Source organism: Schistocerca piceifrons, chromosome 7, assembly GCF_021461385.2.
Source record: "Schistocerca piceifrons isolate TAMUIC-IGC-003096 chromosome 7, iqSchPice1.1, whole genome shotgun sequence".
NCBI classification, from domain to species: domain Eukaryota; kingdom Metazoa; phylum Arthropoda; class Insecta; order Orthoptera; family Acrididae; genus Schistocerca; species Schistocerca piceifrons.
Window position 1 is genome coordinate 272,328,074 of NC_060144.1, and position 288,358 is coordinate 272,616,431.

General features: G+C 40.7%; 1 protein-coding gene and 1 non-coding gene across 3 annotated transcripts; one reads left to right on the forward strand and one right to left on the reverse strand.

Moving 5' to 3' along the window:
* The first annotated feature begins 10,411 nt into the window (after positions 1-10,411).
* Positions 10,412-226,902, forward strand: LOC124804707 (myotubularin-related protein 13). 2 transcript variants are annotated; one of them, XM_047264966.1, is made up of 37 exons: positions 10,412-10,847; positions 31,553-31,638; positions 31,733-31,888; positions 32,610-32,762; positions 41,301-41,520; positions 47,701-47,942; positions 68,265-68,573; positions 77,868-78,068; positions 84,538-84,719; positions 84,832-84,858; positions 84,940-85,048; positions 85,739-85,945; positions 96,525-96,638; positions 100,906-101,061; positions 102,449-102,560; positions 102,665-102,833; positions 119,098-119,338; positions 119,957-120,152; positions 120,319-120,452; positions 130,074-130,246; positions 137,947-138,134; positions 140,611-140,821; positions 146,353-146,546; positions 162,193-162,433; positions 162,528-162,750; positions 165,161-165,306; positions 177,936-178,071; positions 180,065-180,250; positions 180,342-180,558; positions 181,926-182,053; positions 192,700-192,881; positions 211,996-212,143; positions 212,231-212,440; positions 212,556-212,712; positions 215,021-215,227; positions 218,554-218,636; positions 225,658-226,902. In XM_047264966.1, exons 1-37 carry the CDS (start codon positions 10,793-10,795, stop codon positions 225,748-225,750), a joined length of 6,192 nt encoding a protein of 2,063 aa, XP_047120922.1. In that variant the 5' UTR covers positions 10,412-10,792; the 3' UTR covers positions 225,751-226,902. The 2 variants fall into 2 exon arrangements, with proteins under 2 accessions (XP_047120922.1, XP_047120923.1); XM_047264967.1 differs by lacking the exon at positions 84,832-84,858.
* A 36,723-nt stretch (positions 226,903-263,625) lies between these two features.
* Trnas-aga lies at positions 263,626-263,700 on the reverse strand. Its single transcript has one exon. It is a non-coding gene; the product is annotated as a tRNA-Ser (tRNA).
* Positions 263,701-288,358: the final 24,658 nt, after the last annotated feature.

Below are 288,358 nucleotides of genomic sequence, written 5' to 3' on the forward strand. Positions count from 1 at the left end.
CTATTACTAGTTGGACACCACTATAACAAAGTCTAATGAACGTTTAGAACCTTTAAATGAGAGCCATGCAGCTTTCTCCTTTATACTGAACTTAAATAACTGGAAAAAAATTAGATTTGGAAGGAAAAAAATAGGCTCTGTTCAAGTTTAAAAAATAAATGAGAAGCAGTTTAATTTCTGATATTGAAGAAAACAATGTATTTAATGGAACAGAACTTTTACCAATATTCATAGTTGTCTGCACAACCCTGTAGGACATATTTATTTTCAAATAGTTTAATTCCACTATTTCTGGATCTCTTAGAATTTATCTAACATTACCAGATGCAGTAGCTCACAGTGAAAGATATTTTTCTAAATTAAAATTAATAACATATTACTTCAAGTCGACTTTGTCGCTAAGTAGACTAACCAACTTATTTTTTATTAGCATTGTACATGATACCAATGTTGAAATCAGTGTCAAGAAAATATTGCTTTCTCACTAAGTAGACTATCCTATTTATCTTTGATTAGCATTGAACACAATACCAGTGTTGAAAGCAGTGACATAGTCAAAGGTTTTACGAAATTTTCTGTAGATATTTTCTTGTTATTTTCTTTTAAACTGAATGAGCAATCCTATTTTTGTTTTATAAGTGCGATAATAAATGAAGAATCAATAATATATGTTTTTTCCTAAATCCAAAGCGAAATTATGCCAACAAATTTTTGAATAGTAGGAGTGAATTAGCAGCCCCACTAGTCAACTTCGCCATCTGGAGGAGAGGGGGAGCACCAAGATAATCGTCACACCCTGGTTATGGATAGGCTAGAACTGCCTCTGCTGTTCTCTTCCAGTGAAGAATGAATTAAACAATTTGTGTATTGTCCCACTCATACCACAACACTTAAGTTTATCTAGAAGAATATCTTGATTTACACAAGCAAAAACCTTTGAGAGATCACAAAAATTCGCAATAGGTGATGTTAGACTATTCACAACATTTAAATATGATTAGTAAAAGCATATATAGCATTTTCTATTGAAAGACTGGCTGGAAACCAAACTGACGTTTTGCAATCCATATTAACCTCAACTACTTTAATGAGTCATATCATTTGAACCAGTAATGAAACACATTTGCAGTTTTGGGAGATAATAATGTACAATTGGAAAGTTGTTACATACATACGTACAAAGTCGTCACAGCAAACGTTGGAAGTGCCCTCCACAAGCATTGATGCTCAACTGTACTCATTTCACCACATTCTGCGACAGTCTGTGAAGTTTTATCCCGGAAATGTTGCTTAATTCGGATGTTAATGGGCTATGACCTCATGGAGCTCTGTAGTTGTCCATGTTCTATCATTGTACATTTGGCTTTTAAGACAACCTCCTCCCCAGAAGGAAAAATCCAGGAGGTGGGGCGGGAGAATGGTAGGTCAAATGACAGGGGGGCACAAATGTTTTTAGATCGTTCCACCACTGAAGAAACTGGTTACAAATTGCATGGAAACGCTACACGTGTGACATGTTGCTCTATCTTGTTGGGAATAACCTTCTTAAGTTTGATGACATACAGCTGCTCCACAAATAGACTGAAGATGCCCATATAAACCTTTGTGTCTGGCGTCATATCAAAGAATCAAAACAAATGGGACCAACAGTGCTGGAAGCTGACACTGGTAGAACACTTCACCCTTTAATCAGGCACTGGTGTTTTGTGGACAATATTGTGATTCACAACAGCCCAGTATCTGCTGTTTTGTGGGTTGATGTAACTTGTCAGATGGAAGCATACATCATCTGCAAAACAAGCCATGGAGAGAATGTCTTGATGCTGAATACGACGCCCCAGAAACCATCGACAGTAACACATTATTTTCTCGTGATCAGTTGTTTGCAATGCTTGTATGATGCACAGTCTTTATCGTCGCACTGCCATTTTCTTCGTAGCTCTCTGATATGTCCCATATGAATTGCTTGTCTCCTGGGAGAGTTCTCCAAATTCCTTTGAACATTACCAATAACCTCTGCACTCAGTGATTGTCTATGCACACAACTGTCGCTATTTAGCAAAACAAGTTCTCTCCAGCATCAATGAGTTCAATACCACTGTATTACTGAGTTCACTGTCCAGCATAGAGTATATCTATGGCGTGAACAATCGGATTCCCAGAATGAGAATTTTGTTTGCAACTTCTCCCACAGCTCAAATCACATGATTTTGGGATGGCGTATTTTAGCCCGCATAGCGTTTAGCATATTGTGAGTGTTATTACATCGCTTCTACGGAGAGACCACTTTCAGAAGTACCATGAAACTCGAACACCCATTTTATAGTTAACAGTTTTTACACCAGAAACTGACGTTTGCTGAAAGATATGAAGAGCAAATGTACTGTGGTTTTCGGCCACAGCATCATAGCTCAGATTCATTTTTATTTACGTTTTTTCAATAATAGAATAAGAAATAACAGGCAACAATATTATTTTACGTTTTCTGTTGCACATATTCATTGTGTTGAATCTCTGTTCTAGTTAATAACGATACAATGACACTGTAGACAGCACCGAATTGTCACGAAAAAACAACGCATTTGGAACTATGAAACTGTTACAGGAACTACGGTAAGTGACTTGCACCTTCTGCATATCCACTATTATTTTCAATTTCTCTTTATTTACCCTTCTGCTTTTTGTAGACAAATAAAATATCTATAGCGTTTTTTTGGAGTGTCATTCGAAAATTAAAACCATGCACTAGGCACAAAAAATAAAAAAAAATACAAGATCAATCTCGAATTTTGGAGTAATAAAACAAATATTTTCTGTTTAGGTTTTCTATTGCACTGATTGGTATTGTCGAATGTGTTCTAATTAATTACATTTTAGTGACACTGTATAGAAAACTGGCTCATGCAGAAATACTTAAATATTATATGTGCAAACAAAGTTGACTCTCAGCGCAGTGGCTTCTGGAAGCGACAGTATATAGTAAATGCCTTTGTGGTTGCTCCCATCAACCACTGCGCCGAATGTCAACTTTGTTTGTGGATACAATACACTCAATGGTTTGAGAACCTGTAAAAATTGGAGGAAATGAATCAGATTGTCATGTATGAATGTAATCTGCACATGAATGTAGCACAATGTGTATAACTGACTGGCAGTTTACTCAAACACGGTTTGCAAGTGTATCCAGCATTTGTATTGTAAACACATGGTAAATGGCCATAAAATCGCCGAAATTATCTCTGCAATACAAGATGTTTTTCAACATATAAAGTGCCTCATATCAATATCACATTCACAATTATACATTTGTTGTACATACCTATGAAACTAACTGGTCCTCCTTTCACATACTTCTCGTTACATTTGTGGCAACGCCAATAATGCACCACAGCTGTTACTAAAACTCATATGTGCAGAAACGTACATAAAACAAGGCGAATGCATATAGTATTCAAGTTTTGCTATCACAGGTAATCAGCACCGTTCTGAAATCACATGACTTGTCTGGCTTGATGTTGAGTACATGTGCAGGAGAGTATGCTCACCTACCACAGTTCTTTGTAGTGACTTTAATATTAATCTCTTGCTCAAACGTTTATCAACAATGAAGTTTCCAGACCTATTACAAGTCTTAACATGTTTCTCCACATATCAGATCCCACTAGAATGCCACACTCCTGCGGAAGTTTAATAGATAACGTTTTTTTCTGGTGTGATAAAAAAGTGATGGGATAGTAACAAATGCAAATATAGGATTATCAGATTATAACTCACTAACCCTTAATCTCATTGCAACTCCTAAGAAGGAAAATATAGTACAAAAAGTATAAGCGACTTTTCTGTACTGAAAATTGTAACCAGTCCTAAAGTATCGTGAAAAATGAAGTTTGATCCAACTCCTAAGAAGAAAAATATTGTACAAAATGACTAAAAAGGATTTTTTTGCACTGAAAATTATAACCAGTTCAAATGTATCTTGAAAAATGAAGTTTGGTCAGAAGTCTTGGCACAAACAAACACAAATAATGCTTACAACACATTTGCTTCCACTTTTATGACAAACTTTGAAATGTGTTTCCCAAAAAGCCATGTGGTCTGTAGATTATCTGGATACAAAATGCCAAATTCCTGGAGTACATCAATAATTAAAAAGTCAAGTAAAACCATGAAAATATCAAGTTTAAAGCTAGAAACATGTCACAATCTGCAGTTTGTTTAGGATGTGAGGACCTACAAAAAGACTTACCGCAAAATAACAGCAAAAGCAAAATTATTATTCAATAATAGAGTAATAAGGCAGTATAGTAACAAAATGAAGCGGGAAATTATAAAAAAAAGAAACTGAGGGACAAACTAAAGAACAGGCAATTAATCTTAAAAATAATGAAAATATCTCTATAGAAAAAGAAGTCATATAAATAATTATTTTGCAAATATTCAACTACTTTGGGTAGCAACTTCAAGCAACATTCAACAGTGACAGCTTCAATGCTAAATATCAGCATGATGGTAATCCCAAAAGATGAACATGAGGTACTAAAAGTTAGTAAAAGCTTGAAATCCAAAAGGTCATTTAAGGTGGATGAAGTATCTGTATCAATAATTAAAAAAACTCCATTATGTATTGTTAAACCCATAGTGAAAATAGCAAACTTGTCTTTTAGTGAAGCGATATTTCCTGATAAGCTTAAAACCCCTGAAATTACACAACTGTACAAAAGATTGGCACAGTGCTCCTGGAGTTTTCTAAAATACTTGAAGCATCGATGCAAATCCATCTTGGAGTACACAACAGAAATAGTAGGAAATTTGGAGTTAAATAAAAATGTTATAGAATTAATTTACATTTGTGCAAGCTTTCAATACTGTAAACCATGAAATACTACTAGGGAAACTTGAAACAATAGGCATTAGAGGTACTGTCAAAAATGGTTTGAATCCTTCCAGCGAAACAGGTCCCAAGTTGTTAAGCTGAGGTCATCTCACACTTTTCATAATTTTAAAATACATATAAGAACCAAACAAACTGAAATAGGTGTTCCACAGGGCAACATCCTGGATCCATTGTTATTTCTAATTTATATGAATGAGAGATAGGTTCCAGACAACTCAGTCAAAATTCTGTTATTTGCACAAGACACAAGTGTAAAAAAAGCTAATTCTATACCGTATGGAAGTCAGTGTCAAGAGGAAAATATGTGCATGATGTTGGATTGACCAACATTTAAACTGGAATAAAAATGTTATGCATCTTACTCAGAAACTCAGTTCAGCATGTTTTGGCTTAAGAATATTATAGAAGATTTGTAGCCCAGAATGTACTAGAGCTGTTTACTTTGGTTACTTCCAGTCAGTTTCAAGCTACAGCATAAGTTTTTGAGACAAAATTAAGTCAAGATTAAAAGAAATTTTTCGTGTACAAAACAGAGCTATTCATATAATGATTTTTTACCATAATCACAATACAAAGAGTTGTAAAGACTTCCACAATCCCTGTGTAGCAAAAATCAGAAGACACAATCATGTGAGCCACTTAAGATTCAAGGATGAAGTAAAAACATACCTGACGGCTAAGTGTTTCTATAGTGTCAATGAATACCTGTCACAGACAATAAATTACAAACCTTTACTTGCTTTCAACAATTTAAACGAATTCAAATTTATTTTCAAATTATGAAATGCTTATCAAAATTCTGTTAAACGCCCCAAAAACATTCTGTGTATAAGACGAAGTTAATGCCCTACATACTTTTGTCATGGGTATGTGTTTTTTGTGTACCAATTTTTGTTCTCTATTTATGTACTGTGGTGTGTAATTTTCTGTCCTTGTTTACTCTGTTATGCATTGTTATTATGTGTTAGATGTAAATGTTCGGATGACAAATCCTATATCTCATGTGAGATCTTCTGTATAGGGAATAAAATAAATAAATAAACATACTCTATGATCTCCAGTTCCCTTACAGTCGATTAAAATCTTGTGTTTGTTGAAAATTCACACATACTGAGTTATCTTCAGAATGCATGTTCTGTTGTGACCAATGAGTCTGTCTTCCAATATGTTTTCACAATAAAAAGCCGCTCTCTGAGGGTGTACATGCATGTTTCACCAGCTAAAGAATCACTAATTTGCTCATTATTGTCATGCAGCTCAAACTACACACTCACAGACTTCACAAATCACTACTGAAGACGCTATCAGTGAACTAACATGAACCAATCAAGTGTGTCACTGCACCAGAAAAAGGACCACATATGCAGAAGTAACAATCAACTTGCTAACAATGGGCAGAACTTCTGATTCATCCAGATCTAGTGAGATCATTCAAACAACTTTCCCGTTTCTATAATCTTTTGGAGGGAAAAAATGATCCACTGAAATAGTTTAGGTTTAATGGATTGCAATGTACTTTATTTTTAGAGGCATGTGTAGGTTCTCTTGAATACATTATATTTTCAAGAATTTTGGATGAAGCTATCAGAAGTGAGATTGGCTAGTAATTGTTGGTATGAGACCGGTCTCCCATTTTATTTAAACAAAAACATATTAGCCCATCGGCAAAGATGCCCCATTTCAGCGAGGTATTACATATGTGGCTGAGAACCCTACTTAACTGTTGGGAACAAGCTGTTGGTATTCTGTTGCAAATGCTACCAATTCCAAGTGAGCTTTTTCTTTTGAGTGAGTTTATTATTTTCCTAATTTCAGAAGGAGAGGTGGGTAGAACTTCAGTTTTAGCAAACTGCATAGGTATTGCCTCTTTCATATATAGATTTGGCTTTTCTAATGAACCTCTGGACCTCATTTGTCCACATTTAAGAAATGATACTTAAAAATGATTAAAGTTCTGACCTTCTGTCAATAAACTTTTCATTCAATTAGATGGTAATGCAGTCTTCCTGAGCTCTTGGTTGGGCTATTTCCTTTTCAAAAATATTTCAGATTGTTTTAATTTTGCTATCAGAGATGCTAATCTCAGACATGATACACATACCTCTCACTTTTTATTAATTTTCCTCAATATGTACAGTAGTTTTTGTAATAATTGACTGCTTCTGGGTCATTTCTAGTCCTTGCTATTACATACATTTCCATTTCTAGCTACAAGGTACTTTACCCCTATAAAGAATGGCTTTTGTAGGCTATGATATTTACATGCTTTCTTACAGTTATACTTCCCCATTTCCTTAGCGTAACTGTTTTCAAATACGCTCGCGAATGTATCAAGAAATAAGTTATATTTTAAATCAGCTGCATATTCCTGGTTCAACACATCCCAGTGTAACTACTGCAAGCTATCCCTAAAATTTGCAGTCATTAAATTATTAATTGAATGTATCATTTTGGAGGACTTTTTCACATTACTGTTTGGAGATATAGCATATATTGTAATTAGGTGTACAACACGGTCACAAAGACCATTCTTAACAGGATAAATGTTTATTTGATCAAATTTATCTTAGTATATGAAAATATTACCTATTAGGGTGCTGCTTTCTTGTACCACCTGAGTAGGAAAACTAATAACTGGTGTTATATTGAAGGAACTAAGTAATTCTTGAAGGTCGTTCTTCCTATTAGATCGTTTCAGAAAATCTACAGTGTAATCCCCACAAATAATAGTTTGCTTCCTGGTGTCTGGCAGACAGTACAACAAAGAATCCACAATTTTCATGACATATACACAGTTACATTTAGAAAAGTACCATTATTTAGTTTAAGCTCAGAGGCACATGCATCTATATGTTACTCTCCACGAAATGTGCTGAAAGCGTATACCCACTTACATTTATATTTTTCATACCACTATCTGATGTTCAGACTGGCATAGTATATCTATTATATCCACAGTTTCTAAATATTCAGAAAAAATGCAATATACTAACATTATTTTTCACTGTAGTTTTATGAGAATATTGTGATATTTTAATATTTTTAGTAGCTACCTGTTTGAGCTTTTCAGTATGCTTAATTCATTTCAGTGTTGAAACACGGTACATTTATCCTAGTGCAAGAGAGAGGTACTCCTATGAATTGAAGTGCTCCCCTCCCTTAAGGAATTTGTTAGTACCCTACCCAATTTACTTTTCCATTTCCTATTGAGATGCAATCGTTTCCTAGTGATATTGCACCTACCAATAGCATTACAGAAACCAAACCCATGTCAGACCAAGTAGCCACCCAAAGCAGGTGATTTAACACCGTGTGGATCCTTCTTACAGACCAATTAACCTTGGGCCGATCATACTGCACGAAAGCAAGATACAACCCAAAATTTGTATGGGTCGTTGCATAGCCTATTTTTACCAGGTCACTTTCAATATTGTAGCACTGATCCTTATTAAAACTGTTCCCTGCTCCATCGGGTATCATTACATGATCTTTCTTTCTAAAGTCCTTGCACAAGGATCCTATATCCTCTGCCACTTGGCTAAGACATGCACTGTCCTTGAAAAACTTTTTGACCTGGTATCTGAAACTTAATTTTTCTTGCAAAATCTGGGGCACACCTCTTCCATGGCTACTTCCTAACAGCAGAAATTACCTCATATATTCTACTTTTTCTGAATCAGTTGGTTCCCTAATGGAAGTCTGTCAGGTATTAACTACAGTTACATCTATTTGAGCCTCATCTTTACTCAACTGTTTTATACATCAATGATGAAACAATCATATACTATTCTCCTTTTGTGGCCCTTGTTCCCTGCTACCATTTCCCACGTCGCTTTTGTTGATGTGATTAAGTACAATCTGAAAAGACATGCACAAATATCTTGTCAGATCTTGATTTCAAAGTGGTAAAGTAATGGGCAACTTGGTTTAAATATTCAGAAGTATAAACTTGAGCAGTTCACAAAAAAGACAGATAAATCTACAGTATTCTTTGATTAGAATGTCAGTTAGCCACCAATGGAATCTGTCAACTGATACAAAAACCTGCATGTAACAATTTGTAGGACTATGAAATGATATGATCACATTTCTTAACAGAAGGTAAAGCATGTGATAAACGTTGATTCATTGGTGAGAATATAGCGAAAAAAACAGTTAAACTGCCAAACAGATTGCTTACAAAACTCGCAACCCATCCTAGAACCTTACTTTAGTCTGTGAGGTCGGTACCAATAGGACTAATGGCTGACAATGCATGTATGCAAAGGAGGGCAACATGAATGTGCTTGAAGATGTATGTCAACTGTGCTGCATAAGAGTACTGACAAATATCTTACGAACGTTTGTGTCCTTATTAGCAGACATACAGTCATATGTCTTATAAAATAAAACTAAAATCCACTGACTGCATTTAAATGTCAGACTTTTATTTCTATAGTTGACTTCGCAAAACTAAGATCTAAATTGCAGTAAGTGGATTTTATTTTAATTTTATACCTACTTACAGAGTTTCAAGAGACCATGTTAACAGGCAATTCTAGACTTGTACTGAAACCCATCCCCCCCCCCCCTCCCAAACTGGTTACAGGGCATGGATGTAGATCTCTTTGTATGTTCATCTTACAAGATTTAGATCAGAAAGGTTCCCCAATAGAATCTTTGTCAACAATTTGAATGAAAAAACAGATGAACATGGATCACAGAAAAAGAAAATTGTAGCCCACTGCTAGGGATCTGAGTGATGACATCATGGAATTTGACCCTCTGTATAGAGAAACGAGGTGTACAATTTTAGATATGTTGGCTTCTACGAGCAGTTAGTTGACAGAAAAACTTTCTGGCTGTACAGCTGCATCACATTGCAAATAAAAATATTATCTGTTGCTAGGACAAGAAATCAAGACTGAGACGCTGAAATCAAGACTGAGACTTCGGTTTTAAGTATTCGGTGGCATTTATTTTATTTTACCATGTGATGCAGCTGTGCACCCAAAAAGCTTTTATATCAATTGACGGATGGTGCGTCTAATTAAAACCCAAGTAAAACGAGGATAAGATGTGGTCTGAAGAAATAACTGCGGTGTTAGTGTGTAGTGTTTAAGTTTGGTGGAAAACGTGGCCGAAATGATGTGGTTTATAGCTAGACACCAGAAGCAAATAAAGAGTCATCAGAAAGAATATTAGAAACTAATTTTCACGACATAAGGCCAATGAGGTGTTAATTCTGTGTCACGAGGTTTGTAGGAAACGGAATTGTACCAGGTGTGTGGCTTCCATATGCAACCTCATGTATGATATTGGAAAATCTGTAAACTATCGTTACAAACTGAATTCTAGAAGCAGTTGTGCCAAAGAGCGATGAACATCAGTTTGCGTCGACATGAGCGAAACTTTTATTTTTAAGTGTGACGGCTATCATGGTGGAATGCAAGGACTTGTATCGATTGAAAATGGTGTATATCGATATATAAACAGATCGAATGTCAACATTGTATTTAGGTATAATGAATTCTTGTAGGCATTTACATAAAGAAATTTTGCATAATGTGTATAAAAATGTATGCAGAGAGGGCGTAGGCTTCAGGAAAGTTGATTACTTTCTTGCGAGTAGTCGATGCGTCGATGTGTTTCGCTTTTTTTGTGACTGTAATATGGTGCCGTCAGTAGTACAAGAAACAAGAGTGTTGTATCAACATTTAAAGTAAATGAGTAGTTATACAAGCGTTGGATCAGACTTTTAAACCTGCGCTATCAATCTGATTCTGATTAGGAATGCTGTGGTGTCTGCTGTTAGACGGAGGTATTGGTTACCTGTTTGGTTGGCTAGGAAAATGGCAGCCGTATGTGTATAAATGAAGTGGAGTCGATGAGACGGGACTACGGATATTGTTTCTTGCGATGTCCCGGCTGGCTGATTATTTCGTAATAGTTGGATACGATCACGAAAAAGAAAGTAAGTACCAGTTGTCATTGTTATATATTTTTTCCACAGCTGTCACTGACAACTGATGCTGTCAGACTTATTTTAAGGTTGATGACCGTAATTAAAAGCTACTAAAGATTTTTATCTTGATACTGCCCAGCACTGGCTCTTGTGCAATTTATTATTGAGGTTAATATGTGACAGCCGTCATGCTTCTGGAGTCAGTAACGAAACTCAATATGCGACGGACTGTCAGAAAATCTCACAGAAGCGATATATAACAGTAGCGACATAACGCCCAAGCACAATTTTTTTTTACAATTTTTAATGGTATTTTATCGTAAGTAAGTGAAAATTAGGTTACCTAAGGTTTTTGTTGAGGAGAATGGACGTTTTCATTCATATGGTGCTACTAGAACCGACTTTGTGTTGAGTGGGAGGAGATTGTAGCCTGCTACTTAAGTGCTTACAGCATTCGTTGTACTTCGGATTCGTTGTCGGCTGTCAACTTTTGTGGTTAACGTGACATAAACAAATCATTGTAATTGCCAGTCTTCGCCTCAAGAATTCCGAATATGAACATAGCCGAGGTGCACACTGTTGTGTTGTAATGAAAACGCATCTGATACCTCTTTAACGGTATTAAATATTGCTTAACATCATTTTTATGTCCACTAAACCAATATTTCTATTCTGTCTTTCTTATTGGAGTTATTAAAGTAATTACTATCTTACTGAAACATTCTTAGTTGTGGGGACTTAGTTTAGTGTTTACCTGTATGAGAAAGGTTAATGAGCCATTGGGCTATAAACAGAATCAGTATCAGAATCTATTCCTCTATAGCCCTAGTTCCAATAAATTGTATCCCAGTGCTTTGAAATAAAGTATAAGATTTGTCTCCCTCTCCAAATGTATTCTAAAACAACAAATATATTCATTGATGTAAAGAATTCTTTGTTAAATGTGTGGTGGGTGTTACTGTACATAGCCCTCTCTCATTCATGTTGTATAAAGAAACATCACTGAGTGAATGCCTTCATATTTCATAATTTGCTGTTTTTCAGTTGAAACCTTTATAGAATGCCTTGCTTAGGAAATTGGGTAATTTAGGGCTATTTTAAATGTGAAGGTATCATTAAAGTTTTTGTACGTGACTCATTACTTCCTGTTGAAGGGCCAACGCTTTCCCATTAACTTAATTCAATAGTTAAAAGTGTTGTAAAATTACATGCACCTCTTTTTGCCTCTCTTTCTGTGGTCCTAGTTTGTGTACAGTTTTCAGTTAGTTAGATACCACTATCTGCATTTTGTGTAGACCGTAACTGGAGCCTCTTGTTATGATCTGAGACAAATCAGTTTTACAGTTGTACATTTTTCAGGAAAACCCTTAGTCGGGTGTGTGCGCGATTTTTGTGACTGAATATGTCACTCCTTTCTGGGTCACACTGAGGCTAAGTGATGGATAGTACACATCATTTTTCAATCTTGTAAAAATGTATGAATGTTGTTTTTCAAATTGTAGTTATAGAGAACCAGTTATTAATTGTCGAGAAAATGTTAATATTTTCCTGGCGAATTGAATGTTCTAAGACATTTCAGGCTTGCAGCTGGTTACCTCTTAATTACATATAGTGATATTCTGACTGAGTACCTGTCGGTCAAAACGTTGTGGATTGTAGTTAATGACAACCAGCTGCAAGCCCAAAATGTCTCTGAACAAGAAGGCATTAGTTACATTTTCAAGTGTCCAAGTTATTGCATTAACCATGATTATACTGAATGGACAAAATAAAACTGAAAAATAACTGACCCTTGTAAATGAGTAGGAGAACTGCATAGCACAGAAAGTTGTGAAAACAATGATTTTGATGCACTAGTCCATTGCTGTTACATGCCTGCACATGGGATCCCCCAGACACTCTGTCTGTAGTGCTACTTCACTGTGTCATTAAATTTGAGTGAGCGAGAGGCGCAGACATATTTACTGACCATTATGCATCAGAAAATACCCATCAGTACTTCGAAGAGCTGTTGTATAGTTTGATATCTCTCCACATCATATCACAATTCTTTCACAAAACTGTTTAACAAATCTCGGAAGATGAATGAGTGTATTGATATTTTCAGCAAGACAAAGCATCTGCAGTAGCACACACTATTTTGACAAACTTGTCAGAAGTATATGAGGTTTGCAGTGGGGAGAAGACAATGAGCAGAGGCAGTACAATCTTATGGCTGCCTCGATCACCAGATCTCTCTCCCTCTGTGATTTTTTTTCCTGTGGGGCCAGTTGAAGGTCCGGGTATGTTCATACACTCCTCTCACAGTTGAAGAGCTAAAGCATAACATGAGAAACGCTATTGTCTCTCGGGCAGAACAGGAAAGCAAATCTCACAGTGTGGTAAATTGATCACAGTCCTGCATCAACACCTAAGGTGCTAGTTCCAGCATTTTCTATTGTGATGTTCCTTATCAGGGGTCAGTTCCACATGTCTCATTTTATGAATTTTCTCTTCCGGTTGAATTTTGTCCACAATGTAATGCTTGGGTGATCAGCAAGAAGAACTATTCCTGCTTCATAGATGTTTGAGGAAAGATGATTTGCAGGCAACAAGGGCAGAACCAGTATAGATCCCTGTGGGACGTCTGTAGGGGCCATTCTGTTTTATTGTGTACACTTCCAGAGTTTCTTAATGTAACTCTGCGTCCTTGTGTTTAGATAAGATGAAAACAAGATGCCAGAAAGTTCTCTGATACTATAATCTTTTCTACTTCCCTAGGAGAACACTCCAAACTGCATTATTAAATACCAGTTGCCAATATTTTGTCACTTTAATTTTGTATAATGTGATTCTTAAACTGAGAAATATTATGATCTGATCTGTGTAGAGACTGTTTTGAAGTACAAATTGACATTAAGTGAGCCGAACTTATTCTGAGAGAGATTTGTTGTGGTTCTTGCAGACGTAATCGTTTCCAGAAATTTTGAGGAGTTAGTAACCTTGAAAGGTAATTATTATCTGTCTTACTATGTTTCTTATAAAGGTGTCTGACAGAAGCATTTTTAATTTGTCTGGTAATATTCCCTTTAATAGTGTTATGGCGTCTGAATACTACATTGAATAGGCCCTATATGTGAAAAGCAATTCTGTAATATTTTACTTGAGATATTATTAGCGCCATGAAAATTTTTAAGTTTAGTTTGAGGGAGATAATTACATTCTTAAATTCTTTGACAGATTATGGGGAAATAGTGATTTGCCTCTGTGTGTGTTGCATTGGTTCTTGCATGTATTTTGTTGCTTTATTGGGGTCGACTGAAGCGTCTGATCCCACCCGTTGGCTTTGATCCGTGACGTAAGGCTGTTGTGGTGTGTGACGTCATGACAGCATGAAGTTTGGTTTGCAAGTGTGGCGTGCTTGTAGGTGTCGTGTTGCTGTTCGTGGTGCCCTCTGGTGGTGTGTTCAGGGGTTTCGTGATATGTGGTGTATTTGGTTCAGTTTGGTGTTACTGCTTGTTCTGGGTGGTTCTGGTTTTGGCTGTGTGTGGAGAGGAATTGTTTTCAGTGAGTTAACGATTTAGTGTTTGTCGTGTGAAAGTTATTGTAGTGCTGTTTGCTGTAGGTCATGTGTTAATTTGAGTAAATTAATTTGTTGACGCTCTTGTTAGGTATGAATATGATTGATAAAATTAACAGCGTGCATTTGCTTCCTGAGATGGGGGCGAGTCCGATGGAGTATTTCTGCAGCTGTTTTGCTTGTTGGTGGAGGTTGTGAAGTGTACTGTTTGTTGTCACAACATGAAATTGGCAATAGTTCCGGCGCCTCGGACCAGGGATGGTTATATGTGGTGATGCTGTAGGTATAACCTATAGTGCTCCATACGTTGCATTTTTTGGTTCAACAAGTCTAGGTTGGGCATGTGTGAGATTGTGTTGCTGACGTACTACTTTTGTTATAAATCCTCTCACAGTTTTTATGCGCATAGACTGGTGTGAGTGAAAGGAGTGTGCTTGACTGGTTTTTGTTTTGTCGTGAAGTGTGTTCGGAGTTTATTTAGTACAGGGGTAAGTTGGGTGGGCCTGGGGTTGTGGTGGAGGTGGAAGAGTTGCAGTTTGGGAAAAGGAAGTATGGGAGGGGTAAGTCTGTGGTTGGTGTCTGGGTGTGGGGGGGCTGTTGTTTCGGGGGTGGGTGTTTGGAATGTGGTTTTTAAGTTTGTGGAGGGGTGGACTAAGAGGGAATTAGTGGGGTTAATTGAGGGGTTTATAGAACAGATTTCTACTGTAGCTTCTGATGCTTTTTCTTCTTATAGGGGGTTGTGTGAGAGGGGGTACGATCATTTAGTAGTGAACCATAGTTCAGGGTTCAAAAATTATGAGACAGGGGCTTCTATGAATACCATAGAGGGGATGTGGGGGGGGGGGGGGTGTTAAGTCAGTTCTTGGTAACGAGCCACCCCCACAATGTGGCTGTGGAGCCAGACTGATGGTATTCTATATATTGGTGGAATTTCCCCTTCTTTTGGCCCTTTGTACTAAGTATAGCTTTCCAAATTCCATATCTTTAATATTAGCAGACGATTCACAGATGCTTGAACTGGTCCTTTGTTTACTTCGTGAAAGTGGTTTTTTGTTTTCAGATATAAGGTTTTGCCTTACTCCTGGAGCAGGGGCAGGGTGGTTGTGTTTGGAAACTTTCATGTTTTCTAGGTTTGTGACCCATGACCATTCCCCTATGCAAAGACCACTCTTTTATCCCTCAGTCTTTACGTTTGGTCTCTATCCTTTTATGCCTTCTGCTGTGTGTGTTTTAATTGTCCTCGTTTTATAGTTAGACCCCTCCGACTGGATCCGTCCACTTTTAGTGGAACCTCTCTCTTCCACAAGTAACTTTGGAACTGTGGGACAGATGACCTTGCTGTTTTTCCCAGAAACCCCCTCAATCAATCAATCAGTAAACATGGGAACCCCCCTGTGGGTCTGGGGGTAAGAATAGGTCCGAGGTATTCCCGCCTGTCTTAAGAGGCGATGAAAAGGAATCTCGCACGTTTCAGCCTTTGTGATGGTCCCCTGCAGGGTTTGACCTCCATTTTTCAAAATTTTCCCGAAGAGCGAGCCAATAGGGGAAGGGCGCCTTATATGGTGCATTGTGTCCATCGTGCATTGAGATCTTTAGCCCACTTTCTCATCGTCGCATTGCAGTCCCACCCATTCTCCATCTCTTGGGTGAGGGCACTTTCCTGGGTGCGTTTTCCACCATGCACTATCCAGTGTCACTTCCTGTGTCGACAATGACCATGCACTTCTTTATACCTCATATTCAACATGGTAACCAGTCTGTCGTTGTGGGACCACCATGTACTCTATTGGTTGTAGCCCCCTGACATCACGGGTATTGCTCTGCTGATGCCTCCCCACGTGTGCCAAGGAGTAGATGCCCATCCCCCTGTGGCATCGGGTCTCCTGGCAATGGCCATCCTGCCAGGTGGCCTCTGCTGCGGCTGGGTGGCGTGTGTGGGGAGGGCCCCAGGTTGGAGTGGGTGGAATCAGGGTGGATGACACGCCACAAAGCGTATTATGTCATCTCGTGCTGGCGGTCTGCCGCCAGCAGTCTCTAAGTCTAACTTTAATGCTAAAATATATGACCCTGACCACACCATAGGAGGAATGCCGGGCTAAGGATGGCAGTGAAACTTATTCACCCCGGTATCTCGTACGTATGAGAGTTGATGGGGAATCTTTCATGTCCATGAAGCCTCAGTTTTTTGTGGAGCATTTGGAGGACAAGTTTGGGGAGGTGGAGGGCTTGTCCAAAATGCGTTCTCGGTCAGTTTTGATAAAGGCAGCATTCTCTGCCCAGTCATGGGCGTTACTTGCTTGCGGCAAGTTGGGGGATGTTTCTGTTACCATCACACCTCATAAGAGCCTAAATATGGTCCAGGGTATCATATTGCACAGGGACCTTCTTTTGCAGTTAGGCGATGAGCTGCGTGCCAATTTTGAGTGGCGAGGTGTTCATTTCGTCCGGTGCATCCATCGGGTCCAAGGGATAACCAGGTTGCCACCAGTGCCTTCATCTTGGCCTTTGAGGGTGGTACGTTGCCCGAGAAGGTCAAGGTGGTGGTCTACTGCTGTGATGCCGAGCCATATATCCCTCCCCCAATGCAGTGCTTTAAGTGCTGGAAGTTCAGCCATATGTCTTCCGGTTGTATTTCCAGCCCCACCTGTTGAGATTGTGGACGTCCATCGCATCCCAATACTCCATGTGCCCTGCCTCCCATCTATGTCAAAAAGCCTAAGAGAAAATTTGTGGCTATGATCTCCTCATACGCCGCCACTACGAGAGCAGTTCTCGCCCCATCAGTTCCTCAAATTCCTGTTGCCTCTCAGAACCGGGCGACTACACCTGCCTCCTTGATGGTGGGGGGCACTTCCCTCCCTGTTGCTTCCACACCACCTACTGTGGGCGCAACACCTCCCCAACTATCGGGGATTTCAGTCCCCACTTTTGCACCAGAGAAGGGTAAGGCTTCTTAGACTCCTCTCGCTAGGAAGGGATCCCTTGGGTCACTCCCTTCCCAGGTTTCTGTTAGTGGGAAAGATGACCCCCACTAACAGCTGAAGAGCCCAAAACAGCTGGTCGTGGGGCTTCACACTCATCCTCAGTCCTGGAGATGGAGACTGATTCAGTGAAGTCCTCCCAGCCAGGGAAACCCAAGAAACAGTGTGAGAAATCGAAAAAGAAGACCCCTAAGAACAGGGAACTTGCGGTGCCACTCACACCCTTGCTACCTACAAGTTCTGCATCTGAGGATGGTGTTTGAGATTCTGGCCTCTGCTGAGGGCCTAGATCTTGCTGGACCCTCAGACACAATGGATATAGACTGCTAAGGCAAAAAGTCAGTGGCAGCAGGTGACCCTGAGGTGTAAACTGCCTCATTGAATGTTCCATGCCTTCCCAGTCTCACGATGATGACATCCTCCAGTGGAATTGCAGCATTTTTTCCACCGTCTGGCTGAGCTATGCCAACTGTTAAGCTTTACACATGCCTTGTGCATTGCCTTCCCGGAAACTTGGTTCCCGGCAATGCGAACCCCCTGCCGTCTGCGGCTGTAAGGGACATTACAGGAACTTTAGCGACTGTAATCGAGTGTCAAGTGGAGTTTGTGTTTATGTCCTAAACTCAGTCTGTAGTGAACCTGTGCCCCTTCAAACCCCTCTTGAAGCTGTGGCTATCAGAATATGGACAACACAGGAAATAAAACTGTCTGCAATGTATATCTTCCTCCAGATGGTGCAGTAGCCCTGAATGTGTTAGCTGCACTGATTGGTCAACTCCCTAAACCTTCCCTACTTTTGGGAGTTTTTAATGCCCATAACCCCTTATGGGGTGACACTGTGCTTACTGGCCGAGGCAAAAATGTCGAAACTTTACTGCCTCAGTTCGACCTCTGCCTTCTAAATACTGGGGCCGCCACACATTCATTGTGGCTTGAGGTAGTTACTCGGCCATTGATTTATCAATTTGCAGCCCAGGACTTCTCCCATCTATTCACTGGAGAGCACATGTGACGACCTGTGTAGTAGTAACCACTTCCCCATCTTCCTGTCACTGCCCCAGCGTCAGACCTATGGACGCCTGCCCAGATGAGCTTTAAACAAGGACTGGGAAACTTTCACCTCTCATGTCACCATTGACTCTGCCCCACATGGCAACATCGATATGATGGTTGAGTACGTGACTACTACAATCATTTCTGCAGCAGAAAGCACGATCCCTCACTCTTTAGGGTGTCCCGGCAAAAGACAGTCCCATGGTGGTTGCCGGAAGTTGCTGAGGCAATTACAGAGCGTCGGCGACCTCTACAGTCACATAAGCGACACCCTTCCCTAGAGCATCTGATGGCCTTTAAGCGGCTCCGTGCCCATGTACGCCAGCTTATAAAGCGACGGAAACAGGATTGTTGGGAGAGGTAAGTGTCGACCATTGGGTGCCATACATCACCTTCCCAAGTCTGGTCGAAGATCAGAGGTCTTTTTGGGTACCCGGCCCCAACAGGTGTCCTTGGTGCTACCGTCAGTGGCGTGCTATGTATTGACGCAAACACGATTGCCGAGCACTTTGCTGAGCACTATGCTCGAGCCTCTACATCGGAGAGCTAGCCCCCCCCCCCCCAGCCTTTAGCACCCACAAACGGCAGATGGAAAGGAAATCCTCTTGTTCACTACACGCAACAATGAACCCTATAATGCCCCCTTTATGGAGTGGGAGCTCCTCAGCGCGCTTCCACATTGCCTCGACACAGCTCCAGATTGGATCCACAGTCAGATGATTAAACATCTCTCGTCTGACTACAAGCGACATCTCGTCATCTTCAACCAGGTCCGGTGCGATGGCATCTTTCCGTCGCAGTGACGGGAGAGCACCATCGTTTTGGTGCTCAAACACGGCAAAAACCCTCTTGATGTGGATAGCTACTGGCCCATCAGCCACACCAACGTTGTTTGTAAGCTGCTGGAACGTAACGTATGGTGTGTCGGCGGTTGGGCTGGATCCTGGAGTGACGTGGCCTACTTGCTCCATGTCATGGCGGCTTCTGCCAGGTCCACTCTACCACTGACAATCTTATGTCCCTTAAGTCTGCCATCTGAACAGATTTTTCCAAATGCCAACACCTTGTTGCCATAATTTTTGATCTGTGCAAAGCGTATGACACCACCTGGCGACATCATATCCTTGCCACATTATATGGGTGGGGTCTCCGTGGCCCGCTCCCGATTTTTATCTAGAATTTCCTGTCGCTCCATACTTTCCATGACCAAGTTGGTGCATCCCATATTTCCTGCCATATCCAGGAGAATGGGATCCCGCAAGGCTTTATATTGAGTGTTTCACTATTTTTAGTGGCCATTAACAGTCTAGCAGCAGCTGTAGGGCTGTCCGCCTTACCCTCTCTGTATGCAGACGACTTCTGCATTTCATACTGCTCCACCAGCACTGGTGTTGCTGAGCGGCGCCTACTGGGAGCCATCCACAAGGTGCAGTCATGTGCTCTTGCCCACAGCTTCCAGTTTTTGGCAGCAAAGTCGTGTGTCACGCACTTCTGTCGGCACCGTACTGTTCATTCGGAACCAGAACTTTACCTTCATGATGATACACTCACTGATAGTGGAGAAATATCAATTCTTAGGACTGGTTTTCGATGCCTGATTGACTTGGCTACACCTCACCTTCGTCAGCTTAAGCGTAAGTGCTGGCAGCACCTTAATGCCCTCCGCTCCCTGAGAAGCACCAACTGAGGTGCAGATTGCTCTACGCTGCTGCAACTCTACAGACCCCTTGTTCAATCCTGCCCTGACCATGGCAGTTTCGTTTATGGTTTGGCAGCACCGGTGACACCCTCAGCGTTGCGTTTACTCTACACAGTGCATCACTGTGGCATTCGCCTAGTGACAGGAGCTTTTAGGACGAGTCAGGCGACCAGTGTGCTAGTGGAGGCCAGAGCACCTCCATTGCAAGTTAGGCATGCACAATTGCTCTCGTGTTACATTGCACACATTTGTAGTTCTCCTGCGCATCTGAATTACCATCTCCTTTTCCCACAGCGGTTCATCTCCCTCATCGGTGGCCTAGGTCAGGGCTTGCAATTGCAGTTTGTGTGCAATCCCTTCTCTCTGAACTGGAGTCCTTGCCTTTACCACCTATACTTGGTGTTCATTCATGAACATCTCCATGGTGTACACCTAGGCCGCGGCTTCACCTGGACCTTTCACATGGCTCTAAGGACTTAGTTAACCTTGCCACTCCCTGCTGTCACTTCCTCTTGATTCTTGACATGTTCCAGGGCTCTGAAGTGGTTTACACCGATGCCTCGATGGCTGATGGTCATGTTGGCTTTGCCTACATCCACAGAGGCCATTTTGAACAACATTCCTTGCCCGATGGCTGCAGTGTTTTCACTGCAGAGCTGGTGGCCACCTCTTGTGCACTTCAGTATATCCGTTCATGCCCTGGGGAATCATTTTTTCTGTGTACTGACTCCTTGACCAGCTATTGGCCAGTGCTACCCTCTCCATCCTTTGGTAACATCCGTCCGGGAGTCCATCTATGCCCTGGACTGGTTCTGTCGTTCAGTGGTGTTTGTGTGGATCCCAGGACATGTTGCATCTCAGGCAATGAACTTGCCAACAGGCTGGCCAAACAGGCTACGCAGAAACTGCTTCTGGAGATGGTCATCTCTGAACCTGACCTGTGTCCTGATGTATGCCGTAGGGTTTTTGGCTTTGGGAGATGGAATGGCATAACAGTACACACAACAAACTGCGTGTCATTAAGGAGACTACGAATGTGTGGAAGTCTTCCATGTGGTCCTCTCACAGGGAGTCAGTTGTCCTCTGCCGGCTACGCATTGGACATGCTTGGGCGTCCCACGGTTGCCTCCTGCACCGTGAAGTGTCGGTGCGGTGCCCGGTTGACAGTGGATCATATTCTGGTGCACTGTCCCACTTTGACTGCCCAGCGAGGAAATCTTGGGTTACCGGACTCGTATCCACTAATTTTATCTGACAACACCCCTTTGGCTGATTTAGTTTTATGTTTTATTCGTGAGGGTGGGTTTTGTCATTTGATCTAAGTTTTAGCGCATGTCCTTTGCCCCTCTGTGTCCTCCACCCTAGTGCTTCTAGGGATGCTTAATGTGTTGCAGATTGGCTGGCGTCTCCTTTTTTTCTCATGGTCAGCCAGCATGGTAATCTGCCTTGTTGTTTTAATCTCTTCATCCCATTTCTTGTGTTTGTCATTTTCTTGTCCCCTTTTGTCCATTTACATGTTTGTTGCCCTTCATCATTCTTGTTATTTTTTCCTTTCATTCTGTTTTGAGTTGTCAGTCTCGTTCGTTTTATTCTCACACTTGTGGCATTCTTTTATTCGAAAAAGGGACTGTGATGACCTTGTAGTTTGGTCCATTTCCCCCCTCTTTTAATCCAACCAACCAAACATGGGAACACCTAGGGGTGATCCCCTACAGTGACCCTCGTTCAGTATTGTGTGCTGAATTGTGTGCTCCAAAATGTACAGGTGCTTCTCTCTTCTCCATGAGCATTGTATCAGGTCTTCAGACCTGCCACAAACTGCTTCCTATCTTTCTATACAGAGCTTTGCTGATTCCCTTTATCAAAGTTGCTTATGCTAGTGGATTCCCCATTCACTAGAATGATTGCCCATTTTGTCTTTGCTCTACTTAAGTACTATCCTTAAAGTATCACATGCCCATAACACCACCAGGCGGCACTCAATCTCTCAGTGGGATAATGATCATAATTGGACTTATCATTCACATGAAGTGAAGAAACTTGAAGACATTATTATGGAAAGGGAGTACAAACTTAAGATAAAATGGGATACTGTGATAATTATTTTACAGAGCATTGAGGGATCTAATTCCAAACAAGGCACCTATAGTAAACAGCATTCCCTCCGAATTAATAAGATCTTTGGAAGAACAATCCATAAGATTGCCTTGAAGAAAAAGGTAGTAAACCCAATTCCAAAGAAAGGCAGGTGTCAACATGTGTGAATATAACCTAACCATCAGTTCAGTAGTTCATGGTTGGAAGAAATTGGCACAATTTATTTACAGATGAATGGATAAACTGGTGGAAACTGACATCAGAAGATCAGTTTGGGTTCAGGAGGAATGTAGGAACACCGAGGCTCTACTGACCATAAGACTTGTGCTGGAAGATTGACTGAAAAACGGCAAACTTCCATTTGTTGCGTATCAAGATTAAGTTGTGGATAATCTTGATTAGAATACATTCTTCGAAATTCTTTGGTTACCAGGAATAAAATGCAAGAAGCAAAAGGTTTTTTGCACCCTTCCAGATAACAAATTTAGTTGTGGGAGTTGAAAGTGAAGGGTTATCCTACTCCCAAACAGTGCACAATTCAAATTTTTGTATTTTGCATTGTATATGAGTAGTGAGTATTTGAGTATTTGCAAGTATTACAAAAAGACTTTCACAGTTAAAACTTTCGCCATTGGCCTTTATCAGCAACACACACACACACACACACACACACACACACACACACACACACATGCGACTGCAGTCTCAGGCAACTGAAACCACACTGTGAGCAGCAGCACCCACTGGTGTCGTTTGAGTTGCCTGAGAGTGCAGTCGTGTGTGTGTGTGTGTGTGTGTGTGTGTGTGTGTGTGTGTGCACGCTTGTACGTGTATCTGTTGTTGACGTAGGCCAATGACCGAAAGCTTTAATTGTTGTGCCTATTTGTGACTCAGCATCTCTGCTGTATGGTGAGTAGCAACTTTCCTTCGCATAATATTGTTACATTCCATCCTGGATTAGCCATGGTTTAATATTTGCAAGTCATTAGATGAAGTCTTTCAGAACAAGAAAATTTCATATAGGTAAATATTTTTACTTTACGTGCTCACGTGGAGGCGTCGATTATTGATAAGCAATCTAACACATTGTATTCATTTCTGCAGAAAGTATGTGGACTATCCCTTGGAGTTGTGTTGCACTCTTATGACGTAATAAACGACTTTTAACAACCAGTACTCTTTCTTCAATATTACTAATTAGCTTTTCATTAACAAACATTGATACAAAATTTTGACTGATACTGGCCTCCATGAAAACTCAAATTTAACTATAGAATTGTTTACAATTTCAGTAATTGGCCATGACAACACATAGTATTTTTCAATTTTGCGAAGCAGTCTCATTTGAGTGAACTGTCAATCAATAATGCAATGGTGATGGACACAGAACCAACAATACTTGCAGCCAGTGAAATGGTCTTGGCGACTGCCGACAGGGTGTGCCCATGCTGTGTGTGTTGGAACGAGCCCATGTTGATGAAAGTGAAAAGTTAAGGGGGCTGCAGCCTCAATTCACTTGTGTTTGCTAGTTTAGAAGTGAGACCTGCAAATATTCTACCACAACCAAATGGTTGATTGTTTGGGATCTCTCTCTCTGTTTGTGCTCTTGAAATGTTACTTGTGCTTTTGATGTTTCTTGCTTATATATGGTTTTGGTTGGTTTAGTTCTTTGGACGTTAGAACACTTGCTGTTGGCAACGTGATACATCCTGGACAAAGTGCAAAACCTGTCCAGGACGTCTATATTGCTTTCCTCGGGTAGTGTCTCCATAATGAGGTTGCAAAATTTTGATCGACGTATGTGTGTGAAAGACCTTTTTTTCGATTACGAAACTAAATAAGTCACAATTATGTGGCAACTTGAGTGTGAAACTGTGAGATTTTCTGCTCTGTCTGCATGCTGCCAGTTTGTACCAAATAAAAATTTTATGTCTTCAGTGCATCAAAAATAATTAAATAATACTGAAAACTTGTTTTGTTTGTGGTCTGTGTTGTTGAGAAATATGGAATATAAAAGAGTCGTGTAGTGTGACTGCATTGCCATTTAAATGTGGCACATTCACTGATTTCCCCCTCTTCCATCTCCTCACGTTCAGACGGCATGGCGTGGCAGTGGGGGGAAACATGCTAGTCAGGCTGAGCACTTTGGCATTCGGACCCAGGCACAGCCCGCAAGCTGAAATCTTGGCTGCTCCTGGTCTAGATATTGTAAGTTTAATTGTACTCAGTGTGGCTTATGTTATACGGGTCCATTATCTATGATGTGATGATTCGATTAGCCCCAGACACGTTGCTTTAAGTGAAGGCTAAAGAATCGTCTGATCCGCGTCTAGCTGATGTGGCCCAATTAGCATGGTTGCATGAGCTGTCTATGTCGGCCTAGGAAGTCTTTTTTGCGATGAATGGGACATGTGGAAATAGATTGTAGTTCTTCCCACAGTACATTGTCAGATGACACAACAGGGTCTCATTTACTTGGGACAGATATGCCCGGGTCAACCTTAGTTGTCAAAAAATGTTCTCACCGCAACTCCGTTTAGCAACTTTGGTAGATAGTAGGAATAAGCTTTCCCTATCATTGGACCAGCCTTCTACAAAAGGTGCAGTAGTCATCAAAAGTCCTGGTCCAGTACAGCAGATAATAACGGCCATCCGTCCTTAACATTCAGAAGATCCCATAGATTAGAAGGCTTGCTCAGATGGTCACACCCAATATAAGTGCCAGAAATGTCTGCATTTAAATAGTTTGTTTCAAGTGTAATCAAAGGGGGCACATTGCTCCTGTATGTCCTACATAGCACTCATTTCGCAATAGTGACCAGTTACCTATTAATGCGCTTTTTGTGCAAAGCTCATGTATTTGGCAAATGGCTCAAAAGCTTGTGCTGTAATTGTGTTTTGACTTTCAATTTGGTACTGGGGTTGTGGTCTTGTTGATCAATTTGGCTATGTATCATGAGCCATATTTTGAATTGGATGCTTTTGCAGCATTTGATTTCCATATTGTTGATCATGTTAATTTAGTGTGACCAGTTATTTCTTTTCATGACCTTGAGTCACTTTTGCAGTCTCACAGAAAACAGTTGTCTGAGCCAACATCGCATAAAGCAAGGGATTTTATGGCTCACATTGAGCTTAAACCATTAGCGATCCATAAGTTATGCTATGCTTCGCTATCCAGTATGAGAGATCTAGTTCAAGCTGAAGTAGACTGACTACGGGAATTAAGAGGTTATTTCACCTGTAGCATTGAGTCGGTGGGAAACACCAATAGTGGTGGTTGGAAAACTCAGTGGGGCAATTTGGTAGTGTGACGATTTTAAAGCCACATGTAAGTCAATCCAATCCCTTGGTCAGAGGAGTTAGTGGCGAGGTTGGCTGGTGGACGCTATTTTTCGAAGATTGATTTGAGAGAGACACGTCTGCAGTTGCCCTCAATGCTGAGTCGCAACAGTTACTTGTTATTAGTACACTATGTGGCCTCTATAAGTTTATTAGATTGCTTTTCGGTGTTGGCCAAGCCCCAGGAATTTCCCAGCATTTTATAGAGAGGAGAATTCACCATATCCGGAAGGTGCAACATATCTGGATGATTTAATTGTTACAGGGAAGAACATTTGGAAAACTTACAGGCGGCTGGTCTGCATTGTAAGTTTGAAATGTGCACAATGTTTGCATGCAGCGTCAAGTGTTTAGAACATCTCTTAATAAAGAGGGCATTAAACCACTCGATGAGCCCATCGCAGCAATTGATAAGTTTCCCGTCCCTTGAAACTTGAAGGAGCTGCAATTGTTCCTTGCCAAGGTGATTTATTATGGCAAACTCATACCAAATGCTTCAGCAGTCCCACACCCTCTAAATCAGCTCCATTATAAATATGTGAATTTTGTTTGGCCAGACTCTTGTCAGCAAGCTTTTTTGTGACTAAAACATTGCTTATGGTCTGCCCCTTTACTTGCTGCAATTGATCCAAAGAAAACCTTAATACTGGCTACTAGCACACAATAGCATGGGATTGCCACCAAACTATTCCACAGAAATGGACAGATGAGAACAACCGCTTGCTTATGCATCTAAGACTCTCATTCCAACCTGAAATAATTTCTCCCAGCTAGAGAAAGGGGCACTGGTCATTGTCTGTGGTGTTAAAAAGTTTCAAATTTTTCTGTGTGGCTTCAGATTTCACTTGCTCATGTATCACAAACCATTGGACTCCCTAACAAGATGGGCCATGGACAATAGTGTGAGCATTATTTCTCAGCAATTATTTTTATGGTATCCTTTTTTTGCCTCACCACACAGTATGCTAATGCTGATCAATTGTCCAGGTAACCCGCAGGGCCTGATATGCAGTTTGATAGGGAAGACACAGTTTGTTTTGCAGTTGATAAGACTTTAGAAACAACACTACAAGAATTTCCCATCACTGCCAAAGATGTAGCAGTAGCAACAGGTCATGACCTAATGTTGTGCAGCATTGTTGCAGCAGTTCAAATTGGATGGCTTGTGTGCTTTGCTAAGGACATCCATCCCAACTTTTGACCTTATTTCAGTATGAAAGAGCCTCTTAATGTGGTGTAGTCCCACTTTCACTCCATTCGTAAATTCTCCAGTTACTGCATTCTTTTCACTGGAGTAGATCTCGCGTAAGAGTATTAGCTCGATGGTTTGTATATTGGCCTGTGATAAGCACCTGTATCAAACATCTAGTGAGACAGAGTTAAGCCCGTTTGGAGAACCAGATGGTCCGTCCCCAGAAGGTTTTGCTGTGGCCTTGGGTGACTCAGTTGTGGTATAGAGATTTTGCCGATTCCTTTCTTGGGTGTATGTGGTTGATACTATTGAATGCACTGTTGAACTTCCTCTTTATAGCATGGGTGTCCACCACAATAGCGAAATCCATCCTCAGGACACTCACAATTGTATTTGCAATTAGGGTGCACCAGCTATGCTGGTTTCCTATACAGACCCCCAAGTTATGGTGTCGGGAGTTCAAAGTTTTCTGTCACTGTAGTTGTATAAAACACCTGACCACCACTCGTTCCTGTTCACCATAAATCTCAGAGGCAGAATGGATGGTCAGAACATTTAAGACTCAAATTAGACAGGGGGGTGCAAACCATGCCGGTGGATAATGCTCTTCTGCACTTCCAAGCTGTGTACAGTGCAGTACAGCACGGCACAGCACAGCCTTAGTAAAAGGCCGTAGTCTGGCACAGTTTCCGCATTGATGATGGCCCTGTACGTTGGATCTCTTGTGTTTACTCCCTGCCTCTTGCAATCATGTGTTACACCCTGTTGTCAGAAGGGTGTGTTGGTGTTTTGGATCTGCATTTTGGGCATCAACTGGGATGTGCAGAAGTGATTATAGTCTTAATACAAGAGTTGGCAACTTTTTGGTGTCGTGGTCAGAGACAATAAGTTAACAAGACACAGAACCAGTTATAGCTGTGACATGAACATAGCCTGCCACCACCTAAGGAACCAACTCAGGGCCTACAAACTATACAGACGACTTCAGTATTTTTCCCTCATCGTATAATGCAATGGGCTTGCCACTCCTGTACCATGATTATTACTTAAGGGTATACGGAACGCCCTATGCTTACAATGTTAAATTGAGCTAAAAGTTAGGAACATTTTCTCATTTGTTATTTGGACGATACTCTTGATTTTTTCACAGAACGCAGAGATATGTTCTGCTTCTATGCTGAATTATTAATTTTGAAAAAATAATGTATAGTTTTCAGATATTTTATTTTTTGTAAATGTTAGAAAAAGTTATACATTTTAACAAGTATTTTAAAATTTACATCCATTAATACAAAATAATTCCACATATCTTTTAATTCTGATATATTAGAAGGTCTTAAGGAACAACTACAGAAAATTTCATCTTTCTACTATAAATAGGCCCTGAGAAAATGTACCTTATACACAAAAAAAACTAAAGTTACGGGAAATTAGCTTCAAAGTTTTTACTTCAGTACAAGCCTGCTCCATAGCTTGTATCATCAGAATCGTCAAACAGCTTCCTCTTGATGGCTCTGCTATGCTGTCTAGCCATCTTTGAATATACTTTTATGGCATTATCTGAAGACCTGAGCCGTTCCTTGTCCAAACAAAGCATAGCTGCGGCAGTTCGTAGACCTACACAGAGCCCCAACTTCTGCAGAACTTTGCACTTTGTTATATTGCCCTGATTGAATGATGAAACAGCATCATAAACGCCAAAGTGAAGCGTGTTTATAACCACAAACACAGTTTTAGGTAGTCTATTCCATATCACATGGTTCACACTCATTTGGATTTTGAGTCCAGCCATTAAGACATTTCTTTAGTAGACTAATATCTGCGAGGTCTCGGACTATTGGTTTTATTTCATCCATTATGGCAGGTGGCAGGTGATGAGGGTGATTGTATTGTTTCTTAGTTACCTTGCCTCTGTTGTACTTGCACCAACTATCGTCTCCTTTTGGACATAGCCCATGTTGGGGATTCTCATTGTTTGAAGCTATATGAAAAAACAGAGCCCAGACTGCTCTTCTCATTAATTCTGCATCTGCTGTATTCTTATTGCTAGATCATAGCACTTCTGAATATGATCTATTGTAGCATCTGTCAGTCTATTTTTCCCATCTAAAGTTTTTCCATCGCTCAATTTCTTGCCTTTCATGCTAGCCTTGAGCCGTCGAAGTCTTGATCCCATCCTTTTCTGAACATGGCCAACACACTCCAGTTTGGAAATTTTCACATCGTTACCATAGGGTCTCAGTTCCTCAATTTCTTTGAAAGCCTTTGAGTCACCATCTCCAAGATAATTTATGTATCTAACATTGTACCATTTTACTGAGCGTTGATAAATACTTCTTACACCAGCAACTTCCATACCACCACTTGACCCATAGTAATTTGCCATGCACTCCTCTTCATGTTTATTTTTCATTTTCTCCTTGCATCTGCAATGCTTGGAAAGTATTGCCACATCAACTACCTTACCAGTGTCCACACTTGTAGCTGTTACTACACCATTCAGAGATGTGTGGCCTATCTTCTGCCAGCTTCCATCAAAAGCTATGGACAAGTCTCTGCTATTATTATTTTCAACAACTGCTTCCTCAACAGCATCTTTCATGTTTTCCTGTGCCACATCTTCTACAGCAGAGCCTATTGCAGTTATGTCTTTGTTAAATTTTGAAGGTGGAGGAGGGAGGTTCATCACACCACACAACATGGCACCTGCAGCCCTGCCCTTTCCTATACACCGTAATCCATAAACCAGTCTAATGTTTATATCGTATAGTTTACCTGTATCTGCAGTAACGTGAGGAATTGAAGAAAGTAACACTGTGTTCGCAATAACTGCACATCAACTCTAATTGACAAGCAAGTCCTACATGTAAGTTTGTTTTCAATGAAACACCACATTTTCCACATTGTTTGCAGCACACATTGTTCTCCAAAAGTCTGTTATCAAAGAGACATTAATTACCTCATATTTTGTAGTCCCAGCATTTAGTTTCTTGTATTCTTCTTCAATTCCAGCTAGTTTTCTTCTTGAAGCACTTTCCGGTGTAGTGGCAGCAGCATCACTCAATGTATCACTACCAGTGTTGAGGTTAGTCGCTACTGGGACATCAGATACTGATGAAGATGAATCGGACGAATTTTTAGTACACTTTACTTTCTTGCGCCAATGTACACGCTTTCTAAATACCTTCAGACTAGGTCTTGGCATGTTGAAGGAAAGAAAACTCAGTGACTTCTTTACATACGACTTTCACAACAATGACATGGATGTACTCACGAAGGAAACAATACAAATGGTGCAGAATCTATTGTCAACTGTCTAGCAGTGTAGCCAACAGAAAAGCTAACTCTCTTGTGCTCAATTATATCTCTGGCAAGGCTGTCTATATCAAGTATATTTCGCGTCTCATATACAAGGTGCGGAGCATCGTGTGTCAAAATTATTTTAAAAAATTATTTAAAATAGTTCTATTCACGTCATCCAAATATTTTAATTTTTCGAAAATGCATTTACCAAAAAATCGATTTTTTTCATCGAAAAACTCATTCCGTATACCCTTAAGGTCATTGCAGTGTTCATCTTCCACAGTGTGGTTAGAACAACCAATGGAAGTTGAGCTGCTCCTTTTGATGGCAGCTTAGCAGCTCTTTGAACATGGCAAAGAATAGCTGGCTCGTTTTGCGTTGCTCTTGGCCTTGGCAGCTGCATCTGCAGCTACTGAAATTCCAGTGGAACCGCTGGCTGGGCTTCCAGCATGTCTCTCCACCCTTTGTAAGCATTTTAGACATAGACCCGGGCATTATCATCCTTGTGTGCCCATTAAATTGGGCACGGATTTGGTATCCGCACCTGCCAATAATGCCATTGTAACAAAGGATGTGGAACCAACAGTGCTGGCAGCCAGCGAAATGATCAATTTGGCCGCCTACAGGGCATGTCTGTGCCATGCGTGTTGGAAAGATACCCTAGTGAGCGAGGTGAGAAGGTAATGCAATTGCTGATTGTAACTTGGACATCAGACTATCTAATATCCAGCCACTTGCAGAAAGTTGCTTGTTTAGGCGTAGCTCTCTCTCGGTTTGCTCTCTTGACACATTATGTATACTGTTGACATTTCTGGCTTGTGTAGTTTTCAGTTAGTGTAGTTCTTCAGATATTAGAACTCTTGATGTTGAAAACTTGGTGTGGCCCTGACAGAGGGTGATGTATTACACAAGTTTGCAAGTTATTCTTTAAAACCCATACACCAGGAACAAGTTGTAAAACTGGAAAAGATCTTCCAAATTATTATTAGAAGCATTATGAAGTATGGAAAATTAAATCCCAGTTAATAAAAGATTGATGGCAACTGAAAGGGCTACTGGAGATGGTCTGCAGGGATACCCAATTGGGAAAGGGTCACAAATGAAGTCATTGGGAAGAAAATGGATGTAACAAATTTGATTATGGACGTTCGAAAAGGATGTCGGAGGAGAGATTGCCATGATGGATCGTGGAATTGGAACCACAAGGAAGGAAGAAAAAGGGGAGAACATCAGTCTCAAGGATACAAGGGATTCAGACATTAATTTGAATAAGAAATTGAAGAAAAATTGTGGGGTGGTGGACATAAAAGTAGAATGAAAATTAAATTTGGTTTCCAATCTTGTGTTGCTGAAAAATGTAAATACATTGTTAAATGGGAATAATAATTATACTTAGTAATTTAGTGTGTTTTAGTGGACTTAGATTCTAATACACTGGATTTAAAATTTTCCTGTACTATACTTTTTTGTTTTTTAACTTTTTGGCAGGAAGTGGAATAAGTAGTGGTATTATTCTCCAGAGGTTTCCAGAGAAAGACTGGAGTGATACACCATTTATTGAAGGCATAGAATGGGTATGTTCCTTCACATTTACAGTTCATTTACTGATACTTCCTCCCTAGGCCAATTTTCATTTCAGGTTCTCATTAGAATTTTCTTTCTTTCTAGTTTTGCCAGCCTCAGGGATGGGCCTTGTCAACAGAGAGACAGGAACCAAAGTTCTTTGTTTCTGTACTTACAGACATAGATGCAAATCGACATTATTGCGCTTGCCTTTGTTTCAACGAGACTGTTGCTATTACTCCAAGCAAACCTGTAGACGAGGTATGTTAATTATATAATATTTCCATTGTGTAGTTGTACTTAACAAATAACTTTACTTTCCAAATAAATAATATAGTGTCTACAGATTACAAGCAATTTATTGTCGAAGTTGATATCTGTTTAACCCCTACAGTCATAGAAACATCGGAAATTCATGAAGAATTATGCAGAAAGGGAACAGTTCAAAAATACAGGGACATGGGTGAATACTAAACCTCATTACCCTTTTACATTGTATTAAATGTTCTTGGTGAACTTCTTACGTCAAATTTATCTATAATTCTAAGCTTTGACAGTGACCTACATTCTGTTTAAGAAAAAGTTAGTTGTTAATGATAAAATGAGAATCCAGAAATATGAATTTCATAGTTATGCTCTTGTGACCAGTGCACAATGAAGCAGGTAAATGGTTTAAAGTTTTGGTACAGTATGCAGTTTGAACTTGTGCACCATTGCATATGTGTGTTCAGGTTATTGATGTTAGGAAGTGTGTGTAGTGGTTGTGTGCATGGCAAGAGGGAGCTGAGGGCAGCTTTCAATGGTGGTGGTAAATAAAGTTATTTTTATTTGGCTCAATTTTGTATGGACTAATTTTTAACAAACAGGCTACATAACTTCTTTGCTACAATTACACAATGATGGGCTTATGTTACTTTCTGTTAGAGTTTGTTTAAAACGGTATGTTGCATACATTTTACATGCATGTGTTTTATTGTTACAGGAAGAAGACACTGTGGAAGGGGAGAACGCCCATCCAAGGGCCCTGACTGGCAGTCTGACACGCAGTATACCGACTATCACACACCATAGCATAATGTATGCCCCAAAATGTTTGGTACTCGTGTCACGATTGGACTACATAGAAACTTTCAGAGTAAGATGATATTTTAGCTACTGTTTTGAATATTTTTAATGGCAATAGAGATAGCTAAATTTTATAGTGATATTATGATGGGGGGGGGGGGGGGAAGTGCTTCCCCTCTGACCATTCTTTTGAAACAGCATCATAATCTCTTAAACTTTGCTGATTGTATAGTATTAGGCTGAGTCATAATTGGATATATTTCTTCATTGTTTTTTCTGCTACATCATTTTTCTTCCTTTGCTAGCCCAAAAATCTTCCACATGATCTTCCTCTCAAACGCCATCAGTATTTCTCTCTTGCTCCTGGTGCTACTCATTCCATTTTAACTTTCATTGAGAATAACCTTGATTTCAGTTTTGCTTTTATGCTGTTACATGATCTGTAAGCATTAATGATTTGTTAGTTCACTTTTAGGTAGACATTATTTCTCTGGTTGAAGTATGATTCCAAGTATTTAAAGTTCTCATTTATATTCGGTTTCATATCTCCCACCTGTAAATCCCCAAGCATGTCATGGTTCATTCTTCTTCTTAGCTATGTCATTTTTGTTTTCTCTAGGTTGATTCTCAAGCCCACTTTTCTACACCACTGCTCAGGTCCGCCATTATTTTTATCATTTCTTCTGCTGACTCTGACGTAGCTGTCATATCGTATGCATATCCTAGCAATTGCAAATTTCCATTCAGATTGATGCCCTTTCCTATTTATTTCACCTCAAATACAGCTTTTGTAAGGACAAGGTTAAGTAATACGGATGACAATGCATCAGCTTTTTGTACCTAGATGTTATTGTCTTAGGGTATAAAAACCTCTTCCTAGGCTCAGTAGCATGGTTTTGAGTGGTAGGGAGATGTCCCTTGACCACATTATGGGCACTATAAAGGGCAAGCTCAGTAGCTGTCACGTCACTGGTTCCAAACCAGTTGGATTTGTATTAGGGTTTTAGGAGTAATGTCAAATTTTTTTCATGTCTTAAATACACTCTTCCAGCTTTAGTTGCTTTTTAGTAGAAATAAGCTGTTGCTTACATAAGTCCAAAATATTCCATCATTCAGTTATAGTTAAGTAAGTACATCACTGAAAATTTTAAACTCTTTTACAATCAAAGCTTCAATAGATAGCTAGGTTAACCACTTTTGCTTTGGAGTTACCATGGTTTGACAGTTTTGAAAAGTAAGCTTAACTTCCTTTCTTTACAAGTGACTTGACTGTGGTATGATTGAGAACCAAGCTGCTTTTCTTGTGATGTGTTTTTTTAAGAAAATTGGCTGGATATAATGAGTTAGGATTACTGGCCAATATTTTTGTTATGCCGATAGACACTTTTTAAAGTAAATGGCCCAACACTATTGTAGTTTTCGGAACCATTGGTTCTTCCCTTGTGGAGGAGAGATAGATGGTTTGAGGAACATTAAAAAGGAGAGTGCAACAAGAACCAGGAGGAGGGTGGGGATGAAAAAGAGGTGAGGAAGGAAACAAAGATCAAAGATCAAAGAAACAAAGCAAGGAAAAAAATAATAGGGATAAATCATAAAAATTTAATGAAGAAGAAAGGTGTGTGTGTGTGTGTGTGTGTGTGTGTGTGTGTGTGTGTGTGTGTGTGTGTGTGTGTGTGTGTGTGAGAGAGAGAGAGAGAGAGTGTGAGTGTGAGTAGTGTGAGTGTGTGAGAGAGAGAGAGAGAGAGAGAGAGAGAGAGAGAGAGAGAATCTTGTATCAGGTGGGGAAAATGAAAATGACCTACATGATTTAGCAGACACTGAGGTACCTGGGTAGTGGATGCCCCAAGCTGGACGGTTCTTCTGTGTCCATTAATGCACTCAGCCAGTTTAATGGTGGTAATTTCTAGGTAAAATGCTGCACAGTGAACACAATGTAATTGATGAACATCATGCGCAACATTCACAAATTGGGGACTGGAGTAAGTGGTTTTGGGTGGCTGCATGGGGTAGGTTCCACAGGAGCAGGAACTTCATCTTAAGTCCAGACCACAAGAACATTGTCAGTAAATCTATAAATTTGAACCAAGCCAGTGGGCACAACATCTTGGTCTTAATGATTGCCTCTTCCGTGTGACCAGTGAGAAAGTTGACAAAAGATGGAGCCATCGTGGGTCTCGTAGCAGACCCCCTAATTTGTTTTTAGATCTGGACCTCAAAAGAGAAGTAGTTAGGGGTAAGGTGACGGTACATGAGGTTTTACGAAGATTTTCAGGTGCCAGTTGGGAGAGGCAGATATGTATGGTTATGAGACTGAAATACTGAATTCAGTCTTCAGAAACTGTTTCATTGTGGGAGATCTTAATACAGTCCTGCCTTTCAATCTTCGCATAAATGCTTAAATGGCAGATATTAATGTAAGTTATTGCAGAATAGAATAGCAACTACAATCGTCTACTAATGCAAACCATCTGGACTAGCTGAGATGCCAGCAGTATCCTCTAGATATCGTGCAAAAGAAATTGCTCCCCATCTAGCAGTACTTTATTGTACATCACTGAAGGAAGGGTATTTGTTTATGTTTGTATCAAACTGGGGACCTAGAAACGAGAGAGAGGCTTCGTCCCACCATAACCCTCAGTGGTTCACAACCCCGCAACAGGCCACAGCGCTCCACCTACCCCACTGCTGCCCCACACTGAACCCAGGGATTATTGTGTGGTTTGGCCCTCCAGTGGGCCCCCCTGGGAACGTCTCATGCCAGACAAGTGTAACCCCAAATATTTGCATGGTAGAATAATTATGGTGTACGCTTACGTGGAAATGGTGTTTGCGTAGCAATCGTCGTCACAGTGTAACTGAGGTGGAATAAGGGGAACCAGCCCGCATTTGCTGAAGTAGATGGAAGATCACCTTTAAAACCTTTCACAGGCTGGCCAGCACACCGGACCTTGACACGAATCTGCCGAGCGGATTCGTGCCAGGGAGCGGCACACCTTCCCAGTCGGGAATCAGTGCATTAGACCATGTGGCGAGCCAGCGGGCTAAAGGAAGGGTACTAGTGACTGGAAAAAGCACAGGTAATATCCGTTTTCAAGGAGGGTCCTAGGACAGAAGCAAATAATTGTAGGCATACATCAATGACATAAGTGTGTTGTAGAATTATACAATATGTTTCATACTCACTTATTTTGACATTTTGATACTTTGACGAATGAAAATACCTTCTATAAAAGTCATTATGGATTCCGAACAGAGATCTTCGAAACACTGTTCACTCTGTACATCCATGAGATCCTGAGCACTGTTAAGACGTTGGTGCTCAGGTTGATACTGTGTTTCTTGACTTCAAGAAGACATTTGATACAGTTCCGCACTGTTGTTTGGTGAAAAACAAATAAATACAAACTTACTAAGTATCAGGCTGGATTTGTGACTGAATTTGGAACTTTCTTGAAGATAGAAATCAACACGTCATTCTAATTGGAATAAATTCAACAGATATAAATGTAATTTCTAGAGAACTTCCAGGAAGTGTGACAAGACCGTTACTGTTTACTATGTATGTAAACGATGTGGATAATCTTAGAAGCTCCACCAGGCTCTTCACAAATGATGCAGTTGTAGAAGGCAGCAACACCAGAAGACTATAGCAAACTGATGGAATACCTGCAGAGGATTGATGAATGGTGCAGGCTGTGGCAGTTGACCCTGAAAGTAAATAAATTTAAGATATTGCACATAAATAGATGAAGTAATCTAGTACTTGTAAAATTGAACTACAGATGACATATCGCTAGAAACAATAACACCATAAAATACCAGAACAATGTAAATTGAAAAGACCTTGTAAAACAAATAGTAGAAAATGACAGTGCTAGGCTGAGATTCTTAGGAAGGACCTTAGAGAAATGTAATTCATTAACAAAAGAAGTTGCTTTACAAAACAATTGTTTGGCCAGTATTGTTCTTCAGTCTGGGATACTGATCAACTGAAATTAATGGAAGAGACAGACAACATCCAATGAAGAGTGACACATTTTGTCACAGGATCATTTAGTTGGTGTTAGTGTTATGGAGATGTTCAAGAAACTCCAGGAGCAGACATTACAAGAGAGGCATTGTGCAGATTTGTTATTGAAATTTGGAGAGAGTACATTCCGGGAAGAGTCAGGTAAGATATTACTTCCTCCCACATATCTTGCAAAATCACCACAATGAGAAAATCTGAGAAATTAAAGCTAAAAAGGAGGTTTGCTGACGATCATTCTTCCCATGTGCCATTTCTGAATGTAACAGGGAAAGGGAAATAAAATAGTGGCACCAGAAATAATCCCTGCCACAAGTCATAAGGTGGCTTGCATAGTACAGATGTATATTAATGTGAGGATGTTTGTGTTGAGTGGGGTCTCATTGATACTGATGAGGAGGGTTCCAGGTGGGAGAGGGAAGGTGATGGATTTGAGGTATTCCGGGAAGTTGGTGTATATAGGATTGAGAGGCTGTGCATGATGTTGGAAGTGCTGGTCAACTGTGACTGAGATGTGTTCAGTGTTGGCTTTGAAGACATTTACTATGAGGTGGCCAGGATGGTTGTTTTTGTGTTTTTTTGGGACGCAAGTAAAAAGTGAGGCTGCACAGATCAAGAGGGGTAAGAGTTATATGGAAACAAAGTCCTTTTATGGGCCTGTGGTTTTAAGCATTTTCTGCAGCTCAGTCTGTTGTAAGGAATAATGCCACTAGGAACAGTTTTGTATTTTGAGGTGTCAGAGAGGTGACATAGCTCCTCTGCCACCAAGTCCTCAAGGTCTTGTCTTTCCGTCATGGAGACTTTGTCCACAAGGAGGAGGATGACAATGATGTGCAATCAGGTCATAGATAGCAAGGGACTCAGCCCGAGGAAGATTTGGGGTTTTGGTGATATTTTTCAGGAATGATTGACAGGTAGGATTTAGTGTTCCCTTTGTTGGTTATGGGTTAGGATTGGATGCTGAAATGGTATTTCCTGATGAGGTTATGGATAAATGAGAAGATATAGAATGGAAGTATGGTTGAATTTGGGCGTGAAACTGAAGGTCAGGTTTTTGGAATAGTGGAGGAGGATTTAAAGGAGAGGTTTAAGACTGAAAGAGGTCCAGGATTGTGAGTCTGAAAGTGGTTGTGGTTGTGCTTGCGTGGGAGATGTGTTGGGACTGGGAAGTTAGATGGTGAGGACAGGCTCGGCCGGGGGGGGGGGGGGGGGGGGTTGTTGGCGGCAGTTTTGCAGATGCTAGTTGTGGTAGTGATGGGGAGGGTCACCAGTTTTGAGATACTGTATTTGACAACAGGCTGGCCAACTTATTTAGGTGGTGTGAGGCATTTTGTTATGTAGATGGCTGATTTCAAGGAGAATTAGATTGAATGTGCTTGTACTTCCAGGGTCTCAAAGATGGAGGTTCCTCTTTAACCTTTCCCAACCTGTCCCCCTTTCCTTCTCATGGAAGTGAGTAATATTAGGTTGGTACATAAGTGCAGAGTGTTTTTGTTTTGCACATTGGTATTACGGTTTCTGATTGTCAGTTTTTATTTGTAGTTCATTGTTGCTGTGTGAGTTTACATACGATCATTTTGTTATTTGGAGATAGTGAGTGGAGCTATGGATGCTAGAAAATGGATTACCAAGTGGAGAAATTGAAACACTTCAGACATATTTTAGTTCAGTAGAAGAGTGACAGCAGCAGAGGAACCAGAAACATTTGCACTGTGTATGGGGATAATGCCACTGGACAGAGCATGGCAAGAAAATGGTTTTCTTATTTTAAGGAGGATCATTTTGACATTAGTGAGTTTCCATGTGAAGGAAGACCTTCGGGGTGTGATGAAAATCGTTCAAATTCATTAATCCACAATTATCTACATCAGTGTATGCAGAAACTGACGAATTTGATGAACTGTGATCATTCCATGATCATCTGACATTTGCATGCAGTGGGAAAGGTTCAAAAATCGTGTGTACAGGTACCATATGACCTAAGCCAAAATCACAAAAGTCACTGGGTGGCCGTATGTGCATCTCTGGTTGCTTGTAATCAGTTGGCTCGTGAACAACACCAGCCATTCCTGCCCTGTAACTGGTGACAAGAAATGGTGTCTTTATGCTGACATGAGGAAAAGACAGGAATAGTTGAGCCCAAACAAAGCAGCTATATACAAAGACCTGCTCGCATCCACAGAAGGTAATGTTATGCATGTGGTAGAACTGCGACAGAGTGCTGCACTACGAATTGCTTCCCTGAGATGTAACCATCACTGCTGGCATTTATTGTCAAGAACTGAGATGTCTAGCAGATGCATTCCAAGAAAAATGACCAGGAGTACTATGTGAAGTGATGCTACTCCATTTTTATACCTGCCCACATTCTGTTAGACTGACAAAAAACCCTATATAAGAGTTGAGGTGGGAAGTCATTCTGCACCCACCATATCCAACTGGTCTTAGGCCCTCAGATTTTTCACTTTTTACACTCTGTATTGAATAGCCTTCAAAGAACTTCCTTTCTGGATGAAAATGCACTTCCAACATGGCTTGCCAAGTTCATCTCGAAACCATGTGACTTTTACAGTCACAGAATCAAAAATGAAAAGTGACGCCAGCAAGTAGCAGGCTTGCCAAGTTCATCTCGAAACCATGTGACTTTTACAGTCACAGAATCAAAAATGAAAAGTGACGCCAGCAAGTAGCAGACTGTTGTAAGTAGTGAAGGAGAATATATTATTGATGACTAAAGTCTCTGTTATGCATCTTTGTTGTGTTCATTAAACTTACGAAAAAACGTTAAGAACTTGTGCACCAATCCAATACTTTTGATAGCATGGTAATGTTCTGTACTTTTCCCATGTATGCTGTGTAGCTTGACATTCTTTGAGGGGGATGCTAGGGATGGTGGAATAGATTAAATTCCTTATGGTCGCTCCCATTATCTTGTACACAGATTGTCAAGTTAGACTGTGCAGATGGTGTATTGGCAAAACTAAAGATTTTCCCTCCTTTGATAGTTTTCTCAACTGGACTTTATTTTTGATACAAAATTTGATTGCATGATATATAAACCCTGTCCCCCCCCCCTTTCCATCTTCAAAAGTTATGCGTGTGACCACTTGTCAGTTCATGACCAAAAGCAAAGGTCTGAGCTTCATATTCCAAGAGAAGAGGGTGAACCATGACCCAATTTCTGCACTTAAGTTTTCTTTTGTGTAAACCTTATGTTCCTAGTGTTGGATTCTTAGTCACTTACGATTGGCGGCTCAGGATCAGCAGTTGAATCTTAATTACTTTGATATTGCAGGGATGTTATTTTTACCCAAAAGAAAATAACACCTGTGGATGCATCACATTAGTAGGAAACTCATCTGTACTGTCACCAGGAAATCTGAGAGGCCCCTATGTTCAGATTTAGTGTCTTATTAAGCAGTAGTCAGTGGAAGGTAAAGTTAGCAATGACATTTGTCTGGAAAGAAAAAAAGAAATTGGCATTATTGAATTCATTACAGAATCATAACTGTAATTGTGGAAGTACAGAACACGGGAATTTTCGTGGTTAGCCTGCCGTGATAATTACTGTATAATATCTTTATTGGGACACAATGTGTTAATTGGTCAGAACTGATCAAGATTTTATTTCCGTGTATTGTAGCAATTGTTTCAAATTTTTTTTACCCCAGAACTTCAAACAATTTAATAGTAACAGAGAATGTATTGCATTTTTACCAAATTTTATAACTGAATTTACACTGAAATGTTCATGTCCCCTTAAGGGGGATAGGACGTCAAACGGGCCGACTTGGAGCAGGAGAGGCACCACAGGACATTTTAATTTTTACTGTCTATACTTTTACAAATAAATTCATAAAACTTTGTCAGCATGACCAGGAAGGATTGAGGACTCACACTTATAGCAGTGGAAGTTCAAAAATGTAGCAAAATGCCTTTTTTTTTACATGTGAAATTTCATCATTTTTTCACTTACTACTGGCTGCATTTGTTTCTATAGGTACACTTTACTTCCTAAGTAAGAGAGATTCTTCGATGAATTTTGCACAGCATGCAAATACTACTTACAGGTGTATGACACTCTAGAATTTTCCAAATCTATTAAAAACTATGGTAAAAATTGAGATAATTCACTATAAAATTTGAGTTTTTTCTAAACAAGAAGTTTAAAATGTAACAGTTAATTCATTTTTTCATAAATTAAATAAACTCTAGAGTTTCATACACATGTAACTATAGTTTGTGTGCTGTGCAAAATTCATTGAAGAATCTCTCTTACTTAGGAAGAAAAGTGTACCTATAGCAACAAATGTAGCCAGTAGTAAGTGAAAAAATGATGACATTTCACATGTAAAAAAATGTATTTTGCTACGTTTTCGAGCTTCCACTACTATAAGTATGAATCCTGAATCCTTCCTGATCATGCTTTCAGTTTTATGAATTTATTTGTAAAAGTATAGACAGGGGAAATTAAAATGTCCTGTGGTGCCTCTCCTGCTCCAAGTCGGCCCATTTGACCTCCTAACCCCCTTAAAGGGGTTTAACATATGAAGTTTATTTCTCTGCACTTTTTAATTCCAGAGCTGCTTGGGAATTATTTACACTGTGTATGTGGAGAACATTGCAGTTCCTTTGGAGACCTTGGTGGGCAATATTTTAGGATGCATTCAAGTTCCACCCCCAGGAGGCCCACAAGTTCGATTCAGCATCGGAGCTGGTGATCGCCAGGCTTTGCAACCTCCAATCAGTCCTTCACTGCCTGTTACACACACATCTGTTAATTTGCTTTTTCAGCAACTGGGTAAGATAATGAGATGTCTTCTATTCTTTAGTTATATGATATTGAGGTTTACTTCAAATATGTGTATTATGTAATTTGAGTTCCGCTAGTAACTACGATGTTTTGCGTGTTGTATGAACCTTTTATCATAAGGAGAGGCTGGAAATTAGTATGGTGGATCATTAGCTTAGGAGCACAATATAGGTAAAAACCTTTGAGACAGCCTGTGAAGCTTTCCTGGATAGGTCAGTTGGTAAGAGTATTGTCTATGAGAGGCAGGAGTTCACGTTGGAGTCATTTGACCAAAAGCTAGCAAAGTTTTCAGTCTTGTTTGTGTACCTGTCCACGAATCAATGGCTCCACTATTCTGTGAGTTGATACATATTCTCTGAAATTATTTACATTGTGTCAGAAATTTGCATACCATATTTACTGTGTAACTCTTCAACTGAAGAGACCTTTCCAGTTGGTGAGTTACAGCTCACGTGCCAGCTGGTGGGGAGTGGAGCGCTCACAGGCACAGTGGTTCGGGGGTGGACAAACCGCTGACATGTTGGTTGTCAGCCTACGCAGTCTTACTGCACAGGCTTGAGTACATGTGGATAGGAGTGGCCAAGTGCCTTGCACATGCACAGAATGTATGCGATTGGGCCACCTTGTGGGTAGCCTACGCTACCTGCAGCTGCCAGAGAGTAATTTCTCCAATTTTCCCATCTTTGTTTTGTGAGATCTGTTTGGGAAGATATACTATCTGCTGCTGGAAAGCAAGTCTCTAGCTGGACTTTTCAGTAACTTATATGCTCTCAACCACTCCTGAAGACTCAAATGAATTTTGTTATATGAACATATCAAAAGTTTATAATTCTAGCCCCCCTCCCCCTATAATCTTGTGGGATTTTCTATCATTTAGCAGCTTCTGTAATTCTCCAGAGTTTTTCAACCTCCTTATTGGAATGTGTGCATGTTGGTACAGATGCTTGAATAATTTCCATCGTATATGTTTTGCTTATTTGTTAAACAAATCACATTATTCTGTTACGGCTGGAATCTTCAAAATCTGAATATTGCTTTTAATATTCTGGTTTAAAATACTCCCAATGCTTGAATTTATTCCTTGTTGTGTTCCTCTGTGTTAAGACATATGAGGTGTGTGAGTAAAGTAATGAGATTGATCTTTTTATGGATCAAAGTTTTTATCGCATGTTATATGCTTATGTTTACACCTTGTGGTAAAAGCTGTAAACCGACAGATAGTCATTCCAATCTTGGTAGCAGCACTGAAAGGCTTCAAGTGGTTGGGCTGTTTACACATTGGTCACATTCTTTTGAATGTGCTCCAAAATGAAGTCCTTTTTAAGACAGTTTTCAATTCCTGGAAAAGAAAAAAAAGTCACAAGGACTCAGATCAGTTGTATAAGGTGGATGTGGGACAACAGAGATGTCTTTTGAGACCAAAAATTCCATGATATCCGTATGACAAGGGGCATTGCACAATGTAGCTTCCACTTGTCTGCAGTGTCTGGTTTCACTCAATTCACCATTTTCCTGACCGTTTCAAGTATGTTTTTGTTAAACACTTGGTTGAAAGTTGGTTCTGAAGAAACAAATTCTTTATACATGGAACCCCCTACTCTCAAAAAAGCAAATCAGCATGGGTTTGATCTTTGATTTGCTCATTTGCACTTTTTTCAGTTGAGATGGTCTCGATGTACCACTTCTCACTTTACCACTTTGTCTCAGCATCATGCTAAAAAATTCAGGATTTGTGACTTGTGATCACACTACTGAACCATATGTGGTCATTAGCAACTCCCTCAAGAATCTCAATGCAAATGTTTCTTCAATTGTTCTTCTACTCAGTTGTGAGGTTTTTTGGCACCATTTTGGCACAAACCTTTCACATGTGCAAATCTTCGGTCATAATTTGATACGCAATGAAAGTGTGTAACAGGTCACCCATCATCCTTATTGTTAAACATCAATCTGATCTCGCAACAGCATGCACACTTTTGATATTTTCGTCGGTTTTTAAGTTGAAGGTCTCCCTGAGTGAGGTTCATCTTTAGTGTGTTCTCAGCCTTCCAAAAATGATTTGTGGCGGTGAAAAATTAGTGCCCTTGATAAGGAATGTTCCCCTTGAGCCTGTTTCAACTTTTCAGAGGTCACACTCGGAGATTTCCCAAGTGTAATACAAAATTTGATAGCATAACATTGCTCTAAATTCTGTGTTCCATTTTTGTAATGCACAACAAAAACACAACTTCACTGATGGCGCTCTGAAAAATAACGTGATGGCTTTACCGAGCAGACACTCAGAACAAGCATGTCGAAGGGATTAACACATTGGTCTACACAAGTAGAACAATACAGTGTTGCCGAATCACTCAAAACAGTGTTGTCAGTCTCATTACTTTCCTCACACACCTCATAAAACTCGCCTTAATTTTTTCACTGTACTTGTGATAACATTTAAATAAACTTTTGCTGAAAATTGCTAATTTTGGTGGCCAGGAGAAAATTATTAAAATTTTACATAGGATGGTGGAGCCAAAAACAATTGTTAATTAATGTATTGTAACTTTATTCTCAGTTTCAGTTTTGTGTGATTTATCCAGCAGTAACTGTAATTGATGCTGTTGCAATTTTCAGATGGCGTTAGAATAAGTTGGGCTGAAAATAACAAGATCAGAACCAGTTAAAACTGGATGGGTTGGGTGTCATTGCATGTCTAAATAAAATTGCTGCATACTAGAGACAATTTTTAAGACTGCCTCAGGAATTGTGATGTCAGTGAAATAATGAAGTTGCACCAAGATAACAAAGACATTTTGTGCAGTGACACAACTAAATTGTCAACTAGATCATCAGAATAGTTTTGTTTCCACACTTTCTAAAGTATTTCTATTGTTTGTTTCGATCTGCTGAAATACCACACATGTATAATATTGGTCATTTCCATTAGTGCTTATGTCTGTGACCCAATCTTTCATAGGATATGCTGTGAAATGTTGTGAGTCCTGTGCAGGTGATAACTACCCAGTTGTCTACTTACATGAGTCGCCACTGCAAAATTGTGGCAATTCACAAACTTGACCACCTGCAGCATACCTGATAATACCGACTTAAGAATGTTAACAGCTTTTTCAGTACTCTTGCTACTTCACTACCTTCTACAAAGATGTGAACAGTTCCTCAAGCATATCCCCCCATTCTCACTTTCATCTTGACCTCTATTAATCCCTTAATCCTTAGCCTTGGCTATTTTCAGTAAGGCCCACCCCCTTTCCCAAAAACACACACACACACACACACACACACACACACACACACACACACACACACACACACATTATTTCAGCTCTTGTGCTCTTTCTGGCGCCTCACTCCTCTCAGCCTCATGACGGCTACTGGCTGAAGCGGCTGGAGATAGCGGTCATGTGTATGAGAGATGTGCCTGCCTGCTTTTGTGTGTGTGTGTGTGTGTGTGTGTGTGTGTGTGTGTGTGGGCGGGCGCGCGCGCGCGCGCGTCCGTCCGTCCCGTTTTTAGTGTCAAACAATCTTTTCATCTACCCTTTTCATAATTGTTGATATTGCAACCTGGGCTTTCCATTGTTTTATTCTTTATTACCTCGTACATGTAACAATAAATAATTAAGGTCTTCATTTAAATCATCCTTGTATTAAGATGCTCATCAAATGCATTTCATTTCAACCCGTGTATTCATATGTGCTCATGTGCTCATGTGCTCGAAGCATGACTAGCCATGTGTGTTGTACTGAAATGCTTTTATTGTGCATCTGTATAAGATATTTTTCAATGCAGTCTCATGATGTGTAAGGCATGTATTCCATGACTTCGCAAATACATGGATACTTCGTGAGAAGAATTCCTTTAGTTCTCAATGCATCCAATCTTGCACCATGATGTTCACCTCTTCATAGATTCTGTACTGCTTGTCTCCCAGTGCTTCTTTGAGATATATGAATGCAGAAAGTCACTTGGAGTGAGATGACTTTTAATCCTTTTCCATGTAATGTACCAAAATTACCTCTTTTGCATTCCAAAAGAGAGTGAGCATGACTTTTCGTGGTTGATAGTGTTTCTTTTTGCTTCAGTGAATAGCTATGGCACCATTCCTTGTTTGATTTTTTTGTTTCAAATTGGTGATAGTGCACCCAGGTTTCATCTCTTGTAACAATTCAGTCTATAAATCAGTTGGCTTCGACATGAAACTGAGGGAAAAGTTCCTTACAGGCATCGACTTGATCAATAATTAACTGAAGTAGTGCCCATCTTCCGACCACTTTATTGAATTGCAGCAAATCGTGCACAGCATTGTATGCTAAACCATCACTAATACCCAAAATAGTATCCGTTTTGTTTACAGTAATACAACGGTTTTCGTTCAAAATCTCTTCCACTGCTGCAATGTCCCCCCCCCTCCCCCCCCTCCCCCCCCCCCAAAAAAAATCACTATGCAGTGTGTCATGGGTGCAGTGTGTCTTCTACAGAAGCTACATGTCCTTCAAACTTCCTGCTGCAGGAACATACACTAATGACCACTTTTCTTTGATCATATGATGCATTTCCATAGGTTTAACACACTTGCCACTCAGTAAATATCACAGATCAATCCTACAACTTAATGGAAATTGACAGTGTGGTGTCCATATTTGTAGATTCCTTTCCTCTTATGTAACTAGAGATTACCGACTGTTGGACATTTGTTGAAACACGTGGAAACTCCTTCCAGCTGTTGAGTTGATAGTACAGATTTTAGGAAATTTATTTCACTTTTTAAAGTTTTCACTTGGATCATCCCCATGGTTTACAATGATACTACAGGCAAAACAGGCCTGTAGTGAACAAAAATAAATTTGTAAATTTATAACAGCCGCCATTGTGAAACAATTGTCTCAACCTTTAACAGACTCCTAGCATCTGTGGAACCAAATTTTAAAGAAAATGAAAGAAATTTGTATGTGGATCATTGTCACTATTGATCACAAATTTGAGAAAATAAATCTGGAATCTGAGTAGGGCTGAGGGCCTGAGATTAAAGGTTCTATAAATTTTTAGATATTTTAAGTATGTTAAATACAAGGGTAATCCCAAAAGTAAGGTCTCCTATTTTTTATAAGTACATAGACCTGTTCATTTCTACAATGGTTTACATCAGATTACATCTTGAACATTTAGCTATTTTTCGACATAATCACCATTTCTGTCTATGCATTTTGGTAGACACTGTGGCAGTTTTTGTAAGCCCGTGTCATACGAGCTACGCAGCTTTGGCGAAGAAGGATGCCGCCACTGGCGTGATTGTTGCTTGTTCTCAGGTTAAAGTGGTATGCCCAGGTTTCGTCACCTGTGACAACTGAGTCCAGAAAGTTGTCCTGTTCGGCTGCAAGGCGGTGAAGAAATGTGCGGGAAGCATCATCTCATTGCTGCATGTTGTCCTCGGTCAGCATGTGTGGCACCCATCTTGCGTACACCTTCTGGTAGTTCAATGTTTCCATTAAAATTTTGTGAGTGGTGCTTCGGGGAACCTCAGGAACGAACATGCAGAGATCATCCAGGGTGATCCGCCGATCTTCACGCATGCCTCGTTCAACCTTCAACACTGTCTCCTCAGTAATTGATGGTCTCCCACTAGTTTGTTCTTCGTGAATTTTGGTCCAACAGCTGCAAACTCTGTACACCACTTAAGAACATTTTTGACATCCATGCACGACTCACCATACACTTCCATCAATTGACGATGGATTTCAATCGGCGCAGTGCTCTTTGCGTTCAAAAACCGAATAGCTGTGCCCAATTCGCACTTGGCGGCAACACCCAACGGGAGCTCCATTCCCAACGGTGTGCGGCGTGCGCATGTTTACACACAGCGCGTGAAGTACTCTTCATAACAGTGTGACCAACTGCCACATAAACAGAGTTCTGTACTTATAATAAAGTAGGAGACCTTACTTTTGGAATTACCCTCATACATATGTATCCTACTCTTAGACAGATCATAACACTTGATTTTCTATGAATAGAATTATAAACATAAGCTTATGGTGAATTACACTCCATTTAACAGATTTTTTACAATTAGTACATGCAGTATCAGGAATTAGCAGTGATTAATCATAAGTCAACCTTCATTGAGGATTAGTATGTTTGTTATAATTTTTGTTATGTTTCCAAAACAGGTATCCGAAATGTGCTTGTACTGTTCTGTGCTATTATGACTGAGCATAAAATACTGTTCCACTCGAAAAGTTACACTCGACTAACAGAAGCATGCAGAGCATTGACAGCACTGATGTACCCATTTCGCTACACCCACGTCTACATTCCATTGCTCCCAGCAGCACTCATTGAAGTGCTGTCAACACCAACACCATTTGTGATGGGTGTACATTCATCGTTACGTAGTGAAGTAATAGAGCTGGTAAGTGAATACAGCAACTACTAATTTTTGTTGTTACTGCTGTTGAAGCATTCTGTAGTCAGATATTTTGGGGAAGATGGCTATGTAGATTATTGTATGTTTTACTTTACATTGTTTAGGAGCAGTGAGTGGATGATTATTGCTACAAAATCTGTCTTAATGCATTTCCATAAACTGTAGAAAGGAAGATAGTTGTTATCCATGGTTGGAGAAAACCTGTTGTGCAGAAGAGAATTGAGCAGTTGACACATGCATAACTGAGGTGTGGAACACTAATTCAATTTTACACGGGCGCGGACACACACACACACACACACACACACACACACACACACACACTCTCTCTCTCTCTCTCTCTCTCTCTCACTCTCCACTGGACCTCATGGGGTTTGTTATCTGGGAGAATTATTCTGAAAATTCGTGTTTTCTGATCAGAAATAAATATTTTTAATAATCACTGATGAACCTGTATTATGTTGACAGACTTTCATTTTTTTTTTTTTTTTTTTTTTTTTTTTTTTTTGGAAGAATTAAGTTCTCACTTATCAACTGAGTTACTTTATAGTTGAGTACCTTTCTTTCTAATTATATCCTCAGAGTAAGTGACACCACGCCACTGGGAACCTTTACATAACTTTACACATCATTGAGATTAGGCTTAGTTTTTAGCTTTTTCACTTGAAAGTTCGCACATTCGTACCAGGGATCTTCAGCCTCATTAGGTATCCTGTTCGCAACTCGTAACCCTAAAAAGTCACATATTGTCTCCTTGTTTTCCTCTTACTCTTCTAACCCATACTCATTCAAAGAAAGAGAGGGAAGATATTCAGGATCATTCATATCATTTCCACTGGAGAACTTCTGTTTCCACATTAGCTGTTGATTGAACTGGAGTAAAAAACTTAACAATACTTATTTCTGAGCATTTGTATCACTGTAAGGAGTCCACTATATTTCATGATTTGGCAAATATATTTTACTGAACTTTGGTGACGGATGCCCTTTCTCTTGCCACAATCACGAGATAATCAAAAGCAGGGAAGTCACGTGCCACATGTCTGTGAGTTTTGTAAACTTTTTTATGTGTGTTGTCATGATTTAAATATGGTGTGTGTGTGTGTGTGTGTGTGTGTGTGTGTGTGTGTGTGTGTGTGTGTGTGTGTGTGCGCGTGCCCATGGTATTTATGAGGTGGAGATTCGCGACAGATTCAGCATTTGCTTGACCTAGTGTGGGAAACTGCCCAAGAACACACTCGGGCTAGGCCAGTGAGTCATACTCCATCGCTGGGTGATAATGTAGATGTTGAAGTGCAAGAACTGGCAGTGGCTATACATAGAGCAATGGAGGCATCGATATCTATCAGCAGAGGTCATTCTAAAGGAGTACCTTGCATCGAGACAGAGACGCTGCAGAAATTAAGATGCGAAACAAGAAGAGCCAGGAAGCTATACCAGGGACGCATGACTCAAGAAGAAAGAGTCCGAAGGTTGGATAGATAGATATTTTAAACAACATGTTAAGGAAGAGTTGTGGGAAACAAAAATGGCATGATGGAAGCATTTTGTGGAGGTAACTTAGAAAATGTAAAATAGTCTGAGAGTCTTATTTACTCTCAGAAGGAATGCTGGGACAGTAACAGAAAGCTGGGAACAGTCAGCTGCCCTGCTAATGGAAACGCCACTTCCTGATGATGGAGAACAAGGTGAGACAGATGATCAGTGTAGGTTACGAGACATGTTATGGGAAGAATCATAGGAACAGTAATCTTGTGTACCCCTTTGCACAAGAAGAAATTAGGCATATAATTTTAAGACTGAAAAAGAAAAAAATTCCAGGACCGTATGGGATCCCTGCTGAAGTAATACAAGCTTTATGTGACCAATTAGATAATTACTTTTGTGATCTGTAGCATGAATGTGTCTTGCAAGGAAGGGTCCCTGCACAGTGGAAGAACACTGAAGTGGTAATAATTAGTAAAGGGTAAGATAAAGATCCTATGATACCCAAATCATACAGACCAATTTGTCTTTTGAATGTTTTCGCCAAGATATTTGAAAAACTATAATGCAAAAGATTACAAAATCACAGACTGCTACACGGGGTGAGCCCTCACCAGTACGGTTTATAAGTGGCAAGTCAACTGAAGATGCAGTTAACAAGGTGGTTTCGCTAGCGACAGATACTAATTCTATGTAGACCTTAGCGATGATGATTGATATTGCTGGCAGTTTCGGTAACCTATGGTGGCCATCTTTCTTTGGTCATCTTAGGAATTTAGGTATCCAGAAGTGCTGTGTAATTGCTTGAGAGACTATTGCCATGGGCGACATGCTTGTTTAACTTTCCCAGGAAAGAAAATAATGGAGACAATAACAAAAGGCTGTCCACAGGGATCAGTGTGTGGTCCAGAGTTTTGGGATGTAGTAGTGGACTATAGAAGTTACATGACAGCAGTAACATAAGCGGTCTGGTGGTATTTCCAGATGATGTACTGTTTGTTTTAAGTGGTGATTTCAGAAGAATTATAGAAGACAAATGTAATGCGCCCTGCATGAACTTGAGGGCTGGTGTCAGTGTCACAGTTATCACTAGCACCTCACAAAACAGTGTACCTCCTGCTGAAAGGGAACCTAATAAGAAACCCTAAAATAAAATTAAATAATACAACAATTAGAAGTAGTGCAGTAACAAGATATCTAAGGGTTTTTCTTGATGAACATCATAACTCCGCACATCATGTTGAAGAAGCAGGCGGAAAAGATACCAATGTAATGAATAATATTGTAACCTTTTAAATAGGCAATTTCAGCTTCCCTTGAAGACAGAGTATATCACCAATCTATATTAGCATCAGTTGTAGGATATGGTGTGAGCATCTGGGTTCATAGATTGCTACTAGTGAAGCCAGCCTCAGTAGTGAGAATAGTTCAACGGGGGCATGCTACTAAGATTAACAGCGGCCTACGGCACTACTCCGAATGATGCTTTGTTAGTAATTGTAGGAATATGCCCACTGAACTTGGAAATTAGGAGAAGGGGATCCTTTTACTTGGTAAAGAAAGTCAATCAAATGGAAGTACAAAAGCTGCTTTGGAACTGAGGCCAATTCGAAAAAGGCAGTAAAAGATTGCATATTACAACTGTGGTAAAATTAAAGGGACACTTCAGGCACTGGCAGTGTGGTAAAATTAAAGGGACACTTCAGGCACTGGCAGGAGAACATATGAATTTCTCCCTAACATCAGGGAGAGATTAAAAATGAGATTTTGTAACCCATCGAGTGGATTGATACATTACCTGAATGGCTATGGCCCTTATGCAATGTATCTACACAAAATCAGAAATCGATGAATGATAGCTGTGACTGCGGCAGTATGGGAACACCAGAACACACATTGTTGGACTGGGTGCCCTATGAAGATGCAGCGGGTAATGGATATCAAGTGTTAAGGGTGTCTGATCCCAAAGCAGCATTAAGGATCGAGTCAACCTGGCACATCTTGGACGATACTGCAGCTGCAGTATCCAGGAAGACCAAGGAGGACTTCATGAGGCATTCAACCATAAGTTGTCAAGCTTCCGTCTAGTCTAGACAACATACTCTGCAGGTGGAGAGAAGATGACTGAGGTGGGTTGACCACCAAGTGAAATACTGTCCTAAAAATTATGGAAGTGTGGACTTGAGGAAGTAACAATGATGAGTGGAATTACTTGCTACAGTGGAAACGCTGCTGACATGCTGCCCGATGCCCAAGGAACCCAGCAGACTATGGCTGTTGACCGGGATACCATGGGGGTGGATCCAGTAGCAAAAAAAACCATGTACAAGTTTAATGCACCAAAATAAATGGAGAAACAGAGAACAAATTCTAATTTTTGAAGTAGATCAGTACTTGGGTAATTGGTTAAGGGTTATAATGTAGTTTTGTAGTGGTAGAAGTAGTTGTAGTTTTTTTCCTAATCTCTCTTCTTCTTTAGTATCGGAAATGAATAATTAATACGTAACTTATCACTATCCAAGGAAATGTGATGTCTGTGGCCTATTTTAGCTTTTTAGATAATATGCTGTAATTGTGAAGAATAAATAAATAAATGTTCAGTTAGGTTTTGCTAGATTTTTCAATGCTAGATTGAATTATTTCAGGAGATTTGTGATTTAATGACTAATGTATATAGCTCTTAATAAATTTTTGTATCTGGAATTGGCACCTTTTTAGAACATTTTTCACCAAAACATTGCACAGTTTTTTGTCACAGTTTTGGCCACAAAGATCCTAGACTTACTTGTAATTCAACTCCAGTACACATTTAAAGAAGTACATACCATTAAACCTCTTTCTTAATTAATCTATTTTTTATTATTATTATGAGGGGTTTCCTTAAGTATGATTTTAGCTCAGTTACACTAAACGAGAAACCTAGAATCTGCATTAAGACCCTTCTTAGATCATACAAGCATTCTATAGTCACAAGGTTATAATATGCTGGAAACTAAAGTGTAGCTTAGGTTTTCACTTTTAAGTTGCATATAAAATCAGCAACTGGTGTCTTGATTTAAAGGGAGCATCCAGAAAGAAGAAAACATTCTTATTGCATAGGTGTTCTGTTCAGCTAATGACACAGGATAAAGATATTAGTGGTGCTAAGGGAACTCCTCAAATCGGGTCCTTATTTTTACTAAGAACATTTGACTTCTACCTTCCAGCATAACATACTTACAGGAATTGTCACTCCAACTGGTTGATGTTCCCAAGAATGGAGTGAACTCCAGAAACTCCTGAGTGTAAAGCAAAACTGGTTGTGGGTAGAGCCTTGTCTTTCTAATTGTTCGTACCACTACCACTAGCATCTCATTTCATATTGTTACTTCACAAGATCTCTACATCACTCACTCACTGTTTTAGTGTGAAAGTCTGGATATTGTCACAAGAGACAGGTTTGATATGTCTCAGTTGCTCCTCTCTAAGGACTTTGTTGTTGACGGGACCTCATTGACTAAAATGTATATGATGAATTTCCGTTCTTCTACAGTAACTGAAGACGTGCCACAAAGAGCATTCCAGGCAGAAACAGATGTGTGTGTATCTCATAAATTGTTCATTGTCATTACTTCCTTTCTATCGGGGTCTGAAATTGATTTCTGCTCAACAATTATTCTGGGTTTATTCCTGTACTCAAGTTTTGCCACACAAACTTTTAAGTAACATTGTAAAGATTTCTAAAGTCAGCCATGCATTGCTGTTAAAGTCCAAAGTGTAAGGTAACTTTTTTAGTGTTTGTAAGATGCCTGGTATTCAGCTTCCCAGTGATTAGTGGAAACAACTTTCCATTTTTATCAATAACAACTTCCCTGTTCACCCTGTGAGTGAACAGCTGACTGTTTCTTCAGCATGCTCTGATCAAGCACATGTGTGCAGGAGTTTGTTAGTTATTGGGAGCTCCAACATTGGACGCATTATGTAGCCACTTGAAGAAAATGTTCAGGTCTGGAAGGAAAGCCAGTGTACAATTGGTGTGTCTGCCAGGGGCTCTCACCTGAGATGTGGAGGCAGCCTTGCCTGTGACTATAGAGTGTGCAGGGTCCAGTTGTCTGCAAGCTGTGGCTTATGTCAGCATCAGTGAAGCCTGTTGCTTGGTTTCTGAGGCCATCCTCAGTTAGTGCAGGTGGCTGGCGGAGGTGGTGAAGACTGCTGGTCTCGTACTTAGGATACAAGCTGAGCTTGCAATTTGCAGCATTGTGCCCAGAACTGATTGGGGTCCTTAGGTTTGGAGCCAAGTGGAAGGGTCTCAATCAAAGGCTTTGCCAAACCTATGACAGCCTTGGGTGCAGACTTCTAGACCTTCTTTATAGGGTGGCGATTCACAGGACTCCCCTTGATAGGTCATGAGAGCACTACACAAAGGAAGCAGCTGCTCGGATAGCAGAGTACTTAGGTAGTGCTCATGGCAATTTTTTAGGTTAGCCAGTAGTTTTTGAGGTACTTGCATGAACACTCGCCTGTCAATGTGTGATAGGAAAGTCGGACTGTGCTCTGTAAGGACACTTCAATTGTCAAACTTTGTCAGTAAATTGTCGAAGTTTCGTAACAAAGTTACCAAATATTCTGTATTCCAGGAAAGTTCTTGTGCTCAAATTATCTTGGAGCTGAGACCTGGCTGAAATCCTAAGTAGAAAGCTCTGAGATATTCAGCGAGTATATTAGAAAGACAGATTAGATGCTGTAGGAGGGGGGAGTGTTCATTGCAGTTAGCAAAAATATTCTCTCTTGAGGTCAAAGTTGAGTGTGACAGTGAAGTTAGCTGGTTGCATATAACAGATCGAGGTGAAACCAAGTTAATTTTTTAATGTTTTTTACCAATCACCTGATTCCACTCTGACTATTAAAGAACATCTAGAGTCAATAATGTGTAAATACTCAGATCATACATTACTAGTTACAACCAACTTCAGCCTGTCGTGTGTTGACTGGGTCATCTATGGGTTCATTGCAGGGTGAGGGGTACAAATAGTAAGGTTTGCAAAGAACTTTGAAAAAGGTTTTCTGAAAATTGACTTGAGCAACCAGGTCAGCAGCTCACACACAATGGATATATGTTAGACGTTGCAGCCACAAACTGGTCAGACCTTATCAACAGTGTCAGTATAGTGGAACTTCAATTTTACGTTCTCCAATTTTACGTTTTTCATGATTCTATCTATAAATTTGTAGTCCCTGTAAAAGAACTCGTGACTCCAATGCTAAAAATTCCCTGATTTTTATACTACCTCCTAGTAAGATTTACCTCGCTGCTGCATTATTACTCAGTCTCACATGACTTCATCCCATTTTCTTCCTATTGACATTTGATGTAACTGAATGAGTCATAAGTGGCACAAAATACAGATGGTCCACATTGCAGTTTTTGGAAGAGGTAAGGGAATACTTTTGGCTGTTGCGAAGAGAGGAAATGCTGATGTAATCCACAACCGGCATTGTCAACACAACTTGCAGTGTCTAGCCTCATCATATAATTATGATATAACTACTGTTAGTTTGTGACAGCAATGGAAAAACAGGGCAGTTGACATGAAGTGTGCCGGACTGAGCCAGTGCGTGACAAAGTGGTCCAGCCTCCATCTTTCCTTGTGCCATCTTTTTGCATGTATTTTCAATGTACTGTATTCAGCAATAATATTGATCATCAGCCTTTTAAATGCAAACATTTAGTGTTGCGGAACATGCTCGATCAGAATCAAGGAAACATGGTCATTTCTGCGTAGTGAGCTTTTACCGTGTGACAACTTGTTACGTCACCCAAAACAGTCAGTACAGCTACTAAACCATACTAACATACATAAAATGAGCTTGCCTTCTAGTTTTGTGGAGAGGGGGAGTGACCCTTCAACAATGAGAGTGCAGATAGGGGTGAAAGCATTTTGTGAAGTGTTAAAAATATACTTTTCATATGGATCATGTGCTATGGCAAAGATATCACATGGAAATAGAACAAGGATTTTGCGACAGCACATTTTAAACACACTTGTGTTCACATGTGACACAGTACACTTGCAACAGCTACCGACACTTCTTTGTATATACTTTGGACCACATGCTGTAGATTGTTAAGATTGGCGCAGTGATGATAGAACACGTGAAGCAAAACTGTAAAGCCTGAGCTTTCTTTTAATTTTAAATTTTACACAGTGTACAGAATTTCATTGAGCCAGCTTCTTACAAGCTGGTAATGTCATCTGGGGAAGAAAACTAATTTTTTCATGTCTGTTTCTCTCATTGAGAGAAGGAAGCACGCGACGCACACACGCACATGTGTTAGAGTTCTACGCTTCTCACCATTACCTCACAGTTTTTGGTTTAATTCACCATGTTCATAAGTTTTTATAAAGAATGTAGCAACCAGTTGAGGAAACAATTTATTTATCTTCTTGCAAATCGATTTCGACTGATATCAGTCATCATTGGTGCATTTTTCTAACCGATAGATACATGCCATAAGTAGAAGGACTATCCTTGGCAGATTTCTATTGTGAAGTCAGTCAAAAAGGCTAGAAGAGTGTTTTTGCTAGAAAGATAAGCAGTTATTAACGTCTCAATTAGACAGTGAACTGACATCACTTACTTCTAGTAAGATGTGCATAAAGAAATTACCGGGTGAAGTTTAAACAGTTTGTAAATCGTGGTCTGGAGAACTTTGTGGCTAGTAAGTAGATTAAACATGCAAAAGACCCACCAATGTTTGAGAGAATGCCCAAATGACTACAGGGAAAAGTTAGTAGAGAGTCATGCATCTATGAAAAGATATATGTGTGAAGCATATAATTACCAAACTGTTATACCTTAGCAAAAGATGTGGCAGAGAACCTGAGAAATTTGTGGTCCTGCATAAAATCGCTAAGCGGATGTAAGGCATTCATCCAGTCACTCGGCAGCCAGTTTGACATCACAGTTGAAGCTAGTAAAACAGAGCCAAAGTTTTAAATTTTGCGGTTAAGAAATTGTTATCCCAGGAAAATCTTATAAGCATGCCCTCGTTTGTCTCCTGTATGGATGACATAGTAATAAGCATACCTGGCATAGAGGAACAACTGAAATAATTGAAAACAAATTAAGCCATCAGGTCTGGATGGGATCTGAATTAAGTTTTACAAAGAGTACTCTACAGCATGGCTTGCATATATCCCAAATCTCTTGCCCAGCGCAAAGCTCCAAGCGATTGAGAAAACACACAGGTGACTCTTGTATATAAGAAGGGTAAAAGAATGGACCCACAAAGCCAGAGACCAGTATCCCTAACATCGGTTTGCTGCAAAATCCTTGAATGTATTGAATATAATAAATTTTCTTGAGACAGAGAAGCTCATGTCCATGAATCAGTATGGTTTTCGAAAGCATCACTCGTGCAGCACTCAGCTTGCCCTTCTCACACATGATTACAGCAAACTAAGGTTGAAGGCCAACAGAGAGATTCCATATTTCTAGATTTTCAGAAAGCATTTGACACAGTGCCTCACTGCAGACTATTGATGGAGATGAGAGCATATGGAATAGGTTCACAGATAGATGAGTGGCTCGAAAACTTCTTAAGTAATAGAGCCGAGTATGTTGTCTTCAACAGTGAGTGTTCACCAGAGACAAGGGGATCATCAACAGAGCCCCAGGGACATGTGGTAGGACCTCTCTTACTTTCTGTATACATAAGTGATCTGATGGACAGTGCGGGCAGCAGTCTGCTGTCCTTTATTGTATTGATTTATTTATTTTATTTACGTGTCAAATTCCATAGTACCAAATAGAGGAGCAAAGCTCCAATGTCCTGGAACATGTCAGTACATGAAATTACAATATAAAAGAACAGATAAAAATAAAATGTTTATGAGCCCGCAGAAAGTCAATCCGTAAGTTTAAGTAAAATCAATCAACACTGCAACAAGAATCAGCGTAATTTTTCAAGAAACTCCTCGACAGAATAGGAGGAGTGACCCATGAGGAAACTCTTCAGTTTAGATTTGAAAGCGTGTGGATTACTGTTAAGATTTTTGAATTTGAGCAGTAGCTTGTTGAAAATGGATGCAGCAGTATACTGCACACCTTTCTGCACAAGAGTTAAGGAAGTCTGATCCAAATGCAGGTTTGATTTCTGCAGAGTATTAAGTGAGTGAAAGATGCTTATTCTTGGAAATAAGCTAATATTGTTCACAAGAAATGACAGTAAGGAGTATATACACTCCTGGAAATGGAAAAAAGAACACATTGACACCGGTGTGTCAGACCCACCATACTTGCTCCGGACACTGCGAGAGGGCTGTACAAGCAATGATCACACGCACGGCACAGCGGACACACCAGGAACCGCGGTGTTGGCCGTCGAATGGCGCTAGCTGCGCAGCATTTGTGCACCGCCGCCGTCAGTGTCAGCCAGTTTGCCGTGGCATACGGAGCTCCATCGCAGTCTTTAACACTGGTAGCATGCTGCGACAGCGTGGACGTGAACCGTATGTGCAGTTGACGGACTTTGAGTGAGGGCGTATAGTGGGCATGCGGGAGGCCGGGTGGACGTACCGCCGAATTGCTCAACACGTGGGGCGTGAGGTCTCCACAGTACATCGATGTTGTCGCCAGTGGTCGGCGGAAGGTGCACGTGCCCGTCGACCTGGGACCGGACCGCAGCGACGCACGGATGCACGCCAACACCGTAGGATCCTACGCAGTGCCGTAGGGGACCGCACCGCCACTTCCCAGCAAATTAGGGACACTGTTGCTCCTGGGGTATCGGCGAGGACCATTCGCAACCGTCTCCATGAAGCTGGGCTATGGTCCCGCACACCGTTAGGCCGTCTTCCGCTCACGCCCCAACATCGTGCAGCCCGCCTCCAGTGGTGTCGCGACAGGCGTGAATGGAGGGACGAATGGAGACGTGTCGTCTTCAGCGATGAGAGTCGCTTCTGCCTTGGTGCCAATGATGGTCGTATGCGTGTTTGGCGCCGTGCAGGTGAGCGCCACAATCAGGACTGCATACGACCGAGGCACACAGGGCCAACACCCGGCATCATGGTGTGGGGAGCGATCTCCTACACTGGCCGTACACCACTGGTGATCGTCGAGGGGACACTGAATAGTGCACGGTACATCCAAACCGTCATCGAACCCATCGTTCTACCATTCCTAGACCGGCAAGGGAACTTGCTGTTCCAACAGGACAATGCACGTCCGCATGTATCCCGTGCCATCCAACGTGCTCTAGAAGGTGTAAGTCAACTACCCTGGCCAGCAAGATCTCCGGATCTGTCCCCCATTGAGCATGTTTGGGACTGGATGAAGCGTCGTCTCACGCGGTCTGCACGTCCAGCACGAACGCTGGTCCAACTGAGGCGCCAGGTGGAAATGGCATGGCAAGCCGTTCCACAGGACTACATCCAGCATCTCTACGATCGTCTCCATGGGAGAATAGCAGCCTGCATTGCTGCGAAAGGTGGATATACACTGTACTAGTGCCGACATTGTGCATGCTCTGTTGCCTGTGTCTATGTGCCTGTGGTTCTGTCAGTGTGATCATGTGATGTATCTGACCCCAGGAATGTGTCAATAAAGTTTCCCCTTCCTGGGACAATAAATTCACGGTGTTCTTATTTCAATTTCCAGGAGTGTATATTGACAGGTCAATGTCAAAATATCCAGACTCGTGAACAGGGGTCGACAAGAGGTTCATGAACTTACACCACTTATTGCCCGGACCACCTGTATCTGAACCAAAAATATCCTTTTAGAATGGGAAGGATTAACCCTAAATATAATACCATACGACATAAGTGAATCAAAATAAGCAAAGTAGACTAATTTTCGTGTTGAACGATGATTCACTTCAGAGACCATTCAGATAGTAAAAGTGGCTGCATTAAGCCTTTGAACAAGATCCTGATCGCGGACTTTCCACGACAGTTTACTATCTATCTGAACACTTAGAAATTTGAACTGTTCAGTTTCACTAATTGTATGCCAATTCTGTGAAATTAAAATGTCAGGTTTTATTGAGTTGTGTGTTAGAAACTGTTAAAACCGAGTTTTGCTGTGATTTAGTGTTAGTTTATTTTCTACAAGCCATGAACTTAGGTCATGAACTGCTCTATTTGAAACTGGGCCAATGTTGCACACAACATCCTTTACTATCAAGCTAGTGTCATCATCAAACAGAAATAGTTACCCGTAATACTAGAGGGCATATCATTTATACAAATAAGGAACAGGAGTGGCCCCAACACTAATCCGTGGGGCACCTCCATTTGACTCAGACCCCAAACCACTGTCATTCTCAACATTGTGAATAATGACCTTTTGCTGTCTGTTGCTAATGTAAGAGGTGAACCAGTTGTGAGCTACTCCCCGTATTCCATAATGGTCCAACTTCGGGAGCAATATTTTGTGATCAACACAAACAAACACCTTACTTAAATCAAAAAAATATGCCTAGCATTCGAAACCTTTTGTTTAACCCATACAGTACTTCAGACAAAAGAGAATATAGCATTTTCAGTAGTTAAACGACATCTAAAGATGAACTGTAATTTGATAGCAAATTGTGTGATAAAAAATGATCAATCGTCCTTACATACACAGCCTTTTCAATAACTTTAGCAAACACTGATTGCATAGAAATTGGTCTAAAATTGTCTACATTATCCTTTTCTCCCTTTTTATAAAGTGGCTTTACTACTGAGTACTTTAATCATTCAGAAAACTGACAATTCCCAAAGGAAAAATTACAAATGTGGATAAATTCAGGGCTAACATGTGCAGCACAGTACTTTAATATTCTGCTAGGCACTCCTCCATATCCATGAGGGTCCTTAGTCTTCAATGATTTAATTATTGACTCAATCTCCCCCTTGTCTGTATCACAGAGGAGTATTGCAGACATAAATCTCAGAAAGGCATTTGCCAAGAAAGTTATATGATTCCCTGTAGAAACTAAATTTTTATTCAGTTCACCAGCAATGCTCAGAAAATGATAGTTAAATACTGTACATATGTCTGATTTATCAGTAACAGAAATATTTTTACTGAGAAACTGACTTTATATCGTCGACCTTGTGCTGCTGACCACACACTTCCTTTGCAACTTACCATATGGTTTTAATTTTATTCTGTGAATTAGCTATTCTATTTGCTTGCCACATATTCTTTGCCTTCCTAATAACATTTTTAAGCACCTTACAATACTGTTTGTAATGGGCTACTGTAGCTTGATTGTGACTACTTCTAACATTTTGATATAATTCCCACTTTGTTCTACATGATATCCGTATCCCACGAGTCAGCCACCCGGGCTGCCTATTGCTGCTAGTACCCTAATTAGAACATTCTAATGGAAAGCAACTCTCAAAGAGTGTGAGAAAAGTGTTAAGGAAAGCATTATATCTATCATTTATGTTATCGGCACTATAAACATTCTGCCACTCTTGTTCCTTGACAAGGTATAAAAAACTCTCTGTTGCTGTTGGATTAACTTTCCTATATAGTTTTGGAATTATATGTGACATTTGAGTACAAAAGCCTTTTAGTGTTAAAATTTGTGCATCATGGTCTGAAAGGCCATTCACCTTTTTACTAACAGAATGCCCCTGTAGTAATGAGGAGTGAATAAAAATATTGTCTATGGCTGTGCTACTGTTTCCCTGCACCTTAGTTGGAAAAAACACAGTGTGCCTCAGATCATATGAATTTAGGAGGTCTACCAACATCCTTTTTTGTGCACCATCATATACTAAATTTATATTGAAGTCACTACATATAACTAATTTCTGGTACTTTCTACAAAGTGAATCAAGAATCCTCACTAGCTTGAACAGAAATGCTCTGAAGGCAGAGTCAGAGAGTTATAAACAACAACAATTAGAAGTTTACTTTTACTAAATTCAACGGCCCCTTCACAACATTCAAATATCTGTTCAATCCAGTGCCGTGATACGTCTGTGGACTCTGATGGAATACTGTTTTTTACATACATAGCCAATCCCCCACCCTGCAAGGAACTCCTTGGAAAACAGCCACGTAATCTGTATCCTGGTAAAGGAAGCCTCTGAATTGTCAAATTATTTAATTGGTGCTCCGATATACCAATAATTTCAGAGTCAACATCTATAAGCAGTTCACTAACTTTATCTCCAATACCACTTATATTTCGATGAAATATGCTAATTCCTTCTCTGCTTGGAAACATGACATCCTCTGAAGGTGAGCTTTTAGTTAGAGGGACTTCCTTTAAGCAGGCATACCTATCAGCTGACTTCAATCTAAAAAAGGTGCAGCTCTAACACCAACTACTACAGGAATTTTTCCTTGATTGGTCCCACCATGACCCACTACACTGTCACCTGTCACCTGTAAGCTTCGCCAGCCTCCCCTTCCGATACCTATTGAGGTGAAACCCGATCTACTGATAGACCCAACTGGCACCACTGAAATGTGACCCATGCCCTCTGCCATCAGTGCCCCCTCCAGCCTCATGTTAATGCACCTAACAGTCACATTAAGATGAGGTCGATCATGATGCTGAAACAGTTCCATGAAATGCACATTAGTGCCACCAGTTTGGGTAGCTATCTTTACCAGGTCAACACCTAAATCATATTACCCGCCCCTATCAAGACTGTTCCCTACTCCACCCACTATCACTACCTGATCCTCCTTCGTAAAATTCCTACATAACTCCCCTATGCTGTCAGGCACCTAAGTCAACCCTGTACTAGCCTTCACAATGCTTGTGAACTGGTACTCACTCCCCAACACTTCCTGCAACTGCTGGCACAAACCTCTACCATGCGAATTACCTAGTGGCAGAACCTTCTTCTTTCTGTTAGACTTTGCAACTGACCTAGGCCTCCTAACTTCTGATGACTGCTGCATATTCCCTACATCTACAGCTACAAGAGGCTCCTCTCCACCCATCTCTGACAGTTGGTCAAATCTATTGCATACACACAAAGTATAACTGCCTGAACACCTCTTCCTCTTAGCTGCCTTCTTGCCAACTGCCAGTTCCCATTCCCCACCACCCTTCACCTTTCTCAACCTATCTAGTTCCTCCTTTGCACATTGTAACTGCACCTGAAGGGCACAGATCTTACACTCCTGCTCCTCTATCAACTTATTTCTACTACAGAGTCTGCATTCCCAGGAGAGGATCTCGCTAGAATGCCCACTGGCTTCCCCACTGCATTCCCCCCAATGAAAATACTTCGAACAAATCCCACACCGTAACGCATTACTCACAAACCTATGACAGAGCCCACACTTCTTGCTCATGGTAAAATTTTACAGTTACTGAAAATAACTATATGTGTATGTTACCTAAGTTCAATTACTCCAGTTGAACTATTTATAGAACTAACAATAGCGGTCTCGAAATTATGTCTGCTAAGAAAGCAACTACTTGTATTAATACTACTACACAACAGATAATACCAATACCAACAAAACTTCACAAAAGTATTAGCTAAAACCAAAAATTCAAGCGGCCACTGGAACACTCAACGAAATTAGAACACTGAATGAAAATTTTACTGAAATATTTCACTAGCAGCAATTAGAAATGTTAACTGAAAACTAAAGCATGAAATTTACTAAACTACTTGAATGCACAGAAAACTCTAAAAAAACATAGTGAGAAAATGTTTCCAAAAGTTTATTAAAACATTATTTCGCCACAAACAACACGAAACACCACTGAAAACTATTAAATTTCATAACTGGATAACAGTGCATATATAACTTTGTCAGTACTTATATCTAAAAACAAAGATGATGTGACTTACCAAACGAAAGCGCTGGCACGTCGATAGGCACACAAACAAACACAAATATACACACAAAATTCTAGCTTTCGCAACCAACGGTTGCTTCGTCAGGAAAGAGGGAAGGAGAGGGAAAGATGAAAGGATGTGGGTTTTAAAGGAGAGGGTAAGGAGTCATTCCAATCCCGGGAGCGGAAAGACTTACCTTAGGGGAAAAAAGGACCGGTATACACTCGCGCGCGCGCACACACACATATCCACCGCACATATACAGACACAAGCAGACATATTAAAAGGAGCTTTATAACCACTACAACTGCAACTGCACTCTGCAAAAAGTAAACACACTACTGAGATGTGAGGCTTGGACAAACGACATAAGCACTTTCACAAATAACAGATCACTGGCATCAAGAACACAGGAAGAAAGACCGAGATTAATGAAAATCCACTAATTAGTTACTTTTACAGCAAATATTAACTTTAAAATAATTAGCTGAAGACTAAAACTTTATGAAATATTGACGAGCAATTTCATCAGCAGTCCAGCACATGTGATGTCACACCAAAGAGTGACTCTGGCTCTGTTTCCAAAACATGGTGTATGGAAAGGTGTCAAACTTGAGTGACTGTAGGAGGATAAAAGATGCCTTAGATGAAATTTCTAGTTGGTGGAAACTAGCTCTAAATGTAGAAAAATGTAAGTTAATGTGGATGGGTAGGAAAACAAACCCCTGATGTTAAGATACAGCATTAATAGTTCCCTGCTTGACACAGTTACGTTGTGTAAATATCTGGGCAGAAGGGTTGCAGAGCAACATGAAATGGAATGAGCAAGTGAGAATTGTGGTAGGGTAGGCAAATGGTCAGTTTCAGTTTATTGGAAGAATTTTTGGGAAAGTGTGGTTTATGTGTAAAAGAGACAGCATATAGGACACTAGTGCAGCCTATTCTTAAATACTGCTAGAGTGTTTGGGACCCACATCAGGTCAAATTAAAGAAAGACATTGAAGCATTTCAGAGGTGTGCTGCTAGATTTGTTAAAAGTAGGTTCGAACAACAGAAAAGTAAAGAAGTATTACAGAGATGTTTAGGAAACTCGAATGGAAATCCCTGGAGGGGAGACACTCTTTTCAAGAAACACTGTATTGAAAGTTAGGAGAACTGGTATTTGAAGCTGACTGCAGAACGATTCTATTGCACACAACATATGCCTCACTTAAGGATCACAAAGGTAAGACAGGAAAAATTAAGGCTCTCATAGAGGGATACAGTCATTTTCCCCCTTGCTCTATTTATGAGTGGAACATGAAGGGAAGTTACTGGTAGTGGGACACACCTTATGGTGGCTTATGGAGTATGTATGCAGACGCAGGTATGGAACAGTGTTGTCAGTTTTTATTTATGCCCTTTAGCCATTCTCACATATTTCTCCCCAACTGAGCACATTTTCAATGGAAGTAAGAAGTCAAAAGACACCAGTTTCATTCAGACTGTTAATGTTTCTGGTTTCATATCCTAGTATTGGTTGTGGTGCTAGTTCTCCCTCATGATACTAAACATTCACAACTGTTTCTCAGTCTAACTGTGAATCGCTAGAGTGTGATGTAGGTGACCTACAATACAACTGGTCATTTCTTTCCACTTGATCGAGTGAAGTGGCGCAGTGGTTAGCACACTAGTCTCGCATTTGGGAGGACAACGGTTCAATCCTGCGTCTGGTCATCCTGATTTAGGTTTTCTGTGATTTCCCTAAATCGCCTCAGGCAAATGCTAGGATGGTTCTTCTGAAAGGGCACGGCTGACTTCCTTCCCCATCCTTCCCTATCCAATTAGACCGATGACCTTGTAGTTTGGTCTCTTCCCCTCAAATCAACCCAACCCTTCCCACTTGAGACTGCAAAAATTTACCCTACCCTGGATCAGCTTAGTGAATAAACACTTAGAATGACTTCCTACCTATTCTGTGGCTTGCTCTTGCTGACGTAGTTGCGTGAAACAGTTCTTGTAGCTCATTTGATCATACAGAGGTGTAAACAGCCGGCCCTGTGGCTATAAATGGAAATGCATGTGGTTGATCTGTGTTAAATAAATTCTGGGATCCCATTATATAAACTTAAATACGGAAAAATGGAGAACATTGGCGATACAGAGAACAGGTATTGATTGTGTCCTAATGCCAACTGAAGAGATTGGCATGCAACAGAAATCTTTAACTATTGAGAATGAATAATTTGCAAGTTGTTTGCAGAATAATAATCATACATACATTTCCTGATGCAAATAATTCACTATATATTGGGACTGTAGTAGCAAAGCTTCAGTGACACGTAGACTCTCCCTAACATGTAATATACCAGAAGTGGACACTAACAATATTTGATAAAGAAATTTCTTAGTTTTGTGCCTAATTATTTGTGGACCCCGTCATTCAGACTTGTCAATTTGGACCCACCCTCATGGCTTACTCGTAGTTCCTGACACCACTGGCATACTTCAGTACCATATGGTGTGGCCAGATTTGTTACCTGTGTTTTGAAGATGGGAGCTGCTTCTTAGCTGTAGCTGTAGCCTTTCACATTGCTTCCCCAGAAAGAGATTTATTCCTGTTAACTGCAGTGGCCCAATATAATGTTAAAATCAGCAAATAAAATGTTGTCCAAAATAAGAGGAACGTCACAGTGACAAGTTAATGTTCTCCTAATTTTCCACATCCTCACATTCTTTGATTGCACTGATCTAGTCAGATCTTTTATGCACTCATTACTTCAATCCTGAACATCAGCAGGATTTGTCACGCTTTCTCTTTCAATAAATTTTTTTCCTATAGCGATGTTTGTTCTCATTCCTAGGAACTATATTTTTAGGATGATTGCACATCTTCAGAGAAGTGTAATTATTTTTCAGTGTAAAATATGTAGTAGACAATATCAAACCATATTTCTTTGCTATGCTGGGAGTTTAATTTCGTGAGTAATCCCCAAGCTTCTGTTGAACAGTAAGTTTTCTTCGTTTATTAACGACAATCAGGATTTCGCAGTTCAGCACTTCGATAGGCAACTGAAGGTGGAAATGTTTGCTTTTTAATGTCAAAATAGTTTCTATGGCTGCCAAGATTTTGTTTACAATGTCTAGTGCACAACACATTTCTGAAAATACTTCTCTTTTTCAAGCGATTTTATTTTTTGTTTTATGTTTGTTACATTATGTTGTGGTTTGTTAAAAGTGATGTCTGCTGTGTGCGAGCTGTTTCATTATTCTGGAAACTATATTGTGGTGCACATGGTGCACATACATGAAAATTTATGATGACAATGCATCATATCTTTCAGCTACTGGTTTGTTTGAATGAACTTTTACTTCACAGTACCTGTAGAACTATTTCTTTTACAGTGAAAGTTCCAGAATAATGCATTGTTTTGTTTCCCACGCAGAATGTGTCACATTTACTTGATTTTCTGAGTGTGTCATGTGCAAGATAAATAAAATAAAAATCTTGTCTCACTGCACTAGTTCTTCTTTTTTCCAAAATACAATGGTTCTAAGGGAACTCCATAGTCATTCTTTGTTTCACTAGGAACCATCTGAAAATGATTTGTTAAATAAACCAAAATTGGCACTAACCAGAGACTTATACTTCTGATCCTGACAGTTAATAAATATTGTGTTGAAACTGTTTGATCTTTTTTTAAAAAGAATATTTTTACTTTAGTCCAGAGACGAGATAGGTAACATACGATGACATTATGTTGAAGCCTACATCTCATTCAGCAGACTTATGGGTATTGATTGTAGTCAGATTGATGAGCAAAGGTTAATTTTTATTTGTTGTTGTGTCTCCAGTGAAGGTTTTTTTGTTATAAAGGTGAAGTATTGTGCTGTGTTTGATTGCACAGAAAAAACGTTTTTTTATTTTTTTATATTAATGTATAAATACTGCAAGTGACAGGATGCAGTAGATAGGACAGGAAACTTTACTGCATTCGTTCTCTAACACCCCCCCCCCCCCCCCCCCCCCCCTCTGCAGTACATCTGTATTGTTGCATAAGCAGTTTACAGTAAACGCGTCTTTCTCTGTAATAGTAAAGTGCAATCGGTTTCCTGGGGCTTCTTCATGTCAGCAACACTGAGCAGCAGAACATTTAAAAACAAGAGGATTTCTTGAATCAGATTACGGTTAAAGATAAATTAAAGAAAAACAATATTTACGAAGTTGTAAGTTTCTTGAATGCACCAATCCCCATCCTTACACTGGCTGCACCTAACTTTTGCACGTGGTAGACAATAATATGTAGTCAGTCAGCTTCTTGCCCATGCATTTTTCATTAACATTATACAGTTTTCACTCAAAAATTTGTTCATTGTGATTATAAATGAGTCAGAGTAAGTCCTGTACTTTGGAAATGAGTGGCAGAAGCAGCTTCAGAAATCTCGCATTACTCGTACTTTCCTGGGCATTGCCCCAATGAAGGTGGGTTGTTATTGCCTTCGTCCAATCTATTATGAAATCCTGGTGGTGTTTCTGTGTCATGTGGATGACTATGATGAGTACATGTGCAGTATAGTAATATATAAATGTTGTTTTGTGTAGACTGGAGGAAAAAACCGAGTGCAGGCATGTAGCCTACATGTCTCAAAATAGCACTAAAGGTGTCTCCAAGCTAACATCAGCCACACATGCCAATAAAAGATGACAGTCACTAGTTCTTGAAACTGGAAGTTCCTTTATCTGTCCAAGGGGAGTGGGGGGGGGGGGGGGCTCTAAGCTTTATTAGAGTATTGTAAACTGTGACTGAGTAATTTATATAAATTTTCAAATGTTTCTCATCAGGATAAATAATAGTGTAGTGTGTTCCTTGTGTGGATGGGATAGTATTGAGTGATATCTGTTGCTGTAAAAATGTTTGTAGTTGTTTGATGTCTGTTTATGTATATAATGGTAAGCCACTGCTATTGTCAAAGGAGTTTACATGGGAAATTAATCATGTGTATGTGTTCTCTAATTAATCATGTGTATGTGTTCTCTCTCTTACAGATGGATGTGATTGTGGCAGATTTAGATGGAGGCTCTATTTTGGTACCTGATGGTGTTTCATTGCCATTGTTACCAGAGCCACTACTGAGCCAGACAACTGAAGCGCTGGGACTCATTTTGCAGCCAGAACTATCAGCAGCTGACCTTGCTTTCCCACCACCCTCCCCCCGTACTCCTGCCCCTCCAGCATTGCTTGACAAACAACTCCGTGCCGTGTTCATGCGTACTTTCGCGGCCTTACTACAAGGTTATCGTAGCTGCCTCACCATCATACGCATTCATCCAAAACCTGTTATAACATTCCATAAGGTAAATGAAGTAGAATTCTTCTGGATTAATGTTATATTAGGATGACTTTAGTACACTAATGTAGCTATTTTGGCGATATTAGAAGTTCAAGAACCTGCCAGTCACTTCAGATTCATAGAGTTGTCAAACAATGAAAAATTGTATTGTAAAAACTAGCTGTTACCCCCAACTGTGCTCACTTATCAGTAGTTCTGTTGATGAATGATGGTGAGGAAGTGAGTTACTGTACGTGCAATAACAAAAGCTGCCCTCGTGTGTGTGCCCTTTTGGGTAAGCGTAGCTCGTGATGTGTGGCCTGCTCTCCCACCTCCCGAGGTGTCCCAGCGCAGGATGGACATGTGTAGCATTGCTACTGGGCAGTGCATACAGAGGGGCATGGGCAGTAGCATGCATGTAAGCATTGTGAGATTGAAGTATCCTCGTACACTAAATATGTGCCCACTGTTCCACTCAGGTCGACTGTGGCCTCCACAGATTTTTGTTTTTGTTTTTCTTTGACGGAATTTGTATGTAGTTATGCCCACTGCTCACGTGTAAATCTACGCACTATAAAAGAGTTAGTGACCCTTTACATAGCTGCCAGTCTTAGCGTAATTAAAGTGTTTGAACGGATTTAATTTAATTTAATATAGCAAGTTAAAAAAGGAAAGAGAGAAATCAGATAAGTTGTTCTGTAGTTATTAGTGCCGCTCTTACACCCAGTACTGAATTATATCAGCTTAAATGTATATTCTTGTACGTTCTTCCATCAGTAATGATAAGTTTGCATAGCAATTACAACAAAAATAATTTTATAAACATATATTAGGTGTACTGAAAAATGAGTGTATTAAAGCTCTTTCACTTTTTCTATGCAGTTCTGGCAAAGCCAGTTCATCATGGTGATGGTTAAATAGCTTTCTTTGGTTTAGTTCACAAATTGCAACACTTAAACTTTTCACACTATTTTAGGCCACAGAGGCAAGGTCTTTTCCGAATATACAATGTCTGATCAAAAAATTCTGGAACTTTGTCCAAAAAATTTTCTACCTTTAGTTTTTATGGTGCATGGTCTCCTTCAAAATACTCCCCTCCAAATTTTATACACTAGTCCCAACACCGTTTCCACTTCCGGAAGCATTCTTGGTACGTTTCTTGCTGGATCACACGAAGTGCTGCCTGTGAATATTCTTTTATCTCATCTATTGTTGTAAATCTTTGTCCTTTCAACAAAGTTTTCAATTTTGGAAATGAAAGACAAGTCTGCAGGAGCCTGGTCTGGAGAGTATGGAGGATGAGGCAGCCCAGTGATTTAGTTTTTTGTCTGTTAGTCACTCACCGACAAGGATGGATGTGTGATTGCATTATCATGATGCAAGAGCCATGAATTCTCACACCACAATTCAGGCTGTTTCCTTCTCATATTTTCTCTCGGGCACCACAACATGTCCTGATACTACCATCGATTAACAGTACGTCCCTGTGGCTTGAATGTATGATGAACTAATTCCTTCAAGTCAAAGAAAAGTATGAGCATGGCTTTGACATTTCACCTGTCCTGATGAACTTTTTTTGTTCTTGAAAAACCTTTCCTGACCCATTGTGAAGACTGAACCTTGGTCTCAATATCATAACCTTAGACCCACGTCTCATCACCATTTATGATTCTCTTAAGAAACATCTTGTTCTCATTTGTGCAATCCAGAAGCATCTTCACAGATGGTGAGGCGAAGGTCTTTCTGGTCTTGACTCATGAACTGTGGGATGAACTTGGCTGCAACACAATGCATTCTGAGATGCTGTGTTAGGATTAATGAAATTATCCAACTGAAATTTTACATTCTTGTGCAATCTCTCGGACAGTCAGTCTTCGATCGACAGGCACAATTTCATTGACGTTCCTGCATGAATGTTGTCAGTAGACATCGAAGGGCGTCCTGAACGAGGATCATCTTCAACTTTTGTCTGGCCATTTTTAAACTGTGTAAACCACTCGCAACACAGAGTGTGGCTTGAGTGCTCATCACCATAGTCTTCCCGCATCATTTGGTGTGTCTTTGTAAACGTTTTCTTGAGTTTTATGCAAAATTTAATGCAGATGCGTTGCTCCTTTAACTCTGTCATTTCAAAATTTGTAGTCTGTGTGACACCATGTTCTACTCAGTGCAGCAGTGAACAATAACTAACTGACATACAACAATGAAATTTCTGGCAATTACAGATTAAACACAGGTGTGTGCAGGGATGCCAACCGCATTTCGCTCTCACTCCATTGGCATGAAATTACGAATTTTTCAGAATCTTTTGAACAGACTTCGTACTTCTGACCAAAACCTGATTCTGCTTTCATAATAAAATATTTTCATAACTTTTCGTCCCCTATTTCACTGCCTTATGCGATGGATTTTCAAAAATGTTGAAACACGTATTTTTCTAGCTGAGAAGTCAAATATCAATTTTCATAGATGTAGCTTTAAAAATGCTTTGTAGTTTTTGAATAATGATTTATTATTTTTTAAAAAACTTTCTCACATGTTTCACCTCTTTAGGGGTTGAATTTCCAAAAATGGTGAGACAAGTATTTCTTATTTGTGATTGAGAAACGAAATACTGTACCAGTATTCTCTGTTTTAGCTTCAAAGTTGCCGTAATAGTGACATATCTTTAAAAAACCTTTTCTTACCCTTCTTAAATGAAGCAGACAGTGTAAGATTAACCCACCCTCCAAATTTAAAGTTTCTGTCCATAGTGGTTTGGGCTGGGCAATGAGGTGTCCTTCAGTCAGGACATTCCCTTTCATATATAGAGATTATGTAACACACAGTGTGGAAGTATAGGAAAACACATTGAAGAGTGCATAAGCATTATATTCATTACTTCGAATCATGTCATGTAGCATATATCAGCCAATAAAAGTGTTTTCATAAATACAATAAAGATCAAAAGTCAAATAGTAAATAGCTATTTCAAAGAGTAAATGTCTTTTCCCTAATTCATGTAATTTTCTTCAAATCAATAAGTGCCTTGTATTAAACGCTTTCTAAAGTTCCTCATGTTCTTCCTCAAGGTTCACGTTATTTCCATACCAAATTTCTTCAAAATTGATTGAGCAGGTTAATTGTGAAAAGACAACAGACAGAATTACTTTCGCATTTTTAATAATAGTATGAATAAAACTTTCGGTTGTGACATGTTTTTACTGTGACCAATTTTGATGAAATAAAGCCTGCCACAAGCTCTGCTTAACTTGGCTATGAAAACCACATGAAAATTCATCTAGTAGTTTTGGAGAATCTTGTTCAGACAAGCAGACAGGCATGACAGTGTTACAGATGTATTATTAGTTTAGGTAAGTAAAAACTTAATATATGTAGATAATTTCAAAGTAATGGAGCCCACTCCCCGAATAGCGGGAGTATGGATGGAGTTGATGACAGGCGCACAAAGGGAAAAGGAAACTACCTTCAGGAATGGATCAATATAAAAAAAATCCATTCCACGTGGGAAAAATTATATATAAAAACAAAGATGAGGTGACTTACCGAACGAAAGCGCTGGCAGGTCGATAGACACACAAACATACACACAAAATTCAAGCTTTCGCAACAAACTGTTGCCTCATCAGGAAAGAGGGAAGGAGAGGGGAAGACGAAAGGAAGTGGGTCTTTAAATACTTGCACATACACACGTATGCATCCCCACATACACAGACACAAGCAGACATTTGTAAAGGCAAAGAGTTTGGGCAGAGATGTCAGTCGAGGAGGAAGTACAGAGGCAAAGATGTTGTTGAATGACAGGTGAGGTACGAGCAGTGGCAACTTGAAATTAGCGGAGGTTGAGGGCTGGTGGGTAACGGGAAGAGAGGATATACTGAAGGGCAAGTTCCCATCTCTGGAGTTCTGACAGGTTGGTGTTAGTGGGAAGTATCCAGATAACCCGGACGGTGTAACACTGTGCCAAGATGTGCTGGCTGTGCACCAAGGCATGTTTAGCCACAGGGTGATCCTCATTACCAACAAACACTGTCTGCCTGTGTCCATTCATGCGAATGGACAGTTTGTTGCTGGTCATTCCCACATAGAAAGCTTCACAGTGTAGGCAGATCACTTGGTAAATCAGGTGGGTGCTTTCACACGTGGTTCTGCCTTTGATCGTGTACACCTTCCGGGTTACAGGACTGGAGTAGGTGGTGGTGGGATGGTGCATGGGGCAGGTTTTATACCGGGGGCGGTTACAAGGGTAGGAGCCAGAGGATAGGGAAGGTGTTTGGGGATTTCATAGGGATGAGCTAAGAGGTTACGAAGGTTAGGTGGACGGCGGAAAGACACTATTGGTGGAGTGGGAAGGATTTCATGAAGGATGGATCTCATTTCAGAGCAGGATTTTCGAGCTAAAATAGACATGCACCAGATTAGATTCACCTGGTCCTACTCCATATCCCATGCCACTTTCCTTGACGTTGACCTCCATCTGTCCAATGGCCAGCTTCACATGTACATCCTCATCAAACCCACCAACAAGCAACAGTACCTCCATTATGACAGCTGCCACTCATTCCATATCAAACGTCCCTTCCCTACAGCCTAGGTCTTCAAGGCAAACGAATCTGCTCCAGTCCGGAATCCCTGAACCATTACACCAACAACCTGAAAACAGCTTTCGCATCCTGCAACTACCCTCCCGACCTGGTACAGAAGCAAAGAACCAGAGCCACTTCCTCATCCCCTCAAACCCAGAACCTCCCACAGAAGAACCACAAAAGTGCCCCACTTGTGACAGGATACTTTCCGGGACTGGATCAGACTCTGAATGTGGCTCTCCAGCAGGGATACGACTTCCTCAAATCCTGCCCTGAAATGAGATCCATCCTTCATGAAATCCTCCCCACTTCACCAAGAGTGTCTTTCCGCCGTCCACCTAACCTTCGTAACCTCTTAGCTCATCCCTATGAAATCCCCAAACACCTTCCCTACCCTCTGCCTCCTACCCTTGTAACCGCCCCCGGTGTAAAACCTGTCCCATGCACCCTTCCACCACTACGTACTCCAGTCCTGTAACCCGGAAGGTGTACACGATCAAAGGCAGAGCCACGTGTGAAAGCACCCACGTGATTTACCAAGTGATCTGCCTACACTGTGAAGCTTTCTATGTGGGAATGACCAGCAACAAACTGTCCATTCGCATGAATGGACACAAGCAGACAGTGTTTGTTGGTAATGAGGATCACCCTGTGGCTAAACATGTCTTGGTGCACGGCCAGCACATCTTGGCACAGTGTTACACCATCCGGGTTATCTGGATACTTCCCACTAACACCAACCTATCCGAACTCCGGAGATGGGAACTTGCACTTCAATATATCCTCTCTTCCCGTTATCCACCAGGCCTCAATCTCTGCTAATTTCAAGTTGCCGCCACTCATACCTCACCTGTCATTTAACAATATCTTTGCCCTTCCACTTCCACCTCGACTGACATCTCTGCCCAAACTCTTTGCCTTTACAAATGTCTGCTTGTGTCTGTGTATGTGTGGATGGATATGAGGGTGTGTGCGAGTGTATACCTGTCCTTTTTTCCCCCTAAGGTAAGTCTTTCCGCTCCCGGGATTGGAATGACTCCTTACCCTCTCCCTTAAAACCCACATCCTTTCGTCTTTCCCTCTCCTTCCCTCTTTTCTGATGAAGCAACCGTTTGTTGTGAAAGCTTGAATTTTGTGTGTATGTTTGTGTGTCTATCGACCTGCCAGCACTTTCGTTTGGTAAGTCACATCATCTTTGTTTTGTGATATATTTTTTCCCACGTGGAATGTTTCCAAGCACATGCCCATACCCATGTAAGTGTTTGCTGTTTAATGTATTTTGAAAGCAGCTAATTTAGTATTCCCTTTGACACTGGTGACTAATTGTAGAAGTAAATAAAGTTTGGAAAGTTCCTTCTCTTACTGCTCTTTACCATAAATTTTAGTATGGTGGTATCTTCGAGGGTCATTTTTGAAGCGCATCGCATCTACGTGTCCTGTCACATGACGGTCTGTTCACTGTCGTCCACTCTGGACCCGGCTCCCACTACCCCACCATGATGTTCACCTTCTCTGCTGGGGTTGATTGTATGGTTGTATTGCTTTGTTTGTCACCATGTCAATCATTAATCTCACCAGTTGTGAAGTGTGCTTGTTTTTCGGTTCTTAAATGCAAAACAAGTTCGTCCTGCTGAAATTCACTGGCAGCTTGTTGAAGTTTGTGGTGCAGGTTTGATGAATGATGGAAATATGCATAAATGGTGTAGGCTGTTTAATAAAAGGACAAATGTTCATGATGGTGAATGTTCTGGGCAGCCTAGCGTCATGAATGAAGACTTGACACACAAAAGTTGAGGAGGCAGTTCGCCAAGACAGGCGTTTCACTATTGATGATCTGTATCAGAAATTTCCGCAAGTTCCGAGATCAGTAGTTTTTCACATTGTTACTGACGAACTTCACAACAAAAAATTTGTGCAAGACAGTTGCCAAATATGTTGACAGAGGACACAAAACAAAGCGAATGGCACCTTCTTTTTGGAACACTATCACAAGGATGGGGATGAGTTGTTGAGTCACATTGTAACCGTGTGAAATGTGGATTGTGGGCTACACTTCAGAGAATAAACATCAATCCAATGAGTGGCATCATTCAAACCCCCCGACGAAACCACAAAAATTCAAACAAGACTTTCAACACGGAAAATCATGGCCATGGTTTTTTGGGACTGGAAAGGCATTATTCTTTTAGACTTTTTGCCAAGAAGATTGACAATAAATGCTGAGACGTACTGTGAACCATTATTAAAGCTTAGGCGCCTTTCAAAATCGCCAGTGGGGACTGCTTTCTAGCAGCGTCGTTCTGCTTCACAACAATGCACCACCTCACATTGCAGGAAGAACAAAGATGCAACTGGACAAGTTTCATTGGGAATTACTAGATCATCCATCACACAGCCCTGACTTAGCACCGTCGGACTTTCATCTGTTTCCGAAACTGAAGTAATTTCTTGGTGAAAAGTGCTAGGAAAATGATGAGATGTTGAAAGAAACTGTTACTAACTGGTTTAACAGTCAGGTGGCAGAGTTCTTTGATGCTGGGATCCAAAAGCTGGTCCGACGACGTGACAAATGTTTAAACATTCATGGTGACTATGTTGAAAAGTTAAAAAAAAGTGCATATTGTAGTTTGTGAAACAATTTACATTTATAAATAAAGTTTTTCCTACCCCATTACAAATCGGTTCTTTCTTTAAAGATGACACTCGTAGCATAACAACACTTCCTGCCTTTTTATTGCCGACCGGAGTGGCCGAGTGGTTCTAGGCGCTACAGTCTGGAACCGCGCGACTGCTACGGTCGTAGGTTCGAATCCTGCCTCGGGCATAGATGTGTGTGATGTCCTTAGGTTAGTTAGGTTTAAGTAGTTCTAAGTTCCAGGGGACTGATGATCTCAGATGTTAATTTCCATAGTGCTCTGAGCCATTTGAACCATTTTCCTTTGTATGAGCAGTCAGTCACAAATTATTTCACCTTATTGATATTTCAACATATTAGGAGACACAGTTTGTTGAAACCAGATAAAAACACCAAAGAGGTTGTCGGGGTCAAGTGAAATATTTACAAAGGTGCAGTTCAAGTGCATGAAAAACAGTGATTTCATTTTTATGAGAAATGCTCTTGAAGCTAGCAAGATTCAAAGTGTGAAATAGTTTATTTGAAATTAATTGTTACAGGTAAGAATATTTGCCTTTTATGTGCTGGTTTTTATACAATACTTATCACTTCAGAAGTGGCCTCATGAGTGGTACCATAAATTTCCTGAACATCCAGCAGTAAAAGGAAACAACTGACATTGGCTACCAAGTAATCTGGGGTATATTTTTGGAACCAAATGTTTAGAGTAGTGCAAAGTAATTAAAGTACATTATAGGAAAATTGTGAGCTTAAAATTAAGCAACATATTTGATTATTAGTGAAAAGTTAAAACTGTGGGCTCTGTTGAAACTTGAATCATGCCTTTTTATGAACAGTGTTTTGCAGCCACCAAATAACACCTCGCAGAGGCAAGGACAGGCCCACTTTTACCAAAGTCAACAGAAGCTCTCCCATGACACTGTCGGACATCAGCAAGTTCACTAAACATTGAGAAATCAATGATTTGCTCATTGCCTTGAAACATGTCATATGATAGGTGCCTCCCAAGAGGCAGGCGATTGTATACAATATCATCTCATTAACTTTCCAGCAAGTGTCAGAGAAGTATAATCTGCTGGAAAGTGTGTTCACACACAGTAAGAAACCTGAGAACCCTGAATAAATGCTGTGCAAAGTACAGTTGCCATGACAGAGATTTGAAGAATGGTGGAGGAACTGCAGTTGCATTTAGTTTGCATTCAAATTCTGTATATCAGAATTGTAAATATGTGGGATCACTTCCACAATTACCTGTAGTAATGACAGGACCCAAACCAATGGCTGCCATTGTTGTTTTGAAAAGGAAATAACAATCTCAAAAGCAACTAAATACGGTATGAGTACACAGTAATTGTAGAGATATAGGCTGCAATTTTCACTGCATGCTGACAAGCATCTATTTTCTGTTCAACCAGATGATAGTTCCATGTTCAAACAGACTTAGAATTGCTGCAGCTATTAATGGTACTAGATGCTGCAACTAAACTCTTGATGAAAATGCAGAAATCCAAGTTGTGACAAACGAAGGGCTGAATTAGAAGACTCGATACAAGAACTGACTTGCATGTACTGAGTAAACGCAGCCCTGATCATATATATTATGGAAGAGTGGGAGCCATAACATGCATAGATTTGACTCGGGTGAATATCATGATGCCTCAGTAACACTTTGTCATTACATGGCAATGCATGAATGATACTGTAAGCAATGTATAACCATTTTTGCCGGTCGATGGACAGTCAACAAATTTGCAAAAATTGTAGCTCAGAGACCAAGTGAGGTAGGACTGTCATAAGACACTAGACTCATATTCAGAAGAATAGCAGCTCAAATCTCTGTCTAGTTATCCAGCTGCAGGTTTTTTGAGAGTTCCCTAAATCACTTCAGGTGGATGCTGCGATGGTTTTTTTTGAAAGGGAATAACTAATTTCCTTTCCCACCTTTCCCCAAGCTGAATTTGAGCTCCATCTCTAATGATATTGTTGTTGTTGGGACATTAGACTCAAATCTTCCTTCCTTTGGTATCCTGAGAAGGGCGAATGCACAGTTGCTAAAGTGATATTTCATATGTAGTAAAATTATTTTCATTGCTTACAGGCAGCTTTTTTAGGAGAAAGATGTTTGATGGATTGTGATTTCACAACTCGTGTGTTGGACTGCATGTTCTTCACTGGATTTGTGGCTGAACGTGGTCCACCTTGGAGGCCTTGCGATGTGTGGGATGAACTGTACAGCAGTCTTAGTGAATTATTTCGCCTGGAGGCTCAGGATCAACGCCTATTAATTGCCCATATTCAGGTTTGTAACAGTTAAAGAAATTATATTAAAGCAAATGAGAAGATAATCTTTAAATAAAGTATCATTTAATAATAGAAAATATAACTTTTGTGCCATGTTACTAAATATACTTCGGTACATAACTTTTGAGCCATTCCATGTGTCAACAAGTCAATCACTAACTTTTCATGAGGTTTATCATCCAGTACTCTAACATCTCTTCTTCTAAATGGCATATGATTCATTCGCAGTTGAATGTGGAGAATAAAGGATAACCCGTGATTTTTAAATTATAGTTAAATAAGAAAATTAAAGGTTTCTTAGGGGGCAAGAAAAATACAGAACATACATGAATGTACGGGCTGCAGAAATTCTGTGTATTAATTTGAATTATAGACCTCATTTTTTAAATAAAAATACGTGAAGAGTGAAATACTTGAGACATGCAGTAATTCAGCTTAAAGCTTGAAATCTTACCTAGTTAAATATTGAAAACTCCAATTATGTAAGGGACAGGGCTTGTGTGAATTCTGTCATTCTTAATGCAATTTGTGATACTCTGCAAAACTGAAACTATATAAATTAAAGGTTATCTTGCAGCACTGCTGTGGGTCTCAATTTTAAAGAAATCTCTAACATTTACTCCATTTTTGAATAATATTTAGTGCATTTATTAATTTTTAAATTCGTTCAATTTTAACAAAGGATGTGCCATTTTCGTCTGGTTTTTCGACATGGATTTCAAAAACGTAACCATAATGTTTCCATTTTTAGTGCCACTCTCACAGAGGCTACAGAAGATGTTTTAATGGGGTACATTTGTGAAATTAATGAAAATGTTGATTTTCAATTTATTTTTTAGTAGAACTTGGGGACAGGAAGTTCCCAAACATCAAAGATTCAATCATGAAATTGCATTCTAAGTGCATGAAAAATAATTAAATGTGTGATGCGACCTTCCTGCTACACCCACTTTCTGAATACTAGCTCCATGAATGACAATTCTGTGGATTACATTCAGAAGGAGAGGCTTGCAAATTGTAGCCTTCCAAGCCCACTTAAAGATTTCCAGCCGACCCTGAACTTCTAAGAAAGTGTGTTCACAGCAAAATTCAGAATGAAAATGAGTCTTTGAATTCACTTATGTGGAAAGGATGCCCTAAAACCACATTTTCATCTGCTACAGTTGTCAGAATTAAAGCTAATGATGCAGTTCTTGTATTTAATGATGGGGACATAGGGAGGATGAAGGTATTAGAGAGAATGGGCTTTTGGTTTGGAAATTTCACTTAAGACATCCTGAGAAAAATTGATCTACATCTCCCCTCTGCAGCTGAAAAGTCAGTTGAAGACCTGGTAAAGGAAAGAAGGCAGAAAACAAGAAACCAGAAGAGAAGTCTTGAAGGGAAAGAGGATCCCGAGTGCAAATCTGGGACCTCCTGAAGAGGTGACATAAGAGGAACATTAGGTTAAACTGTAAATTGTATTCCCTGAAAATTATATTCTTTAAATTTTATGGTAAAATTTAATGAGTTACTACCTCTTAATCACGGGAGGTCCTTGCTGGTATTGGAGTCTTTCAACAGAGCAGGCTAAAAATGGTTTCCAATACTTTGTCTTACATTGTCTGGCAGCATCCGAAAACTGCTTCAGTGGTGTACTTGGCAGTAAAGGGATGGCAAAATGGCTGGGTATAGAGTGGTAATAAACACACCTCGTACTGTGTGTGCACTGCACTCCACTGCACTATTTACACTGCACTGCCCACAGTATTCCAAATGCTGTTACTTGGGGGGGGGGGGGGGGGGGGGGGAGGTCGAGGAGGTAGGAGGGAGGAGAGAGATCTGGTGTGTGACACCAGATTTTGTACTGCTGCTGGAGTCAAGGGAAACCCTTGTGGGAACATGGCTTGGGAAGGTGGAGTCGAAGATGTGGTAGCACTCCTCTCGTTAACCGAACCGTGACGGAACACTGACACTGGATGTGGGTGTAAAATCCTGCTGCCTGTGCATACTCGGACAAAGTGCGGCAGACGATGATGCGAGCCATGTGGTGTTGCATAGGATGGGTTCCCGGGCATACAGCCGAGAGGAGTTGCCACATCGAAGCAGATGATGATGATGATGCTCGGTGGTCTACATGGCATCTGGAAAGTGTGGCAGTCTTAAGTTCCACTTCTGGCAGAAGTGACTAGTGTGGGTGCTGGTGGGATGTGCTGGTACCTTGGCCAGCAGGCACTTTGCTTATTGCTGGTTTTTGGTCAGCGCAGCCTGTCACCTGGTGCTATACATGAAGACAAACTCAAGGAGTTGCCCCAAGTTCAATCAGGCAGTTTCGATCTTGATGTAAGGCCATTATCAAGTGCATCTGAAACTTTTCTTGAGACGTAACATCAAATGATCTTTCATTGTTGCTTCTGTACAGCATAAGTTTCAGAAGCACTTGATAATGTCCAGATGTAAAGGCTGAAAACAGCCGTGTGAGCTTAATGAAGTTCTAAAAGAAGCAACTGGAGCAGCTTTTCATTAAGTCAATGCTTATCAGTTCTACATCCTTCTCAGCTTCTGTTTCAGGTATATGTCTTCATCTGCAACAACTGATTTCTCAGAAAAATCCGTATACACTTCTTAATATGTGACATGTGTTTGAAGGGTTGAATCCTCAGTTGCAATACGATATTTGGTTGTTTCAAACTTACTGTTGTTGTAAAGCAGAAAAGACATTTTTGAATGTGAGGAAAGCGTCTGATATTAATCACAGTCTTACTGAGAGTCAGGTATTCAGAAAATACATCTTTATTAGGAACAAAAACATGGTTTTTGTGTGAATCTAAGTTTTTGCACATTGCTAAAAATCTTTATCACTGCCAATGTGCTATTTTTTTGGATTTCACCTGCTTCCACATTCTTTCTCTTATTGTACCTCTGGTAACATCCACTGCACTTGTTCCTTGAGATGGGGAAAGAATAATCAGTCCGTATTGTTCAAAAGACCTTCTGTACTGAACACAAAGTGGATAAGGTGTACTTGTTTTTAAACTGGAAAGACAAGCAAACAAGTTGTCAACTTCTTGAGGCAGGGAAGCCTTAGCTTTAGTTTAGCCACAATTTTATGTAAAAAGATGCAGCAGAAATCTTTCCATGTATTAGATCATCACTAATGATAGCAAAAGAAAATATTCTATCAGCACTCAAAACACATGTTGTAAAAACCGTTAATTGGCTTGTGTGACCAGTGAGCACTCTGAATTTTGTCTTGAATAATAAAAAGAAATTCGGCAAAGTGTATCTGTAGTTGTCTAGTTTCACGAGACCCATTTTGCCTTTTGTCTCAAATTCAGCAGATTTACGGATGATAATATAAAGCATTTGATCTTAGATTAACACAGAAAATGATCTTAGATCAAGCTTTACTTGGAAATCTTATGTTTTGTAAATGCTAATCCCAGATTATATTGTGGTGAAGTAGGATCAACTTGGACTGACAATAATTTGTGGAGCAACGTGAGGTTAAGTGTAATCTTCAGTTTACAATGTAGTGACATCACAAAACATTGGTTTTGCTTTGCACAAATACAAATTGAAATAATAAAAGTTGTTACTAACATGTAAATATGTAACTACGCCACGCCCACACTGCTGAAGCTAGAAAAGCTAGAAATATCTCCCCCCCCCCCCCCCCCCCCACCGCCCCCCGATCTATAAGGTTAGGTTAAGTGGCTTGTCACTATGTATGTAATGAATGCAGATTAATTTATCTCATAAAAATTCATAGAGGCATATCACAATTTACACGATTAATTTTGAGGAATTGTATAGACACTCGGCAAGAGAGCAAGAAAGCAAAATTCAAAATATTTGTCGTGAATGATTACATATGTTGCTACTGACAACAGCCAATAATAATTAAATGTCTCTTGGCTCTAGTAGCAGTAACTATACAGTGGCTATTAATTTTTGAACTATTGAACACATGACTAAACTGTTATGGCAACTACATGGACACTGATGAACAGAGGAGAAAGAAGCAAGTATATGTAAGTTATTTAGCATGTTGATAATTATCAAGCACCCTTTGTACAACTGTTTCAGTGGCTCAGAGCTTGTGTTTTGATCTCTCATATAAAGGAACTCGGGCTGCAATCCAGGTCAACACTAGGAACTTTTTTTCAATTTGATGCTACTTTCTCTGCTGTATGATAATTGTAATAACACTAAGTTGTGAAGCCACATTTTTTTTTTTTTTTTTTTTTTTTTTCCTGTGTGTAAGAAACTTACATGATGTGAATGATGGTGTATTGTTTTGTTTCATTTAGTTTGCTTCGCAGATATGAGTATTCCAATGTGTCTGCTGAGGACGGTAAAGGGCGAACTCATTCTCTAAATTAAGTGATAAATCATTAAAGCTTAGGGGCGAGGAGAGGAACTGCACAGCTGTTAGAATTAAGGTTGAGGGAGTATGAATATGTTGTAGGTTTGCTTAAACATTTAGAAAACCTTGTCACAGCAACAATTAATTTCTTCACTACAGCATTCTTCTTAGTTGAAATGTCTGGAAATAGGATTATTTTTTTCTCACTGCCTTTTCTAAAATATTCTGAGATTTATATGAACCTAAATAAGAAGTTTCTCAAAACAAAGATGATGTGACTTACCACGCCCGCGAGTGTACACCCGTCCTTTTTTCCCCCCCTAAGATAAGTCTTTCCGCTCCCGGGATTGGAATGACTCCTTACCCTCTCCCTTAAAACCCAAATCCTTTCGTCTTTCCCTCTCCTTCCCTCTTTCCTGACGAAGCAACCGTTGGTTGCGAAAGCTAGTATTTTGTGTGTATGTTTGTGTGTGTATCGACGTGCCAGCACTTTCGTTTGGTAAGTCACATCATCTTTGTTTTTAGATATATTTTTCCCATGTGGAATGTTTCCCTCTATTAATAAATAAGAAATTTCTGTTGACTTGAGTGATCTAGCTTCATTTTCTTGAAATTACTTGTTCCCAATCCTTTCTTCCTTTCTTTTCAATCTGTAAGTTTGCTAAGTTCTTCTCTCTCTTTCTTCTGAAATCTTGTAATCTTTCCTTGTATTTTACTCTACGTTCAGCTAATTTTAAAGGACATGCTCTTGATTTTACAAAATCTCTCTTTTTCTTTCTTTGATCCATTATGTAACAAAAAGTTGGTATTCATAATGTATAATAGTTCACTAACCTTCTTTTGATATTACTACTTAATCAGTATTTTTAGTTTCCTGTGGGATGTACAACCGCCAGTAATTTAAACTTAAAATAAAAACCTCTAGTACTAGCTCAAATAATCACAGAGTAAGTGGTGTAGTGGTCAGTAAAACAAATGATTATGCAAATTGGGCATGTAATGTGAAGACAAAAATTCCTTGGATTAACAAGTGCAACTGTAACATCAGTTGAAATTATCTGCATTTACTGTCCCAAAACACGAAAATATGGATATTACAGAAAGACCTTGGAGGAAAACAAAGACAAAATTCAGTAAATTATATTTTGCCTCTCAGGCTGACTTATTCCGGAATGGCTTGAGGTGTAATGTTTAATATAATTTAGCTCTTCTTTATCTTTTATTTTAGACCATTGCGGCATTTGCTCCTTGTCAGACTGCAGATCCTCTGTTCTTGCTTTGCTGTTGGTAATTGTCACACCACTTTTGTAATCTGTAACAAATAATTTTAGTAGCATCACAAATGTGGGTATTCTCTACATGAATCGTACATTAACTTCTTTGCAATTACATCTTATTGATACATTGAATCATATACAAATTCTGAATTGAATTAAAAAGGAGAATAACTAAGATTATTAGCGATCCGTTATGTACTTATTTACGTATGCGAGCTGATATTTTCTCTCACGAGGTTGCTGTGACCACCATCCCTTGTTAAAGACACACCTTGTCCTTCAGTAGAGCTCACCAAATCCAGATAAAAGTAACAGTATATGCAGTAGGTACATTTTTCATGCAACATCTTACTTCATAGTTCTCAGTTGCAAGTATCATTTGTTGCTAAGAAGATGTAGGGATAAAAATTGCTCATTGGGAGTGGTATGTATCGCCACAGGCTCTATATGATTTACTTGTCTTATTGGTTTTTGGTTCTACTTGGTCCTTTTAAAATTTACTCCTCAGAGGTGATTGTTTCTTCTTAACGCACATGTACATTAAGCAGAGAAAGGATAACCCCTGCAGCTGTTGAAAGACTAACTTAGGTCTTGGTTTCATTAGGAGGCATGTTAAACTTGTGTTGCTGCACTATAAATCTAGATCTAGTAAAACTGGAGTGAAATATTAAATACTAACCTGAAATAATGACATACTAACCTGAAATAATGACATTGTGTCTTTAATTCACCTGTTTTTCTTTTTCTCTGCAATTAATCATTTAAATATTGTGCTCACAGTGCTACTTTTTATTGTATTCTGTGCTTCACAGAACTGTAGGGTATGCTAACTCTCTTTTCAGGATTTAGCTCAGCAGCTATTCAATAATGAAAACCCAAATCCACAGCCATATGTGCAGAAGATTCTTAAACCACCAGAAGGAGCTTTTGCCAGAATTCATCAACCGCCATTGCCTGCCATTGATGCTTCTCAAGTTCAGGCAATAATTGAGGAGGGTCTTGCAAAGAACAACTTGAAGGCCAGGTAGGTATTTATGTATGTTGTATACAGAATGGTTATTCCAATTAACTGGCTCATTTCAAGAAACTAACTACTTATTCACTGGTGATTCTGCATTTTTGTTTGTTTTTGCTAGCCATGGAAGTGGGGCAGATTTGTCATGGTAAGACTAACACATTAACTGTTACTAGATCATGTCTATATTCCATTTATGGAACGCCATTTTCATTGTTTTCTTGTTAAGGTTATCTTCCTTGAGGCCAGTACAGCCACGAATTGTTCCAATGGGGCCGCACATATCAAACATCCATGATGCACGTCACATTGTTGGTAACTCTGCAAGGAGACTGGAGGTAAGGCGGGTGCTGTGAGAATTTTTGTACACAGGCACTATGGTTATTATTGCTAAATATCACATTTATTTGTAGTTACTAAAATCATTCATTATGTCTAATTTGGTACAAAATTTCAATTGCTTTGAACTAATTGCCAAATGGACTAATCTGAGCATTTAATGAGAAGAGTGAATACTTTTTTTGTATTGTAGGATTTAATGAATAAAATTTCTTGCATCTTCTGTTTGCAACATTTCCTCTAGAGGAGGAAGAGAGAATTTTTCAAGTTACTGGAGACAAAAATGCTTGGATTTAGCTTGTAGTTTTTCATTTTCATAAAGCAAAATTGTACAATATTTTGTGTGTTCAGAAAAGTGCCTTTTAGATGTGTAATTCGTAATGAGGGTAGAATGATTTTTGCAACACAGTTACAACATGACTGTTGTGTTCAGTAAAATATGATGTAGATCTGTCCAGTTTTGTATTCCTATAGTGTAAATCATTAACAATTTTCCTGTTACAAATACAGAAAAATTGTGTTACACAAAAACAGAAAATGCCCTGTATGCATATGTTTAACCATTTTAGAATAAGCTATGTTATTTATCATAGTTGGTGAGATCTGATAGGAGATGTTTACAAATTGTGATACAACAAATAATGAAAAAAAAATTTAATTTGTAAAAAGCGTAATGTTCTTGTTTACAGGTTTTGCGCAACTGTATAAACTGCATATTTGAGAACAAGATATCTGATGCCCGTAAGACATTCCCAGCTGTTTTGAGGGCACTAAAATCCAAAGCTGCTCGTTTGGCATTATGCACTGAATTGGCCCAACATGTGATGGGAAATAAAGCAATGCTTGAGCATCAGCAATTTGATTTAGTTGTTCGCCTGATGAATTGTGCATTGCAGGTATGCTTGGAACATGTATATTTTATCCATAATGTATGAATAAACCACTGAAACTATAAAATGGAAAAGAAGAAAATGAAACATAATTAGGCACTACATTACCAGTTTTTGTTGTTGTTGTTGTTGTTGTTGTTGTTGTTGTTGTCTTCAGTCCTGAGACTGGTTTGATGCAGCTCTCCATGCTACTCTACCCTGTGCAAGCTTCATCATCTCCCAGTACCTACTGCAACCTACATCCTTCTGAATCTGCTTAGCGTATTCATCTCTTGGTCTCCCTCTACAATTTTTACCCTCCACACTGCACTCCAATACTAAATTGGTGATCCCTTTATGCCCTTCTTCTAGTCAAGTTGTGCCGCAAACTTCTCTTCTTCCCAATCCTATTCAATACCTCCTCATTAGTTATATGATCTACCAATCTAATCTTCAGCACTCTTCTGTAGCACCACATTTCGAAAGCTTCTATTCTCTTCTTGTCTAAGCTATTTATCGTCCATGTTTCACTTCCATACATGGCTACACTCCATACAAATACTTTCAGAAACGACTTCCTGACACTTAAATCAATACTCGATGTTAACAAATTTCTCTTTTTCAGAGACGCTTTCCTTGCAATTGCCAGTCTACATTTTATAACCTCTCTACTTCGACCATCATCAGTTATTTTGCTCCCCAAATAGCAAAACTCCCTTACTACTTTAAGTGTCTCATTTCCTAATCTGATTCCCTCAGCATCACCCGACTTAATTCGACTACATTCCATTATCCTCGTTTTGCTTTTGTTGATGTTCATCTTACATCCTCCTTTCAAGACACTGTCCATTCCATTCAACTGCTCTTCCAAGTCCTTTGCTGTCTCTGACAGAATTACAATGTCATCGGCGAACGTCAACGTTTTTATTTCTTCCCCGTGGATTTTAATACCTACTCCGAATTTTTCTTTTGTTTCCTTCACTGCTTGCTCAATATACAGATTGACTAACATCGAGGAGAGGCTACAACCCTGTCTCACTCCCTTCCCAACCACTGCTTCCCTTTCATGCCCCTCGACTCTTATAACTGCCATCTGGTTTCTGTACAAATTGTAAATAGCCTTTTGCTCCCTGTATTTTACCCCTGCCACCTTCAGAATTTGAAAGAGAGTATTCCAGTCAACATTGTCAAAAGGTTTCTCTAAGTCTACAAATGCTAGAAACGTAGGTTAGCCTTTCCTTAATCTAGCTTCTAAGATGAGTCGTAGGGTCAGTCTTGCCTCACGTGTTCCTATATTTCTACGGAAACCAAACTGATCTTCCCAGAGGTCGGCTTCTACCAGTCTTTCCATTCTTCTGTAAAGAATTCTCGTAAGTATTTTGCATCCGTGACTTATTGAACTGATTGTTTGGTAATTTTCACATCTGTCAACACCTGCTTTCTTTGGGATTGGAATTATTATATTCTTCTTTAAGTCTAAGGGAATTTCGCCTGTCTCATACATCTTGCTCACCAGATGGTAGAGTTTTGTCAGGACTGGCTCTCCCAAGGCCGTCAGTAGTTCCAATGGAATGTTGTCTACTCCCGGGGCCTTGTTTCGACTCAGGTCTTTCAGTGCTCTGTCAAACTCTTCACGCAGTATCGTATCTCCCATTTCATCTTCATCTACATCCTCTTCCATTTCCATGATATTGTCCTCAAGTACATCACCCTTGTATAGACCCTCTATATATTCCTTCCACCTTTCTGCTTTCCCTTCTTTGCTTGGAACTGGGTTTCCATCTGAGCTCTTGATATTCATACAAGTGGTCCTCTTTTCTCCAAAGGTCTCTCTAATTTTCCTGTAGGCAGTATCTATCTTACCCCTAGTGAGATAAGCCTCTACATCCTTACATTTGTCCTCTACCCATCTTGCTTAGCCATTTTGCACTTCCTGTCTATCTCATTTTTGAGACGTTTGTATTCCTTTTGCCTGCTTCATTTACTACATTTTTATATTTTCTCCTTTCATCAATTAAATTCAATATTTCTTCTGTTACCCAAGGATTTCTTCTAGCCCTCGTCTTTTTACCTACTTGATCCTCTGCCTTCACTACTTCATCCCTCAGAGCTACCCATTCTTCTTCTACTGTATTTCTTTCCCCCATTTGTGACAATTGTTCCCTTATGCTCTTCCTGAAACTCTGTTCAACCTCTGGTTTAGTCAGTTTATCCAGATCCCATCTCCTTAAATTCCCAGCTTTTTGCAGTTTCTCCAGTTTTAATCTACAGTTCATAACCAATAGATTGTGGTCAGAGTTCACATCTGCCCCTGGAAATGTCTTACAATTCAAAACCTGGTTCCTAAATCTCTGTCTTACCATTATATAATATATCTGAAATCTTTTAATATCTCCAGGCTTCTTCCATGTATACAACCTTCTTTTATGATTCTTGAACCAAGTGTTAGCTATGATTAAGTTGTGCTCTGTGCAAAATTCTACCAGGCGGCTTCCTCTTTCATTTCTTACCCCCAATCCATATTCACCTACTACGTTTCCTTCTCTTCCTTTTCCTACTATCGAATTCCAGTCACCCATGACTATTAAATTTTCGTCTCCCTTCACTATCTGAATAATTTCTTTTATTTCATCATACATTTCTTCAATTTCTTCGTCATCTGCAGAGCTGGTTGGCATATAAACTTGTACTACTGTAGTAGGCGTGGGCTTCGTGTCGATCTTGGCCACAATAATGCGTTCACTATGCTGTTTGTAGTAGCTTACCCACACTCAGATTTTTTTATTCATTATTAAACCAACTCCTGCATTACCCCTATTTGATTTTGTATTTATAACCCTGTATTCGCCTGGCCAAAACTCTTGTTCCTCCTGCCAGCGAACTTCACTAATTCCTACTATATCTAACTTTAACCTATCCATTTCCCTTTTTAAATTTTCTAACCTACCTACTCGATTAAGGGATCTGACATTCCACGACCCGATCTGTAGAACACCAGTTTTCTTTCTCCTGATAACGACGTCCTCCTGAGTAGTCCCCGCCCGGAGATCCGAATGGGAGACTATTTTACCCAAGAGGACGCCATCATCATTAAACCATACAGTAAAGCTGCATGCCCTCGGGGGAAAATTACGGATGTAGTTTCTTCTTGCTTTCATCCGTTCGCAGTACCAGCACAGCAAGGCCGTTTTGGCTAGTGTTACAAGGCCAGATCAGTCAATCAACCAGACTGTTGCCCGTGCAACTACTGAAAAGGCTGCTGCCCCTCTTCAGGAACCACACGCTTGTCTGGCCTCTCAACAGATACCCGTCCGTTGTGGTTGCAACTACAGTATGGCTGTCTATATCGCTGAGGCACGCAAGCCTCCCCACCAGCGGCAAGGTCCATGGTTCTTGGGGGGGAGGACCATTTGTTATGGCTACGTAAATAAATGGATAGATTGGTTCTCACTCTATATGGTGAGTAGCGGTCTATCCTTTACATAATGTGTAAATAAATGGTAACATAATGACATGTTGCAATGTTTGTGTGTCACAGTTATTAGTTTGTGTGTAACCAGTGGTTAACATTTGATTCTTGGGCATACTTTCTTTGAGCTTTTTTCAGGATATTTTTCATGTCACTTCATTTGCATCAAAGGGAAATTCACTTATGTAATAGTACAAAAGAGACAGACAGGCCTGTGAATACTTACTGACAAAAGGCAAAAATCCATGTACATCAGTTAGACATATTTAAAAAATAGAAGAAACTGTATCCAACTTTCAGAACTGTTTGTTCCTTTCCCAAGGAGGAAAGATTTGGGGTGTGAGTACCCTTCCCCAGTCTGTCCCTCTTTCTGCTCTGAGGAAAAAAATAAAAGGTCCCTCACATGCACAGTATTTATTTTGCAATAACATTGTAACAGTATATTGTGTGAAAGTATGGGGCCAGAATGGCATAATGTTATTGTGCAGTATCTAAGCCCGGAATGCGTCAATGAAAACTATTCCTTCATAGCGTACGTGTTGATTCTCACTTGTGTTGCTTTTGCAATTGCTACACGCTGCAAAAAGAAACACAAGAGGAGGTGGCAATGGGTAATAAAGTGACTGGGAAGGTATAGTACACATGGCCAGACTGGTGTGCAAAAAGAGCTTTCAGCAGAACCGGATGACTGTGGGATTGACTTAAGGACAAATGAGGAATATTTCAATTAACTGATGAAGCTTGTTGCACCTTATATACACAGAAAAGATACTGTTCATGTAATCATTGGATTTCACTTTACACAATGCTGAAACGATATATAAATCTGAAAAGAGTGAGGTACATGATTGTAGACGATAAGTAGGCAACGTTGTTATATTTTTCTTCAATAAATAAGATTCTGAAATCAACAAATCACTAGTTTCAATGTCACTTCCCTGCACGTAAACACTTCGGTTGAAAGACTCTACAAGCAATTGCTGAAAATTACCCACCTGAATGCACTCCAGTGCATGGTTCCTTTCATCTGTCTTTTCTGATGTATTCATATTCATTTGGCATTGTCGTATTAGTTATTTACATGTCCTCAAATTGTGAAGTCTTGGTAGAAATGGGGATATTATTGTGCAATACTCAGAATTGTACAGTAAATATTGAGTTTGTTAGGTGTCCTTTAACACTTTTGAAAGCCAAGTATAGTCTTTTATATTTTTATGCAAGCATTACTTGAAATTTCAGCTTCAGAAGCCAAGTAATGGTCAGCCGTTATCTCTCCTGTGAATGAACTTTCATTTCTTTCTCATGCATTTCATATGTGCTGTTTGCTTTTTGATGACCTGGCAAGATTGTTAACACTTTGGAGACCAAGCTCAAGCATAGCTTGGGCCTTAAATTTGTGTTAAAAAGGCCGTCCCAGATATAGATCAGGCTGCAGTTTTCATGATGCATGAAAACTGCACCCATTGTGTATGAGAACAGTGTACGAATGTCTTACTACCTGTCCCTTAACTGGTCTTCTGTTGTCAATTTCTAGACTTTGAAGGGAACATTAGTGAATGTAATAGCTGCCATTGAAAGTGGCTGGGATTATACGGTCAAATTGATGTAGTTTCATTCATGTCCTCATGAGATTTCACAGTTTGCTGAAATTTTAGTGCAGGTATATCATGTTTGTTGAGTGAGCAAGATATTTTGGATGCTAAGGAGGAAGATATTGCTCATTAACTCACCTCACACATTTCTCTTGGGAGAATAATTATACCTCCTTTCATCATCATTTTAAAATTTGAGAACTGTCAAAGAAATTAATATGAACAATAAATACTGAAGCATGGTCGTTTTGTATTATGTATTATTCTTGCAGATGCAGCGATTACATGTGTTCCAGCAATGGTTTAAATTTCGTAAATGGCAGGTTCTTAGGTGAAAGACCTTATTAGTGATGAGAAGTATGTAAAGATATGAGTATTAATGTGATGATGCCTCTTCACAGAGAGGGTGTAAGAGAAAGGGTTTTAGCTTACTCTACTATTTTTAAGAGAATTTGTTTCCAGAAAATGTGCCTCAAACATAAGTGTAAATACTAATTACTAGTGATGAATGATTTCTTAAGAGATATAATTAAAAATCCTAGGATTTTTACATTATTTTTAATGAAATACATCTAAGCTTTAATGCACCAGGGAGCAGAAATTGCAGTTATTTGAGGTTACTTCTTACAAAGTTCTTGGTGTTACAAATTGAGTTGTCTTCAAAATGGTATCTTGCTTTCCTTCTAATATAGTAAATTTAATGTTACATTGAACACTCTAAAAATTGTCTGGGTGAAGGCTTTAAATATCCGTTGTCATCTAATACTGGTGCTCTACGGCCTTGCCACTGATGAGTAAGATATTACTCCCCCCCGCCCCACCCCCTCTTCTATATAAAAAAAGAAAATATCAAATTTATCACACGTTGGGGCTCAGTTTCCAGTGTTCATGAAATTCAGAGGTAACACTGAGAGGAAGGAGTTGAAGTTGCCCACTTTGTGAGAATATAAAAGAAGGAATCCTTCAGCCATGTCCATTAATTCCATAGGCTGTGCATGAGTCCTTGTCGTGATGCTAAATGGTGAGCATTTAGGGACCTCAGTCATAATTGCTAGGTTCAGGTTTGGAAAACATGGAGTTTCCAAGCTGGCTATCAATCAACACTTCCTGATGTCCACCAGCACAAACATTTTTCAATGTGTGCATGTGTCAGTGATTACTACATGCTGTAATGTATGTTGCACTCATGAAGAGCCAGGAACTTAGCTTAATTGCTTGGATAGCAAATGGAAAGATGATGCATCTACATATACAGGGTGGCCCATTGATCGTGACTGGGCCAAATATCTCACGAAATAACCGTCAAACGAATACCTGTGGTACTTACTGTTAATAATGCTGTAACAGCCTGTGTTCTCAGAAATGATAAATTCACAAAGGTACATGTATCACATTGGAACAACCGAAATAAACGTTCAAACGTACCTACGTTCTGTATTTTAATTTAAAAAACATACCCGTTACCAACTGTTCGTCTAAAATTGTGAGCCATATGTTTGTGACTATTACAGCACCATCTATCACAAAGCGAAAAAAATGGTCCAACTAAAACGTTCATATTTCTTTATGTTCTACTCAAATATGTAATAAAAAATGAGGGTTCCTCTTTTAAAAAATGCATTTGATATCCGTTTGACCTATGGCAGTGCCGTCTAGTGGGCCAACCATAGCGCCATCTGGTTTCCCCCTTCAAGCTAGACAAGTTTCGGACTTTGTAATTTTTTTCGTTTGACGCTTATTTCGTGAGATATTTGGCCCGGTCACTATCAATGGACCACCCTGTATACCCCACAAGCTATTGTACAGTGGATAGTGAAAGCCCCCCCCCCCCCAAAAAAAAAAAAAAGAGAGAGAGAGAAGAAAAACCACTTCCAAATTAACTATATGTTGTGTTTATGGGATGGCTGACTGTCATGGAAAAGCAGTTGTTAATGGACAACCTGTGAGGCATCTGCTGCTCCCCAGAATGTTTCCCCTAGCTGTCAAGGGATGAAAATGGATTAATCCTCACAAACTTCTCCAAGTGAAATGGCTGTATTGCATGGAAAGGGTAACTTCCTACTTAGTGAATACAACTTTAGATTGCACACCAAGAGTGCTGTCATACAAGAGACCACTCTGGCTGTAATGTGACTCGGTATTCCTCAGAATATATAAATTGTCATCAGAAAGAGACAAGGGATTGTTCAGAAAAGGTTTGTGGTATGCTTTTAGTGAAAACTGCTACTTCCCTTGAAACTGAGCAGATTTGTAATGCCAAATTGTTTGGGGTATCGCCAGTTGTACCAAAAATGCACAGCACCGTCAAATATCACAATGGTGTTATTTTGTAGAGACATGAGAGGTATTGGCATACTAGACTTAAGATTAGGGGATAGGTGAAGTTGTGACCGATGGAAGAATATTGTGAAGAAAGTATGTGGCAAGCTCAGGAAGACAGCTGACATTTCCCTAACAAGGAACAGAAAGGCTTTCTGTGATAATGTGAAGCAGTAAATCTGTAACTCACAGCACTGTTTTAAGTGTTAGCATTGTAAACCTACTACTATGCCCTGAAATGGACCTGAGACCTGCTGAAAATGTGTTTAACCGGTACATGTAGATGGAAAAGTGTTTTCTGTGCCACCATTCTGTGTGAACTGTTCAGAGAAACAAATTTGGATTTGAGACTGTACAACTTTACATAGAGGAGGAGGAGGAGGAGGAGGAGGAGGAGAAGGAGAAGAAAATATAAGAGATACATGTCTTGGCACAACAATGCTATTCTTTGGCAAACAAGGGTTATATAGCACATAAATAATTTTTTGCCCTGTTGAACAGATCAAGTGATCAGAAAGGATTAGTCTATGTAAGTCATGCCAGCAATGAAGATTAAAACTAAGTAAAGACCATAAGTTTATTCCTTCAAGCAAACCAAGAAAAAGTGAACATTTTACCTACAACAACCCAATCACCATTGTCCAACTGAAGGAGAAATGAGTGATTAAAAACCCAGCTGATTAAAAAGTTTGAAGCCCCTCAGTGGGGGTTGTATTTATTTACACTTAAGTTGAAATTTATGGGAAATGATTAAATCAAACCTCATGGGAAGACACACCTCATTTTATGATGGAGTGTAGATAGGTTCTGCCCAGGGTAGATCTTAATACTTGCGCCTCTTAGAAACACAGTTTAACCTATCCAGTGCCCCTGTGTGGTAGGGTTGTATTCTCTGAGGTAGAGCTAAAAGAGGAGCACTCTTCGTCAAAGATGCATACCTTGTATAGCTCACCTCTCTGTGCTTACACCAGCCTATAAAACGTTATTGTTAAAGTGTATTTGCACATGATTTATGTTTTCTGAATATGTGACATGAGACACACTTCAGCACTGATATGGGATTCTTGCTGCCCCGTGGCCTTTCACTATGCTGTCCAGCCCACAATATTGTGCTTGTTATGAATTAGTCAGTGATCTACTCCACTGATTACTACATGATTTGGATTCACCTTCCAGAACAGAGCTTTGTTCAAAAGAAAGCTGCCAAGATGGGTGCTCAATAAGACAAGCTGGATGTTTTACAGCCACCTTAATGTACTTGAATGTGGTCACATCATCCAAAAATTAGTGGATCATATCGCCAGATCGTCCACGTCCAAGCTTAAGTCCTCGGCTCAGCTTGGAAGACAGCCTGTTTTCTGGTGAAATGAAGAATGATACGTACAGTAGGAACGAGTGTGCAACTTAACAGAATTTTAAGTGTAGGATAAATACTGAGAACCTCAAAGCGTTTCAAGTGATGAGAGCAAAATACCACATGATAATAAAAGAAATAAAATTGTGGATAGTTTGTGAATAGTATGTAAGACAGACTAGGGGATTTCCGCAAGGGTTGCAGGGTGTTCTGTCAATACTGTGGTGAGAAATGGGATTCCTTATCACAGAGGAGGGAAGGGGTTGGAACTGTTGGTCTACCAATTATAAAGTCCACTATAATCAATTTCAAAGTGGGAACACTATCTTTGTCTGTTTCGCATCCAACTACTTTATACAGTGGCACCTCACTAGAAGTGCTGGGGGGATCCTCCCTGACCCTTATATACGAAAATGATCAGTTTCCAGGCCCGTGAAAATAAGTTACTTTAATCCTTCTCCTCAAACCTCAGGAGGACAGTCCAAATTTGAATAGCTGTCACAGTTTTGCCCTCACCCTCTGTAAGAGAAAGGACTTAGATTGGTTAATTAGCTGCTTATAGGGTCCATAACTTTAATGATGACTGTGAAACTTGGCAAGACATGGACGGTGAGGTAATTGAAGGGGCACTGATTCAGAACCATCTGAAAATAGAGCACCACAACATTAGCCAACATCTGCATTGTGCACAATAGTTCATCTAATCACTCTTTTGTTTACTGAAACAATGTGTGGAATCCACTACTAACACAAAATGATGTGAATAGTTATTTTTTACCTATTTTGTTAATGGCTTTATGCCAAATAGTAGCTGATCAAACTTGTTTATGTCCAGATCAGTTCATAGTTTCTCATTCTAATTCACCAACAAAGTCTAGGCATTGCCATTAGTATATACAAAAGATGATGAAGTGAAGATGCTAATTGAAACATCATTGTTCCGGGAACCATCCACAATCCAGAACAGGAATTTTACTTCTTTATGAAGGAATCATTTGACACACCATTCATTATAGACTGAAGAAGTGTTTCATCTACTGTTGATATTCTGCCACTTTGCAGACGGTACACCATTTGGTACCTTTAGCACTTTCAGCGTAAAACTGTCAAAGTTCAACCAGTTACGGAGCATCTGAGATGTAAATTCGGATTGGTTTATTTATCACACAAGGGCATTACAATCGATGAGTTTCTCTTAGTGTGGTAATGGCATCTAGGATTGCCAGTATTTATTCCTTAAAAGCATACCAGATTTGATATAAAATTTTATGAATACGATGAGAGCTATTGTGAATATAAGTGATACTCCATTATTTGTACAGGAAATTATGCTACTCATTATCCTTTGGAAAGAAGTAAGTTATTGAATTGTTTTCCAGCTTGCACGATTTTACTGAAAAAGGTTTTCATATTTATTTTGAAAAGTGGTACACTAGTCCAGATTTTGTCAACAAACTAACAAGTAACAATACTATTGTTGTCAATCTGGACAGACAGGATGAAATACGTAAGTCAACAGTGAGACATTCTTTGAGAAGAGACTGGTCCACTGTTGGGTGGGTTTGTGGCTATTACTAATTCTGAATGTATGGAGGCATACTATTTTTTGCAGAGAAACTTTTCGTAGTCTGATTTATGTCTTGCAGTCTTTGTTTGGACTCAGAATTTGCATTGAGAGAGTATAAAGTTCTCTCTTCAAATATTTTTGTAAATGATAAAAAAATTTTCTGTATGTGATTAATTAGTGTCCATCATTGTCAACTGTCTTGTTTGTGTTCGTGTGTTACTAAGGTTGAATGTATCTATTTACCTATGTCTAATGTAAATGTGTACAACTTGAAAATATTATTTCAATGGCATGTTGTTGAACAGGATGACTCAGCAATGGATGAACATGGAGTGGCAGCTGCACTCTTGCCTTTAGCTACAGCATTCTGCCGAAAATTGTGCACAGGAGTTATCCAGTTCGCATACACATGTATTCAGGTAATGATATGGGTCAAAATTGTCTGACTTTATGGCCAGAAACCATAATTAGTAGTAAGAAAAATTAATAGAATAAAAATACTGACACTTCACCTTTATAGAATGTTCCTCTTCGCATACATAGCAATTCTGTGGCAGAAAATAGATACATCATCATTAATTTGGTATTTTAGCTGTTATTAATTTCTGTGCTTGCAAAGAAATATTGGAGAAAATTTCTGCCGTATGCAAGAGAATTCACTTTTTTTTCCTGTACCGGTCCCAAGACTTTGTTCTATTGTTAGTGGTTTTTATTATAAATTATTATTATTATTATTATTATTCTGCATCACATGTGTAAGTAAAAGAAAAAAAAAAAAAAACAGATAAATTGTGTTTTGCATAAGGTAGAAGTTTTCTGTAGAAAATTGCTTCACCATTGGAAACGTGAACTTAACTGTCGCAGTTAGATATATCTGCACATCATCATGTTAAAAATTGAAAGTGGCAATCTCTGCTGCTGTTAATATCGTGTTGGCAGCTTCTTATATGGCCCTTAGTTCCAGTTTGTACTTCAAGATAGTGTGGCAGTTTCATTTCATGTTAATAATAAACAACATATTAGTGTATGTTAAATGGAACATTTTCGTGAATTTCACGTTTCTAGTCATAATCATTAACAGATGATATTATTTTCTTGGGTTAGCAGCCTCAGAACATTTAGCTCCGGGCAAGAGCATATAGACGTATTGTGGTTACTAACACCTTGTCCAGGGTACACACCAAAACCGCAACAAAAGCATATCACCCATCACTTATTTAACATGGGCCACAGACGTGATAACTTTCTTTTGCACCCCACAACAATCACCTTCAGTTTTCACTCTTCAAATTTATTGTTGGTGTTCTTTCATACAGCTATTGATATGTTTGTATAACTCAACACACCTCAATTAAAATTACATTTAAAAAAATTCCGAGTAGATTGATTTACAGTTTTATACACCACCATAGTTTCAATTATTAAGATCACATAAAATAAAATGAAATAACATGTTAATAAATGTATAAGCAAAAAACATCAGAAAAAATGAAAATAGCAATTCCATTTCATACATGGAGAGTTTATCAGCAGATGTAGAAATATTGTCAGGTATACTCCAGGGGAACGTGTTGGGACTGTTGCTGATAATGTTCTATACAAGTGACTCAAAAGACAATATTAATAACAACCTCAGAATTTTTGCAGATGATGCTCATTTTATGGAGTACTATCTGAAACAAGCTACAAAAATTTCCAGCCACATCTTGATATTATTTCAGTGTGGGTGGTACAAAGATTGTCGGCTTGCTTTAGATGTTCAAAAATGTAAAATTGTGCACTTCACAAAATGCAGACAAAAGAAGTACACTAAGACTACAGTATCTATGAGTCGCTATTGGAATTAGTAATTGTGTAACAATTAGTATTTGTGTAACAATTAGTGGGGATATGAAATGGAACAGGGTGTATACGACCCGGGACAACCGGGAAAAACCCGGGAATTGTTTAGAATTCCGGGAATTTTTCATTGTTTTAGTTTTCAGTTAAATTTTTGTGATTTTGATTGGTAAGAACCAATACTCTAACAAAGGATATTACTGTATCCCACTAGAACAGCATAATACTGTAGTAACAAAACATGAACGAGAGAAAAAAAATGAAAATAAAACTTAAGTTGCAAAGGAAATGCGCCGTATACAACAACAAAACAATGCTCATACAAACGTCTGCCAACAGCAGTGTGTCAAAGGCTCCAGGAAGACTATGCAATGCTTTATAACAACAAACTGCCTCCGATGAGTGTGACGTGACAACTGTTTAAATTAGATTCATTTGAGCAGTTGTGGGTGGGCTATTGCGCTTCTGGTTACAGAAGTGTGGCTGGGCACCACTACTTAAATTTTGCCCCAGTTCGGAAATACAGTAAATCTGGGGCTGATGCACAGAGCAGTCATGAGTTGTGGTGGGGAGGTGGGTCATCTCCACGTGACCTGTGTTTACGTTCAGTAATTTTGTTGTTTCCTCTTAGTTTGTTCTCATGTTAAATGATAACAAAACTGATTTTTGTGGCCGGGAGCTATCAAATGAATTAAAATACTTGCGCATAATTATGGAAGGCTAAAATATATTGTTAGTTTCAGATTTTATTCGCACCTTTCTGACAGTCAAGCATTAATCACCTTACAGAACAATGAAGTTATTTTTGCCGGTTTGCTAAAGAGATAAGGCTTTTATTAATCTTTTCTGCCGAGGCAGTCAATTTATTTGAAATGAAGTGTTTAATTTCACACTATTGGCTAGTTTCAACTGTTCGCTGCATTTGAAGTGCACATATGGCATTATGCCATAATAAAGAACAAAACATGAGATAATACAGTACTGGTACTCCAAGAAAATGTACATACGAATGTGCATTTTAAGCCGAATTATGCATTTTTGTATGGTTCACGAAATTCCGATGCTCTTGAAGTATCCTCTTCGGCCTTTCTTCTTTTATGACTTAATGTAAGATCTTTTAATGTTTTGCACGTACAAACATATGGGCTTCCTGCGTCATCGTAGCTGTGCAAGCACGGGTAACGCCTGTTATCTGGCGCTCTCTTGCAACTGCTGAAACGAACCTATTTCTAACAGGTCGTGGGAAAATATTGCGAATGGTGGTTTGAAAAGCGTTACATTCAAAGCAGATTTCTTTTTACATGAGATAAACTATGTGCGAGATGTACGATGAATTTCTTAAATCACAAAGCATTTTACTCTCATTTAAAAATCAGCTCTTTGAGGATGACCATTTAGAAGAATGCGAGCCCAGAAGATCAGACATTTACGTCTTTATTAAAAATTTTACTGGGACGTTTGTGTGATGTGCCTTGAAGTGTAACATGCGCAAAAAAGATCAACATTATATGTGGAAGCTCAGCTTCTCTTCCAGCTTATTAGAGACCAATATTATATGTGAATTCTATGTATATAAATTTAAACCATGGACTTTCCTTATTTGTGTGTTCGCGCTACTGAAGAGTGATCTTGCTATTGGCTGACTACATCACCTGCCCTATGCTGTCATCAGCTCGCGAGATCACGTGACATGAGCTATGACTGGCTTACAAAAGTGCATCACAATCTTGATTTCAATGTTTCGGAAAGTGACATTCGGTGTTTGGTGGAATTCAAATTTATACCTTCATAATACAAAAATATGCAACGTACATGTTGCTGCGCATCAAAGGTCTTCCAAAATGTGTTTTTCCCTCCTGAGTTTCGTTCTCTAAAGTGCCGGGAAATTCTACGTCAGCATATAAACCCATAAACGTTCAAAGGATTGATGAGTTTTTCAGTGCCATGGAAGAGTATACTGTCACTTAACATGGAAAAAGTGTATTTTCACCCGGGAGAAAGTGTGTTTTAAACCGAGAAATCCGGGAAAAATCCGGAAATTTTTTTTTTCCTTGTCCACGTATATACCCTGTGGATGAGCACATACGTTCAGTAATAGATAAATCAGGTGTCAGATTTTGATTAGTTGGCAAGACACTGGGAAATTGCAATCAATCTACAATTGAAACTACTGACAAAATACTTCTGTGTCCCATCTTAGAATACTGCTAAAGTTTGTGGTACTCATACCACAGATGACTAACAGGGGATTTGAATGTATACAAAGAACGACAGCACAAATAGTCACAGGTTTGTTAGATCCATGTTAGATCATCATTCAAATGCTAGAAAAACTTTGACTGGCAGATGCTTGAATATATTAAGGATACTTTCTAAAAAGGAATTGTGTAAGTATAAAGACTGAAATGAAAGGAGAGACATTTCCAAGCAGTTTTATGTTGCAGCTAAAAGTGTCACATCTCTGCTTATGTGCTTTCCATCCATCGTAGTTTGACAAAAACTGGTAGTTCAGCAGAATTATATTACACCTGTTAAAACGCTTTTTCTCACAGAGGACCACATTCTAGGTCCCACTGAAACTTTTGTTTGAACTTTTCATATCTGAGTGGTTCTGACAGAAATTTACGTTTTTCCACATTTCAGTATCTTAATATTCCTTAACAGTCTCTTTGTGTTATGTTGTTTATGAAGTAATATTTGTTGTGGTAAAACACAAATTTCCATGTAAGAAAAAACACATATCCATTAAGTTGCTTATTCCTGTCATTTGATCAAAAATTAAGGTAAGTAGTAGCAGAACATCACATTAGAATGCTGTTGTGGTGAGGCTTCACTTCTGTTTTATAGGAACATGCGGTCTGGCAGAATCAACAGTTTTGGGAGGCAGCATTTTATCAAGACGTTCAAAAGGATATTAAAGCTCTGTATTTACCCCGCATTGAAACAAGTCCACAGTCACGATTAAGTTGTGATGGTGTTCTGAGTCCTATCAGCCCTCGGGAGGTAAGTATTTCTAGCAAACTGCTTTTTTGTAATTTTCTTTTCTTTTCTATTCATATTACCATTCTACACATTGATAGTTACCAAAAATAAACCTGCCATAACAGTATTCATTTCAGTTTTTGTATTTTGTTTAATATGTGAATTTACTGCAACTTACGTAGGTCTTTTTCTTCCTCAGCTTTTCAGCATTAAACATAATAAAAAGATAGGGAAAATTTGTTTAGTAGTGCAAAAATGAAGAAGAGTATATACTGTTCCCATTCACTTAGTTGTCCCTGGACATGTTATGGTCAGTGACATTAACTCATATTAGTTGTAAAAGCTTTAATTTTATTGTTTATGTTAAAGTGCAATAAGTAAAATGATACTTAATTGTCACATTTGTGCACTTCATCATTATTTTTTGACAGAATTTCTTCCCTACTATCGCATACCGTTGTGTTGTTTGAAGACGGACAACTCTAAAGTTACTGGTTCCTTGTTATGTAAGGAAAATAGTGTCATATTGTGAGCTTCAAGAGCTTTAATCAAATGAGGAGAGACAGTGGTTAAACCACTGGACTTGTATTCTGGAGGATTAGGTTTAATATTGCTGTAAAACCATACAGATTTAGAGGCAGCTTTTAACAGTGTTGATACTTTTGCAAGTTCTCTTCCATGAAAGGATACACTGTTTTGGTAATATGGAAGAAATGTGTTACATCACTTAACCAAGTGTGTGTAGTATTTTTCCTGCAAAAACACATCCTTCCATAATAAATATATTTTGAAAAATAAACTCTACTATATTTGCTCCAAATTGATGGTAAATCAGTCACTTCATTTTAAAAAAAGGCCTAAATTTTTGAACCAGCATTCTACTCCTTACATTTTATGAATCATAATCCTTTGCATGGAAGATACAATGCTGCTGAATAGCGAATTGTAAATGTAACTTAAATGCGCTAATGTGTTGCACATTTTAAACTGTATTGCATATCATACACTGAAGCTAAACTTATATGGATATATATTGTCAACTATCATTTGGCTGTCTGTCTTTTACTTTGAAGTCCATTTTGCTGCTTCTCATTAATCTGCTCATGAAACAACAAAAGTCTTTACTGTCTCCACAGTGTTGTGAGTGACTTCTCTTGTGATCTGAGGACAGTCCACTTCGCTTGCTGCATAAAGCTATCTGTATCCTTCTCTTTATTGCTTGTGTGCTCATTTTCAAAACAGCAAACAAAAATGAGTATTTGTGCCCTTTGAGTAGAGTGTTTCCAGTACATAAGATTGCACTTGAAAATAAAACAAGAAAAGGTTGTGTACTGAATGATTAATACCTGCCTATTGAATGTGATATTAATTAAAGTTACAAAATTGGTAGTTTCCATAATATTTTCAGAATAAAGAATTCTCATGGAAGGACCGTAGATCAGGATTCAGTCGTGTTCAAGAGCCATCTGCCCTGGAGATTGCTGCGGAGCAAATGAGAATTTGGCCAACTCTGGAAACAGGTAAACCTGTTAACAACTCAATGTTACTTTGATCTATGTGATTCAAAAACTGTTTTGATTTTCGTATTTTTGAGTCTTATGAATAAATTGACTGGAAATTTCAGACAAGCAGGCTGAGTTAGTTAACAGTGAAGAATCAACATTGTATAGTCAAGCCATACATTACGCAAATCGAATGGTGTACTTGTTGGTGCCAGTTGATAGCAGTTGTCGGAACCACAAGCAGGACTCAGCATATGATGAAGAGAGAGCAAGCAATAGCATAACAAACAGGTCAGTGAAATGTTTCATAGATTTGAGAAAAATTATAATTAGATATCCTTGGCTATCTCCTAATCCATTACTGGCTCACATTGCATCAGTATTGGTTATATATGCTGTAACATTTTAAGTGATGTACCTTGTGAGATGCCGCAGTACCAGTGTGAGTACTGAATAGCATATAGGTCAGGGGGAATCATAAAGGGCTGTAAAAATGTTGCTTGGCCAGATGAGTTAACTGTAGAGTTAGCTGTTTGATTTACGGGTAGCTTTAGATAGCAAGACACCTGGCTTGTGGTTGCCAACACAGCATGGTGCAGGTTAGTGTGATGCATGTGTGATGTGCATCCACACTAGTCAGTGTTGCCAACATATTATTTAACACAATTGAAAAACCAGAGTCACTGGTCTGACTAACTTGACACTCTCCAAAACGGTCCACACAACTGTTCTCCTTCAGCTGAGGCTGCATAGTTTTCCCTGGGCTTCTTGTCATTCTCATGGTGTCAAACAAACTGTGTTTCAGAATTATGACACATCTTATGGATCAGATTAAATTTCATGTAATTTCAAGTTGCTGTGTTAATAACCAATTACATGGCACAGTCACGTTAATGTGACTGCCATCTATTTTAGGCACAAATGTGCAATAAACATTCACAGATAGCAGGTGGTAGCACTAGCAGTGGAGGGTATACAAAGTGTCAGGGGATGCAGAGAACAGTGCAGTAGATGACATAATGCAGAAACGGAACTATTTATCTGATCTCCAAATGGGCATGATCATTGGCTTTTGGGAGGAGGGTGGAAGCATTTTCAAAATGGCTAAATTTGTAAACTGTTTGTGTGCTGCTGTGATTAAAATATACTGTGCACGGCAAAATGGCTGGCACTGAGGCAACTGTGGAGCACCAGCGCCATGGGTGGCAGGGGTGAATGACGACTATGGAGATCTGTATGGGTGAATAGATGTGCAACTGTTGAGCAAATGACCAGCGACATGAACAAGAGGTTGCCAACAGTGTCTCCTCAATGATGTTTCAGTGAACATTGCTGCATATGGGCCTCCACAGCAGAAGTCTGGTTCATGCACCCATGTATCTTGCAGTTCACTGGCTGTGAATGCAACTTGATATCCAGTGAGTGGAGAAAGGTGACCTATTCAAATGAATGACGTTTTATGTTCCATTGAACAGATGACCATTGATGTGTACAGTGTAAAACACGAGAAAGCAAACATCTTGCAACAGTTGTTGGAAGGGTCCAGGCCAGAGAAGAGAGCATTATGTTTTAGGGAATGTTTTCGTGGCATTCCCTGGATGATCTTATCATTCTGAAAGGAACAATTGGATCAACACAAGTACGCATCAATCCATGGGGACCTTGTCCATCCCTACTTACAGTTTGTTTTTCCTCAGCACGATAGCTTCTACCAGCAGGACAAGGCAACTTACCACTTCGAAGAGCACTAGGATGAGTTTACCACACTCCCATGGCCACCAGACTCTAATTTCAACCCAATAGAGAACCTGTGGGCCACTTCGATCAGGATGTATGCAACATGGATTCTCAACCTAGAAAGCTAGTGCAGATGACCATTGCACTGGAATCAGCACGGCTCCACAAGCCTCAAACCTGTTGGTACCCTCCAGAACCTCGTTGACTCTCTCCCTGCATGTCTCCCAGTGTTCCACACTGTAAAGGGTGGTTATTTAGGCTTCTGACAGGTGGTTACATTAATATTGTGGCGACTACTGCACACGTCGATCGCAGCCGACGCGTAAAATTCGCACCAACCACAGAGATTATTCTCCACAGTTCACACGGGAGTCACAGAGAAGAGAGCCATCAACTGTGATTATCATACCTACCTTTTTACTCTTTGTTGTTGATTCTCTTTTATGTATTCTCTTACTTGACAACCTGTTATATGTGAAAGAAATAAAAAAGAAACTCGAGTTCAGACTCCGTTAGTTTCCGATTTCTAACTGTGTTTCCGTGGGTACACACCTACTTACGCAACAATATGACTGAATAGTGTGTATAGATAGTTCAGTGCATCTAAATTATCTTCAGCGTTCCTCACAAATTGTTGGTTCCATTTGAAAGCAAATTATGTTGATGATGTATCATTTCAACTGTATTGGAAAGATCTTGAAGGGCTAACACATGCAAAAATTTCTAGGAAAGAATGCCAAAATAAAATCAAAATAAATGTTTTTGCGATGCATCAAACTATTTTGTTTGATCACTGGTTTAGAAAACGGAATTTGGGTTTTGTTGTTGCAAAGAATTAAGTGTTACCTGTGTATATTTGTCAGTGCTGTAATTAATTAATACTAGTTAAATCATCATCTTTTAAGTAACATTAGTTATCAGAAACAAAGGTTTTCAATTGAAATACTGTAATGGCTTCAAATGGCTTTTCTCAAAAGGTGTCAAAAGTAAGATATGCAGTACACACAGTTGTCCTTTGCAGGATTAACTCATTTAACTCGTGTCACTCAGAAAAAGAGATAATTCTGACTTCCGGTACATATTGATAAAGCTGGGTATAATTTTTAAAAGAGAAATGAGATATGATAAGTTGAACCATGAAGATGGCTGATAAAGTAAACATAAGGAATGAGACTGATATGGAAAGGAACAGAGAATTTAATTTTATGTAATGGTTGAAAGAGTGTGTGATGTTACATCAGAACCAAGTTATATTACCTAGAATTTTAGGTTGTAGTTGACAAACGAGTTGTCATCTATAGTTGACAAACGAGTTGTCATCTGAAGTAATCAAGTTGGAATAAATAGATTGGTCACAACTGATCACAGATTTATGAAATGAGTGAAAAGTTCAATAGAATTAAGAGCATTATTCAAAAAGTAAGATCTGAATCGCTGCAAATAATCAAATGTCACATGAACATAGAAATGTGCATGCACACACACTCTTGCTAATCAAACGACACCATTTGCATTGGTATTGTCGCAGTGTGCTGTTTGCAGTGTTAATGTAAAATGTTTAAAACTACTGATCAGCTTGCCAACTGTGAAATATGACCAGTAATGACAGCAAGGAACATTCGAACAGAAGAAATTCATTGACATTTATGCGAAGAGTATGGCCCCAATGCAGTGAATGGCAGCAAAGAGAGGAAGTGGATGAGAGCTTTCAAGGAAAGACAGGAAAATGTACATGATGAACCACGATCAGGCCAACCATCAGTGACCTCTGAAGACTGGTCAAAGCCATCGATTGAAGCTCATTCTTCATTTCCTAGCTGCATTTCTTTCTCCCTGCCCCTCCCTCCCTATCCCAGCTCCTCCTCCATTGCCACCTCCTTCCCCTCTCTGTGTTCTGATTTATGTCGACCTGGCTATTCCCCTGGTTTCCTGTATTGGTTGCAGTTTTGTTCCTTTTGCCTGTTTTTTCATCCTTTCAGCGTCTCTATCCTCACTTGAGGTTTAACCTCCACTTCAAAATTTCCTGTTTTTAGTGTGAGCCATATGGGGAAGTATTCTCTTCCTAGCATCTACGGGGTGGATTCCTCTCCCCCCTCTCTTACCCTCTCCCTTCTCCACTGTAGCCCCCTTCCACTGTGCTAGGTCACCAGCACATGTAGCCAGCCCATGTAGTGGGGCTGTTATGTACTCGTACAGCTGAGTCCCTTGACAACACAGGGATCACACAACTGATACCTGAGCTGTTCCCTCCCTGTTGTATGCCAAGGAGTGGTTGCTTGTCTTCTTGGAGCATCGGAACTCCCAGCAACAGCCGCTATGCCAGATGGCCCTTGCTATGGCTGGGTGGCGCCCATGGGGAGAGCCCCTGGTCAGGGCGGTATCAAGCTTAAAAAATAAATTTGGTGAATTGGAGTCTGTTAGTAAGATGCTGTCGGGCTCCAAGTTTCTTCTCCCACCCAATCTGCAGCTCTTCATGCCTGTGATCATCTTGGCAACGTCCCAGTGTCTATCACTCCTCACCAATCTCTGAATATGACCAGGGTGTCATTTTTCATAGCGACCTCAACCTACAAACTGATGAGGAACTCCGGGTTAATCTGGAGCGGCGTGGCATTCATTTTGTTCAACGTATGCAGAAGGGTCGCAAAGACAACCACACTGATACTGGCACCTTCATTTTGGCTTTCGAGGGGGTACCCTCCCAGAGAAGGTCAAGGATATGTGCTACAGATGTGACGTGAACCCGTACATCCCTCCACCTATGCGGTGCTTTCGTTTTGGGCATATGTATTCCTGCTGTATAGCGGATCCTTTGTGTGGTGATTGTGGCCACCCAGTCCATAGGAAGCCCTTGTGTTCTGCTGCCTGTGTGCGTCAACTGTGCCGACCACCTGTCTTACGCTGAGGCTCGCCAAAAGTATGAGAGACTCCATGTGGTGTCACTGTCTTCAACTTTTTCCTCTGTTATTTCCTTTCCTCCTCCTCCTCCTCCCCCTCCTTACTCCAGCCCCACCCAACTTTCCCCTCCAACACCCCTGCAGTTCCCACAACTTCCGGGCAGGGAGTTACTCCCCCTCCCCGGTCGAAGAAGTACCCCCCCCACCCCCTGCCCCCCTTCTTCGGCATCTACCGGTGACCGGGCTCCCTCCCAGGAACCCTTTCCCGGGCGTCTCTCAGGCCAGAAGACTCTCACCACCACAAGGCCACGAGGCGCACCATATGTGCACCCCTAGGTCGCCCCCTCTCTTTCGGTCCCCGATCTTGCAGACGCCTGTACTCCCACTGTGTCCTGCCCTCCTCCACCTCAGAAACAGAAGAAGAAGAAACTTAAATCCCACGACAAGACATCCCTGGTGGCCCTGGAGATGCCAGCTTGCCTCTCACAACCTGAGTCTGACATCTTATTTATGGATGTCACCCTATCCTTGTTGGTGACAACTACTGACAAAGTGACCTGACCTCTTCCTTGGCTCCTTCTTGCCTACCTTGCACTCACGCCACACGATCGTCGAGTGGAACTGCAATAGATACTATCATCACCTACTTGAAATGCAACGTCTTGTCTCCTCTTATTCTGTGTTCTGTCTTGTTCTCCAAGAAACGCATTTCCGTGATGACCACTCTCCAACTTTCTGTCATTATTGGGCATTCTGTCGGAACCGTGCTCTCCCAGGGATAGCATCTGGTGGGGTCTGCACTTTGGTTCGCCCCCCCAGGGGGTCCACAACTCTTTTGTGGACACGTGTGTAGCGAGCACGGGACCCTGAGCTAATGTGGCCCTCCTTCCTTTCCAGGCTGCATACCTTCCTTTTCCGCATCCTTCCCCATCCCTCATCTTCGCCCCCTCTCCCCTCACCTCTGGCTCTTTCATTCCCTTTCTCCCCCTCTGGGAGTATGGTTTGTGCCTACGTCCGGAGACGGATGCTCGTAAATGTAATGCATTCTTCGCCTTCTCTGCTTGTATGTCTTCATCCTTCCTTTGTCCTTCCCTTTCCTTACCTCTTCTCTTTACCCTTTTCTCCGCTGCGGCGTTTGAGACCTCTCTTCTTTCCTTTCCCTTTCTTTGTTTTTCCTTTTCTCTTTCTTCCTCCCTGTGCATGTCTGAAGGCCGACCCACGCATTTTCGTGCGTAGCGGGTGACGGGGTAACGCGTAATTCCCCACCCCGGGTAGACAGGTAGGATACATACGTACCCCCTGGTAACGGCCAGGCCCAGGGAGGGGTGATTACCCGAGCTGATACCTTCCGAAAGTGCCGATTGGTCCCTCTGTCCATTTGTCAGGAGGTGTGACCTGAGGTGTGAACAATCACCTAAGGCGGGAGTGCCCTCAGAGAGGGCCCGCACAAGGGAGGAGCGCGCCATCGGAGACGCCGGTAATCATGGGGGATTCTTCCGCAATGGTTTCCTCATCTTCCACTATGTCTGCTTACAAGTGTAAGTTCACTGAGTCTCAGCCACAGACAGTTCTTGCCACAGTTGCTTGTTGTTTCTCAGTCTGACGAAGGTCACGACTTCTCCACGGTGAACCCTTTCATTATTCAGAAAGGCGTCGACGCAATTGCAGGTCCTGTAAAGTCTTGTTCCAGATTACAGAATGGCACCTTGTTGTTAGAAACAGTCAGTGCCCTCCAGGCACAAAAATTGCTGCGTACTTCACTGCTCCACACCTTACCTGTCCGGGTTGAAGCGCACTGCACTTTAAATTCCTCATGTGGAGTCGTTTATACACGCTCCCTTGACGGATTGTCTGACGAAGAAATTCAGCACTACCTGTCTGACCAGGGCGTAACGGCCGTTCATAGAGTTATGAAAAGGGTTGACACGAACATCATTCCAACCCCCACTGTCTTCTTGACATTTGACAAAATTCAACTCCCATCGAAAATCAAAGCAGGCTATGAGATAATTTCCGTTCGCCCTTACGTCCCAAACCCTACGCATTGCTATCAGTGTCAGCGGTTCAGTCACACGAGCCAGTCCTGTTCCAATCCGGCCAAATGTATTAAGTGTGGCAAGGATGCCCATGAGGGTGCTTGTCCACCTCCATCCCCTCGCTGTATCAACTGTATGGGTGACAACGCTGCTTCCTCTCGAGATTGCCCCATTTTTAAAGACGAAAAGCTCATTCAGGAAATCAGAGTGAAGGAAAAGGTGTCGACCTTTGCTGCTCGAAAATTATTCGCCAGTCGACAGCCCACCGTGCCTCAGACAGGAAAATACAGCACTGTCCTTGCTTCTCCTCGGCCAACAAAGGAGGTGGCCACGCAGACTTGCGACCTCACCTTTAGTGCCACGATCGTCAGATTGGCCAGCACAAAGATCGCCAGTTCAACCTCACCACTTCATCGGGTTCTGCTAAATCTCGAGCCCAAAAGTCAGACACCAAGACTTCGAAAAAAGAGCATACTCGTGAAGATTTTTTACGTACCCCAACTTCACAACCATCGGTTCCTCCTTCATCTAAACATCATGTTTCCAAGAAGGCTAATAAGAAACCCAGTTCATCTCCTTCTCCACCAAGGCGTGTCTCATCTACAGCACCACCTGGCGGAAATCACCCTCGGCTGTTTTCTGTGTCGCCGAGGCGCACTGCTGGCGGCCGATCAACCGGCCAATCGCTGGTGGCAGGAGCTGCTCCTGAACAACCTATGGATCAGGATCTTCTGCCTTCGGCTGAATGCCATTCCATGCTGTCGGTCGCAAGCTCTGAGCAGTCATTGAGTTGACGGCAACCTTGGTCACATTCCTCCATTTTCTGTTCACCCTATGTCCATTGTCCACTGGAATATCCACGGCATTCGAGTCAGTCGGGATGAATTGATGATCCTCTTACGATCCTACTCGCCGGTCATCTTCTGTCTTCAGGAAACAAAGCTGCATCCCCATGACCACTTTGTTCTCCCCCATTTTCAGTCCGTCCGACTTGATCTCCCCTCTGTTGAACACACTCCAGCACATGGAGGACTCATGATTCTTCTCCATGAAACTCTCCATTATCACCCAATCCCCTTAAACAATTCGTTCCAAGCTGTCGCTGTCCGTCTTTCCCTTTCTGGATATACTTTCTCTCTTTGTACTGTATACATTCCATCGTCCACACCAATGGCACGAGCTGATCTCCTTCTTCTTCTTCTTCTTCTTGGTCAGCTTCCACCCCCCTGTTTGCTGGCTGGGGACTTCAATGCCCACCACCCACTTTGGGGATCTCCACATCCTTGTCCACATGGCTCACTATTGCTAGACATCTTCCACCGAGCGGATCTAGTTTGCCTCAACACTGGGGTCCCTACATTTTTGTCTGCCTCCACGACAAATTTCTCTCATTTGGACCTTTCGGTCGGTACTGTTCCGCTAGCTCGGCTTTTCGAATGGTTCGCCCTTGATGATACAGACTCGAGTGACCACTTTCTATGTCTCCTTAGACTGCAGCCTCAACTGCCATATATGCGCCTGCGACGCTGGAAGTTTGCCCAAGACGATTGGACACTTTTTTCGTCTCTAGCGACATTCGATGACAGTCACTTTCCTAGCGTCGACGATAAGGTCACACATATTACAGACGTTATTCTTACAGCTGCGGAACATTCAATACCACGCACCTCCGAATTGCCCCGGCGCCCCCCAGTTCCTTGGTGGAACGAGGCATGCCGTGACGCAATACGTGAGCGGCGATGTGCTCTTCGCGTTTTCCGCCACCATCCTACTTTGGCCAGCTGTATCCGCTATAAGCAGTTCCGTGTGCGATGCCGTCACGTCATCTGCGATAGCAAGAAGGCAAGCTGGAAATTCTTTATTAGCTCATTTAACACCTTCACTCCGTCCTCGGAAGTTTGGAGTCGGATTCGACGGTTATCAGGCGCGCCTAGTTTCTCCCCGGTCTCTGGGCTCACTGTCGCACGTGATACGTTAGTGGACCCCGTCGCAATTTCTAACTCATTGGGTCAACACTTTGCTGGGATTTCGAGCTCTTCAAATTACCCGCCAGCGTATCTCCCGAAGAAACGTGCAGCGGAAGTGCAACCACTTGCTTTCTTCTCTCAAAATCACGAAAGCTATAATACTGTTTTCTCCATGTGGGAACTCCAAATGCACTCTCTTCTTCTCTCTCCTCCACCCCAGGACCGGATGGTATCCACATCCAAATGTTGCTGCATTTATCAACCCATAGTCTGTGTTACCTCCTTCGCCTTTATAATCGAATTTGGACCGACAGTACTTTTCCCAGATGATGGCGGGAAGCTATCGTCGTTCCTGTTCCGAAACCTGGAAAGGACGAACATCTCCCCTCTAGCTATTGCCCCGTTTCTCTCTCAAGTAGTGTACGTGAGGTTTTGGAGTGTATGGTGAATTGCCGTTTAGCTTGGTGGCTGGAGTCCCGCAGTCTTTTAACACCTACCAAATGTGGTTTCCGAAAGCATCGTTCTGCAGTTGACCATCTTGTTGCTCTCTCCACTTACATAATGAACAATTTTCTCCAGAAACGCCAAATAGTAGCAATATTTTTTGATCTGGAGAGAGCATACGATACCTGTTGGAGGACAGGTATCCTCCGCACACTGTTATCTTGGGACTTTTGAGGTCGGCTGCCCCTTTTTCTTCGCGAATTTATGGCAGAGCTCACATTTAGAGTGCAGGTGAACACTACTCTCTCCCGTACTTTCTCCCAAGAAAACGGGGTGCCCCAGTGCTCCGTGCTAAGTGTTGTACTGTTTGCCATTGCCATAAATCCAATTATGGATTGTCTCCTTCCTGATGTCTCGGGCTCCCTCTATGTGGACGATTTTGTGATCTACTACAGCTCTCAACGGACCAGCCTTCTTGAACGACGTCTTCAAGGCTGTCTCGTTCGCTTCCACTCTTGGAGCATCGAAACCGGCTTCCGTTTTTCTCCCAGTAAGACCGTTTGTGTTAACTTTTGGTGACGTAAAGAGTTTCTTCCACCCTCCTTACATCTAGGACCTGTCAACCTTCCGTTTTTGGACGTCGCTAAAATTCTTGAGTCTTATGTTTGACAGAAAACTGTGCTGGTCCTCCCACGTTTCCTATCTTTCGGCTCGCTGTCTGCGATCCCTCAACACCCTCCGTGTCCTGAATGGTACCTCCTGGGGAGCGAACCGAGCTGTGCTTCTCCGCCTCTATCGCGCCTTAGTGCGCTCGAAATTGGACTATGGAAGCATAGTTTACTCCTCTGCTCGGCCGTCTATTCTTCGGCGTCTCGACTCTATCCACCACCGTGGATTATGTTTAGTGTCTGGAGCTTTTTACACCAGCCCTGTGGAAAGCCTTTATGTTGAGACCGCTGAACCTCTGCTGTCCAATCAGCGAGCAGTCCTTCTGAGTCGTTATGCTAGCCATCTGTCTTCCATGCCTGCTAATCCAGCTCATGACATTTTTTTCGACGCCTCCTTGGGTGTAGGGTATGCAGGCAGCCCTTCCTCCCTACCACCACCAGGAGTCCGCTTCCGTCAACTGCTCCATTCTCTTTCCTTCCGCGTGCCTAAAACCTTCTTGACAACTTGGGGTACAGCACTGCCTTGGCTCCGTCCTCGGATCTGCCTGCTCCGTGACCTTTGTCAATTTCCCAAGGATGGTACCCCTTCACTTGTTTATTGTCGGGCATTTGCTGCTCTATGTGCACAAATGAAGGAAGCCACATTTATTTAAACTGATGGATCAAAAACACCGTTAGGTGTAGGGAGTGCCTGTATTGTTGGCGACACCCCAAATCGATTTCGGCTTCCCGACCAGTGTTCGGTTTATACTGCGGAGCTTTACGCTGTTCTCCAGGCTGTCCAATACATCCACCGCCATCAGCGGATACAGTATGTTATCTGTTCAGATTCTCTCAGCTCTCTCCTCAGTCTTCAAGCTCTCTACCCTGTCCACCCTCTGGTCCACCGGATTCAGGACTGTCTGCACTTGCTCCACCTGGGGGGCGTCTCGGTGGCGTTCCTCTGGCTCCCAGGACACGTTGGTATCTGTGGAAATGAGACGGCCAATATAGCGGCCAAGGCTGTAGTATCTCTTCTTCGGCCAGCTATTCGATCGATTCCCTTCGTCGATCTACGGAGCGTTTTATGTCGTTGTGTTGTTCTTTTATGGCACACACATTGGTCGACACTTCCCCATAATAAATTGCGGGACGTGAAAGCTCTTCCCTGTGCTTGGACCTCATCCTCCCGAACACATCGTCGGGAGGAGGTAATTTTAACTAGACTCCGGATAGGGCACTGTCTTTTTAGCCATCGACATCTTTTAAGCGGCGATCCTCCCCCACTCTGTCCCCACTGCTCTCAGCTGTGGACGGTAAGACACCTTTTAATTGAGTGCCCCTATTTTACTCCGTTACGCGCCCGTCTACAGCTGTCGCCTGATATATCGTCCATTTTAGCAGATGACTCGCACTCGGCCGATCGCGTTCTCGAGTTTATTAGTGCCAGTGAGATGACGTCAGTCTTTTGAAGCTTTTTTTGGGGACAACCAACCCCTTTCTGTAGTGGATTTTTAAGCTTTCCTTCTGCTTTTAGTTTCTCCAATTTCTTGAGTTTTGTTCCCGTTGCTGCTGGTTTCCATTTTCGTTTTTTACTGTTTCCTAAGTCACGGACCGGGCGCTAATGACCATAGCGGTTTTGCACCCTAAAAAAAAAAAAAGAAAAAAGAGAAGAAAAAAAAAAAAACTTTGGTTCGCTCCAATGTCCTTAGTGTCTGGATCCCTGTACTTACCTCCTTGAAAGTGATAGCGATTAGAGTACACACGACTCCACCAATCACCCTTTGCAACGTCTACCTCCCTCCAGGTCAGCCACTCGCTTATGTTGCACTATCTACCTTAATCTAGCAACTGCCACCCCCGTTTTGCCTCCTTGGGGATTTCAGTGCCCACCATCCACTGTGGGGGAGTGACACTTCAGTGGGTCAGGGTATCCTAATTGACCAACTTATCACGGACTTTGATTTGTTTCTCCTCAATGATGGTTCCCCTACTCACTTCAGTGACGCTCATGGCACCTTCTCTGCTATCAATCTCACGATCTCCTCCCCTGCCCTCGTGGCTTCCCTACATTGGTTATCCCATGATGACCTTTGTTACAGTGACTACTTTCCAACGAAACTATCGTTCCCCTGCTGCCGACAGGCCCCCACATTGGACATTCCACAGCCAATTGCCCTTTATACTGTCTGCTGTCCTCTTTGACACCTCTCTCTCAAATACCATTGATGTATTCATGCAAGGCATCTCTACTGCTCTTCTTCATGCTGCTGGCACTGCTGTCCCCCTATCCACAGCACAGGGCCCCCTTGTCATCGGCCAGCACCGTGGTGGACCAAGGACGTCACAGTCACTGTCCAGGACTGCCAACGGGCACTGCAGCAATTTAAGCGACACCCCTCCCAGACAAACCACCTCACTTTTAAGTGTCTCCAAGCTAAGGCTCATTACCTTATTAAGTGGAGTAAAAAGGAATGCTGGGAGTGCTATGTTTCCTCCCTGGTGACGTATGCCTCTTTATCGCAGGTTTTGTCAAATCTCCGTAGTGTTCTGGGCCACCAGCAACAGTCAACTGTCCAGGGTCTTAACCCCCAAGGAGCTTTGTGCAATGATCCATTGGTCTTTGCAGAACCCCTTGCGACACACTTTGTGATGGCATCATCATCCGCTTCCTACCCTGCTATCTTTCTCCAGCAGAAACGCAGAGTTGAACAGACCCCTCTCCATTTCATCCCACATCACGTTGAGCCCTATAATGCATCTTTTGCTGAATGAGAATTGGTGCAGGCTCTTAGCTCTTCATGTGTGACAGCCACAGGGCCAGATTCCATTCACAATCAGATGATTCAACACTTGGATGTTCCCCAGAGGCAACAGCTCCCCAGGGTCTTCATTCACATCTGGCTTGCAGGTGCTTTTCTGTCACAATGGTGAGACAGTATAGTTATTCCCGTCCTTAAGCCCAGGAAAAACTCAATGTCTCTAGACATCTACCACCCCATTAGCCTTGCGAATGTGCTTCGTAAACTGCTAGAAAGGATAGTCAACTCCAGATTATGTTGGGTACTCGAATCTCAGGGCCTTTTGTCACCGTATCAATGTGGCTTCCGGGCAAGGCGATCTCCAACTGACCATTTACTCTGATTAGAATTAGCCATCCGACTGGCTTTTTCTCACCTCCAGCACCTTGTCGCAGTTTTCTTTGACCTATATAAGGTGTATGACATGGCTTGGCACCATCACAAAATAGTTACCCCCCCCCCCCCCCCCCATGACTGGGGTTTCCGTGGTCCTTTTCTGATTTTTATCCACGAGTTTTTATCTTGCCAGCTCTTCTCAACACCCCTCAGATTCAGGAGAATGATATCCCACAGTGTTCTGTGCTAAGTGTCACACTCTTCCTCATTGCCATAAATGGGCTTCTTTGTTGGGCCTCTGGCTACCCTGGCATTGTGCGTTGACGATTTTTGCATCTGGTGCAGCTACCACTCGGTGGCATCTGCTGAGCACCAGCTCCAAAGCACCATCTGACGGGCCACTACCCACGGCTTCCAGTTTCTTCCCTCCAAAATACGGGTTATTCATTTTTGTCGTCAACCCACAGTACACCCTGATCCAGAACTTATTTAGGCAACCAGCTCCTCGATGTTGTAGCACAGTCCCGTTTCTTACGCCTTATTTTTGAAAACAAGCTGACATGGCTGCCCCACATTCACCACCTAAAGACTATATGCATGCGAAAGCTTAATGCTCTCCACCTCCTAGCCCACACATCTTGGGGTGCAGACCGTTTCACTCTTCTCCATCTTTACCATGCTCTGGTCTCGATTAGGGTAGTCAGGTTTATGACTCAGCAGCTCCTTCGACTTTGAAACTCCTTGACCCTGTCCATCATTATGGGGTGCTTCTGGCTATTGGTGCCTTTTGCACTAGTCCTGTTGATAATCTCCTCACAGAAGCAGGTATTCCCCCACTACACATCTGACGGTGCCAACTCCTTGTTTCTTACGCAGTCATCATTCGGCAATTTCCTGACCATCGTGTGCACCCTGTGCTCTTCGCCAATGAGGGGTGTCTACCTCCTAACACCTGCCCACGGGTGGGATTGCTGCTTGGCATGCGTCTCACTACCCTCTGACAAGATCTCCATCTGCATTCAGTAGGACTGTGCCACGTGTCTTTCTTCCCATACAACCCCCCCACCCCCCACCCCCCTCCTCCTGGACGGTGCATCATAGACCATGGATTAGACCTGATCTCTTCCAGGGTCCCAAGGTCTCTGTTGCTCCTATGGTTTACCAGCATCTTGTACGTGCCATCCTTGCAGAGTTCCAGGGTGCCACCATCTTTTACACTCATGGTTTTAAGACTACTAATAAGGTGGGAAACGCTTTCACGTCTCCTACCAGCTTTGAGCACCATTTGTTGCCAGGATCATTTAGTGTATTTACAGCAGAGCTTCTAGCCATTTACAATGCCCACCTTTTTGTTTCTCAGGCCTGCCTCCATAGTGTTTTAATTTGTTTCGACTCCAAGAGTAGCCTACAGGCTATCGATCGATGCTACTCTTGTCACCCCTTCTCTCTGTCCTTGAGTGTGCCGCCTGTTTAGTTGTCTTTCTCTGGATCCCAAGTCATGTGGGAATCCCAGGGAATGAATTGACTGACCGTTTGGCTAGAGAATAAGATACTTACCCTCACTTCCTTTCATGATTCCAGCTGTGGATATGCGGATCTCCGTCAAATCTCTCTTTGCCCAACAGTGGAATGTCATCTGGAGTGCTACTGCTCATAGTAATAAACTCCACACAATCAAGGAGTCTACTGTAGTTTGGGGCACTTCTTTCCACCCCTCTCAGAAGGAGTCCACTGTTTTATGCCATTTACGCATTGGCCATACCCGGCTCACCATTGTTTCCTCCTATGTAACGATCCACCCCCACAATGTGATTGTGGTGCCAGACTGATGATACCTCACATATTGGTGACATGACATGTCCCCTTCTTTCAACCCTTCGTGCTAAATATAGTCTTCTTGCTTCCTTAAATTTAATATTACCAGACGATCCATGGATGGTTGACCTGGTCATTGGTTTCCTTCGTGGAAGTGGTTTTTATTTCCAGATATGAGGTTCTCATTCATTCTTGGAGCAGGGGTGGGTTGGTTGTGGTTGGGACTCCTTTTGCAGTCTTCACGGTCTGTGACCCCATGGCCGAACCCCCCCCCCCCCCCTTTTTTCCAGTTTTTTGATTTGGTCTCACCTTTTATACTTTTACATTGTGTGTTTAATATTCATTCTTTTATAATTCCGCTCCTCTGACTGAATCTGCCCACTTTTAGCAGACCCTCTTTCTTATATAACCCACTTTGGAATCGCGGGACTGATGACCTCGCCGTTTGGTCCCATACTCTCTCAATCAATGAATCAAAGCCATCAATGAGAAGATTCTTGAAGACTGATGATTAGGATTGGAATTTCTGAATGTGGGTAGAACAACTTTGCACAAAATTGTCCCTGAAAAATTGCAATTTTACAAATATTGTGTGTGTGTGTGTGTGTGTGTGTGTGTGTGTGTGTGTGTGTGTGTGCGTGTGTGTGTGTTGGATTCCCAGACTGCTTACCGGCTTTTGCTCTTGAGTTTTTGGACCGATATGATAGGGAAGGTGATAAATTTTTAGAGAAAACTGTCACAAGGGATGAAACGTGGGTTTCTCACATGATCCCAGGGTCTAAACGTCATTAGAGGGAATGACTTCATGAGAGGAGTCGAAGTCGGCAACCGTATTTTGCATAGATGTGGAGTCTTGGTGATAAAGTTTACGCAGTAAGGGACAACAATAATTGCAGATGCTTACTGCGCTAACCTGACTAAACTTAGTTATGCAACCCAGAAAAAGTTTTTTTGTTGCATGACGAACACCAGACACCATTTAGCCATTCTCACCCAAAACATGATCAGTTCTTTTGGATGGGAACAGATTTTCCACCCACTGTACAGTCCATACATGGTGCTGAGCGATTTTTACTAGGTCCATTGCCTAAAAGATTTTCTCAGCAGCAAGCACTTTGCAACAGATGACGAGGTGAAAGAAGCAGTTAAAGACAGTCGTCCATGACTTAGGGATACAAGAGCTTGCAGAACATTATGACAAATGTTTAAACAAATATCTTAACTATGTAGAAAAGTAGAGAAATATGTGAGGAATTTAATAAAAACAGTTTTCTGAAAAAAAATTTCTATAAGAAACTGGACCTTACTTCTGAATAACTGTCCTATATCACAATGGGAGTTCGGTAGAATGTGGAGGGAAGATTTTGTGCTTACAATTGTGTTCCTAAAAATAGCAGGAAAGCCACCTGGCAATTTTCTTAAAAAGGAGGAGAGGGCAGGAGCTGTTAATGAAATACGCCAACATAAGAGAGAAGAATGGCTTGAAGAAAGATAAGCAGAGCTGTTAAGTGTAAAAACACCGGAAATACCATATAGTAGAGTTGCTGAGTGGCATGCAGCATATAGGAAACAACTGAATTATGGTAGGCAGCTTACAAACTGGCATTAGTTTTCAGAGCTTACAAATACTCACTGCTACATTGTCCTGGTTTTGTGGCCCAATGGTCTGGCTGCAGAGTGTAGACAATTCATATATTCATTTGAGCTTTTCTTGGTTTATTTTTTAAAGTGTCACTTCATTAATCCAAAATTTCAGTTTAACTTTTATGCACTGATAAAATGATTTATTGAATTAATGACAAATAAAATGACCACAGTGTTATACTGTTTCGTGGACAATTAAAGAGGTACTAATTCCTTGTATAAAACTTATAGTGTGGCTGAAAGTGACAGTGCAGATGCTGAGTCTGGTTTTGAAGAACAAGATCCTGGTGAAATGGGATCAGCTGTGATCCGTTTGGTGTCACGATTTGTAGATAAAGTGTGCACTGAAGGTGGTGTTAGTGCAGAACACATCCGTAGCCTCCATCAGATGGTACCAGGTGTTGTTCACATGCACATAGAAACTCTAGAAGCTGTGCATCGGGAATCAAAGAGACTGCCACCTATTCAGAAGGTATGACATTATGCTTAATGTTTTCTGTTGGTTTAAAGATTTGTGTGGATAGTATCAGCATTCAGTCAAACTATATGTTGACTACGTATTGTATGAACTGCAATATATTCAAAGAAAATGGGTTTTATTTATTTGAGTAATTCAAAATTGCATATTCAGTTTTATTTGTAATATTTTGCATGACTAGGTGTGCGATTTAAGAAAACCTCAAAATTGTATTTATTATAAAGGGAATGGAACTAGGGCTAATGTTTATGAAATGCATGCAGCAAGCCCATGGGCAAAAGTTAAAGCAGAATTCTCAGCACTGTTAGATTCATTCCTTCATCAACTATGCAGCATAATAGAAAAAGTACATAAGTAATTGAATGCATCAACATTTTCTAATTACAGAGTTAGAAATTGCTGAGCGTATGCTCTATTAAATTTCATGCAGCGTACTTTGTATACTCATTAGATTTTTTGTGAACACTTGTTATTTTAACTGTCCACTTTTGAATGCTCACCTGAATTGTTGTTTTTCTGAAGATTACAGCTTAGCTGAACACCTGAAAGCTCATAATTAATTAATTGCACTCAGAAAACCTGTGTGATCGTGACCATTATTTTGATTTACAGCCCAAGATCTTGACACCAAGCATGCTACCTGGTGAAGAACCTGTAATAGATGGAATCAGAGTGTACTTGCTACCTGATGGTAGGGAAGAAGGAACAGGTGGGGCACTTGGTGGACCACCACTGCTGCCAGCAGAGGGTGCCATATTCCTAACAAACTATCGCATTATATTTAAAGGAATCCCTTGTGATCCATTTGGTGAGTATGTCTCTCTTTCTTAACTGTCTGTTGCAATGGTATTTTTATTTTAAGTAAATATTGAGAGTCTTCAGTGTATTAATGAATATGATGTGTTAAACTTGTGATTTAAATGGTGGACTGGCAAGTGAATAAAATGAATGATATCTGTTAAAATTTATTTTAGCTTGTGAGCAGATCGTCACAAGGTCTTTCCCTGTGACTTCTTTGACAAAAGAGAAGCGTATAACTGTTCAGTATTTAGCACATCTGGATCAGTGGTTACAAGAAGGGCTGCAACTTAGATCATGTACTTTCCAGGTTAGTACAATGTGTGTAAAATATTTTGTTCACAATATCTGCAAGTATCATTTATCTGCTTGTTTTTTTGATGCCTTCCATACTTGGACAGATATGTATTAGATTACAGATGGTAGCAGACATAAACAATAATTATATGTGGTGATACTTTTTCTGCTTGAGCACCTACGGTAAAAAGTAGATGAAACAAATTTCTGTTTTTTACTAAGTGATGTAGAGTCTAATGCAGAACAGTTCTTAATACTTACTGCTGGAAACAGATGTTGGCTGGTACAATAGGAGCGATTATTTTGAGGCCATTTGAAAAGTGTAAACAGAAATTTAGTTCCTCTTGCGAGAGTACTGACGTGCTATTGAATGTGGTAGCAGTAGGCCAGATATGTTGTGTGTTGGAGGTGGTTAAAAGTCAGGGATGTTATTCTGCCTTTAATGTCCATTTTCAATAAAGACAGTTTATCTATGATCATTCATCGTGATTGTCGTCAATTCTTCCCATGTAGCTGGTCGCGTTTCTCATTCCAGTTCTGTCGTTCATCATTCGTGCTTCAGTCTTATTCGTCATACCAGCCTTGGTTTTTTTGCTCATTCCAGCTCCACTGTTCTTTATTCAGCTGTAATTCCAATCTTTTTAAATGATTTTGTGATGTCTTCAGCCAATATTTTCTTTATTTGAAGTATGATTGTACAATTTCCGCTTCAGGCTGTTTTCAAGTATCTCAGACAGAAGTTTTATACATTAGATGCATTGGTATCACCTGTGAATTTAACATAGGAACAATTCATATCCCAAGATCTAAAAGGAGGATTATAATTTCCTTTATAGATGATTTGTTAATGGTATATTAAGCCTTGTATGTCTTTGCTCCTATCACTACATAAAATTGTCATAAAAGAAATTGGAAATAGTTTTTGTTATTTTAGGAGCATATTACTTTTGAGCAGTTCTTGCAAAGCTTGTATACAAAAAGTTGATGTTTTTAATGTACATACACAAGAAGATGATAATTATTTTACTGGATTTATATATTAAGCTATATAGGCCTTTGTTCTGAAGTGTACTTAATTATCATTTATCACTGTTATAAGTATGACTGTACATAATTTCCATGAAATAACTTGGAATTATTTGTAAAATTATTTAATTGGATAGATAAAAAATCTACTCACCAAGCAATGACAGAACACACACATAAGACTATTGTGATTGGCAAGCTTTCAGAGCCAGTGGATCCTTCTTCAGACAGAAGGGTTGAAAGGGAAGGAAGAAAGAAGAAGGGTGAAGGGGAGACTTACCATACCCGATGAGAAGGAAAGACTTATCCCTGGTTCTGGGTGACTTTTCCAAAATCTATCCCTTTTCTTAGACATCTCCAGTCCTTTTCCCTAACCCTTCTTCCTACCCCTTCAACCCTTCTGCCTGGAGCCACTGGCTCCGATAACTTGCCAATGTGTGTTCTGCTGCCACTTGCTGAGCAGATTTTTTATCTATGCAATTAAATAATTTTATCAATAATTGTTTCCTTGGAATTATTTGTTTTGTTATAGTGGGAGAAAGTCATTCTTGAATAGTTGTTACAAAGATCTCCTATATAATTCACAGTAATCGAACAAAACAGTACTGAAATCCAGGAAAATTGAAGAAAACCTTTCAAGGCCTGCTTTATGGTTGCATAATATTTTGCATTGCAGTCATATTTATTAATGAGTATTGAGATCATTATGCATTCTGTGGTTCTATGATGCTTCTTTGTAGAACTGGCAAGAAGTTGTGTAGGAACTTTCCATTTCACAGGTCATTTTGTTCTTTAAAGCTCTGTCCGACCGGTCTTTTAGATTGATGTAAATTTCAATTTCTTCCATCACATCCATAACTTTCCCTTTCTGTAACTCGTGCAATATTTGTCGTGATTTAGATATTTGTGGTGAATTTATGGTTTATGTATTTTAAGTATGCAGCAAAGATGGATGGGCTGTTGTCACTTATTGTTTGTCTAATATAAAATTTTGAGCATTCTTCAGTTAATTTTGCATATTCCTGGCCACGAAAAAGGCTCTGATTTTTGTGGTATATATAGGTTCATTTGAGCAGTTGCCAGCAGGCTAACACGGATGTGCAGAGCTCAAGTCTTGTGTGAGCAGCACCTTCTCCTGCTTCGGGATACCTGAAGTGTGGCTGTTGGCTGTATGAACAGTAGCAGCAAGTAGTCAGATGCTACATGGGATAATTTTCCTGGTGTCCCCAAGCTGCCTAATTCATGCATGTGCAGAGTAGTGTGACTTATAGTGGTGATAGTCTCCATGTGACCCATGTTTACATTTTGTGATTTGCTTTTTTCTTATCATTTACATTTCTCATGTCGAATGAAAACAAAACCAATTTCTGTGGCTAGGAGATATCAAATGAATTAAAATACATTCACAGTGTCTTGGGAGCCTAAGATAATATGTTAGTTTCAGTTTTCTGATTTTATTTTATTGCCATGTTATCAGCAGTTGAGCAGTAACTTGCGGACCCATGAAGCTATTTGTGCCGGTTTGCCAAAGAAATTTGGCTTTCATTAATCTTTTCCACGTAGACAGTCAATTTATTTGAAATAAAGGGTTTCATTTTCACGCTATTGGCTAGTTTAAACAGTTTGCTTAATTTCCAGACTACATTTTCATTTTTCTGGCATGTGTGACATTATGCCATAATAAAGAAGCAAATGTGGGGTAAAACAATACTGGTACTGCAAGAAAATTGGCGTCCCAAAAACCACAGTGAAAAGCTTAATACCAAGTACTTCTGTGTGAATCTGTACATACAAATGTACACTTTGAGGTGAGTTATGCAATTTAGTACGGCTTACGAAATCCCAATGGTTTTGGAGTATTGTCTGATATCCATTTCTTTTTATGGCATAATGTAAGATCTCTTAATGCTGTATTCATATAAACATACGTAAATGTTCACTTAAAGATGGCTGAGCAGGTAAATTTGGTCAGCAGTATTGAATAAAATATTTTGTTTCAAATGTAGTGACAGCTTTGGCAGAATTTCAAAAATCTACCTTCTGTGGAACACAATGTTTTTCGATCACATTACATGCTTAAACACTTATCTGGTACCTCTTATAGGCTTGACGTTATTTCTTAATTTTTGTTGTTTACAATTTACAATTGAATTTATTAGTAAAGTATAGACATTATCACTGTAACTCTACATATAGCTTTATATTTGTTCCTAGAGTAGAATATAAACTGCCAGCTGTCCAGTATCTTGCCTTCACAGAAAACCTTGTTAATTTTGTACACAGTTTGAAGTTGAGCAGTTGTAGTGCATACAAGTAACATTTTTTTTTATTTTTTGCAAGAAATTTGTATTCCTCCTTACTAGCTTTTTGCAGTGCTGTGTAATGTAAACCTGATTGGAAATGCTGCATAACGGTATTGTAGAGTATGAATAAGAAAATAAATAAATAAAACTGTGTTAAAGTCAGCACTAAGCATAATATTAGAGTATTTTGAACTGTGGAGTCCATTGACATAAAGGCTTTCTGAGTATATATAAGAAACTGTCAGCCTCGACTGCGGCAATGAAACCAACCTTTACCTAGGGTTCAGCCCAAGTAAATGAGCCTTCTTCAGAAGATAAACCTGAATCTATAATTTGTCTAGGAGGGGCATGGTCTAGAAATAAAACTAAAACAGCCTGAGTATGGTATTGCGTCATAATGGGGTAAAAAGAACCACCCCTCTGCTAGAGAAACCCACATTTCGGCTACAGTTACAGTGGCCGCCTCCTGGTTTTTTCAGGATAGTTTTTTTATTTATATATTACGACATGGCACCCCCATGTGATTATACTGCAGAGTCTAGTTTTGAAGTGAATATTATGTCAAGAACTGCTTCCTTACTTTGCCTCCCTTATCTGGACAGGATATGATAAAATAATTGCCCTAAGTCCAATAACTCAGTGTGCCCCCCCTCTAAAACAATGTGCTGCAGTGCTGTACTTGGTCAGGTGATGCCCCACTATGCACAAAATTCCAAACAGAAATGCAATGATAGGCATATGTACAGAGCAAACACCAAGCATGGGCTTTCTACATCATCATAACTGTGCATGAGCGGTAACACCTGTTTCCTGGGACACTCTGGCGACTGCTGAAGTGAACCTTATACCTCAATAATCATTGTAAATTGTTAATGTTACTGTAGCTACAGTATAGTTTTGTATTCTTGAAACATCGAGTAGTTTTTCAGAAACTATACCTAAATATTGCCACACAAAAACTTTTTTTTTCTGTTGTTTGCTTGTGTGTCTGATTAAAGTTATTTCGTCTAAAGTTATTTCAATCTGCCTTCTAGCATGCCCCAGGCCACTTCTGTAGTGGAGGGGGTTCCCTACACCTTTTTTTTACTGTACAATACAAGATCTTTAAGCATGAACCAGTCTTTTGCATGTTAATACCAGAGAAGGAAAGTTGCTACTCACCATATAGTGGAGATGCTGAGTCGCGATCGCGATAGGCACAAGAAGAAGATTCACACAGTTATAGCTCTTTGATTAAACAATAGTGAAGTAACTTTAGTTATATTACTCTTGTGCTATGTGCAACTGTTACCCCATAGTAATGACCCACTCGAAGCATTAAACAATGCAGTCGATCCAGATCCCAGCCAACTGTGTAACTGATTACTAATTATCTCATAGTCAACTGCCGTATTGTAGGATTGAGCTGCTAGTTCGGAATCTGGGTCATTTTCTTGCATGAATCATAATTTTTTTTCTCACCTAACTCGCTGTTACTACTGCTCACATGGACATATGACAGCGCAACTTAGCACTGTGTTAGGTGGAGCAATAATGAATGAATGTGTATGGGCTTACCCTGGAATGCTACAAGGTAATGTCATTTATGGTTGACGCATGTTACGCATAGGTGTGCCTGCTTCAGGATTAAATATGTAAGCACACACAAAAAAGTTTACAAAGTAGTTAAAGTAGCGAAGCATACTGCAGACAAAAGTTGGATAAAAAAAAAAAAAAATTGTGTGGTCTGTTATAAGAAAGGAAGTTGGCAGTGGAATGGAGCAAAATGCTCCTCTAGTGATAAATGGTAGAATTGTTATAGATTCTAGTGCCATAAGCGAATCCTTCAGTGACTTCTACTTAATTGCAGTAACATGAGTAACTGATGACCTTGAAGTACAAATCGTAGTATAACAGTGAAATTATACAGGTTTTAAGGTTTCATATCTTTCAAGTTAGGATCTTATGAAAATCATCATGACCTTCAAAAAATTTAAACATTGAATGTGGAATGGGATGATGGCTTTACTAGAATAATGAAAATACTCTGTCATAGTATTGCACTACCACTCTCTCTTGTCAACCACTCTTTAGATGAGGATTGTTGTCCAGGTTGACTTAAATATGTTTGAAGTTCAGCTACATGATAAAAGTGGAAGAAAAGATGGAATGGGGAACTCAAGAATCCAGAAATATTGAAAGAGCTGCTCGTGATCAGATAAAAAATTATAATCAATCTCGCAGGATTATTTTGAACTCTCAGTGTGGTTTCTGCTAAGGCTGCAATTGTACTCATTCGATAAATGCAGTTGTCTTGCTAATATACTTTGTGTGTCAGCTGTCTTTTGTGATCTCACAAAATATTTTGTGCTGTAAATCATGACCTTCTCCACAAGCTATTGTTTCCAAGGGAAATCTGTTAATTGTATGTCATCACAATTACTGAACAGAAAGCACGGAGCACTTGTTAACAGCAGTGGCCAGAAATTTGTCTCTGGCTGGAAACACACAAAATTAGGTATTCTGCAACACTCAGTTTTGTATTGTATAAATGGTATTCCACGCCAGGTTCATTCTGTTGCCACTGTATGTGCAGATGACTCAAAAGTGATAGTCTGGTGTAACACTGACAAGGAGTTAATATTGAGTAGATAATTGAGGAATTGGAGACATGGGTTAAAAATAATAATTTGAAATTAAACAGTACAGAAACCAGGAAACCATCAGCACAGTGTAAAAGTGAAATACACAGTATGGACAAAAATGTGGCGACCGTAAAAAGTGTCAAATTCCTTGGCTTACTAGTAAATGAAAATGGGGTGCAAGTAAGCACGTGGACAGCATATTGAGTCAACTGAACAGTCTCATTTGTCATTAATGTCTTGAATATCATTAAAAAAAATCTGTATCAGGTGATACTTTGTCCCCGTTGTTATGATAATATAAAATTTCAGCATTTGAGAAAACTAATATACAGGGCGAGTCAAAAGTCCTTGGAAACCTTCATAAGTTGGAAGTTTAAAGGGAAAATTGAAATGTGATGATGGTTTGATGTGGGGCCGCAAATTGAAATCCGCCATTTTGGATTCAAGTCCATTTTTTTAAATGGGAATGGGAAGGTGGGGGGGGGGGGGGGGGGGAGGGAGGGAGGGGTGTAGGACACATCAAATAACACTTGCTTGAGCTTTGGAATTGAGTAGTGTAATTTGTTTTTGTCTATCTTGTACAATTTATAGGTTATTAATGTTCGAAGTTGGAAAATTACTAGAGTTGTGCATTGCACGATAGAACATGTGTTGTAGCAGTCGGTATGAAGGTGATTTCCCAACTTTGAACATTAATAACCTCTAAACTGTAAAAGATAGATAAAAACAAATTACACTACTCAATTCCAGAGCTCAAGCAAGTGTTATTTGATGTGTCATACACTCCCCATTAAAAAAATAAAAAAAACCTTGAATCCAAAATGGCGGATTTAAAGATGGCGGCCGTGAACAACATTTCGGCCCCACGTCAAACATGTGTTCCCATCTTCGCATTTCAATTTTCCCTTTAATCTTCTAACTTATGAAGCTGTCCAAAGACTTTTTACTCGCCCTGTACTTTCCTGAGAAAGCTTTTAGAGTACAGAAAAATGTTATCCAAGCAATGATGTAAACCCACAACTTTTTGAGGGTAACTGAATAGTGTGTCAACATGAAACCAGTTTCGGAGCAAGTTACATGTTACCTAGTTACAGACAAAAACAATATAAAAAAAACTCCACTTATATGGACATTAAATTTATAAAATTGGGAGTGGAAGTATGGACCTAACTCCATAAAATATTGGAGTAGACCTGGAAAAATACCTGAAATATAAATGCTATCATGATTCACGTTCAGAAAGTAAGAGTACTATGACCATATCAGACTGCACTTGACAGGTTTTTTTTTTTTTTTTTTCCTTGTTGGCAAGAGTGGTAGTGGGGAATCCCTTAATCACAGTGAGCATTGCAGTAACTCAGTACTTGATAAACTCATGTTGTGTCCAGTTGGATGAAAGATGTCGTTCAGCAATCCCTCCTAGTGCAAGTCATGCAAGTCATGTGCTGTGATCTGCTTCCTACTTGCAGAAGGAATAAAACATACAGATCTTCTTTCAGGAAACAAAAGTTTACGGTGAGAAGTTTTGAACAGAATGAGTGTGTTTAAGTGGTGTAAGGAGTTTGGTGGAGGCAGAACAAATGTACGTGACAAACAGACTGATTGCTTTTTGACTAACGAGTTGGTGTAAAAAAAATCGAGGAAACTGCTCATGAAGATGACCATTTGGCAGTGGATGAAATTTCTGTGATATTTCCACAACTCACCAGAATTCTCTTAACGAGACAGTCACACAAATGTTGGGATACTGGAAACTGTGCACAAGATGGTTCCCAAAAAAGTTGACAGAGCAGAACAAGAAATATCAGGTTGGTAGTGCTCATGTGTTTTCTCAAGTGATTCAAATTGGAATGTGAGGATTTTTCTGAGCATTATTGTGACTGGAGATGAAACTTGGGTGGCTCATTGCATGCCTGAGACAAAATGACAGTCATCACAGTGGCATGCGACACATTCCCCATCGGCCAAAAATTCAGAACCACAACTGTGGACAAAAAGTCAAGGCATAATTCTTTTGGGACCAAGAAGACATTTTTGCCTTTGTGGGGAGAGGGAGGGGGTAGACCATCAATGCACAACAGTTTTGCGAGACTCTAAAAACACTCAAAAGGGAGCATTCAAAATGAAAGGATGGAAATGCTGACAAGAGGAGTGTGCTTGTTGCATGAAAGTGCCTGTCTTCACCCAACCCTAACCACCAACGCCCTCTTCAACTCATTTGGTTGGGATGTTTTGAACTCCCGGCGTCCTCATATTTCCCCCGACTTGGTGCCTTCAGACTATCATCTTTGCACCACCCTGAAGGCACACATGAGTGGAATTAAATTTTCAGCTGACAAACGGGTGCAAAAGGGTCCTGAAATTGAGAAAGACACTAGTGGGATAGTTCTTAGAGGAGGGCATAAAGAAGCTTGTGCTACAGCTCACCACACATGTTAAACTGGATAGTGATTATTTGGAAAGACATTCAACAAGTGTGTCAACAATATCATGTAATTTTGTTTCAAATAGACTTTATCTAAAAAGAAAAATTTAAAAAAAGTAAATCTAGCACTCTTACTTTCTGAACATGCATTGTATAATGTAGAAGATTTTTTGAATGACATGTGAAACAGTGTTCCTCTGAGAAAGTAGCACCATATCAATTATATCTTTAGGTTAAATCAAACGATGGAAAGTCCAGGATGGAAGAACAACAATATGGAAAGATTGCTATTCACCACATAGAGGAGAAGCTGAGTCACAGCAAGCCCAATGCACACACACACACACACACACACACACACACACACACACACACACACACACACACACAGGCACATGTGTGTGTGGCTCTGTCTCCAAGTGCTAAGATCCAATTTGTGATGTCTCTGAAAAGTAACAGTTGTGCAAGTCTAAGACAAAAATGCTTCGATGTGTCCTACTGCTTGACAGTTGTCCTGTAGTATGTAAAGTTGTGCAAATTCGTTCTCGTGCTTTTCGAAAAATAATATGTTATTGAAGGTGTGCCATTTTTGCAAGAACATAGTTATGGTTTTGTTTAATGTCCAAACCTGTTTTACCACAGTTGTGATGTCCTCAGTGGTTTTTTTTTCCTTTTATAGATCTTAAAAATTGTCATCTGCAACACAGGGATGCTGTACAGCAATGGTAAGCCTAGAAAGGGCCTTATGCCTTAATTTTATGGGAATTTATAATTTGTTAAAGGTTGTAATCTTAAAGGAAATTTAATTCATACATTGCCATAACATACCTGTGTTGCAGGTGGCATGGCGTATTAATTTATACCTGTGGCTGGTTATGAAACAGTGCTCGCAAAAGGGTCAACCAACTATAATTTGTTGTTATTCATGTTCATTTCTAGTAAATAATGACTTTTATAAAAGATTCCTTGGCACCAGGGAAGGTGTGTGAGAAATACAGGATACTGTATACCACTGGAACATTACATAACTGCCCTCAGTAGTGTACATTTTATGCAAAGGGAGTAGTTTGTTCTATGTTTTTTGAAGAATATTTGTAGTACTATTTATCTTAGAGTTGTGCATTGTCTCTGACTCTAATATCCTACCTTATTATGGACAAAATATAAGTAAAAATATAATGGTCTGTAAAATACTAGTGTTAAAGATGATTAATTTAGACAGGTGGCTGTTAAAAACCTTTTTCTTTTATCTTCAGCTTGTCAAGGTTGCATTTGATGAGGAAGTGACACCTGAAAATATTGAAGCTTTTCGGAAGATGGTGCATAGGCTTCGTCACCCAGCTCACATACTGCATCATTTTGCATTTACTGGCCAAGTTGTTCCTCAAACACCATTGCATAAAGGAAAAGAGAAAAATGCCACTCTGAAGTAAGTGTAGATGATGCATCTTGCCAAATTTTAGCACAGATACTGTTTTGTAGGCAAAATTATTTTATCTTAAATGCAGTAACAGTCAAAGAAGAACATATTGTTTATGACTTTAAAGAATGTACCTAAGATCTGATTTTACATGTCTAGCATGTAGTAGATAGTGTTGTTTCTTAAGTGATAAAGTCATGAGGACACTAACGGTGAGAATGAGAGTGCTCTTAACTGGTTTATGTAAATAAATTTTTCCATTTGTTTCTGGCAGTAAATTCATGAAGTAGTTCCATTACTGTTGCAGAATCTATAGAAGTGACCGAACCTACTGAATGTTGTCATGTGTACATAGCACTGTTTTAACAAAAATTACATGCTGTGAACTTTGTGTTTTATGTTGAACTTTGCAGTCTCCTCGTTCTTAATAGTCAGTGTCACATTTCACACTAATGTTTCTATCTCTATTATGAAACTTACTGCATAACTTTCCCATATTTATAAAGGAATTTGCTTAGTCTCCCGAATACAAGCTATTGTAATTGTTTTCTAGACATAAACAACTTCGAACCATTAGACATTTGCTATTGACACTACATGAATTGGTACTTTCCTTTGTAATTAACTGAGCACTAATTCATTTAAAAACATACTTCATTACAAATACAGTAAATGATGATTGCCTTCACCACTGACAAATATGGCCAGTCTCTGTTAAGGGCGACTGAGACCAAAGGACTCGATTGTTGCATGTCAACGATTGTCGTATTGTTTTCTTATCTGTACAGGTTCCAAGCAAGCTACTACAGCCACGCAGAACACTTTTATCACTGTGAGCAGGGATTTAGCTGTACAGATAAATACCTTTTATTATAATATTAAAAAATTACAGAATTAATAAAATGGAATAAAATTTTCACACTTAAAGTTAATTCGTCTGCCTAGAATAATTGATGTGTGTATATGTTAGTCAATACTCCTGAAGAAACTGCAAAAAGGTGGGAATTTAAGGAGATGGGACCTGGATAAACTGAAAGAACCAGAGGTTGTACAGAGTTTCAGGGAGAGCATAAGGGAACAATTGACAGGAATGGGGGAAAGAAATACAGTAGAAGAAGAATGGGTAGCTTTGAGGGATGAAGTAGTGAAGGCAGCAGAGGATCAAGTAGGTAAAAAGACGAGGGCTAGTAGAAATCCTTGGGTAACAGAAGAAATATTGAATTTAATTGATGAAAGGAGAAGATATAAAAATGCAGTAAATGAAGCAGGCAAAAAGGAATACAAACGTCTCAAAAATGAGATCGTCAGGAAGTGCAAAATGGCTAAGCAGGGATGGCTAGAGGACAAATGTAAGGATGTAGAGGCCTATCTCATTAGGGGTAAGATAGATACTGCCTACAGGAAAATTAGAGACCTTTGGAGAAAAGAGAGCCACTTGTATGAATATCAAGAGCTCAGATGGAAACCCAGTTCTAAGCAAAGAAGGGAAAGCAGAAAGGTGGAAGGATTATATAGAGGGTCTATACAAGGGCGATGTACTTGAGGACAATATTATGGAAATGGAAGAGGATGTAGATGAAGATGAAATGGGAGATACGATACTGCGTGAAGAGTTTGACAGAGCACTGAAAGACCTGAGTCGAAACAAGGCCCCGGGAGTAGACAACATTCCATTGGAACTACTGACGGCCTTGGGAGAGCCAGTCCTGACAAAACGCTACCATCTGGTGAGCAAGATGTATGAAACAGACGAAATACCCTCAGACTTCAAGAAGAATACAGGGTGATTCAAAAAGAATACCACAACTTCAGGAATTTAAAACTCTGCAACGACAAAAGGCAGAGCTAAGCACTATCTGTCGGCGAATTAAGGGAGCTATAAAGTTTCATTTAATTGTACATTTGTTCGCTTGAGGCGCTATTGACTAGGCGCCAGCGTCAGTTGATGCTAAGATGGCGACCGCTCAACAGAAAGCTTTTTGTGTTATTGAGTACGGCAGAAGTGAATCGACGACAGTTGTTCAGCGTGCATTTCGAACGAAGTATGGTGTTAAACCTCCTGATAGGTGGTGTATTAAACGTTGGTATAAACAGTTTACAGAGAATGGGTGTTTGTGCAAAGGGAAAAGTTCTGGACGGCTGAGAACGAGTGATGAAAATGTAGCACGCATCCAGCAAGCATTTGTTCGCAGCCCAGGAAAATCGACTCGCAGAGCTAGCAGAGAGCTGCAAATTCCACAATCAACTGTATGGAGAGTCCTGCGAAAAAGGTTAGTTATGAAACCTTATCGTCTGAAATTGGTTCAAGCACTGTCTGCAGCTGATAAGATTAAAAGAATCAATTTCTGTGATTTTATCCTTGCTCAAATGGAAACAGATGAATCTTTCGTTTCAAAGATTGTGTTTAGTGATGAAGCAACTTTCCACACTAACGGGAAAGTCAACCGTCACAATGTCTGTATATGGGGCACCGAGAATCCGCGGGAAACAACTCAGTATGAACGTGACTCGCCTAAGGTGAATGTTTTCTGTGCCATTTCAGCCAATAAAGTTTTTGGTCCCTTTTTCTTCGAAGGTGCTACTGTAACTGAACTACAGTATCTGGAGATGTTAGAGAATTGGCTGTTCCCTCAGCTCGAACAAGAAGCACAACAATTCATATTTCAGCAGGATGGAGCGCCACCACATTGGCACTTATCTGTCTGTAACTACCTGAACGTCAACTACCCGAGGCAATGGATCGGCCGCCAGGCAGCCCGTGACAGAGCACTTCATCACTGGCCTCCAAGAAGCCCTGATCTTACCCCCTGCGATTTTTTCTTATGGGGGTATGTTAAGGATATGGTGTTTCGGCCACCTCTCCCAGCCACCATTGATGATTTGAAATGAGAAATAACAGCAGCTATCCAAACTGTTACACCTGATATGCTACAGAGAGTGTGGAACGAGTTGGAGTATCGGGTTGATATTGCTTGTGTGTCTGGAGGGGGCCATATTGAACATCTCTGAACTTGTTTTTGAGCGAAAAAAAACCTTTTTAAATACTCTTTGTAATGATGTATAACAGAAGGTTATATTATGTTTCTTTCATTAAATACATGAATATAATAGAGGGAAACATTCCACGTGGGAAAAATATATCTAAAAAGAAAGATGATGAAACTTACCAAACAAAACTGCTGGCAGGTCGATAGACACACAAACAAACACAAACATACACACAAAATTCTAGCTTTCGCAACCAATGGTTGCCTCGTCAGGAAAGAGGGAAGGAGAAGGAAAGACAAAAGGATATGGGTTGTAAGGGAGAGGGTAAGGAGTCACTCCAATCCCGGGAGCGGAAAGACTTACCTTAGGGGGAAAAAAGGACAGGTATACACTCGCACACACACACATATCCATCCACACATACACAGACACAAGTGTATGTGTGGATGGATATGTGTGTGTGTGCGAGTGTATACCTGTCCTTTTTTCCCCCTAAGGTAAGTCTTTCCGCTCCCGGGATTGGAATGACTCCTTACCCTCTCCCTTAAAACCCATATCCTTTTGTCTTTCCTTCTCCTTCCCTCTTTCCTGACGAGGCAACCATTGGTTGCGAAAGCTAGAATTTTGTGTGTATGTTTGTGTTTGTTTGTGTGTCTATCGACCTGCCAGCGGTTTTGTTTGGTAAGTTTCATCATCTTTCTTTTTAGATATATTTCATTAAATACACATTTTTAAAGTTGTGGTATTCTTTTTGAATCACCCTGTATAATAATTCCAATCCCAAAGGAAGCAGGTGTTGACAGATGTGAAAATTACCGAACTATCAGTTTAATAAGTTACAGTTGCAAAATACGAACTTGAATTCTTTACAGACGAATGGAAAAACTAGTAGAAGCCAACCTCGGGGAAGATCAGTTTGGATTCCGTAGAAACACTGGAACACGTGAGGCAGTACTGACCTTACGACTTATCTTAGAAAAAAGATTAAGGAAAGGCAAACCTATGTTTCTAGCATTTGTAGACTTAGAGAAAGCTTTTGACAATGTTGACTGGAATACTCTCTTTCAAATTCTAAAGGTGGCAGGGGTAAAATACAGGGAGCGAATGGCTATTTACAATTTGTACAGAAACCAGATGGCAGTTATAAGAGTCGAGGGACATGAAAGGGAAGCAGTGGTTGGGAAGGGAGTGAGACAGGATTGTAGCCTCTCCCTGATGTTATTCAATGTGTATATTGAGCAAGCAGTAAAGGAAACAAAAGAAAAATTCGGAGTAGGTATTAAAATTCATGGAGAAGAAATAAAAACTTTGAGGTTCGCCGATGACATTGTAATTCTGTCAGAGACAGCAAAGGACTTGGAAGAGCAGTTGAACAGAATGGATGGTGTCTTGAAGGGAGGATATAAGATGAACATCAACAAAAGCAAAACGAGGATAATGGAATGTAGTCAAATTAAGTCGGGTGATGTTGAGGGTATTACATTAGGAAATGATACACTTAAAGTAGTAAAGGAGTTTTGCTATTTGGGGAGCAAAATAACTGATGTTGGTCGAAGTAGAGAGGATATAAAATGTAGACTGGCAATGGCAAGGAAAGCGTTTCTGAAGAAGAGAAATTTGTTAACATTGAGTATAGATTTAAGTGTCAGGAAGTCATTTCTGAAAGTATTTGTATGGAGTGTAGCCATGTATGGAAGTGAAACGTGGACGATAAATAGTTTGGACAAGAAGAGAATAGAAGCTTTCGAAATGTGGTGCTACAGAAGAATGCTGAAGATTAGATGGGTAGATCACATAACTAATGAGGAAGTATTGAATAGGATTGGGGAGAAGAGGAGCTTGTGGCACAACTTGACCAGAAGAAGGGATTGGTTGGTAGGACATGTTCTGAGGCATCAAGGGATCACCAATTTAGTATTGGAGGGCAGCGTGGAGGGTAAAAATCATAGAGGGAGACCAAGAGATGAATACACTAAGCAGATTCAGAAGGATGTAGGTTGCAGTAGATACTGGGAGACGAAAAAGCTTGCACAGGATAGAGTAGCATGGAGAGCTGCATCAAACCAGTCTCAGGACTGAAGACCACAACAACTCCTCCTTTGTCTGAGGCAGTGGATGTCAGGCTCCAACACTTTTTTCATCACAGCCAAAAGTATTTTGATTTCTGGTTTATTTTGTGTGTCCATTCATAGAAAACACATTTATACTTTTCTTTTATTAAAAAGTGCACAATCTTTGGAATTATTTAAAACCAAAATTAGGTTCCAAGCAGGGTGCAAAAATGTGATATAAATGTTCTTTATCACTCCAGTAATTTTTTCAGAAATTGGAAAGTAACGTACATTAATATTGTTTGTTCTCATCTTTGTAACTTTATTGCTTAAATAATTGTGTTAATGTTAACTATATGCCTTTCTCAACTACTGAAAAAAAAAACAAATAAAAAAACTTCATGAATTATTGAGCAGTGAGTAGTGTAAGTAGTGTAAGTACTACTTTGCGTGGCCATTCTTGCAGAGCCAAATCATCAGAACACCACTGCATGGGAAATTCTATATAAAAGAAAGTTTTAGTCTGAAAGGGAAAAAAAAGCACATGTTTTTATACAAGTCTAAGCAGATGTGCTAAGTTTCATGAAAATCTGAGATGCAGGGTAACAGATCCTAGAATTATTGAGTGATTTGACTTGGAATTAATTACCTTTAATTTCTGTGACTCGTTGGAACTTCAGACGAGATGGCACATTGGAATATTGAAATATGACTTTAGTTTTGGATGGTGTTTAATATATAATGACAGGTGCTGTGTTGTGCTGTGCTGTTAAAAATGTAAAGTTACTATAGTGAATGTCAGTAAGGAAAAAGGAATTTTATTTGATGATATATTCATTCGAAAGACAGATTCACGTTTTTAATTTTATATATTTTGGACCTGTTCAATTTTTGCAGAAGAAGACCAGAATCGTTTCGATGATGTGGGTGGGAAGGTGTGAAAATCCTAGAATCTAACAAGCAAAGTCAGGAGAGCAAAGCTTGGTAGCAAAAATGAAGAAATTGTGCTACCAGCCACATTATTTATTTTGAATTAAATTAAAACATTTCTGTACTTTGAACATGGTTTTCTCATCATTAAGTTTTTTATTGCACACACACATTGATAGTGTAGTTGCACTTAGTAATTACATCTTTCCAAGATTCAGTTGACGTGCATTTCCAACTTGTATTACAACACTATATTGCAGAATTGTATCACAAACTACAAGCACTGTGCAATAAGCTGTTTGCTGAATAATTTTGTGAATTTCACTGCAGAACTGTTTGTAACTACACATAAACATTCATAGTATTTGCATAAATTGACCATTTCTTAACAAAACAACTTTGTTAATTTTGTTTGAGCAGAGATAGATATGAGGGATGAGTGAAACAAATTAAGTCAATAGGATGGGAAACAAGGATAGTTAGGGATATGCTGGATAGAGTTCAGGCACTGATAGAAAAGAATCAAAAATCAAAAGGCGGGATAGAGAACCTCCCATGTTCTACCGATCTCGAAAGGAAAGGAAAGGAAAGGAAAGGAAAGGAAAAGGAGAAAGTGAAAATTGAAGTATAGAAGTTAAGTCTTTCCTGAAGGTATTTGTGTAGAGTGGAGCCTTTTACGGAAGCTAAATGTGGACATTAAAATGGTACGAGAAGAGAATAGAAGTTTTCGAAATATGATGCCACAGAAGCTGAAGATTAGGTAAGTGGGTTGAGTAACTAATCAAGGAAAAAAAAGGGAGCAATTGATAAGGCACATCATGAGGTGTCAAGAAATAGTCAGTTCGGTAATAGAAAGAACTGAAAAGGGTGGGGGGTGGGGGTAATTGTAAAGGGAGATCATGGCTTGACTACGTTAAGCAGTTAAGCAAAACTGTTGATAGTGCACTACATTAGGGTCAACTGTCAGAAAATTTAAGAGCAAGCAACATTATACAAGTGCAATATGTCTCTTGAGATTGATATTGAAGGAATTGGGGAATAACAAGGGTGGTGTGGAGACTTTGCTCCAAAAACCTTTTCCTGATATGCACCACATTGACATACTGACAAACAGAAGACAAAATATGCATGGAAGTAGGTGGAGATTTCATTGGCATGTGTGACTAAGATTTGTATCTTCTGCTAACCATCATCACAAGTTCAGAGACAAGGAGTACACTTGGCAACCATTGTTGCAAAATAAGGTATGACCAACAGGATTAATCACATTCAGAGATGTGTATCAGTGGACTGATATATTTCAGATGAAAGCTGTGCTGAAAACTTGTAACCCCTTTGTAAGCATTGTCAAAACTCTATTATGACTGACAGAGTTTACTTTGAAGTCAAATAAAGGTATTTTGTTTCTGTCTTATGTTTTTTTTGTATTTGTCAACACAATTTACTGAAGTCTTTAGATGCAGTGTATATTAATAAGTTATAAAGATTTAAATTTTTGATATTAAAGGATTAGAAGAGTTACAAATATAAAGGAAAATTGGTGCTCGCATTGTGAGGGTGCAGTATCTCTTCTATATTGCATTAAACACTAAATTGTGTTGTTGGAAATAATGTAGTTCTTCTTTTTATGTTATAAACTTAAGCTTTGTGGCTGGCATTCAAGTTTCTATAAATTAAAAAAGTAAGAGGACTTGAATGTAAAATATTGTGGTGTTTCTCTACCAGAACAACTGTTTTCAGGGGTTTTGCAAAGAAAACATTATTGAAAACGGCGAGGAAAGCTGGATTCAAGCCAAAGGCTTCATCAAAACGGCAGAAATATGTATTCCCTAACATAAGTAATAGTAGCAAATACCTTACATCACCTGGTCGTATGAGTCTTCCAATAACAGATGCAGCTGACTTCGGTCAAGATGATGATATTTCAGGTGAGTAAACACTCTGAGAGCTATAAGAGAGAAACATTTAGACTAGCACCATGTTGTATAGTGAATCTGTTAACAATATTAATTTTTGTTTGCTGCTACTAGCACATTGAAAACACCACTTTGACTCTTTTGTTGCTTGACCTTGTATTTTATCTTTCATGTGTTTCTGCTCCCAGCTGTAATAACAAAACTTTCCATAGAATATTGTTTTGTGTTGTTGGTTTAACTGATGTAATCAAAAATGTATGACTAACGTTAAATCCTGGAAAGAATGACATGTCGGTCATAATGGGGATATCATTGATTGATGGAAATGCTACACATCACACACAATTTCAACAACATATCTTGTCAGTCTGTAGATGGCTGATATCAGCCAAAACAGGTAATTTCTTGAATGAGATTTTCACTCTGCAGTGGAGTGTGCACGGATATGAAACTTCCTGGCAGATTAAAACTGTGTGCCGGACCGAGACTCGAACTCGGGACCTTTGCCTTTCGTGGGCAAGTGCTCTACCGTCTGAGGTACCAATGCATGACTCACGCCCTGTCTTCACAGCTTTACTTCCACCAGTACCTCGTCTCCTTCTTTCCGAACTTCACAGAAGTAAAGCTGTGAGGACGAGGCGTGAGTCGTGCTTGGGTAGCTCAGACGGTAGAGCACTTGCCCGCGAAAGGCAAAGGTCCAGAGTTCGAGTCTCAGTCCGGCACGCAGTTTTAATCTGCCAGGAAGTTTCAGGTAATTTCTTGTTGAAATATGCAATTAATTGTTTTGGTCAGTAACCCATTTTTAAAAACTATACATTCCTTATTTTGATTATGTAGAAACTGCACACAACTTGATTTATTTGCTTTCATTAACTCTTATATTAATGAGAGGAAGACTAGGAAAGGCGACTTACAAATGTCATTGATTATAGAAAATTCTTGTGGTGTGATCGCAAAAACAGATAGATTAGCCCTGATCACATTCACTTGTATGAGGCAACCAGATTACTGTGGTACAGTTGTGGTTATGGGGGGCTCATAGCAGTTAAATGATACTAGAACTAATAGAATGTATTGTGAAATAAACTGGAGAAGTATTGATCAGTCATTACCGTAACTTGATTAGGGTAAGAGGACAGATTGATTTCGTGGCAGTATGTTGACTAAAAGTAAATTGAGTTACTCAGTATTTGTGCAAGTACTTTCCTGCTTGACTCTTAAAATGCCCATTTAGTGAAGCTGCCAGCTTGTTATAAACACGTGAGTCATCTGCAGGTTGGTACATAGAGTTTGTTCCAATATTGTGTTATCAATTGCCAGATTTTTAAATTCAAAACTGAGGAATTAAGTTTCAAACTTGTGATATTTCAAGGTTTTTCAGCTAAACTGATGCTCCAGAAGTACATCTGCTATAAAAATCTGAGGCTTGACAATTTTTCCAGTAATAAGCTCTTGTATTTTGCTAGATGAATATTAAAGAACACCAAGCCTGAGGATGACAATTGTTTGCATTTTCTTAGTTCTTGTAATTTAACGGATGATACTGTTTATATCTTCATTCCTACGCCAAGAACCTGTCAGCCTGTTGAGAGTACATTTGTGTTAAAATCAAGGAACATTTTGATTGTTACAGGTTTTGGATGAGAGTAGGGGAGGGGATGAGGAAATCTTTTGATATTTAGGAGCAGAAAAAGATGAGATGACTGAGCATGAAATAATTCATGCAGTGGTGTGTGGGCATTGTAAACTGAGCAGTATTTATGGTTGCTGAAAATAACTTACGTGTCTTATAAATTAGACCATTCCCTCATTATTTCTAATTATACAATAACTTTGGTTTTTATTTTTTGTGTGCTTGTAATGTGTAAAGGATCTTATTTTGTTCTGGTCCACCTTCTCTTATTTGTGGCAATTATATTTAACTTGTGGAAGTTTTTCCTGGAGAGGGTAAGTTAAAAAAAAATGGTAATTCATATTTCAGAAGAGTTAATCTATTGCAACAGTGTAATGGTTCTTTAGCAATAAATTATTTACTGAAAATTGGGTTTTAGTGGTCAGTAATTGCAGAAAAATGTTTAATAACTGTTTAGTGGTGATTGATATTTAAATAGTCTGAGGATCTGGTCAGTATGTATAAGCTAAATTTTTTTTAATAGTATGCTAGTAGTAGTAGTAGAAGCAGTAGTAGTAGTAGTAGTAGTAGTAGTACAAATCACCAGCTTTCCTGCTAATTTTATCATGCTATAGTCCTTCGCAAATAGAGAGAGTATTTTAATGGTTGTCTAAGGAATTTCTTTCAGGCGACTTTTGTATGACTTATTCCATCTATCTGTTAAACATCAGGAACGAATTAAGAAAGTTTGTGTCTAAGGGAAAAGGAGGGGGGGGGGGGGGTCATAGAACTATTGAATAGTGGAATCTTGCAGTAACTAATAATTTCTATTGATGACATATTTATGTATGTGCTACATAGTTTTGTGATTGACAGTTACAGATGATTTTGAGGTTCCTGGACCAGGACTGGTTCCTCCAGCACCTACTGATGCAAAAACACTTGAGCGACTGTCAGAAAGGAGTTATGTAAGAGACTGGTATAGACTTGGGCTTTGTAGCAGTACCACAGCAAATAACAATTCCAGGCAGAGCAGTGAACCTTTCAGAATAAGCACAGTTAACAGCAGATACACCATGTGCAGAAGGTTTGTGTGTATTGCATATTACAGAGATAAGTATATATCTCAGAAATGTTAATATGACAACTGCGTATACAAAAATTAAATATGAAAATCAGCTAACGCTTATGTGAATATTTATTGATGAAAAAGGTTGCATTCATGTGAAACGTGATAGTGACACTATCGAAAACACATCAAACGATCATTGTTGTCTTCAGTCTGAAGACTGGTTTGACACAGTTCTGCATGCTAGTCTATTCTATGCAAGCCTCTTTATTTTTGAATAACTGCCACAACCTACATCCCTTTGAACCTGCTTACTGTATCCAACTCCCTGTACAATTTTTAATCCCCATAATTCCCTCTGTTACCAAATTAGAAATTCCTTGAGGCCTCAGGATGTGTTCTATCAATTGATCCCTTCTTTTAGTCATATTGTGCTGTAAATGTTATTTTACCCCAATTTGATTCAGTATCTCCTCATTTGTGGTTTGATCAATCCATGTAATCTTAAGCATTCTTCTGTAGCACCATGTTCTGAAAGCTCGAACTGTCTTCTTCTCTGCGCTGCTTATTGCCCATGTTTTGCTTCCATACAAGCTGCTATTCAGATAAATACCTTCAGAAAAGACTTTCTTAATCTTAAATTGATATTGGAATTAATCAAATTTATCTTTTTGAGAAACACTTTCCTTACTATTATCAGTTGGGAAGTTATATCCTCTGTCTTTGACCATCATCAGTTATTTTGCTGACCAAATTACAAAATTTATCTTCTACTTGTGGTGTCTCATTTCCTAATATAATTCACTTAGCACTTTGGATTTAATTTGACCCTTCTTTTACTTTTTTGATGTTCATCTTATCTCTTTTTCAAGACACAGTCCATTTCATTTAGCTGCTCTTCTAACTGCTTTGCTATCCCTGACAGAATTACAATGTTGTCGGCAAACCTCAGAGTGTTTATTTCTTCTCCCTAAACTTGAATCTCTCTTCCAAATTTCTCCTTGGATACCTTTACTGCTTGCACAGTGTACAGATTGAATAATGTTGGGGATAGGCTACAACCCTGTCCCACTCACTTTTCAGTCACTGCTTTCATGTCTTCTGACTGTTATAACTGCAGTCTGCTTTTGGTACATTTGCAGCTAACTCTGCAAATCCTGTATTTTATCCTGCTGTCTGCAAAATTTCAAAGAACGTATTTCAGTCAACATTGTCAAAAGCTTTCTCTAAATACACAAATACTATGTATGTGTAAGTCAAGTCTACCCTTCATTAACCCTACTTTTAAGATATGCTATAGAGTCCGTATGGCCTCATTTGTTTCTACATTTCTTTGGAACTCAAAATTGATTGTTCCCGAGGTTGCCCTCTTCAAGTCTTTTCTTACCTTTTAAGTAATTTGTGTCTGTATTTGTAACCATACCTTAGTAAACTGATAATGTGGTAAAATTTCACACCTGTCAGCACTTTCCTTCATTGGAACTGGAGTTATCACACTCTTCAAGTCTGAGGGTATTTCACCAGTCTCATATATCTTGTGCACATGCTGTAATACCTTTGTCATGGCTGACTCACCCAAAAATCACAAAAATTCTGAGGGATTGTTGTCTCCTTTAGGAGGACTTATCTTTTTCAGTGTTCTGTCAAACTCTCGTGACAGTATCATAACTTCCTTTTGCTGGTCTATAATATTGTCATTAGGTTCATTTCCCTTGTAGAACCATCTTTGGCTTACCATGTGAGCTCTTGATATTCATACAGCTACTTGTCGTTTACCAAAATTTATTTATGGGCAACATCTACCTTTCCCGTAGTCAAGTGTGCTTCTGCAGTCTTACATTTCTCCTCTTGCCATTCTTGCTTAGCCATTTTTCACTCTCTCTCTCTTTCATTTTTTAGATGTCTGTATTCCTCCATTTTCCTGCTTCATTTTCTAAATCTTATTTTCTCCTCTTTTTTGTTAGATTCAATATCTTGTGCATTATCCAATGATTTCTACTGGGTCCTGTCCTTTCACCTATTTGACCCTCTACTCAATGCTGCTCTCAACTCTTTCGTCTTCTATTGTTATATTGCTGTCCCCTACCTAAGTTCAACATTGCCTAATGCACCCTCTGAAACTCTCAGCTACTAAGTTTTGTACCTTTCTGTAATTTCTTCAGCTTTAAATATCAGTCTGTAACCAACAAGCTACGGCCACAGCCCGTATCTGCTCGTGGAAATACTCTATGCACAATTCTACAAAGTGGCTTTCCTTATCATTTCTTTCCATCACTCCATGTTTTCCTTTTGTTTTTTCTTCTCTTCCTTTTCCTACTGCTGAATTCCAGTTCCCCAACACAACTAAATTTTCGTCTCCCGTATCTATCTGAACAAGTTCTTTTATTTCATCAAACATTCTTCCAATCTCTTTCTCATCTGTGGGTAGTTGATGTATGAACTTCATGTTGAGCTCCACAGCTGTTTGAGATTAATATTAATGATTAATGAAAATGACCACAGCTGTATTAATACGCATTTGTATCATGTTTGGTTTAGTTCCTTTAGAACATCATCAGGTTGCTGTGTTATGCCAGTATTGTGATATAAAAGTATGGTTGTTATATCTAAAATCTGGCACCAGTAACGCTTTATATCATGATATTGGCACAATAGGGCAACCTGATGTTATTGTAAAACTTCAGAACCAGTTGTAACACAATAAAAGTGTGTAAATACAAACAACATCCTTTTCAAATTGCCTAATGCACGTTCAGAGAAGTCAAGGTGCATTTTACTTCATTCCATATACCTCCTGATTGATAATTGTGACAGTAGAATTACAAAACGATTAAATTCATGCTTCAACAGTTAATATTCTTCCAATACACTATCTATAAATGGACTTGGAATGGGTAAAAATTACACATATTTACTTTTTACCGTCTAACTTTAGTGTTATTACAGTCGATTTTCAGGTCCACTTTTGAATTTGTGTTATTAAGTTTTTCTGATTGTTACTGAAGTTTATCTGTACTAGAGGGGGAAATACTTTAAAATTACAAGGAGATGGAATGGTTGGTCAGCACTTACGTTCGAGAGGTAATGCTGCTAGGCATGTGTAAAAGTAAAAACAGAGCGGTCCGAGGGTATAATGCCAGTTCACATGATCAAAACCACTTGCAAAATGATTTAGACAAGATACGTGTATGGTGTGAAAAGTGGAAATTGACTGTAAATATTGAAAATTGTGAAGGCATCCACAAGTACTAAAGGAATCAGTTACATTTTGGTTATGTGATTAATCACACAAATCTATAAATTCAGCTAAATACTTATGGCTTAGAATTACGAATTGTAAGTGGATAAAAAATCTACTCACCAAGCAGTAGCAGGAGAACACGCATAAAACAAAAGTTTTACGTATGCAAGTTTTCAGAGCCAGTGGTTCCTGCTTCTGGCAGAAGGGTTGAAGGGGAAGGAAGAGGGGTGAAGGAAAAGGATTGGAGAGGTTTAGGGAAAGGGGCAGAGTTCAGAAAAGTCACCCAGAACCCTGTGGCAGGGGAGACTCACCAGATGGGAGGGGATGGGATGAGAAGGAAAGACTGATTGTTGGGGACTTCACTGGATGAGAGTTGAAAACCTAGAACTTAAAGGAGGAAGACAGGGTAATATTACAGACAGATTACTGCTAAAACATCATGCATGAGCCAGTAAGAGTGAAAGCTTAGTGCACTGTATGTAATAGAAGTGGGAGGGGGAGGTGAAAAATAGACAGGTCAGAAAATGAAAGATGTAGGAAACTAAAACAGAGTGAAGGAAGGAGTGTTTATCCTGAAGAAATGCTGAGACAGAAGAAATTAAATAAATTAAGGCCAGGTGGGTTGCGAGAACCAAGGACATGTTGTAGCACGAAAATTGGAATGACCACGTAGATAATGTTGTGGGCAAAACAAACTAAAAACTGCAATTTGTTGGCAGAACACTTAGAAAATGCAACAAGTCTACTAAAGACACTACCTACACTATGCTCGTCCACCTTCGTTGATAGTCTTTCAGCTGTGGTGTGGGATTGACAACAGATAGGATTGCCAGACGGCATTGAAAAAGTTCGTGAAACAGAGGAGAGTACCACAGATATAATACATGAATTGGGGTGGTATCATTAAAACAAAGGTGTTCTTTGCTATGGCAGGATCTTATAATGAAATTTCAATCTCAGTCTTTCCTCAGAATGAGAAAAGCTGCCCACATACATAGGGAGAAATGATCATCATAATAAAATAAGAGATACTGGAGTTCGCACAGAAAGATTAAAGTGTTCGGTTTTCCTGCACATTGTTTGAGAGTAGTCTGAAGGTTGTTCACTGAAACCACTGCCAAGTACTTAATAGTGAATTGCAAAGTAATCTTCTAAGTGTAGATGTATACAGCAGGCACAGTATTTTGGTGAGCAGTCCTGTGACCATCATCAATTGCACTAAGGAACTGGTGTGGGGATGTGTAGGTGGTCTGTATACCCCTTTATCTCTGGGGTGGCTTTTCATAACAAGATGACTTCAAAGGTGGGTGAAGCACCAATAGCCATGCCATTGGTACTGCCTTTGCTGCTGCTTGTGTAAACACCACTACTGGATGGCCTATGCAAGTCTTGGGGTGCAGAATGGCTATGGAAAGCCACTCCTAAAATAAGGGGTGAAGCAGGGGAATATGAGTAGTCGTCACTTGTATGCCCTCAAGGAGAACAGTTCATGACTGCAAAAGGGTTGCTCGCTCATATATTGTGCCTGTTTGTCACTGAGAACTGGCACTACACTCATGGATTACTCTGTCACACAATGGAAAAACCAGGATGGAGTAATGACAGTGTTAAGAAAAGGATGGGTTGGTACTCACCATGTAGAGGAGATGTTGAGACGCAGACAGGCACAACAAAGTACTGCTGTGTGAGCTTTTGGCCAAAAGGCCTTTTTCTAATATAGAAAACGGGCACACATTCATGCAAGCACAAATCGCACACACATGATCACTGTCTTTTTTGTTGTACATGTCTGCAACTCAACATGTCCTCTGTGTGGTGAGTAGCAATCTATCCTTTTCTTAATATTGCCATTCTCTCTCCTTGTAATTTATAGTTTTCTCAAATGAATTTTTCATTTGATTCAGTGTCAAATACTTTGTTACAAGTATATGAAAATTTACGTTTCATGACTGACTCAACAGTATGCTTTACATTTGTATGTTGTCATTCGATGCAGATATCGTAGTATTTAGTATTCATATTGGTATTTTTCATTATCTCACCAGTTACTGAATTTAAAAAGAAATGAAGTAGTTTGATAAAAATGGTGAATTGAAGTGAACACAGCAAAAATATGGATTTGTTTTATAGGGTACATTTATTTTTCAGCTTCACTTGGAGTGTATGAAATTAAAAAAGAATTGTTGCAGTTATATAACATTTTTATGAAAAGATTTTCTTATACCACATCTAAATTAATGAAACAAAACTTTTATTAAGTTTGTACTTTTTGTGGATGGCATTGTTAATTTTTGTCCCTCCTTTACAGTTATCCAGCACTTCTTGTGATGCCATCTGTTGTGTCAGATGATAGTATCAGACGTTTCTGTCGTTGCTACCGAAGCAACAGACTGCCTTGTATAACATGGCGACATCCTCGTACTAAGGCATTGCTGCTTCGTGGCTCTAGTTACCATGGAAAGGGTGTCATGGGAATGCTTAAAGGACATCCCTCTTCAACAAGTGAGAACGTTTTTGAATTATATTTATTTAGTGTATTTAATTGTAACAAGATCTGTTTTCGCACTAGCTTTATGCCCATGCTTTGCAATAGGAGTTAAATAAGGGCCTTTGCATTCCATCGCTTCTTAGTGCTCCGTACAACAGTTGGTAACAACAGAATCTTTACAGGATAATTTCCTCAATAAATTCATTTTTCTTAGCTAAGAAGTCAAATGTAAATGGAACCTGTTGAAAGAAACAAGGAAATTTTGTTAAGCTTTGAACATACAAAGTAAACTCAGTAAATCCGTATATCCTAGTCTTGTAAATTCAATGTAAGTTTGTATTCATAAAGTTAAGATAGTGGCACTTAATTTTGTAACTGATGTAAACTCCCGAAAATACTTATCTCACCGAGGTTAAAAAAAACTAACAGTCCATCTGTTAATTCTTTGTTATGCTACATCATCACAAAGATAAACAGCTGAACTACAAAGCTGAGCAGACTCCTAAGACTTTAAATTACCATATCTTTTTTTATCTGTGATCCACTTCAGATGGAATAAGCCTGTACATTCCTCCAGGTTATGCCAGAGTTACCTGTGAAACCTCTATTAAAATTCATAATTTGGAGATTCGCTTGGTCAAACTTGCTTACAAGAAAGGCACACACAACTATTTCACAGTTTAAATTATTAGTATAGACTTAACAGATCTGGATGGCATTGGAAACAGTATTTAGAACAAAAATTAGCTTGCTTACAGAAAAACTTCGTTTTTAAAAGAGTGTAGAGCATAAGTTTATGTTTTGATTTTGTATTATTCATAGAAAATAGCAGTGAAAATTTTGTGCCACACCTATCATCTTCACAAATAATCAGCATAAATAAAAGTGACTAGCTCAAAGTATCGTGCATTGATGGTCTCTCCCTGAGGCACAAATTTGACCAATGTGATGCCTTTTCGGTCCCAAAACACTGACGCCATGCTTTTTTTTGTTGACTATTTTTCCACATAATTGCCATCATGTTAATTGCATGTGGTGAGCTGTGTCACAAGCTTCTTTATGTCCTCCTCAAAGAACTCTCCCACCAGCTCTTTCCCTCCCTTAAGAACCTCTTTCTACATCTGCTTGTCAGTTGAAAATTTTATTCCACCCATGTGTGCCTTCAGGGAGGTGAAAAGATCTGAAGGAGCGAAGTCAGGGGAATGACAGGGGCTGGTCCAAAAGTGCCTTGGTAGCTAAGGCAGTGTGAGGATGTATGTTGTCATGCCACAAGCACACTCCTCTCATCAGCTTTCCCTTTCTTTTGTTTTGAATGCTCCCTTGAGTTTTTGTAGCTGTGCATCGATGGTCTCCCCCTGAGGCAAAAATTCGACCAAAATGCTGCCTTTTTGTCTCAAATGCTGAGGCCATGCTTTTTTTTAAGTGATGTGATGGCACTGTGTTGACTGTCTTTTTGTCTCAGGGGTGTAATGAGTCATCCATGTTTCATCTCTAATCATAGCAGAGCTTAAAAAAATCCTCATCTTCCAATTCAAATCAATCAAGAATCTTATGAACCCTATTGAACAAATTTTTTTTTTTCTGCTGTTTTGGGACCCATCTTGCACACAGTTGCCAGTACCCCAGTGTTTATGTATGTCTCGTGTTAGGAAGTTCTGGAGAGCTGTGGAAACATCAACAAAATTTCGTCTTCTGTTAATCAGAAGACTTTCCTCATGAACAGTTTGCTTTTTTATTTATTTGTTTATTATTCCCCCTTCCCCAACTCCTCATCATCAGTCAGGAATGAGGGGTCTTCCACTCCTCTGTCATAAACATTTGTTCTACCTCCACTAAACTCCCTACACCACTTGAGTGCACTCATTCTGTTCATAACACCTTTGCTGTAAACTGTTTTGATTCCCCCCCTCAATGAAACTGTAGCTCGTGGCTCACACTTGGTGGGATTTCTTACTGACATCTCTCATGCGACTGGACACTGCAACATGTGTTTACTTACTACTGAGTTCCTGCGATGCTCGCTGTAGTCAGGGGATCTCCGTTTACCACTCAGTGTTGCCAACACTCAAAAAAACACACACCCTTTTATGGTCACTGTACACTTACTTTCTATCATGCCTTGTACATGAGGGAACGTCGCAGTGGCAGAGAATGTTGTCTGTTGACAGTAATGATAAAATTTCTAGGGCTGGCAAGAAGTTATAGCTTACAGAACTGTTGATAAAAGTGTAAATGAACTATTATTTTGTTTTCTACCTATGGATTTACCCACAACCCACAAACAGCCCCATCAGTGTATACAGATTCTCTGTCATAACAGCAATATGAAAAGGATGGATTGCTCCTCACCACATAGGAGGAGGCATTCAGTCACAGACAGGCATAATGAAAAAGACTGATTAAACATTTACTAACAAAGAGATACACAAAAAACAGAACTGAAAATTTACATTCCTAGCTTTCGGAACAAATGTTCCTTCATCAGGGAGGAGAGAGGGGAAAGAAAGGGAAGAAGGGAAAGTGGATTCAGTTACTCACAACCCAGGTTATGAAGCAACAGGGAAAGGAAAACAGGGAGGGTAGCAAGGATGGAGGCATGGTTGTCAGAGGGAAGCCAAAGATATTCTTGCAAGTACTGTGCCAGCTTCAAACCAAAGAGGATGCATACAGAAGTAAAGAGGTATACAGTATAAAGATAAACACAACTATGTAGGATGAATAGATGTGTGAATGGCTAAAGAGGAAAGGGAAACAGGAGAAGACTGAAGAGTAAATGGGAGTGAGGTTGTTTAACGTAGGTTCAGTCCAGGTGGATGGCGGGATGAAAGGATGTGTTGGAGTGCAAGTTCCCATCTCCGCAGCTCAGAGGGACTGGTGTTGGGTGGGAGAAGCCAAATGGCACATACGGTGTAGCAGCTTCCTAGGTCCCTAGAATTATGCTGGAGGGCATGCTCCGCTACTGGGTATTGGACATCTCCTAGGCGGACAGTTCGTCTGTGTCCGTTCATGCGCTCATGCTGTTGTCATACCGATGTAAAAGGCTGTGCAGTGCAGCCATGTCAGCTGATAAATGACATGCGCCCGCAGGCTTAAATGTTTAGGAGTCTGTTTCATTGGTCCTATAAGCAACTCGGTACCCACTCTATAGTGGGTAGCAGTCAGTCCTTTTCTTATTGTTGTTATTCCATCCTGGACTTTTTTTATTTGTTTGATAATTTCTCATAGGGCCCCCCTCCCCCTCCCTCCTCCGCCCCTGTGAAGTCATAAGTCATCCTCAGTCAAACTGTAAATGTCCTACAGCAGTATTAGTAACAGCTACTACTTTATTTTGACAAATGTATCTGGGAAGGTTTTTGTATTCTGTTTTCTGCATGCTTGTACATACTTTCTCCATTGTTTCAGCTGTATTGTGTGTTTCATTTGGAAAACTGCATATGCTATTTTATTTGCCGTTGTTTTGAAGAAAGTGGGTCTGTCGTCGGCAAGAAAATTAATTTTGTTTTCTCTTATTTTAGAATGAACAAAGTCGTTCACCAGTAAATTTGTTGTCATAGGCTTTACCTTTGCTTCTTTTGGGGTACTGAAACAAGAAGCGATTTCGTATAATATTCAGAGTGGTTAGTTACTGCTATGAACCATTCAGGTATTTTGAAACAGTTCCAAGTTGACTAGAATGCTACCATCTCATGGCTGCATTGTTTAAAGGACTACAGGGGCAGACTGAATGTTGCCGATTGCAATTTGGCTACAGGCACAGGTGTTTATCACATAGCATTCTCCTTTGAGGGTAGTTGTGAGGGTGACATCAGGATATACAAAGAGTGTGTGTTGAAATATTTTCAGAAGTGCTGAGAATTCTGAATTAATGAAAAGAATGTCTAAAGAACCAGGCATCACTTTCAAGGAAATAAGCTTTCAATGCATACAAGGAAGTAAGAATTGCATTCTTGCCCATATGCCATGGTGTAGCTCGAAAACAAAGTAAAAGAATTTAGACATGATTCAAAATTGAGAACAACAGCTGCTCCTTCAATGCCATTCCAGCCTGTCAAGTGCCAGGTCCCAATTGTGCATCTGATCATATCAAACTTCTTTCTTGTCTCTACTGTGCTGGAGATTAGCCTTGATTAATTTACCCACACTAAAGGTCAACATAACACACATCAGGATTATCAAATCCCAATATTTGTGTATTTTCAACTGTCATTTTATGTCGTTTAACTATAGAACAAAAAAACTTTCATAATTTTTTGATGAATTTAACAAATAAAAAAAGTGAGGACATTCTTGAATAAATGTTTCCCTGAGTTCATGCTAATTCATATTTATCAGTTTTGAGCTTTTGCTCATTTCCTTCTCCTCATCATCAGGTGATATTGGAATAGACCATTAGGTACCTGAGTGGCCAAATTGTCATGCAGATGTTGTGCAGTTGTGGAACTCCCTTATGCTAGCACATATTGCATAAAAGCTTTATTAGATGTGGTTGTCATGTTCGGCACTCATAATGAAACTCTCGTCTTGACCACAAAATATTTGTTTTATTACATCGCTATGCATTTTGGCATTTTGCCTCTATCAAAGGAACAGTGTTGATACATAAGCATAAGTCATTTATGCTGAGTAAGAGTAAGTTGGACATACTACTTTGTATCAGCAGTATTATGTTCCTTTGAAAAATAGGGTAACAGATAATATTGATGCTGATGACTGGAGAACATAGAATTATAACTCTTCACCTGTTCATGGGTCGTATAAATAGTATGCACCATAATATCAAGTTCATCACTAATATGGAGAGAGAAGGAAAATTACCATTTTTAGGTGTTCTGCTCGAACGAAAAACAAATTGGTGGCTGGTGCACTCTTTTTACTGGAAACCAACAGATGGTGACCTATATCAAAGTGCACAAAGCTTTTATCAGCAGCCCATAAGAAAGCAGTTTTAAATGTGCTGTTACATAGAGCTAAAACTGTGTGACAAGGAATACCTGCTTTCGGAGATGAAATGTTTAAGAAACATATTCTGGATGCATGGCTGTAGTGACAGAGATTAATTTAGCCATCTCTTATCATGAAATTTCAAACATTTTCACTTTTGCAATTTATTTTCACCAGAGATCATCTTTATTACTGTGCAGTTGAATGTGTAGCCTCTGATATGCTAAATCATCATTTTTAAATTAAATGCAAATTGTGTTTAAATTTCAACATTCACATCACTTCACTTCACTGAATGAATGGTTCAGAATGTTCTAACTAAAGAATATTTCAGTATCAGTCATCATTTTGAACTGGTTTCCTATCACCAATCGGATTAACAAAGTTCATTTGCACACTTACGTAAATTTTTAGGAACTAAGATAAATTTTATTTTTTACTTTAGCGTCGATTTGAACTCTTCTTTAATTATACGTTTTCATAGAAGTGCATTACTTTTACCAGTATCACTTCCTCCAAGTTTCACTTCACAAAATTTTCATGATAAATCAGTACACTGATATCTTCAAATTAATTCCTAAATCTTCTCAGAAGTTTTATTTGAACACAATGCGTACAGTGTCGTGTAACGTAATAACTTTTAATAACAAGATCAGTTGACAACTCTTGAGATGTCAAGGTATCGAGACTGACTGAATACTTTTTCTTTACAAATTATATCTTTCTTTCTTTACACAGTGTTAACAAAAAAGGGCATACCAAGAAAGTGATGCTCTCGGCATCATCATCATCTCTCTCTGGCCACTGACTTTATGATGAATGTGTCTGGTGGTGTTAACCTGCTTTCTCGGATGTGGAGACTGTCATTGTGGATAACTTCTTGCTGTGCCGCTCATGGAACAAAACAAAACACTACGTTTGGTGGTTACATGAGACCTTTACAAATTACTTAAAGTAAAATCATAAGCCACAATTACATTAAAACTTGGATTCGACTTACCATATGTCATTGCTGCTGGTAAGACCAGTAATTATATGACTGAATATATTGTATCACTACACACTGCACAGAGTAGCAGTGCCACATTAAATGTCACAAATTTGACAAATCTGCTGTTGCTGAATGCAGTCTCATTAAACATCATACGATTGTGTTTGACGGATATGTCATGTGTGCATCTACCTACTCAGATTCCTGTTATCAAAGAAGCTGTTGAAATTGGTGTTTGTAACGACTACAGTAACCAAGACAGAGGCTACACCCATAGTGACGCATGGAAATGGGCTCTTGCTGCTGAAAGGCAACAGAGAAATCAGTTTAGTCATCCACCATCTAATGCAATTTGTATTGCTACCAATTTTCTGTCCCCATCCCCCCACCCCACACATGAACCATGGACGTGGCTGTCAGTAGAGTGGGTTGCATGCCTCAGCAATACATATAGCTGTGCTGTGTGTACAACCACAGCAGAAGGGTACCTGTTGAGACACCAGGCAAACTTGTGGTTTCTGAAGAGGGCAGCAGCCTTTTCAGTAGTTGCAGGGGCAACAGTCTGGATGATTGACTGAACTGGCCTTGTAACATCAACCTAAACAGCCTTGCTGCTCTGGTACTGCAAACATCTGAAAGCAGAGGGAAACTACAACATAATTTTTTCCGAGGACTTGCAGCTCTGCTGTGTGGTTAAATGATGACGGTGTCCTTGTGGGTAAAATATTCCGGAGGTAAAATAGTCCCCTATTTGAATATCTGGGCGGGGACTACTCAGGAGGTGTTGTGAATGAGAGAAACAAAATTGGCGTTCTGCAGATTGGAGCATGGAATGTGAGATCCCTTAATTGGACAGGTTGGTAAGAAAATTTAAAAACAGAAATGGATAGGTTGAGGTCAGATATAGGGGGAATTAGTGAAGTTCGGTGGCAGGAGGGAACAGGACTTCTGGTCATTTGAATACAGGTTTATAAATACAAAATTAAGTAGGGGTAATGTGGAGGTAGGTTTAATAATGAATAAGAAAATATGAATGCAGGTCAGTTACTATGAACAGCATAATGCTTGCATTATCATAGCCAAGATAAGCAAAGTCCTCGCCTACCACAGTAGTACGAGTTTGCTTGCCAACTAGGTTCACAGATGATGATGAAGCGAGTGAGGAAATGAGAGATGAGATCCAAGAAATTATTCAGATAGTTAAAGAAGGCTTATCTTAATTGTGGTGGGTACTGGAATTTGTCAGTAGAAAAAGGAAGGGAAGGAAAAATAATAGGTGAATATGGAGTTGGGGAAAGGAATGAAATAGGAAGCCACCTTTCAGAATTTTGCCCAGAGCATAATTCAATCATCAGTTACACTTGGTTTCAAAATCATAAGAGGGTTGTGTCTGTGGAAGAGACCTGGAGACCCTGGAAGGTTTCAGATTGGTTATATAATGGTTGGACTGAGATTTAGGAACCAGATTTTAAATTTTAAGACATTTCCAGGGGCAGATGTCCACTCTCACCACAATTTATTGGTTACGGACTATAGATTAAAATCAAAGAAATTGGAAAAAGCTAGAAAGTTAAGGAGATAGGACCTTGATAAATTGAAAGAACCAGAGGTTGTTGAGAGGTTCAGAGGGAGCATTATACAGCGGTTGACTAGAAGTGGGGAAATGAATACAGTAGAAAAAGAGTAAGTGATTTTGGGAGATGGAAAGACAAGGCCTAGTGAGAATCCTAGAATAACACAAGAGATATTGAATTTAATTGATGAGAGGAGAAAATTAAAAAATACACCAAACCAAACAGGCCAAAGGGAATACAAATGTTTAAAAATGGGATTGAGAGGAGGTGCAAATTTGCTAAGCAGAAATGGCTAGAGGACAAATGTAAGGATTTAGAAACATATTTCACTAGGGGAAAGTTAGATACCACCTATAGGGAAATTAGAGACTCCTTTGGGAAAAGGAGATGCAGCTGTATGAATATCAAGAACTCAGGTGGTAAACCAGTCCTAACCAAAGAAGAGAAAGCTGAAAGGTGGAAGAAGTGTATAGATGGTCTATACAAGGGAGATGAACTTGAAAGCAGTATAATGGAAGGGGAAGTGGACATAGATGAAGATGAGATGGGAGGTATGACACTGTGAGAAGAATTTGCCAAAGGTCTGAAAGATCTAAGTCAAAACAAGGCCCCAGGACTACTGATAGATGTGGGAGAGCCAGCCATGACGAAACTCTTCCTCTGGTGCACAAGATGTATGAGAAAGGTGGAATACCCTCATACTTCAAGAAGATTGTAGGATTTCTAAAGCCAAAGAAAACAGTTGCTGGTGTGAAAATTACCGAACTGTCAGTTTAATAAATCATGGCTGCAAGATACAACTTCATGAATTCCTTATAGAAGTATGGAAAAACTGGTAGAAGCAGACCTCGGCAAAGATTAGTGAGAAGAAATGTAAGAACGCTTGAGGCAATACTGACTCTGTGACTTAACCTAGATGATAGGTTAAGGAAAGGCAAACCTACATTTATAGCATTTATGGACTTACTGACAATGTTGACTAGAATACTCTCTTTGAAATTCTAAAGGTAACAGGGATAAAATACAGGAAGGGAAACACTATGTATAACTTGCACAGATATCGGACAGCAGTCATGAGTCGAGGAGCGCGAAATGGAGGCAGTGCTTGAAAAGAGAGTGAGACAGGGTTGTAGCCAATCCTGATGTTTTTCAATATGTTCATCGAACATGCAGTAAAAGAAATCAGAGAAAAATTTGGAGTAGAAATTAAAGTTCAGGGAGAAGAAATAAAAACTTCGAGGTTTACTGATGACATTGTAATTCTGTTAGAGACAGCAAACGACTTCAGAGTAGTTGAATGGAATGGACAGTGTCTTGAAAGAATGTTATAAGATGAAAAGCAAGAAAAGCAAAACAAGGATAATGGAATGTAGTCAAATTAAATCAGATGATGCTAAGGGAATAAGATCAGGAAACAAGACACTTAAAGAAGTAGATGATTTTTGCTATTTGAACAGTGAAATACCTGATGATGATCGTAGTACAGGTGATATAAAATGCAGACTGGCAAGGGCAACAAAGGCCTTTCTGAAGAAGAGAAATTTTTTAGCATTGCATATAGATTTAAGTGTTAGGAAGTCTTATCTGAAAGTATTTATCTGGAGTGTAGCCATGTATGGAAGTGAAACAAGGACAATAAACAGTTTAGATAAAGAGAGAAAAGCTTTCAAAATGTGGTGCTGCAGAAGAATGCTGAAGGTTGGATGGATTGATCATGTAACTAATGAGGAGGTACTGAATAGAATTGGGGAGACTAGGAATTTGTGGTACAACATGACCAAAAGAAGAGATCAGTTGATAGGACACATTCTGAGACATCAGGGATCACTAACTTAATATTGGAGGGAAGTGTGGGGGATAAAAATTGTAGAGGGAGATCAAGCGATGAATGCAGTTAGCAGATTCAGAAGGATGTAGGTTGCAGTAGTTACTCTGAGATGATGAGGCTTACACAGGATAGAGTAGCATGGAGAGCTGCATCAAATCAGTCTTCGGACTGAAGACAACTACAACAAGAACCACCACCGGTGCTCTTCGGTCACAGACATCGACATTGTCTCTGGTATGATATGGAAATTCTGTGAGTTCTGTGATCCACACTTGAATGATAGTAATGTAAGTACTATACACTTTGTTAATTACCAGTGAACATAAATCTTCAGAGAAGCTTTCTTGTTGTGTGGAGAAAAAGTCCAGCAGAATTCTCACTGTTTCATCGTACACCATTTCTGCTGCTAAAATGGCGAGGTTTGTTTGGAGTGCGATCTGCAACCTGAATAACACCAGTGGCAAGGCAATCAACCAGCAAGACTTGTGATACATTAACACTGACTTGATTGTCCTGTACCAGCTTTCCACCATGCTACTGCTTACTGAATGTTTGCTGGTGGAATGATGATGAGTGAACCCACATAAAGTAGCTAGATGGTTGAACAAAGAAGACACAGTGTCAATCTTTTCTTTTGTCACATGTTCCAGGCACCCAAATATTGAAATCAGTGTAGTAAACAAGGCTTGTGGAACTGTCTCTGCAGAAATGCCCATAGTAGGTGTAGCTTCAATCCAGCAGGTAGACCCGCCAGTAGCCATGAGAATGTATGGGGGATGTTCAGTAAGTTAGTTTCCCTATTTTATAAGAAATATTAAACACAATTTATCATGCTGAAATAATTTTATTGACATTGTACAATGCTTCTGTTATTTTCCTACATAGTCACTTTGCTTTTCCAAGCATTTTCAGTTATATGACCAAATTTTTTCCAAACCAGTGTTCTACAAGTTCTGGTGATCTGCTTGTAATCAGCTGTCACTTTTTATGTTACTTCATCTTTGGCTTTGAACTGCTTATCTCCATGATGACATTTTAGTTGGGAACACGTGAAAATCACTTGGGGGCAAGATCTGGTAAATATAGAGGATAAGAGAACACTTCCTAGTTGAATCTTCTGAGTCCTAACTCAGTCATTTGAGCTGCACGAGCCTGAACATTGTCATGAGTGAAGAGAAAAAAATCCAGGACATTTTCTCTTGATGGCAGCTTGCACAGATTCCTCAAGACATTATAGTACCTCTCTGATGTTTTGAGGCAGGTAGTGAATGAGTAACACCCCATGACAGTCCCAAAAGAGGGCTGTCACAACTTTACCTGCCATATGTGTAACAAATGCCTTTTGTAAGGCACATTTGCCAGGTTTCTTCCACACCATATTCTTGATGTTTTGTCCCAATGGTTGCATTATGAGCCCAGGTCTCATTCCCATTTGAATGCTCATGCAGCCTTCCACACAGACAGAGGTTAACTCCCGATGGGTAGTGGCAGTTGATAGTTGTTTTGTTGTGAAAGAAACTAATGACAGAGTGCAGATCACAAGTGGATGCACTTTGTATTGGTAACTCCATGCAAAGTGGTGGCATACTGGCAAGATAATGAGGTACGCATCGTAAGTTAGCGTGTACAGTGTCAACGTATACTAGTCGAATTTATCACCCCTTACATGTCCCGTAAATAGTTTGTTCCGAAGAGAAATAAAATAGGGAAACTTACGTATTGGACAACCCCAATGTTTGAATCCTTGTAGGGGTAGGTGCCCGACAAGGTCTATATGGACATGAAAAAAACAGCATATTGTTTTTCAAAAGGATCAAAGAGGCTTGTGGGTGTGGCATCCAACTAACAAGATAAGCGGCTTGTAACCCATAAACGATAATCATGTCATACTCTAGGACAATGATATAAATGTCCATTACCATATGAGTATTTCTGTTGGCTTCAGAATGTCTGAGACCATGAATTGCGTCAAAATTGTGTTTTCTACAATGGAAAGATATGAAATGGGGTCTGCTCTGAGAAAAATCACAAGAGGTGAGTAAGTTGCCCATAGGTATTTATTTCAGCTGCAGTCACATCGTTTGTTTTGCAACAAACTCGTGTAGGTCCTCATCTATTTCCTGTGCCATAGCTAACGGGTTAGAGCCACTCTTGCAGAGAGTGCATTGATTCTTGAGAAATAGTTGCCAGCCACATTGTCAGCTCCTTGTATGTGACGGTAATTGGTATGAAAGAACTGCAGAGAAGAGAAGGAATTGTGATGATTGTTAAAACTCCAAAGAAACAGTTATATGGTCTGTAAAGACAGTGATTTGGTACAACAGTTGTAGGAAGTCCATTTAGTCTGTGTGTCAGTCAACTTATGGAGAAAACAAATCGAGGGCTGCCATGACCCTTTTACCTTTTGTTGTGGCATCACCTATACAGCAATATGGCTAGCGTCAATGACCACAGCCAGTGGCACTAAAGGTAGAGGTTCAGCAAGAAGTTCTGCCTTTCACAAGGAGGGTTGGACTTCATGAAAAGCAGACAACATTTCAGGCATCCACACAACAGAGTATTGTACCTGTGAAATGATGCCGGAAAGTATTGCTGTGAGCAGTGCCTGGATCCCCGCTGCATATGGCAGGTGGCGCCTGTCGAAATTAAGCCTTGCCTAAGAAATTGCTGATATGTTTTTGGAAGGAGAACAGATTGAAACAGGTCCACCTTAGATTTTAAGGACTTAACACCTTTGGCAGTCACCGAATGTCCCAAAAAAGTCCACTGCCTCTTTTTGAAGCACACACCTGCCACTGTTTACCGAAACAGTCCATAGGTGAATTTTGTGCTCATTAGCAGATGCAGCAAAAATTAATACTTTTTTGGGGTATGTGAAGCAGAAATGCAGGTCATGGAGGACCCCCTCAACAAAACTGTTCCATGTTTTCGTGGCACTCTTAAGGCAGAATGGATCTGTACATATTCAAAGAGGTGAAAAGGCATGATTACTACTGTCATTGTACATTCTCTGGTTCTGCTGGTGTGCCTTTTGACAGTCAATAACACTAAATATTTGGGAGCCTGCCATTGTGGTCATAAAATCATGTAAGTGGGGTCAGGATAGCAATCTGGTGTAGTGTGTACATTTGGGCTGTGATAGTCCCCACACAGATGCTATGAACTATCTTTCTTTTGAACTAGATGTAGCAGAGGCACTCACAGGTTGTGAGAACATCTGATAACCTCCATAGTCAGCAATTCTTCAAACTCTTTCTTTGTAGCAGCTTACTTGTCAAGAGCCAACTGTTAGACCTTGAAAACAACCAGTGACCCTGGGAATATGGTGTATAGTGTTATATTGTACTTGAAACTGTGGTGCAGGTTGGCATTCTGCTTTGTCCACACTCATACTGAAAGTCACACCATCCCTGAGGTGACGGAGGTGCACTTGAACCATAACAAGTGTAGCAGCACTGTCTCAAATGTGGGTGCATAGGACCTCCTTGTCGGTGAGGAGGATGTGTATCTTCTGTTCTTGCACTGTCATAGCTTTTGAAATTAGACCACTAATGTTGGACAGCAAGGTAAAAATTTCCTTTAACATTGACATTTTTGTGCCTGCTGCTGAACATGCTGAAGTCCTCTTGTATGGGGATGCAGTTTTTGCTGACACAGAAGCATATTGTAGAGTTATACGGCCACGTGCTATTTCATTGTTCACATGAAGTGTAGCATGGCATATGGATACTGTTTTGTTGTAACAGTGGATAAAATCCAAGTATGGGCTCAGTGATAACAGTGATCAGGAAAGTCCATGGGAAAATTATCTAAGAATCCTAAATTCACAGCTGCATCTTGCTGACTGAACTGAAGTATTCTAGAGTTGTTAGCTGCTGTGAGCCATGATTTTTAGAGATGAATGGTTTTTTAATGTTGCAGGAAGGGCACTGATGCCTGAGCATGTGCCAGTAAAATAAACCAGCTCAAGTGCCTATTAGCTGTATTTGGCGCGCACACACGCACACACACACACACACACACACACACACACACACACACACACAGTGTCAGCTGAGGGAGTATTATCATATAGTTGAGTATGTGCAGTAGGCATTCCTCTCAAGTGGGTGCAGACTAGTTTGTAGTAGTGACTTAACGGGTGGACACTGTGCCGTGGAGTGATCAGCTGTGCCTAATTTTGATTGCTGTCCCTATTTGGCTAATTACACGGTGGGGCGTATTTGCGTGACAGCTGTCAGAAGCATAAACAGTACCAACACAGTTTTGCATGCTGGCTGACACTACCTTGTGCAGTGTGCCATGTGGTAGTCTGAGTGCTGCTGGGAGTGTTTGAAGCTCGTCAGAGTTGCTACAGGAAAACATCAAACTGTTTCATAGCACACTCACTTGCTCTGTAAGCAGAAACTGCTGCTCCATAATGGCGGCCAGCATAACCTTGGCCATGACGCTCTTTTGTCCAGTTTGTTGCTTGCATCATTGAGTGACAGAACATGATAAACTTGATCTGCAGTCAGTAATTGCGGGTAGAAAGGTGAAGTATTACTGAAAATCACTTGCTTTTCACCACAGAAGGTAACTGGTTCGTCCAAATCTGCTTAGTGTGGTCTCAGAAAACTTGGTCGCGGAAACCAGTGATTGCAGGCGAAGCCAGAAAATGGAAGGGGCCTTGTCACCAATAATTACACCTAGCAGAACATTTCAGTGCTGACGTCCTAAGGGTTGGGCACTCAGCAAAGCACTCTGCGTGTATATTTTATGCCCCCTCCCTTTCCCTCCCAGAGGCAGGTTGTGCACATCTTTTGATAACAACAAAGTTTGTGAGTCCATTGCTCCAACAGCAATGACAAATTGTGTTTTATAACCTGAAATGCTCATAGGCCTCAAAGGAAAGTTAAACAAGCTAGAACCAAAGATCAGGCTGTTGTGTCATGTATGGCGGTGTGACAAATTTACTACGCGTGCAAGAGTGATTTCAGCTTGGTGGTGAACTATTTGTGTGCTGCACAAAATGCAAAGTGCATGACACTTGCCGGAAGTTACCACTGGTTGTGTAATAGTTTGCTTCTTCTTCTGAAACATATGATAAGTGTCTGGGAGGTGTGGTGTCCACTAGTAGGTGAAGAGATCTTGTTCTTGATTTGCTTATCATCTGTCATTATGTCGGGTCACCAGTTGTTGGTACTGTGCTCCATAATTGAACAAAGGTGTTGCAAGTACAATACATTTTATTACTAATATAGCTACAAAAATCAAGGAACAAAAAGCTCAGAAAAGTCAGATAGATAACTAAAACAGTCATTAAACATAACCAAAGATGGTGCTACATCATCCGTCACTTTGGCACAAAGTTAGTTCACACTACTGGTTACATGTTGGACTGCTTGCATTGCCACAACTTCATGGTCTCTTCTTGACAAAATTAAGGTATCTAATGGCCTGCTGGTATATCTTATGACAACAACGTGGAAGTAGTAGTCGAAAGCTCAAGACTAACAAATTTGATGCAGCTATAATTCCATTTATTCAAATAAATAAATGTTTAGCATTAGTATTAGTTTTGACTCCTACTGCACTGTAAACAATGTTAAACAGGGCTGAACTTGGAATAATTTCTGACAAGTGACATGACTACTCAAAAAAGAAAAAAAAAAATGTTTGCCTCCGTGAAAAGTAGTAAAGTCAAACTTTTTCTCTCATACAATGAAAAGTAATTAAAGGAAATTTGGAATTTCAGTGTGGAAAAACCTGGAAACCTGGAAATCTTGGCAAATCTTCTGGTGGAGAACAGACGTCACCCCACGATTGTCTTGTAGAAAGATTTGTACTCTTTGCGCACTTATTGTCTGTGTAGTACTTTAAGTTCAGAAAATACTGCTCCTATGTACCAAAATTCCATAAATTTTCCTTTAAATTGTAAAGGGATTTCATACTACTGATTTGGATTTTATCAAGAAAACAAATGAAATATTATATTTTATTGTATAAATCTTTGAAAAAATTGTGTTTTTCATCAGCGTATAATTTTGTGTGTTTGTACGGTCTTAATGCCAAGTGTTATGGAACTAATGGAACAGCAGTGAATAGATAGATCCTCATGCAACCAGCCATTTGTAAATGGGGAAGCTTGTTTTCAGTGGGTGACAGTAGTAGCATTAGTTTTGTAGCATGGTAGTCTGATGTTGCATTTGGATGTAGGAATATTCCTGTTGTAGCCAGTTTCATAAATAGGAGAGAGAGACTTATGATTACAAAGAGATGTATATATGTGAACATTATTTGCCATAGGCAGTTTTAAAGAGTAATTAATGGGTTGTGTGTTACAGCATCATCCACATCAGAAACAACTACATCATCTGTGGAACATGAACGTTACATATCAGTTCTGGTGTCTGCTACCCCAATATCTGCCTTGCGTCAAGGTTCGGCATGGGGCATGTCGGACAGCAGCCTGAGTATTGACTCTCTGCTTCTGGCTGCAGAAGATCACCATGGTGTAGGAGGAACACTTACACCAGAAGTGGCACGCCGTGGTGGACCATTCAACAAAGCTGTTGGTACTCTTAGGTAATATGCTGTAACTATTCAGAAAATACCATCCTGTCATTAACATGTAAAGAAAGATGTTAGTTAATCACCCTCTCTCCGTTTGTTCACACAGTGTCTTCCCCCGCTCAAGTGGTGGGAAAGGTCCAAAGAGTTTTGGACGCTGGGGTTCATTGAAAGATAGGAGGCACAGTTCCCAAGGTTCCCTGACAACGCTATCTGTTGCTCACCATCGTAGCAACCAAAGGCATTCTGCAGATTCTGATTCTGGAACAGAGTGTGTGCACACTTTCCAGCGTGCAGTGTTGTATATATTGGGTGAAAAGGCGCAAATGAAGGTGAGTGGAATTTTGTTTATTCAAAATACAGTTCTATGAGTTCAGTAGTGCAGATACATCTAGGTGAAGAATTTAACTTTGATAATAAGTGCAGTTTTGTTGTTACATGAGCGGCACCCTTCGGTGCTCCAACAATCTTTGATAATTGTTGCTGGAAGTAGAGCAAGTTTTCAACTACTAAACGATTTTAGTTACTTTCCTATTCTATGATTAGTTATGTCACATCTGCCATTTGGGGTAGACTGAATTCAGTATTTCACCCTTCACACTGTTACCTTCCGTTTCGGTGTCACTATGGTCACTGAGTGAATGAATGGATACAGGATTTCGAACTGCTTACTGATTTTACATAGGACAAAACGACTCGACAAAATTTTAGTTTTAAAACATTGAACGCCTCTCTTATTACCCTCCTTATGCTTATTTGTCAGTGTTTAAATGATTTAATTACATTGCATTTCTTGATGTTGTCTTCTCTGAAAACAGCATATTCCTATCTATTTTTGTTGTTCTAAAAAACTGACATATTGTTTGGTCTGTAATGTATGACTTATTGCCAAGCATCATCTATTGCCAACCATCATCTCTTTGATCAATATGAATTTTCTCCCACTTTATGTTTCTCTTTCCTTAACCATAAGGGACAAAACTGGAAAAATTGGGCTGGATTAAGCATCATTCTTCTAAAGATTTTTGTTAGTTTTGGTTAAGACACTAGAGATTTTTATTTACCAAATGGAGTCATTTTTTCAACTACAAAGAGACCCTGTTTCTGTTTTTCTGGTAATTACTAATGATCATACTATACTGCCTCTCAGAAATACCTCTCAGTGACTTCCACAGCCGCTAAAACATTTTTCACGTTCTGCATAGCAAGTTTTGCAATAGGAAGCAAAGGTGTTGTATTGCTTGTTCTTCATTTTATGGTTTGAAATAATAATTACTCACTTTGCATCAACCATGATCTGGTGTGTCCAAAAAACACTTCCATTGTACTCGATATTTCTGTTGGACATCAGTGAGCTGTCATGGCACTCAGGTTGTTCACAATTTCAGCTTACCGAGTTGCTGAGGATCTTAAATACACATGCTGTCTCATTGATCTCTAGTCCAACTTAAAGTCATGAACTTTGTTGACCATCCCTGTAATTGTGACCTTAGGGTAACTCACCAACCGCACAGCATCGTTTGTGTTCGTGGTACAAAGCAGTCATTTGTCGATCATATTCACTGGTGCAGCAGAATGCACATAATACTTCCAACGTTCGCCCAAATTCCTAGACAGTATCCCCACCCAAGATAAAGCACTTCACACACAATTGGAGATCACGCCTCTATATCTTTTGGGGAAAAAGTAACAATTGTGCTGTCTCTTACCAAAGTTGCAACAAATATATTAAACTATATTTCCACGAGTATATGCAGAAAATATTCCCAGCACTAGAGATAAAATGACACACACACACACACACACACACACACACACACACTAAACACAGTCTTGTGTCTAAGAAAATGATGGTGCATTTGCTTGTTTGTGTGAATGAATAATTTGTTTTTCTCTTTCTTTTCTGACAAAGGCTGTGGTTGAAAGCTTATGTGTAAGTTGTCTTTTAATTGTGCCTGTCTGCAACTTAACATGCCATCATTACAGTAAGTGGGAATCTATCTTTTCATACATTGTTGATATGTCGGCATGGAGTTTCCATTGTTTGATTTTGACTTCATAAATTCTGCTTATCGTATAAGGTTGCTTCAGCACAACAAATGTAAAAAGTTTGTGTTGGTAGCAATACCTGTCTTTTAACAGAGTTACAGATAAATGTTGTTTGAAATTTTTATCAGTATTTTGCAAATTAGATGGAGTGAAAATACCAAGAATTTTTTCAAAATATTTCTCTGAATGTTCATATGTAATTCTCCTTTTTTCCCTGAGGAGTCTTACCAGTCAATTAAAGGGATGTCATAACCACTGTAATATGTTGTCATAACTGCAGTAGATCCTTTTCCAATGCTTAATTTCGCTAATTTCTTCCTCCTAAGTTGCTGTTCAAGATCTCTCTACAATTAGTGACATGCACTTGTATACTACTTCTTATACTTCTTACCATACTTGTTTATATTGCTGCATGTACATATGTTAAATGGATCATAATAGACATGTAGTGCTTAGTTTGGCCATGGCAGCTTCAGTGGCAGAATTATCATGGTCACACACCTCATTTCTTCTTCCCTTTTATTCTTTCGCCTTTTTGGTGTCAGAAAATGTGAGTCAACTTCAGATAACCAGTGTAGCTACTGAGAAAGAAGAGGGATATAAGGAATATAATTTGTGTCTTTCTTTTATGTCTTTTGTCATTATGAATTGAATATCTCAGTTACCATGTTACTTTATTTCATTATTTTGCAGGGCACAAAAGCAGAATCTGCTCCAAAAACAGACTTCATACCTGTTGAATATTTTGATGTTAGACATACAAAAACTGCATTCAAGAAGCTGATGAGAGCATGCATTCCAAGCTCACCCAGTGCTGAACCAGAACAGACTTTCTACAAGTAAGTTTGAAAGTTTGTAGGCATATCTTATGTTACTGTACATTGTGATTATCAAAAAAGTGCTTTCTTGTGTTTAACTCAGGTCTAATTTTGGAATTTCTTTGTGTCACTGTTAAGACATAGATGTCTCTTCTATACTAGCAATCAGATCATTCTGCTACACCTTACTTGGTTTTATTAATTTCTGGCCACCATGCAGGTATTCAGATGTTTGAAACCACCATGACGATCTTAACTGATTTGCTATGGAAAGTGAATAGTACTGTGGAATAGTGTTTTATGGTGGTTGTTTGTAGGTGGGAGTTGCTGTACAGTTTCCATGCATCAGTGAAAAGGTTTCTAGGTACAGGGTGACAATTATTGAACTATATGAAATAAAATTGTCATAACTTCTTAATGTTTGTGTTAGTACATTCAAACTGCGTAGTTGGCCACGGAGCATGATGGAAATTATTGGTATGTAGAAGCGCACGCACCTTTTTGTTATCGGCCATTTGCAAATGAAAATGTTACAGTACAGTGTGCATCAGCATATAGCACTCATGAAGGCCTACTCTGTGAGCAATAGCCCAACTGCAGCTCAGAGGGAGTTTGTGACCACGTTCAAGCTGAAGACAACCAGTCCAAGTGTGCTAACAATCAAGAATTTGATTTGCAGGTTTGAGAGGATGGAATGTGTTCATGATGACAGTTTTGTCAATGTAAGTCATCCAGAAAGGGTGAAAATGCCTGAAACATTGAGAAGCACACTGTGTTTAGACTGGCCACAGGAAATTGATAAGATGAGCTGCACAGCAGGTGGGAGTCAACCGGGAGTCGCTGCAACAAATTGTAGTTGAAGTCCTGCATCTCATCCCACACAAAATTCAAACCCATCAGCCATTAAGCCCCAGGGCTATGGAACAGGAGTTGTTTTTTGCCACCACTATTGTCCACAGAATTAACAGGCAGGACTTTGGTGTGAATATGGTTTGTTTTAGTGACGAAGCCCACTTTCATTCAAATGAGTTATGCAAAATTGGTGCATTTGGAGGACTGTAAATCCAGATTTCATGATAAAGAAGTCTCTTCACCCTCAACTGGTGACTGTGGTGTGCAATGTCCAGTCACGGAATTATTGGTTCGATATTCCTTGATGGCACAGTGACTACTGAACGGTATGTGAAGGTTTTGGAAGATGATTTCATCCCCATTATCCAAAGTGACCCTGATTTCAACAAGATGTGGTTCATGCAAGGAAAGCTCGATCTCACTGAAGCAGGTGGTTGAGGACCCTCCTCCTATTGTTTTCCCCCACACCTGTTTTGGGAGTGTTCATACCCAATTGCTACATGGAGAAGCAACATTCCCCACCGGCATTCCTCAACAGGAAGGGGTCCCTTGGGACACTGCCCTCCCAGGATTCTGCTGATCTTCAACAGCATATCTGGCAGTGGCTGAAGGAGTCATAGGTTTCTGGTTGTAGGGCTTCACGTTCTTCCTGTGTCCCTGAAAGAAGGGCTGACGAACCCTTGGGAACATAAAAATAATACAAGGAGAAGAAGGAACAATAAAGGAAATGACTAGTGGTGGTACAGGGTACCTTCTGCCATGTGTGGTAAGATGGGTTGTAAAGTATCGCTGTAGATGTAAATGACCTCAAAGATGGTGGAGGTTCCGATGTTCACTACATGTCACCTGTTGTTGTTGTTGTTGTTGTTGTTGTTGTTGTCTTAAGTCCTGAGACTGGTTTGCTGCAGCTCTTCATGCTACTCTATCCTGTGCAAGCTTCTTCATCTCCCAGTACTTACTGCAACCTACATCCTTCTGAATCTGCTTAGTGTATTGATCTCTTGGTCTCCCTCTACGATTTTTACCCTCCACGCTGCCCTCCAGTACTAAATTTGTGATCCCTTGATGCCTCAGAATATGTCCTACCAACCGGTCCCTTCTTCTTGTCAAGTTGTGCCACAAACACCTCTTCTCCCCAATTCTATTCAATACCTCCTCATTAGTTATGTGATCTATCCATCTAATCTTCAGCATTCTTCTGTAGCACCACATTTCGAAAGCTTCTATTCTCTTCTTGTCCAAACTATTTATCGTCCACGTTTCACTTCCATACATGGCCACACTCCATACAAATGCTTTCAGAAACGACTTCCTGACACTTACATCTATACTCGATGTTAACAAATTTCTCTTCTTCAGAGACGCTTTCCTTGCCATTGCCAGTATACATTTTATATCCTCTCTACTTCGACCATCATCAGTTATTTTGCTCCCCAAATAGCAAAACTCCTTTACTACTTTAAGTGTCTCATTTCTTAATCTAATTCCCTCAGCATCACCTGACTTAATTTGACTACATTCCATTATCCTCGTTTTGCTGTTGTTGATGTTCATCCTATATCCTCCTTTCAAGACACTGTCCATTCCGTTCAACAGCTCTTCCAAGTCCTTTGCTGTCTCTGACAGAATTACAATGTCATTGGCAAACGTCAACGTTTTTATTTCTTCTCCATGGACTTTAATACCTACTCCGAATTTTTCTTTTGTTTCCTTTACTGCTTGCTCAATATACAGATTGAATAACATCGGGGAGAGGCTACAACCCTGTCTCACTCCCTTCCCAACCGCTGCTTCCCTTTCATGCCCCTCGACTCTTATAACTGCCCTCTGGTTTCTGTACAAATTGTAAATAGCCTTTCTCTCCCTGTATTTTACCCCTGCCACCTTTAGAATTTGAAAGAGAGTATTCCAGTCAACATTGTCAAAAGCTTTCTCTAAGTTTACGAATGCTAGAAACTTAGGTTTGCCTTTCCTTAATCTAGCTTCTAAGATGAGTCGTAGGGTCAGTCTTGCCTCATGTGTCCCTATATTTCTACGGAAACCAAACTGATCTTCCCCGAGGTCGGCTTCTACCAGTGTTTCCATTCGTCTGTAAAGAATTCGCGTAAGTGTTTTGCATCCGTGACTTATTAAACTGATTGTTCGGTAATTTTCACATCTGTCAGCACCTGCTTTCTTTGGGATTGGAATTATTATATTCTTCTTTAAGTCTGAGGGTGTTTCGCCTGTTTCATACATCTTGCTCACCAGATGGTAGAGTTTTGTCAGGACTGGCTCTCCCAAGGCCGTCATTAGTTCTAATGGAATGTTGTCTACTCCTGAGGCCTTGTTTCGACTCAGGTCTTTCAGTGCTCTGTCAAACTCTTCACGCAGTATCGTATCTCTCATTTCATCTTCATCTAAATCCTCTTCCATTTCCATAATATTGCCCTCAAGTACATCACCCTTGTATAGACCCTCTATATATTCCTTCCACCTTTATGCTTTCCCCTCTTTGCTTAGAACTGGGTCTTCATCTGAGCTCTTGATATTCATGCAAGTGGTTCTCTTTTCTCCAAAGTTCTCTTTAATTTTCCTGTAGGCAGTATCTATCTTACCCCTAGTGAGATAAGCATCTCCATCCTTACATTTGTCCTCTATCCATCCCTGCTTAGCCATTTTGCTCTTCTGTCGATCTCATTTTTGAGACGTTTGTATTCCTTTTTGCCTGCTTCATTTACTACATTTTTTATATTTTCTCCTTTCATCAATTAAATTCAATATTTCTTCTGTTACCCAAGGATTTCTACTACCCCTTGTCTTTTTACCTACTTGATTCTCTGCTGCCTTCACTACTTCATCCCTCAAAGCTACCCATTCTTCTTCTACTGCATTTCTTTCCCCCATTCCTGTCAATTGTTCCCTTATGCTCTCCCTGAAACACTGTACAACCTCTGGTTTAGTCAGTTTATCCAGGTCCCATCTCCTTAAATTCCCACCTTTTTGCAGTTTCTTCAGTTTTAATCTACACATGTCACCTAGAGTCCTATAATGCTCCATTCTGCTGCTAGCCCTTTGCCCTGACACAGCTCCAGGTCCAGACTGCATCCACAGCCGAGTGCTCAAACACCTATCAGCGGATTGCCAATGTCAGCTCCTTGTCATTTTCAACTATATCTTGAATGAGGTTGAGTTCCCACCTTGATGATAAGAAAGCATGATTATCCCATACTGAACCCAGGTAAACATCCGTTTGAGATGGATAGCTATCACTCAATTAGTCTCAGTAATTTTACATGCGAGTTGCTCATATATATGGTCAGCTGAGAGCTGTGTTGGTACTTTGGTCTTGGGGCGTTTTGGTTCTGTCCCAGGGCAGTTTTTGCCAAGACCATTCTAATGATGATAGTTAGGTCTACCTGGAGTCTGCAATCTGGTCAGCTTCCGCCCGGTGTCACTACACTAGAACTGTCTTCTTAGAGTCGCAGAACGTGTATGACACCACATGGTGTAATCACATCCTTACCCTCTGTAAGTGGGGTCTGCGGAGCCCAAACCGATTTTTGTGCAGAACTTCTTGTCACACTGTACTTTCAGGGTCCAAGGTGATGCTTCGCTCAGTATCCTCGATATACAAGAGAATGGTGTCCCACAGGAGTCTTATTAAGTGTGCCCCTTTTTCTAATCTGGCTGCAGCTGTGGAGTTACACTGTGATTGTCGCTGAATGCCAACTGCAGTGTGCTGTATGAAAGGGACAGTCCTGTGCCTTACCCATGGCTCCTAGTTTTCAGCCGCTGAGGCATACATCATGCACTTCTGTTATACTGTTCATCCATAACTAGAACTCTACGTTGATGACTAGTTGCTCAATGTGATGGAATCTTATTGCTTTCCTGGATTGGTCTTCAGTGTCATCGTTTCCCTAACTTCGCCAACTTAAACAGATGTGGTGCTTACATCTTAATACCTTTTGCTGCATCAGTAACACCAGCTGGAGCAAAGATTACTTTGCACTTTTGTGGCTCTGATCCCATCTACAAAGCTCTGAGCCTGTCCCGTCTTGATTATCGGATGCTGGCATACGTCTCGGCATCGCCTTCAGCATTGCAGATGCTGGACCTGATCCTGTGAACAGTCTACTCAGGGAGGCGGAGCTATACCATTACAGATCAGGCACCAACAACTGCTGCTCAGCTACGTGACATGCCTTCGCCACTCCCCTGAGCATCCAAACTACTATTTCTTTTCTCCTGGTAGGGAGATCCAGCTCTCACAGCAGTGACCCAATGTTTCTGTTCACCTTTTGTCAGGGACCAATTGCATATGCCCTCATGGTGTGTACCCCATCCTCAGGTCTGTCTCGACCTATCCTTTGGATCAAAAGGCACTGTAGACTGCAAGGTTTATTGCTGTCTATTCTGGCCATCCTTGATGCTTTTCTGGGTTCAGAAAGGGTACACTTGTATGACTCTATGGTCAACAGATGCAGCGGTTTTGCCTACACACACATCATCACTAAGAGAAATCGTTAAATGTTCGTTTTCATTTATAACGCCATCTATAGTCTGTGCTTCTCTATCAGTTTAGCAACATGGTCTACTTTTTTCCTCCATGAGGTAGCGTCTACCGTAGCAAAACCTTTATGTAGCAGTCTTTGCACTTTGCATTTCTGTTATAGTACAAGTCTTGTTGTTACTTCTAATGTATGCTTTGACTTCACTCCAAACCAATTAAATTGGATTAAAATGACAGTGACAAGGTGGTGGCCTAATTACCAAGTGACAATGTTCGCTGGCAATTTCATCTATAACGTATTTAGGCGTCACAGGCTTTTGATTCACGAGTGAGTATAACAGCAGTTTTGTCATGCTCATGTCCGCAGCAATATCTCTTGCCCGCAACCACTGCTCCATAGTTTCATTACGGTCACTAGTGGTGGGAGCTTTATCTAAAATCAAGGAATGGTACAGTGCATTGTCCATCACAGAAACTGTCAGAACACTAACACTAAACTGGAGCAACAAATTTTTTAACCACTGTAGAAACCGTGGGTGGTCCATATCCTCATCATAGTCACGAGCCCCCCCCCCCCTCCCCCCCCCCCGCCCGATTGAAAAACTAGAAGTCGTTCTGGCACAAAGCCATTTGAAGATCCTGCATGGGCCACAACTAATCGTGATCCTCTTCCTGTTGGCTGATGACTGCTGCTATTTGGAGTATCATCTGTCCAGCATTTCTTAACTGATTCTCCAGCGTTGACCCAGGTTTCGTCTAACCGTATGACTGAGTATATGTCCTTTCCTATAATTTTGTGTAAGAAAATAGTACGAGCTGCAACGACATGAGCTTTTTCTAGTAACAGTTTTTGTCCATCTAACTTTTTAAAATGGAAGCCCATACTTTTTAATATCATCATAAGTGATGTTTTCCCCCCTGAGAAAAGTTCACTTTCTTTTAAAGAAATTTAGCAACTTCAATATTGTGGATTATTCTTTCCTTTTATAGTATCCATATATTTGCCGACGAATTGCATCGGATTGGAAAGAGTCAACATCTGTAATAGGACGAGGTTGCTTAAAAACATACTGTTTCTTCCAGTAGGGCTTTTGTCCACACTGTTTATTTCACTGTCTTGTAAGTCTTGAAGTAGCACCCCTTTCCTTATAACTGTTCTTTCACCGAGTCCTAGAGTTTTCGAGGTACGCTCTAAAACTTTATCAACAGGAATCGATGCATGCCCATGAACAGAAACAAATTCTTTTTCTTGCTCGTAAAACTCAAGCATCCTCCGTAGTAATTCCAAAGCCTGACTATTTAATGGCACTCCATGTTGCAACGGATTGTCGCTTGGTGAGTGACATCATTTTGGAGACATTGTTTAACTAACCAAAACCGTAGTCGAGGCGGTAACAACAACAACAGCAGGCGTTCGCGCTCTAACATACAATGTTTACACGGAAGCCGGCAACGTGGTTGCGTCGACGCCGGAACCGGAATTTGTTCGGTGTTGTTATTGGTTCAGTAGACGTGGCGCCTCCCGTTCCTCACTTGTTTATTAGTTATACTACCAACTCTACGGCGCTTGGGGAGTGACCTTGAAGTGACATGTTTCAGCGGCCCGGGTATATATTCTCTGATTATTTTTCCCTTTGGATTAACCTTCAACAGATGTTTTGTTCAATGTCCATATGGCCATTCCTCTAGTCTCTGCTTTCGGTTACTCAATTTTACATTTTTGTTAAATCTTCCACCTCTTTTGCTTTACTTACAAATAGCCCCCCATTACCAGAGTTTACCTCCACTTCACTGCTGTTTTTTTTTTTTCAGTAGTGCAGGTCATGAATGCCAAGGAGTATGTGTCTATCTTATTTAGGACATGGGTATTCCAAGCAATGACATCTATACCAGGTGCTCATTGTTTAGGTGAAGTTACAACCATAGGGAGAGCACCCGGTTGGAGTGGGAAAAACTGTGGTGGACCAGCAGCAATGAAGAGAACTAAGCTGAAACATGCTAATGGCCATATGACCCCAATGTCTCATCAAGCATTTTGTGGAACTAACTAACTAACTAACTCACTCGCTCGCTTACTTCAACACACAATGATATAATAAAAGTATGATGCCCCCATAAGGTACAAATTGAAATGAGAACTGTCCATTCAAACAAGAAAAGAGATATGTGCTTCAGTCTCTATTCTTTACCTTGAATGACAGTGAATGTTCCAGAATTGCTAAGACTTTATCTTTTGAGGAGAATATCAAAGAGAAGTATATTGAGCTAACTTGTGGAGCAGATCTGTACCGATTAAAACAACCTCGCCTGCTTAGTCATAGGATTTGTTAAGGTGTGACTAGCTCGGTGACTCCTAGTCGCAATTATCCCTCATGGTAACCAAAGATATAATTTTCCACAAGCACCTTATACTTCAAACATGTGAGGAATTAAGTGTTAATTTTGGAATGATGTAATATCCATTTTATCAGTTGGATCCAACGGTGGTTTAAAGTAGAGACTGGAAATTTATCTTAGGTTTTGGGGTGACTTACTAGTGGATAAAGTTAAGATTATGGTTTACTAGTGTGATGTACGACAGTGTGTACCACTTGCCATGAGTCGTTCAAAATGTGTGAAATTTCACCACATCATCGAGTTGTACAAATGAACCTGTCTGTGGAGATTGTGGATGGCCACCACATGAGGGTGCCCCTACATTCCTATGTACAATTGCCTTATTGTACCTATTGTGATGAGGATCACTCACCTCGATCAAGATACCTGCCACATCGCAAAAAGGGAATGTAAGATCCAAGATTTCAAAGTCTTGAATCACTTAAAGTATCAGGAAGCTAGGAACTAGTGAAATCACTTATACCTTGCCTAGATACTAGCAAGCTGTTCCCAAAAGGCATCTACCAAGAGGAAGAATATTCCCTCTCTCCTCATCAGCACACCCTAAGCCCATCTCGCACAGAGTAAGATTCGCTGCAAGCTTACTTTCTGGTGCATGCGATGGCTCACTTGCTGGCTCTGTCATCTGCTAGCTGGGTGCCCTGCACAGAGCTGTGCATATTTTTTGTGGTAGCTTCAGTGCTGTTGTTCTTATTAGGCCTAGTAAAGGTCCCTGAATGCTACCAGCATTGGCCAATCGGGAAGCCTGTTTTGACGTCTGACATCACAGGCTACAGGTTTGGAACTCTCAGACAATGGTAGTTAATCCTCGAGACCCAACCGAACATCACACGCCTGCTGTCTGATGTGCACCCTTTTCCAAATAATTGGAAAGAAATTTGGTAAAAAGTATTGATTCTCACACATCTGACACCTTCATTTGTCAGCTTCAAGATGAACTGCACATAATTTAATGATCATGTTTTTTGTGATATTTCAGGATTAAGTAAACTACTGCAAGAATTTTGAGAAGTTTGCCGTGAAAAATAGAGATTTTTATGAAGTTACGTTTGGCATGTGTTAGGTCATATATTGCTGCCTGTGAAATGTAGCTAATATATTAAATTTTTCTTTAAACTTTGAAGAATAGTGTCCATCACTAATCTCAAGAAAATGGATCATCGTGTGGTCACACACCATCAAAGAAGACAAAGTGAAATATTCACAAAATCCCTTGTATCTTGTAAACAGTTTCAGATATTGAAGCAAGATTGTAGCAAATGATAGTACCCAAAGAGCAGAGTGTTTCGCCATGTGGTTTATACGAGGTTCTTCCATATCTAGTGTGATATTCAAGTGGCTACAGTTTTTTTTTTTTTTTTTTTTCTTCAATAAAATAATATAATATTTAAACACAATAGATAGCTGATGAAAGAATAATTGCTGTGGGTTTGGAACAATGTATGTGAAGGAATTACAGTTTATTTTTATACTGGGAATGGGCATTTTCATAAACTATTGACTTGTCTTTTCATCACTTGCAGTTTTATGATTCTGTCACAATTTAAACTGCATTTGAATGTTAGTGAGATGAATATTTAGAAACTCTGCTCTGTTTTGGCAGAAGAAGCAGATTTGAGCATGGCAACAAGGGGTATACATATTACTCGTAACTCGTCACTAGTGATGTCTCTCTGAAGAAAAATAAAGGGAATAAGAAATCCGGTGAAAATAAATAGCTACTGTTGTTGAAATTTCAGCAGAATCCTATACCCCAGTGCATTATTAATGATGTTATGGATTAAAACTCATCAACGGATTTTATTTTTATATCTCAGTAATCTACAAAATATGAACACAATTAACAGTACATATTATACCATCTCTTTTTTTCCTATCCCTACACTGAATGAAGGTTTGTACTTTTTCATCACACACATCTGTTTGCACCTTGATGGGTAGTTGATTGGATTTTGCAAATTTAAATGTTTTCACATTTCTCTCATCATTAGATACATTTTTATTATTTTTTATTTTTTTGCAAGTGTCAGTTCACATTATTCAGTATTGAAAGCACTCTAGGGTAAGGGATTCCATTAAAACTTCAGCAGAGGTAGTGATTTATTTTTGCCAGACTTCTTATTCTCATTATTTTTTCTCGGAGAGACATTATCAGTTATGAGTAATACGTAAGTTCCTTTGTTGCCACATTCAAATCTGCTTCTTTTGCCAAAAAAAGAAGAGATTATAAATATTAATCTCACTAATATTCTAATGCAGTTTAAATTCTGACAGAATCATAAAAAAAGTAACTGATGGAAAGACAACTCAGTAGTTTATGAAAATGCCCGTTCTCAGTATAAAAATAAACTTAACTTCTTGTCATAAATTGTTACAAGCCCACAGCAATTCTTCTTTCACCAGCTATCAACGGTGCTTACTTTGTCTCATTGAAAAAATTTATAGTCACTTGAATATCATACTAGGTATGGAAGTTTTCCTATTAATCATGTTGGCAAATACTCTCCTCCTTGCTTACTGCCATTTGCTGAAATATGGTTGTGACATATGAAACCGTTTACGAGATACAGAAATTCTGTGAATATTTCATTGTGGCTCTTTTGCTGGTGAGCGAGTTCGAGAGATTTATTTTCTTGAGATTGATGATAGCATTCTCTTTCAAAGGTTAAAGAAAAATTTAATTTGTTAGCTACATTTGCCAGGCAGCAGCATATGACCTAACATGCACCAAATGCAAATTCATAGCGCTCGGCGGGCGGTGGCATGCACAGTAACAGGGTGGACCAGTTGTTTTTTGGCCACACCTTGTCTGTGGCCATTCATGCAAAAAGGCAGCTTTTTTCACAGGCACCAGTAGTACCCCCACTTTGACAGCTGACACCCATTCCATACTAAGTTCCTTCTGTACAGTTTAACTACCTGTGGCTGTTGCGTCTGCAGCAATGAATGGTCCCGCTCAAAATACTCAGAGGGTCCTAGTGAGACCTTCACAGACTGTAATTACCCTCTGAACCTTGTACAAAAACATATCTTCCATGTCTTATCTTTCCAGTCATCTACTACCTCACAAAGTCTCACTGTTGAGCCACAGATGAGCATTCCCCTCATGACTCAGTACCACCCAGGACTGTACCAACTAAATACCTCTCATTGTGCCCTGAAATGAGAAATGTTCTATCCACTATCCTTCCCTCTCCCTCTTTCCCACAGTGGTATTCTGCTGCCCACTGAACCTACGTAACATCCTCATCTGTACCTACACAACACCCAATTCCGTGCCTCATGGCTTATATCCCTGTAACTGACCTAGATGCAAGATCTGCCCCATACATCCTTCCACCACCACCACCACCACCACCACCACCACCACCACCTACTCCAGTCTGGTCACAAACATTACCTAACCCATAAAAGGTAGAGCTGCCTGTGAAAAAGCTGTATTTTTGCATGAATGGCCACCAACAAAGTGTGGCCAAAAAACAATTTGGACTACCCTGTTGCTGAGCATGCCACCCAATAAGACGTTCTTCATTTCAGTGACTGCTTCACAGCCTGTGTCATCTAGATCCATTTCACCAACACCAGCTTTTATGAATTGCCCAGTTGGGAACTTTCCCTGCAAAATATCTCACATTCTTGTAACCCTCCTGGCTTCAACCTTTGTTAGTCATTGTCCTTATCCATCTGGCTCCTTTGCCGTTCCCATTCCAGCACTACACAGCCCTCTATTTCACCAATGCAACCAGTCTTTTTACTCCTCACCTTTTCCACTATCCCCTCCTCTCCCCCGCCCTCCGTCTAACTTCCCAACTGCACCTAGCTGTTCTACGCTATCCCCACCTCGTCCATGCATGCTCCCAATGCAGCACTTTACTGTCCTCCAACCATACCCTGCTATAACTCCCCCTTCTGCCCCAGCATCTTCCTTACCCCCATCCAGTTGCCTGTGCTATCATGCACTGCTGTTCGTAGTCTGGGTTCAGCTGCCAGAGACTGTGATCGCGCGCGCGTGTGTGTGTAGTCTATTTTTTACAAAGGCCTTGTTGGCTGAAAGCTTATTGTGTGACAGTCTTTTCCTTTTTATAATATCGTAGTATTCAAATTATCATCATCTCTGTGTAAAGTTAGATCATATTTCCATTTTCATTCTCTGCTATTTCTTTCCAAACTATAATTGTGAGAAAATGATTCAAACGGAGCTTGATAATGAGTCTAGCATAATAAAACAAAACATATTGTAAATATGCACTATTTTGTTGTCAGTTCTGACATGAACTACTACTGTTTATAAAATGTAAGTGTGGAAAGCAAGATCCAGTGACTGGAGAACATCCAAGTCTCGTCATGCCCACATTGTTTATGTCTGATTGTGCAGGACAGTTTGTCGCAGTAGGTGCTGGCATTGATAATTGCTCCAGAAAACTTCAACTAACAGTACATCATATTATTTCCAAAGCATTGGCTTCTTTTCTTGGAGGGTGATATAAACCGTGTTTTGTCCCCAGTCATGATGCATCTCATAGTGTTACTGACCTCTTCACAGTATTGTGTCAAAATTATCAATGGACCATATTACTGAACACACTGTATTTTCTGTTGTTGTATTGATTTTCTTTAAAACTGTTGCAACCCGACTTTAGTCATATGCTTAAGTGTAAGTGACATCTTATGCCTTGCTAATGAATATCCTTACACAGGAAGCATTCATTCTAATGAGAATCATGTAGACTACAACTATGACCTAAATTGCAAATAGGACTCATTTCTTTGATATGTTGCAATCCTTGTGTATATATTTCTTTTCTTTTTGATACACATCCTGTCTAAAGTCATTTATACAAGTATATAAAAAAGATCGAGACAGTGAAAACTGATTCCTGTGCTCATAGTCTATTTATTGTTACAGACTTATAGAATCTTCAGAATGGTTGCTGCAGTTGCAGAATATAATGCAGTTAGCTGGTGCTGTTGTTGATCTCTTGGATGTGCAGGGGTCATCTGTTATGATTTGTTTGGAGGATGGTTCAGACATCACAGCTCAGGTCAGTAACTAAAATTTAACAGTGTGTTTTATAAGGCAGAGTAAAATTATCAAAGACAGTAATGAAACCTTCTATTAATAGGAGATATCAAATACAAACAAAATTTTTAGATGCAAATGCTGTGCTTTGACATACAAATATCATAATCCTTAGTAGACTATTGTACATTGGGGTTAAAGTACCATATTGCATTCCTTTGCCATGGCAACAAATGAATGGAAGGTACGTTTGTAAGTCTTGCAAAGCAGAGGAGCCAAAAGCTTACACAGTATGAGCAAGGAATAACAGTTTACAAGATTTATGCATTGAATTATGACAAATGATGCACCATTCAGATTTATGTTATCTTTTAATGAAACAAGAAGTTTACAGTTACCAGTCTCTGTTTATTTATCTCCATGACACATTTCAAAGGTTTAAACCTCCATCATCATGTGGATTTATATTTGATGCATACATTATATTATGCCTTGCATATAATAGTTTCCAGACACCATATTTGTTTACAAATTATGACAGTATACATTGGATGTGTTAAGACAGTGAAAGGAACCTGTGACCACTACAATACCACAAGTTCCTCCAAAAAATTGGAACACAACACACACACAAATGTCATTCTAACAAATGTAAATCCACCTGATGATGGAATTTAAACCTTTGAAATGAGTCATGGAGATAAATAAACAGTGACTGGTAACAGTAAACTTGTTGTTTCATTTAATGCCAATAACAGCCACGGTAAAGCCTAATCTAAAATGTTTGCTATGCTAGCTTGTCAGCAGATGGCAAAGAGATCCCACACTGATGCTAAGAACACGCAGGTAGGTTGAATGACAAAGTAACTGTAGAACATATCCTAAACAATTATGATTGGCAACCTGTATAGAGCCACTATAATGTTCAGGTGTTTGAATTTAGTTGAGAAGAATTAGCAGTGAAAGACACATTTAATAGGTTTTTATGATGAATCAAGTGCAGAAACTTCTCAAGATGCAAGAGAAGTGTAATAATACTAGCACAGGCATAATCAAGCCCTTCAAAAAGTGTGTTTGTGTTTGAAAAGTCTCTTTAATAAATCTCTTTGGTGGTGGTGGTGGTGGTGGTTAAAAAAGAACTGGGACAGTGCTGATAGGAACACAGAAGAGGGGTGGCTAAAGGTGTTAAGTTGATTAGTGTATAATTATGTCATAAAATTTGTGACTCTCTTTGTAATGTAGCGTTTGGAGTGATGTTTCCCCTCCATCTCCTTGGTTTCATGTCTTTATATATTCTGACCTGGTGCCACTTTGTATTTCTGTAAAGCATGTTCCAGTTCAAACTTCCTGGCAGATTAAAACTGTGTGACGGACCGAGACTCGAACTCGGGACCTTTGCCTTTCGTGGGCAAGTGCTCTACCAACTGAGCTACCCAAGCACGACTCATGCCCCGTCCTCACAGCTTTACTTCTGCCAGTACCTCGCCTCCTACCTTCCAAACTTTACAGAAGCTCTCCTGCGAACCTTGCAGAACTAGCACTCCCGAAAGAAAGGATATTGCAGAGACTTGGCTTAGCCAAGCCTGGGGGATGTTTCCAGAATGAGATTTTCACTCTGCTGCAGAGTGTGTGCTGATATGAAACTTCCTGGCAGATTAAAACTGTGTGACGGACCGAGACTCGAACTCGGGACCTTTGCCTTTTGCGGGCAAGTGCTCTACCAACTGGGTTACCCAAGGACGACTCGCGCCCCGTCCTCACAGCTTTACTTCCACCAGTACCTCACCTCCTACCTTCCAAACTTTACAGAAGCTCTCCTGCAAACCTTGCAGAACTAGCACTCCTGAAAGAAAGGATATAACTGCAGACAAATCTAATACAGTTAGAATAATTTTATACAACTATTCATTCAACATTTTCATTCAACATATTCTTAATGCAGCTTGTCTCTCACTGTAAGTATGTGCAACAATGTTGTATGTCTATTTCTACTTTTGTAATCCTTCTTTGTATAGGTATCATCAGTTGCTCAACTTTGCCTTGATCCACATTATCGAACAATAGAGGGCTTCAGAGTTCTTGTTGAGAAAGAATGGCTTGCTTTTGGACACAGGTTCTGCCATAGAAGCAACTTGTTAGCTAGTTCACAAGCTGGCGGATTTGCACCCACATTTTTGCAGTTCCTTGATGTAGTGCACCAAGTAAGTGACTGTAGTAAATGATGAACATTATATACTTAACAATGTATTATTGTTTGATATATGATAAAAAATTCTGTCTTTCCCTCCTCAGATACAGAAACAATTTCCACTGGCCTTTGAATTCAATGATTACTACCTGAGATTTCTTGCATACCACTCAGTTTCTTGTCGCTTTAGGACTTTCCTACTGGACTGTGAGTTAGATCGTGTGGAATGTGGTATTGCAGCTGTTGAAGATAAAAGGGGATCACTTGCCTCTCACCATAAAAGTGTTGATACTGGTTCTGATGATGAGGGAATTTATCCAGGTAAATTTTTTTCCAGTAATCAGTTTTTTAATCTTGTTTAATGTTGTGGTTACCAGCACATAAGACATAGTCTCCCTCCTCCCTCTTCCTCCAAAAGTGCGCACCCTCCCCCCTCCCCCAAAACACACACACACACACACACACACACACACACACACACACAGAGGGAGGGAGAGAGAGAGAGAGAGAGAGAGAGAGAGAGAGAGAGCGCTATCTCACTAGAGTAAAATTTTTGCATTTACCAATTCTTAAATACATATTGTTGGTCGTGGATATAACACCCCATAAACAAGTGGTGTTCTGTTCTTGTCCAGTTTCAAACAGAACTACTGAAATAAAGAATCTGATTTTCTTGCTAATTTGTGATCTGTTAATGTGTAGGAGTATCCAACAAAGAGATTTTTATGTGGTTTGTGTTGTTAACTCAGATTTTCTTACTGTGTATGCACATAACAGTTCATCAGGCACTAAAATGTTTACCAAATACATGCATTATCTCTGACTTGAGGCAGACACTGAAAAGAGTATGAGGAAAACTAAACTGAGTGCTTATGTCTATTTCAGAAACAGTGCATTTTACTGGCTTCACAGTGTAGTTTCTGCTACAGTTCTGGCAATTGATTTGAAATTACTGTATTTTCAATGTGTACTCTAAGAAATGGGTAATAAACCATCTGTCCAAAAAGGTCAGAGACTGATTTTATTCCTGCTGTACAAGCAATATCAGTGCGGTAACTATGGTGGCAGTAACTATAAACAATATATGTGCATTTGACCACTCGGCTGTGGGCAGGCAGTGTTAAATAGTGCACCAACATCATTATGTCACAAATCTCAATGAAGCTACATCTCTAATTCAAATCAAGACATACTCCTGAATGTTTTGAAGAAGAGAAAAGCATTTTCAGAGATTGTCCCTTATGCTTTGCCTCCATGACAAGAACAATGATACATGGATGCCTGGTGCGACTTGATTGAAATGCAGATAATGGACAAAACTTTTCTGAAAAAATCATCATGGGTGAAAGACTTGGTGTTATATATAACACAAAATGACAAGAGTGCAGAAATTCTTATGAAGGGTCAATGCTTTGACAACATAACAGACATTCAAGCCAATGTCACATATGAGTGAATGACTTATCAAAGAACGACTTTACTGACAGTTCTACGGCATTGTATGAATGTTTTGAGCATTCATGTCAAATGAGGGCAAAGTATGTAGAACACTTGCAGCATTAAAACCATAATATTCTGTATTCTCTATTTTTTTTATTAATTCAATCTTGAAATTTTTTTGCACTGATGGTGTACAGTTGAGGTTGTAAGAGAGTAATTGATTTCTTCTTCTTTCTTTTTGCTGTAAGGTGGACGGTTGGCAGGAAATAACTCGGGTCCAAACTTGGGCCAGTCAATATTTGATTACATCGAGAAACAGCATACAAGATCACCTTTGTTCTATAACTTTCTGTATACACCAGATTTGGAGCATCCTGTAAGTACTTCATAAATTTTGCTTTTTTTGTCCTTGATTACCTAACTATCTTTATTGCATATGAGTGAAATTACCTTGTTATGTTCCATTCATTTCATGGTTTTAGAAATATTACGACAGCTTGTTCCTGACACTTGAAAAATATTATGTTTTATAACATTTAGTCTATATTTTCTGTTGGTTTTACACGTACAGGTTGATTCATCCTCTGGAATGACATTTTACCACTTTCTAGTTGTTACTGTAATTAACTTCAAGAACTGAAGTAGAAGTCACAAAAGAAGCTGGGGCTTGAAGGGATGGACAGGGTTGCTAATTGCAGGACTGCCATTATCAGTGGATATTGTAACTCAGTGTTACATTAGTAAAGGAGACCACTGACAAAATAACAGAAAGGTTGAGATGTCAAGAGGCATTCACAGAAGAGAATGAAAACTTTGCTAGTTTTCAGATGAAATCCTTTGACGAGCTAGAGTAAAAGTACATTAGAGCACTGCATCTGTATTACAAATCCACATGTGCGGTGTTCATTCCACATCACCCACTTTGTACTCTCTGTGAAGCAAGCAGCCTGCCCGCACACACACACACACACACACACACACACACACACACACACACACACACACACACACACACCACAAATTAAAGTGATAATTTAAATATTATTTAAGGTCATTGATTTAGCTTCAGAACTGTGAAATTGCATGTAGCTGATATAATAGTTCACGTTCATCATGCTGCAGCTAAAATTGTGCTGACTTTGAGAGATATTTTGGACAGACAAAATTAAAAGGATTTGAAGTTGAGGAGCATGACAACTTACTGTAATTGTCAACTTTGTTTGTAATTAACAAAGAACTTCAGTCCAGCTACACTGTAGGCTCTCTTGAGTAAACTGAGCGAATGAACTAACAGGACTCATTACAGTTGATAACATCATCTGCACTGATCAAAAAAGAGGATGGATATGCAAGGTGTAATCATAAGCAGAGATGGGCGTTAAACAAATAAATTTCTGTCTAGATAATTATTCGAGTTCATAGATCATTCAAACAGTTTTTTAGAGGATAATTAATTGTAACCTAACTAACTAGTCACCTTTTTTCCTGTTTACTTATCGTACAGAGCTCTATAAATAGTGTTTGTTCACTTGGTTCAGTGCAGTTTCTACTCCATAAATAGCTTATTAATGGTCTCTTCATCATGAGTTGGCTCGTGGTTATGAGGATATGGGAAAGGCCTCGCACTTCGATCGACCACAAGGAAAAGACCCATGAAATGCAGGATTGGGAGTTGGATTGAAATGGGGATACATAATGATATTCTGTAGATTGAGTGTGTGGTGGAACACTACTATGGGTGATGGTAGGTTTGTGGGTACGATATCCCTCATCTCAGGACACAATGCGAGAGTCAAAGCCCTGGTAAAGTATGTGGTTGAGCTTTTCAGCTTCCCGTACTGTGACCTTCTGGAGGAGAGCCAGGTAGTTCAAATTTTGACTTTATAAAATGTTATTTTTATGATCTTCTGCGAACTTTAAAAATATGAGTGTGACATTTGTACTGGTAAAACAAAGTTATATTGCACCAAATCTCAAAATCTGCAGTTATGGTTTTCTTTCACCAGAAGTAAGAGTGCAGCATACTGGTGCGTACTATCACAAGTTGGGCATTGGGAAAGGGTAACCATCAGTAAATCAGTCTGCAGTGTAAACTTTCTCAAACCCGTACATTCAATGAAACTAATAAATATCTTGGAAATCATCAATTTTTTCTTCTCCTGAAGCAATAATGGAACAAGATTAATAAATCAGTCCATCTAAATAATCTCTTAAATGTATCCATGTAGTATGGTCAGAAACTGTGTTAAAATTTATGAAGTAATTTTTACTGCTTCGGTCACTTTTTACTAATATTTACTAGCATGACAGTTTTCAGCAGCATGTTGTCACCATCAAGTGCATTACAGTTACATGTACATTAATTTGAAGTGTGATAAAATTATTTTCTGGGTGTGACATTGAAGTTAGGTACCAAAACTTGTCTACAGAAAGATTAATTTATTTTAGTGTATAATTAAACTGAACTGTGTGTTTAAATCATTTCACTGTTGTCTTTACTTACATTTTTGCTGGAAATTTATTAGTCTGGCACTCGGAACACAATAACAACAACAACATCACATAACGTTTTCACATCAGGTGTTTCCATTCCAGATACTCTAAATCCTAAAATAAACTTGTCTTGGTTGCTGAGGTACCATAGACAATGAAAACACAATCTGTGAACAATGGAAACTCCAGTTTGAAATATCAATTATATAAGGAAAATATTGATTCTTACTTATTCTAAAGATGACACTGAGTCACAGACACGTGCAATGAAAAAATACTTAAACATTAGCTTTCAGCCAAAGTCTTTGTCAAGATTCATTCACACAAGCAAGCACAACTTGTGCACAGAGATGGCAGTCGTGTGAGGTGTGCTTGCTTGTGTGAATGAATGTAGAAGAGTGCGTGTGTGCGTGCGTGTGTGTGTGTGTGTGTGTGTGTGTGTGTGTGTGTGTGTGTGTGTGTGTGTGTGTCTAATTCATCAGATGCACAAATGAAAAGGTTGTCATGCTCCATGAGAGAAGACAAACAAAGCCTTACTACTTTGAAATTGACTGTTAAAAGGAATGCTGATTGGGAACTCTTTGACTGAAATGTTTGCTTTTGCAAAAACTTGAACACCTTTATCAATTGAAGACATAAAGTGTGAAAATGAGTCCATGATCATATTTCTGGCACTTTATTATACAGGTCTGTCTTGATCACATAAATTTTTACATTTCACTATGACTGGTTTGGGCTACTGCCATCTTCAGATCATAAAATATTCTGATGTAGTATCAATGTCAGACTAAACATGTAGGTACATAGGAAGTCACACACCTGTTTCTTCTGAAATGGCCTTTTCTTTGTTTGGTTGCATTAATGTTTCAAAAATGATTGCCTTGTTGAAAGGCAGCAGCATGTTCCCACTAGTGAACTGTGTTTCTGGACATGTCTGCCTTTTCCCACCCAATTCAGTGATTACAAAATCGGCAGACTATTAATTTCAGTTTTTGGTGGACATTCATAGCTGTGCTATCTATGCCTGACAACACTACAGATTAGAATTTTGACCACCAGAGGGGAGAGCAGCAGGCTACAACAGAACGGTCTTTCTGCAGAGGGTTATATTTTTATACATAATCCAACTTGCACACTCAGCAGATGATCGTAACTACACTTCAGATTACTGTACATGTAACAGTAACGCTCCTAGTGATGCATCATGCTGCCAAAACATGTTGTGCTAGTAAAATATTAGTAAAAAGTCACTGAAACAATAAAAAAAAGACAAGTGTGGGTAGGACTCTCACTCTAAGGGTTCCGTACAAACTTAATTATGGATGATGATGATGATGATGATGATGTGGCTCAATGCTTGTACAGGTTTTCCAATTGAAGTCCACTTTGGCAACTTCATTGCCCCTAACTTACCTCAGTTATCCAACTGGGGAAAGGGGACCTACAGTTTAACATGGAATCCAAACTGTATGTTGTTCCTGGAGAATTCTCACATCATCAGGATTTGAAGGCTGAGGAGACTGAAAAAGTCCATGGCCCAACTGAGATTTGATTCTGCGACCTCTGTTTTCAGGCATGTGCTTTGCCTCGTAGACCACCAGGCCCAACATGCATATAGATAGTTCATCGATAGTTCTTGATGAGTGTGTCTGAGAGTATCAAAATATGTGACGTTTATGGCGGTACCCTTTGATTGTGTTGACTTACAAGCTTAAATTACTTACACCACCAAGGGACACCCCGCCCCCCCCCCCCCACCCCCCCGGGGGGGGGTCCACAACTCTTTTGTGGATACGTGCGTAGCAAGCATGGGACCCCAAGCTAATGTGGCCCCCCTTCCTTTCCTGGCTGCATACCTTCCTTTTCTGCATCCTTCCCTATCCCCCATCTTCGCCCTCCCTCCCCTCACCACAGTCTCTTTCCTTCCTTTTCTCCCCCTCTGGGAGTATGTTTTGTGCCTACGTCCGGAGACGGACGCTCGAAAATGTAACGCATTCTTTGCTTTCTCCGCTTGCACGTCTTCATCCTTCCTTTGTCCTTTCCTTTCCTTACCTCTTCTCTTCACCCTTTTCTCTGCTGCGGCGTTTGAGACCTCTCTTCTTTCCTTTCCCTTTCTTTGTTTTTCCCTTTCTCTTTTTTCCTCCCTGTGCATGTCTGAAGGCCGACCCACGCATTTTCATGCGTAGCCGGTGACAGAGTAACACGTAATTCCCCGCCCCGGGTAGGCAGGTAGGACACGTACGTACCCCCTGGTAATGGCCAGGCCCAGGGAGGGGTGATTACCCGAGCTGATACCTTCCGAAAGTGCCGATTGGTCCCTCCATCCGTTTGTCGGGAGGTGTGTACAATCACCTAAGGCGGGAGTGCCCTCAGAGAGGGCCCCCACAAGGGAGGAGCGCGCCATCGGAGACGCCGGTAATAATGGGGGATTCTTCTGCAATGGTTTCCTCAATTCCACTATGTCTGCTCACAAGCGTAAGTTCACTGAGTCTCAGCCACAGACAGTTCTTCCATCGTTGCCACAGTTCCTTGTTGTTTCTCGGTCTGACGAAGGTCACGACTTCTCCACGGTTAACCTTTTCATTATTCAGAAAGGTGTCGACGCAATTGCAGGTCCTGTTAGTCTTGTTTCAGATTACAGAATGGCACCTTGTTGTTAGAAACAGTCAGTGCCCTCCAGGCACAAAAATTGCTGCGTACTTCACTGCTCCACACCTTTCCTGTCCGGGTTGAAGCGCACCGCACTTTAAATTCCTCACGTGGAGTCGTTTATACTCGCTCTCTCGACGGATTGTCCAACGAGGAAATTCAACACTACCTGTCTGACCAGGGCATAACGGCTGTTCATAGAGTCATGAAAAGGGTTGACACGAACATCGTTCTGACCCGTACTGTCTTCTTGACATTTGACAGAGTTGAACTCCCATCGAACATAAAAGAAGGCTATGAGATAATTTCCGTTCGCCCCTAAGTCCCAAACCCTACGCGTTGCTATCAGTGTCAGCGGTTCAATCATACCAGCCAGTCCTGTTCCAACCCGGCCAAATGTGTTACATGTGGCAAGGATGCCCATGAGGGTGCTTGTCCACCTCCATCCCCTCGTTGCATCAACTGTATGGGTGACCACACTGCTTCCTCTTGAGATTGCCCCATTTTTAAAGATGAAAAGCTCATTCAGGAAATCAGAGTGAAGGAAAAGGTGTCGACCTCTGCTGCTCTAAAGCCCACTGTGCCTCAGATAGGAAAATACAGCACTGTCCTTGCCTCTCCTCGGTCAACAAAGGAGGCGGCCACACAGACTTGTGATCTCACCTTTAGTGACACAGTCGTCAGATCGGCCAGCGCAAAGATCGACCATTCAACCTCCCCACTTTCGCCTGCTCACTCTATGGCTCACCCTTCATCAGGTTCTGCTAAATCTTATCCCAAAAGTGAGACACCCAGACTTCAAAAAAAGAGCATACTCGTGAAGATTTTGTACGTACCCCAACTTCACAACCATCAGTTCCTCCTTCATCTAAACATCATGTTTCCAAGAAGGCTAATAAGAAACCCAGTTCCTCTCCTTCTCCGCCACGGCGTGTCTCATCTTCAGCACCACCTGGCGGTCACCGCCCTCGGCCGTCTTCTATGCTGTCGAGGCGCACTGCTGGTGGCCGATCAACCGGCCGATCGCTGGTGGCAGGAGCTGCTCCTGAACAACCTATGGATCAGGATCTTCTGCCTTCGGCTGAGTACCGTTCCATGCTGTCGGTTGCAAGCTCTGAGCAGTCGTTGAGTTGACGGCAACCTTGGTCACATTTTTCCATTTTCTGTCCACCCTATGTCCATTATCCATTGGAATATCTGCGGCATTCGAGCCAATCGGGACGAATTGATGATCCTCTTACGAACCTACTCGCCGGTCATCTTCTGTCTTCAGGAAACAAAGCTGTGTCCCCACGACCACTTTGTTTTCCCCCATTTTCAATCAGTCCGATTTGATCTCCCCTCTGTTGAAGGCACTCCAGCACATGGAGGACTCATGATTCTTCTCCATGAAACTCTCCATTATCACCCAATCCATTTAAACACTTCCTTCCAAGCAGTCGCTGTCCGTCTTTCCCTTTCTGGATACACCTTCTCTCTTTGTACTGTCTACATTCCACCGTCCACACCAATGGCACGAGCTGATCTCCTTCATCTTCTTGGTCAGCTTCCACCCCCCTATTTGCTGGTTGGGGACTTCAATGCCCACCACCTGCTTTGGGGATCTCCACATCCTTATCCGCGTGGCTCACTATTGATAGACGTCTTCCACCAAGCGGATCTTGTTTGCCTCAACACTGGGGACCCTACATTTTTGTCTGCCTCCACGACAAATTTCTCTCATTTGGACCTTTCGGTCGGTACTGTTCCGCTAGCTCGGCTTTTCGAATGGTTCGCCCTTGCTGATACACACTCGAGTGACCACTTTCCATGTGTCCTTCGGTTGCAGCCACAACTGCCATATATGCGCCCGAGACGCTGGAAGTTTGCCCAAGCAGATTGGACACTTTTTTTGTCTCTAGCGACATTCGATGACCATCACTTTCCTAGCATCGACGATGGGGTCACTCATATTACAGACGTTATTCTTACAGCTGCGGAACGTTCAATACTTCGCACCTCCAAATTGCCCCGGCGCCCCCCAGTTCCTTGGTGGAACGAGGCATGCCATGACGCAATACATGAGTGGCGGCGTGCTCTTCGCGTTTTCAGACACCATCCTACTTTGGCCAACTGTATCCGCTATAAGCAGTTCCGCATGCGGTGCCGTAGCGTCATCCGCGATAACAAGAAGGCAAGCTGGGATGTCTTTACTAGCTGATTTAACATCTTCACTCCCTCCTCGGAAGTTTGGAGTCGGATTAGATGGTTATCTGGCGCACCTAGTTTCTACCCGGTCTCTGGGCCCACTGTTGTGCATGATACATTAGTGGACCCCGTCGCAATTTCTAACTCGTTGGGTCAACACTTCGCTGAGATTTCGAGCTCTTCATATTACCCGCCAGCGTTTCTCTCAAAGAACGTGCAGCGGAAGAGTGACCTCTTGCTTTCTCCTCTCAAAATCGCGAAAGCTACAATACTGTTTTCTCCATGCGGGAACTCCAGCATGCACTCTCTTCTTCTCGCTCCTCCGCCTCAGGACTGGATGGATCCACATACAAATGTTGCTGCATTTATCATACCTTGCGTTACCTTCTTCGCCTTTATAATCGAATTTGGACTGACAGTACTTTTCCCAGACGATGGCGGGCAGCTATCGTCGTTCCTGTTCCGAAACCTGGAAAGGACAAACATCTCCCTTCTAGCTATCGCCCCATTTCTCTCTCAAGTAGTGTATGTAAGGTTTTGGAGCGTATGGTGAATTGTCGTTTAGCTTGTGCAGTTGACCATCTTGTTGCTCTCTGCACTTATATCGTGAACAATTTTTCTCCAGAAACGCAAAACAGTAGCAATATTTTTTGATTTGGAGAGAGCATACGATACCTGTTGGAGGACAGGCATCCTCTGCACACTGTTCTCTTGAGGCTTTTGCGGTCGGTTGCCCCTTTTTCTTCGCGAATTTATGGCAGAGCGCACATTTAAAGTGCGGGTGAACACTACTCTCTCCCGTACTTTCTCCCAAGAAAACGGGGTACCCCAGTGCTCCGTGCTAAGTGTTGTACTGTTTGCCATTGCCATAAATCCAATTATGGATTGTCTCCTTCCTGATGTCTCGGGCTCCCTCTATGTGGACGATTTTGTGATCTACTACAGCTCTCAACGGACCAGCCTTCTTGAACGACGTCTTCAAGGCTGTCTCGATCGCCTCCACTCTTGGAGCATTGAAACAGGCTTCTGCTTTCCTCCCAGTAAGGCCGTTTGTGTTAATTTTTGGCGTCGTACGGAGTTTCTTCCACCTTCCTTACATCTAGGACCTGTCAACCTTCCGTTTTCGGACGTCGCTAAATTCTTGGGTCTTACATTTGACAGAAAACTGTGCTGGTCCTCCCACGTTTCCTATCTTTCGGCTCACTGTCTGCGATCCCTCAACACCCTCCATGTCCTGAATGGTACCTCCTGGGGAGCGAACCGAGTTGTCCTTCTCCACCTCTATCGCACCCTAGTGCGCTCGAAATTGGACTACGGAAGCATAGTTTTCTCCTCTGCTTGGCCGTCTATTCTTCGGCGTCTCGACTCTATTCAGCACCATGGATTACGTTTAGTGTCTGGAGCTTTTTACACCAGCCTTGTGGAAAGCCTTTATGCTGAGACTGCTGAACCTCCGCTGTCCAATCGGCGAGCTGTCCTTCTGAGTCATTATGCTAGCCATTTGTCTTCCATGCCTGCTAATCCGGCCCATGACATTTTTTTCGACACCTTCTTCGATTTAGGGTATGCAGGCCGCCCTTCCTCCCTACTACCACCGGGAGTCCGCTTCCGTCAACTGCTCCATTCTCTTTCCTTCCGCTTTCCTAAAACTTTCTTGACAACTTGGGGTACAGCACCGCCTTGGCTCCGTCCCCGGACCTGCCTGCTCCGTGACCTTTGTCAGTTTCCCAAGGATGGTACCCCTTCACTTTTTTATCATCGGGCATTTTCTGCTCTACGTGCACAAATGAAGGAAGCCACATTTATTTACACTGATGGCTCAAAAACATTGTTTGGTGTAGGGAGTGCCTATATTGTTGGCGACACCTCAAATCGATTTCGGTTTCCCGACCAGTGTTCGGTTTATACTGCGGAGCTTTACGCTGTTCTCCAGGCTGTCCAGTACATCCGCCGCCATCAGCGGATACAGTATGTTATCTGTTCAGATTCTCTCAGCTCTCTCCTCAGTCTCCAAGCTCTCTACCCTGTCCACCCTCTGGTCCACCGGATTCAGGACTGCCTGCGCTTGCTCCACCTGGGGGGCGTCTCGGTGGCGTTCCTCTGGATCTCAGGACACGTTGGTATCTGTGGAAATGTGGCGGCCGATATAGCGGCCATGGCTGCGGTCTCTCTTCCTCGGCCAGCTATTCAATCGATTCCCTTCGCCGATCTACGGAGTGTTTTATGTCGTCGTGTTGTTCTTTTATAGCACGCACATTGGTCGACACTTCCCCATAATAAATTGCGGGGCGTGAAAGCTCTTCCTTGTGCTTGGACCTCTTCCTCCCGAACGCGTCGTCGGGAGGAGGTAATTTTAACTAGACTCCGGATAGGGCACTGTCTTTTTAGCCATCGACATCTTTTAAGCGGCAATCCTCCCCCACTCTGTCCCCACTGCTCTCAGCTGTGGACGGTAAGACACCTTTTAATTGAGTGCCCCTATTTTACTCCGTTACGCGCCCGTCTACAGCTGTCGCCTGATATATCGTCAATTTTAGCAGATGACACGTGCTCGGCCGATCACGTTCTCGAGTTTATTGGTGCCAGTGAAATGATGTCAGTCATTTGAAGCTTTTTTTTGGGGACAACCAACCCCTTTCTGTATTGGTTTTTTAAGCTTTCCTTCTGCTTTTAGTTTCTCAAATTTTTTGAGTTTCGTTCCCATTGCTGCTGGTTTACATTTTCGTTTTTTACCTTTTCCTAAGTCACAGACCGGGCGCTAATGACCATAGCAGTTTTGCGCCCAAGGGACTGTAGACTTTAGTATTTCACGTAAACTTCAACATGGTACTGCTATGCTACCCCTTCCTAAAATTGTGTCCGAAAATGAGGTTCATTCTGTCAAACATTTTGCCCACCACACCTAGAATAGATTTTCGTCACCTTGCAAATTTTTGCGGTATCCTGAAATAAAAAAGGGAGGGGGGGGGGGGGGGGGTTCTTAACAGAGAGAAAACAAAGTGATCCTGTAAGGTTGTGTTTTCACCAGTTGAGGTATGGAGCACTAAAAATTATTTCATAAACATGTAATCATCTGCATGTAGAAGAGTTCAGTTTTTTTCATACTGCCACATATTAAAAGCTTTTTATCTACTTTTACAACATGGTCTGTTTTTATTTAGTTCTTAATGATGTGGCACTTGTGCCATCAAGATTTAGTACCTTCAAAAACTAGAAACATTCATTTCTAGATTAGAAAGTCAAGTAAAAGGTAAGCAATATGTACTTATTTTTAGCTGTCTTCTTCATTGTTCCTCTTTTTTAATGGAAAAAGACCTCTGCATGTTGAGGTTACTCTTACTACTTCTGGCCACAGTTCGTACCTGTTTGGATTACATCAGTGACCTTACTTTTAATATATGACATATGTGTTTGGATAAGTGAGCTTGACAACTGTACTGCAGGGTAAAGGGGTGCCTATATTTTAAAATTGCACTTCATATCACACATTATCTATCATAGGAAAAGTATTTTGTAAATAATTCTTGAAGAATATTTTCATTATGTGCTGTGATTTTAGGATTGTGCAATGGCCTGATGATGTTACTTGGAACCGAAACTAGTAGGCATTAGATAAAACAAATTGCGACTGTTGAACAAAGCAAATAATTATTTTCTGATGGAATATCTACTTACGATATTTTACATCATTAGGTTCTGCGGCCCCAATCCTTCTTGCCATGTCTAGAAGTATGGCAATATTATCTTGGAGAACAGCTTTCTCATGGTCCAAGCTATGATTTGGAGGTTATTCAGCTTGACTCTCAGCAAGAGGAGGAGGCTGAAGCTGCTGACGGAATTATCAACAAATCAGCTCGTAAAGTTGTCACTATGGGGTAAGTAGCATCTAGAACTTACTTTTTCAATAGTAGGTTCCAATTACATGAGTTCTTCCTTAACTTGACTACTTCTTCATGCCTGAATTTCCTCCTTGGTGATTGAATCTGTAGAACATATCCGAATGAATAATGTAATAACAATGGAAGTTCATGGATGGGGGGAGGAAAGGTGACCACTTATAGGAGACTGGTGTATGGCGCACAGGAATACACAATATAAAACAATTAAGTGTAGCTTTTGAGCTCTTGCACTATCTTAAGTAGGTGCACCCCCCCCCCCCCCCAAAAACACACACACACACACACACACACACACACACACACACACAGAGAGTACAGTTAGACTAAGGAATATTTATTATTGAAAGTAGTTACCTGGGTTGATGGAGGTGGGAGAGGTGATGTATGAGGCAAGGTGGGAATGGCGGTGTATAGGCATGGCAGAAACTGAACAGTTAAAACTAATAATGATATTTTAGTTCCGAAATAGTGGTATTTTTAGTATTTGTTTGGTCTCAGTTATAAAAGGTGGTTCTTATTTTTTACTAACAACAGAGTAAAAAAATCAATTAGCCATAGCAGAAGTGCTAAACTTATTCATTTTTAAATAAGCATTTTTTAAAAAAGAAGTTTGAAACATTGTATCATTATAGGAAACAGGTTAGTGATCAGTGCTATTTTAATAACAATGCTGACAAAAAAGAGCAACAAGCCCATGGCAAAAGAATTCATAGAGCATTGCTGAGACAATAAGGTCCCTGTTGCCACGTGTCACGGCTCTAGGTTAGGTATGCGTGTACATACAGTGTGTAAGATTTGCTCCTACATGATAGTTCTTTGCTGTCATCACTGAACATCTGTTGTATTGGAGAATGGCACCATTCCCAGTCTGGAAACCCCCTGCGGGTCAGGGGGTAATAATAAGCCCGAGGCATTATTGCCTGTCGTAAGAGGCTACTGAAAGGAGTCTCACTTGTTTCAGCCTTTATGTGATGGTCCCATGTAGGGTTTGACCTCCATTTTTCAAAATTTTCCCAAAGAGCGAGCCAGTTGGGGAATGGCGCCTTACATGGTGCATCGTGTCCATCATGTGCTGAGACCTCTCGCATCCTCCGTCAACATGGATATGCACTTTTGCTCATTCTCCAACTGTTGGGTGAGGTCACCTTCCTGGGTGCGTATTTTTCCATCAACTGTGCAGTATCGTTTTCTTCACTAACAGTGATAATGGACTTTTTTACTTGGTTGCACCTGATATCCAACATGGTAGTCAGTCCATTGTGGCTGGGCCGCCATGTACCCTGTTGGTTGCAGCCCCTGACCACAAAGGGATCACTTTGCTGATGCCTGCGCCGTTAACTCCCCACGTATGCCAAGGAGTAGATGCCCGTCCCTGTGGGGCATCAGGACTCCTGGCAATGGCCATCCTGCCAGGTGGCCTTCGCTGTGGCTGGGTGGTGCCCTTGGGGAGGGCCCCTGGTTGGAGTGGGTGGCATCAGGGCAGATGACACACGATGAAGTGTAGTACAGGCCACACCATGGGAGGAACGCCAGACTAAGAATGGCAGTGAAGGTTATTCGCGTCGGTACCTCGTATGTACGAGAGTTGATGGGGAATGTTCCACGTCCTGAAGCCTCAGTTTTTTATGGAGCAGTTAGAGGACAAGTTTGGGGAGGTGGTGGGCTTGTCCAAAATGTGGTCAGGGTTAGTCTTGATAAAAACTGAATCCTCTGCCTAGTCACTGGCACTACTCTCTTGTGACAACCTGGGGGAATGTTTCTGTTACCATCACACCCCATAAGAGCTTAAGTATGGTTCAGGGTATCATATTGCACAGGGATCTTCTTTTGCAGTCTGACGATGAGCTGCACTCCAATTTAGAGCAGCGAGGTGATCATTTTGTCCGGCGCGTCCGCTGGGGTCTGAGGGATAATCAAGTTGCCACCAGTGCCTTCATTTTGGCCTTCAAGAGTGACACATTATCCGAGGTCAAGGTGATGGTCTATCATTCTGATGTGAAGCCATATATTCATCTCCCAATGCGGTGCTTTAAGTTTGGCCATGTGTCTCCCTGCTGTACTTCCAGTGTCATTTGTCGGGATTGTGGACGTCCATCACATCCCAATACGCCATGTGCCCCGCCTCCCATCTGTGTCAACTGTGGAGAGCACCATTTGCCTTGCTCGCCAGACTGCAGGATTCTCCAGAAAGAAAGGAAAATAATGGAATACAAGACTCTGGATCAACTGACCTACACTGAGGCTAGGAGGAAATGTGAGAGACTACATCCTGCACGTATGACGTCAACCTACACCGCCACTGCGACACCGGTTTTACCATATTACATTCCGCTGCATACAGTTGGCTCTCAGAGCTGCGAGACTCCATCTGCCCCCTTGATGGTGGGTGGGTGGGGGGCACATCCATCCCTGTTGTTCCTGCACCACCTACTTCAGGAGCAACACCCCCCTCCCCCAACCATTGGGGACGTCAGTCCCCACTTCTCAGCCGGAGAAGTGTACGTCTTCTTCGACTCCTCTCACTAGGAAGGGGTCCCTTGGGCCACTCCCTTCCCGGGTTCCTACCAGTGGTAAAGCTGCACCTGCCAGTGGCTGAAACAACCGGAGGTAGCTGGTCGTAGGGCTTCACGGTCCTCCTCACTCCCTGAGACTGAATCAGTGAAGCCCTCCCAGCCACACAAACGTCAGGGGCAGTGAGGAAAACCAAAAGAGAAAAAGACCCCCAAAAACCAAGCCACTGTGGTGGCACCCACACCACCGCTACCTACAAGCTCTGCATCTGAGGATGAAATGGCGATTCTGGCATCTGCTGAGGACCTAGATCTCGCTGGGCCCTCAGACACAATGGATGTTGATCGCACAGGTACTCGTCTGGTGGTAGCAGGTGACCCTGAAGCGTAAACTGCCTCCTTGAGTGTTTCATGCCTTCCTAGTCTTACAATCAAGTCATTCTCCAGTGGAATTGTCGTGGTTTTTTCCATCACCTGGCTGAGCTATGGCAACTGTTAAGCTTTACACCTGCTTCTTGCATTGCCCTCCAGGAAACCTGGTCCCCCAGCAATGCGGACCACCGCCCTCGTGACTACAGGAGATATCACAAGAACAATAGTGAATATAATAGAGTGTCAGATGGAGTTTGCGTCTATGTCCTGAACTCAGTATGTAGTGAACCTGTGTCCCTTCAAAGTCCTCTTGAATCTGTGGCTATCAGGATACAGACAACGCAGGAAATAACTGTCTGCAACGTATATCTCCCTCCAGATGGTGCGGTACCCCTGAACCGTATTGGCTGCACTGATTGATCAGCTCCCTAAACCTTCCCTACTTTTGGGAGATTTTTAATGCCTATAACCCCTTTTGGGTGGCACTGTGCTTACTGGCTGAGGTAGAGATGTCAAAAATTTACTGTCCCACCACGACCTCTGCCTCTTAAATACAGGTGCCCCCACACATTTCAGTGTGCTACAGGACACATATTCGGCCATTGATCTCTCGGCCTGCAGTCCTGGTCTTCTCCCATCTATCCACTGGAGAGCTCATGACGACCTGTGTGGTAGTGACCATTTCCCCGTCTTCCTGTCACTACCCCAGCATCATGACCACGGATGCCTACCCAGATGGGCTTCAAACAAGGCAGACTGGGTAGCCTTCACCTCTGCTGTCACCGTTGAATTTCCCTCACATGGTTCCATCGATGTTGTGGTTAAGCAGGTCACTACAATGATTGTTTCTGTGACGGAAAATGCGATCCCTCTTTCTTTAGGGTGCCCCTGGCTAAAGACAGTTCCTTGGTGGTCGCTGGAAGTCGCTCAGGCAATTAAAGAGTGTTGGTTAGCTCAACAGCAATATAAGTGGCACCCTTCCGTAGAGCACCTAATAGCCTTTAAGCGGCTCTGTGCCCGCATTTGGCAGCTTATAAAACGACGGAAACTGTAGTGTTGGGAGAGGTACGTGTCGACCATGCTGTAAGTCACCTTCCGAAGTCTAGGCGAAGATCAGAATATTTTTGGGTACCAGACTTCAAAAGGCGTCCCTGACGTTAATATGAAGGGCATGTTATGTACCAATGCAAACGTGATTGCCAAGCACTTTGCTGAGCACTATGCTCGAGCCTCTACATCGGAGAACTACCCCCCCCCCCCCCCCCCCCTCCCCGCCACACACCCAGCCTTTCACACCCTCAAACGGCGGATGGAAAGGAAAGTCCTCGTTAACTACACGCCACAGTGAACCCTTTAATGCCCCATTTACAGAGTGGGAGCTCCTCAGCGTCCTTCCTTGCACATTGCCCCAACACTGCTCCTGGGCCCGATCGTATCCACACGTCTCCTCGTCATCTTCAACCAGATCTGGTGCGATGGCATTTTCCATCGCAATGGTGGGAGAGCACCGTCCTTCTGGTACTTAAACCCGGTAAGAACCCACTTAATGTGGATAGCTATCGGTCCATCAGCCTCACCAATGTCCTTTGTAAGCTGCTAGAATGTGTGGTGTGTCGGCGGTTGGGTTGGGTCCTGGAGTCACGTGGCCTATTGGCTCCGTGTCAGGGCGGCTTCCGCTAGGGTCGCTCTACCACTGATAACCTTGTGTCCCTTGAGTCTGCCATCCAAACAGATGCAGATGCCAACACCTGATTGCCGTCTTTTTTGACTTACGTAAAGCATACGACACTACCTGGCAACATCATAACCTCGCCACATTGTATGAGTGGGGTCTCCGGGGCGCACTCCCGATTTTTATCCAAAACTTCCTGTCGCTCTGTACTTTGTGTGTCCACCTTGGTGCCTTCCATAGTTCCCCTGTATTCAGGGGAATGGCATTCCACAGGACTCTGTATTGAGTGTGTGTGCCTTTTAGTGGCTATTAACGGTCTAGCAGCAGCTGTAGGGCCATCGGTCTCACGTTATGTGTATGCAGATGACTTCTGCATTTTGTATTGCTCCTCCAGTACCAGTGCTGCTAAGCAGCACTTACTGGTAGCCATTCACAAGGCGCAGTCATGGGCTCTAGCCCACGGCTTCCAGTTTTCAGCCGCGTGGTCTTGTGTCAAGCACTTCTGTCGTTGTCGTACCATTCATCCAGAACCAGAACTTTATCTTAATGACGATCCACTCACTGTAGTGGAGACATACTGATTCTGAGGACTGGTTTTCGACACCTGATTGACTTGGTTACCTTACCTTCATCAGCTTAAGTGGAAGTGCTGGCAGCACCTCAATCCCTCCACTGCCTGAGCAGCACCAAGTGGGGTGCAGATCTCTCTACACTACTGCAGCTCTACAGAGCCCTTGTTCAATCCCGCCTTGACTGTGGGAGCCTGGTATATGGTTCGGCGCCGCCCTCAGCATTGCGTTTACTCGACCCAGTGCACCACTGTGGCACTCGCCTAGCGACGGGAGCTTTTAGAAGGAGTCCAGTGCCCAGTGTCCTGGTGGAGACCAGAGTCCCTCCATTGCAGATCCAACATGCACAACTGCTCGTCAGTTATGTTGTACACATTCATAGTTCTCCTGTGCATCCGAATTACTCTCTCCTTTTCCCCACCCACGGCGATTCATCTCCCGCATCAGTGGCCCAGGTCAGGGCTCACAATTGCTGATCATGTCCGGTCCCTTCTCTTTGAACTGGAGTCCTTCCCTTTACCACCTCTCCTCAAGTCCATTCACGTGCACCTCCATAGTGTAAACCTTGGCTGAAGCTTCATCTGGACCTTTCACATGGCCCTAAGGACTCCGTTAACCCTGCGGCTCTCCGCTGTCACTTCCTCTCAATCTCAACATGTACCGGTGCCATGAAGTGGTTTACACCACTGGCTCGGTGGCTGAAGGTCACGTTAGCTTTGCGTAAGCTCATGGAGGACATATTGAACAGTACCCGTTGCCAGATGGCTGCAGTATTTTCACTGCAGAGGTGGTGGCCATATCTCGTGCTCTTGAGCACATCTGCTCATGCCCTGCCAACTCATTTATCTTGTGTACTGACTCCTTGAGCAGCCTACAAGCTATCAACCAGTCTTACCCTCACCATCCTTTGGTAGTGACCATCCAGGAGTCCCTGTGTGCCCTGGAACGGTCCGGTCATTCTGTGGTGGTTGTGTGGATCCCAGGCCATGTCAGAATCCAGGAAATGAACTTGCTGACTGGCTGGTGAAACAGGCTGCACGGAAACTGCTTCTGGAGGTCGGCATCCCTGTAACTGATCTGCAATCATTATTACGCTGCAAGCTTTTTCAGCTTTGGGAGACAGAATGCATGACCTCAGTATCCACAACAAACTGCATGCCGTTAAGTAGACCACGAATGTGTGGAAGTCCTCCATTCAGGCCTCTCGCAGGGACTCGGTGGTTCTCTGCTGGCTCGTCATTGGCATCGCTTGGGCGTCTCACAGCTACCTGCTTCGCTGTGAAGACCTGCCTCATTGTCGGTGCAGCGTCCAGTTGACAGTGGCCCATATTCTGGTGCACTGTCCTACTTTGACTGCCCTGCAACGAAATCTTAGGTTACCAGACTCGTTGCCACCGATTTTATCTGACGACACCTCATCGGGCTGATTTAGTTTTACATTTTATTCATGAGGGTGGGTTTTATCATTTGATCTAAGTTTTGGCACATGTCCTTTTCCCTGTGTGTCCTCCGCCCAAGAGCTTTCAGGGTGGAGGTTTTAATGTGTTGCAGAGTGGCTGACTGGCTTCTTTTTATTCTTACGGTTAGCCACCCATGGTAACCTGCTTTCTTGTTTTAATATCTTCTCCCTGTTTCTTGCATCTCTTTGGTTTTATTGTCCCCTTTTGTCCATTTAAGTGTTTGTTGCCTTTCTGTCATTCTTGTGGTTTTTTTCCTTTCTTTTATTTTGTGTTGTAAGTTTTGTTTGTTTTCTTCTCACACTTGTGGCATTGTTTTATTCAGAACAAAGAATCAATGAACTAGCAGTTTGGTCCCCCCCCCCCCCCCCCCCCCCCCCCCCCACCCCTCCTCTTTTAAACCAACCAACCAGTCTGGAAATAATTTTACGAAGTGATGCAGCAAGGAAGTATAACGCTTCATTTACTTTAAAAGATTAAAGTAAAGATTTGTCTCCATCTCTAAGTAATAATAAAAGAGGAAGGATGTTATGGTAAGAGCAATAAATTGAAAACTTTACAATTTGTTTATAGAATACAATAAAAATAGAAAGTAGATGATCTGCTGCCTGTGTCTACATAATACACTTTTATCTGCTTGTAGCCCTTGAAAACACAAATTAAAATGAAAAACAGAGTTATTCAGCCTCAGTTCCACCCCTTTAGCACTGACTATTCATAATGCCCAAACAGTATTATGTTCCTCAATAACAACATGATTTTTGAGCAGAGTTTAAAAAAATTAGATTCAATAAGAGACTACTGGTGATTTTCTTTTGTAGTGTTCAACACTTATCACTTTCGAAGAAAAGCAGTGAATAGTGGACAGACAGTTTTATTTGCTTTTTTAATTTAATATTTTGATTCTGTATATGTTGAAACTGAGAGAGTCAAAATTTTTCAATCTTTGTTCGATTTCTACATTTATTACAGGAATAAAAAAAGAAAAGACAGGTTATTTGAGGAACTGGTTCTTTTGAGCAGCTTTAACAGTCAGATTAACCTGGCATAGGAAAAACCGATATAAGAGAAAACCAGTTGTTTCAGTGATAACTGCCATTCCTAGCAGGGTACATTGAGGCAGATCTTTCGCCATATGACCCAGCAGCTGCACAGAAGACGAAAGTAGTTCAAAGGTTAAACTTATAAGGGATACAGGGGGGGGGGGGGGGGGGGGAGATTGGTGGAGGAAACAAATGTGGTGGTGAAGAGGGAGGCATTAAGGGGGAGAGTAAGGGAGTAAGAGAGAGGGCTGGAATAATGGGGGAGGATCACACACACACACACACACACACACACACACACACACACCACAGAGAGAGAGAGAGAGAGAGAGAGAGAGAGAGAGAGAGAGAGAGAGAGAGGGGGGGGGGGGGCAGTGAGAGCAGTACGCAATCATGATGGGGGAAGACGTGGTGTGAACAGAAGAGAAACAGAAAAGATAAAGTGAGATAGTGGGAAACAGGTTAGCAGAAGTTTAGGCCAGGAGAACTGGGATAGTGCAGATGTGATTGACAGACAGTTCCCATCTGCATAGTTCAAAGAAACTTGTGATGGAGAATCTAAATGGCCTACACAATGAAGCAGTCATTGAAGCAATTAATGTTGTGATGTGCAGCATGATCGGCAATTAGATAGTCCAGTTTGGTCCACTTACATAAAAGGCCTCTGCCATTGTCATGCCCACATAGAATGCTGTGTAGTAATTGCCTTATAGCTGATACAAGATGGCCATGCCTTTTATTGGATAGAACATGCCTGTGACTGTACTGACCTAGGTGGTCATGGGTGGATGTGTGAGACGGGTCTTGCACATCTGTCAACCACGGATGTGGAGTGCAGGATTGAGAGTAAGATTGGAGTAGGTATGAACAAGGATATTCTGTTGGTTGGGTGAGTGACAGAACACTACTTTGGGTGATTTTGGTATGATATACCTCTTCTCAATGCATAATGAGATGTAGTTGAAGCCCTGATGAAGGGTATAGTTGAGTCTTTCAAGATCAGGGTGATACTGGGTGATTAGAGGATTGCTGGTCGGTAGCTGGTTAACAAATTTATTGGTGTCAGAGGAGGAGATGCCATGGGAGACCTATTCATGGACAAGCTGGATAGGATATTTTCTGTCATGGTTCTGGTAAGGTTATCAGTATATTTCGACAACTCCTGCTTTCCATTACAGATGAGGTGTCCACAGCTTGTGAGGCAATGTGGAAGAGACTTTTTGACATGGAATGGGTGACAGCTGTCAAAAGTGGAGATGGAGGTACTATTAGTGGTTGGTTGTGCTTGATATGAAGGGACACAATTATGGAGCCATCTGAGAGGTGGAGATCAACGTCTAGGAAGGTGGTTCGTTGACTTGAGAAGGACCAGGTGAAGCTGATTTGAGAATAGGTGGTAAGTTTATGGAGGAAGGAGCACAAGTTGTCCTTTCATGAGTTTAGATCATGAAAATGCTGTCAATGAATCTGAACCAGACAAGGAGTCTCAGATGTTGAGTGGAACGGAAGGATTCCTCTAGATGGCACATAAATAATTTGGCATAAGAAGGTGCGATACAAGTACCCATGGGAGGACAACAGATTTGATGTGGCTTTCGAAAGTGAAAAAATTGTAGGTGTGGATGTGGTTGGCAAGCAGGATAAGGAAAGAGGTGCTAGGTTTGATATCAGGAGGACATTAGGAAAGGGATCACATCCTCAATGATCAACAAGGAATGCGATGGCAACAGGACAGGAACAGTGAAAGGCAGTGAGGGAATTGTTTCTTGAATGTTGTATGGGAGATTAAAGACAATGGTCTATAGCTGTTGGTCAACAAAGACAGAGGCTCTTTCAGTGGCAGCATTGTACCCAGCCATACTGGAACAACTAGTGGGAGGACTTATTGACCTGGGTTTGTGTAATTTGGGGAGTAGAAAAAAGTTAGGAGTGTGGTTTGGGGGGGGGGGGGGGGGGAGAAGGGAGATGGATTCAGATGTCAAGTTTTCGGCTGGACCTAAGGCTCTGAGGAGCTGCTTGAGGTCCTGTTGGACTTCTGGTATGGGATGATGGTCACAGGGTTTGTACGCTAGGTATTGGGAAGTTGGCAGAGACCGTCAGTTACATAGTATCTATGGGTCTGGACCATTGTAGTGGAGCCTTGTCTGTGAGAAGAATGGTGAGGTCTGGATTAGTTTTCTGGTTACAGCCAGCTGTGTGTTCCATGACTTTAGACTCAGTGGGGAGGGATTTAGAAAAGGAAGATCAGCCATGATAGAAGTGAGGAGTTCCTGAAAGAAAACCAGGCAATGACTAGGTGGAAGGAGAATAAGATCAGGGTTGAAGAGAGATTGAAACTGTTTCACACAAGGCTCTGTGTGGGGTTTTGGTTGCCTGTTGTCAGTGGGATGTGTGACAAAGAAATGTTCCCTCTACAACAGGTAAAGGAAAGAAAATCCTTCCCTGGTTACTGTAAACCCATGTGGACATATGGCAGCACTAGGTGGGGCAGCTTCTTCAGACGGTGCTGGGAATGCTGTTCCAAACTCTGAAGGCAAAGAGTCTCAATTGCAATAATAGAATTAAGAAAGCTGTGGTCAAAGAATTAAAGAATTTTGCAAAAGGTGTAGCAGTCATCAGATATAGTTTGAAATTGGATTGTATGATTACGAAGGACCAGATGGGTGAGGGTGAGGGAATGATGGAATGGGAAAAGATGAGGACATTGTTAGCTGTAACAGGCAGAAGACGTGCTTTTTTTGGTGTTGCACTGTTCAGCGATTTTGATTACGATAAACTTACATTGCAGTATTCCTCCTTGGTGCACCAGTGTAGAAGTGTGCATAAAATCAGCTAAGTGAAAAATCCATGCAATACACACGTTTGTTTATTTGTAACAGCTGACTTAGGAATTTTCCCTTATGTGAGACTGCGTGTACAAGGTTGTGTGCCGATTTTAAAGTTCTACTTTCCCATATTTTTTTGCTCATGTCCCCTCTGTGTAATCTTTCATTGATTGTATCAATATCCATTTGTATTGTGATATATTGTGAAATTTTGAACAGTCGCGAGTTTTGCGATAAACTAATCCTGTCATCATCATTACTAAACTGTGCTCTTTAAAAATATTTTCAGAACAGTAGGTGTATCTTTGTTCAAAACAATTGTTCTCTTATTTCACTTTACAGTTTCATGAGAAATAGTTTAGTTTGAGAATTCTAGGATGCTTACAAAGCTATATTTTCGTTAAGTTACCAGTGTGTTTTGGATATGTAATTTATTTGGTAGCAAATCAGCATTCTGGTTTACGTTTCAGCCAAAGAATTTCATTGTGTATCTACACAAATAAATGTGCTTTCTTGAGAATTTTTGGAAGCTACCATTGTCCTTTGCATAATCTACAAGCAATTTGTAGCAAATTGGCATTTGTGATTTAGTAACTGTAGCAGATTTTCCAATTAACATATTGTTACATCTACACTCATGCTCATAAATTAAGGATAATTGCAGAATGTGGTGCCACACAACGTGGCACTACACAAAACTGTTGCTAATAGCATAAGCACATAGGGGAACACACACGACACAGATCTTAAATCCACATGTGCTACAAAATGCCAGTGTTCCCTGCGCATGTACGCTGACATCAATATGGGATATGATGACCATGCACACACACACAGGCTGCAGAACAGGTTGGCATACTCTGGATCAGGTGGTCGAGCAGCTGCTGGGGTACAGCCTCCCATTCTTGCACCAGTGCCTGTCGGAGCTCCTGAAGTGTCATAGGGGTTTGAAGACTTCAGTGATACGTTGACCAAGAGCATCCCAGATGTGCTCGATGAGGTTTAGATCTGGAGAACAGGCAGGCCACTACATTCGCCTGATATCTTCTGTTTCAAGGTACTCCTCCACGATGGCAGCTCGGTGGGGCCATGCGTTATCATCCATCAGGAGGAAGGTGGGACTTACTGGAGCAAAATGATGTTCTGATACACCTGATACACCTGACCTGTTACAGTTCCTCTGTCAAAGATATGCAGGGGTGTACGTGCACCAATCATAATCCCACCCCACACCATCAAACCACGACCTCCATACCGGTCCCTCCATTTCAAGGACATTAAGGGGTTGGTATCTGGTTCCTGGTTCACACCAGATGAAAACCCGGCGAGAACCACTGTTCAGACTATACCTAGACTCATCCGTGAACATAACCTGGGACCACTGTTCCACTGACCGTGTACTGTGTTCTTGACACCAGACTGTACAGGCTCTCCTTTGACCAGGGGTCAGTGGAATGCACCTTGTAGGTCTTTGGGCAAATAACCCATGTCTGTTCAGTTGTCTCCAGACTGTGTGTCTGGACAACCGTTCCAGTGGCTGCGGTAAGGTCCCGAGCAAGGCTACCTGCAGTACTTCGGGCCGTCTGCGGTCACTGATGGAGAGATATCAGTCTTCTTGTGGTGTTGTACACTGTGGACATCCCATACTGTAGCGCTTGGACATGTTTCTTGTCTGCTGGAATCGTTGCCATAATTTTGAGATCACACGGAAGTCCCGTGCTACGACCTGCTGTGTTTGACCAGCTTCCAGTCGCCCGAGTGTTTTACCCCTCATAATGTCATCAATATGTGTTCTTTGAGCCTTTTTGATCACACAGTCACCATTAGCACGTCTGAAAACATCTACGCACTTACTCGCTGCACCATACTCTGACATGCACCAACACACCTCTGCGTATGTGGCAGAGGCAACTCTCCATCCAATCCAGATAACGAAAGCTGTAGGAAACCCAGAAGTGTCAGTGTAAGATCGAAAGAAATGCCTCCCACAGGTGAGAGTAGTAAAATCCTAATGGTAAACTGCTGAAGCATTTGCAACAAAGTGCCGCAGTTTGAAGTGCTTCTGATAAGCAGTGAAGCTCACACAGTACTAGGTACAGTCAGCTGGTTGAAATCTGAAATCTGAAATTGAAAGCTGTGAGATTTTTGGGGAAAATTTAAGTGTATGTCGAAAGGATAGGCAAATGCGAACTGGAGGTGGTGTATTTGTTGCAATAGACGAGAAACTCAGATCCACTGAGGTAGGAACTGAAGCTGCTTGTGAAATTGTTTGGGGAAGACTCAGTATCAGGAGTGGGCATAAAATGATTATTGGATTCTTCTGTTGCCCACCAGTCATCTCCTGTTGTAACCGAAAACTATAGAGAAAACCTCAATTCGTTTGTACGCAAGTTCACCAGTCCTACTGTAATCATCAGTGGAGACTTTAATCATCCAACAGTTAATTGGGAAATTACAGTTTTGTTAGTGGTGGGCATGATAAGACATGCTTTACTAAATACCTTTTCTGAAAACTGCCTAGAACAGATAAGAATCCCACACATGATGGAAATATATTAGATCTAATGCTAACAAATTGACCTGACCTCTTTCAGGACGTCCACATCAAAGCTGGTATGAGTGATCATGATGCTGTTGGGTCAGCAGTGACTATCAAAGTACAAAGGACAACTTAAAACAAGCATATAGATATATATGTTCAGTAAACTAGATAAAAAGAATGGTAGTGTTATAATTCAATGAGGAACTCTGGGTCAGGTTTAAAAGAAAAGTTGACCATGCACTGGATAGATATGTACCAGTAGAACAGGGAGGTAACCTCCACAGTACACAGTCACTGTAAAGAAACTTACAAAGAAACAGAGATTAGGGCATAATAGGTGTAAAACAAAGCATAGGGCTATAGCTAGAGAGATGATGAATGAAATGCATTAGGCTGTCGAGAGCATTGTGTGAAGCCTTCAGTGACTACTGTAGTAGAATTTTGTCAAGTGAACTTTCGCAGAACCCAAAGAAATTCTGTTCATACATAAAGGCTGTTAGTGGTACCAGAATCTTCGTCCAGTCTGTAGTGAAAGAGACAGGGAGTGAAATTGAGGTTAGCGAAGAAAAAAACTGAGAGGCTTAACTCAGTTTTCAAATGTTCCTTTACAAAGGAAAACCCAGGAGAATTGCTCCAGTTGAATCTTTGTACCACTGAAAAGATGAATGAAATAAGTATTAGTGTCAGTGGTGATGAGAAACAGCTGAAATCGTTAAAATTGAATTAATTTCATAGACCCCTCGAAGAGGGGGGGGGGGGGGGGGGGAGGGATGGGGATGGGCCCAGTTCTTGGAAAAAGCCACAGGTCAAACCTGTCTATAAGAAGGGCACTAGAAGTGATCCACAAAACTAACATCCAGTATCCTTGCTATCGATTTGTTGTACCAACATGGATTTCAAAAAAATCAATAATGTGAAACCCAACTCGCGCTTCTATCACATGACATACAGAAGCTATGGATCAAGGCTAGCAGGTAGATGAAGTGTTTCTTGATTTCAGAAAAGCATTTGACTTGGTACTATATGTACACTTATTGTCAAAAGTAGGATCATATGGGGGTATCAAGTGAAATTTGTGACTGAATTGAGGACTTTCTGGTAGGGAGGCCAGTCTGTTAACTTGAATGGAGAGTCATCGTTAATTGTAGAAGTAACTTTGGGTATGTGCCAGGGAGGTGTGTTGGGACTCTTACTGTTGATATTGTATAGTAATGACCTTGCAGACTGTATTAATAGTAAAATTAAGCTTTTTGCAGATCATACATTTATCTGTAATGAAGTACTATCTGAAAGAGGCTGCATAAATATGCAGTCAAATCTTGATAAACTTTCCTTCTCATAATATTGGATCCTATGGCTGTAATATCAATGAGTCACTGTTGGAATCAGCCAACTCTTACAAATGCCTGGGTGTAACACTTTTTAGGGATATGAAATGGAATGATCACATAGGTTCAGTCGTGGGTAAAGCCGGTGGTAGACTTTGGTTTATTGGTAGAATACTGGGGAAGTCTACAGAGGAGATTGCTTACAAATCACTCTTGTGACCTGTTCTAGAATATTGTTATAGTGTGTGGGACTTGTACCAGATAGGACTAATGGGGGATGTTGAACATATACAGAGAAGGTCAGCACAAATGGTCACAGGTTTGTTTAATCCATGGGAGAGTATCACAGAGATACTGAAGGAGCTGAACTGGAAGACGCATGAAGGTAGATGTAAACTGTCCCGAGAAAGTCTATTAAAAAAGTCTCAGGAACCGGCTTTAAATGATGATTCTAGGAATATACTCCAATTCTCTACATATCACTCACATAGGGATTGTGGGGATAAGATAAGAATAATTACTGCATGCACAGAGGTATTCAGTCAGTCATTCTTCCAGCACCCTATATTTGAATGGTGAATGGAACAGGAAGAAACCCTAATAACTGGTACAACGGGATGTATGCTCTGCCAAGCACCTCATGGTGGTTTGCAGAGTATAGATGCAGATGTGGATGTAGATGTCCTTGTGGGAGGATGGGTGACAGCCCAAGATGCTCATTTTAATGGTAAGCCCATTCGGTGGGATACCTAAGAGCTGATGAAAGACCTACCTCACACTACCATGCTACCCCACCTTTGCCTCTTGTTTTTGGAATACATTTTTGTGTTTCTGCATCTTATTTATGCTGTTTATGATATAATGCCAACATTTAAGAACCAAGCAACATGTCTATAACCTGTCAACATTTGTTAATACCAAAACCCTTTTTAAAAACTGTTGTTACTTGCATTCTTGTGTATGTATATGTCTAGTGTATACATTAACTTATATACATGTATTACAGGCCATGGAAGATGTTTCATGAGTAAAAAAACATTAAAAACTAGATGACTAACACCCAGATCTTTTATTTATCATATATCTGGACAGGTAAAAAAAATCTAATCATCAAGTGGCAGCAGGAGAGGACACATAAAAAGTTACTGAAATTTGCAAGCTTTCAGCGTCAGTTGTTCTTTCTTCTGGCAGGATGATTGAAGGGAAGGGAAGAGGGTTGGAGCAAACACTCTGATGAGATTTAGAAAATTGGGATATTTTGGAAAAGTTGCTGAGAATTGGGGATCAGGGGAGACTTACCAGACGGGATGATAAGGAAAGAGTGATTGTTGGAGACTGGTCTGAACTAGATTTGGAAACCTGAGAGCTCAGAGGGTGGAAATAGCATAATGTGCAAGACAGTGATTACTGACAAAACATCATGCACATTTTGACAGTTGCCATCCTCTCCATGTCAGACATTCCCTCCCATATAGTTTTGGCATTAGAGGCAAACATATTTGTTGAGATGCAGACTCTTTACAGCAATACACCACCAATCTCACCTCAGCCTTCACTGGACTTAATTACCCCACCAGCCTAGTTCAAAAACCTATTTCCTGAGGCATCACATCCAACCCTGCTAGAGCTGCCCCCCCACCCCATTAGCCCCCCCCCCCCCCCCCCAAAAAAAAGGCTGAGGAGTAAACCTCTTGTCACTCACAAGGAGCGCCTTGACTGTGATGTCATAAAAACCAATGAGTTTTACAGCATTTAACACAGTACATATTGTTTACCAAGCAACCACAGTATTGGGTGCTGATGGCAACAGGGACGGGACTGGAGGTATCCATTGGTGAGCACAGCAAATAGTTGAATTGCTTAGTTGACAAGTAACTCACAACAGTGCTACAGTGCTAGTGGTGTTGATACAAAGCAGAGGAATGGAAACGATAAACAAAGCAAACATTGCATTATATCTAAAATAGCCGTATCTTAAACAGCTGTTGACAAAGTTGACATTTCAACAGAAAGGAACCCAGGGAATTCCACAGATTGAGAAAGAAGTGGCAGATAAAATATTAACGTTTCTGCAAGATGAGTCAGTGGAATGTGTGGTGTCATATACGCTCGACTGTGTGAACAGTGTACATGAAGATATGTGCTTAACAAGTGAAAGTGATATTGAAACAGCCATGTAGTTAATCTACAGCTTAGTAAAAAAAAAACAATTATGAACATATTTCAAATAAGTCTGCAGCAATTTCACTATATAATACGTAGAAAAAACTACAGGCATTCAAAGGAGGACAAGGCACAGTGGTTATAAATACTGGTGTTTGCACGTTTCAAGGATGTGTGATACAATTTACAGGATGTGCATGATAGTGACTGGCTACGTTATGCACATCAAACTACATGTGGCATTGATTTCAATGGAAGCTGTGGATGGTTGCGAAAGTTCAAAAGTGTTATGATATTGGAAGACGTAAGATACTGAAATTTCAAACACAGCATCAACTTGACGATGCACAGCAAACTGTGGAATCGGTCTGAAAATTTCTAGCTGATATAAACAAACTTATTCCATTGTTCAGTAAGGAATTTGTTTTCATCTTCGACCAATTGGGATTCGAAGAGGAAATGCGTGTAAAAGGATTCCTGTAAATTAGAAGTACCAAGGGAGTTGTATCAAGATCAACTACCATCAGTGCTTTAACGTATTCGTAAACAATTATGCCAACTGTTTATCTGGATGGTAAATTGGCTGGAAAGTTATTTATCGTGCTGCAAGAAGTTGGAGGTGCTCTGCCCCATGCGATTCTGTCTCGTGTGTGCAGTTGTGCAAGGACAGTAGGGAATATTTTGTCACAGCAAGCAAGAGTGGGAAAATGGGTGTAAGAGAACAACTACTAGAGTATGAGCACAGCTTTTGGCCAGTAGTTGGTCAAAATAACATGTTTTTTCTTGATTCCTGGTCTGTGTACTCCTTTAGAGCAAACTGTCTATCCTGAAAAGTGTGGGACATTACAATTCATACCACCTCTGGACAAATTCTGCCTCTGGATGTTTACTTTTTCTATGCCTACAGCTACGCCTTAAAAGATGCCAGTTTCACGATAACCTCCCCACAGACTTGCGCATTCAGTTGCATGCCATCTCATTCCATCAGTTCTCATCACCCCATTACACCAATATGATAGTGTATTTCTTAAGAGTGGATACCTAACTGAATGTCCTACACTGTTTGTTACTCCCAAGGCGTTTGCCTTCAATCTTGATGGTGTGAACGTTTGTGACCACTGTGGCACGCCATTTTTCACTTGGTGCTCATGGTGCAAGTTCGTGGTTTGTATGGAATATTTCTTGAATGTAGAAGTTGTCTATTTTGTGACATGTAATAGATACATCACATGGAAGGTTGATCTCTGCACCTTCCAGACATCGATTTTTTGTCACCCTCCTAATGCACATGGTGAATCATTAGCTACTAATATTTTTCCTATCGTAATTGTTAATACAACAGTGCACTTAAGGGGTTCCTTGTCAGTATTATCCAGATCTAGAATATGTTAATCAGTTACTTCAACAAGGCTGTGGTGTCCTAAAATCATGCTTTGAAATGAGGTTCATTGTGTCCAACATTTTGCCCTAAACACCTAGAACAGTTCTTTGTCAACCCCAATCTTCACAGTACCCTTGTTAGACACTATGCTGCCTTTGAAAATGTTTCTGTACCCTATGGCTCCTAGCACTGTGACAGTCTCTGCTGTAAGACTTGCCTAGGCACCATCCTGCCACCAGTTGTACCAGCATTTACGTAAACGCTATTTGGCCTTTTATATTAACATGGCTATCCCCAAGTTATCAGTTAGGATGAATGGGCACAGGCAGAGGGTGTTAAGTGGCAACACAAAATATCCTGTTGCAGAGCGTGCCCTACAACTTGACAGTCATGACCTCAGTGCCTTTTTCACCACACATGCCATCTGGATTCTTCCCCCAGACACTAGTTTCTCAGAACTCCGCAGGTGCGAACTGGTGTCAAAACATTTTTTTGTTCTCACCACCCATGTGGCCTTAATTTACATTAATTTCTTAGATTGACAGCATTTCTCCTCGGTAAGAGTTCAATTCTTCACTCCGTTTTAGATTTTTGTACCTTTTATTTTCTGACCTATCTACTTTTCCCTGCCCCCACCTCTACAGTGTATAACACACTTAGCTTTCTGCTCTTAATAACTTTTGCACAATGTTTTATCAGTGTTCTCTGTCTTGCTTATTGCCCTGTCTTCCACCTTAAAGGTCTCAGGTTTCTCCGACCTTGGGTTCTGGGTGATTTTTCTCGGAACTCACCGCACTTCCAAAACCTCACCAGTGCTTTTCCTTCCCCTTCAACCCTTCTGCCAGGAGAAGGAGCCACTGGCTCCAAAAGCTTGCAAATTTCAGTGCCTTTGTATGTGGTTTCTCCTGTTGCCATTTGATGAGAAGATGTTTTATTTATTCAATTATATTTTATTTTCAAAAACTGATTATTTTCATTGATAAATTAAATCTTTTATTTAGTCACAGAGATAACTTAAAAAAGTGAGTTGCAGCAGCATCAGAACTGATCTCACGACACTCCCTCCCACACACACCAGTGCATTTTGTTAATGAATTAAAGGTTCTTTAGGTGCCTTTCATGCTAGCTTTGGTATGTGGAATAGGACTTTGATTTTACAAGGATTACAGAGATAAATCTGTAATGTAATTAATTGCGTATGTTATATTTTGGTTGTTTTCAATTATAGGTATGAAGATGTAGAAGTAAGTGTTCCAGATGCATTTTCTCATTTGTTGGAGGAGATACACAGGTTAGAAACAGAGCTTGGCCACTTACCACAGAAATGGAGGGTTTTGTGGGATAAACTTGAATTACCAACAACTGACTCCCTCACGGTAAGTTTTTATGCCACTGGAATTTTTAAGAACCAGATATGTTAAATAATCTTTTTATTATTGGAAAGTGTATCCGTTTCTTTATAGAGACATGCATCCTTCAGTACACAATTGGTTCGTTACCATGGCCGGTTACTACATAAGCGTTCAACTCTAGAAATACTTATGCGTGGAAAGATGGTGGGTGCCTCAGAGGCTGCACACGTTTATTCTCATCCGCACAGATTTGAGCGGTACAACTATACAACACCCACATATTGTGATATGTGCACAAATGTTCTTTGGGGGCCTGTGAAGGTAATTTTATCAGATAACTAGCACATTTTTCTGATTAATTTGAATAAAAGTTTAGATGGATTTATTTGATAATGTGTTTCACATTTCTCATGGTTATTATTTCATATTTTTGCAGACAGGTATGCGTTGTGTGGATTGTGGATATAGCTGCCATGAGAAGTGTGTTGAAAGTGTTCCTAAGAATTGCACAAAGTACAAAGCTGTTGCGGATGGTACATTAACGTCGCAAACCTTAAGCAGGACTGGTGGAGACAGTGGTTCCGGGAGCTCAAGTAAGAAGTAGCTCCTCATGTTTACTGCTTATTTGAGTTACTGTAGGCATTCACTGCAATTTTGCCAATCAAAGGGATTGGATTTTGCGGTAGAATGTTATTTTCTGCTCTGATTTGGTGACTGTGAGTACATGTTGTTAGGTTAGCTTGAATTTTATTTTGAAGTTAGTAATTTGCATACTGTCCAAAAGGCCAGAAAAAATGCTGTTGTATGAGACACATTACCAACACTTAGGGTATAATTTAAGTTATTTCAGAATTTCATTAATGTCATGTGGTGGAAATGTTATACACCACCTTCCATTGCTCAGGTTTCTGTTGTCTCTGAGAAAGATGGGGAATAGCTTAAAACTCGGAAGTCTTGTAAGAGAGGAATAGGGTACAGATCCCTGTCCCACCATCGAGATTTAGATGTTCTGTGGTTTCCGTAAGTCATTTAGACTGTCAAATATTATATTGCCTTAGATGTTGATTCCCTTCCTCATCTTTGACCAAACAAAGCTTGTGCTCTGTCTTTCAGTGCTTCGGCCCTGTCGTGATGTTAATTCCTAACTTTCCTTCTCCTCTTCCCTTTTTTTGTCATCCCTGAATGCAATGCAGATATGGCTTTTATAGGTAACAAAGAAACACATGAGGTGTGTGGCATTCATATTCTGTACTGAGGGATCTCGTGCTGTGCTGAGGGATCTGGTATGTGGAATGAAGAGAGTGGATGTGCTCTTAAGATCAGCAGTTTACAACTTATTAATGCATTATAGGGCACAGCTCAGTTGACTGCAGGCTTTGTGCTTTCGTGAACCATCCCTTCTTCGTGTGTCATTGATTACTTATCTGTAAACTGACTCCTCAGTTAGGCAATGAATTTTCCAGTTGGGCAGTGAAGAATAACTTGTGATGATGAAAATGCCTGAGAGATGATAATAAAAACAAGTAATTAGTAAAACTTTTATTGTTGGCAATTTCATAGGTTTGCCAGAAATAGTTGCTAGCTGACCTCTTTTCTGTTACCGTTGTTGTGATAGGCATTGAAAGGGGGCGAGGGGCTTGGGGATTTCAGAAGGAAATGGGAGGCAAGTAGGAGGAGACATAATATCTCCTCTGCCTAACAGGTTTGCATTTAGCAAAAAGGATAAGCATTGGATAGTAGTTTGGATTTACCGAGAATTGTGTAGTCACTCTGTCCCCGAGAAGTACACAATACCCAGCTGAAATTAAATATGGTAACAGTGCTGGTTGTGCTCACCCACCAACGTGTACACACACACACACACACACACACACACACACACACACACACACACACACACACACAGAGAGAGAGAGACAGAGACAGAGAGAGAGAGAGAATATTTCCCTCAAGTGTTCAGATTTCTGCTGATATCAAAGAAAGCACCAAGGTGGTATAATGTCATTGTAGCTGGAGATACATATAAATTTTGAAGCAAAAGGTTTCAGTGTGAAGCATTTAATGGGTGTGATGGGAGCTATTGAGGATTAATTTGTATCAGAAGTCATTCCTCTTTAGAAGTGTGGTTGTACAAGAGTGATAAGTATTAATACATTTATTTGAAACACTTCTGAAAGTACATTATGGTGAATTGTTCAGGTTGAAGCACATAACTCAGAGTCCATTTTTTCCCTGCCTCCTCCCCACCCCCATCTACACAGGCAACTGCTTTTTACAATGTGTGTGTGTGTGTGTGTGTGTGTGTGTGTGTGTGAAGCTAGTGTTGTCCTTGTGCTGTTGAGTGTGTGTGTGTGTCACACATCAATCAGCTTCAAGTGAGTGGCTGCTTTTCCTTATTTTTGTTTATTGTTACTATATCCTGGTATTTCTGTTACTGTAACAACCAATCATTTTGTTAGACAATGAAATTATATTTTGAGTAAGAGTGCTTTATTAATTCAGGGTATTTGCATTTCATATCTTTGTACCTCTGGTTCAGTGACCTTATTTGAGTTATCTATAATTTTCCTAAATTTTCAGCTTTCTTGGTCTTTCAGTTGAGTTTATGAATGTTCAACTTGTTTCCAAGATTCCCTCTCTGCTCTAGGTATCCTCATTTTACTACTCATGTCAAATGAAATCTTATCTGGGCAAATCCATTGATTTATCCTTTTAAGTTGTAAGATTATTTTTTGAATATTTCTTAAGGATGAATTTCCCCATTAAACCTTTGCTCTGTCCACTAATTTAACATTCCTTGCATTCAGTTTAGACAGTCACCAAAAGAGAACAGAAATTAGTTTATCTTTTTTTAATGAGTGTATCCTTTTATGCAAAATGTTGTCACATTTCAATTTCCAGGTGTAACCACTATTCAGACATCAAGTCAGCAGTACTACGAGCAGTTCTCCTCCAATGTAGCAGAAAATCGAACACATGAGGGATACTTGTATAAACGTGGTGCTCTGTTAAAAGGATGGAAACAGCGTTGGTTTGTTTTAGATTCAATTAAGCACCAACTGCGTTATTATGATGCTATGGAGGATTCACACTGCAAGGGTTATATTGGTAAGATAATTGTGCTGATTTTTCTGTCCCTATTTAACATCAAATACAGTCCCTTTTGTTCGATGTGCAACTTGTCAAGTAGAGAAGAAGCAGTGTTTATCCAGTTTTTGATTTTTAGTCCCATAAAATTAGACAGTGTTTTCGTCCTGTGTAGAAATAAATGAAACATTAATCTGACATTTTCAGCTCCTTTTGTACTAAATTGCAACAGCTGTGCCCATCATACTGGCCATGTATCTTACTTGCAACTTCTGTAGGGAATGGTGTGTGTTACATATTCTTACAGTAAGTTAAGAATTGTGGTTGCAAGCTTATGCTTCCTCATTTGAACTCTTAAAAATACTGACTTGTTGAAACACATTGATATGAAACTTGCCCTTTACTTCTAACTCGAAAGTTGTGAATGATTATAGGATATGAGAAATTCATTCATAAAGCACTTTTGTCACTATTTGATATACCTATATACGTGGATCACCCATGCCCCCAAAAAGGGTTGTTGTTAAAAATGGAATGTGTTAGGATGTGCAGGATAATGAATTGTAGATTGACTGTAAACCACATTAAAGAGAGCTTTATAATTTAAAGTTCGGACATATGGCTCAGATTGATAGAGCGTCTGCCATGTAAGCAGGAGATCCCGGATTCGAGTCCTGGTCGGGGCACACATTTTCATCTGTCCCTGTTGACGTATGTCAATGCCTGTAAGCAGCTAAGGGTGTGCATTTCATTGTAATTTCAGTCTACATCTTATTCTTCATGTGTACACATTTGCAGTCCTCTACCACTAGAGGGGTCCAAATTTTAACTTGTAACATGGTGGTGTCTAATGTAATTATGACGGCACATGAGAAATAGCATGCTGTAATCAAATTTAGAATTTGAAGAGTTTGTCCTCACATGGAGCACCCTATCCTTCAGTACGACAATACCAGACCATACATGAGTGCTGCAACAATCCGATACCTTGGGTTCACTCTCATTGACCATGCTCCTTACAGTCCCAGTTTGGCTCCATCTGATTTTCAGTTGTTTCCAAAAGTTAAAGAACACCTCCGAGGACTTCACTTTGATAGTGATGGTAGCAGTGCAAGCAGAAGTGAGGTTGTGGCTCCATCAACAAAGTCAAACATTCTACAGTGACGGTATCAAAAACTGGTCTCTTGTTGGGAGACTGTGTTGAGAAATAAATATGTAGACATGGGGAATAAAGATGTAGAATGTTAATAAAGATTGTTTCATTCAAAAATCTTTAAGAAATTTCACGTAAAAAATTTGGAGGTATTACTTTTCAGCATGCCCTCATATGAACAACAAATAATTGGGGAAGTTGGATGTAGGTGCTACTGTGAGGTGATTGGTGGATTGCATCAAACTGGTCAGAAGACCAATGACAAAAGAAATAAAAGAATCAGTTTGCCTATCGTTGGCCAACTTATTTTATTACATTGATTTGAAGTAGTCAAGGAATTTGTATGTAACAGATAATAAAATTAACTACAGCAAGAAACTGAAATCATGTCTGCACGACAACTCCTTCTGTCCAGTGAAGAATTCTGTGTGTGTGTGTGTGTGTGTGTGTGTGTGTGTGTGTGTGTGTGTGTGTGTGTGTGTGAGAGAGAGAGAGAGAGAGAGAGAGAGAGAGAGAGAGAGAGAGAGATTGAACGCAGTTAACTATAAATCAATGTATACTATAATGGTAAAACTGACTTGTTCCACTTCATGACTAGAGGTCACCATTGTGATCCACGAAACATGCAAATAACCCATGAAAATGTATTAATAGAGATTGTGTTCACTTCTGTGACAGATCAGTGCTAGTAGTACCATCACTAACATTAGAAACTGAACCACTCAATATGTTTCCGTGTAACAGAGTGCCTGCTTTACGTGCTGCTAAGGATGTAGCTGCTGCTGTTACACATTATCATTTCACCACCATGCTAAATGGCAGAGTCCCACTAGATCAATTCAGGAATAAATTTCCTGTTTCATTAAACATGTTACATGCTTGTTTGTGAAGATCTGGTGAGCAACTCTTAACGTATATGAAACTGAATTATGAATGTGCCATTGATTTTCTGCTCGACATTCTGTAGCTGTGTGTGTAGATGATACAATAAGCTGCTGCTTCACTCCTAGAGAATATAATGAAGTTCGAGAATTCTGAGGTCCATTCAGAAAATCAATCTACGCATTGTCTGTCAGTGATCTTGTCTGTTTTACTAGGTGTAGTCCCATAAATTGGGAGAAGCATTAAAGGTAGATAACTTAGTAATAATTGAGCAAATGTGCATTTTTTAGTATCTCTTTCATGGAAAAACTTCCTTAAGCAGGCAGTCTTCAGATGTTGAATCTCTGAACCTAAGTTGGCCTCTCCAGAAATTGTTATAGCTCTGTGTAGCAATGTTTTTAAAACTGCTTTCATCGTACACAGAATGGCCAAGTCACCGATCTGGTGCATTTAAAGTGTATAAAAACGGCAGATTTCCTTCTCCTTTTTCGTCAGTTGCGAACCTCGTTTGATGATACATGTTATTCATATGATCAGTAGCTGCTAATCAGTCAAGATGCCATGTGGCCAGTATGTGAATTTGTCAACACAATGAAAGACAGAAGGCAGATAAGTGGAGTCATATTTAAAGCAAGAGAGTGATTTTCTGTTACGAAAAAGAGAAAAACCTATGATAAAATTTACTGATTACATGTAGCTAATTTTGTGTTTAGAACTTCTGTTTTGTTGAGGTTGCTCTCACTAACATTAATGTAACAAATTCGAAATTTGTAGTAATTTGTGACAAATAAAGGTAATACACAGGGTGGTCAGAAACAGTCTGAAAAGCTTGTAAGGGTGTTGGAGGGTAGGCTGTGCTGAGAAATAATTGTTAAGAAAAAAATTCAATATGTTGTGCCATTTCCAAGTTATTTGGCATTGTAACTGAGATAAATCTCGCAACACATGTCAGTAAGCTACATCACATTGTGTGGTATCACATATATATTCTTGAAAACAGAAAAATTGTGGGTACAGTACTGGATTTTGGAAGGTATTATATTTTAAGGCTGAAACAACATAAAATTTTGATTACTAATAATGTCCTAAATAGTAAGTTTTGAGAATGAGGGATTTCAGTTAAGCTATGTCAGTCTTCCAACAAACAAGCTCTGGTGGGGTTAAATTTCGACGAGCACAAAAGAAAAACTGGAAGTCTGCTTATAAATAGTAATTTTTTATGTATAATAATCTCTAAAATATAAGAACTTATTTGTGATGCTAATGTTAATTATAGTTCTGTTCTTAATCTTTTCATTCATATTTGTTATAGACTTGGCAGAAGTTGTCTCAGTAACACCTGCAGCTCCTACTCCTGGTCCGCCCAAGAAGACTGATGACAAATCATTTTTTGATGTGAGTTAATTGACATGAAGGTCCTTTTATTTTTTAGTTGAAAATATTTGTTCTAAATTCTACCATTATTTGCTGCTTATCCACTTCTTAATGCTGCGCAAGTTAAAATAAGTATTAGGGAGTGCATAAGTTTGTAGCATTTTTTCCATAAGTTTAATGAACATAACATACACAAATAACACCGAGTTTAGTTGTCAGTAATATATTCTTCACTATTTACAACAATCTGCCAGTGCTTGGGTAACTTTTTGATTCTGGAACTGTAGAAATCCCGTAATTTTGAGATGAAGAACTCATCGAGCCATTTTGAAATGCATCTTCATCGGAAAGAAAGTTCCATGAAGATTGTTTGATAAAGAGCAGAAAAGATTGAAAATCTGAGGGTGTAAAACCAGGTGGTAAGGTGGGAGTGGAATGGCTTCCCAACCGAAATCCTTTATATTGGTCTTTATTAGTTCTTTATTAGTCTGGCAGAATACAGGTGAGCATTGTTGTAGAGTAGCTTCACTTCACTCAGTCTTCCTAGTCTTTGTTCTTGAATTGCGTCTACAAGACGTCTCAGTTGCTGACAATAAATGCAAGCAGTTATTTGTTTTGTAAATAAAACTGCCTTTTCTTGCTGCCACTTAATTTATTTATCCCAGATGCATTTCGTCTTTTTCTTATTCTAAGACATCATCAGTAGGATATATAATGATACAGTTTTGTTGGTTTTAGATTATTAAACAGTTCACGTTGCAATTTTTTGTGTCAAAAAAGTAATTACTTACGATTTGCTGATCTTCGTTTCCTCTCATTTGGTCTGGAGGTCGCACTACCACTTTATTACTGACATATAACCACAACTTTGCATTCTGACTTCCTTCACAATGTTCACCATGTTTCTCTTTCTTTTCGTGGTGTACTGTTGTTCTTTTGCCACTCGATATAACTATTTCATTGCACACTGCTTTTCACAATGTAAATATTGCATCTCCATTACGCGTTTCCTCCTCTTTGGCGTGTTTACCTACTTGTTGCTATCTTAATGAAGTATATGTATAAGACTTACTTCTATTCATGCTGTGCATCCCTTGTGTGTGTATGAGAGAGAGAGAGAGAGAGAGAGCTGAGGACCATTCCAGGCATTTCCATGTGGTCTCTTCCAGAAATTCAGAAGACTTCATCTGAACATCCGTAAAACCATACAACACATAAAATTCAACAACATATGCAAATGTAACAATCTTGTACCTAAATATATCAATGTAAAGATTAAAAACAGTTCACCCAGCGCCCAAAAAGAAACGCAGGCTGCTCAAAAAATGTGGTTAAAATATGAAATTAAATCCCTGTAATCTAAATAACAAGAGCTAAATTACGTGTTGTATAAGACACTTTCACAACTCGCACACACAATTAATAATATGACAGTTTTCTCCCATCTGGTCAACAAGGTCGCAAAGCACACAAAAGCTGCTATACAAAGAATGGTAACAGTTCATGGAAGAAAGATCAACCAACTCAAAAAACTCCAGTCACAACACAATACCTTTACACACAGCCAAGAAACACACACACACACACACACACACACACACACACACACACACACACAAATTCTACCCAAGATTAGTGAACCTTACTGACACGCAGCTAAACAGTAAAGAAAGACAGCTGTTGGAGAAAGGATTAAAATACAATGTAAATTCAGAAATAGATGAAGATTACTTAGAAAATTTAATTATAGGAGCAGAAAGTGTTTTGTCAAAGGAGGATAGGAATGAAAACAGCAGTGTCAACATTGGACTAACTAGAAAACTAGTAAAAAAAATCCAGAATATAATAACCAGTTTAAAAACACAACACAAAAACACAGAATCTGCAACACTCAGAAAACTTAGGAGAAAACTTCAAAATTAAAATGTCATCATTTCAAAAGCAGATAAGGGGAACACAGTAGTACTGACAGACGAAGAACCATACATTGAAAAAACACAAGAATTGGTCTCACGAAATAACATTACAAAATTAAAATTGGACCCAACAAACAGATTCCACACAAAAGTACAAAAACTCTCTGAAAAATATTGACATCGTACTGGATAACACAGAGAAAAGAAAGTTGACTCAGATCAATCCCACTGCACCTGTCCTCTGAAGCCAACCAAAAATCCACAAACCAAATCTTCCTGTTAGGCCAATACTGGATTTCAGAAAATCCCCCACTTAATAGATTGCAGGATATGTGTTAAAATTACTGTCTGAAAATTTCAAAAAAATTTCAAAGTACAAGAAGACCACTACACAGCTAATACAACAAATAAGATATAAAAATCACAGACATTTGATGTAGAGAGCATGTTTTCCAACATACCAGTACCAGAAACAATAGAAATCATAGATCAGAACCAAAAAACTTAGTCAACTCCCTGATAAACATATTAATGAAATACACACATTAATAAAGCTCATAACAGAACAGAATTACTTCCAATTCAGTAATGAATTTTATTTACAAGAAGATGGATTACCAGTGAGATCCCCAGTTTCAGGAGCCCTAGCAAATATTTTTGTAAACCACATTGAACAGATCATTTAAAAAAAAAAACAGTAGCAGAAGAATGCGACATATTATACTGGTTCAGGAATAGGGACGACATCCTTTGCTTAGTAGATGAACCACAAACAAAAATTGAAAAACTGCATACCGACATCAAAAAATACATAAAAATATAAAATTCACAATTGAAAGAGAACAGAATAACCAAATTAACTTTCTGGATATAACAATCAAAAACCAAAGCAATAAGCATATGTTTGAAACTTACCGTAAACCAACAGCAACGGACATTATCAACACATGCTGCATAGACTCAACATAGTTCCACTCACCAAAGAAAGCTACTAAAAAGAACTGGACATAATAATGTAGATAGCACAAAATAATGGCTACAATAATAACATAGTCACAAAGTTAAACAACAAAATTAAAAGTAAAATAAAAGCAGATAGCACCAAACCACAGACAACAACACAACAGAACCAAACACAAACATGCAATCCTATAACAACTTCGCACGATAATCAGAAAAAGATGAGAGAACACAAGATGGTATGCAGATGGTATACAGTGACATACAAGCACAAACTCACCCATAAAATCACCAACATTTTCAAAAGACAGGGAATAAACATAGCATACACAACAGACAATTCTGTACAAAAATACACCCCAAAATCGACAAAAAACAGGGACATATACCAGAAAGCACAGTGTAACACTTGTGAAGGTAGATACAATGGACAAACAGAACATTTGATATCAGATACAAAGAATACATGAGAGGCTGGAAGTCTGGGACAAACCACTCCACATTTGCAGAACACCTAAGAGAACATGATCACAAACCAACCACTAGAGAAGATGACATGAAAATAATTAGAATGAACAATAAAAAACACCTCCTAACTCTACAAAAAAATCACCACATACAGAAAACCAAAGTAGAAAGAAAAACCCTGTTGAATGATCAAGTACACATGCCAAGCAATTCATTATTTACACTTATAAATAAAATAATAGAATAATTATATATAAAATCAAAGATGAGGTGACTTACCGAACGAAAGCGCTGGCAGGTCGATAGACACACAAACATACACACAAAATTCAAGCTTTCGCAACAAACTGTTGCCTCATCAGGAAAGAGGGAAGGAGAGGGGAAGACGAAAGGAAGTGGGTTTTAAGGGAGAGGGTAAGGAGTCATTCCAATCCCGGGAGCGGAAAGACTTACCTTAGGGGGAAAAAAGGACAGGTTACACTCGCACACACGCACATATCCATCCACACATACAGACACAAGCAGACATATTTCAGGCATGTTTGCGGAGGGAATGTAAATAAGACTTAATGGGGTCGTTGTGGGGGTGTTGTGAGGGTGACATGGTATTAGAAGGTGGAAAGTGTAACATGAGGTGAAATGAAAATGAAAATAAAAATATATGGGGAGAGATAAAGGTGAACCGGAAAGTAACTGGAGATCTGGAATGAAAAAAGGCGAAAAGGTGTTGGTTACAGCTGGGCTATGTTGGACTTGGGTTGGTAGACAACGATGTGCATAAAGGTTAGGTGGTTGTGTTGCCGCCAAAGCACGTTAAAGGACGGAGAAATTCGGGAAAATTTCGAAAAAACTGCGTGTAGTATATTAGGAGGAGTGGTATTGTGGTGGCAGATTATGAAAATGAGGCTAACAATTGTCTGACGAAGAAATAATGACGTTAAAACCTGTGGGAAGCGGCTAAAAATTTTTAGTGATGTGGGAAAAACGGAAATGGAAATAAAGCGAAAGTTATTAGAACTGGCCAAAATGGTTGTTTAAAAGGTGAAAGAAGCTGTTTGTGAACTAGAAACGGTGGATATTATAGCGGCGGTAGTGCTGAAAGCGGCAAAAAAATTTTTGGTTATGGTTTGGAAGTGGGTTACATATTATTGAGTATATATATAGGCGGGATAAAATAGTATAGCAGATTACGGTGAAAAGGAGAAGGTGAATACAAAGTGAAACTACTGGCAAAAACAGATAGAGGAAAATAAGACGACAGAAAAGATTTCGAAATGCAACAGTGACAATAACAAACGTAATTGTTGGATTCAAATTAATGATATCAATATAATAGAAGGAAACATTCCACGTGGGAAAAATTATATATAAAATCAAAGATGAGGTGACTTGCCGAACGAAAGCGCTGGCAGGTCGATAGACACACAAACAAACACAAACATACACACAAAATTCAAGCTTTCGCAACAAACTGTTGCCTCATCAGGAAAGAGGGAAGGAGAGGGGAAGACGAAAGGAAGTGGGTTTTAAGGGAGAGGGTAAGGAGTCATTCCAATCCCGGGAGCGGAAAGACTTACCTTAGGGGGAAAAAAGGACAGGTATACACTCGCACACACGCACATATCCATCCACACATACAGACACAAGCAGACATATGTCTGCTTGTGTCTGTATGTGTGGATGGATATGTGCGTGTGTGCGAGTGTATACCTGTCCTTTTTTCCCCCTAAGGTAAGTCTTTCCGCTCCCGGGATTGGAATGACTCCTTACCCTCTCCCTTAAAACCCACTTCCTTTCGTCTTCCCCTCTCCTTCCCTCTTTCCTGATGAGGCAACAGTTTGTTGCGAAAGCTTGAATTTTGTGTGTATGTTTGTGTGTCTATCGACCTGCCAGCGCTTTCGTTCGGTAAGTCACCTCATCTTTGATTTTATATATAATTTTTCCCACGTGGAATGTTTCCTTCTATTATATAAAATAATAGAATAATGCGCCCAAAGAGGATTTATATAATAATACTATTTAATATACTACTACTACTACTACTAATAATAATAATAATAATAATAATAATAATACCACTCAATATATTTTCACTCACTTATCCATGAACCCTTCCACGGAATATTAAAATGAGAAATCAAATCAGCTGTCACCAAAACTTTCAACCACTCGTTAACAGCTAGTACAGCATCATACAATTCAAACCACCAACCCCCCCCCCCCCCCCCTCCCCAAAAAAAAGACCCTCTCTCTCTCTCTCTCTCTCTCTCTCTCTCTCTCTCTCTCCCTCTTTTACACACACAAGGTATAAATGTCATGAGTAGAAGTAAGTCTTGTTAGGTTGCAACAAGTAGGTAAACATGCCAAAGAGACGCAAACATGTAATGGAATTGCAATAATTACATTGTTAAAAGCAGTGTGTGACAAAATAGTTATATTGAGTGGCAAAAGAACAATGATACACCACAAAAAGAAAGAGAAACATGGTGAACAGTGTGAAGGAGGTCAGAATGTAAAGTCGTGCTTATATGTCAGTAATAAAGTGGTAGTGCGACCTCCAGACCAGTTGGGAGGAAACAAAGGCCAGCAAATTGTAAGCCATTAATTTTTGGCATAAAAAATCATGACACGAACTGTTTAATAATCTAATACTAACAAAACTGTATCATTATAGATCCCACTGATGATGCCTTAGAAAACGAAAAAGGCGAAATGCATCTGGGATAAATAAAGTTGCAGCAGGAAAAGACGGTTTTATTTACAAAACAAGTATTTCTATGATTGCTGCGGAGGATGGCCATGCAAACAAACTTATAAGCAGTTACGGTTACACCTCGGGGAAGCCGTTCATAGTGTACCACACTGTCGCTGTTCCATCAGATGCATAACATTATCTTTTGTGGATGCGCACAGGTCTTTATACGGGGAGTTGCTGCTTTGTTTGGGCTCAGCCACTCTTTTCTTTTCCTTACATTAGCATAAAGAGACCATTTCTCACCACCAGTAATGATACAGGATAGGAATGGTTGATATTGTTCATGAACCAATTGATGCCGAACACGCAGACATGGACATATGGCCACCCACGGATTTTTGTGATTTTGATTAGAGCATGCAGTATCCATACGCCTGATTTTTGAACCTTCCCTATTGCATGCAAATGTTACATGATGGTGGATTAATCACAGTTCATAATACTTGCCAGTTATTGAGTACACTGATGTGGATCATTGTGGATTAATGCGTTTCAATGATCTTCATCAAACTCTGAAGGTCTTCCTGAACACGGATAGTCACTAATGCTAAAATGATCCTCCTTAAAATGAGAAAACCATTTTCTTGCCATGCTCTGTCCAGTGGCACTATCCCCACACACAGCACAAATGTCTCGGCCTGCCTTCACTGCTGTCACTCATCCATTGAACTCAAACAGAAGAGTATGTCAGAAATATTCTGATTTTTCCTCTTGGCTTTTCATTTACTAGTGCCAGCAGCTCCACTCACTGTCTCCAAATGACAAAATAACAATATTTAAACTCAAATAGCAACAGTTGACTACAAATAAAAATGACAATCGTAAATAAACCCGTAGAAACTAGAATACCAATATGCAAAACAAAAATGATACAAACTTGTGCACCGACCTAATTGTGTATCTAAAATAATTGTATCTGAATTTTAAATCTCTTCCTTTTCAGTTGAGAACCAACCGAAGGACATACAATTTTTGTGCAAGTGATGCAGCTACAGCACAAGAATGGATTGAAAAAATTCAGGCCTGCCTTCAGTGAAACTCGAGCAAATCTCACTAAACTTAACATTTGCTGTGATTTAAATTGATATTACTGTTGTTCTGTTTTGCTTTTCTCAGAGCTTACGTTCTCGTGTGAGCTTACTTGTGCTCATTTTTGTATATTTGATGTATTATACTGTGAATAATGGCATAATTTTTCAGAAAACTTCATAAAATCCTAAAGATAATTGCATACTGTTTATTGTTAGAATTATGTTCAGCACTGAAATACAGTTTTCTGCCGATAATTAGGATGAACAAACTTTGTGTAGTGCACAATATGTGTAACAGCTCTAAATGCATGCAGAAACAATATGCAAGTAATGTATAACATTGTGTTGTGACATTGTGATTTTATTTGTTTTGCGAAAGCAAAAAGTTAGTTGCTAAATGTGTGTGTATATCTTGAACCAGTTGTAGCTGCTTTTGACAAAAAAAATAGTGGGGGACCATAAATGAAGAATTCTGTTTGTCAGATTTTAGATTTTTTTAAAGTATTTGTACATACAAAGTATGTTTTGTGATAGCTTGAAATCCAGCAGGAATGCTTATTAGAATTTTAAAATAAGAAAATAATGTTTATTGATAGTTGAAGCAAAATTGTTTATTTTACAGAGTATGCAGTTGTGAAGAGTGAATTTACAGTTGTGTTTCTTACATTTAAGTAGCATTGTATAGGAAAGAAGTTGAATTCAACTGCCAAAAGTGTGTGTGTGTGTGTGTGTGTGTGTGTGTGTGTGTGTGTCCATGCGCATATCAGATATCTGTGAAATAAATGCTGCATGTCTACCGGCAGTGGATAGCAATGTCGTGATTATTGTACTGTAGATAACTGTGCACAAAGTATAGTTTTTATCTGAAACTAATTCCTGTAAACAATCAGTGGCAGTTTAGGAAAGGTCTAGTGAATGCCACATAGAGACCCTCAGTAGACTCTAGAGTTTACAGTGAATATGACTAAAGTGTTGTGTGTGACTCCTTGTGAGTTATTGAATGCTTCCTCTTTTGCTCTGAAGAGCATTTTAAAAAAAAGACTGCCTTTACTCAGCAGTGGTGGAGATTGTTAAAAATTATATTAGCTCTGCTAGTATTAGGTATCTGGATCAGTCAGTGCTCTTTTCATCTATTTTCTTTGATATGTTTAGAGATGCGTGTTTTTTTTTTTTTTTTTTTTTTTTTTTTTTTTTTTTTTTTTTTTTTTTTTTTTTTTTAAACTAGTTCCCTATGTTATGTGCTAGAGCAAAGGCCGGAATATATTTGACAAATAGGGCTGTTGTCTAAAAGTTCTGCATTTCTCCCACCTCTTTTCAGTATTGAACACTTTTCTTTCCACTTAACAATTGCCTGTGGTAATGAGGCATATTTTACTTATGAGAATCTCATAAGAGGCACTATTTCTAAAATTGTTATATTTATTATCCATGATAATATTTATAAAAGTTGTATTTCTAATGCTTGTTATTGTTTTGTTATCTATGCAAAATGCACTATTGTGATTGTTCTGACATAAAATTGATGTTTCTCTGTACACATTTTGCAATATTTGTTTAATTATCTGTCATTGTGATAGTGGTGATAATGTAACTCATAAAATAGTGTGCTGATGTTTCAATACAACCCCTTATAAAGACATACTCCGGCCATTTTTGGATAATTACAAAATATGTTGAAAAATCATTTAAATTACATTTTGTATTGCTACCGTTTTGTAACGTTAACTGTTATGTGCATTGTGTCAAATAATGCAACTGCAGAATATGAAATCTATCACTTGTTTTCGTGGTTTCACACTATCTGTTACAAATACTGTTTATTATTTGTTTGACACCAACTGCTTCTGTTTTCCATTATTTATAGATGCTTAGCATTTGCTAATATTTAACTTGCAGAGTTAACGATCTCCAGGTATGTGGTTAAAGTGAGAATGATTGACTGATAAATATTTTTCAACTTGTAAATTGGTCCTTAGTGCAATTAAACATTTTAAGTACCTCATATTGTAAATTGCCAGTGATATTGCTGTTTACATCATATGAAATGTTCATTATGGAGCACATCACTGATATCTTCCTAAAGAGTTGGGGAAGGGGGACATAATCATTGTTAATAGAAACTGATGGTACAAAACTACCTTAATTTTCAGTGAATTGTGAACATAATTGGCTCATATATTGTTTTATTGTTGTAGCATAAAACATTTAACAAAAGTTGCATTGTCTATGTGAGACTGCTTGAGTAGTGCTTATGCAGCTTGTTAATGGCTGTCTGTTATCGTAATATTCATACTAAAACTCTAAATAATCACATTTATTTTCACATTTTCTGCACTCGGACATGGTAATCCTTATTTGACTTTACAATTTTCTTCCACATATTAAAATACATAAAGTTCCTATGTATTATTGTATTGCTACTTGATTCCCCTTGTTCCGTTTCAGTTTTTTAAATATACGACAGCACTAAAATGTGTAAGTATTATGTTTTGATATGGGTAACAATATTTATGAATGCAAGAATTCATTTGAAATTGTGAAAATGTTAAGGCTTGATGTTATATGAGAACAGTTTATGTAATATTTACTGCCAGAAAGTGTGATGAAAGGAGGGGCCAATTTCAGTTTCATGGCTGCTGGAGAAAATACATCTCTCTCTCTCTCTCTCTCTCTCTCTCTCTCTCTCTCTCTCCCCCCCCCCCCTCCCCCCTCCCCCTCTCCCCTCCATCCCTCCCCCTCTTCTCCAACATTTTTTATCATTCAACATTGTACCTGTAACTCAAATATTTTATATTATAGTTGAGACAGAAAACAAGAGTAGTGGCTTCTGTACCCTTTCTTAAGGGAAAAACCTATTTTATTGTTCACATAAATTGGTTGTAGAATACAATTGTTCTTTAGCCTTTGAAAAGAGGGTACCACTTTATTCACTTAGGTACAGCTTAAAAGTTAGTACTGAGCTCAAAGTGAACACATGTGAATTTTGTGGTGCATTTTTATATTCAGGGACAGGAATTTCTTACAGTGAACAATATTTGTTTGTTCGTTACTACTGCGATAATAAACAGGAAAGTTTCCTATATTTTTAAAGAGTTTTCTGCTCTTACAGCACTGTAGTCAATTTTATTTGTAAATACAGAGTAGCATTTTACAACTACATTTTAAAATGAAAATGCACATACTAACCCCATTAAGTGCATTAAAGAGAGAAAGGTAGAAGTATTGTGTCTGTAAATCTGTTTACCCTTCGTTTGCATTCTTCTCATAGCTTTGTAGTGTTCTTCTGCAATGCCACATGGTGTTTCACATCATGGTGCATCTGATGATCATTGCATTTCTTTACCATGTTGCTCATTATCATATTCATAGAGTATTATTGAGGCAAATTATTCAGTGAGTGTGAAATATCTTCTCTCTCGAAACTCAATCCCACTGTTTCCTAGTCAGTAACAACTAAAACTGGCCCTCAGTCCTCTTTTCAAGCCATAAATTTGATAATTTACCTTTGCAGGAAGGGGTCCTTTTCAATTTTAATTCTGTTACAGGCAAACTGAATAACTATTAAAGGATTATTTGATAATTATGGTATCTTTATGTTGTTACGCATTGTAAACATTATATTGAGAATGAAACACATTGTGTGACCACTTTGTGTAATAAGTAAGGGTTTCAGAGAGATTGAATTGGGGGGGGGGGGGGACACAAGACACATGTAAAAGACGATCCAGTTTCTAAAAAAATATAATACGTATTCATGTTGATTGAAGACATGGTGAAAATTCTCCATGAAAACATCCTTAATGTTTTAATGTCTTCTCTCTCTCTCTCTCTCTCTCTCTCTCTCTCTCTCTCTCTCTCTCTCTCTGTCTGTCTGTCTGTCTGTCTCTCTCTCTCTCTCTCTCTCTCTCTCTCTCTCTCTCCCTCTCTCTCTCTCTCTCTCTCTCTCTCTCTCTCTGTCTCTCTCTGCATCACACTCAAAGAGGAAATTATAAGACAAAGCAATATCTACTTTCTTTCTTTTTAGTCTGTGTTTGTGTGCAGAAAATAATTTAAAACGGATGGCAGAGTTCAAATAAGAATGTAATCTATTTCTGTTGTCTGAGTTCTATATGCATGCTCTAATAAGAATAGAAATTGTTAAAATATTGAAGAAACTTTATTGTTTTAATACCATTGTAAAGTAGTTGTTGTCATTTTGTTGTGAGGGTATTGCCACATTTTATGATTGTAGCTTGAGATGCAACTATCTGAACCAGCTGGCCACAGCATATTGGATTCATTCATGAAGTGATGGATGAGCAGACAGCAGTTGGATGAGAATATGTAGCAGTTCTCTTGACAAAGTGTAGTTTTATGTTTTGTTAATCATATATGAAGCATAAAATTCATTTTAAATATTTTTGTACTAATGTGATAATTTTATAGGTTCCTGATGACCATATGCAATTAATGTTTTAAACTGATTATTTGATCGAATTTCTGTTTTCTTTACTAAGAAACAGTTTTAGTATCAGACCCGGTGTATTAATTTGCAATGGCACACAATAATGAAATTATTTGAGATATATCAGCTTAAGACAGAAAAAATCTCAGACATTTCTTGAAGTTTTCAGCATATTCTTCACAAAAGAAATTTGATCATTTAATTTTTTGCAAGATTTTTAAAATTGTTTTAGCTTTTTATATACACAGTTATATTTGTACAGCCAATTTAATTATAGTTACCCTTAAGGGGTAAAAACTGCCAAAGGATACAGTGCCCATTTGTAAATCAATGTGAGTTGCACCAATGTTTTAGTTCTATTGAAATATATATATATATATATATATGTTGTTGAAATTCCTGTAAATAAAACATTTAAGATAAACTATTTGTACTTCTTAAGCATAATTTAACTTCTCATATACTTGACTCCTGTCAGGAATTGAATCTTTTTTAACTTCTGTGAGATACCCAGAGCCCTAGAAAACTTTTTTCATACGTCTGTTTTGATCCACACCCAATTATTAAAAGTAACTTCCGATCATAATAGTACTACCCGTGTCACCTGCTTGCTGATAAGTATTCATTGGACAGCTTTCTGCACTCACCAAAGTGGGACAATGCAATGGATACAGGTGAACTGTCTGCTGTGGAATGTCTAGTACACACTATCTGATAATGTTATACAGTAGGGCTGAGCACTAAAGTTGCCCACCTGGCAGCTGAGTTAGGCCAGTCAACATGAGAGTGCAATGTGTGGGCAGCATGTCTTCAGAGAAAGGTACCCCACTGACTGCAGCTGTTGCAAGTGGAAAACATGTATCAATTTCAGCTCATAACCTTCATCCACTCACTTTTGAAAGACTTAATACATGTTTAATATTATGTCTACAGACAAGCTCACACAAAGTAATAATAAAAAACACATCCTGTTTATTAGGCATATATTAACATATTTAATTTATTTTTAAATAATTCCATTCCACCTTGAATAGGTATGTGGAAATGGATATGGATTAATAATTGCTTGAATAATTGGAAAATATGATTGGAAAGAATAGTTGAGAAAATTTTGAAGGTAGTTTATGAATCTGTGTACAATTTGGGTGAACTTTGATACCAATATCAACAGACCTTGAATATAATTACATTCAAGGTCAATAAACATAATTTGCATTACGTACTGCTGCTTCCAGTAGTGTGCAGTACCAAATAATCACCGCAACCATTGAAATTGTCAATCTGTCTAAAAGTTCTTAAATGTACGAAGCACAATATTTTTAGTATAAGTAAACAAAGTTCAATAGGTGCCTATCAATTCTTAGTCATTACCTTCACATTAATTCCATTGTGTTTAGTCTTGAGTGTGACAATGTCGATGCAGGATCGCTCCTCCTGATACGTCGTTAATTATTCTTGTCTACACCAAACCTCTGGATGCAGGATCTTGGCGGTGAGTGAAATGATTCACAGACAGGAATTGAAATTATAACCGTGCGAATAAGTATTCATTTTATAATAACTTTTCATAATACTTTTAATGAACGGTTAAAATGCACATTTTTAACAATGCTGGTACGATTGATCCAAGCATACGTTCAAGCACTAACATTTCTCGAAACAAAAGGGCTGAACTACATGAATTAATAAATTGAAGAGCGTGTTTCTTACTTTTTCATACGGATATTTAACGATGTATCAAAACATTATCCTTGCCACATAACAACTCTTTACTTTTGGCAGTGTCTCTGGTTTATAGCTCATTCAGTTTACATATAGCTTATATATAAGAAAAAGAAATAATATGATTCAATACAATTGCCCCCCACTGTGCACTGATGTCATATGGAGTTTGCACAGTGCCTGAGCTTATATCGCTTTTTGTGGTTTCATAGTCCTGACCAGTATGGACATAACTTTTATTTTCGGCCATTGGAGTTGTCCTGAATGGTTATCAATTTATATGGGCATGTTAGCGTCTGTTAACACTCATAAGGTTTCACTCCTAACAAAGTGCATTCTGTAATCGCATAGTCAGTATCTGCACAGTGTTTAGCTTTCAAAGTATGTGTGCGCAGCCCAACGTCCATTATCGTCACTATTCACGCTCACGTGTCCAGTGTGAGGCCAGTGTGTCCATGTTGTGCATTTACAGTTGCTTTCAATGCACAAATTTGTGAAGCTCCTGTTCAGTGGTGTGATCCTTTGTGAAATCTTCAGTGCGGTGATAACTGGTTTCCATACCAGCAGCCCGAGGAATGTACTTCACCTCGTCGATCTCAGTTATTCGGTGGGGAGACCAGCCGTACATCCGACATCCGTCAACAAGTAAGTTCCTTGCTTGTTTTATGATGTTGTCGAGCATAGAAAAATTAATGTTTCAGGAAGCATTGGCAGTTTTAGTTTACCACGTGCACACCCACGTTTTGTTTTAACACATGTACACTTAACACTTCGCAGCCATTTTCATATGGTTTTCACCGTCTTACACAGTTGCTTTACATAAAGTTTCTGCAGTGTCCTTTCCACATACTGTACACATATCATAATAAAATTCAAATACAATTACAAAATGCATTTGCTGACATGCCATTATCATCACTCATATACACTGTAGTCTGTAACATTTTCTCTCCCATTTTTATATACAGGGTCATTACTTGTCATTTGGTTTTAGTACATTTTGTCAGATTTCATTTTTGTTACATTATTTGATTCTAATTATATGAGTACACTCTCGTTTGGTTATACGTGCTTCCTATAACATTCATACAATAACAGATTCTGTTTTCATTTATGGTATATATTGACGTACATTTGATTTCCATTTACGGTGACTTCTTGTTGGAGCATATTTATCAATTCAAAAAGAATCGAAGAAGTAAACAATAGTCACTACAATAGATACTACGTGCCACTCAGATAACTACGCATGACCTTGCCTGTTTAGCATTCTCCAGGAAGGATCTATACACTACAAGGTTGTGGAAATTCCACATAAAGGCATTTATGTGCTCAGTTATGTCTCGTTAATAGACGTAACTCTGATCCCAAGAACAAAATCTTTTATTGTTTCTAAGAACAATTCAAATCTGACGATACCAATCGTACCAAATATTTATTCGGCATTTAAAAGTGCAGCTCAAAATTTATTTGTCATGTTCATTGTATAAAGGATAAGCATTTCATGTGCTGATGTTAACATAGTTGTATCATCAATATGATGTGTATAATGAGCATAAAACATTGTTTACATAAGTAACAAATGATCATAAAAATTTCAATGTAATCCAGCGACACTTTCATGGGTAATCAATGCTCACAGTAGTTAGGTTTGGACCCCTTGATTATTTGGTAGTATTCAGCCTTAGTTCATTTCTCACTATCACATACATACATATCATAAACTTATAACCCTATTTATCTCATGATGTGATCCTTTCTTATGTTTACACGGTAACTAACACTCTACAAGCATTTTATTTTTCTTCACTTTAGAATGTGTTGATGCATCGTTCCCTGGAAGAAAAAACAACACTAACTTAAAACTAAATCTTCATAGATACGTGTTTAGTGGCTCGATGGCTGCTAATACTTTCTCCATATATTCAACCACATATTCATTCACTTCAGTGTGCAGTCGTAAAACTTATTTAATGTCATGTGTGTGTCTCTACTCACCTTATAAACCTGCAAGATGAAGTGTATTAGAGGTGTGGTGCGATCTCTTATTCAGTTTTAATTTAACATACCGTTTCAGTGTATATAATCCCTTAGCTTTGTGTGTGTGTGTGTGTGTGTGTGTGTGTGTGTGTGTGTGTGTGTGTGTGTGTGTGGATAGATGTAGTATACGCTCTCTCTTAATTTTCTTTGTCTGTTTATTCAGTAGGCTTTACAAATGCTAGTGCACTCTGTAGCTAATCAGGTTGGTTTGCTTTGGGCACTCCAACACTTCCAGCTGTGCCTGTCTGGCATGCAAGTGCTTGTGGTTTATTGACTAGCTTGCTCCTCAATGTGCATGTGCTGCATCGCTCTGATACCACTTGGGTTGCGGCGAGTTGTGTATTGCATTGCATGCTACCGTTTATTTATTTCCAACTGGGTTATGCACAAGGCAAAGCACTGCATTTAGAGTGTAGTCATCTCTAGACACACAAAAGTAAAATTCTTCCTTGTTACAACCATCCATCTTATCATTTACACATCTGACATATAATTTTCCTTAACAGCTAACAACATAAATTCTGGAATTTGACTTTCCAGCAGCCTAAATCTAATGTTACACATATATACAACTTAGAGGGTATAAGTCCTCCTTTCAATACATAAATGATTTCAGGTCTTTGTGTGTTCGTATGTTCCAATCTGTATGCTCCTGGATAGGGGATTTTAGTAATTATGTACGATCCGTGTATAGTAATTGCCACTTATGGTTCAGTTTTCCAGTTTTTATGGATTTGGGATGTGTTCTAAGCAACACCTCTTGTCCTATATGAAATTGTGTTATATGTTTCATCTTTCTGTCATAAATTCCTTTTCTGTATTTAGCCCAGGTTTCAAGGTTGATTACTGCTTGTCATATTTTATCATCCAGAGATAAGTTCTGTATTGGTATCTTGGGAAAGGTTTCTCCCACTTGTCTACTTGTTTGCAACTGAACATCAGTTTATTTGGTGTAAAGCCAGTTGATATATGGGGAAGGTTGTTAACAACTTGTGAGAAGGGAATGACATATTCAATCCACTTGGTACGTTTACGAGATGATAGGTTCTTATGAATCTGTTGAATTCCTTAAACACCCTTTCTATGGGAGATGCTTCGGGATGAATTTTGGATACTAAAATATGTTTGATTTGGTTGGAATCCACAAACTCTTTCCATTTACATCCAGTAAAATATGATGCATTATCTGTTAACATTACTTCTGGTTTTCCTGCTCTAACAAAATAGTCCTCTTTAATTCATTTTATAATTGAACTGGCTGTAGTGTTCTGTATAGCATACAATTTTATGTATTTGGTGAAAATATCATACAGAGCTACTCAATACTTTGTGCCATCCTTACCTCTGGAATAGGGTCCAGCCACATCCAAAGACACCTTTTCTAGAGTTTTTTTTTTAGCCACAATGAGATGCAGTTCAATCTGTTTGGAGATGTTAGAGTGTTTTGTTTCCTGGCAGACAATACACTTTCTTACAAATCTTTGTTTAAAGTTGGGAAAAAAAATAATATTTACCTATTTTGTCAGTGCACTTTGCAGTGCCATAATGGCCCCAAGTATTGTGTGTGTACAAGATAAAAATCATCCACATAGTCCTCTGGCAAACACACAAGCCATTGTTGTTGTTTGGGATGGTTTCTACAGAACAGAACACCTTTGCGATTAGTGAAAAGTCTTTTTAACTTTTCATCACCATTTTGCATAAGTTTTGCTCTTACCTTACTCCAGTGTCTCTCTTCCAGCTGTAATTGCTCCATGTTTTTACACATGTGGACATAGTATGGTCGGAGTGTTTTGTCTTCCATCAACGTAGCTCTTATTTACCTTCATGCTCTAAAGAATCATTAAATTCATTGAAGCCTTGTGGTAATCGAGAAAGAGCATTAGCTATTACGTTCTGGTTTCCTTTGATGTACACTATTTCAAAATTGAATTCTTGAAGATACATACACCACCTGACTCTCCGTTGGTGTAACAATGTACAAGTTAACAAAAGCGATAGAGACTGATGAGAATGGTACACTTTTGTGTGTTTACTCCAAACAAAATATTCAAATTTTTTAGGGGACCAAATTACAGCCAAACCCTCCAGCTGTGTAACTGAATATGAATGTTCAGCTTCAGATAAGGTGTGGCTGGCGAAGCTAATTACTTTAGGGATGAGTTTTCCCTCTTCTTCTACCATTTGAAAAAGGCATGCACCCAATCCTTGAAAAGACGCATTGGTGCATAAAAAAAAATCCTCATCCACGTCCGGTTGAGATAAAATATTTGCATTTAATAAGGCTTACTTGATGTTCTCAAAATCAGTTTGACATTGCTTGTCCCATAACCAAGGTCTGTTTTTCCGGAGCAGATTGAGTAAGGCATCACTGTTCATAAATTGGTTAGGGATGAATTTCCTGTAAAGTGAGACTAGACCTAAGTATGGCTTTAACTGCCTCTTGTTCTGAGGAACAGGACAGTTCCTAATAGCATCAAGTTTTTTACGATCTGGCAGTATGCCTTCTGAAGAGATTGTGTGTCCTAAAAGTTTTACCTTTTCTTGTCCGAAATTAGATTTCTTGAGATTTGCTGTTACTCCATGTTCGGAAAAGTGGTTCAATACTTGTTCAGTTAATCTTAAGTGTTCTACCCAAGTGAGTATGTTGACTAAAAGGTCGTCCACATATACTGTTACCTTGTTCAAAAGGTCCGGTCCTAGCACTTCGTCCAGAACAGATACAAATACACATGCACTTAAGTTCAAGAGCAGATACAAATACACCTGCACTTACGTTAAATCCAAACAGTAATACTTGAAATTCGAATCTCCTGCCCCCACGTACGAAGCCGGTATATTCCATTTTCCTTTATGTAGATTTATTTGCCAATAAGAGTACTGGTGATCGATTACAGTAAGAAATTTGGCATCATGGAATTTCATAAGCTGTTCCACTAAATTGTCTGGGTGTGTTTGCACTGGTTCAGTGATCTCATTAATGTTGTGTGTGTTGAGGATCAAGTGCACCTTGCCATCTGGCTTACTCACAGTCAAAATAGGACTACAATAAGGGGAAAATGATGGTTGTATTATGCCCCATTCAAGCATCCTGTTAATTTCTCTTCTTACTGCTTCCCTCTTTGTCCATTGTATAGGGTATGAAGTAAAACAAAAAGTTTTGTGAGGATATACTTCCATTTTGTACACACAATCCTTAGTGATACCTGGTCATTTTTCAAATACATGTATATAAGCCAGTATCAGTTCCCTAAGTTCTGCTTGCTGTTCTTGAGACAAGCTCTTTGATTCACTTATCTTCGTGTTTATTGTGTTGAGGTTTATCTCTTCTAGCGCCGACTGTTCGTTGTTGTATGTGCTGATAAACATGACTGTGGGATTTACCAATTGAACCTCAAAGTCGTGAGTAACTTCAGTTTTACGTCTGTCAGTACTTCCCCTGATTAGGTCTATTGCAAATAATTTGTTGTTTACTGTGAAATGAGATTAGCCCTTGCCTATATCAATTTGTACTTGGTATGTCCTAAATGTATCCATACCATTAAACAATCAACTATTAGTTTCTCTACTATCAAAAAATTGCACTATACAGAAAACTGTCCTAATTGGATGGGAATTAAAGCTTGAATTTTGACTCCTTTCGATCTCCGACCAGTCACAGTTTGTACCTTGCAATTTTGCACTGGCAAGGTGGGTATACGCCCACATTTCTTCAGTTCTTGAAAGAATCCCTGTGACATCAAATTAATCGTAGCACCTGTATCAAGCACGATTGGTACATCAAGGTCAAATATTTTGGCTTTAGTAGTAGCTTGTACCTTGCCTTCTGTCAAGTATTCGTGTATATCCTCACTACTTTGATACAGATGATCTTTCACATAACTACCTTGATCGTATCCGATGAAGCAACTGTCGATCAAGCTCGTGTCCCCACTCTCCTCCCAGGTCACAGTACGGGGGCCTACCATGACCGGTTCAAGTTTTCCGGCATCGCGGTGTGATCGGTCTCTGGGTTAGGTGTAACTTCTACTATATGGACTGTTAAGTGTTTGATTACTCCAGTGTTGGTTTTGGATTACGCCAGTATCCTGTGAGTCTCTCGAATCAAATGCTCTCTGTCTTTGCATGTTATTCGGCATATGTGTGTTACTTTGCTGGCCGAATTCCGCTATCTGTGGCTTATTCAGGTGTCTGGTATTGTTTTGTGTTTGCCAAGCGATGGGCTGATTATTGCTGGGAGCTCGTGTCTGTATATGTTGTACAGGCTGGCCATATGCTAATTGCCCGTTGTAGTTGTTTTTGTTAAATTTTTTCCCATTTCTTTTATCCGCCCTTGAATTTACGGCTTTTGCCATTGCCGTTGTGATTAGCGTTAACGGCAGTATAGATCTGTGTGGGGTAATGTTGCCATCCGTGTTGTACTACGAAATCGTTGTTCACTTATTGGACCGACCAGGGTGGCCGAGCGGTTCTAGGTGCTACAGTGTGGAACCGCGCGACTGCTACGGTCGCGGGTTCGAACCTGCTTCGGGCATGGATGTGTGTGACGTCCTTAGGTTAGTTAGGTTTAAGTAGTGCTAAGTTCTAGGGGACTGATGACCTCTGAAGTTAAGTCCCATAGTGCTAAGAGCCATTTTTTCGCTTATTGGTCCGTAAATCCCAGTGGCACTACTTGTGTATTAACAGGTTTGGATAGTACTGGTCTCTTTTCATATATCAAATCTATTGAATCCAGTACAGATAGAAAGTATTTGGTGTCGTGTCCCGGAATGGTAATGAGTTTTACCCTAATGTGGGCGGGTAGACGGATTTTTAAAATTTTCAGCACGTCTACTTGAGATATCGGGTTTGTCCAGTATCAAGATTTATTAAAATATGTTTCAAAACAACCTCTTAAACTTCCATGTTTGCTATTGAATGGAGCTGGGTTGAATACTTCACGTCTGAGCCTCACTTGTACGGCCTCAGACGAATATTTATCCAGAAAGGCTCTCTGATGATGATGATGATGATGATGATGATGATGATGATGTCTGTTTTGTAGGTCATCAGTGCCCGTACAAAGCCCCAATGTTTTCACAGTCCAATTTTTTTCACAGTCCAATCCAGCCACTGTCACGAATGATGAGGATGATGATGAAATGATGAGGACAACACAAACATTCAGTCCTCGGGCAGAGAAAATCCCCAAGCCGGCCGGGAATCGAACTCGGGACCCCGTGATCCAGAAAGACTCTCTCAAACTGTTCGTAGTATGGCAACGTTCCGCCATGTCCGTAGCCCATAGCAGAACATCACCCTGTATGTTGTTGTTGTGGTCTTCAGTCCTGAGACTGGTTTGATGCAGCTGTCCATGCTACTCTATCCTGTGCAAGCTTCTTCATCTCCCAGTACCTACTGCAACCTACATCCTTCTGAATCTGTTTAGTGTATTCATCTCTTGGTCTCCCTCTACGATTTTTACCCTCCACGCTGCCCTCCAGTACTAAATTGGTGATCCCTCGATGTCTCAGAACATGTCCTACCAACCGATCCCTTCTTCTAGTCAAGTTGTGCCACAAGCTCCTCTTCTCCCCAATTCTATTCAATACCTCCTCATCAGTTATGTGATCAACCCATCTAATCTTCAGCATTCTTCTGTAGCACCACATTTCGAAAGCTTCTATTCTCTTCTTGTCTAAGCTATTTATCGTCCACGTTTCACTTCCATACATGGCTACACTCCATATAAATACTTTGAGAAACGACTTCCTGGCTCTTAAATCAATACTCGATGTTAACAACTTTCTCTTCTTCAGAAATGCTTTCCTTGCCATTGCCAGTCTACATTTTATATCCCCTCTACTTCGACCATCATCAGTTATTTTGCTCCCCAAATAGCAAAACTCCTTTACTACTTTAAGTGTGTCATTTCCTAATCTAATTCCCTCAGCATCACCTGGCTTAATTCGACTATGTTCCATTATCCTCATTTTGCTTTTGTTGATGTTCATCTTATATCCTCCTTTCAAGACACTGTCCATTCCGTTCAACAGCTCTTCCATGTCCTTTGCTGTCTCTGACAGAATTACAATGTCATCGGCGAACGTCAACGTGTTTATTTCTTCTCCATGGACTTTAATACCTACTCGGAATTTTTCTTTTATTTCCTTTACTACTTGCTCAATATACAGATTGAATAACATCGGGGACAGGCTACTACCCTGTCTCACTCCCTTCCCAACCGCTGCTTCCCTTTCATGCCCCTCGACTCTTATAACTGCCCTCTGGTTTCTGTACAAATTGTAAATAGCCTTTCTCTCCCTGTATTTTACCCCTGCCACCTTTAGAATTTGAAAGAGAGTATTCCAGTCAACATTGTCAAAAACTTTCTCTAAGTCTATGAATGCTAGAAACTTAGGTTTGCCTTTCCTTAATCTAGCTTCTAAGATGAGTCGTAGGGTCAGTCTTGCCTCACGTGTCCCTATATTTCTACGGAAACCAAATTGATCTTCCCCGAGGTCGGCTTCTACCAGTTTTTCCATTCGTCTGTAAAGAATTTGCGTAAGTGTTTTGCATCCGTGACTTATTAAACTGATTGTTTGGTAATTTTCACATCTGTCAGCACCTGCTTTCTTTGGGATTGGAATTATTATATTCTTCTTGAAGTCCGAGGGTATTTTGCCTGTTTCATGCATCTTGCTCACCAGATGGTAGAGTTTTGTCAGGACTGGCTCTCCCAAGGCCGTCAGTAGTTCCAATGGAATGTTGTCTACTCCGGGGGCCTTGTTTCGACTCAGGTCTTTCAGTGCTCTGTCAAACTCTTCACGCAGTATCGTATCTTCCATTTCATCTTCATCTACATCCTCTTCCATTTCCATAATATTGTCCTCAAGTACATCACCCTTGTATAGACCCTCTATATATTCCTTCCACCTTTCTGCTTTCCCCTCTTTGCTTAGAACTGGGTTTCCATCTGAGCTCGTGATATTCATGCAAGTGGTTCTCTTTTCTCCAAAGGTCTCTTTAATTTTCCTGTAGGCAGTATCTATCTTACCCCTAGTGAGATAAGCCTCTCCATCCTTACATTTGTCCTCTACCCATCCCTGCTTAGCCATTTTGCACTTCCTGTCAATCCCATTTTTGTATTCCTTTTTGCCTGCTTCATTTACTACATTTTTATATTTTCTCCTTTCATCAATTAAATTCAATATTTCTTCTGTTACCCAAGGATTTCTACTAGCCCTCGTCTTTTTACCTACTTGATTCTCTGCTGCCTTCACTACTTCATCCCTCAAAGCTACCCGTTCTTCTTCTACTGTATTTCTGCTGCGTTTCACACGATCGTCTTTTTCGAAACCCATGCTGATTCCTACAGAGTAGATTTCTAGTCTCCGGAAAAGTCATTATACTCGAACATAACACGTGTTCCAAAATTCTACAACTGATAGACGTTAGAGATATAGGTCTATAGTTTTGAACATCTGTTCGACATCCCTTCTTGAAAACGGGGATGACCTGTGCCCTTTTCCAATCCTTTGGAACGCTACGCTCTTCTAGAGACCTGCGGTACACCGCTGCAAGAAGGGGGGCAAGTTCCTCCGCGTACTCTGTGTAAAATCGAACTGGTATCTCATCAGGTCCAGCGGCCTTTCCTCTTTTGAGCGATTTTAATTGTTTCTCTATCCCTCTGTCGTCTATTTCGATATCTACCATTTTGTCATCTGTGCGACAATATAGAGAAGGAACTACAGTGCAGTCTTCCTCTGTGAAACAGGTTTGGAAAAAGACATTTAGTATTTCGGCCTTTAGTCTGTCATCCTCTGTTTCAGTACCATTTTGGTCACAGAATGTCTGGACATTTTGTTTTGATCCATCTACCGCTTTGACAAAAGACCAAAATTTCTTAGTTTCTGTCAAGTCAGTAGATAGAACTTTACTTTAGAATTCATTGAACGGCTCTCGCATAGCCCTCCTCACACTACATTTCGCTTCTTGTAATTTTTGTTTGTCTGCAGAGCTTTGGCTATGTTTATGTTTGCTGTGAAGTTCCCCTTGCTTCCGCAGCAGTTTTTTAACTCGGTTGTTGTACCACGGTGGCTCTTTTCCATCTCTTACGATCTTGCTTGGCACTTTCTTACTTGATCTGGGGTATAACCTCTACCAATAGTAATTCGCAGAAACTATCTATTTCAACTTCACTACAAGATAAACTACTACCAACAGACACAAACGCACCACCACCTACTTTATTTAATCTATCCTTTCTGAACACGGTTTTTGCCTCTGTAAAAATTTCGGCAGAATTTATCTCCGGCTTTAGCCAGCTTTCTGTTCCTATAACGATTTCAGCTTCAGTGCTTTCCGTCAGCGCTTGAAGCTCTGGTACTTTTCCAACACAGCTATGACAGTTTACAACTACAGTACCGACTGTTGCTTGGTCGATTCCCAAGACTGTCTAACCTAAAAAACCGCCCAGTCCACGCCACACAGCCCCTGCCGGGATGATTCCTTTGAAAGGGAACGACCGACTTCCTTCCCTAATTCGATGAGACCGATGACCTCACTCTTTGACTCCTCCTCCCCCTCCTGCCCCCCCAAATCATCCCAACCCAATCTCAGTATTTGGAAGTCTGTGCCAAGATCCTAGTACGTTAACACTCCATAAGCATCAGTTGAGTGTGTCTCTAATGTTCACGGCAGCGATCTCCAACGGCGCGCATTGTTTGTCCATCCAGTAGAGGCCATAAGCGTAAAGATTCACTAGAATTTTGTTTCAAGCAACATGACTACTAGTGAGCCGTTTTATCCTCAGTAGTTGTGTTTATTACCACAAAGAAGACCTTACTCTGACGAACCAAAACATTATGACTACCTGCATAATAGCTTGTTAGAAGATCTTTGTAATGCAATATATCACCAGTTCTGTCTGTCATCGATTCTACAGTTCACTGGTAAATTTGTGGAGTTACATGGCACCAGGTGTCTATGCACAAGTCATTTAATTCCCGTAAATAACTGGCCGGTGGTTTGTGTACGCGGTGATGGAACTAGACAGCAACACATGTGGGAAGCATTGGATTCCAATCAGGCGAATTTGGTGGACAAACATTAACCGATTTAACTATCATGCTCCTCAAACCATTGTAGCATGATTCTACACTCATGCTTATAAATTAAGGATAATGCTGATACATGGTGAAACAACGCTCTGGTGGGCGGTTTGTGGGTTTAAATCACCTCAGGGTATGACCATGTGGTGCATTTGACCTGTGGTCGTCGCATGGTGGTGCTGGTAGCAGTCGACATACTCAGAGGTGTGTCTGTGCACGTCAGAGTACGGTGCAGCTAGTAAGTGTGCAGACGTTCTCAGATGTGCTAATCAAAGAACACATATTGATGACGTTAGGAGGGGTAGAATACTAGGGCGACTGGAGGCTGGTCAAACACAGGTCTTAGCACAGGCCCTCCATGTGCCACAAAGTGTAATCTCAAGATTACGGCAACGATTCCAGCAGACAGGAGACGTGTCCAGGCGCTACAGTACGGGACATCCACAGTGTACACCACCACAAGAAGACTGATATATCATGTGTCCGCAGATGGCCACAGAGTACTGCAGGTAGCCTTGCTCGGGACCTTACTGCAGCCACTGGAACAGTTGTCTCCAGACACACAGTCTACCTACGACTGAACAGACATGATTTATTCGCCTGGAGACCTGCAAGGTGCATTCCACTGATCCCTGGTCACAGGAGAGCCTGTAAAGCCTGGTGTCAAGAACACAGTACATAGTCATTGGAACAGTGGTCGCAGGTTATGTTCACGGAAGAGTCCAGGTATAGTCTGAACAGTGGTTCTCGCCGGGTTTTCATCTGCCGTGAACCAGGAACCAGGTACCAACCCCTTAATGTCCTTGAAAGGGGCCTGTATGGAGGTCGTGGTTCGATGGTGTGGGGTGGGGTTATGATTGGTGCACGTACACCCCTGCATGTCTTTGACAGAGGAACTGTAACAGGCCAGGTGTATTGGGACGTCATTTTGCACCAGTATGTCCGCCTTTTCAGGGTTGCAGTGGGTCCCATCTTCCTCTTGATGGATGATAACGCACAGCCCCACTGAGCTGCCATCGTGAAGGAGTTCCTTGAAACAGAAGATATCAGACTAATGTAGTGGCCTGCCTGTTCTCCACACCTAAACCCCATCGAGCACATCTGGGATGCTCGCGGTCGATGTATTGCTGCACGTCTTCAGACACCCAGGACACTTCAGGAGCTCCGACAGGCACTGGTGCAAGAATGGGAGGCTATACCCAGCAGCCATTCGACCACCTGATCCAGAGTATGCCAACCCGTTGTGCGGCCTGTGTACGTGTGCGTGGTGATCATATCCCATATTGATGTCAGGGTACATGTGCAGGAAACATTGGAGTTTTGTAGCACCTGTGTTTCGGGACGTTTTTCTCAACGTATCACCAATACTGTGGACTTACAGATCTGTGTCGTGTGTTCCCTATGTGCTTATGCTATTAGTGACCGTTTTGTGTAGTGCCACGTTGTGTGGCACCACATTCTGCAATTATCCTTAATTTATGAGCATGAGTTAGCTTGCAGATGTGAAAAATTATACTACTGAAAGATGACATCGTCATCAGGGAAGATATCAAGCATGAAGGAATGCAGGTGGTTCGCAGCGGACGTGATGCCTTCAGTTACCACCAAACATCCCATGCAAGCACAAAAGAATGTCTGCCACAGCATAACAGCATAACAGTGCTCCCACCAGCCTACGTCCGTGACACGCTGTACGTTCTGAGCAGCCGTTCGCCTAGTTGACAGCGTTTGTAGAGATGACCATCGATCTGGTGTAGCAAAAATGTGATCATCCACGGCACCAACACGTTTCTAGTGATACACGGTCCAATCTCAGTGATCAATTGTAATGGACAATGTCATTGGACCAACATGTGATCACTTAGGGGTCGTCTGCTGCGAAGCCCCTTGTTCGACAATGTTCACTGAATGGTGTGCTCCGAAACACATGTGAATCTACCGGCATTGTGCTCTTTCTCCAGAGGTGCCACATTCGCCATGTATCCTACTTTACAGAGCAGACAAGCCTCCTAAACCCCACGTTCTTTGAAGTGTCTTGGACGTCCAAGTAGTCGTTTCACTGCCCTTCTAACACTTTCAGCAGATGCGCACGACACAAGCACATGAATATTCGACAGGCTTCACTGTTTTTGAGATACTCCCTCACAGGCTCTTTGTAATAATAATCTGCATAGTGCAAAGTCACTAATCTTAGTGGATTTCTCCATTTGCAGTGCATATCCTCGCTATGGTAGTCCCCCATCCGTCTCTGCTCAGCTTTCATACTTTTCTTACTACGTCACTTGCCCACTATGCCAACAGGAGGCATCCAACCTTGGAGTAGTCAATGGTCATAATGATTTGGCTGATCGGTGTAATATGGACAAGGCTGTCGAAGCATCCTGGGAAGAAAGATGAAAGTGTTGACATGGCTATGTCAGCGTAATGGAACATATGGTATGAGAAGACACCACATGGGAAGAAGACTGATCTGCAGGAACATGCTTCAGTAAATGAAGAGTGGAAATGTCAAACATTCTAAGTGCAATTTCTGTCGCAAAACGTGCTCTCCGTGCTATTATGTTCTCAGTACTCTGTTGCATGTCCCTAGACTTTTTCCAAGTGTCGAATTGTGGAGGCAATGTTTCAAAAATTCATTACTAGATGGCTCATGGCCTTCCAGTGCCAAGAGTGCTTCCATCTGGAGGTTCAATTGCCATCTTCCATTTAGCTGGTTCACAGTTTGTGTGGTAAAGCAGAGTACAAGTAAGCTTTTGTTTGAATCAATAAAAAATGTTTGTAATGAAAGGAGATACTTTGGGTTAGGAAAAAGCTATAGTCTTTTTCGAGTGCGCACAGTAATTTGAGCTGCACAGACATTTTGCAGTTATTGAGAAATGAGTGAACCCGGAAATGTTTTGCAATTAGCTAAATATGTGTGAGAACTGGATATATGTCCTAATCTCCCCCCCCCCTTTCCCTCTGACCTTGAGCCTTGTTTACTTTTATTGCAACAAAATGTTGACTGGGAACTGAAGTCGCTTAAAATTGACAGGTAACATGGTTGAGAAGATCACTGGTATACAGTGTATGAGAGACCTCTCCTGCTGATGTATCTGTGAGAATAGTAGCCTCAATGCCAGTATTTTGCTTAGTTTCAAGCTAGAAAGCTAGAAGCGGGGAGGATTACAAAGTTTTGGATGATTCCGATTCAGTAGTAGTAGTATTCTAGTCACAAAGCAATAAGCCATAAATACAACTTTACTGTTTTCTGTTAACACCGGCTGTGAGGAAGAAAACAAAACAGCACATAGCTGCGTGTAAATGTTTGGTTTAAAATTATGTGTAAGGGGAGAGAATATACATGCGACAGACACAATTTTTCCATTTGTTTAAATGCTTTGTTGTCGTAGTTAAAATTGACAGTGAGAAATATGATGATTTCACACATTCTTACAGCACAGTATTTTCTTTTTCTCATTTGGTTGTATTAGAAACCTGTACAATGTTGTTTAAAAAAATATACAGCAAATGTCCAACTGTATGTTTATTTCAGCATCATGTAAACATTTGAAGCAGTGGCAGCTCGTGAGCATGCATCCTGGGTGTTCACAAATTTTTGGATTCAGAAAAATACGAGAATGTGAAATTAATAGCATCTCCTTTAGAATAGTTACACTTGTCAACATACTTACACAACTACAGCCATAATAGTAATAATAATAATAATAATAATAATAATTTGTCTGGAAAAAAGAAAGAATTGATTTTGGGTAATTTTTTTCTTTAGACATAATTAAGTACAGTTTAGGGCAAGGACGAAATAACGTGTAAGCTTTCGTTATTCTCCGTTTCGCATTTTTTTGTAAATGGGAATTTTCATCCTTTTTTTATTTGCTCGGATGAATGTACAAAATCCCTAACCCTAAAGTAATCGTTTACGAATTAACTTGCAGGCTGAAGGCTGAACATTCTTATGTTCACCCACATAACAACTTATGTTTATTATACGCTTCCTTGTTCGCTTGTAGTCATGCTTATTTGATTTTGTCACTTTCTCAGTCAATGGATCTGGTATGGGAGGCCCTAATGCCTTTGCAGCTAACTTTTCCTGGTAATTTTCTTTTCTGCGAGTGATTAAAACTGACTGAACAGAGTTCATGTTGACACTACACACGAAAGCAGATTCCAGCACAGTAAACAACCAACCCCAAATACAAACTGCCGTTTGTGGAAGTAATTAAATTCAAGTAGCACTGTCTACCAACATGATCACTTGACTAGGATAGAAATGAGACGCTGAGAATCATAGAGGCCAAAAGCACACCGTCGTCTATCCCACATTTAACTGAATATCAAAGAAACCAGTGAGACAGCTATTCATAAATGTTCATATATACAATGTGGTCCTACAGCACAGGTAAACCTGCCCCACCATAAGATATACCGATATCAAAAGCATGAATAAATGCTACGGTCCCACAATCGATGATGATGTACTTTTTATGGGTCTCAGATGGATTATTATATGATAAAATACAAAACTTAAATATATTATGTCTCATTCATAATCCCACAAAATAGATTTTTCTGTCGGTAAAACTGTAACTTGTACTGATGATGTCTGGTCTAATTCTACTATGTAGTGAGTGAACTGGCATGTCTGAGGAGTGTGCTATTGTCTAGCGGGATTTATGCGAAGCGATAAGGGATAAAAGTCTGCTGCAGTGTGCTACCACCTGGTGGTATTGACGTAAACTTGTAGTTGATTGGTATGGGCTGACCTGTGCACGTTGTTTATCAAACGTGTTACGTATTTGGCCCACAAGGCAATTACATCACACCAGTTGTGCATGCGCAGAAGCTCCTTAAAACTTGACAACTGAAGGCGTGCTCGAGGCCCTGATGCCAAGTTTCATGAAATCTAGAAGAGTAGTTATGAAGTACAGCGCGGTAGATTTAACGCCATGTGTATGAGATAACCGCTTCTACATTTAGTTTAGCAGCATTCAAAGAAAAATAACCACTAACTTCGAAAGGTGTCAAAAGTTAGGATGTTCACGTTCTCTTGTGCTCTTGCACAACAGCCGCCACTGATATGAAGTATGTCTGCCAAGAAGTTTTCGACATTTTTGCTGACAACGTTTCTCCTTTACGTAGTACAATGTGTAACAACATTTAAGAGTCACTTTTACGAAACCCCGTAGCTGTCTCCTATTGCGACGCCTAAATTGGAAAGGTGCCTACAACGTTCCTGTGTAATGGTGCAAAAGCATCGCACCCTGCGACGTCGCCCTTGGGTTCGGCGGCGCTTCAAACAGCAAGGAATTGACATTTGCGGAAAAAGATCACAGCTGAAAAGTCCATTTCAGCTTTAAGGTGGTATCGCGGTACTCGAGATTGCGAGTTTTGTTAAATTCTATTTATGAAGTGATTCATCAAAAAAATAAATACTGAATACTGCAATATTATTTACTCTGTCCTGCAATATTATTTTATATTAAAAAACTATTATTATGTTAAATATTGTGGGCTAGCATGAGACTCTGAAATACCACGATAACATATGTACGGACATCGGCTATTCCGGAGTCCGCATGAAATAATATTTTATACACAGCGCGCGACTCACCGCCTTCTAAAAGATAGTTCGCGTGAGCGCTGCTATTATGGAGAGAAAAATGCATGCTTTTACGCAAAGTGTAATGATTAATTTGGTTCTCAGGGGCTACTGGTCATTTATGTACCAACATTCACAAAGAAACTGAGATATTTTTATGCTTATTAAACGGAATATTTTTCTGTATTCACTATTCGTTATCTGCAAGGCAAAAAACTGAGGAGAATCTCATGTGCCGTTAAACGACCAATCTTAAACATACATTCAGTACGAAAACATTAATGACTGGAATTTGTCTTTACTTTACTAGCTTTGAAACTATTAAAAGATCAAAATAGAAAAGTCTCCCGCATTTACATTTAATATTACAGACTGAATTTTAACTAAAAAATATCATCAGCGTAATGGCCGACCAAATGCTGCTAGGGAAAGAGAGCTCCCTGCAACATGGAAGTTCCAAAATAGAGTTATTAATCACAGTTAATGGTGGCTATGGGAGATGCTCACTACTTCAATAACCAACACTTTCTAATAACAATTCGACATATATTCTGATAACTTACAGACAAACTTACGTTAAATGTCAGACTGTGATACAATGGCGGCCTTCCGCTAGACGAAACAAGCTAGGAAAAAGTCTAATCCAAAAAAATTATGTCTGTTCTTCTTCATCTACGTTACACAGATACTGTAAACAAAAGGATATTTGTTAAACGCATCGCTGTTTGCGAGCTTTACAGATAATAAACTACACTTTTTAATATTTGATGTTCATTGCGCACATGGGCGCAGTCTTTCAATAATTTGTAGTTCACACGTCACTATTTTTTAACACAAACAAAAAAGCTTTTAATTTTTCTCGATTCACAATTTATGTGACGTTCCGTCACAGTGGGTTAATGATGCCATGGCACTAAAATTCTGCCCAACGCTACCATGTACGTGTCACACGATGAGAATGTTGTCACAGCCCCTCTTACCAACATTTCACCCGTTCTTTTGGTGTCTCTGCGATGTAATTCAGGACACGATACTCAACACTGAAATCGCGCCGTTTTCTTTTGAGTCGCCGAGAGACAAGAGACAATATAAAAGTGCAGCAAATGAAGCAGGCAAAAGAGAATACAAAAGTCTAAAAACTAAGATTGACAGAAATTGAAAAATGGCTAAGTAGGAATGGCTAGAGGATAAACGAAAGGATTTAGAAGCATGTTTCACAGAGGAAAGATAGATACTGTCAACTGGAAAATTAGATGTTTCCGAGATAACATATTTTGAGAAATTTCCACACCGGCACTTGTATACTAACCACGGTAGCACACACCAAAGAACAACACAAGTGCATACATTAGCTATGTGGATTCTGACCACTAACGAGACAACTGACTATCACAGGTCGTGTTTAAAATGACCGCTGGCAGCGGCTTTACATGCTTCCAGTCCGATATGGAACGACTGCTGCACACGTGCTAGCATTTCAGTGGAGATGTCCGAGTAGGCTGCAGTAAAATGTCGTTGCATATCACTGAGTGTAATTGGTATGTCCTTGTAGACAGCTTCTTTCAGCTTTACCCACAGAAAAAAGTCTACAGGTGTCAAATCTGGGGAATGGGTTGGTCAAGGTACAGGTCCTGTGCGTCCAATCCAACGATTTGGAAACAGTTTGCGAAGACGTGCTGTAATACTTCGTGCACTGCGGGCTGGACAGCCATCATGTTGGTACCACAGGTTCCGCCTAGTCTGCAGAGGAACGTCTTCCAGCATCTGTGGAGGATGGTCTCCTAGAGGGCGCGATAATTGTGCGCATTCAGTGTTCCGTCTATGAAAAACACATATTTACACTTCATGGATGCTGACGTTCCAATGGACGAAGCCAATGGGAATTGTCAACAGACCAGTGGTGCCTGCCTCGGCTGTTTACCTTATCGGTTTCTCCACTAAACAGCATACATGATACACCTGGAGTATCCTGTGTTAATGCTCATGTACAGAAGTTAACATGATTTCATAATCATTTCCATGCAGCTCTTGATGGAGAAATGTGTGATAGGGATGGATCCTATGTCAAAGGAGAAAACGTAGGACACTTTCCTGACTCATGCCACTTCCTCGTGCGCTTGTACACGAGCTAATGTGCGGATCAACTTTAACAACAGCAAGAACATTAATTTCCCCCTCTTCTGTCGTCACTTGCTTCGTTCTATTATGTTGTGTAGGTGCTCCATTACAGCTTTCACGTAGCTAGTTGAAGAGGTTGATAACTAATTGCCGAGATGATTCACGTCTATTGGGGTATCTTGCCGCACACACTGTGCAAGAACGACGTGCTTTCTTCCTACACCCTCCATACACCATGAACATGTCGGATTTCCCTGCATTGGTAAATTCCATGATACTCTCACAACCTACTGCTTGGACTGTCACACACTAACTGAGCAGCAAGTCGCAGTGCATTCAAGGAACACACAAGCACACTGTAAACAATCAGAACAACATCGTACTGTGCCTAAAAAGTACGCAGGTCGAACAGTACAAACAAATGTCGGTGGGGAAACTTTTCAAAATACGATATCTCGTAAACGACTCGCACTACTAGCAACATCCACTACTGAGACGGCCGCTGTGGCCGAGCGGTTCTACGCGCTTCAGTCTGGAACCGCGCTGACGCTACGGTCGCAGGTTCGAATCCTGCCTCGAGCATGGATGTGTGTGATGTCCTTAGGCTAGTTAGGTTTAAGTAGTTCTAAGTCTAGGGGACTGATGATCTCAGATGTGAAGTCCCATAGTGCTTAGAGCCATTCGAAAACAATTTTTTGAACACTACTGATATTCTAATTTATCCTACCTTTAGTATGTTAATGTCAATAGGTAATGTTCCATTCGAAAAATGTATGTTTTCATAAAAAATACACTTTCTAAATATTATTAAAATCTGTTTGTTGGCTAACATTACGAGCGCATGAGTACCAATCCATTCTGTGAAAACCACACGTCAGTAGCACTTTCCATTTCCACAATGGTTGCGGTGTAAGTTTCAGGTGATTCACCCTGTATATAAGGGTGTTTCACAAATCACGTTACACACATTCAGAGGTTGAAGAGGGGACTTAGTAGATCAAGTTTTGCATAGGAACCCACGTACGGAAACGTCCTCCAACGACGCTACAGAGTGTGAAAGATATAGAAGCCGATGCCTGTAAATGTATGCACATAAGGGGTGATTCCGTGATGATGTTACAACCTTTCAAGGATGATGGAGATGGATAAGTGTATCAGTTTGAGATAAGGGCACCTGGTTGGAAACGAGCGAGTCGAAAATTAGAAGCGAAAATCTTTCTGATACCTCTGACAGTCGAATACATGTACCGGTACTGTTCTTGCTAAGAATGTAGGATATGTAACATTCAGAGGCGATAGTATGGACCAAGACGAGAAAAAAAGCGCAGTGAACATAGGAACTAAAATGCATATCTGAGAAGGTATGCGCACTTTATCTTCGCTAGTATGAAACACATCTACTCTATTGAACATGTGCTCATAGCCCCTCAGGTTTGCATTTTAGAGTCTATGTTTACCAGACATTTTTTCTTGTTTTGATCCATACTACCACCTCTGAAAGTTACCTACCCTGCAATCATAGCAACAACAGTACACGTACATGTATTACTTTAAAACACCGAGGGAGATGGCGCACTGGTAAGCACACTGGACTCGGATTCGGGAAGGCGACGGTTCAGACCCGTGTCCAGCCATTCCGTGATTTTGCTAAATCGCTTCAGCAAAATGCCGGGATGCTTCCTTTGAAAGGGTACGGCTGATTTCCTTCCCTGTCCTTCCCTAATCCTAGCTTGCACTCCGTCTCCAATAATCACATTGTCGACGGGACATTAAATACTAATCTTCTCTTTCTCTTCCTCCTTCTCCTCCGCTTCCTCCACCTCCTCCTCCTCCTCAACTGTCAGAGGTATCAGAACGGTTTTTGGTTATAACTTCCGACTCGTTCGTTTCCGGCACACCTTAAATTGATGTATTTATCTTTTTCCATCATCCTTGAGAGTTTATAACATCATCAAGGTCTCACCACGTATACATGTTACTGTAAAAGTAAGATAATTGGTAAATTCTAGAATTAACCGGTGAAACCTAAGATTTACCATCGCTGTGTGTTGAAAGTCCGAAATTTATGATTATATGCGTAGATTTCGAACTTTTAACAAGAGACGTTGGTAAATCTTAGGATTTACCAGTGAAAACTGGTAAAAGCTGGATCGAAGACTCCTGCCTCCGTCGTGCAGATTCAGACAGGTTTCATTGTTGCCAATTTTGTGTTCGATAAGTTTCTTTGTTGGCAATTATGAGTTCTCAGTCCGCTCGCCGCTACGTAGTTTTCATTCAGTGTCGAGCGTCGTGCGTGGGGTCATCTTTGCGATTCGTTTTAGCGTTGTTTCTTCTGCAGCTTTGCATCAGAATGAGTGATGTTATGCGTAATAGATTTTACGAACTTTTAATCGAATCAGTGAATGAGAAGAAGGACAACAATTTTTATGTCACTGCTGAGCAATATAGTATTTTGTTAAGTGAAGCGAAAAATGCAAAAATCGTTTCCAATTAAAAAATCTGTTCACTACAGACGTTTGAAGCGATATGATGTTCTCAACATCGGAGGTCAAGAGAAACTGATAACACCGGTGTCTGCTGGAAAATAAGAAATTCGTTATTACGTTCGTTTTGATGAACTGTTTCACTTACTACGTGAGACCTACATTGCTATAGGTCATGGCGGCCGGACACGGATGATTGTGGAACTGAATCGTAAGTCCAAGAATGCGACTGTTAAATCAGTTATTACTTGTTTGAGATTACGTGACCCATGTCAGAAAAAGCAAAAAACATTGAAAAGGGGTGTTGTAGTGAAACCTATCATACACAGTGAAATGAATTCACGATGCCAAATTGACTTAAGCGACATGCAGGCAAACCCAGACAATGAGTCGAAGTTCATACTTGTTCAAAAAAATGGTTCAAATGGCTCTGAGCACTATGCGACTTAACTTCTGAGGTCATCAGTCGCTTAGAACTTAGAACTAATTAAACCTAATTAACCTAAGGACATCACACACATCCATGCCCGAGGCAGGATTCGAACCTGCGACAGTAGCGGTCGCTCGGCTCTAGACTGTAGCGCCTAGAACCGCACGGACACTACGGCCGACTTCATACTTGTATACCAAGATCATTTGATAAAATTTGTCGTCTTTCACGTACTGACTTCGAAAAGGGCTGATCAAGTAGCTTGTCATCTTTTTTTGCTTATAACTTCCGACTCGTTCGTTTCCAGCACAGGGACTCTTACCTCAAATTGATGTATTTATGCTTCTCCATCATCCTTGAGAGTTTATAACATCATCAAGGTAACACCGCCTTTGGTGCCCCAAGTATTCTTAATTCTGATGATGGCAGAGAGTTTTGTAACCGAGTCATTCAAGGTTTATATGGGTTGTGGAGTGATACAAAGATAGTCCACGGGAAGCCGAGGCACAATCAGTCTCTGCGATCAGTTGAAAGAGCAAATCAAGATATCGAAAATATGTCATCAACTTGGATGGAAACAAGTGAAACTTCAGAATGGTCTGAAGGGCTGAGGTTTGTGCAAACAATGAAAAATAAGGCTTATCATGAAGGGATCAGATGTTCACCATATGTAGACATGTTTGGGGTTCCAATGAAAATGGGCATTGCGACCTCAGTTGTTCCACATGATTTAATAATATAAACACTGAAGAAGACTTGGAAACAATGTTAAACACCACTTGTACTGACTCACAGGAAATTGAAAATGGTGGCCAAGGAATTGATGCCAGTGAATCAATTACTGAAACAGAAGGAACGAAGGTAGAAAGAGCGGCTGCAGCAGGTGACGAAGCACCAGAGACAGGATTTGACAACAGTTAAGGACGAGACACCGGCACGAGCTGATGGTTGTGACGAGACGCTGACAACTTCTAACAGTATTAATAAAGTGAAACGGATCCGAGAAGCTGCCAAAAAAGGTCTTCAATTGCGGGCAAAGAAAATGAAAGCACTCCCATGTAACAAAATTCCTAAACATTCAGCTTGACAGAATGTGAGAATTAAAGTACCGGATGTAGACAAGGCAAAAATTGATGCAAAATCTATAATAGCAGTAGTGATCAACTTGAGGATGAAGAATTTTATCAACTTGGTACCAAAGCTGGTAAACTGAAGTCATTGTACACTAGGAACCAATTTACACTGTGCAAGGAAAATTTTATTAACAACGAAGAAGTGGCAAGAGAAGAAATTAGTGTACGGGAAGTGGTTGCCAAACAGTCTTTTGTTGGAGGACAAGTGTTCAAAAAGCGCAATTGCTTAAAAAAGTGCTCAACTAATAAATGCTTGTGTAAATCGTCTTCCGTATTATGTAATTCGAAATGCCACAATAGTCAGCCTTGTTGTAACAAAAATTAACCTTCACAAGGTAACACTTTTTACAACATTTTTCACTAATATGGAATATTTCTCATTATAATCACATTGGAATGCAGGAATGTTTAAAATACATAAATTTACAATGAATACAAGCTATTTCAATAAATTGCTAAGCTGATTTTTTTTTAAAATGAATACGGTTTTACCAGTTGGTATGGGTACATCCTAAGATTTACCAACGTCTCTTAGTAAAAGTTCGAAATCTATGCATATAATAAGAAATTTCGGACTTTTACCACACCGTGATGGTAAGTCTTATGTTTCACCAGTTAATTCTAGCATTTACCAATCATTTTACTTTTACAGTAACATATACACATACATTTACTGGCATCGGCGCCTGTAAGTTCGACGCTCTGTAGCGTCGCTGGATGACTTTCGGGGCGTGAGTTCCAATGTAAAACTTGATCTACCAAGTACCCTCTACAGTTACTAGAAGTGTGTCTGAAATGAGCGTAGAAAACGAGGGAGCCGGTAGAGTGGGTCATAACAAGCATATTTCACAGCAATCCATGTCTGCTTCCCTTAGCTCTAGGCATCACTGAAACAGCATCGTGCGCCGTCAAATGGTTAGGCACACAACATACCAGCCGAACTGTCGTGGTAGCAGGTCTGCAGAGCAACATTTTCAATGTGTTTGTGGCATCAAGGTAAATGAGAAGCTACGGTGAAGTTTTATAACCTATATTTGAAAACAGTTACAAAAAGTGCTCGTAATTACATACTCCTGCTTCAATGCAAGCCGTGCAACGACCCTGGAGTGACTGCCGCACTCTTGTAAAAGTGGAGATTGCACCAGAGGCTGCCATAATGCGTGCTATCAACTCTTCATCAGTCTCAATGGGTGTTTCATAGAAAACATATTTCAGGTGGGCCCAGAAGAAAAGATCCACGGGTGTCAATTCAGGGGAATGTGCAAGCCATGTCACCAGCGCAATGCGTGCTATCCAGATCTCACCAAAGGTTTCATCCAAATGCTTTCGCATTGCATGTGGGAAGTGTGCAAGGGCACCATCATGTCGGGAGCACATTCAGTGTCACACATTGAGTGTAACATGTTCCAACAACTCTGGCAGAGTTTCTCATAAGTATCTGTTTGCGTTCAGTCGCCAGGGAACATGTATAGACTGAGCAGATTATCGCCTACCTAGCTGGCCCACGATACAAAGGCGGTGTGTGGATTTTCCAGAACCTACATGTGTTGATTGTGGCTGTTGAACATACCCACTCGTGTAAAGGATACTTCATCTGTAAAAAGTACTCGGTTCAGGAAGTCCGGTTGAATGTCATACTTTTGCAAAAGACACCGACATAATTCAAGTTGACGTGGAAAATGGTCTGGGTTAAGGGCGTGCACCTTCTGAAGGCGGTTGGGGTGCACATCTTCTTCATGCCACACATGCCAAATTGTGGAATGCTTTACACCCATTTCCCATCAACAAACCGCGAGCTTGTTGAGGGCGTGTTTTCCAGCAGTGCTAACGCCTCCTCTTCAAGCCCTGGTGTATGCACTATGAGCTGACGATTGCTTGTGTCAGGCCTTCGTACCTGTAACACAAAACAAATACACCGGCTTTCGAAGTAGGCCTTAAATGCACATGCGGGAAACGTACCTTAGGTGAACCTGTGTCTCGTAGGGACCTGTGGATTGCAATAAATATGCGCTGATCTGGCACTCGACGATTCGGAAACCTCCAAATATACAAACGTTGGGCAGCTTCAGCATTTCCATCCGCCGCTCCGTAAGCACAGTACACGTCTGCCATTTCCTCCCAAGAACAGCCCTCCACTTCCTGTCGGTTCCACACAGTAACAAACACAAAAGTGTCTCCGTCTGTTGACAAACTGACGCAGGGCGAACCAGACTCCGCAGTGTGCACAGGTGCTGCCCTCTACGCAACACCTATCAGACAGACATCTGCAGAGTCAAAAGCAACGCGTTTACGTCACAGTAAGAGGCGGAAAAAGCATAGTGTTGTCCTGTTTGGGATATCCGCAACTATGTCATCTACAGCGTTTGCAAATAAAGGTCATAAAACTTCAACCTGACTTCTCTTTTACCTTGATGTAACAAATATGTTGAAATCGTTGCCCTCCAGACCAGCTACCATGACGGCTCGGATGATGTGTTATGTGCCTACCTACTTGGCGGACTGCGACGCCTTTCAACGACACTTAGCACCATACACTAAGGGATGCGGACATGGGTTGCTATGTGAAATATGCTTGTTATGATGACCCACTCCACGAGCCCTTCATTTCCTACATTAATTTTAAACATATATATGTAAGGTCCGATCAGTCGCGAAATGGAAACTACAGCTACTTCTCTACATAGTCGCCGCTCCAGCTAGGACATCTGTCGCACAGTTATACCAACTTTCCAATACCCTCGTCGTAGAAGGCAGCCGCCTGTTCCTCCCGACAATTCTCTACGCTCATCTATAGCTCGTTGTCTGTGCGAAAATTTTGTATTCATAGCCAGTAGTTAATGTGAGCAGAGATGAAACACAGAGGGAGCCAATTACCGGCTGTAGTGCGGGTGATCAAACACTTCCCATCGAAAACGCTGCAGGAGCATTTTCATTGCCCCTGCAGATTGCGACCGAGAATTGTCACGAAGTAGGAACCGTATGACAGTTCTGTAATGTGGGCTGCATAACATCAGGCGGAATCTCTCACCAGACCTCATACTTGGCGGGAGACACTTCTTTTCTACGCATCTTTATGTGCTCACAGTGCGCTCAGAACTGAAAAGAGCGAAGCGATGCAACCGACAGGGATGCTAGACACACTACCGAACACATATGTGCAAATCTTTATTAGATTTTCACAGTGGTTTCCATTTCTTGACCGATCAGAACTTACTTTCCGAAAATTCCTCGTATGTATAAAGTGTAACAAAAATGAACATCTTGTACTGAGGTTCCATACACAAGAGCTTTCAAATATTCCCACAAATTAAAGCCCCGTGGGTTTAGGTCTGGAGAGCGTGGAGGCCAGGCAATTGGTCCATCGCTACCTATCCATCACCGAATATATTACATAGAAGCCAACGGACATTAACAACAATATGGGAAGGTGTTCCATCATGCACTTGGTGTACTTCAAGTACACGTTTTGTCACACAGCAAAGGACACATCTACCAACAGATCAGGTACATCACTCTCTACAAAATTATGATAACTTTGTCCGTTGAGCCTGGATGGATGAAACTTAGGCCCTGCCAAAGTGTCACCAACAATGTCGGCCCAAACACTAACAGAAAATCTTTGTTGATGACATCTTCAACAGTTGCGTGAGTATACATGCCGATTGTGAAAATTTACTGTCTGATCTCGCTGAAACGGCGCCTCATCTGCGAACAGCACCGTTGCACTAAAATTCGATTGACACTTTGTTGAATAAATCGTTCGCAGAAGAGTACCTGCACAGGAAAATCAGCCGCTAATAGTGCCTGCACACGCTGTAAATGGTGTGGATACAGCTGGTCCTCGTGTAACAATCGCCTGACAGTCAGGCACTTACCGAGTTTAGGGGGAAACCCATGAAATCTTTGATTTTTTTCCTCTCGATATATTAAAAAGTTTTTATCGGGGATGGAAATAAATAACATCTTCGAGATCAACATAGTCTAACTGATCAAAAAGTGAGAAAAAATAATTTCGAAAATTTTGTCCCTCTAAACTCGAACATTCAGTGTTACAGCTACATGCCTTTGTATTGACACTAGGGTCCACAACAATCACATGAAGAATTGCCGCCTCCCGTTGTGGTGTCCTCTTCCTTATAGGTCTTCCCCGGTCACGGGTGTCAGGCTTAAATGCCCCATGTTCCCTATGACGACGATCAGTGGCTTAAAACGTTTTCCTGTCGTGGCACCTTCGTCCTGGAAATCTCTCCCCTTGCAAATGTTGAGGGCGAGCGCCATGCCGCCAGCTAATCCATACTGCATTTGTGGTACACAGCGATTGCACGAGCCAAGTCTGTGATTCATTCTATGTAGTACCCAGTGTCTTTCTAACGGTCGTACTGATCGCTGAAACAGTTGACGTTACCTATTAACAACCAATGACGTGCGTCGCAAGGCAACAGGGACACGTAAAACAAAACACTAGTGGTGCACAACTTAACCAGACATCACCAAGCGTGCTTGTTCCCCACGCCTCTAATGTTCCGTTCTTGTACGTTTCCAATGATTAATGAGCTGGAGAAAATGGGCTGTATCATGGAAAGAAAGCGTTTCCAGACCCATGTTCATATATAGAGGGTGAAGAAAAATTCGTGCACTCGGACTTCGCAGCGCATTTCTTCACATACTGGCAATACAAAAATGTCTGTCACAAAATTTCGTCCTGCGCACATATTTCGGGCAGTAAATGGACGTTAAAGATCGGCAATCTGGCAACACTGTAATAATGTGGACGATGACTATCTCTGTTTAAACATAGTAGTAGTCCTGTGCAGTTGGTGGAGTGGGTAGCATTTTGGGTTAGCATGCAGGAGGTCGAGGGTTCGATTCTGGGTCGTGGGTTATTTGTTTTTATTTGCTAAAGGTAGTCTGCATGGTACGGTATCTTACGTCTTAACCGTCATACAGCGCCCACAGTGGGTCTTCTACAAAACATTTGCAGTTCGTATTATGCACACAGAAATAAAAATACAATCGTTTTCATTGGTCAGCTTTCAAAGATACTTTTTGTATATCGTGGAAGCGAATTGTTTCGCACCACTCCATCTACTAAATTTGAAACCTATATTCTGTGTACCCTCCCCTAATGCTCGCATCGATTAATAGCAACTATTATTCTTGCCACGTTCAGGTCCATTACAGTCCGTTAGGGCCTTACGTCACCAGTAGGGCTAGCAACGTGCTTTGCAAATAATTTCGATGGGACCACTGGAGGAGGGGACACAGAAAACAGGTTTGAAAACTAGAAGATGCAGTGCGTGAAACAATTCGCATCCGCACTGTGCCAAAGGCTTCTTTAAAAGCTGACCAAAGAAAACGATTGTACTTCTATTTCTGTGTTCGTAGTACGTAATTGGAAATGCTTCGCAGAAGACACACTGTAATCGCTGTATGACGATGAAGACGCCAGATATCGTACCACACAGACTACTTTTAGAAAATAAAAACAAATATACTCGAGCCCAGATTCGAACCCCTGGCCTCCTGCCTGCCAACCCAAAACACTATCCAGTGCACCAACTGCACAGCAGTGCAGTATCTTCTGACAGCGGCAGCTACCCTACATATCATTATGCTGTTGCCAGATTGCCAATCTTTAACGACCATTTACTGCCCGAAATATGTATGGGTGTGTATATACAGGGTGATTCCGAGATGATGTTACAAACTTTCAGGGGTGATGGAGAAAGATAATTGTATCAATTAGAGTTAAGGGACTCTGAAGTTATAAGCGAAAATCGTTCTGCTATCTCTGGCGGTGGAATACAGGTACCAATGCTATTGTTGCTAAGATTGTAGGGTAGGCAACTTTCTGAGGTGATAATATGGACCAAAACGAAGAAAAAATGTTCAATAAACATGGGCTCTGAAATGCACATCTGGGAAGCTAGCTTTTAAAGTATACATTTTAGAGCCCACGTTTGCTATATATATATATTTTTCCTTATTTTGGTCCATTCTACTACCTATGAAAGTTGCCTACCCTACAATCTCAGGAACAACAGTAATGGTACATGCGTTCTACTGTCAGTGGTATCAGAAGGATTTTCGCTTATAACTTTTGACTCCTTCGTTTTCGGACCAGGATCCCATAACTCAAATTGATACATCTATCTTTCTCCATCATGCCCGAAAGTTTGTAACCTCGTCACGGAATCACCCTGTCTGTACAAGGTGACAATTGTTGAACTACACTACTGGCCATTAAAATAGCTACACCACGAAGATGACGAGCTACAGACGCGAAATTTAACCGACAGGAAGAAGATGCTGTGATATGCAAATGATTAGCTTTTCAGAGCATTCACACAAGGTTGGTGCCGGTGGCGACACCTACAACGTGCTGACATGAGGAAAGTTTCCAACCGGTTTCTCATACACAAGCAGCAGTTGACCGGCGTTGCCGGGTGAAACGTTGTTGTGATGCCTCGTGTAAGGAGGAGAAATGCGTACCATCACGTTTCCGACTTTGATAAAGGTCGGATTGTAGCCTATCGCGATTGCGGTTTATCGTATCGCGACATTGCTGCTCGCGTTGGTCGAGATCCAATGACTGTTAGCAGAATATGGAATCGGTGGGTTCAGGAGGCTAATACGGAACGCCGCGCTGGATCCCAACGGCCTAATATCACTAGCAGTCTAGATGACAGGCATCTTATCCGCATGGCTGTAACGGATCGTGCAGCCACGTCTCGATCCCTGGGTCACAACACATGGGGACGTTTGCAAGACAACAACCATCTGCACGAACAGTTCGACGACGTTTGCAGCAGCATGGACTTTCAGCTCGGAGACCGCGGCTCTGGTTACCCTAGACACTGCATCACAGGCAGGAGTGTCTGCGATGGTTTACTCAGCGACGAACCTGGGTACACGAATGGTAAAACGTCATTTTTTCGGATGAATCCATGTTCTGTTTAGAGCATCATGATGGTCGCATCCGTGTTAGGCGACATCGCGGTGAACGCACATTGGAAGCATGTATTCGTCATCGCCATACTGGCGTATCACCCGGCGTGATGGTATGGGGTGCCATTGGTTACACGTCTCGGTCACCTCTTGTTCGCACTGACTGTACTTTGAACAGTGGACGTTACATTTCAGATGTGTTACGACCCGTGGCTCTACCCTTCATTCGATCCCTGCGAAACCCTACATTTCAGCAGGATAATGCACGACCGCATGTTGCAGGTCCTGTACGGGCCTTTCTGGTTACAGAAAGTATTCGACTGCTGCCCTGGCCAGCACATTCTCCAGATCTCTCACCAATTGAAAACGTCTGGTCAATGGTGGCCGAGCAACTGGCTCGTCACAATACGCCAGTCACTACTCTTAATGAATTGTGGTATCGTGTTGAAGCTGCATGGGCAGCTGTACCTGTTCGCGCTATCCAAGCTCTGTTTGACTCTATCCCCATGCGTATCAAGGCCGTTATTACGGCCAGAGGTGGTTGTTCTGGGTACGGATTTCTCAAGATCTATGCACGCAAATTGCGTGAAATTGTAATCACATGTCAGTTCTAGTATAATATATTTGTCCAATGAATATCCGTTTATCATCTGCATTTCTTCTTGTTGTAGCAATTTTAATGGCCAGTAGTGTATATGAAATAAAATCGTCGTAACTTCTGAACGATTTGCGTTAGGACGTTCAAATTGCACGGTTGGCCGCGGGGCATGACGGGAATTAGCATGCGCATGCGCATGTGTCTTGTTGTCGGCCATTTGCACGTGGTACAGCGTTCCTGAGGGTCTAGAGCTAGTGGGGTCGTACTATGCGATCAATAACAGCCCAGCTGTGGCTCGAAGGAAGTTTGCGACTGAGTTCATGTTGAAGACAACCGGTCAAAGTGTGCTAACAATCAAGAATTTGATTCGCAAGTTTGAGAGAACGTGTAGTGTTCGTAATGACAGTGTTGGCAATGTAAGTCGTCCAAAAGGGGTGAAAATGCCTGAAAACATCGCGAAGACGTGCCCCAGGTAATCGATCAGACACAACAGTTGGGAATCAATCCGGAGAGACTGCGACATATTGTTGTTGAAGACCTGCATCTCTTCCCACCCAAAATTCAAATTCATCAGCTATTAAGCCCCAGTGCCACGGAAAAGCGGTTTCGCCAACACTATTGTTCACAGAATTGACAAACAGGACGTTGTTGTGAAAACAGTTTGCCCACTTTCATTTGGATGGGTTCGTTAATAAAGAAAACTGGCGCATTTGGGGGACTGAGAATCAGCATTTCGCGACCGAAAAGTCTCTTCACCCTCAACAGGTGACTGTGTGTGGTGTGCAATGTCCAGTCACGGAATAATCGGTATGATATCCCTTGATGGCACGGGGGCTACCGAATAATACGTGAAGGTTTTGGAAGATGATTTCATCCCCATTATGCAAAGTGACGCTGATTTTGACAAGATGTGGTTCATGCAAGACGAAGCTTTACCCCATCGAAGCAGGAGATTGTTTGATGTCTTGGAGGAGCACTTTGGGTATTGCATTCTGGCTCTGGGCTACCGAGAGGCCACTGGCATGGGCCTCGATTGGCCGCCATATTCTCCGAAACTGAATACATCCGACTTCTTTTTATGCAGCTATATTGAAGACAAGGTATACAGCAATAACCCCAAAACCATTGCTGAACTGAAAACAGCCATTCAGGAGATCATCGATAGCATCAATGGTCATGCAGAATTTCGCTATTCATCTGCGCCATATCGAACATGTCATAACCTAAATCCAAATATCTACAGTCACGAAACTTCCTGGCAGATTAAAACTGTGTGCCCGACCGAGACTCGAACTCGGGACCTTTGCCTTTCTTGGGCAAGTGCTCTACCAACTGAGCTACCGAAGCACGACTCACGCCCGGTACTCACAGCTTTACTTCTGCCAGTATCTCGTCTCCTACCTTCCAAACTTTACAGAAGCTCTCCTGCGAACCTTGCACTTGCCCGCGAAATGCAAAGGCCCGAGTTCGAGTCTCGGGCGGGCACACAGTTTTAATCTGACAGGAAGTTTCATATCAGCGCACACTCCGCTGCAGAGTGAAAATCTCATTCTGGAATCTACAGTCACGTTTACATGATGAATAAAGTGTGCACGTGGTAATTTGTAACTAATTTACGTTTTTTTCACATAGTTCAACAACTATCACCATTTACATATGTGTATATAGGTGCCGGAGTCTACAACTTGAACACTCTGTAGAGTCATTGGATGACGTTTCCGGACACGGGTTTTTATCCTCATTTTTCCCCCAAGACCCCTTCTACATCCCCTTGAAGTTTGTATGATTTCGAAACACCGCAGTGGTTGGGCGGAGGGCAACTTTGAAATGTTAGAAGGGAACGTCCCATTTTTATTGTAGATTCGGGTTCTATGGAAAAAAAAGCATTTAACACATTTTTTGCTGTCTGATAGGTGACGCTGTAATTGACAAAAAACAAAATTGAGTTCAAGAGCAGTATTATCTTGAGAAAAATTCATTAGATCAGCAAAAGAAAGCCAGACATGTTCAGTATCGTGAGAAGAGCTTGTCTGAAATGTGTCCTCTCGCTCCTCATCTACGGGGTGCTTTTTGTAAAAATTATTTCTCAGCATGTGATCAAAAATGTCGCCGCTCACTTCGATACCCTTATTTATCCGCACGTGGAATGATTCGACACAAGTGAGTAGTGTTTTCGATGTAATCTTCTGACATATATCGGTGATGCGCTCAATCATGTTACCGCGTGTTGTTGGCACTTCATTATAAACTTCACTCTTCAAGTAGTCCCCCAAGCAAAAGTCAGGAGATGTAAGATATGGCGCCGGCCGGAGTGACCGAGCGGTTAAAGGCGCTACAGTCTGGAACCGCACGACCGCTACGGTCGCAGGTTCGAATCCTGCCTCGGGCATGGATGTGTGTGATGTCCTTAGGTTAGTTAGGTTTAAGTAGTTCTAAGTTCTAGGGGACTTATGACCACAGCAGTTGAGTCCCATAGTGCTCAGAGCCATTTTTGTAAGATATGGCGGTCTTGCAGGCCAGTACACTGGACTGTCTTTTTGGATGCATCAGCGATTGCACACGTGATCTAATACTCCCTGCGCTGCTACAGCACTATGTGCTGGACAACTATAGTGTTGAAATCATATCGATTGTCGCAAGCCCAAGAGAAGATTTTCAAGCGTGACTGGAAGATCGTTCTGCAAGAATGTTGATTTCCATTTAAGGTGCCATCGATAAAAAATAGACCAATGAGTTTGTCATCAATTATTCCACACCGAACATTCACATTCCACGGACGCTGATGTTCAACTTGACGTAACCAATGGGGTTCCATATTCCAATAACGCATGTTGTGTCGATTAATCGTACCGTTGTTCGTGAAAGTCGAGTTGTGGTATTTCTGTATTCGCTGAAGCGATCACTGGCAAAATGTTAGGCTACTTGGTTCTGGAAAACATTGCCATGAAGCTCCTAATGAAGAGAAATATGAAACTGACGATATTTTCTACGTTTCAAAATTCAACAAACAGTAGTCTCACTAATTAGCGAACAACGAATTAATGTTCGACTACTAATAGGTGTTATGATTAGCTGCAGCTAATACCAAAGTGCCGGCCGGTGTGGCCGAGCGGTTCTAGGCGCTTCAGTCTGGAACCGCGCGACCGCGCCGGTCGCAGGTTCGAATCCTGCCTCGGGCATGGATGTGTGTGATGTCCTTAGGTAAGTTAGTTTTAAGTAGTTCTAAGTCTAGGGGACTGATGACCTCAGATGTTAAGTCCCATAGTGCTCAGAGCCATTTTTAATACCAAAGTTTCATTAATCTCACCAGCAACCGTTCTTTGGCGGTTCCTTTCGCGTGGTTGCAATTCCCTGGAAGGAGAGCTGTCAAATGAGGTGACAAAACCAAGCCCATGATGACACCCTGTTAGGAAAACGTTCAGCATAAAGGGTTACAGCATTACCGATGTTTCTGCCACATTCTCCGTGACGGTAAACCATTTTAGTTTTCTCTTCTGTCGTAATAGCCTGCGTTCCAGCTAATACTGCAGTCACGCTATGAAGGAACGTATTTAACAAATGAAGGACGACTTGCACGCAATAAGATCAAATAAAATAATGAATGAATGAATGAATGAATGTTTCGAAACAGTTAAACGGAGAAAACTGTAAAATACTGAGTCGTTTGCCATACATGTCAGTTTTAAGGATATGATACAATGCATTTATCTCGAGATAATAACGTTTTGGAACTCAGCTGTGTTATTTATCAATTGCAGTACCATCTATCAGGCAACGACAAAAGTGTTGCATACAAAAGTTAAGCATATTTATGTATAAGGGGCAGTCAAATGAAAACCGATCACGCGCCACAGCAGGACCAAAGAATGGTTCTAATCAAAAGTAATCGCCACCCGCGTTAAGTCATTTATTCCACTGGGAGACACCGGCCGTTGTGGCCGAGCGGTTCTAGGCGCTTCAGTCCGGAACCGCGCGAACGCCACGGTCGTAGGTTCGAATCCTGCCTCGGGCATGGATGTGTGTGATGTCCTTAGGTTAGTTAGGTTTAAGTAGTTCTACGTTCTAGTGGAATAATGACCTCAGATGTTAAGTCCCATAGTGCTCAGAACCATTTGAACCATTTTTTTTCCCCACTGGGAGACGAGACGAATCTTGCAGTGCCAACCATTTCGCTGAATCATAGTCTCCGTCCGATTGGCAGTGTGGGAGCGGGCGTTATCGTCCAACAGTATGCTTCCGCTGCTCGTCGAGTTCCTCGAGTAAGGTCTACAATCAATGCACAGCTCTATGAAGACCCTTCGCAGAAACTTCGACACGCCATAGAATCAAAGCATCCAGGAATGCTGTCGGACGGTATCATCCTGTTGCACAATTGCACCTGACACCACACTGACAATCGGACGAAGGCTGAAGTTGGTTGGGAAACATTACAATGTCCTCCATACAGCCTGAATCTTTCACCTTGTGATTTTCACATCTTTGGCGACCTGAAGAAAGACATGTGTAAACGTCGGTTCCTGCCGGACGAGGACATGCAAGAGTGGATGCCGTTGTGGATCCGTCAGCGGCCGGCAGCGTTCTACGAAACAGGAATTAAACGCCTCTTCTTCCAGTGGGTTAAATGTTTTAACGCAACTGGTGATTCCTTTCGAATGTAACCATTCCATGGTCCCGTTGTAGCTGAAGTTCGGTTTTTATTTGATTTCTCTTCATGTTTTTTCCTGTAGAAACCGATTCTAAAATAACAGTAGGATGTTCCAATCTAAGATTGCCCCAAGGGGTGGGGCAGAGGATCGACATTGGTATTGCCGGACAGCCTTATTAAAAAATACTGAACGCATCCGTTTACCTTCCCCCATATGGCACCCTTACGAACTCATCAAATTCCCACCTCACCTCCCTCACAATGAACACGTCCGAACGACCTACACATCCACACACTCGACTCCAATTATTCTATAGTTTCTCCTCTACTTTCCAATCCTAGTACGCTGTCGCGCCTCTACCAACCAGCAACCAGCATACCAGCAACCCTACACCTACTCATCCTCCATACACTTTCCCAAAGAAATTTCAACCATCCCCTTCTCTCAGATAATGAACACCGTCGCTACTATTTACCCATCAAATCAACCCCACACGGTCCACCTCAACAGCGCTTGCTGCCCATCTCCTCCTCATATTTCTGTACCCACGTCTCTCCCACTCCTCCCCTCTTTCCCTATCCCCTTTTCCCCTTCAAATTGTTGTCTCACCGATACCCCTATTTACTCCTCATCTCTTGTCTCCCAACAGCCACTCCTACTCCATGGATACCACGCATCTGCGCTCAGCCCTTATACCACCACTCTCCTACCCTCCTCAACGACTAGCTTGTTTTTTCCATTCCAACAACGGCTTGCCTATCCCAGAGCAGGTACTTTCACTTTTAATGACAGTGATGTGCTTCTTTTTAACAGCAATGTTTTGCTTCTTATTTTAAAGTACTCTAATTGTTTTTCGCTTTTTTACCTTTTGTTATCATTATTTGTAACAGAATACGAAGAAAGCCCCATCTCATACATAAAAACATCCACAAATTTCTCCTTCAGAACGTTTAAATTCATTTGTAAATAACTCCATTACGTCTGTGTTTTTCTTCGTCTGCATTTGTTCAAAAAATGGCTCTGAGCACTATGGGACTTAACATCTGAGGTCATCAGTCCCCTAGAACATAGACCTACATAAACATCACACACATCCATGCCCGATGCAGGATTCGAACCTGCGACTGGAGCGGTCGTGCGGTTCCAGACTGAAGCGCCTAGAACCGCTCAGCCACACCAGCCGGCTGTCTGCATTTGTTATTTTGTCTCTCGGTTGAAGAGCAGGTTGACTGTACTGCAGACAGCAACCCCCCACCCCTTCCCCACCAGTATGGGGATGAAATAATAATAAAGGGAAAATAAGGATTCGTAGTCCCACAGACTGTTGACATCACGTGTTGCTCGTACGCCTGACCAGGAAAAGCACGTTCTGCAGGCTGTTGGAAAAGAAACTGTGTGAAATCTTATGGGTTCAAATGGCTCTGAGCACTATGGGACTCAACTGCTGTGGTCATAAGTCCCCTAGAACTTAGAACTACTTAAACCTAACTAACCTAAGGACATCACACACATCCATGCCCGAGGCGGGATTCGAACCTGCGACCGTAGCGGTCGTGCGGTTCCAGACTGTAGCCCCTTTAACCGCTCGGCCACTCCGGCCGGCTAAATCTTATGGGACTTAACTGCTAAGGTCATCAGTCCCTAAGCTTACACACTAAATCATCCAAAGGACAAACACGCCCATCCATGCCCAAGGGAGGACTCGGAACTTCCGCCGGGGCCAGCCGAACAGTCTATGACTGCAGCGCCTCAGACCGCTCGGCTAATCCCGCGCGGCAGTTGGAAAAGAGCCAGGTATTAGCGCAAGGCAAATGGCCTGACATGCGGCATATAAGTTCAGCATGGAGGATACTTAACGATCAACTCAAGTATCCGTATCATTTTCACTGTATGCAGGACCTTACGCTTGCCGATTATCCACAAAAGGAGAACTTTTGCTGATGGTTTGTTGCACAGACTGCTAGTCCGTTGTTTGTCTTTTCAGTTTTGTTTACAGACGAGCCAACGTTCGGAACAGATGGAATAACAAATCTGCACAGCCAACAGCCATATGAGCCGAAAGCAATCTTCATGCTACAGTACAGGCTAGAAAGCAGCATTAGTTTCCGATTAAAGCGGGGAATTGTGACTCTTTGGTAGGGCCAGGATGTCTTACAGGTGCTGTCTACAGGGATTTGACTCCTTCAAAACTGTAGTTTATTCATGATATAGCAGCAGCACATTTCAATTTCAGTATTCGAGATACAATGGCTGGTATCTGCTGTGACAGATGGACAATAGAAGAGGACCAGTTCCATGGCCTGCACGCTTTCCGACCTCAGTCCTTTTAATTGTTATCTCTGGTGGCACCTTAAAAAACAACTGGTGTATGCAGCAGACCACCAGAGTGCATAACTTCTTCATTTATGTGTCATGGAAGCTGCGAAACCATTCGAAACCGTCAGCGAGTAGTGGGAAGGGTGCAACAGTTCATGATTCGGCGAGTGCTTGCGTCTCTAGAAGCATGCGCAGGACATTTCGAGCATTTGTTATCAGTTTACGTTTTGATGAGCTCTAGTCACCTACGTTCATCAATAACTCGAAAACGAAGGATTTGTATGAATTGTTTTTCTGTTTTTGTGTAAACAATCAGTCCCCAATGTTTGTAGAAGTATTTTGAAACATCCAGTATATAAACTCATAGGAATTGAGAAAACGTTAGTCTTGTGCAGAAAGGAGAGTGTTCCTTCCATACACAAAATGTTCAACGCTTTGCTTCCTGAAATTAAATCTGTTGCTCATGGATCTTCGAAATTAAATGAGCAGCTTAAACAGTTCATAATAAAAAGTTCCATCTGCACTCTAGACGAATACCTAAACTGACAACAAAAATTTCTCTAAATGATAGCAATTTGCTATTCTATTCCATCTGCAATGGCTTAATGTTCAGAAACTTCGTTTTCTGATATGGGTGTGTTCAGCATGGACAATCTGATGTCTGTATCCTTTTGATGAGTATTCATCGATTTTAATACATATGTCATATAGAGGTAATTGGTGCGAATCTGTCACCAGTCGATATTTATGCACACTGATATTCCGTTGCGCTGCAATCCTCAACTTCGCTTAAGGTACATGGTTTTATTTTGTTACATTTCATTTATTTTTCGCTAATGTGATAATAATCTCAGCAAAAAATATTTCACCTCTCCGTTATGACCATTTATAATTTCAGAAAGAGTCTATCATGGGCAAAATTCGATCCATATTTAACACTGTTACGTTGTTTTTGTTGCTATTGTTGCAGTCTTCAGTGCAAAGACAGGTTTGATGCAGTTCTCCATGCCACCCTATCCTGAGCAAGATTCTTCATCTCCGAATAATTACTGCAACCTACATCCTTCTGAATCTGCTTACTGCATTCATCTCGTCATCTCCCTGTACAATTTTTACCACCCACACTAGTAGTAGGGCAAAGTTTGTATGGCCCCACTCTGTATTATTGCCAAATATATTCAGGATGGGGATTCAAGACTGGTGGCCGTAGATGTGGCAATGTCGCACTGACGTCATGCCGGGAAGTTCAAATTTTGGGCTACCTCCACTAACCTAACTCCACGCCCCACCCCTCGCCTCCCCGCCGCTCACCTCCCCTATCTGTAAATTGGCAGGAAAAGGACTCAGTCTATGCTGGGCTGCTGGACAGAATGGACATAAATCTTTATATTGTTTTCATTGCAGTATGTTGTTTATTTAAACAATTTGACTTGTCAAGGACAGTAGCTCCATCCAATGTGTTCAACTTGAGGTCCAGAGTCCAGCTGACCTAGTTCACATCACCACCAGCAAAGCACACTGACGGCCTCCCCCTCTCCCCTCTCATGATGTAATCCAAGATGGTGGTCGAGGAAAAACGAAAAAAATGACGGGATATTCGCTCAGTCTGTGCCGAGTTTCGCAAGAGGACTGAGATAATTGTGTACTGTGTACTATGTATTCAATGGATGAGGTGTCTATTCTGGGGAAGGACGAGTTTGGGTATATTAGCTGTAATCATGCAGCTGAGGACTGTGCCCATAGCTGCCTGCACGATGCTTGGAAAGCAATGATATTTAGTGAATGTATGATGAAGACGAATGTTTCATCAAATAATGAAAATGCAGGAGGATGAGGCTAACTTCCACTTTGCAACTCATGCTGATAACTCCGTGTGCTGTAACTGTAGATCATTCCACACAAGTCCAGTCAGTCTTCAGAAGCGCAAAAGGCAAGACATTCACCCACTCTGGCGTGCACGCTTCCTGCACCAGAGTCTCCACGCCTGCTGTGGGTAAGATTGGTGTGGAACACTCTTTGCTGAACAGCAGTTACAGACTCGTCTCACTCTGTTCTTTCTTGAGACACGGAATGTAGCGGTCTACTTTTTGTAAGCTGCAGATTAAACCGGTGACAGTGCTGCAGGGAGGGATGTTCAAAAACAATGCAAGAAGGCCTTTCAATATCTAACATTATCCTGAGAATGCGAGAATGCTCTTTGACTCCCATCCACACAGAGAAGATGGACAATAGTAATTGTAAATTATGCACCATGATCGAAGTACTAGAAATATATAGATGAGTATAGGATGTTATGGTCCAGACTGAAGGGCCTAGAACCACTCGGCCACACCAGCCGGCTACAGGAGAGGACATTTTATTTGAAAGTCGCTGCCTGGTATGGGTGGATAAATACGATATTGTAGTGCCTCTTTTACCAAGAAGAACGATGCAATGTCCCTTCATCAGCTGTATAAGAAGAACACTGCAATGTCGTTTTTATTCGCGGATACTAGGCAGCGACTTTCTGTTAAAATCTCCTCCTCTGTACGGTGATTTAATAATGTGTGTGGTCCCGGCGGAGATTCGAGTCCTCCCTCGCGCATGGGTGTGTGTGTTTGCCTTAGGACAATTTAGTGTGTACGCTTAGGGACTGATGAGCTTAGCAGTTAAGTCCCATAAGATTTCACACGCATTTGCACATTTTCAATAACGTGTGTACGTGTACAGTTTGTGACGCAGGACTGATGACATATGGAACTTCTGGGCTGGCCGTGAGTCATGAACGAATAGCCAAAGCGCTTAAGGTGACCACTCGCGTAAAGCAGGAAATCCAGGTTCGAGTCTCCGTCCGGCAAAAATTTTCATTGTTGTCATTCCATTATACAGGTGATAGTTGTTCATACATGAAAGTCATGGAAGAGGACTGTAACGAAAAATAAGAGGACCACAGCTGCAAAACTCACAGTCGCACTCACGAACCCTGTCAGCAACAAAACAACAGGATGGGGGCTCCATAAGCAGGGAATGGCAGGGTGAGGTGGAATCCTATCACCGAGGAAAATGCCCGTAACAGGAAAACGAGGGCAAAAGCAATAAAACCTGGACGGAGGAGCAACGAAGGTAAGTCATGTGATGGGATGAGTCTTTTAGCACACTGTTTCCAACTCCTGGTCGAGTTTACATGCCAAGAGTGAAATGTGGTGATGGTATCCCGTGCGCACCACGGGTACTCTGCGACGTCAAATTATTGCCAAGGATTAAGTGACCATTTAAGCTGATCAGTTCCATCCCATGGTATGGTACAATATTTGTTCCCCAGCGGTCATACTGTCTTCCAAGACGACAAGGTTCACACATCTCGCGTCGCCCACGGCTGGTTTTGTGAGCACGAGGATCAATTGTCACATCTCCTCTGACCACCACAGTCGTCATATCTCACCATTTTTCAGCTTTTGCGGTCTGCTTTGGAGAGAAGGGTCCGTGATTGCTATCCAACTCCATCATCGTTACCTCAACCTGCTATTGTTTTTCAGGAAGAATGGTATGAGAGTCCCTTGAAAATCACACAGGACCTATACTTATTCATTGAGAGACGACTGGAAGCTGCTTTGAATGCCAACGGTTTTCCTACACCTTATAAGATATGGTTGTGTATAGTTTTTTTTCCCACTGTTTCCGCAACAATCCCATGCCACACTCTGCCTCGCTGTGGGGTGTGATCACAATGTTTTGGCTCATCAGTCTAATGGCTGAATTGCCATCTATAGGAAAATGTTGTTCTGCGTCCGTAGGATACAAAAAGTTTGACAGTGTTAAGAAAATACTAGTACACTACTGGCCATTACAATTGCTACACCACAAAGATGACGTGCTACAGACGCGAAATTTAACCGACAGGAAGAAGATACTGTGATATGCAAATGATTAGCTTTTCAGAGCATTCACACAAGGTTGGCGCCAATGGTGACAAGTACAACGTGCTGACATGAGGAAAGTTTCCAACCGATTTCTCATACACAAATAGCAGTTGACCGACGTTGTCTGGTGAAACGTTGCTGTGCTGCCTCGTGTAAGGAAGAGAAATGCGTACCATCACGTTTCCGACTTTGATAAAGGTCGGATTGTAGCCTATCGCGATTGCGGTTTATCGTATCGCGACAATGCTGCTCGCGTTGGTCGAGATACAATGACTGTTAGCAGAATATGGAATCAGTGGGTTCAGGAGGCTAATACGGAACGCCGTGCTGGATCCCAACGGCCTCGTATCACTAGCAGTTGAGGTGACAGGCATATTTTCCGCATGGCTGTAACGGTTCGTGCAGCCACGTCTCGATCTCTGAGTCAACAGATTGGGACGTTTGCAAGACAACAACCATCTACACGAACAGTTCGACGACGTTTGCAGCAGCATCGACTATCAGCTCGGTGACCATGGCTGCGGTTACCCTTGACGCTGCATCACAGGCAGGAGCGCCTGCGATGGTGTACTCAACGACGAACCTGGATGCACGAATGGCAAAACGTCATTTTTTCGGATGAATCCATGTTCTGTTTACAGCATCATGATGGTCGCATCCGTGTTAGGCGACATCGCGGTGAACGCACATTGGAAGCGTGTATTCGTCATCGCCATACTGGCGTATCACGCGGCGTGATGGTATGGGGTGCCATTGGTTACACGTCTCGGTCACCTCTTGTTCGCATTGACGGCACTTTGAACAGTGGACGTTACATTTCAGATGTGTTGACCCGTGGCTCTACCCTTCATTCGAGCCCTGCGAAACCCTACATTTCAGTAGGATATTGCACGACCGCATGTTGCAGGTCCTGTACGGGCCTTTCTGGATACAGAAAGTATTCGACTGCTGCCCTGGCTAGCACATTCTCCAGATCTCTCACCAATTGAAAACGTCTGGTCAATGGTGGCCGAGCAACTGGCTCGTCACAATACGCCAGTCACTACTCTTAATGAACTGTGGTATCGTGATGAAGCTGCATGGGCAGCTGTACCTGTACGCGCCATCCAAGCTCTGTTTGACTCTATCCCCATGCGTATCAAGGCCGTTATTACGGCCAGAGGTGGTTGTTTTGGGTACTGATTTCTCAGGATCTATGCACGCAAATTGCGTGAAAAAGTAATCACATGTCAGTTCTAGTATAATATATTTGTCCAATCAATATCCTTTTATCATCTGCATTTCTTCTTGGTGTAGCAATTTTAATGGCCAGTGGTGTATTTATCGCTCAACGAAATGAAGGAAAAAAATACGTGAAGCGCTATCCCTCTCTTTATGTTTTTCATACAAGCTCTGTGCTGCTTGTTCGTAATATTCCCCAAACTACTAGCCAGAAATTTCTCTGTCATTTAATATAACAATCCTGAATTAGCTTAGCAATTTTAGGTATTTATAAGTGCGTTACCCCTGGTACCTTCATCAGCGGTAATGCACTCATAAGTAACTAACTTTGACAATTTCTGAAGGTAGCAGAGGTAAAATAAGGAGCAAGAAAGGCTATTTGCAACTTGTAGAGAAACAGGCAACAGTTGTAAGAGTGAGAGGCATGAAAAGGAATCAGTGTTTGAGAAGGGACTGGGGCACGGTTGTAGCCTACCCACGATGTTATCAATCTGTACATTTAACAAGCAGTACAGGAAACCAATGAAAAATTTGAAGTATGCATTAAAGTCCAGGGAGAATAAAAAAAGCTTTGAGGTTTGCCGTTGCATTGTAATTCTGTCAGAGACAGCAAAGGACTTGGAAAAGCGTTTAAACGGAATGGACAGTGCCTTGAAAGGACGATATAAGACGAACATCAGCAAAAGCAAAACAATAATAACGGAAAGTAGCTGAATTTAATCACAACTTGACAGGAAGGGATCAGTTGATGGGACACATTCTGAGACATCAAGGGATCAACGATTTAGTATTGGAGGGAAGTGTGAATAGTAGACTAAAGTTTATATGACCTCACTCTGCACTGTCGCCAAATTTATTCACGATGGCGGATCCAAGATGTCGGCCCTAGATGTGGTAATGTCGCACTGACATCTTGGCGGGAAGTTCTGATTTTGGCGGAAATGTAGGTCAATGTAGCTGCACCGATCAAGTTCTTGCCCTAACTACCCCTATTGAAGCAGGTTTTCAAGGCCATCTGAAATCAACGGCTGTCTTCATCGACCTTACAGCCGCGTATGACACTGCCTGGCGACAGGGACTGATCTACCAGCTGCTGCAAGTTGTACCAAGTCGAGAAAGTGTGGATCTAATATCCAGCATGCTTAGTGAAAGGCAATTTGAAGTGTTTCTAGGCAGCTCTAAAAGCCACAAGCGGAAACTAAATAATGGACTACCACAGGGATCTGTTTTAGGCGCATCACTATTCAATTTATACATTAATGATTTACCAACCACAATATCAACTAAATTCATCTATGCTGATGGCATCGCACTGGTAGCACAGAGCAGTAATTTCGAAGATGGTGAACGAATTCTTACGGAGGATCTGGAGAAGATGTCAACTTTCTTTAAGACTTGGAGATTGATCCCAAGCACATCAAAAACCGAAGTCTCTTGTTTCCATCTAGCGAATAGTGCTACGGTCGCAGGTTCGAATCCCGTCTCGGGCATGGATGTGTGTGATGTCCTTAGGTTAGTTAGGTTTAAGTAGGGGACTGATGTTAAGTCCCATAGTGCTCAGAGCCATTTGAACCATTTGTTTGTCCTCTCCTGTACGGGAATTACATAATATGTGTACGGGCACAGTTTGTAAAGCAGGAACGATGACATATGGAAGTTCGCGGTTGGCCCTGTGTCGTGCACTGGTGGCCAAAACGGTTAAGGTGACCGCTCGCGTAAAGCGGGAAATCCGAGTTCGAGTCCCGGTCAGGAACAAAAAGATCCGACATCTCCTGATGGCTGTTCGTATTCGAACTGCAAATACATTTCATGTATTTCATAACGGCTGCAGTCCTGCAGTGCCTGTTGTTTCGGACATACATACATGTCCGAAGGAACTTTATATCGTTCCTCCTAACAACGCAGGCAGTGCAATGTCGTAGTATCAATGATCTTTTGTCTAGATTTTTCGAGGCACGCTTCCCCACCCTCCTTTTGACTGAGTGGATTACGTTTTCATCGCTTTCCCTATATGCTGTATAAACACCAAATACATCACTTCCTTGGTTACGGAAGTACCCACCATTCGAATTCACTTAGCTTCGACTCACAACCATACAGAACACTGTTCTGACCACGGCAGACACTTTCAACGCATAGAGGACGTTGCACGGGTGCCGAGCAGCTGCATTTAGGTTGAAGCATGCATTTGTCGTAGTGTTTCCATGCTTTTGTCCAGCCCCTGTAAGCAGATAAGCCGAACCGAGCCGAATGGAAAACGATATAGTGACGAAACTGGCCGCAAATGGGGAAATGCACTGACGTGAACGTCTTTGACGAAGGACAAATTGTTATGGCTCGACGCCTGGGAAGCAGCATCCTGGAAAGAGCGAATTTAGTCGGCTGTTCTCGCACTACTGCCCCCCGAGAAACTCTGACTAGGGTGTGAAGGACGGTGAAATCACGATTAGGCGACAAGGTGTCATCACACAACGCGGACTCCAGAAGCTTTCCCGCTCTTTAAAGCAGTATTGGCTGGTATATGTGTCAGATCTCACTACAGAGTACACGGCTGATGCGGACATGACTGTTTTGGAGAACACCGTTCAGCGCACGTAGTTGAACATGGGGATCCGCAGCAGACGATCCCTACGTGTTCACTTCTTGACCCAATGACATCGTCAGTTACGGTTGCAGATCGTAAGGGATCGTCTACATCTACGTGATAGCTCTGTTATTCACAATAAAGTGCCAGGCAGAGGGTTCAATGGACCACCTTCAAGCTGTCTCTCTACCGTTCCACTCTCGAACGGCGTGCGCAAAAAACGAGCATCTACATTTTTGTGTGCGAGTCCTGATTTTTCTTATTTTATCGTGATGATCATTTCTTCTTATGAACGTGGGAGCCAACAGAATCTTCTCGCAATTGGAGGAGAAAACTGGTGATTGAAATTTCATGAGAAGATCCCGTCGCAACGAAAAACTGCTTTATTCTAATGATTGCCACTCCAATTCACGTATCATGTCTGTGGAACCATCTCCCCTATTTCGCGATAATACAAAACGAGCTGTCATTCTTGAACTTTTTCGATGTCATCCGTCGGACCCACCTGATGCGGATCCCACACCACACAGCAATACTCCAGAATAGGGCGGACAAGCGTGGTGTAAGCAGTGTCTTTAGTAGACCTCTTGGACTTCCTAAGTGTTCTGCCAGTAAATGGTTCAAATGGCTCTGAGCACTATGGGACTCAACTTCTGAGGTCATCAGTCCCCTAGAACTTAGAACTACTTAAACCTAACTGACCTAAGGAGGACATCATACACATCCATGCCCGAGGCAGGATTCGAACCTGCGGCCGTACCGGTCGCGCGGTTCCAGACTGTAGCGCCTAGAACCGCTCGGCCACTCCGGCCGGCGCCAATAAATCGTAGTCTTTAGTTTGCTCTACGCACAACATTATCTATGTGACAGTTCCAATTTAGGTTATTTGTAATTGTAATCCCTAAGTATTTAGTTGAATTTACAGCCTTAAGATTTGTTTGACTTATCGACTAATCGAAATTTAGTGGAGTTCTTTTAGTACTCATGTGAATGACTTCTCACTTTTCTTTATTCAGGGACGATTGCCACCATACAGATATCTTGTCTAAATCATTTTGCAATTCGTTTTGGTCATCTGATGACTTTACAAGACGGTAAATGACAGTATCAAATTCAAATGGCTCCAAGCACTATGGGACTTAACATCTAAGGTCTAGACTTAGAACTACTTAAACCTGTCTAACCTAAAGACATCACACACATCCATGCCCGAGGCAGGATTCGAACCTGCGACCGTAGCAGCAGCGCAGTTCCGGACTGAAGCGCCTAGAACCGCTCGGTCACAGCGACCGGCATGACAGTATCATCTGCAAACAATCTAAGAGGACTACCCACATTGTCTTCTATGTCGTTAATACAGATCAGGAACAGTAGAGGGCCTATAACACATCCTCGTGGGACGCCGGATATTACTTCTGTATTACTTGAGATTGGACCGTGAATAAATGAAACGTTCTTTTTACACCAATATGGATGGAGGTGTCCAGAAGCGTCGTCATACCCACGGAGGGTTGCTCGACGTTTGTACAGCGCCACGGTCGCAGGCATGTGGGGGCAGTACAAGGCTAAGGGGACATTCATGTGGCTTTCCATGCGATTTGTGGTTGTAATCGAAGGCTGTGGGCTATGCGAACATTATTGCGGACCACCTGCATCCCTTCGGGCTTGACATTTTCCCCGACGGCAACGGCATCTTTCAGCATGATAACTGACCATTTCACAAGGCTTGAATCGCGCTACAATGGTTTGAGGAGCACGATTCTGAACCGACGATCATGTCTTGCCCACCAAATTCGCCTTACCGGAAACTGATGGTACATATCTTGTGCTTTATGGGACTATATTTCCGCTTCCACAAATCACTCTTCCGTATGTTATGGAAATTGCGTGACCTATACGTTATTAGGTAGGTGGCTATAATTTTTGGCCCATCGTATATTTGAGTAAGCACTTTCATTGGTCGCGCCTTGGTTAAGAGTTCCTGTAGGAACAGTCTCTAGCAGCACTGAGTTGTGTGACTTTCAAGCTCTTGGTTTACAACCAATATTCGTCTACATCAATAAGCCTCAAAGACTACTGGCTGCTATAGAATCTTTGAAACAGTTTAACTAAATAGTAGAGAACAGCAGTTGAGAGAAATGTTTTGAATACTATGAAGTGAATTTTCAGATGCTGTCATAAAATATATGTCAATCTTAATAACTGGAACAATGTAAATTAGGATTTAATTAAAGTGTCGAATGTTCTTGTACAGAAGTACAACTTACCTTACTTGCTGTTTTGTTAAATGTGACTGTACACCCACTTGGTAACAGTTATGGCTATTACATTTACAAATGGAGCCAATTTCGGTTGAAAAAATTGGTGTATTTGTCATGGGACATTGTGGAATTCTCTCTTCAGCCCCTATAATTTCATAAAGTTCCGATAGGTGGCGGCGCTTTACATAGCCTTCAAAATGGCCTCCGTAACGGAGGCGTGTCCCAAGCAGAGAGCTGTCACCGAGTTTCCTTTGGGCAGAAAACTAGAGCATCAGAGATATTCTAAAGTGCTTGCAGAATGATTACGGAGACCTGGCAGTGAGCAAAAGCACGGTGAATCGTAAGAGGCGTCTGTCATCACCGCAAGTTCGCGCAAATCTGTCCGATCCCCGAGTGCCAACCGGCTCCACACAGTTACGAATTCCGCAATTGCGGACACTCTCATTCTAGGTATCAATGGATCTCAATCAAACATTTCGCTGCATAACTGGAAGTCTCTGCCGGTAGTTCTGAGGTTCTGATGCAGCGAGACATTGGCTCCGAAGTCGACCAAGCGGGGGTACAGACCCTTCCAGTAACGTGGCTTAAAGCCGTCGTATTGAATGGAGATTATGTGGAAAAACAGTGTTTTGTAGCCAAAACAGTGGGAAATTATATTGCAAGGGGGCTTAATTGAACAGAAAAGACTAATATTAATGAATAAATGCAATAATTTTAGTAGCTGTGTGACCGGTTACGAAGTCTCGTAACCAGTTGGCCCTGACTAATATTAGCACGCAATCTGACTGCATAAAATAAAAATAAAGAATAACAAGGAATTTCCACTAACGCAATTGATTAATTAAGTCCCCTGCAACTATAAAAGCTACGAAACAACAAAGCACAAGTGTAACTGTTCTGTGTGTGGTAGTGTGACTCAACGTACATGTATCTGGCTCGGTTCTTTCTCAATACGACAAAATATTTAAACACCATTTACAATGAACTAAACGAAAAACCAGAAATACTGTAATTGCACATAGAAACCAGAATTACAAGTCTAATAAATGAACACGAGCCAGATGCTTTGTTGACTGTACCTGTGAGCAAGAGGGATTGTTATTAAAGAAAACTGTAATACCTTTTTACCTCATTATATATTGACGAAAATATTCCATTACGTCAGCATCATAAATCAAAAGCCCATCTCCTTTCTCAAATATATTGTGACAATTGCATCTTCTTCCATCTATACATTACACCAACCGAACAGTACCACATTTCAGTTAACACTCAGATCGTCTACTCTCTCGCCCAACAGAACGACTGCTCTCGACATCGTCTGAACTATTACTGCGTCCAGTGGAGGCGGCGGAATAATAATCTTTGGCGCAATCTCTGGCGCTGTGACTCAGTGTAGCCATCTTTCAATATTCCGCATGAATAAAACAAACCTGTTTCCTTTTTTTTTTAAAAAAAAAGCTGTGGCATTACTTACTAAACGCCACTCGTAGGTGTGGTCGTAACAGAACCATTTGCAACATTTTCACTTCGTCCAATACATGCTTTAATTGACTATGATTACGAAACGACATTGATTCCAAAGTAATCTAATTAACACTATACGGAAAAGGGTGCAACTAATCACCAAAACGACAGCTGAATAGGCTTCCATTTTCCTAATAAAGATTTAGCGCAAGGTATTAAAATTAAAAATTAAGTAAACTGTTTATTGTTTCAAAAGCAATCACCGTAACTTACTACATGCTTTAATTGACTATGATTACGAAACGACATTGATTCCAAAGTAATCTAATTAACACTATACGGAAAAGGGTGCAACTAATCACCAAAACGACAGCTGAATAGGCTTCCATTTTCCTAATAAAGATTTAGCGCAAGGTATTAAAATTAAGAATTAAGTAAACTGTTTATTGTTTCAAAAGCAATCACCGTAACTTACGACATTTATCCCAATGTGAGAGAAGGCGGTCAAGGCATTGACCATCTTGTCTCACAACACCTTGATTCAAAAATGTTTGTTGTTGCCTACGAAACTATGATGGTACCCAGGTGTGCACCCCTTCATCCAAAGCAAATCGATGGGCACAAATGTCTTTGCTCAGGACTCCAAAAATACGGAAAACGTATGGGGAGTGATCGAAACTGTATGGAGGATGTGTAAGGACTTCCCAGCGAAACTTCTGAAGCGTACTCGAAACAACCTAGGCAACTTGTGGGGATTATCCTGCAACAGAATGATGCCACCTGTCAACATTCTTGGGCGTTTGGACTTGATGCTACACTTCAATTTTTGCAAAATGTCTACGTGGATGGTCAATGTGCTGCTGAGCCTACATGTTGCAAAGTTTGTTTCGACGACTACGCTGCAGAAGATTCGCTGGGAAGCCCTTACACATGCTCCCTACAGTTCCGATCACTCCCCACGCATTTTCCATATTTCTGGAGCCCTGAGCAAAGATATTCGTGGCTGTCGATTTACCAGGGCGTGCAGAAAAGTAATACATCCGAATTTTTTATTCTGTTCCCAATATCATTTGAGGTTTTACATATCATCATATTACTCGGTCGACTTTCCCGCTTCTACCCTTCAACGGTCCCAACGCACCCTCCAAACCCATCTTAACCAGTTCACCACTTGGTGTAACCAGTGGTTCCTCCATCTCACACCCTCCAAAACCCAGGCAATCATCATAAGCTGCACCATCCGCTCCTTCCGTCTCCATGATTTCTACCTCACCCTTTATGTCGTCCCATTCAGCTCACCCCCACCCTGAGATACCTTGGCCTCAACCTCGACTGTCACCTGACCTGGATCCGTCACCTCCATAGCATCCTGCAGAAAGCCTATTCTCACCTCCGCCTCCTGTCTGGCTGGACATGGGGATTGCATCCTTCCACATTCCTCCAAACCTATAAATCCCTCATCCGTCCTATCCTCTGTTATGCCAGTGTTGCCTGGATCTCCACACCCACCCGCTTTTACAAGGCCCTCCAAATCTTCTAATGCCATGCGCTCCGCCTTGCCTTCCGTAATCGCCTTCCTTCCCCCACACGACTCCTGTATGAACTCATCCCCTTCCCCCACCTCCTCCTGTTCCTCCAAGATCTTTGCATTCTTCACATTGCCTGCAGGCTTGACCCCCACCCCCCATCCCCTGGTTTCCTCCTTCCTCTCCACCCCTCGCCCATTGCTGCACCTCTATCGTTGTATCACTCCCTCTCTCCACCTCCACACGCTCCATCTCCTTTATCAGTGCAATTTCCAGTGACTCCCCCTCCCGGATGATGAACTTTTCCATGACATATACCCTTCCTTCTAACTATAACCTGGCCTTGTTCCCCCCACCCCAGGGCCCCCTTTTTCCTCTCCCCTCCTTCTACCAGAGCGGATTTTCCTCCTCCCCCCAACACCCTGTACCCCGTCCTTGCCTCTTTCCCTCCCACGTCCCTCCCTACCTGGCCCTCTTCAGCGCGTGCCCTGCCCATATCCCCTCCCTCTCTTCCCCTCCCACTCTTCTTCCTCTCTCCCTCATCTCCTTGCACCTGGCAGATACTCCGTTTTGATCATTGTCAGTGTGCCACATTAGTGTTGTGTTTAGTGCTGTTCTCCTGTGCATCGAGAGGTGTGATTTTAATCGTGTGCTGGCCTTGTACTTAGTGTTACTGTCAGTGATTGTTATGTGCTACGTCACCCGTCGATACTTTTATGCTCCGATCATACTGCGCCTTGTGTTCTTTCAATTGTCCCAGTGTGTGGCTTTTTGTGTGCACTACTTTTTTACGGTTTTTATCTCCATTTTACAGACGCCCCTTTTTTGTCTATTGTCTTCCATGATGTTCTTCCTTTTTTATATCTATGTACACCATGTTTTCTCCTTTATGTTATTTTTAAATGTCTTCTATTGTTTGTTCCATGTCTTTCGTCTGAAGAGCAGCGCAAAAGTTGCTGCCAGCCTACCCCACAATAAAGAAAAAAAATAACCGCTTTGCTGACGCAATTGCCACTAGAGGGCTCCAAATTATAGCGTGTAACATGGCGGTGTGTATCGTAACCATGTCGGTGCATGAAAAACAGCGAGCTGTGATGGAAATCCTAATCACAGAAGAGTTCTTTCACACGAGAAGCAACCTCTCCTTCAGCGTGACAATGTCATATCAGGCACTATACTCTGTTCATCGTAAGAATAAACCTGATGTAAACATTACGCTACGTATTCTTCCACGTTTGCTTTAATCTCATTGGATTTCGTTTCACGTGGAGCGGAAGCGAAGTTGTGACAAGTACAGTCACGTACGATCATAAGGATACGTTTTATTCTGTGTTACACGCACACAGACTGAGTGATAATGTGCGGGACAACAGCTTTACTGGCGCATTAAACTTGGACAGCACTAGCCAACCAGCGGTCCAGCTAGTCTGCAATGACTGGAGCAGTTGCAGTTCAGACGTAAAAAGGGACAGTCAGAGGAACAATATAGCTTCGAATGTAATTTAATTTTTAAAGAGAACGAAATAATATTCGGTAAAACTCCAGCACTACCGCGCGCTTCTTAGGTGACCAGGCGGAAAGCATAAAATGCTCTCGTTCTAACCCGACATAGAATTCTTATTACAAACAAGAGTGATACAAACTACTAACTTAAACACAGGGTAATTTTTCTGAGTGAGCTATGAGTGATGCAAAAGCATACGGCACGGATTTCTCGGTACTGTTGAATACTGAAGCCACTGAAGGTATTAATTACAGTCAGTCGTCTGGTAATCTCCTTCCTTATCCGAATCCAAGAAATACACTCCTGGAAATGGAAATAAGAACACAGTGAATTCATTGTCCCAGGAAGGGGAAACTTTATTGACACATTCCTGGGGTCAGATACATCACATGATCACACTGACAGAACCACAGGCACATAGACACAGGCAACAGAGCATGCACAATGTCGGCACTAGTACGGTGTATATCCACCTTTCGCAGCAATACAGGCTGCTATTCTCCCATGGAGACGATCGTAGAGATGCTGGATGTAGTCCTGTGGAACGGCTTGCCATGCCATTTCCACCTGGCGCCTCAGTTGGACCAGCGTTCGTGCTGGACGTGCAGACCGCGTGAGACGACGCTTCATCCAGTCCCAAACATGCTCAATGGGGGACAGATCCGGAGATCTTGCTGGCCAGGGTAGTTGACTTACACCTTCTAGAGCACGTTGGGTGGCACGGGATACATGCGGACGTGCATTGTCCTGTTGGAACAGCAAGTTCCCTTGCCGGTCTAGGAATGGTAGAACGATGGGTTCGATGACGGTTTGGATGTACCGTGCACTATTCAGTGTCCCCTCGACGATCACCAGTGGTGTACGGCCAGTGTAGGAGATCGCTCCCCACACCATGATGCCGGGTGTTGGCCCTGTGTGCCTCGGTCGTATGCAGTCCTGATTGTGGCGCTCACCTGCACGGCGCAAAACACGCATACGACCATCATTGGCACCAAGGCAGAAGCGACTCTCATCGCTGAAGACGACACGTCTCCATTCGTCCCTCCATTCATGCCTGTCGCGAACCACTGGAGGCGGGCTGCACGATGTTGGGGCGTGAGCGGAAGACGGCCTAACGGTGTGCGGGAGCGTAGCCCAGCTTCATGGAGACGGTTGCGAATGGTCCTCGCCGATACCCCAGGAGCAACAGTGTCCCTAATTTGCTGGGAAGTGGCGGTGCGGTCCCCTACGGCACTGCGTAGGTTCCTACGGTCTTGGCGTGCATCCGTGTGTCGCTGCGGTCCGGTCCCAGGTCGACGGGCACGTGCACCTTCCGCCGACCACTGGCGACAACATCGATGTACTGTGGAGACCTCACGCCCCACGTGTTGAGCAATTCGGCGGTACGTCCACCCGGCTGCCCGCATGCCCACTATACGCCCTCGCTCAAAGTCCGTCAACTGCACATACGGTTCACGTCCACGCTGTCGCGGCATGCTACCAGTGTTAAAGACTGCGATGGTGCTCCGTATGCCACGGCAAACTGGCTGACACTGACGGCGGCGGTGCACAAATGCTGCGCAGCTAGCGCCATTCGACGGCCAACACCGCGGTTCCTGGTGTGTCCGCTGTGCCGTGCGTGTGATCATTGCTTGTACAGCCCTCTCGCAGTGTCCGGAGCAAGTATGGTGGGTCTGACACACCGGTGTCAATGTGTTCTTTTTTCCATTTCCAGGAGTGCACATTTCAGTACTGGAACTGTCATCGGCCAAGTTGATAATTAGTCGATCAACAACAGAATCCATTAAGCCATCCAGGCGCCGCATTTTCTCCTCTTCTTTTATGACGTAGCGTTCAATTTCCCGCCAAAGTTCGGCAGTGTCATGTGGAAAATTTACGTGCGTTAGTTCCAGTACCTCTGGCAGCTTAACAGTCTTGTTATTTCGCGGGCCAAATCCCTTAACTTGGCTCCAGATCAGTTCTCTTGGGTTCATATTGTAATAGTACAGTGTCAAATGTAAAAATGCATTTGCCTAGTGTGCTCGATGTTGTGAAAATAATTGTTTGTCATGTTTCTACGACACATATTTACATCTGTGGTATAAAAAAATTGATATAGTCCAAATAAAAAATTAAATTGTTATGTTTTCTTAATTTAAGCAATCTTTATTAACAGTCTTTCATAAAATATCGAAAATTGAGAATTTATTTTTGAAACGAAAACAGGAGTTTCGTGTGCAGTATGTAATTAAAAACAAGAAGATGTGCATTATTCATAAAAAAGATGATGAATTTTACAATTCCGAGATGTAGGTAATTTAGATTGAACGAGAAAAAACATTAACGCAGGCTACGCTTGATCCAGTGAACCATTCCCAGCAATGAGTTATCATGCTACGACGCTGCTGATTCCGCTATACACGAATGAGTAATTGGGTTACACCTGTATCTAATACAGTGGCTCGGAAAACTTCAATGCCGATTATCTGTAAATTTATGACAAACAAACAACTTTCTAACCGTGTTCCACACGCGTGTCTCACTACGGATCAGGAAGCAGCCTCAGCCATTTCCATACTGCGTATTAACAGCGCGACCATCAGAGCACAAAGCTGCAAAGGCTGTGACTGTACACGATTTTTGAAATAAAAACTACATAACTACAGTGTGATTAAGAAAAACGTTAACGGCTACTAATACATTTGAATACATTAAAGTTTCATTTAACGTAACTCAGCAATAATGTATCCAATACATAAGTAGGACCTACTTCCAAGAGCGAATATAACACCAGTGTACGTGTGCTACGGCTTCTGACCAATCATTGCGATAGTATTTGTTTACATCAGGTTTATTCTTATGATGAACAGTGTCTACCTCTACGACATCTGCAACAATTCGATACCTTGGGTTCATCGTCATCAATCAACAGTCCCGATTTGGTCCCATTCGATTTTCATTTGCCTCCAAAACAAATTACGTCTTCGAGGACTTCACTTTGATAATGATGAAGCGGTGTAAGCAGAGGTGAAATTGTAGATCCGTCAACGGCAGAGATGAAGTTGTGGCTCCGCCATAGAGTAAATATCTCTGGAGTGAGCATTCACGTGCGCAGAACAGATTTTGTGTTGTCAACATACATTGCCGGCCTGGTCACGTGATCTCGGAACATCGTGTGTATGTCTGTATAGCGCCCTGTATATTTAGAATGTCACTACATCCCTAGTACAGACGGATTCTTTTCGTACGTGTCGTGGATTATTTATATATGTTGCGCAAACATTTTAACAGTATCCATTTGATACCGGGAATAAACCAGCTACGTAACTTTTAAGGGCAAGTGTTATTACATTCTGCTTCTTTGCGATAGGTGTCATAGTTCAGATGCACTCGATTTTTGGTAGTTTTCGCAATGATACGGCACTTTATAATATTACAGAGCCTGACGTACATTTTTGCAGTGATAGTCGTTTTTGCGACCTAAAGCACAATTTTTCGTACTGGTGGCACTTTGAGGTATTTACTTAACGCATTTTAAGTACTTGCCCCCAGTTTATTAAATAAATAGTAGACTGAGTAATCTATATACATAATCGACAAGTCACTGATAAATGCATGGAGGATAGTATTTACTGAAACAACTAACCTTTCCCTTTCCTCTTCCACTAGCAAATTTACGAGAGGAAGCGGTTGTTTGTAAGCTTTTGTACGAGCCGTAATATCTGTTTTATAGTCATAAAATCGTAGAAAAATAGGTCTACAGAATAAAGCCTTAATTATAAGGCGTCTCGAAATTTTTAAACATATACAGTGTCGCTTACTAATATGATTACTATAATTAGAGCTACATGGTATGTACCCATGAAAAGTTACTATCCCTCCTTTCATATATTTTTCTTTGCACCCGTAGCAACAACAGTAATTCCCCTCGCTATTACACTATCAACAAACGGTGAAACACATCAAAAACTCTTGATATTATAAACTTCAAACGCTGCAGAAAGCACACACGCACAGCGAAGTCCCGAAAACACGTGACAATCCTGGTTTAATGTTGACAACATGCGCAGAACGCAATGCTCACTCCAGAGATATTTACTCTATGGGCTCCGCGAACGAAGTCAACCACTCAGCAATGACAGTATAAAAAACTGATCTCTCATTGACAGATATTTGTTCGTTGTCAGGGTGACCATATTGAGAAAACAGAGTGTAGACATGAAGAATACAGACGCAGAATGTCAATAAAGATTGTTTTATTTAAACTTTTTAAGAATCTTTCTAAAAAAATTCGGAGGCATTCCTTTGAGCAAACCCTCGCATTTCGCACGTAAAAGAGCACGCCATGTACAATCATGGTTCCGTAGGCAACCGCAAACATTTTTCCGCGAAATCATTGGTGATTGCTTTTGAAATAATAAACAATTTACTTACTTTTTTTTCATCTGTCTCGTTTTCACTTAACTTTCCCTTATGGGTTGAGTATGCGGATTCATCATTGATAAAAATTGATATTTTTGTGAAATTACACTAATGTAATGAAACTAGTTCTGTCGCCAGTTCTAAAGCAGACAATTTATTTCTGAAATCAACTGATTATGAC

What these genes read in the sequence shown, in the direction of transcription:
- LOC124804707 (XM_047264966.1), top strand. Translation starts at nt 10,793, where the DNA reads ATGTCCCGGCTGGCTGATTATTTCGTAATAGTTGGATACGATCACGAA. An exon ending in AAAGCTGTTGGTACTCTTAG is followed by an intron (nt 162,434 to 162,527) that starts GTAATATGCTGT and finishes TTGTTCACACAG; the next exon opens with TGTCTTCCCCCGCTCAAGTG. An exon ending in TCCTTGATGTAGTGCACCAA is followed by an intron (nt 180,251 to 180,341) that starts GTAAGTGACTGT and finishes TTCCCTCCTCAG; the next exon opens with ATACAGAAACAATTTCCACT.